This window comes from Phalangium opilio, unplaced genomic scaffold (assembly GCF_054372755.1).
Source record: "Phalangium opilio isolate 3A_F unplaced genomic scaffold, DU_Popi_V2 ptg000094l_1, whole genome shotgun sequence".
Lineage (NCBI taxonomy): Eukaryota > Metazoa > Arthropoda > Arachnida > Opiliones > Phalangiidae > Phalangium > Phalangium opilio.
The window spans coordinates 5,954,015-6,233,414 of NW_028324199.1; the positions used below are offsets into that span (position 1 = coordinate 5,954,015).

Sequence of the window (279,400 nt, forward strand, 5' to 3'; positions counted from 1 at the left end):
GACGGTCCCTTAGCACAAAATACTATTTTGCATGATGTGAGACCATGTCGGGAGTGTGGCGAACTCCTGTAAACCCAGGCTCTGGGCGACTCGTGTTGGCGTGTCTGCCAGAGGTGACTTCACCCTGCCATCACCTTCAATGTAAACATTAATCCTACCCTGATTAATCACGTCATAAAGCCTGACTAATCGCATCCTTCCCGAGGACCCTTATGGTCATTGAAACCCTCGATTAAAAAAAAAATTAGTTTTAATTTTAATTTATTTACTTTTCATAAAATTGAAAACCACATTTCAAATATAACATTAAGCTAACACGACAATCTTTATAATAATCATTTAATGAAACATTTCTGGATATACAAACCATCAAATCTTAATAAACATGTAATAAAATGGATGGACAACATATGTAAGATATCAACTAATTCGAACCATAAAAAAACCCATGATATTGCATATGGAAAAAACAGGTTCTGAGAAAACCCATATGGGGGAAAAACCATTAATGCAATTAAACTTTTAACAATGTTACATCTATTTTGCCAGTTTAAACGATAAATGTTTTCCGGATAGTGTCCGATAGAGACGTGTGTTCTTGGAAATAAAAATTAGCTTTTAACTCAACTATTACATAATGAAATTCGGTCTGTAGTCCCAAAAATTACAAAGAATAACATTTCAGTCCCACTCCATGTAAAATATTTGAATCTTGGCGACAAGTTGTGCTCTGATCGTTAGCGGCTCATAAAAGTTGAACTTCCTCTTGCAAATGCGAACTGCCAGACTGTTCTGTAGTTCGCCTTCATTTGGCCCTAGTTTCTGTTTCCGTAACATTGAACGTGCTTAGCATATTAATTCGTCCGTAAACCTGAAACATTACTGACAGTCATTTTAATGATGTACATTATAACCAGTTGACCCATTTTAAAATTGGTTTTACGTAATACCCTTTAACAGTTTAAACGTGTTTTTATGACGTGGTTTTGTACTTCACTATAGACTGCTCTGCAGTTCGCCTTCATATGACCCCATTTGCTGTTCCAATATCAATGTTAACCGAAAGGTTGTTAGTTCGAGCCCACCCAGGAGCTTTGTTTTGAAGTCTTAGAAGTAACGTTAAAAGGAAATATCTTTCCACAATACTTGACGATTATTCTTTGTCTAATCTTCCGTGGCGCAATGGTTAGCGCGTTCGGCTGTTTACCGAAAGGTTGGTGGTTCGAGCCCACCAAGGGAGCGTTGATTTGAAGTCTTAGAAGTAAAGTAAAAAGCAAATATTTTTCCACAATACTTGAAGATCATTGCTTGCCAAAGCATCCGTGGCGCAATGGGATAGCGCATTTCTCTTTTAAGCGAAAGGTTGGTGGTTCGAGCCCACCCGGGAGCGTTGGTTTGAAGTCTTAGAAGTAACATAAAAGGAAATATTTTTCTACAATACTTGACGATCAATCTTTGCCTTAGCTTCCGTGGCGCAATGGTTAGCGCGTTCGGCTGTTAACCGAAAGGTTGGTGGTTCGAGCCCACCAGGGAGCGTTGTTTTGAAGTCTTAGAAGTAACGTAAAAAGGAAATATTTTTTCCACAATACTTGACGATCATTCTACGCCTAAGCTTCCGTGGCGAAATGAATAGCGCGTTCGGCTGTTAACCGAAAGGTTGGTGCTTCGAGCCAACCCGGGAGCGTTGTTTTGAAGTCTTAGAAGTAACGTAAAAAGGAAATATTTTTCCACAATACTTGACGATCATTCTATGCCTTAGCTTCCGTGGCGCAATGGTTAGCGCGTTCGGCTGTTAACCGAAAAGTTGGTGATTCGAGCCCACCCAGGAGCTTTGTTTTGAAGTCTTAGTAGTAACGTAAAAAGGAAATATTTTTCCACAATACTTGACGATCATTCTACGCCTAAGCTTCCGGGGCGAAATGAATAGCGCGTTCGGCTGTTAACCGAAAGGTTGGTGCTTCGAGCCAACCCGGGAGCGTTGTTTTGAAGTCTTAGAAGTAACGTAAAAAGGAAATATTTTTCCACAATACTTGACGATCATTCTATGCCTTAGCTTCCGTGGCGCAATGGTTAGCGCGTTCGGCTGTTAACCGAAAGGTTGGTGGTTCGAGCCCACCAGGGAGCGTTGTTTTGAAGTCTTAGAAGTAACGTAAAAAGGAAATATTTTTTCCACAATACTTGACGATCATTCTACGCCTAAGCTTCCGTGGCGAAATGAATAGCGCGTTCGGCTGTTAACCGAAAGGTTGGTGCTTCGAGCCAACCCGGGAGCGTTGTTTTGAAGTCTTAGAAGTAACGTAAAAAGGAAATATTTTTCCACAATACTTGACGATCATTCTATGCCTTAGCTTCCGTGGCGCAATGGTTAGCGCGTTCGGCTGTTAACCGAAAAGTTGGTGATTCGAGCCCACCCAGGAGCTTTGTTTTGAAGTCTTAGTAGTAACGTAAAAAGGAAATATTTTTCCACAATACTTGACGATCATTCTACGCCTAAGCTTCCGGGGCGAAATGAATAGCGCGTTCGGCTGTTAACCGAAAGGTTGGTGCTTCGAGCCAACCCGGGAGCGTTGTTTTGAAGTCTTAGAAGTAACGTAAAAAGGAAATATTTTTCCACAATACTTGACGATCATTCTATGCCTTAGCTTCCGTGGCGCAATGGTTAGCGCGTTCGGCTGTTAACCGAAAAGTTGGTGATTCGAGCCCACCCAGGAGCTTTGTTTTGAAGTCTTAGTAGTAACGTAAAAAGGAAATATTTTTTCCCAATACTTGAAGGCCATTTTAGGCCTAAGCTTCCGTGGCGCAATGGTTAGCGCGTTCGGCTGTTAACCGAAAGGTAGGTGGTTCGAGCCCACCCGGGAGCGTTGTTTTGAAGTCTTAGAAGTAACGTTAAAAGGAAATATTTCTCCACAATACTTGACGATCATTCTATGCCTAAGCTTCCGTGGCGAAATGAATAGCGCGTTCGGCTGTTAACCGAAAGGTTGGTGTTTCGAGCCCACCCGGGATCGTTGTTTTCAAGTCTTAGAGTAACGTGAAAAGGAAATTTTTTTTCCAATACCTGAAGATCATTTTAGGCCTAAGCTTCCGTGGCACAATAGTTAGCGCGTTCGGCTGTTAACCGAAAGGCTGTTAGTTCGAGCCCACCCAGGAGCTTTGTTTTGAAGTCTTAGAAGTAACGTAAAAAGGAAATATTTTTTCACAATGCTTGACGATCATTCTCCGCCTAAGCTTCCGTGGCGCAATGGTTAGCGCGTTCGGCTGTTAACCGAAAGGTTGGTGGTTCGAGTCAACCCGGGAGCGTTGTTTTGAAGTCTTAGAAGTAACGTAAAAAGGAAATATTTTTCCACAATACTTGACGATTATTCTTTGCCTTAAAATCCGTGGCGCAATGGTTAGCGCGTTCGGCTGTTAAACGAAAGGTTGGTGGTTCGAGCCCACCAAGGGAGCGTTGATTTGAAGTCTTAGAAGTAAAGTAAAAAGCAAATATTTTTCCACAATACTTGAAGATCATTCCTTGCCAAAGCATCCGTGGCGCAATGGGATAGCGCATTCCTCTGTTAAGCGAAAGGTTGGTGGTTCGAGTCCACCCAGGAGCTTTGTTTTGAAGTCTTAGTAGTAACGTAAAAAGGAAATATTTTTCCACAATACTTGACGATCATTCTACGCCTAAGCTTCCGTGGCGAAATGAATAGCGCGTTCGGCTGTTAACCGAAAGGTTGGTGCTTCGAGCCAACCCGGGAGCGTTGTTTTGAAGTCTTAGAAGTAACGTAAAAAGGAAATATTTTTCCACAATACTTGACGATCATTCTTTGCCTTAGCTTCCGTGGCGCAACGGTTAGCGCGTTCGGCTGTTAACCGAAAAGTTGGTGATTCGAGCCCACCCAGGAGCTTTGTTTTGAAGTCTTAGTAGTAACGTAAAAAGGAAATATTTTTTCCCAATACTTGAAGACCATTTTAGGCCTAAGCTTCCGTGGCGCAATGGTTAGCGCGTTCGGCTGTTAACCGAAAGGTAGGTGGTTCGAGCCCACCCGGGAGCGTTGTTTTGAAGTCTTAGAAGTAACGTTAAAAGGAAATATTTTTCCACAATACTTGACGATCATTCTACGCGTAAGCTTCCGTGGCGAAATGGTTAGCGCGTTCGGGGGTTAACCGAAAGGTTGTTAGTTCGAGCCCACCCAGGAGCTTTGTTTTGAAGTCTTTGAAGTAACGTTAAAAGGAAATATCTTTCCACAATACTTGACGATTATTCTTTGCCTAAGCTTCCGTGGCGCTATGGTTAGCGCGTTCGGCTGTTAACAGAAAGGTTGTTAGTTCGAGCCCACCCAGGAGCTTTGTTTTGAAGTCTTAGAAGTAACGTTAAAAGGAAATATCTTTCTACAATACTTGACGATTATTCTTTGTCTAATCTTCCGTGGCGCAAGGGATAGCCTGCTCGGCTGTTAACCGAAAGGTTGGTGGTTCGTGACCACCCGGGCGCGTTGTTTTGATGTCTTAGAAGTAACGTAAAAAGGAAATATTTTTCCACAATACTTGACGATTATTCCTTACCTTAAAATCCGTGGTGCAATGGTTAGCGCGTTCGGCTGTTAAGCGAAAGGTTGGTGGTTCGAGCCCACCAAGGGAGCGTTGTTTTGAAGTCTTAGAAGTAACGTAAAAAGGAAATATTTTTCCACAATACTTGACGATCGTTCTTTGCCTAAGCTTCCGTGGCGCAATGGTTAGCGCGTTCGGCTGTTAATCGAAAAGTTGTTAGTTCGAGTCCACCCAGGAGCTTTATTTTGAAGTCTTAGTAGTAACGTAAAAAGGAAATATTTTTTCCCAATACTTGAAGACCATTTTAGGCCTAAGCTTCCGTGGCGCAATGGTTAGCGCGTTCGGCTGTTAACCGAAAGGAAGGTGGTTCGAGCCCACCCGGGAGCGTTGTTTTGAAGTCTTAGAAGTAACGTTAAAAGGAAATATTTTTCCATAATACTTGACGATCATTCTACGCGTAAGCTTCCGTCGCGAAATGGTTAGCGCGTTCGGGGGTTAACCGAAAGGTTGTTAGTTCGAGCCCACCCAGGAGCTTTGTTTTGAAGTCTTTGAAGTAACGTTAAAAGGAAATATCTTTCCACAATACTTGACGATTATTCTTTGCCTAAGCTTCCGTGGCGCAATGGTTAGCGCGTTCGGCTGTTAACAGAAAAGTTGGTGGTTCGAGTCCACCCAGGAGCTTTGTTTTGAAGTCTTAGTAGTAACGTAAAAAGGAAATATTTTTCCACAATACTTGACGATCATTCTATGCCTAAGCTTCCGTGGCGAAATGAATAGCGCGTTCGGCTGTTAACCGAAAGGTTGGTGGTTCGAGCCCACCCGGGATCGTTGTTTTCAAGTCTTAGAGTAACGTGAAAAGGAAAATTTTTTTCCAATACCTGAAGATCATTTTAGGCCTAAGCTTCCGTGGCACAATAGTTAGCGGGTTCGGCTGTTAACCGAAAGGCTGTTAGTTCGAGCCCACCCAGGAGCTTTGTTTTGAAGTCTTAGAAGTAACGTAAAAAGGAAATATTTTTTCACAATGCTTGACGATCATTCTCCGCCTAAGCTTCCGTGGCGCAATGGTTAGCGCGTTCGGCTGTTAACCGAAAGGTTGTTAGTTCGAGCCCACCCAGGAGCTTTGTTTTGAAGTCTTAGAAGTAACGTTAAAAGGAAATATCTTTCTACAATACTTGACGATTATTCTTTGTCTAATCTTCCGTGGCGCAAGGGATAGCCTGCTCGGCTGTTAACCGAAAGGTTGGTGGTTCGTGACCACCCGGGCGCGTTGTTTTGATGTCTTAGAAGTAACGTAAAAAGGAAATATTTTTCCACAATACTTGACGATTATTCCTTACCTTAAAATCCGTGGTGCAATGGTTAGCGCGTTCGGCTGTTAAGCGAAAGGTTGGTGGTTCGAGCCCACCAAGGGAGCGTTGTTTTGAAGTCTTAGAAGTAACGTAAAAAGGAAATATTTTTCCACAATACTTGACGATCATTCTTTGCCATAGCTTCCGTGGCGCAATGGTTAGCGCGTTCGGCTGTTAACCGAAACGTTGTTAGTTCGAGCCTACCCAGGAGCTTTGTTTTGAAGTCTTAGAAGTAACGTTAAAAGGAAATATCTTTCTACAATACTTGACGATTATTCTTTGTCTAATCTTCCGTGGCGCAAGAGATAGCCTGCTCGGCTGTTGACCGAAAGGTTGGTGGTTCGTGACCACCCGGGCGCGTTATTTTGATGTCTTAGAAGTAACGTAAAAAGGAAATATTTTTCCACAATACTTGACAATTATTCTTTGCCTAAAAATCCGTGGCGCAATGGTTAGCGCGTTCGGCTGTTAACCGAAAGGTTGGTGGTTCGAGCCCACCCGGGTGCGTTGTTTGGAAGTCTTAGAAGTAACGTTAAAAGGAAATATTTTTCCACAATACTTGACGGTTATTCTTTGCCTAAAAATCCGTGGCGCAATGGTTAGCGCGTTCGGCTTTTAACCGAAAGGTTGTTAGTTCGAGCCCACCCAGGAGCTTTGTTTTGAAGTCTAGAAGTAACGTTAAAAGGAAATATTTTTCCGCAATAATTTACGATCATTCTTTGTCTAAGCTTCCGTGGCGCAAGGGATAGCGCATTCGGCTGTTAAGCGAAAGGTTGTTAGTTCGAGCCCACCCAGGAGCTTTGTTTTGAAGTCTTATAAGTATCGTAAAAAGGAAATATTTTTCCACAATACTTGACGATCATTCTTTGCCTTAGCTTCCGTAGTGCAATGGTTAGCGCGTTCGGCTGTTAACCGAAAGGTTGGTGGTTCAAGCCCACCCGGGAGCGTTGTTTTGAAGTCTTAGAAAAAACGTAAAAAGGAAATATTTTTCCACAGTACTTGACGGTCATTCTTTGTCTAAGCTTCCGTGGCGCAAGGGATAGCACATTCGGCTGTTAAGCGAAAGGTTGGTGGTGCGAGACCACCCGGGAGCGTTGTTTTGAAGTCTTAGAAGTATCGTAAAAAGGAAATGTTTTTCCACAATACTTGTTGATCATTGTTTTCCTAAGCTTCCGTGGCGCAATGGTTAGCGCGTTCGGCTGTTAACCGAAAGGTTGGTGGTTCGAGCTTAACAATAATAGGCCTCCTTATCACATCACGTGTTACAAGTATAGATTAGATAAACAAGAAATTCATGCCTACTGATAAGAATAGATAAGGAAATACTTTAGAATATTGACCTATTATAACATGCTCCCTTATTTTCTTACTATTCTGATTCGTACATGTTTTCTGGTTACACAATTTCTATTGCTCTCATTTTCCCCACCCATTCAATAGTTAACACAATTCTTAATAGTACAATTGTATACTCTTACAAAATTGTTTAAATTTTCTAGCTGCAATAGCCTTTGTGAACATATCCGCTATGTTATTATTTGTTCCAACAAAAGCCAATGCTATAGTATTTTTCTCTGCACAATCTCGAATGTAGTGATATCTCAGATCTATATGTTTAGTACGTTTATTTTCGATGTTACTTCGTGATAAGGCTCTGGCTGCTTGGTTGTCACAATATATCTCTGGACACGGTACTGTTTCTTGCAAGTTCAATTTTCTAACGAGTTCATTGACTACACGATGTAACCAGATGACTTCCGTCGATGTTTCGGCTAAAGCTATGTATTCAGCCTCCGTGCTAGATTGAGCAACGCACTCTTGTTTAGCTGATCTCCACATCACTGGATTTGTCCCGATGTAGATTTTCCGTCGTTTCGATCCATGCCATATGACGCGTCTGTATACGCTTCGATTGTGATGTACGTGAAATCGTGATAATGCAATCCATATGTACTTGTGTCGAATACATATTTTAATATACGCAGTAACATATCCCAATGGACTTTCGCTGGTATCGTTCCTTTCAACCGAATTCCCAATGGACCGAAATCCCATTCGACCGAATATCCCGCAATGATTTTAGATTTCCAGCCCAATGGCTATATTCCCGATGGACCGAAATCCCAATCGTCCGAATATGCCCCTACAAAATACATGAATATAACTTGAAACACTGAAGCCGTCAGCGATTCGGTGGTGTAGTGGATATGATGTTGGACTGCGAAGCGATAGGTTGTTGGTTCGAATCTCCGAAAGGTATGTTAATAATATTAAAAGTAAATGTTTCGTGATACTAATTAAAACGCTCACTTTCATTCCTTTCAAGGCAAGAGATATATAGAATTAATAAACAAATTGTGCTTAAAATGAAGTACAGTCTTAATGGTAGTTCCATCAATGTCTTTAAATTTTAAATTAAAATTTTAATATTTTGGTTCCGGGTGGGTTAGGTTAGGTTAGGTTAGGTTTGGTTTGGTTTGGTTCCAATAATTCGTTGACACCTTTTCCAAAATATGCTCCTTTTAATCAGCTACCACCTTTTCCAAAATATTCTCCCTTTAAATAGCTACCACCTTTTCCAAAACATTCTCCAATTAATTAGCTGCCACCTTTTCCAAAAGATTTTCCTATTAATTAGCTGCCACCTTTTTCAAAATATTCTCCTATTAATTAGCTACCACATTTTCCAAAATATTCTCCTTTTAACTAGCTACCACCTTTTCCAAAATATTCTCCTTTAGGTTAGGTTAGGTTAGGTTAGCATAGGTTAGGTTAGGTTAGCTTAGGTTAGGTTAGGTTAGGTTTGGTTAGCTTAGGTTAGGTTAGCTTAGGTTAGTTTAGGTTTGGTTTGGTTTGGTTCCAATAATTCGTTGACACCTTTTCCAAAATATGCTCCTTTTAATTAGCTACCCCCTTTTCCAAAACATTCTCCTATTAGTTAGCTGCCACCTTTTCCAAAAGATTTTCCTATTAATTAGCTGCCACCTTTTTCAAAATATTCTCCTATTAATTAGCTGCAACGTTTTCCAAAACATTCTCCTACTAATTAGCTACCACATTTTCCAAAATATTCTCCTTTTAATTAGCTACCACCTTTTCCAAAACATTCTCCTATTAATTAGCTGCCACCTTTTCCAAAATATTCTCCTATTAATTAGCTGCAACCTTTTCCAATACATTCTCTTACTAATTAGCTGCCACATTTTCCAAAATATTCTCCTTTTTATTAGCTACCACCCCTTCTAAAATATTCTCCTATTAATTAGCTACCACCTTTTCCAAAAGATTTTCCTATTATTTAGCTGCCACCTTTTCCAAAATATTCTCCTATTAATTAGCTGCCACCTTTTCCAAAATATTCTCCAATTAATTATCTGACATCTTTTCCAAAATATTTCTATTATTGCTAATAAATTGTTCGTGGTAAGAGGCGGGCTTTTAATACTCATATAAATAATCTTTTTACCTCCAAACAAGGTTGGGTTGGGTTAGGTTAGGTTAGGTTACGTTTGGTTAGGTTAGGTTAGGTTAGGTTAGGTTAGGTTAGACTAGGGTAGGTGAGGTTCGCCGTAATTAAAACGCAGTTAAAATAAGTGCCGTAATACATTTTCAACTCACATTTATTTTAACAATAATAAGTTGTGAAATTAAAAGTATATTTAATGCAAATCCACACAGTATGTCTTCTTCCAGTTCAATAGAGTTTCGGTCCAATGGTACTATAATAAAATCGCACCTTTGGCTACGTTCGGTCGAATGGGATCCCAAAAAAAAAACCCTTCTGTCGAATGGGAATTCGGTTCAATGGGACCAAAGCCTTTCGCTGGATTTTATGAATATTTTGATAAATTTGTGACGGAGTACATAATGTCCGGTCTAGTGCGCTGTGCTAAGAATAATAATATCCCTATGAGTTTCCGATATGGGACTTCTAGAGGGGACTCTTCGGGTGGACATTGGTCTTTCGTAAAGGTGGTTCCAACTGGTATTGGTATATCATATATCACTTGCGTTTCGATTCTCCATTCTTGTTTTAATTTTCCGATGTATCCATGTTGATGTATGAAAGCTCTTCCTTTGGATATATCGAATTCAATTCCCAAGAAGTATTTAACTCCGCCCAGATCATTCACCTCGAATTTTGATCGAATTCTTATTATGACGTCTTGCAAGACCCTTTGCTTTTTGGCCATTACTATGATATCGTCAACGTAGATGAGTATAACTGCACTCGCATCCATGGTATATACAGGGTGTTTCTGAAAAGTCCATCACAAATTAAGGGGCGTGTTTATGGGACCAAACTGAGCGGAAAGTACCAAAGAACATGGGGTGTACAACATTTTGTTACGGAGATATGGCCTTCCAAACATTCGCCCCTAAAACAAGGAAATATCCAAAAATGAGGAGTAACACATTAAGACCGACTAACCAGCTTGTTTAAAATTACTAGACAATTTCAATAGCCTTTAATCGAACAATTGACTTCTACCTTTACTAATCAGAAGCGTATAAATGAGTAGAAGTATGCCTACGGTGGTAATGTAAAATTAATCCCAAGTGACATGATGTTTCAAGATCTTCCCAGCACCAAGTAAAATGGTTCTGATTGAAGGGACTTTTATTAGCACAGCGTAAACAACGTTATTTTCAGGAATTAGTCCAAATGTCCACGGGCGGCATTACAAAAACGAGGCAGTCTTTCGAATGATACTTGGACATGTTGGAAGATCCCTGGCTTGTTCCTGTTATCTCAAACCGTAAAAAGCTACGCAAATCTTCATCATCACGGACAACACTCTTGTACGTTAGGTATGACCTTGAGAAAACCTAAAAGGACATCTCGAATGTATTTGAAAAACCCATCTCCAATTAAGGGGCGTGTTGTTTGTTTCCAACAGAGTAAACTCGCCCAGAGAACAATTACAATGCAGAGCCACGTTTCGGCGTTAATGGCCCACAAAGGTGGTCCCAAACAAAAGAACAAACTTTAATTTGTTTCGTTCAGTAAGTATTTCATGTGTCATAGATAAAACGCCATGATTAATGCACAAAGAAAATGTTATTGACAAGTTTTCGGACCGCGATGCTGAAATGTGGTGGTGCACCATCGTGCATGAACCACATTCTGTTTATTAAACCTAAGGGTACGTCTTCGAGTAGTTCTGGTAAATCGTCCCGTAAGAACTACAAGTAAGCCACACCGTTTAACCTGGGCTCTAGGAAATATGGCCCAATTAAATTGTCACCCACAATACTACACCACACGTTTAAGCTGAATTGTACTTTGTGAATTCTAACGCAAGTTGCGTGTGGTTTTTTCTTAATCAGCAAACCAGTTGGCGGCTGCTTGTTTTTGGATCGTCCTCGAAAATAGTGAGAACTTCGCCTATTCTTAAAAAACAGAGCACTAAAACAGAGCACTATGTTTTTTAAGAAAGGAATAAAAGAGGTTTCACGTACATGTGTTTGTTTTATTAAACTCATAATTCAACGAAGTCTGTTACAATGCCTTTCTTCACAAATGCCGAATATGCGGATATGCACCTAATGTATGGACTAGCCGAGGGGAATGCCGCTGCAGCTCTACGCTTGTATCAGGAAAGATTTCCGCAGAGGCGACTACCAAATCGACTGACGTTCGAGGCTGTGGACAGACGTTTGAGGCAAGATGGACGAATCCAACCGGCTGGACCTCAACCTAGAGCGAGAGCCATCCCAGAGGCCGTAGAAGACGAAGTTCTCACCATTTTCGAGGACGAGCCTGAATCAAGTACCCGCCAAGTTGGTCGCCGATTAGGCGTAAACCACACGCTCGTGTGGAAAATCCTCAGAAGCCACCGGTTTCATCCTTTCCATGTTCAAAAAGTTCAAGGTTTGAATCCAGCGGACTACCCACGACGCACGGCGTTTTGTCAGTGGTTTCTGGCTAAAGTAAACGATATCGATTTCCCACGGGATTTGTTGGTTACTGACGAAGCTAACTTTTCACGGGATGGTATTATTAACTTACATAATAAACATCAATGGTCCCAGCTAAACCCCCACGCAACTTGCGTTAGAAGTCACCAAGTACAATTCAGTTTAAACGTGTGGTGTGGTATTGTGGGTCACAATTTAATTGGGCCACATTTCCTAGAGCCCAGCGGCCGTATTCTGCAGAAAAGTTAAGCTCCTCCTTCTGCCCTTGGCTCGCTGGTTGGACCGTCAACCACTGCCCTTGGCCTTTTAATTGGCTACGTCTATTGATGACGTTCCATGCCTTGGCTCAGTGATTGGTGCAAATTCCGCGCAGACTCAGATGTAAACTATTAAATTTATACACCAAATTCAAAATGTTTTTTCATAAACTGACAAATGAGTTACCGGTTAAACACCGGTTTTAATGGTTGCATCGGTAACGCTCTGTGCTGAACGCACTTACAGCAGACGACATTTCAACACTTTTTATCAACCTCCCGACGTTGATCAACGTGTCGAGTAAAGTGGTGAGTGTAATATATGAAGGATTAATAAATTTATGAAGTATTCAACTAAACTCTTTAATTTCCCCCCTTAAAAATCCGATTTAAATAAAAACACACCATTTAATTTATTTCTTTCATGATTTATTACTTGTTCAGATTGTGTGGCAACTGTCGATCGCAGGAAAGAAGTCACTGCAGTAAAAAAAGTGAGAGGGCTGATCGGCCGTGGTAACTGAATGGTTAAAGCCTTATTTGCGCACTTAGCAAGAGCAACTCCATGATTCGTTCATGCTCTTGTGAATCTAACAATTTCGCACTTATCATATTCTCATGGAATGGTGTGTTGATGAGCGAGACACACCCATACCCTTTAATCAATATTTATCCTTTCCTCTCTCAGACGAGGTATATCTTCCAACTGCTGATGAACAAGCTTATCCAGACACTGAGTGTCAAGCCATTTGCGCCTCTCAACTAACACTGGAAGTCACTTTAGCGCTTTACAACTGCAAGACGACATAACTTATAAAACATAACCAGTAACCATATTTACACCTTCCCAATGAACAGTTACTTGAAAAGTAAGCATTTCAGTATGCAGTAATTGGTATAATCACCATTTTGTTGCTCTTAATATGAATATGGTAAATCTGAAATAGGTCTAATGAATGACAATAGAATAGAGAAAGACTAATTTTGCGAAGAAAAACTCATGGTAATGATGTAATACTTTATTAGAAGTAAAATGTTTTACCTCTCCGAGTGACGATGACGTCACGGAGAGGTTTTACACTGGACGTGTCTGTGTGTGTGTGTGTGTCTGTCTGTCTGTCTGTCTGTGTGGATGTGTGTCTGTCACCGCGTTCGCAGTTGTCAGATCGGAGCAAACGTGTTCGCCATTTCCGAACTGCTTTCACAGTCACGGAAATGGCTCCTCTACTTGAGTTCTCACACCACCATCTTCAGGTCTTTGTCCATCCAACACGGACACCAGTCTGTACTTACTGCCATCTAATCACCACCATCTTTTGGTCTTCGTCCATCCCACATGGACACCAGTCTGTACATACTGGCTTCTAATCACCACCATATTCAGGTCTTCGTCCATTCCACTTGGACACCAGTCTGTACATACTGGCTTCTATTCACCACCATCTTTTGGTCTTCGTCCATCCCACATGGACACCAGTCTGTACATACTGGCTTCTAATCACCACCATCTTCTGGTCTTCGTCCATTCCACTTGGACACCAGTCTGTACACCTGGCTTCTACTCCATCGTCATCGTTGGGTTTAAGACATTCGCGGCGATCAGCTAGGGTTACGAGAAACGTCTAGCCTCCCTAAGGTGGGATCTCCACCAAAGGTTTTCGCAGTTGCGGTTGTTCTTGCTTTTAGCTGTAGTTCGACACCCTTATATACTACCTATTTGAGAAAGGCGAAGCAACCGGCGTATGCTTCATTTCAAACGCCAATATTAGTCAAGTCTCTCAAGATTGTTTAATTGTTCTTTTTTAAAACGATGTAACGTTCAATAAGGCGAATAACTAACGAAGAAAATATTAAATATTAATTAAATTTATTTTAATATTTAAGATAATCTTGTTTCTCAATTCAAAATTAATACGGAAAGAGTTAAAAAGCAGTCTTATGTTTTTGTCTGTGTGTGTCCGTCCGTTGTTACAGTAGTGCGCTGCGTTAAAAGTTCGTTTTGTTTTGATGTGTAAAGAAATCCTACAGAACCATAATATTCCCTTTATCCTTAATATAAAGTAATTATGTGGAAATATTCTTCGTAATTATGATGCATTTAGTACTTTTGTAGCTTTAAAGCTCAATTTCATTTTGATATTCCAAAGATTTTTTTTAAAATTATTATTTAAAATGGATGTTTATATATTACTTAAGCTATACTACATCTGTTTATAGCATAATCCTTTCTAAAGTGAATACAAGCACAACACTGCTATGTATGTCAAATGAACTTTTATTTGTCAATAGGCCTAGTGAACCAAAAAGTAAACGCTTGGGTTTGGTTTTCGTTTCTGTAATGCAGAGACATTAAAGCCCCGTTTTCATGAGAGCGATTTGCGAGAAAAAGACAGCGATTTGCGAGAAAAAACCTGAAAAAATCGCGCGAGAATTTTTCTTGCCTGGTTTCATGTTTGCGAGAACTTTGAGACAATAGCGAGAAAGAGCCTGCGAGATCGATTTTAGCGATATCGCAAACGTCTGTCCGGTTTTGATTTCTTCGCTCTCGCTTCAGCGATTTTTATTACATTTCGCTACGTCACAACTTGGCTAAAGTTAATCAGCCAATAAAACTGAATAAAAACTGTCACGCGCTTTTTAAAGGGTATGAGAAGCTTCGTTTGAAAAACCTCTGATTTATATAGCAAAAGATAGAATTAATTACTGTGAATTCAGAAATATCAAGCTTTTAATTCTCCGATTTCTAGTTATTTGGCAATATGCATTTGAAAATGCTTCATATGAAATTATTTAAAATCCACTTTTTAAAAGTTTTTAAGAAAGGCTACAACGTTTTCTTGTTTTTGACGTCACGCACGCGAGATGGTGCCACTCTCTCCGCTATCAAAGCATAGACAGAGCACGGGACGGGTATAGCTCGCACTCGCGCTCGCTTGTATAGGTGTGCCCGTGTGATGTCATAAACCAACCGAACAAGCTGACAAGACAAAATAATTTATATATCGAAGCTGAGTTTTCGTGATTTTCCAATGGATTTTAAAAATAGAAACTTTGGTTCAATTATATTAAAAACTTTATATTTTGAAAGTAGAGACTTGAAAGTGTAATATAATACCACTTTCGTGCTAAAATATGATATGAAATTGTAAATTCCCATACCCTTTAATAAATTATTTACCAACATTAGGCCTAATTTTTAAAACTGCGGGAATGAACTTTTTTCTCATTGAGCGCGTGCAGGATAGAGACGGTTATTAACATTAGGCTTAAGTTTTCAGAAACCATTTAGATATTTCTTTATTTTTTGATTACAATCCTAAATCTGTCGGGGAAAAAAGCCTACTAATAATGAATATTTCAAGCCTTTTATCGAAACTTTGAACATTATAATTAATCAAATATAAACCTGGGAATGGCGGTAATGTCAAATTTTCATCTGTGTTGAAGCTTTAGATACAACTAACCAACGTTTCATAATGTCACTCGGATTTTCTGGTTGGCCTCACAGGGTGAGCCCACCATCTACTTTTTGTTTAAACTGTTAATTTCTGTTCAAACTGGATAAAATTTGCAAAAGCAAAAGCTTCTTTCTCATAAGTAGATCCTTGAATTTATGTAGAACCGCCATGTCATGTCGGCTTAATATGTTTAAGAATCGGGCGTGAAATCACATTCTTATAAAAAATCGTTCTTCATGAAAACGAAAAAGTACAAGCGAGAACTTGAACTAAGTCTCGCTAAAATCTTGAAGCGATATCGCTGTTTGGAAACTCGCACTCGCTCTCGCAAATCGCTTCGAATCTCGCTCTCATGAAAACGGGGCTTAACGGTTCAGAGTGAGCCGAAAGTTAAATACACTTTTAAATAATTAGGCTTAGATTATATAATCATGGTGGAAATCTGGGCCGCGTTCAGCAGAGCCCAGCGCTGTTAGCAGTGTCTTGCATAACGGGATTTTGTTTTTGAATTTTGACGTCACGGTGTCTAGCACTGACTTAGCGCGGTCTTCAAAGAAAATAGTCGGCTCTTTGGATAACGTGACGTAAATCGAGTAGTTCTCAGCTTGGCGAAATAACCATGGAGGAATTAATACAAATAGCTCTATGGGACTATAGCTATTTAATTGGCGTGAAACCAGTTGATCACGCGAGAATTTTAAGAGATATGTTAGTTTCTAATTTTAATTATAAAAGTTGTTATCTATCTCTATAAATATGTTATCATACAATTTTTGTTAAGCCTTGGTACCTTGCACGCTTTATTGCGCTAGCTTCATTTTTAAAACACCGATGACCGGAGAAAAGCTATGACGACAGATCTCACCGGTAAACGTTTTCCAAAATCCGCTGTCTTTTTTGGTGAGCTCTGCTGAACGCAGCCCAGACCAGTGAAAGGTCTGATCGTAATCGGATAATAGCTTCGTGTTTTCATGCTTTTTATGGTACGCATTTACTTTCAGTGTGTGTAGCCACAAATAAGCTTTGGTGTTTGTAACGTTAACAGTCATGTTGACAAACTAAGAAAATTGTTGAGGTGAAACGAGAGGATAGTGTTTGCATGGCAACCCTGTTGTGAATATGGCTTTGAACATAGAGGGCATACAGTTGAGGAGTAGAAAATTGGGCCTTTACAAACACGTAAAGGTAATATCCCTCCAAAGTTTTATCTCTTCATTTCCCGTTTTCATCCCTTGGGTTAATTTTATTGTGTACAAGTATATCATTATTGGATGTAAAATGTCGTCTGATTTACAGTATATTTGCTATGCTTTGTATACTGCTTTAGTATTTCATAAATTAAATTTGTAAGTAGTCGTCTTGACTCGGAGAGGTAATATTTTGGTTTTCCCAACTTGTCTAATAAATATAACAAGCGGAAAGCTTTTGACCCGAGGGTCTTCATCAGTCTAAGCCACTATTGGCTCTGACAATAGAATAGTTCAAGTTATATTTAAAATAGGTATGTGGTCATGAAGACTTCGGAGGATGTAAATTGCAATCATGCAACAGAAAAGAGCAATGAACTCTTGACAGTCAGAAATATGTAAAGTTTAATACACGTGGAAAATAAATTGCCGAATTTTTGGGTTTGAGAGCGTATCGGGACTGATTGGGTGCTGGCATGCTGGTTATAAATAATGTCATCTTGAGTAAAGGCTAGACATCATCAACATAATTCTAATGTGAACAGATTAAAAACATGCCATTAACGGTTTTAAAGCATTAAAGGCGGTAACAGACTTTGTCTTCTTTTAAACCCCTCCCCGGCTCCGCTTAGCTCTATGAGGATGACAAGCACTATCCACACAGGCTCACAAACCCTTTTAATAACAGTCAATGATAACAAAAATCCAAATAATTTAAAATATGTTATGAAGTCTATCTAATAAATTATTCAATGCATGCATATAACCCATGCAATAAATTTAATTGGCTTATTAAATGCAGCGTCTACTAAATTACAATATAAGTTAACAGTAAACTAACACGTATGCGAGAAATAAATCATAAAATACACGCAAATAAATTAAATGGATAAACGCGAAAAAATAACTATTTATAGTGAGAGAATGAAAAAAAGTACGTGTCAAATTGGAAATTAAAGGGTATGGGAATTTACAATTTCATATCATATTTTAGCACGAACGTGGTATTATATTACACTTTCAAGTCTCTACTTTCAAAATATAAAGTTTTTAATATAATTGAACCAGAGTTTCTATTTTTAAAATCCATTGGAAAATCACGAAAACTCAGTTTCGATATACAGTATAAATCATTTTGTCTTGTCAGCTTGTTCGGTTGGTTTATGACATCACACGGGGAAACCTATATGCGCGAGTACGAGCGCGAGCTATACGCGTCTCGAGCTCTGTCCATGCTTTGATAGCGGAGAGAGTGACACCATCTCGCGTGTGTGACGTCAAAAACAAGAAAACGTTGTAGCCTTTCTTAAAAACTTTTAAAAGGTGGATTTTAAATAATTTCATATGAAGCATTTTCAAATGCATATTGCCAAAAATCGGAGAATTAAAAGCTTGATATTTTTGAATTCACAGTAATTGCTATATAAATCAGAGGTTTTTCAAACGAAGCTTCTCATACCCTTTAAAGAAACTTTGGTGAAAATGAATTAATAGAATATCAACGATGAGAACTATAAAATCACAAAGGAGAATACAATAATCAGAGAGAGTTCATGCCGTCATGAAGAAAGTGCATGCAAAATTGAGCATTGAAAATAAACGAAATACAGGGAGACGTTATTCAAACAACCTATCATGGCATTTAGAAAATTATCTACAGTAAAGTAGAACATGCTTCGCTTGAGCATGTCTTCAAAAAACAAAAACTAGTCATTAGTTTCAGGCTGCAATATTTCACTTCGGTCATGATGTTGGCTTGAATACTCTCGGTTTCCAGTCTAAACCTTTTATTTTTAAACCTTTAATTTGCAGTAAGTATTTGCCAAACAGACGCAAACATGAGTAGGGCATCCAAACATGCATTAGCGGAAGCTATGAGCGTTTCTTGCTTTTCGACTAAGCTATAAGAAAGTTTAGCCCATTTATAAATGAAACAATAAAGGAAGGCCATGCATGCAGAAAAAATAGCAAGGAATGATGGAAAAAAGAACAATGAAATGTTGAAGTGAAGAATAAAATTAAAAGCACACTGCAGTAACTCTTAATGGTTAACTGACTTTGCAGCCACCCTCTATCTCAAAAAAATGTCCAAATGAAATTTTCAGAAGGTGGACTATTATACCCTACGTCGAATAGAAACCATTCTTATGATTATTTCTGTGTTCTTCAGTGGCAAGTGGATGAGCACCATGTTCATGGAAAGCAGAAGGCTCTTTGAGGAATCTTCAGCAAAAACTGGAGGAAGGCTATTCAAGAAGCTTGCACCCACCTGCAACAAAAAATAATGTTAATAACATGGTTAATACATTACGAGAACTTACCAAATTTGCAATACGCAGAGCTTCACGTTCTTCTATAACAAGTGGAATATTGTTGAGGAATGCCTTTCATTGTCACCTCGGGAAAGGGTTCTCTGTTGGCGGTGGACATCATTTACCTGCGTTGTGATATGTTTTCACATCTTTGTCCTCTCTTCGGGCGTGTTACCTAAGTCACTGATGACCAACAAGGGTACAACCTTCAACTCATAGAGGGAGTGCGGCGCCTTTTTCAGTTTTTTAAACATGTTTCATTACTATGTATAATTCAATAAAATAACTACAAATAAATCTTACCAATGTTAGAATATATAAATATACATGTAATTACAACTTCAAAAGTTGAAGATAAATTACACAGGAATGAAAAAATTACTGTTTCACCATTACCAATAAAACTACTGACACAAAAATCTGTGTGCCCTTCACGTTATGCCTTCATTACGCTTAGGTAGTTGTGGTTCGATGTTATCAAAGTAACAACATGGAAACAGGGAAAGATTTGACATTTAATACTTAATTCGGCAATTACTATTGGTTTTTAATTTTTTATACAAATATGTCAAGCACATTATTTATGTGAAAATATATAACTTACTCAACATTAAACGATGTTACCTTAACAAGCAGCTGTCTCAAATACGTTGACGTCATTTAAAATTAAAAAAGAGCAGACGGCACGAAATTACTATTCAGTTCATATGATAGGTGGCGTTAATAGCTTAAACGTTTCCGGTGAAAGGTTGCAGCACTGACCTTTGGCGACAAATTTACACTGTACACTGACCTTACACCGAAATTTGGTTCAACTTGAAACTCAAACTGAACTGAATTCAAAGGCTTATTTTTGCCGGTTGAACCTCCAATCACTGAGCCAAGGCAAGTAACGTCATCGGTAGACGTAGCCAATCAAAAGGCCAAGGGCAATGGTTGACGGTCCAACCAGAGAGCCAAGGGCAGAAGGAGGAGCTTAACTTTTCTGCAGAATACGGCCACAGGTTAAACGGTGTGGCTTACTTGCAGTTCTTACGGGACGATTTACCGGAACTACTCGAAGACGTACCCTTAGGTTTGGTAAACAGAATGTGGTTCATGCACGATGGTGCACCACCACATTTCAGCATCGCGGTCCGAAATTATCTTAACGCGACCTTCCCTTTGCGGTGGTTAGGTCGAGGTGGACCTGTGGAGTGGCCTGCTCGATCACCCGATCTGAACCCTTGTGATTTCTTTCTTTGGGGCCACCTGAAAGACTTAGTTTATCAGACTGAAGTGCCCGATGTTGAAGAGCTACGTCGACGAATAATTCACGGCTGTCAAACAATTCGCGAAACTCCAGGCATTTTTCAACGTGTAAGGGAATCATTTGTAAGACGTGCTAATGTGTGCCTTAACGCGGGTGGTGAACACTTTGAACAATTTTTGTAACTAGTTGCAATTAAATGTTAAAACTTGTCAATAAATTCATTTTCTTCGTGCATTAATCATGGCGTTTTATCTATGACACATGAAACACTTACTGAACGAAACAAATTAAAGTTTGTTCTTGTTTTTGGGACCACCTTTGTGGGCCATTAACGCCGAAAAGTGGCTCTGCATTGTAATTGTTCTCTGGGCGAGTTTACTCTGTTGGAAACAAACAACACGCCCCTTAATTGGAGATGGGTTTTTCAAATACATTCGAGATGTCCTTTTAGGTTTTCTCAAGGTCATACCTAACGTACAAGAGTGTTGTCCGTGATGATGAAGATTTGCGTAGCTTTTTACGGTTTGAGATAACAGGAACAAGCCAGGGATCTTCCAACATGTCCAAGTATCATTCGAAAGACTGCCTCGTTTTTGTAATGCCGCCCGTGGACATTTGGACTAATTCCTGAAAATAACGTTGTTTACGCTGTGCTAATAAAAGTCCCTTCAATCAGAACCATTTTACTTGGTGCTGGGAAGATCTTGAAACATCATGTCACTTGGGATTAATTTTACATTACCACCGTAGGCATACTTCTACTCATTTATACGCTTCTGATTAGTAAAGGTAGAAATCAATTGTTCGATTAAAGGCTATTGAAATTGTCTAGTAATTTTAAACAAGCTGGTTAGTCGGTCTTAAGTGTTACTCCTCATTTTTGGATATTTCCTTGTTTTAGGGGCGAATGTTTGGAAGGCCATATCTCCGTAACAAAATGTTGTACACCCCATGTTCTTTGGTACTTTCCGCTCAGTTTGGTCCCATAAACACGCCCCTTAATTTGTGATGGACTTTTCAGAAACACCCTGTATACAATTACTTCCATTTATTCTCGTACAGCCTATTTCTTGCAACACCGCATCAATTTCTCGATACCACTGGCGTCCGCTTTGTTTCAACCCATATAAGGCTCGTTTTAACTCCCAAACGTGATTTTATTTTCCTTGTTCTACAAATCCTTTTGGTTGTTTTACATGGATTACTTCATTCAAAGAACCATAGAGATATGCGTTTTTAACGTCTAGTTGTGTATGCGCCCATCCAAAACATACTATAAACAACAGGATGCATGTTCTCACCAGTGAAAAATTGATTACTGGTGCATATGTTTCCGTATAGTCTATTTGATATTCCTGTGAAAAACCTTGGGTGACCAATCTTGCTTTATGTCTTATGACCTCTCCGTTGGTGTTGCTCTTTATGGCGTATACCCATTTCGATCCTATGATCTTCTGATTAGGCTTCTTTTCGACCAGGTCATAGACATCTCGATCTTTTATGGTTCGTATCTCTGTGTCCATAGCTTCATGCCATTTCTCTCCATCTTTACTGTTCATCGCTTCTTCGAATGTCTTCGGTACTGTTATGCAATGACCTTCAATATTACCGAGATAAGCTTTTGTTTCTTTTTGTTTTGCCAATGGTGTAAAATCGAAATATTTGATGTCATGCTTAATTTTCCGTTGTTCTAGGCACGCTACAACTTCCTTCATGGATCTTAGTCTATTCTTGTCATCCGTATAGTAGTACACGTCAATCCTTCCTGATTTACGCTCTACTTCTTTCCTTGTCCATCCTTTTGGCAAATTTGGAGTTTCGTTCGTTTGGAGTTCCAATGGTTTTCTTAAGGTGACGAAATCGCCCTCGTCTTTGTCGCCTTCGTCTTTTAATTCTTGCCCATTCTTCCTTTCTCTGCTGAAGGTTACATAGTCATCATCAGTGAGAGCTTCTTTGTAGTCTTCATCATTGTCGTCTTCATCTGTTGTTATTTGTTCTTTTTGTCTTTTATTTCCCGTCTCTTCCTGTTTCTTTGGTTTACTTCCTTCCTCTTGTTCATTGTTGTCTTCTTCTTCTTCTTCAGCAAACCTTACTTTCTTGGTCCTTTGTTCTGCTTCTGGTACATGTACGTATATATTGTCTTCTAATTCTTGAAATTTGCTTATTCCTAATACATCCTCATCAAAACGAACATGTTTAGTCTCTATTATCTTGTCCTCTATCGGCAACCATATTCTGTATCCTTTCGTCTTCACTGCGTAACCAACCATTATACCTTCCCTCGCTCTGTTTTGGAATTTATTTCGATGAGGTTTCGGCAAATACGCATAGGCTAGACATCCGTACCTCCTCAAATGTCTTACACTTGGTTTTCTTTGTGACCATTCCTCCATTGGTACTTTATGTGGTAACTTTGAATGTGGCAGTCTGTTAGACAAATAGGTCAACGCTAACGCTGCTTCCGCCCATAATTGTTGGGGTAATTGAGAGTCTTCCAATATTGTTCTTATTCCGTCTAATAATGTCCTGTTAAATCTTTCGCTTACGCCGTTCATTTCAGGTGTATGAGTATTAGTTCGTTGTACTTGTAATCCAAGATCTTTACAATACGTTTCGAACTTCTGGGAGCAATACTCCATACCATTATCGGTTCTTAAGTTTTTGATTTTCTTTCCAGTCTGCCTTTCTGTGAATGCTTTGTATTCCTTAAATTTCTCATAGGCTTGGTCCTTCGATGTCATCAAATATATCGTAGCTCGTCTTGTATAGTCGTCTATAAAAGTAGTGATGTACCTCGCACCATTTCTTGATATTGTTGGTGCCGGTCCCCAGACGTCACTATGCACCACTTCCAATACCTGTGTGGTACCTCGTTCAGCTATTTGTGTAGATGGCGCTCTCGTCGCCTTGGATACTCTACATGAATGACACGTTCCCATTCACCCTGTAGCTGTGGTAAGCCTTCGACCATCTGATAGGCCTGCAAGTCGTTCAGTCTTTTTTCGGATGGGTGCCCTAATCTTTGGTGCCATCTTGTGATGTTGGCCATAGTTGCAGTATAGGTTTTAGCTTGTCTAATATAACGTGTTTCATGTCCTTGCTTGTAGTCTCTGTGTACCTTGGCAGCCGCTATATATAGGTTTTCGTCCGTTAACTTTGCACTCATGAAGAATTTATTTTCGGTGTCGTATATTGTCATGAGGCCATGCTGGACTATCGTTTTATACCCTTGATTATCGAATTTCCGAACTGATATTAAATTCCTATTATATCCTGGTATGTAGATGACATCCGTTAACGTGATTATTTCAGCACCATTTCGAATAGATAACGCTATTGTTCCGACACCTTGTGCCTACGCCCCACCTTCCGCGATTTCTACTTCAGACTCCATTTCTCTATAGCTTTCGAACCAAGCTTTATTATTACAAAAGTGGTGGGTTGCCCAGGTGTCGAGGACGCAATCTTCTGTACTCTTGACTGCAATTAGTGTTGAGGCAAAAAATGCTTTCCTTCCGTCCCTTCTACTTTCCCTCGTCTCAGTTCGTTTATATTGCCTCGTATTCCGACAATCTCTAGCGTAATGCCCCTCTTCATTACAATTGTAACATAGTCTAGGAGTTTGTTGTCTTCTAGATCTAGATGTACTTCTATGCCTACTCTGATTACGTCCTCTGGATTTGTTTCTAGCCAAAGAAGAAAAACCTGCCTGTGTTTGCTCCTTGAACTCTGCTACTTCTAATCGCTTTTGTCTATCATGTTCCGCTATTAATAATGCCTTCACATTGTCAGGGGTAAAGTCAGAGTCCTTCCAATGATACGCTAACGATGATACTTGATTATATTCAGGAGGTAATTTATACAACATTTGAAATGCTATTTCTTCATTTGTGAGTGATAGGCCTGCGTCAATAAGTTCTTCTGCAATACTGGTGATTTTCGCCAAATGTGTTGCCATTGATTCCTTATTAGAATATCGGCATTCTAGAAACGCCTCTCGCAACTCTGCCTTCCTCGCCTTTGATTTGGGTTCATAAATTTTAGCAAGCTCGTCCCACGCCCCTTTTGCTGTCTTTTGTTTCGCTATCAACCTTTTATTTGAATCGCTAATGGCTAGGGTTATTTTCGACATGGCTCTTTCATTTCGTCTCTGATATGATTCCTTTTCCGTTGCCGTGGCTGTGTTTGCTGGCTCTACTACCGTACCATCTACTCTGCCCCATAATCCAAAATCTAGCAAAGCTGCTCGGATATTCATTTTCCATGAGTCGTAATTGCCATCTCGTAATTTACGAAATGAAAATGAATTATTCGAAGCACCATACTCCTCTTCGTCGTCAGACATCTTAACTGATTACTAATCTCCTATATTCTATTGTTTTATATATATTGTCTTATACTCGGACTATACTACTATTATTCTTATTGTAACGCATAGTTATTGTCATTGTTCAAAAGTCTCTATTCACAATCTTATTTGTTGCAATTCGTTACCTTGTTAATCTTCAATCTACAGTTGAACCTTCCTCCAGTCAATGTCCCTCCTAGGTCACGTGTATCATCCTTGTTGTACGCTTTTGGTTATGTCCGTTCCTGATTTGATCATGTCCAAGGCCCGATTTTTGTCTTGTCTATCGCACACGGATACTATTGCCTCAATGTTCCCGACACATGCTGGTTTGCTATTTGGCTACCGTAGATGAACTCCGCGATATTATAAATTCTAACTCACTACTAGATTATTGGCAACCACGCTCTGCTACCATGTTGAATTGTTATATTATCGTTACCAATAATCATAGCCGACTTTGCATTAAATTAGTTTATTAATAAAGCTAATATAAATGATTATCTCTAATTAGTACATAACTGTCGCGGTTATTTAATACGTTATTCCACAGTATAATAGTTATTATATATATCTTTCATTTCATTAACACACGAACCGGCCTCAACACAGCTTTTCTTTCTAGTAACTCGCTTAACAATCGCGTAGCAGCCGACAGAAAATAATAGGCCTCCTTATCACATCACGTGTTAAAATACTTGACGATCATGCTTGGTCTAAGCTTCCGTGGCGCAAGGGATAGCGCATTCGGCTGTTAACCGAAAGGTTGTTAGTTCGAGCCCACCCAGGAGCTTTGTTTTGAAGTCTTAGAAGTAACGTAAAAAGGAAATATTTTTCCACAATACTTGAAGATCGTTTTATGCCTAAGCTTCCGTGGCGCAATGGTTAGCGCGTTCGGCTGTTAACCGAAAAGTTGGTGGTTCGAGTCCACCCAGGAGCTTTGTTTTGAAGTCTTAGTGGTAACGTAAAAAGGAAATATTTTTCCATAATACTTGACAATTATTCTTTGCCTAAAAATCCGTGGCGCAATGGTTAGCGCGTTCGGCTGTTAACCGAAAAGTTGTTAGTTCGAGCCCATCCCAGGAGCTTTGTTTTGAAGTCTTAGAAGTAACGTAAAAAGGAAATATTTTCCACAATACTTGACGATTGCTCTTTGCCTAAGCTTCCGTGGCGCAATGGTTAGCGCGATCGGCTGTTAAACGAAAGGCTGTTGGTTCGAGCCCACCCGGAATGTTGTTTTGAAGTCTTAGAAGTAACGTAAAAAAGGAAATATTTTCCACAATACTTGACGATTGTTCTTTGCCTAAGCTTCCGTGGCGCAATGGTTAGCGCGTTCGGTTGTTGACCGAAAGGTTTGTGGTTCGAGCCCACGAGGGAGCGTTGTTTTGAAGTCTTAGAAGTAACGTAAAAAGGAAATATTTTTCCACAATACTTGACGATCATTCTTTGCCTAAAAATCCGTGGCGCAATGGTTAGCGCGCTCGGCTGTTAACCGAAAAGTTGGTGGTTCGAGTCCACCCAGGAGCTTTGTTTTGAAGTCTTAGTGGTAACGTAAAAAGGAAATATTTTTCCATAATACTTGACAATTATTCTTTGCCTAAAAATCCGTGGCGCAATGGTTAGTGCGTTCGGCTGTTAACCGAAAAGTTGTTAGTTCGAGCCCATCCCAGGAGCTTTGTTTTGAAGTCTAGAAGTAACGTTAAAAGGAAATATTTTTCCACAATACTTGACGATCATTCTTTTCCCAAGCTTCCGTGGCGCAATGGTTAGCGCGATCGGCTGTTAAACGAAAGGCTGTTGGTTCGAGCCCACCCGGAATGTTGTTTTGAAGTCTTAGAAGTAACGTAAAAAGGAAATATTTTCCACAATACTTGACGATTGTTCTTTGCCTAAGCTTCCGTGGCGCAATGGTTAGCGCGTTCGGTTGTTGACCGAAAGGTTTGTGTATCGAGCCCACAAGGGAGCGTTGTTTTGAAGTCTTAGAAGTAACGTAAAATGAAAATATTTTTCAACAATACTTGACGATTATTCTTTGCCTAAAATCCGTGGCGCAATGGTTAGCGCGTTCGGATGATAACCGAAAGGTTGCTAGTTCGAGCCCACCCAGGAGCTTTGTTTTGAAGTCTTAGGAGTAACGTTAAAAGGAAATATTTTTCCACAATACTCGACGATCATGCTTTGTCTAAGCTTCCGTGGCGCAAGGGATAGCGCATTCGGCTGTTAATCGAAAGGTTGTTAGTTCGAGCCCACCCAGGAGCTTTGTTTTGAAGTCTTAGAAGTAACGTTAAAAGGAAATATTTTTCCACAATACTTGACGATCATTCTTCGCTTAAGCTTCCGTGGCGCAATGGTTAGCGCGTTCAGCTGTTAACCGAAAGGTTGGTGGTTCGATTCCACCTGGGAGCGTTGTCTTGAAGTCGTGGAAGTAACGTTAAAAGGAAATATTTTTCCACAATACTTGACGATCATTCTTCGATTAAGCTTCCGTGGCGCAATGGTTAGCGCGTTCGGCTGTTAACCGAAAGGTTTGCGGTTCGAGCCCACCCGGGAGCGTTGTTTTGAAGTCTTAGAAGTAACGTAAAAAGGAAATATTTTTCCACAATACTTGACGATCATTCTTAGCCTAAAAATCCGTGGCGCAATGGTTAGCGCGTTCGGCTGTTAACCGAAAAGTTGTTAGTTCGAGCCCATCCCAGGAGCTTTGTTTTGAAGTCTAGAAGTAACGTTAAAAGGAAATATTTTTCCACAATACTTGACGATCATTCTTTTCCTAAGCTTCCGTGGCGCAATGGTTAGCGCGATCGGCTGTTAAACGAAAGGCTGTTGGTTCGAGCCCACCCGGAATGTTGTTTTGAAGTCTTAGAAGTAACGTAAAAAGGAAATATTTTCCACAATACTTGACGATTGTTCTTTGCCTAAGCTTCCGTGGCGCAATGGTTAGCGCGTTCGGTTGTTGACCGAAAGGTTTGTGGTTCGAGCCCACAAGGGAGCGTTGTTTTGAAGTCTTAGAAGTAACGTAAAAAGAAAATATTTTTCAACAATACTTGACGATTATTCTTTGCCTAAAATCCGTGGCGCAATGGTTAGCGCGTTCGGCTGTTAACCGAAAGGTTGCTAGTTCGAGCCCACCCAGGAGCTTTGTTTTGAAGTCTTAGGAGTAACGTTAAAAGGAAACATTTTTTCACAATACTTGACGATCATGCTTTGTCTAAGCTTCCGTGGCGCAAGGGATAGCGCATTCGGCTGTTAATCGAAAGGTTGTTAGTTCGAGCCCACCCAGGAGCTTTGTTTTGAAGTCTTAGAAGTAACGTTAAAAGGAAATATTTTTCCACAATACTTGACGATCATTCTTCGCTTAAGCTTCCGTGGCGCAATGGTTAGCGCGTTCGGCTGTTAACCGAAAGGTTGGTGGTTCGATTCCACCTGGGAGCGTTGTCTTGAAGTCTTAGAAGTAACGTTAAAAGGAAATATTTTTCCACAATACTTGAAGATCGTTTTATGCCTAAAAATCCGTGGCGCAATGGTTAGCGCGTTCGGCTGTTAACCGAAAAGTTGGTGGTTGGAGTCCACCCAAGAGCTTTGTTTTGAAGTCTTAGTGGTAACGTAAAAAGGAAATATTTTTCCATAATACTTGACAATTATTCTTTGCCTAAAAATCTGTGGCGCAATGGTTAGCGCGTTCGGCTGTTAACCGAAAAGTTGTTAGTTCGAGCCCATCCCAGGAGCTTTGTTTTGAAGTCTAGAAGTAACGTTAAAAGGAAATATTTTTCCACAATACTTGACGATCATTCTTTTCCCAAGCTTCCGTGGCGCAATGGTTAGCGCGATCGGCTGTTAAACGAAAGGTTGTTGGTTTGAGCCCACCCGGAATGATGTTTTGAAGTCTTAGAAGTAACGTAAAAAGGAAATATTTTCCACAATACTTGACGATTGTTCTTTGCCTAAGCTTCCGTGGCGCAATGGTTAGCGCGTTCGGTTGTTGACCGAAACGTTTGTGGTTCGAGCCCACAAGGGAGCGTTGTTTTGAAGTCTTAGAAGTAACGTAAAAAGGAAATATTTTTCCACAATACTTGACGATCATTCTTTGCCTATAAATCCGTGGCGCAATGGTTAGCGCGTTCGGCTGTTAACCGAAAAGTCGGTGGTTCGAGTCCACCCAGGAGCTTCGTTTTGAAGTCTTAGTGGTAACGTAAAAAGGAAATATTTTTCCATAATACTTGACAATTATTCTTTGCCTAAAAATCCGTGGCGCAATGGTTAGCGCGTTCGGGTGTTAACCGAAAAGTTGTTAGTTCGAGCCCATCCCAGGAGCTTTATTTTGAAGTCTAGAAGTAACGTTAAAAGGAAATATTTTTCCACAATACTTGACGATCATTCTTTTCCCAAGCTTCCGTGGCGCAATGGTTAGCGCGATCGGCTGTTAAACGAAAGGCTGTTGGTTCGAGCCCACCCGGAATGTTGTTTTGAAGTCTTAGAAGTAACGTAAAAAGGAAATATTTTCCACAATACTTGACGATTGTTCTTTGCCTAAGCTTCCGTGGCGCAATGGTTAGCGCGTTCGGTTGTTGACCGAAAGGTTTGTGGTTCGAGCCCACAAGGGAGCGTTGTTTTGAAGTCTTAGAAGTAAAGTTAAAAGGAAATATTTTTCCACAATACTTGACGATCATTCTTCGCTTAAGCTTCCGTGGCGCAATGGTTAGCGCGTTCGGCTGTTAACCGAAAAGTCGGTGGTTCGAGTCCACCCAGGAGCTTCGTTTTGAAGTCTTAGTGGTAACGTAAAAAGGAAATATTTTTCCATAATACTTGACAATTATTCTTTGCCTAAAAATCCGTGGCGCAATGGTTAGCGCGTTCGGGTGTTAACCGAAAAGTTGTTAGTTCGAGCCCATCCCAGGAGCTTTATTTTGAAGTCTAGAAGTAACGTTAAAAGGAAATATTTTTCCACAATACTTGACGATCATTCTTTTCCCAAGCTTCCGTGGCGCAATGGTTAGCGCGATCGGCTGTTAAACGAAAGGCTGTTGGTTCGAGCCCACCCGGAATGTTGTTTTGAAGTCTTAGAAGTAACGTAAAAAGGAAATATTTTCCACAATACTTGACGATTGTTCTTTGCCTAAGCTTCCGTGGCGCAATGGTTAGCGCGTTCGGTTGTTGACCGAAAGGTTTGTGGTTCGAGCCCACAAGGGAGCGTTGTTTTGAAGTCTTAGAAGTAACGTAAAAAGAAAATATTTTTCAACAATACTTGACGATTATTCTTTGCCTAAAATCCGTGGCGCAATGGTTAGCGCGTTCGGCTGTTAACCGAAAGGTTGCTAGTTCGAGCCCACCCAGGAGCTTTGTTTTGAAGTCTTAGGAGTAACGTTAAAAGGAAATATTTTTCCACAATACTTGACGATCATGCTTTGTCTAAGCTTCCGTGGCGCAATGGTTAGCGCGTTCGGCTGTTAACCGAAAGGTTTGTGGTTCGAGCCCACCCGGGAGCGTTGTTTTGAAGTCTTAGAAGTAACGTAAAAAGGAAATATTTTTCCACAATACTTGACGATCATTCTTTCTCTTAGCATTTGTGGCGCAATGGTTAGCGCGTTCGACTGTTAACCGAAAGGTTGGTGGTTCGAGCCCACCCGGGAGCGTTGTTTTGGAGTCTTAGAAGTAACGTAAAAAGGAAATATTTTTCCACAGTACTTGAAGATCGTTTTATGCCTAAGCTTCCGTGGCGCAATGGTTAGCGCGTTTGGCTGTTAACCGAAAGGTTGGTGGTTCGAGTCCACCCAGGAGCTTTGTTTTGAAATCTTAGTAGTAACGTAAAAAGGAAATATTTTCCACAATACTTGACGATCATTCTATGCCTAAAAATCCGTGGCGCAATGGTTAGCGCGTTCGGCTGTTAACCGAAAAGTTGTTAGTTCGAGCCCATCCCAGGAGCTTTGTTTTGAAGTCTTAGAAGTAACGTAAAAAGGAAAGATTTTTCCACAAGACTTGACGGTCATTCTTTGCCTGAGCTTCCGTGGCGCAATGGTTAGCGCGTTCGGCTGTTAACCAAAAGGCTGTTAGTTCGAGTCCACCCAGGAGCTTTGTTTTGAAGTCTTAGAAGTAACGTAAAAAGGAAATATTTTTCCACAATACTTGACGATCATTCCACGCCTAAGCTTCCGTGGCGCAATGGTTAGCAAGTTCGACTGTTAACCGAAAGGTTGGTGGTTCGAGCCCACCCGGGAGCGTTGTTTTGAAGTCTTAGAAGTAACGTAAAAAGGAAATATTTTTCCACAGTACTTGACGATCATTCTTTGTCTAAGCTTCCGTGGCGCAAGGGATAGCACATTCGGCTGTTAAGCGAAAGGTTGGTGGTGCGAGACCACCCGGGAGCGTTGTTTTGAAGTCTTAGAAGTATCGTAAAAAGGAAAGGTTTTTCCACAATACTTGTTGATCATTGTTTTCCTAAGCTTCCGTGGCGCAATGGTTAGCGCGTTCGGCTGTTAACAGAAAGGTTGGTGGTTCGAGCCAACCCGGGAGCGTTGTTTTCAAGTCTTAGAGTAACGTAAAAAGGAAAAATTTTTTCCCAATACCTGAAGATTATTTTAGGCCTAAGCTTCCGTGGCGCAATGGTTAGCGCGTTCGGCTGTTAACCGAAAGGTTGGTGGTTCGAGCCCTTCCGGGAGCGTCGCTTTGAAGTCTTAGAAGTAACGTAAAAAGGAAATATTTTTCAACAATACTTGACGACCATTCTACGCCTGAGCTTCCGTGGCGCAAAGGTTAGCGCGTTCGGCTGTTACCGAAAGGTTGGTGGTTCGAGCCCACCGAGGATCTTTGTTTTGAAGTCTAGAAGTAACGTTAATAGGAAATATTTCTCCACAATACTTGACGATCACTCTACGCCTAAGCTTCCGTGGCGCAATGGTTAGCGCGTTCGACTGTTAACCGAAAGGTTGGTGGTTCGAGCTCACCCGGGAGCGTTGTTTTGAAGTCTTAGAAGTAACGTAAAAAGAAAATATTTTTCAACAATACTTGACGATTATTCTTTGCCTAAAATCCGTGGCGCAATGGTTAGCGCGTACGGCTTTTAACCGAAAGGTTGCTAGTTCGAGCCCACCCAGGAGCTTTGTTTTGAAGTCTTAGAAGTAACGTTAAAAGGAAATATTTTTCCACAATACTTGACGATCATTCTTCGCTTAAGCTTCCGTGGCGAAATGGTTAGCGCGTTCGGCTGTTAACCGAAAGGTTGGTGGTTCGATTCCACCTGGGAGCGTTGTCTTGAAGTCTTAGAAGTAACGTTAAAAGGAAATATTTTTCCACAATACTTGACGATCATTCTTCGATTAAGCTTCCGTGGCGCAATGGTTAGCGCGTTCTGCTGTTAGCCGAAAGGTTGGTGGTTCGAGTCCACCCAGGAGCTTTGTTTTGAAGTCTTAGTAGTAACGTAAAAAGGAAATTTTTTTCCACAATACTTGACGATCATTCTTTGCCTAAAAATCCGTGGCGCAATGGTTAGCGCGTTCGGCTGTTAACCGAAAAGTTGGTGGTTCGAGTCCACCCAGGAGCTTTGTTTTGAAGTCTTAGTGGTAACGTAAAAAGGAAAAATTTTTCCATAATACTTGACAATTATTCTTTGCCTAAAAATCCGTGGCGCAATGGTTAGCGCGTTCGGCTGTTAACCGATAAGTTGTTAGTTCGAGCCCATCCCAGGAGCTTTCTTTTGAAGTCTAGAAGTAACGTTAAAAGGAAATATTTTTCCACAATACTTGACGATCATGCTTTTCCCAAGCTTCCGTGGCGCAATGGTTAGCGCGATCGGCTGTTAAACGAAAGGCTGTTGGTTCGAGCCCACCCGGAATGTTGTTTTGAAGTCTTAGAAGTAACGTAAAAAGGAAATATTTTCCACAATACTTGACGATTGTTCTTTGCCTAAGCTTCCGTGGCGCAATGGTTAGCGCGTTCGGTTGTTGACCGAAAGGTTTGTGGTTCGAGCCCACAAGGGAGCGTTGTTTTGAAGTCTTAGAAGTAACGTAAAAAGGAAATATTTTTCCACAATACTTGACGATCATTCTTTGCCTAAAAATCCGTGGCGCAATGGTTAGCGCGTTCGGCTGTTAACCGAAAAGTTGGTGGTTCGAGTCCACCCAGGAGCTTTGTTTTGAAGTCTTAGAAGTAACGTAAAAAGAAAATATTTTTCAACAATACTTGACAATTATTCTTTGCCTAAAATCCGTGGCTCAATGGTTAGCGCGTTCGGCTGTTAACCGAAAGGTTGTTAGTTCGAGCCCACACAGGAGCTTTGTTTTGAAGTCTTAGGAGTAACGTTAAAAGGAAATATTTTTGCACAATACTTTACGATCATTCTACGCCTAAGCTTCCGTGGCGCAATGGTTAGCGCGTTCGGCTATTAACCGAAAGGTTGGTGGTTCGATCCTACTCGGGAGCGTGGTCTTGAAGTCTTAGAAGTAACGTTAAAAGGAAATATTTTTCCACAATACTTGACGATCATTCTACGCTTAAGCTTCCGTAGCGCAATGGTTAGCGCGTTCTGCTGTTAGCCGAAAGGTTGGTGGTTCGAGTCCACCCAGGAGCTTTGTTTTGAAGTCTTAGTAGTAACGTAAAAAGGAAATATTTTTTCCACAATACTTGACAATTATTCTTTGCCTAAAATCCGTGGCTCAATGGTTAGCGCGTTCGGCTGTTAACCGAAAGGTTGTTAGTTCGAGCCCACACAGGAGCTTTGTTTTGAAGTCTTAGGAGTAACGTTAAAAGGAAATATTTTTGCACAATACTTTACGATCATTCTACGCCTAAGCTTCCGTGGCGCAATGGTTAGCGCGATCGGCTGTTAAACGAAAGGCTGTTGGTTCGAGCCCACCCGGAATGTTGTTTTGAAGTCTTAGAAGTAACGTAAAAACGAAATATTTTCCACAATACTTGACGATTGTTCTTTGCCTAAGCCTCCGTGGCGCAATGGTTAGCGCGTTCGGTTGTTGACCGAAAGGTTTGTGGTTCGAGCCCACAAGGGAGCGTTGTTTTGAAGTCTTAGAAGTAACGTAAAAAGGAAATATTTTTCCACAATACTTGACGATCATTCTTTGCCTAAAAATCCGTGGCGCAATGGTTAGCGCGTTCGGCTGTTAACCGAAAAGTTGGTGGTTCGAGTCCACCCAGGAGCTTTGTTTTGAAGTCTTAGTGGTAACGTAAAAAGGAAATATTTTTCCATAATACTTGACAATTATTCTTTGCCTAAAAATCCGTGGCGCAATGGTTAGCGCGTTCGGCTGTTAACCGAAAAGTTGTTAGTTCGAGCCTATCCCAGGAGCTTTGTTTTGAAGTCTAGAAGTAACGTTAAAAGGAAATATTTTTCCACAATACTTGACGATCATTCTTTTCCCAAGCTTCCGTGGCGCAATGGTTAGCGCGATCGGCTGTTAAACGAAAGGCTGTTGGTTCGAGCCCACCCGGAATGTTGTTATGGAGTCTTAGAAGTAACGTAAAAAGGAAATATTTTACACAATACTTGACGATTGTTCTTTGCCTAAGCTTCCGTGGCGCAATGGTTAGCGCGTTCGGTTGTTGACCGAAAGGTTTGTGTATCGAGCCCACAAGGGAGCGTTGTTTTGAAGTCTTAGAAGTAACGTAAAAAGAAAATATTTTTCAACAATACTTGACGATTATTCTTTGCATAAAATCCGTGGCGCAATGGTTAGCGCGTTAGGCTGTTAACCGAAAGGTTGCTAGTTCGAGCCCACCCAGGAGCTTTGTTTTGAAGTCTTAGAAGTAACGTTAAAAGCAAATATTTTTCCACAATACTTGACGATCATTCTTCGCTTAAGCTTCCGTGGCGCAATGGTTAGCGCGTTCGGCTGTTAACCGAAAGGTTGGTGGTTCGATTCCACCTGGGAGCGTTGTCTTGAAGTCTTAGAAGTAACGTTAAAAGCAAATATTTTTCCACAATACTTGACGATCATTCTTCGCTTAAGCTTCCGTGGCGCAATGGTTAGCGCGTTCGGCTGTTAACCGAAAGGTTGGTGGTTCGATTCCACCTGGGAGCGTTGTCTTGAAGTCTTAGAAGTAACGTTAAAAGGAAATATTTTTCCACAATACTTGACGATCATTCTTCGATTAAGCTTCCGTGGCGCAATGGTTAGCGCGATCGGCTGTTAAACGAAAGGCTGTTGGTTCGAGCCCACCCGGAATGTTGTTTTGAAGTCTTAGAAGTAACGTAAAAAGGAAATATTTTCCACAATACTTGACGATTGTTCTTTGCCTAAGCTTCCGTGGCGCAATGGTTAGCGCGTTCGGTTGTTGACCGAAAGGTTTGTGGTTCGAGCCCACAAGGGAGCGTTGTTTTAAAGTCTTAGAAGTAACGAAAAAAGGAAATATTTTTCCACAATACTTGACGATCATTCTTTGCCTAAAAATCCGTGGCGTAATGGTTAGCGCGTTCGGCTGTTAACCGAAAAGTTGGTGGTTCGAGTCCACCCAGGAGCTTTGTTTTGAAGTCTTAGTGGTAACGTAAAAAGGAAATATTTTTCCATAATACTTGACAATTATTCTTTGCCTAAAAATCCGTGGCGCAATGGTTAGCGCGTTCGGCTGTTAACCGAAAAGTTGGTGGTTCGAGTCCACCCAGGAGCTTTGTTTTGAAGTCTTAGAAGTAACGTAAAAAGAAAATATTTTTCAACAATACTTGACAATTATTCTTTGCCTAAAATCCGTGGCTCAATGGTTAGCGCGTTCGGCTGTTAACCGAAAGGTTGTTAGTTCGAGCCCACACAGGAGCTTTGTTTTGAAGTCTTAGGAGTAACGTTAAAAGGAAATATTTTTGCACAATACTTTACGATCATTCTACGCCTAAGCTTCCGTGGCGCAATGGTTAGCGCGTTCGGCTGTTAACCGAAAGGTTGGTGGTTCGATCCTACTCGGGAGCGTGGTCTTGAAGTCTTAGAAGTAACGTTAAAAGGAAATATTTTTCCACAATACTTGACGATCATTCTACGCTTAAGCTTCCGTAGCGCAATGGTTAGCGCGTTCTGCTGTTAGCCGAAAGGTTGGTGGTTCGAGTCCACCCAGGAGCTTTGTTTTGAAGTCTTAGTAGTAACGTAAAAAGGAAATATTTTTTCCACAATACTTGACAATTATTCTTTGCCTAAAATCCGTGGCTCAATGGTTAGCGCGTTCGGCTGTTAACCGAAAGGTTGTTAGTTCGAGCCCACACAGGAGCTTTGTTTTGAAGTCTTAGGAGTAACGTTAAAAGGAAATATTTTTGCACAATACTTTACGATCATTCTACGCCTAAGCTTCCGTGGCGCAATGGTTAGCGCGATCGGCTGTTAAACGAAAGGCTGTTGGTTCGAGCCCACCCGGAATGTTGTTTTGAAGTCTTAGAAGTAACGTAAAAACGAAATATTTTCCACAATACTTGACGATTGTTCTTTGCCTAAGCCTCCGTGGCGCAATGGTTAGCGCGTTCGGTTGTTGACCGAAAGGTTTGTGGTTCGAGCCCACAAGGGAGCGTTGTTTTGAAGTCTTAGAAGTAACGTAAAAAGGAAATATTTTTCCACAATACTTGACGATCATTCTTTGCCTAAAAATCCGTGGCGCAATGGTTAGCGCGTTCGGCTGTTAACCGAAAAGTTGGTGGTTCGAGTCCACCCAGGAGCTTTGTTTTGAAGTCTTAGTGGTAACGTAAAAAGGAAATATTTTTCCATAATACTTGACAATTATTCTTTGCCTAAAAATCCGTGGCGCAATGGTTAGCGCGTTCGGCTGTTAACCGAAAAGTTGTTAGTTCGAGCCTATCCCAGGAGCTTTGTTTTGAAGTCTAGAAGTAACGTTAAAAGGAAATATTTTTCCACAATACTTGACGATCATTCTTTTCCCAAGCTTCCGTGGCGCAATGGTTAGCGCGATCGGCTGTTAAACGAAAGGCTGTTGGTTCGAGCCCACCCGGAATGTTGTTATGGAGTCTTAGAAGTAACGTAAAAAGGAAATATTTTACACAATACTTGACGATTGTTCTTTGCCTAAGCTTCCGTGGCGCAATGGTTAGCGCGTTCGGTTGTTGACCGAAAGGTTTGTGTATCGAGCCCACAAGGGAGCGTTGTTTTGAAGTCTTAGAAGTAACGTAAAAAGAAAATATTTTTCAACAATACTTGACGATTATTCTTTGCATAAAATCCGTGGCGCAATGGTTAGCGCGTTAGGCTGTTAACCGAAAGGTTGCTAGTTCGAGCCCACCCAGGAGCTTTGTTTTGAAGTCTTAGAAGTAACGTTAAAAGCAAATATTTTTCCACAATACTTGACGATCATTCTTCGCTTAAGCTTCCGTGGCGCAATGGTTAGCGCGTTCGGCTGTTAACCGAAAGGTTGGTGGTTCGATTCCACCTGGGAGCGTTGTCTTGAAGTCTTAGAAGTAACGTTAAAAGCAAATATTTTTCCACAATACTTGACGATCATTCTTCGCTTAAGCTTCCGTGGCGCAATGGTTAGCGCGTTCGGCTGTTAACCGAAAGGTTGGTGGTTCGATTCCACCTGGGAGCGTTGTCTTGAAGTCTTAGAAGTAACGTTAAAAGGAAATATTTTTCCACAATACTTGACGATCATTCTTCGATTAAGCTTCCGTGGCGCAATGGTTAGCGCGATCGGCTGTTAAACGAAAGGCTGTTGGTTCGAGCCCACCCGGAATGTTGTTTTGAAGTCTTAGAAGTAACGTAAAAAGGAAATATTTTCCACAATACTTGACGATTGTTCTTTGCCTAAGCTTCCGTGGCGCAATGGTTAGCGCGTTCGGTTGTTGACCGAAAGGTTTGTGGTTCGAGCCCACAAGGGAGCGTTGTTTTAAAGTCTTAGAAGTAACGAAAAAAGGAAATATTTTTCCACAATACTTGACGATCATTCTTTGCCTAAAAATCCGTGGCGTAATGGTTAGCGCGTTCGGCTGTTAACCGAAAAGTTGGTGGTTCGAGTCCACCCAGGAGCTTTGTTTTGAAGTCTTAGTGGTAACGTAAAAAGGAAATATTTTTCCATAATACTTGACAATTATTCTTTGCCTAAAAATCCGTGGCGCAATGGTTAGCGCGTTCGGCTGTTAACCGAAAAGTTGTTAGTTCGAGCCCATCCCAGGAGCTTTGTTTTGAAGTCTAGAAGTAACGTTAAAAGGAAATATTTTTCCACAATACTTGACGATCATTCTTTTCCAAGCTTCCGTGGCGCAATGGTTAGCGCGTTCGGCTGTTAACCGAAAAGTTGGTGGTTCGAGTCCACCCAGGAGCTTTGTTTTGAAGTCTTAGTGGTAACGTAAAAAGGAAATATTTTTCCATAATACTTGACAATTATTCTTTGCCTAAAAATCCGTGGCGCAATGGTTAGCGCGTTCGGCTGTTAACCGAAAAGTTGGTGGTTCGAGTCCACCCAGGCGCTTTGTTTTGAAGTCTTAGAAGTAACGTAAAAAGAAAATATTTTTCAACAATACTTGACAATTATTCTTTGCCTAAAATCCGTGGCTCAATGGTTAGCGCGTTCGGCTGTTAACCGAAAGGTTGTTAGTTCGAGCCCACACAGGAGCTTTGTTTTGAAGTCTTAGGAGTAACGTTAAAAGGAAATATTTTTGCACAATACTTTACGATAATTCTACGCCTAAGCTTCCGTGGCGCAATGGTTAGCGCGTTCGGCTGTTAACCGAAAGGTTGGTGGTTCGATCCTACTCGGGAGCGTGGTCTTGAAGTCTTAGAAGTAACGTTAAAAGGAAATATTTTTCCACAATACTTGACGATCATTCTACGCTTAAGCTTCCGTAGCGCAATGGTTAGCGCGTTCTGCTGTTAGCCGAAAGGTTGGTGGTTCGAGTCCACCCAGGAGCTTTGTTTTGAAGTCTTAGTAGTAACGTAAAAAGGAAATATTTTTTCCACAATACTTGACAATTATTCTTTGCCTAAAATCCGTGGCTCAATGGTTAGCGCGTTCGGCTGTTAACCGAAAGGTAGTTAGTTCGAGCCCACACAGGAGCTTTGTTTTGAAGTCTTAGGAGTAACGTTAAAAGGAAATATTTTTGCACAATACTTTACGATCATTCTACGCCTAAGCTTCCGTGGCGCAATGGTTAGCGCGATCGGCTGTTAAACGAAAGGCTGTTGGTTCGAGCCCACCCGGAATGTTGTTTTGAAGTCTTAGAAGTAACGTAAAAACGAAATATTTTCCACAATACTTGACGATTGTTCTTTGCCTAAGCCTCCGTGGCGCAATGGTTAGCGCGTTCGGTTGTTGACCGAAAGGTTTGTGGTTCGAGCCCACAAGGGAGCGTTGTTTTGAAGTCTTAGAAGTAACGTAAAAAGGAAATATTTTTCCACAATACTTGACGATCATTCTTTGCCTAAAAATCCGTGGCGCAATGGTTAGCGCGTTCGGCTGTTAACCGAAAAGTTGGTGGTTCGAGTCCACCCAGGAGCTTTGTTTTGAAGTCTTAGTGGTAACGTAAAAAGGAAATATTTTTCCATAATACTTGACAATTATTCTTTGCCTAAAAATCCGTGGCGCAATGGTTAGCGCGTTCGGCTGTTAACCGAAAAGTTGTTAGTTCGAGCCTATCCCAGGAGCTTTGTTTTGAAGTCTAGAAGTAACGTTAAAAGGAAATATTTTTCCACAATACTTGACGATCATTCTTTTCCCAAGCTTCCGTGGCGCAATGGTTAGCGCGATCGGCTGTTAAACGAAAGGCTGTTGGTTCGAGCCCACCCGGAATGTTGTTATGGAGTCTTAGAAGTAACGTAAAAAGGAAATATTTTACACAATACTTGACGATTGTTCTTTGCCTAAGCTTCCGTGGCGCAATGGTTAGCGCGTTCGGTTGTTGACCGAAAGGTTTGTGTATCGAGCCCACAAGGGAGCGTTGTTTTGAAGTCTTAGAAGTAACGTAAAAAGAAAATATTTTTCAACAATACTTGACGATTATTCTTTGCATAAAATCCGTGGCGCAATGGTTAGCGCGTTAGGCTGTTAACCGAAAGGTTGCTAGTTCGAGCCCACCCAGGAGCTTTGTTTTGAAGTCTTAGAAGTAACGTTAAAAGCAAATATTTTTCCACAATACTTGACGATCATTCTTCGCTTAAGCTTCCGTGGCGCAATGGTTAGCGCGTTCGGCTGTTAACCGAAAGGTTGGTGGTTCGATTCCACCTGGGAGCGTTGTCTTGAAGTCTTAGAAGTAACGTTAAAAGCAAATATTTTTCCACAATACTTGACGATCATTCTTCGCTTAAGCTTCCGTGGCGCAATGGTTAGCGCGTTCGGCTGTTAACCGAAAGGTTGGTGGTTCGATTCCACCTGGGAGCGTTGTCTTGAAGTCTTAGAAGTAACGTTAAAAGGAAATATTTTTCCACAATACTTGACGATCATTCTTCGATTAAGCTTCCGTGGCGCAATGGTTAGCGCGATCGGCTGTTAAACGAAAGGCTGTTGGTTCGAGCCCACCCGGAATGTTGTTTTGAAGTCTTAGAAGTAACGTAAAAAGGAAATATTTTCCACAATACTTGACGATTGTTCTTTGCCTAAGCTTCCGTGGCGCAATGGTTAGCGCGTTCGGTTGTTGACCGAAAGGTTTGTGGTTCGAGCCCACAAGGGAGCGTTGTTTTAAAGTCTTAGAAGTAACGAAAAAAGGAAATATTTTTCCACAATACTTGACGATCATTCTTTGCCTAAAAATCCGTGGCGTAATGGTTAGCGCGTTCGGCTGTTAACCGAAAAGTTGGTGGTTCGAGTCCACCCAGGAGCTTTGTTTTGAAGTCTTAGTGGTAACGTAAAAAGGAAATATTTTTCCATAATACTTGACAATTATTCTTTGCCTAAAAATCCGTGGCGCAATGGTTAGCGCGTTCGGCTGTTAACCGAAAAGTTGTTAGTTCGAGCCCATCCCAGGAGCTTTGTTTTGAAGTCTAGAAGTAACGTTAAAAGGAAATATTTTTCCACAATACTTGACGATCATTCTTTTCCAAGCTTCCGTGGCGCAATGGTTAGCGCGATCGGCTGTTAAACGAAAGGCTGTTGGTTCGAGCCCACCCGGAATGTTGTTTTGAAGTCTTAGAAGTAACGTAAAAAGGAAATATTTTCCACAATACTTGACGATTGTTCTTTGCCTAAGCTTCCGTGGCGCAATGGTTAGCGCGTTCGGTTGTTGACCGAAAGGTTTGTGTATCGAGCCCACAAGGGAGCGTTGTTTTGAAGTCTTAGAAGTAACGTAAAAAGAAAATATTTTTCAACAATACTTGACGATTATTCTTTGCCTAAAATCCGTGGCGCAATGGTTAGCGCGTTCGGCTGTTAACCGAAAGGTTGCTAGTTCGAGCCCACCCAGGAGCTTTGTTTTGAAGTCTTAGGAGTAACGTTAAAAGGAAATATTTTTTCCAATACTTAACGATCATGCTTTGTCTAAGCTTCCGTGGCGCAAGGGATAGCGCATTCGGCTGTTAACCGAAAGGTTGTTAGTTCGAGCCCACCCAGGAGCTTTGTTTTGAAGTCTTAGAAGTAACGTTAAAAGGAAATATTTTTCCACAATACTTGAAGATCGTTTTATGCCTAAAAATCCGTGGCGCAATGGTTAGCGCGTTCGGCTGTTAACCGAAAAGTTGGTGGTTCGAGTCCGCAGGAAGCTTTGTTTTGAAGTCTTAGTGGTAACGTAAAAAGGAAATATTTTTCCATAATACTTGACAATTATTCTTTGCCTAAAAATCTGTGGCGCAATGGTTAGCGCGTTCGGCTGTTAACCGAAAAGTTGTTAGTTCGAGCCCATCCCAGGAGCTTTGTTTTGAAGTCTAGAAGTAACGTTAAAAGGAAATATTTTTCCACAATACTTGACGATCATTCTTTTCCCAAGCTTCCGTGGCGCAATGGTTAGCGCGATCGGCTGTTAAACGAAAGGCTGTTGGTTCGAGCTTACCCGGAATGTTGTTTTGAAGTCTTAGAAGTAACGTAAAAAGGAAATATTTTCCACAATACTTGACGATTGTTCTTTGCCTAAGCTTCCGTGGCGCAATGGTTAGCGCGTTCGGTTGTTGACCGAAAGGTTTGTGGTTCGAGCCCACAAGGGAGCGTTGTTTCGAAGTCTTAGAAGTAACGTAAAAAGAAAATATTTTTAAACAATACTTGACAATTATTCTTTGCCTAAAATCCGTGGCGCAATGGTTAGCGCGTTCGGCTGTTAACCGAAAGGTTGTTAGTTCGAGCCCACCCATTAGCTTTGTATTGAAGTCTTAGGAGTAACGTTAAAAGGAAATATTTTTCCACAATACTTGACGATCATTCTACGCCTAAGCTTCTGTGGCGCAATGGTTAGCGTGTTCGGCTGTTAACCGAAAGGTTGGTGGTTCGATCCTACTCGGGAGCGTGGTCTTGAAGTCTTAGAAGTAACGTTAAAAGGAAATATTTTTCCACAATACTTGACGATCATTCTACGCTTAAGCTTCCGTAGCGCAATGGTTAGCGCGTTCTGCTGTTAACCGAAAGGTTGGTGGTTCGAGTCCACCCAGGAGCTTTGTTTTGAAGTCTTAGTAGTAACGTAAAAAGGAAATATTTTTCCACAATACTTGACGATAATTCTTTGCCTAAAAATCCGTGGCGCAATGGTTAGCGCGTTCGGCTGTTAAACGATAGGTTGTTAGTTTGAGCCCACCCGGGAGCGTTGTTTTGAAGTCTTAGAAGTAACGTAAAAAGGAAATATTTTTCCGCAATACTTGACGATTATTCTTTGCCTAAAATCCGTGGCGCAATGGTTAGCGCGTTCGGTTGTTAACCGAAAGGTTGGTGGTTCGAGGCCACCCGGGATCGTTCTTTTGAAGTCTTAGAAGTACAGTAAAAAGCAAATATTTTTCCACAATACTTGACGATCATTCTTTGCTTTAGCATTTGTGGCGCAATGGTTAGTGCGATCGGCTGTTAACCGAAAGGTTGGTGGTTCGCGTCCACCCAGGAGCTTTGTTTTGAAGTCTTAGAAGTGACGTAAAAAGGAAATATTTTTCCACAATACTTGAAGATCATTTTATGCCTAAGCTTCCGTGGCGCAATGGTTAGCGCGTTCGGATGTTAACCGTAAGGTTGGTGGTTCGAGCCCACCCGGAACGTTGTTTTGAAGTCTTAGAAGTAACGTAAAAAGGAAATATTTTTCCATAATACTTGACGATCATACTACGCCTAAAAATCCGTGGCGCAATGGTTAGCGCGTTCGGCTGTTAAACGAAAGGTTGTTATTTCGAGCCCACCCGGAACGTTGTTTCGAAGTCTTAGAAGTAACGTAATAAGGAAATATTTTTCACCAATACTTGACGATCATTCTTTGTCTAAGCATCCGTGGCGCAATGGTTAGCGCGTTCGGCTGTTAATCGAAAGGTTGTTGGTTCAAGCCCACCCGGGAGCGTTGTTTTGAAGTCTTAGAAGTAACGTAAAAAGGAAATATTTTTCCACAATACTTGAAGATCATTTTATACCTATGCTTCCGTGGCGCAATGGTTAGCGCGTTCGGCTGTTAACCGAAAGGTTGGTGGTTCGAGCCCACCCGGGAGCGTTGTTTTGAAGTCTTAGAAGTAACGTAATAAGGAAATATTTTTCCACAATTCTTGACGATCATTCTCTGTCTAAGCATCCGTGGCGCAATGCTTAGCGCGTTCGGCTGTTAACCGAAAGGTTGGTGGTTCGCGTCCACCCAGGAGCTTTGTTTTGAAGTCTTAGAAGTATCGTATAAAGGAAATGTTTTTCCACAATACTTGTTGATCATTGTTTTCCTAAGCTTCCGTTTCGCAATGGTTAGCGCGTTCGGCTGTTAACCGAAAGGTTGGTGGTTCGAGCCCACCCGGGAGCGTTGTTTTGAAGTCTTAGAAGTAACGTAAAAAGGAAACATTTTTCCACAATACTTGACGATCGTTCTTTGCCTAAGCTTCCGTGGCTCGATGGTTAGCGCGTTCGGCTGTAAACCGAAAGGTTGGTGGTTCGAGCCCACCCGGGAGCGTTGTTTTGAAGTCTTAGAAGTAACGTAAAAAGGACATATTTTTCCACAATACTTGACGATCATTCTACGCCTAAGCTTCCGTGGCGCAATGGTTAGCGCGTTCGGCTGTAAACCGAAAGGTTGGTGGTTCGAGCCCACCCGGGAGCGTTGTATTGTAGTCTTAGAAGTAACGTAAAAAGGAAATATTTTTCCATAATACTTGACGATCATTCTACGCCTAAGCTTCTGTGGCGCAATGGTTAGTGCGTTCGGCTGTTAACCGAAAGGATGGTGGTTCGAGTCCACCCGGGAGCGTTGTTTTGAAGTCTTAGAAGTAACGTAAAAAATTAAATATTTTACCACAATACTTGACAATTAATCTTTGAAAAACAATCCGTGGCACAATGGTTAGCGCGTTCGTTGTTAACCGAAATGTTGTTAGTTCGAGCCAACCCAGGAGCTTTGTTTTGAAGTCTAGAAGTAACGTTAAAAGAAAATATTTTTCCACAATACTTGACGATCATTCTATTCCTAAGCTTCCGTGGCGCAATGTTTACCGTGTTCGGCTGTTAACCGAAAGGTTGGTGGTTCGAGCCCACCCGGGAGCGTTGTTTTGAAGTCTTAGAAGTAACGTAAAAAGGAAATATTTTTCCACAATACTTGAAGATCACTTCACGCCTAAGCTTCCGTGGCGCAATGGTTAGCGCGTTCGGCTGTTAAACGAAAGGTTGTTAGTTCGAGCCCACCCAGGAGCTTTGTTTTGAAGTCTTAGGGTTAACGTTAAAAGGAAATATTTTTTAACAATACTTGAAGACCATTCTTGCTAAAGCTTCCGTGGCGCAATGGTTAGCGCGTTCGGCTGTTAAACGAAAGGTTGTTAGGTTGAGCCCACCCGGGAGCGTTGTTTCGAAGTCTTAGAAGTAACGTAATAAGGAAATATTTTTCACCAATACTTGACGATCGTTCTTTGTCTTAGCATCCGTGGCGCAATGGTTAGGGCGTTCGGCTGTTAATCGAAAGGTTGTTGGTTCAAGCCCAGCCGGGAGCGTTGTTTTGAAGTCTTAGAAGTAACGTAAAAAGGAAATATTTTTCCACAATACTTGAAGATCATTTTATGCCCATGCTTCCGTGGCGCAATGGTTAGCGCGTTCGGCTGTTAACCGAAAGGTTGGTGGTTCGAGCCCACCCGGGAGCGTTGTTTTGAAGTCTTAGAAGTAACGTAAAAAGGAAATATTTTTCCACAATACTTGACGATTATTCTTTGCCTAAAATCCGTGGCGCAATGGTTAGCGCGTTCGGCTGTTAAACGAAAGGTTGTTAGTTCGAGCCCACACAGGAGCTTTGTTTTGAAGTCTTAGAAGTAACGTAAAAAGGAAATATTTTCCACAATACTTGACGATTTTTCTTTGCCTAAGCTTCCGTGGCGCAATGTTTACCGTGTTCGGCTGTTAACCGAAAGGTTGGTGGTTCGAGCCCACCCGGGAGCGTTGTTTTGAAGTCTTAGAAGTAACGTAAAAAGGAAATATTTTTCCACAATACTTGAAGATCATTTTATACCTATGCTTCCGTGGCGCAATGGTTAGCGCGTTCGGCTGTTAACCGAAAGGTTGGTGGTTCGAGCCCACCCGGGAGCGTTGTTTTGAAGTCTTAGAAGTAACGTAATAAGGAAATATTTTTCCACAATTCTTGACGATCATTCTCTGTCTAAGCATCCGTGGCGCAATGCTTAGCGCGTTCGGCTGTTAACCGAAAGGTTGGTGGTTCGCGTCCACCCAGGAGCTTTGTTTTGAAGTCTTAGAAGTATCGTATAAAGGAAATGTTTTTCCACAATACTTGTTGATCATTGTTTTCCTAAGCTTCCGTTTCGCAATGGTTAGCGCGTTCGGCTGTTAACCGAAAGGTTGGTGGTTCGAGCCCACCCGGGAGCGTTGTTTTGAAGTCTTAGAAGTAACGTAAAAAGGAAACATTTTTCCACAATACTTGACGATCGTTCTTTGCCTAAGCTTCCGTGGCTCGATGGTTAGCGCGTTCGGCTGTAAACCGAAAGGTTGGTGGTTCGAGCCCACCCGGGAGCGTTGTTTTGAAGTCTTAGAAGTAACGTAAAAAGGACATATTTTTCCACAATACTTGACGATCATTCTACGCCTAAGCTTCCGTGGCGCAATGGTTAGCGCGTTCGGCTGTAAACCGAAAGGTTGGTGGTTCGAGCCCACCCGGGAGCGTTGTATTGTAGTCTTAGAAGTAACGTAAAAAGGAAATATTTTTCCATAATACTTGACGATCATTCTACGCCTAAGCTTCTGTGGCGCAATGGTTAGTGCGTTCGGCTGTTAACCGAAAGGATGGTGGTTCGAGTCCACCCGGGAGCGTTGTTTTGAAGTCTTAGAAGTAACGTAAAAAATTAAATATTTTACCACAATACTTGACAATTAATCTTTGAAAAACAATCCGTGGCACAATGGTTAGCGCGTTCGTTGTTAACCGAATTGTTGTTAGTTCGAGCCAACCCAGGAGCTTTGTTTTGAAGTCTAGAAGTAACGTTAAAAGAAAATATTTTTCCACAATACTTGACGATCATTCTATTCCTAAGCTTCCGTGGCGCAATGTTTACCGTGTTCGGCTGTTAACCGAAAGGTTGGTGGTTCGAGCCCACCCGGGAGCGTTGTTTTGAAGTCTTAGAAGTAACGTAAAAAGGAAATATTTTTCCACAATACTTGAAGATCACTTCACGCCTAAGCTTCCGTGGCGCAATGGTTAGCGCGTTCGGCTGTTAAACGAAAGGTTGTTAGTTCGAGCCCACCCAGGAGCTTTGTTTTGAAGTCTTAGGGTTAACGTTAAAAGGAAATATTTTTTAACAATACTTGAAGACCATTCTTGCTAAAGCTTCCGTGGCGCAATGGTTAGCGCGTTCGGCTGTTAAACGAAAGGTTGTTAGGTTGAGCCCACCCGGGAGCGTTGTTTCGAAGTCTTAGAAGTAACGTAATAAGGAAATATTTTTCACCAATACTTGACGATCGTTCTTTGTCTTAGCATCCGTGGCGCAATGGTTAGGGCGTTCGGCTGTTAATCGAAAGGTTGTTGGTTCAAGCCCAGCCGGGAGCGTTGTTTTGAAGTCTTAGAAGTAACGTAAAAAGGAAATATTTTTCCACAATACTTGAAGATCATTTTATGCCCATGCTTCCGTGGCGCAATGGTTAGCGCGTTCGGCTGTTAACCGAAAGGTTGGTGGTTCGAGCCCACCCGGGAGCGTTGTTTTGAAGTCTTAGAAGTAACGTAAAAAGGAAATATTTTTCCACAATACTTGACGATTATTCTTTGCCTAAAATCCGTGGCGCAATGGTTAGCGCGTTCGGCTGTTAAACGAAAGGTTGTTAGTTCGAGCCCACACAGGAGCTTCATTTTGAAGTCTTAGAAGTAACGTAAAAAGGAAATATTTTCCACAATACTTGACGATTTTTCTTTGCCTAAGCTTCCGTGGCGCAATGTTTACCGTGTTCGGCTGTTAACCGAAAGGTTGGTGGTTCGAGCCCACCCGGGAGCGTTGTTTTGAAGTCTTAGAAGTAACGTAAAAAGGAAATATTTTTCCACAATACTTGAAGATCACTTCACGCCTAAGCTTCCGTGGCGCAATGTTTACCGTGTTCGGCTGTTAACCGAAAGGTTGGTGGTTCGAGCCCACCCGGGAGCGTTGTTTTGAAGTCTTAGAAGTAACGTAAAAAGGAAATATTTTTCCACAATACTTGAAGATCACTTCACGCCTAAGCTTCCGTGGCGCAATGGTAAGCGCGTTCGGCTGTTAACCGTAAGGTTGGTGGTTCGAGCCCGCCCGGGATCGTTGTTTTGAAGTCTTAGAAGTACAGTAAAAAGCAAATATTTTTCCACAATAATAGAAGATCACTTCATGCCTAAGCTTCCGTGGCGCAATGGTTAGCGTGTTTGGTTGTTAACCGAAAGGTTCGTGGTTTGAGCCCACCCGGGATCGTTGTTTTGAAGTCTTAGAAGTAACGTAAAAAGGAAATATTTTTTCACACTGCTTGACGATCATTCTACGCCTAAGCTTCCGTGGCGCAATGTTTTGCGTGTTCGGCTGTTAACCGAAAGGTTGGTGGTTCGAGCCCACCCGGGAGCGTTGTTTTGAAGTCTTAGAAGTATCGTAAAAAGGAAATGTTTTTCCACAATACTTGTTGATCATTGATTTCCTAAGCTTCCGTTTCGCAATGGTTAGCGCGTTCGGCTGTTAACCGAAAGGTTGGTGGTTCGAGCCCACCCGGGAGCGTTGTTTTGAAGTCTTAGAAGTAACGTAAAAAGGAAAAATTTTTTCCACAATACTTGACGATGGTTCTTTGCCTAAGCTTCCGTGGCGCAATGGTTAGCGCGTTCGGTTGTTAACCGAAAGGTTGGTCGTTCGAGCCCACCCGGGAGCGTTGTTTTGAAGTCTTAGAAGTAACGTAAAAAGGAAATATTTTTCCACAATACTTGACGATTATTCTTTGTCTAAGCTTCCGTGGCGCAAAAGATAGCACATTCGGCTGTTAAGCGAAAGGCTGGTGGTGCTAGCCCACCCGGGAGCGTTGTTTTGAAGTCTTAGAAGTATCGTAAAAAGGAAATGTTTTTCCACAATGCTTGTTGATCATTGGTTTCCTAAGCTTCCGTGCGCAATGGTTAGCGGGTTCGGCTGTTAAACGAAATTTTGTTGGTTCAAGCCCACCCGGAACGTTGTTTTGAAGTCTTAGAAGTAACGTAAAAAGGAAATATTTTCCACAATACTTGAAGATCACTTCACGCCTAAGCTTCCGTGGCGCAATGGTTAGCGTGTTCGGTTGCTAACCGAAAGGTTCGTGGTTTGAGCCCACCCGGGATCGTTGTTCTGAAGTCTTAGAAGTAACGTAAAAAGGAAATCTTTTTTCACACTGCTTGACGATCATTCTACGCCTAAGCTTCCGTGGCGCAATGGTTAGCGCGTTCGGCTGTTAACCGTAAGGTTGGTGGTTCGAGCCCGCCCGGGATCGTTGTTTTGAAGTCTTAGAAGTACAGTAAAAAGCAAATATTTTTCCACAATACTAGAAGGTCACTTCATGCCTAAGCTTCCGTGGCGCAATGGTTAGCGTGTTTGGTTTTTAACCGAAAGGTTATTGGTTCGAGCCCACCCGGGAGCGTTGTTTTGAAGTCTTAGAAGTAACGTAAAAAGGAAATATTTTTCCACAATACTTGACGATTATTCTTTGTCTAAGCTTCCGTGGCGCAAAAGATAGCACATTCGGCTGTTAAGCGAAAGGCTGGTGGTGCTAGCCCACACGGGAGCGTTGTTTTGAAGTCTTAGAAGTATCGTAAAAAGGAAATGTTTTTCCACAATGCTTGTTGATCATTGGTTTCCTAAGCTTCCGTGCGCAATGGTTAGCACGTTCGGCTGTTAACCGTAAGGTTGGTGGTTCGAGCCCACCCGGGAGCGTTGTTTTGAAGTCTTAGAAGTAACGTAAAAAGGAAATATTTTAAACAATACTTGATGATTTTTCTTTTCCTAAGCTTCCGTGGCGCAATGTTTTGCGTGTTCGGCTGTTAACCGTAAGGTTGGTGGTTCGAGCCCACCCGGGAGCGATGTCTTGAAGTCTTAGAAGTAACGTAAAAAGGAAACATTTTTCCACAATACTCGACGATCGTTCTATGCCTAAGCTTCCGTGGCGCAATGGTTAGCGTGTTCGGTTTTTAACCGAAAGGTTGGTGGTTCGAGCCCACCCGGGAGCGTTGTTTTGAAGTCTTAGAAGTAACGTAAAAAATTAAATATTTTACCACACTACTTGACAATTAATCTTTGCCAAAAAAATCCGTGGCGTAATGGTTAGCGCGTTCGTTGTTAACCGAAATGTTGTTAGTTCGAGCCCACCCAGGAGCTTTGTTTTGAAGTCTAGAAGTAACGTTAAAAGGAAATATTTTTCCACAATACTTGACGATCATTCTTTGCCTAAGCTTCCGTGGCGCAATGTTTACCGTGTTCGGCTTTTAACCGAAAGGTTGGTGGTTCGAGCCCACCCGGGAGCGTTGTTTTGAAGTCTTAGAAGTAACATAAAAAGCAAATATTTTTCCACAATACTAGAAGATCACTTCATGCCCAAGCTTCCGTGGCGCAATGGTTAGCGTGTTCGGTTTTTAACCGAAAGGTTGGTGGTTCGAGCCCACCCGGGAGCGTTGTTTTGAAGTATTAGAAGTAACGTAAAAAGGAAATATTTTTCCACAATACTTGACGATCATTCTTTGTCTAAGCTTCCGTGGCGCAAGGGATAGCATATTCGGCTGTTAAGCGAAAGGCTGGTGGTGCGAGCCCACCCGGGAGCGTTGTTTTGAAGTCTTAGAAGTATCGTAAAAAGGAAATGTTTTTCCACAATACTTGTTGATCATTGTTTTCCTAAGCTTCCGTTTCGCAATGGTTAGCACGTTCGGCTGTTAACCGTAAGGTTGGTGGTTCGAACCCACCCGGGAGCGTTGTTTTGAAGTCTTAGAAGTAACGTAAAAAGGAAATGTTTTTCTACAATACTTGACGATCGTTCTTTGCCTAAGCCTTCGTGGCGCAATGGGATAGCTCATTCCTTTGTTAAGCGAAAGGTTGGTGGTTCGAGCCCACCCGGGATCGTTGTTTTGAAGTCTTAGAAGTAACATAAAAAGGAAATCTTTTTCTACAATACTTGACGATCATTCTTTGTCTTAGCTTCCGTGGCGCAATGGTTAGCGCGTTCGGCTCTTAACCGAAAAGTTGGTGGTTCGAGCCCACCCGGGAGGGTTGTTTTGAAGTCTTAGAAGTAACGTAAAAAGGAGATATTTTTCCACAATACTTGACAATCATTCTACGCCTAAGCTTCCGTAGCGCAATGGTTAGCGCGTTCGGCTGTTAACCGAAAGGTTGGTGGTTCGAGCCCACCCGGGAGCGTTGTTTTGAAGTCTTAGAAGTAACGTAAAAAGGAAATATTTTTCCGCAATACTTGACGATCATTCTACGCCTAAGCTTCCGTGGCGCAATGGTTACCGTGTTCGGCTGTTAACCGAAAGGTTGGTGGTTCGAGCCCACCCGGGAGCGTTGTTTTGAAGTCTTAGAAGTAACGTAAAAAGGAAATATTTTTCCACAATACTTGAAGATCACTTCACGCCTAAGCTTCCGTGGCGCAATGGTTAGCGTGTTCGGTTGTTAACCGAAAGGTTGGTGGTTTGAGCCCACCCGGGATCGTTGTTTTGAAGTCTTAGAAGTAACGTAAAAACGAAATATTTTTTCACACTGCTTGACGATCATTCTACGCCTAAGCTTCCGTGGCGCAATGGTTAGCGCGTTCGGCTGTTAACCGTAAGGTTGGTGGTTCGAGCCCACCCGGGAGCGTTGTTTTAAAGTCTTAGAAGAAACGTAAAAAGGAAATATTTTTCCACAATACTTGACGATCGTTCTTTGCCTAAACCTCCGTGGCGCAATGGGATAGCGCATTCCTTTGTTAAGCGAAAGGTTGGTGGTTCGAGCCCACCCGGGATCGTTGTTTTGAAGTCTTAGAAGTAACGTAAAAAATTAAATATTTTACCACAATACTTGACAATTAATCTTTGCCAAAAAATCCGTGGCGCAATGGTTAGCGCGTTCGTTGTTAACCGAAATGTAGTTAGTTCGAGCCCACCCAGGAGCTTTGTTTTGAAGTCTAGAAGTAACGTTAAAAGGAAATATTTTTCCACAATACTTGACGATCATTCTTTGCCTAAGCTTCCGTGGCGCAATGTTTACCGTGTTCGGCTTTTAACCGAAAGGTTGGTGGTTCGAGCCCACCCGGGAGCGTTGTTTTGAAGTCTTAGAAGTAACATAAAAAGGAAATATTTTTCCACAATACTTGAAGATCACTTCACGCCTAAGCTTCCGTGGCGCAATGGTTAGCGTGTTCGGTTATTAACCGAAAGGTTGGTGGTTTGAGCCCACCCGGGATCGTTGTTTTGAAGTCTTAGAAGTAACGTAAAAACGAAATATTTTTTCACACTGCTTGACGATCATTCTACGCCTAAGCTTCCGTGGCGCAATGGTTAGCGCGTTCGGCTGTTAACCGTAAGGTTAGTGGTTCGAGCCCGCCCGGGATCGTTGTTTTGAGTCTTAGAAGTACAGTAAAAAGCAAATATTTTTCCACAATACTAGAAGATCACTTCATGCCTAAGCTTCCGTGGCGCAATGGTTAGCGTGTTCGGTTTTTAACCGAAAGGTTGGTGGTTCGAGCCCACCCGGGAGCGTTGTTTTGAAGTCTTAGATGTAACGTCAAAAATTAAATATTTTACCACAATACTTGACAATTAATCTTTGCCAAAAAATCCGTGGCGCAATGGTTAGCGCGTTCGTTGTTAACCGAAATGTTGTTAGTTCGAGCCCACCCAGGAGCTTTGTTTTGAAGTCTAGAAGTAACGTTAAAAGGAAATATTTTTCCACAATACTTGACGATCATTGTTTTCCTAAGCTTCCGTGGCGCAATGGTTAGCGGGTTCGGCTGTTAAACGAAAGGTTGTTGGTTCAAGCCCACCCGGAACGTTGTTTTGAAGTCTTAGAAGTAACGTAAAAAGGAAATATTTTCCACAATACTTGACGATTTTTCTTCGCCTAAGCTTCCGTGGCGCAATGTTTACCGTGTTCGGCTGTTAACCGAAAGGTTGGTGGTTCGAGCCCACCCGGGAGCGTTGTTTTGAAGTCTTAGAAGTAACGTAAAAAGGAAATATTTTTGCACAATACTTGACGATCATTCTTTGTGTAAGCTTCCGTGGCGCAAGGGATAGCACATTCGGCTGTTAAGCAAAAGGTTGTTGGTGCGAGCCCGCCCGGGAGCGTTGTTTTGAAGTCTTAGAAGTAACGTAAAAAGTAAACATTTTTCCACAATACTTGACGATCGTTCTTTGCCTAAGCTTCCGTGGCGCAATGGTTAGCGCGTTCGGCTGTTAACTGAAAAGTTGGTGGTTCGAGACCACCTAGGAGCTTTGTTTTGAAGTCTTAGAAGTAACGTAAAAAGGAAATATTTTTTCAGAATGCTTGGCGATCATTCTACGCCTAAGCTTCCGTGGCGCAATGGTTAGCGCGTTCGGCTGTTAACCGAAAGGTTGGAAGTTCGAGCCAACACGGGAGCGTTGTTTTGAAGTCTTAGAAGTAACGTAAAAAGGAAATATTTTTCCACAATACTTGACGATCATTCTGCGCCTAATCTTCCGTGGCGCAATGGTTAGCGCGTTCGGCTGTTAACCGAAAGGTTGATGGTTCGAGTCCACCCGGGAGCGTTGCTTTGAAGTCTTAGAAGTAACGTAAAAAAGGAAATATTTTTCCACAATACTTGACGATCATGCTTTGTCTAGGCTTCCTTGGTGCAAGGGATAGCGCATTCGGCTGTTAACCGAAAGGTTGTTAGTTCTAGCCCACCCAGGAGCTTTGTTTTGAAGTCTAGAAGTTACGTTAAAAGGAAACATTTTTCCACAATACTTGACGATCATTCTTTGTCTAAGCTTCCGTGGCGCAAGGGATAGCACATTCGGCTGTTAAGCGAAAGGCTGGTGGTGCGAGCTCACCCGGGAGCGTTGTTTTGAAGTCTTAGAAGTAACGTAAAAACGAAATATTTTTTCACACTGCTTGACGATCATTCTACGCCTAAGCTTCCGTGGCGCAATGGTTAGCGCGTTCGGCTCTTAACCGTAAGGTTAGTGGTTCGAGCCCGCCCGGGATCGTTGTTTTGAAGACTTAGAAGTACAGTAAAAAGCAAATATTTTTCCACAATACTTGACGATCATGCTTTGTCTAGGCTTCCGTGGCGCAAGGGATAGCGCATTCGGCTGTTAAACGAAAGGTTGTAAGTTCTAGCCCACCCAGGAGCTTTGTTTTGAAGTCTAGAAGTTACGTTAAAAGGAAATATTTTTCCACAATACTTGACGATCATTCTTTTCCTAAGCTTCCATGGCGCAACGGTTAGCACGTTCGGCTGATAAAGGAAAGACTGTTGGTTCGAGCCCACCCGAAATGTTGTTTTGAAGTCAAAGAAGTAACGTAAAAAGGAAATATTTTCCACAATACTTGACGATTTTACTTTGCCTAAGCTTCCGTGGCGCAATGGTTAGCGCGTTTGGTTGTTAACCGAAAGGTCGTTAGTTCGATCCCACCCAGGAGCTTTGTTTTGAAGTCTTAGAAGTAACGTAAAAAGGAAATATTTTTCCACAATACTTAACGATCATTCTTTGCCTTAGCTTCCGTGGCGCAATGGTTAGCGCGTTCGGCTGTTAATCGAAAGGTTGGTGGTTCGAGCCCGCCCGGGATCGTTGTTTTGAAGTCTTAGAAGTACAGTAAAAAGCAAATATTTTTCCACAATACTTGAAGATCATTCTTTGCCTTAGCTTCCGTGGCACAAGGGAGAGCACATTCGGCTGTTAAGCGAAAGGTTGGTGGTGCGAGCCCACCCGGGAGCGTTGTTTTGAAGTCTTAGAAGTAACGTAAAAAGGAAATATTTTTCCACAATACTTGACGATCATTCCACGCTTAAGCTTCCGTGGCGCAATGGTTAGCGCGTTCGGCTGTTAACCGAAAGGTTGGTGGTTCGAGAACACCCGGGAGCGTTCTTTTGAAGTCTTAGAAGTAACGTAAAAAGGAAACATTTTTCCACAATACTTGACGATCATTCTTTGCCTTAGCTTCCGTGGCGCAAGGGATAGCGCGTTCGGCTGTTAACCGAAAGGTTGGTGGTTCGAGCCCGCCTGGGATCGTTGTTTTGAAGTCTTAGAAGTACAGTAAAAAGCAAATATTTTTCCACAATACTTGAAGATCATCCTTTGCCTTAGCTTCCGTGGCGCAATGGTTAGCGTGTTCGGTTGTTAACCGAAAGGTTGGTGGTTCGATCCCGCCCGGGATCGTTGTTTTGAAGTCTTAGATGTACAGCAAAAAGCAAATATTTTTCCACAATATTTGAAGATCATTCTTTGCCTTAGCTTCCGTGGCGCAATGGTTAGCGTGTTCGGTTGTTAACCGAAAGGTTGGTGGTTCGAGCCCACCCGGGAGCGTTGTTTTGAAGTCTTAGAAGTAACGTAAAAAGGAAATATTTTTCCACAATACTTGACGATCGTTCTTTGCCTAAGCTTCCGTGGCGCAATGGTTGGCGCGTTGGGCTGTTAAGCGAAAGGTTGGTGGTGCGAGCCCACCCGGGAGCGTTGTTTTGAAGTCTTAGAAGTATCGTAAAAAGGAAATATTTTTTCACAATGCTTGACGATCATTCTCCGCCTAAGCTTCCGTGGCGCAATGGTTAGCGCGTTCGGCTGTTAAGCGAAAGGTTGGTGGTTCGAGCCCACCCGGGAGCGTTGTTTTGAAGTCTTAGAAGTAACGTAAAAAGGAAATATTTTTCCACAATACTTGACGATCGTTCTTTGCCTAAGCTTCCGTGGCGCAATGGTTAGCGCGTTCGGCTGTTAACCGAAAGGTTGGTGGTTCGAGCCCACCCGGGAGCGTTGTTTTGAAGTCTTAGAAGTAACGTAAAAAGGAAACATTTTTCAACAATACTTGACGATCATCCTTTGCCTTAGCTTCCGTGGCGCAATGGTTAGCGCGTTCGGCTGTTAACCGAAAGGTTGATGGTTCGAGCCCACCCGGGAGCGTTGTTTGAAGTCTTAGAAGTAACGTAAAAAGGAAACATTTTTCCACGATACTTGACGATCATTCTTTGCCTTAGCTTCCGTGGCGCAATGGTTAGCGCGTTCGGCTGTTAACCGAAAGGTTGGTGGTTCGAGCCCGCCCGGAATCGTTGTTTTGAAGTCTTAGAAGTACAGTAAAAAGCAAATATTTTTCCACAATACTTGAAGATCATTTTTTGCCTTAGCTTCCGTGGCGCAATAGTTAGCGTGTTCGGTTGTTAACCGAAAGGTTGGTGGTTCGAGCCCACCCGGGAGCGTTGTTTTGAAGTCTTAGAAGTAACGTAAAAAGGAAATATTTTTCCACAATACTTGACGATCATTTTTTGTCTAAGCATCCGTAGCGCAAGGGATAGCACATTCGGCTGTTAAGCGAAAGGTTGGTGGTGCGAACCCACCCGGGAGCGTTGTTTTGAAGTCTTTAAGTATCGTAAAAAGGAAATATTTTTCCATGATACTAGACGATCATTCTATGCCTTAGCTTCCGTGGCGCAATAGTTAGCGCGTTCGGTTGTTAACCGAAAGGTTGGTGGTTCGAGCCCGCCCGGGATCGTTGTTTTGAAGTCTTAGAAGTACAGTAAAAAGCAAACATTTTTCCACAATACTTGAAGATCATTCTTTGCCTTAGCTTCCGTGGCGCAATAGTTAGCGTGTTCGGTTGTTAACCGAAAGGTTGGTGGTTCGAGCCCACTCGGGAGCGTTGTTTTGAAGTCTTAGAAGTAACGTAAAAAGGAAATGTTTTTCCACCATACTTGTTGATCATTGGTTTCCTAAGTTTCCGTGCGCAATGTTTAGCGCGTTTGGCTGTTAAACGTAAGGTTGGTGGTTCGAGCCCACCCGGGACCGTTGTTTTGAAGTCTTAGAAGTAACGTAAAAAGGAAATATTTTTCCACAATACTTGACGGTCGTTCTTTGGCTTAGCTTCCGTGGCGCAATAGTTAGCGTGTTCGGTTGTTAACCGAAAGGTTGGTGGTTCGAGCCCACCCGGGAGCGTTGTTTTGAAGTCTTAGAAGTAACGTAAAAAGGAAATGTTTTTCCACAATACTTGTTGATCATTGGTTTCCTAAGCTTCCGTGCGCAATGGTAAGCGCGTTCGGCTGTTAACCGTAAGGTTGGTGGTTCGAGCCCACCCGGGAGCGTTGTTTTGAAGTCTTAGAACTAACGTAAAAAGGAAATATTTTTCCACAATACTTGACGATCGTTCTTTGCCTAAGCTTCCGTGGCGGAATGGGATAGCGCATTCCTTTGTTAAGCGAAAGGTTGGTGGTTCGAGCCCACCCGGGGTCGTTGTTTTGAAGTCTTAGAAGTAAAGTAAAAAGGAAATATTTTTCCACAATACTTGACGATCGTTCTTTGCCTAAGCTTCCTTGGCGCAATGGTTAGCGCGTTCGGCTGTAAACCGAAAGGTTGGTGGTTCGAGCCCACCCGGGAGCGTTGTTTTGAACTCTTAAAAGTAACGTAAAAATGAAATATTTTTCCACAAAACTTTACGATCATTCTACGCCTAAGCTTCCTTGGCGCAATTGTTAGCGCGTTCGGCTGTTAACCGAAAGGTTGATGGTTCGATCGCACCCGGGAGCGTTGCTTTGAAGTCTTAGAAGTAACGTTAAAAGGAAATATTTTTCCACAATACTTGACGATCATTCTTTTCCTAAGCTTCCGTGGCACAATGGTTAGCGCGTTCGGCTGTTAAGCGAAAAGTTGGTGGTGCGAACCCACCCGGGAGCGTTGTTTTGAAGTCTTAGAAGAAACGTAAAAAGGAAATATTTTTCCACAATACTTGACGATCGTTCTTTGCCTAAACCTCCGTGGCGCAATGGGATAGCGCATTCCTTTGTTAAGCGAAAGGTTGGTGGTTCGAGCCCACCCGGGATCGTTGTTTTGAAGTCTTAGAAGTAACGTAAAAAATTAAATATTTTACCACAATACTTGACAATTAATCTTTGCCAAAAAATCCGTGGCGCAATGGTTAGCGCGTTCGTTGTTAACCGAAATGTAGTTAGTTCGAGCCCACCCAGGAGCTTTGTTTTGAAGTCTAGAAGTAACGTTAAAAGGAAATATTTTTCCACAATACTTGACGATCATTCTTTGCCTAAGCTTCCGTGGCGCAATGTTTACCGTGTTCGGCTTTTAACCGAAAGGTTGGTGGTTCGAGCCCACCCGGGAGCGTTGTTTTGAAGTCTTAGAAGTAACGTAAAAAGGAAACATTTTTCAACAATACTTGACGATCATTCTTTGCCTTAGCTTCCGTGGCGCAATGGTTAGCGCGTTCGGCTGTTAACCGAAAGGTTGATGGTTCGAGCCCACCCGGGAGCGTTGTTTGAAGTCTTAGAAGTAACGTAAAAAGGAAACATTTTTCCACGATACTTGACGATCATTCTTTGCCTTAGCTTCCGTGGCGCAATGGTTAGCGCGTTCGGCTGTTAACCGAAAGGTTGGTGGTTCGAGCCCGCCCGGAATCGTTGTTTTGAAGTCTTAGAAGTACAGTAAAAAGCAAATATTTTTCCACAATACTTGAAGATCATTTTTTGCCTTAGCTTCCGTGGCGCAATAGTTAGCGTGTTCGGTTGTTAACCGAAAGGTTGGTGGTTCGAGCCCACCCGGGAGCGTTGTTTTGAAGTCTTAGAAGTAACGTAAAAAGGAAATATTTTTCCACAATACTTGACGATCATTTTTTGTCTAAGCATCCGTAGCGCAAGGGATAGCACATTCGGCTGTTAAGCGAAAGGTTGGTGGTGCGAACCCACCCGGGAGCGTTGTTTTGAAGTCTTTAAGTATCGTAAAAAGGAAATATTTTTCCATGATACTAGACGATCATTCTATGCCTTAGCTTCCGTGGCGCAATAGTTAGCGCGTTCGGTTGTTAACCGAAAGGTTGGTGGTTCGAGCCCGCCCGGGATCGTTGTTTTGAAGTCTTAGAAGTACAGTAAAAAGCAAACATTTTTCCACAATACTTGAAGATCATTCTTTGCCTTAGCTTCCGTGGCGCAATAGTTAGCGTGTTCGGTTGTTAACCGAAAGGTTGGTGGTTCGAGCCCACTCGGGAGCGTTGTTTTGAAGTCTTAGAAGTAACGTAAAAAGGAAATGTTTTTCCACCATACTTGTTGATCATTGGTTTCCTAAGCTTCCGTTCGCAATGGTAAGCGCGTTCGGCTGTTAACCGTAAGGTTGGTGGTTCGAGCCCACCCGGGAGCGTTGTTTTGAAGTCTTAGAAGTAACTAAAAAGGAAATATTTTTCCACAATACTTGACGATCGTTCTTTGCCTAAGCTTCCGTGGCGGAATGGGATAGCGCATTCCTTTGTTAAGCGAAAGGTTGGTGGTTCGAGCCCACCCGGGGTCGTTGTTTTGAAGTCTTAGAAGTAAAATAAAAAGGAAATATTTTTCCACAATACTTGACGATCGATCTTTGCCTAAGCTTCCTTGGCGCAATGGTTAGCGCGTTCGGCTGTAAACCGAAAGGTTGGTGGTTCGAGCCCACCCGGGAGCGTTGTTTTGAACTCTTAAAAGTAACGTAAAAATGAAATATTTTTCCACAAAACTTTACGATCATTCTACGCCTAAGCTTCCTTGGCGCAATTGTTAGCGCGTTCGGCTGTTAACCGAAAGGTTGATGGTTCGATCCCACCCGGGAGCGTTGCTTTGAAGTCTTAGAAGTAACGTTAAAAGGAAATATTTTTCCACAATACTTGACGATCATTCTTTTCCTAAGCTTCCGTGGCACAATGGTTAGCGCGTTCGGCTGTTAAGCGAAAAGTTGGTGGTGCGAACCCACCCGGGAGCGTTGTTTTGAAGTCTTAGAAGTATCGTAAAAAGGAAACATTTTTCAACAATACTTGACGATCATTCTTTGCCTTAGCTTCCGTGGCGCAATGGTTAGCGCGTTCGGCTGTTAACCGAAAGGTTGATGGTTCGAGCCCACCCGGGAGCGTTGTTTGAAGTCTTAGAAGTAACGTAAAAAGGAAACATTTTTCCACGATACTTGACGATCATTCTTTGCCTTAGCTTCCGTGGCGCAATGGTTAGCGCGTTCGGCTGTTAACCGAAAGGTTGGTGGTTCGAGCCCGCCCGGAATCGTTGTTTTGAAGTCTTAGAAGTACAGTAAAAAGCAAATATTTTTCCACAATACTTGAAGATCATTTTTTGCCTTAGCTTCCGTGGCGCAATAGTTAGCGTGTTCGGTTGTTAACCGAAAGGTTGGTGGTTCGAGCCCACCCGGGAGCGTTGTTTTGAACTCTTAAAAGTAACGTAAAAATGAAATATTTTTCCACAAAACTTTACGATCATTCTACGCCTAAGCTTCCTTGGCGCAATTGTTAGCGCGTTCGGCTGTTAACCGAAAGGTTGATGGTTCGATCCCACCCGGGAGCGTTGCTTTGAAGTCTTAGAAGTAACGTTAAAAGGAAATATTTTTCCACAATACTTGACGATCATTCTTTTCCTAAGCTTCCGTGGCACAATGGTTAGCGCGTTCGGCTGTTAAGCGAAAAGTTGGTGGTGCGAACCCACCCGGGAGCGTTGTTTTGAAGTCTTAGAAGTATCGTAAAAAGGAAATGTTTTTCCACAATACTTGTTGATCATTGGTTTCCTAAGCTTCCGTGCGCAATGGTTAGCGCGTTCGGCTGTTAACCGTAAGGTTGGTGGTTCGAGCCCACCCGGGAGCGTTGTTTTGAAGTCTTAGAAGTAACGTAAAAAGGAAATATTTTTCCACAATACTTGACTATCGTTCTTTGCCTAAGCTTCCGTGGCGGAATGGGATAGCGCATTCCTTTGTAAAGCGAAAGGTTGGTGGTTCGAGCCCACCCGGGGTCGTTGTTTTGAAGTCTTAGAAGTAAAGTAAAAAGGAAATATTATTCCACAATACTTGACGATCGTTCTTTGCCTAAGCTTCCTTGGCGCAATGGTTAGCGCGTTCGGCTGTAAACCGAAAGGTTGGTGGTTCGAGCCCACCCGGGAGCGTTGTTTTGAACTCTTAAAAGTAACGTAAAAAGGAAATATTTTTCCACAAAACTTGACGATTATTCTACGCCTAAGCTTCCGTGGCGCAATTGTTAGCGCGTTCGGCTGTTAACCGAAAGGTTGGTGGTTCGAGCCCACCCGGGAGCGTTGCTTTGAAGTCTTAGAAGTAACGTTAAAAGGAAATATTTTTCCACAATACTTGACGATCATTCTTTTCCTAAGCTTCCGTGGCACAATGGTTAGCGCGTTCGGCTGTTAAACGAAAGGTTGTTAGTTCGAGCCCACCCGGGAGCGATGCCTTGAACTCTTAAAAGTAACGTAAAAAAGAAATATTTTTCCACAATACTTGACGATCATCCCACGGTTAAGCTTCCGTGGCGCAATGGTTAGCGCATTCGGCTGTTAACCGAAATGTTGGTGGTTCGAGAACACCCGGGAGCGTTGTTTTGAAGTCTTGGAAGTAACGTAAAAAGGAAATATTTTTCCACAATACTTAACGTTCGTTCTTTGCCTAAGCTTCCGTGGCGCAATGGGATAGCGCATTCCTTTGTTAAGCGAAAGGTTGGTGGTTCGAGCCCACCCGGGATCGTTGTTTTGAAGTCTTAGAAGTAACGTTAAAAGGAAATATTTTTTCCACAATACTTGACGATCATTCTTTTCCTAAGCTTCCGTGGCGTAATGGTTAGCGGGTTCGGCTGTTAAACGAAAGGTTGTTGGTTCAAGCCCACCCGGAACGTTGTTTTGAAGTCTTAGAAGTAACGTAAAAAGGAAATATTTTTCCACAATACTTGAAGATCACTTCACACCTAAGCTTTCGTGGCGCAATGGTTAGCGTGTTCGGTTGTTAACCGAAAGGTTGGTGGTTTGAGCCCACCCGGGATCGTTGTTTTGAAGTCTTAGAAGTAACGTAAAAACGAAATATTTTTTCACACTGCTTGACGATCATTCTACGCCTAAGCTTCCGTGGCGCAATGGTTAGCGCGTTCGGCTGTTAACCGTAAGGTTGGTGGTTCGAGCCCGCCCGGGATCGTTGTTTTGAAGTCTTAGAAGTACAGTAAAAAGCAAATATTTTTCCACAATACTAGAAGATCACTTCACGCCTAAGCTTCCGTGGCGCAATGTCTAGCGTGTTCGGTTTTTAACCGAAAGGTTGGTGGTTCGAGCCCACCCGGGAGCGTTGTTTTGAAGTCTTAGAAGTAACGTAAAAAGGAAATATTTTTCCACAATACTTGACGATCATTCTTTGTCTAAGCTTCCGTGGCGCAAGGGATAGCACATTCGGCTGTTAAGCGAAAGGTTGGTGGTGCGAGCCCACCCGGGAGCGTTGTTTCGAAGTCTTAGAAGTATCGTAAAAAGGAAATGTTTTTCCACAATACTTGTTGATCATTGTTTTCCTAAGCTTCCTTTTCGCAATGGTTAGCGCGTTCGGCTGTTAACCGAAAGGTTGGTGGTTCGAGCCCACCCGGGAGCGTTGTTTTGAAGTATTAGAAGTAACGTAAAAAGGAAATATTTTTCCACAATACTTGACGATCATTCTTTGTCTAAGCTTCCGTGGCGCAAGGGATAGCATATTCGGCTGTTAAGCGAAAGGCTGGTGGCGCGAGCCCACCCGGGAGCGTTGTTTTGAAGTCTTAGAAGTATCGTAAAAAGGAAATGTTTTTCCACAATACTTGTTGATCATTGTTTTCCTGAGCTTCCGTTTCGCAATGGTTAGCACGTTCGGCTGTTAACCGTAAGGTTGGTGGTTCGAGCCCACCCGGGAGCGTTGTTTTGAAGTCTTAGAAGTAACGTAAAAAGGAAATATTTTTCTACAATACTTGACGATCGTTCTTTGCCTAAGCCTCCGTGGCGCAATGGGATAGCTCATTCCTTTGTTAAGTGAAAGGTTGGTGGTTCGAGCCCACCCGGGTTCGTTGTTTTGAAGTCTTAGAAGTAACGTAAAAAATTAAATATTTTACCACAATACTTGACAATTAATCTTTGCCAAAACATCCGTGGCGCAATGGTTAGCGCGTTCGTTGTTAACCGAAATGTAGTTAGTTCGAGCCCACCCAGGAGCTTTGTTTTGAAGTCTAGAAGTAACGTTAAAAGGAAATATTTTTCCACAATACTTGACGATCATTCTTTGCCTAAGCTTCCGTGGCGCAATGTTTACCGTGTTCGGCTTTTAACCGAAAGGTTGGTGGTTCGAGCCCACCCGGGAGCGTTGTTTTGAAGTCTTAGAAGTAACATAAAAAGGAAATATTTTTCCACAATACTTGAAGATCACTTCACGCCTAAGCTTCCGTGGCGCAATGGTTAGCGCGTTCGGCTGTTAACCGTAAGGTTAGTCGTTCGAGCCCGCCCGGGATCGTTGTTTTGAAGTCTTAGAAGTACAGTAAAAAGCAAATATTTTTCCACAATACTAGAAGATCACTTCATGCCTAAGCTTCCGTGGCGCAATGGTTAGCGTGTTCGGTTTTTAACCGAAAGGTTGGTGGTTCGAGCCCACCCGGGAGCGTTGTTTTGAAGTCTTAGATGTAACGTAAAAAATTAAATATTTTACCACAATACTTAACGTTCGTTCTTTGCCTAAGCTTCCGTGGCGCAATGGGATAGCGCATTCCTTTGTTAAGCGAAAGGTTGGTGGTTCGAGCCCACCCGGGATCGTTGTTTTGAAGTCTTAGAAGTAACGTTAAAAGGAAATATTTTTTCCACAATACTTGACGATCATTCTTTTCCTAAGCTTCGGTGGCGTAATGGTTAGCGGGTTCGGCTGTTAAACGAAAGGTTGTTGGTTCAAGCCCACCCGGAACGTTGTTTTGAAGTCTTAGAAGTAACGTAAAAAGGAAATATTTTTCCACAATACTTGAAGATCACTTCACACCTAAGCTTTCTGGCGCAATGGTTAGCGTGTTCGGTTGTTAACCGAAAGGTTGGTGGTTTGAGCCCACCCGGGATCGTTGTTTTGAAGTCTTAGAAGTAACGTAAAAACGAAATATTTTTTCACACTGCTTGACGATCATTCTACGCCTAAGCTTCCGTGGCGCAATGGTTAGCGCGTTCGGCTGTTAACCGTAAGGTTGGTGGTTCGAGCCCGCCCGGGATCGTTGTTTTGAAGTCTTAGAAGTACAGTAAAAAGCAAATATTTTTCCACAATACTAGAAGATCACTTCACGCCTAAGCTTCCGTGGCGCAATGTCTAGCGTGTTCGGTTTTTAACCGAAAGGTTGGTGGTTCGAGCCCACCCGGGAGCGTTGTTTTGAAGTCTTAGAAGTAACGTAAAAAGGAAATATTTTTCCACAATACTTGACGATCATTCTTTGTCTAAGCTTCCGTGGCGCAAGGGATAGCACATTCGGCTGTTAAGCGAAAGGTTGGTGGTGCGAGCCCACCCGGGAGCGTTGTTTCGAAGTCTTAGAAGTATCGTAAAAAGGAAATGTTTTTCCACAATACTTGTTGATCATTGTTTTCCTAAGCTTCCTTTTCGCAATGGTTAGCGCGTTCGGCTGTTAACCGAAAGGTTGGTGGTTCGAGCCCACCCGGGAGCGTTGTTTTGAAGTATTAGAAGTAACGTAAAAAGGAAATATTTTTCCACAATACTTGACGATCATTCTTTGTCTAAGCTTCCGTGGCGCAAGGGATAGCATATTCGGCTGTTAAGCGAAAGGCTGGTGGCGCGAGCCCACCCGGGAGCGTTGTTTTGAAGTCTTAGAAGTATCGTAAAAAGGAAATGTTTTTCCACAATACTTGTTGATCATTGTTTTCCTGAGCTTCCGTTTCGCAATGGTTAGCACGTTCGGCTGTTAACCGTAAGGTTGGTGGTTCGAGCCCACCCGGGAGCGTTGTTTTGAAGTCTTAGAAGTAACGTAAAAAGGAAATATTTTTCTACAATACTTGACGATCGTTCTTTGCCTAAGCCTCCGTGGCGCAATGGGATAGCTCATTCCTTTGTTAAGCGAAAGGTTGGTGGTTCGAGCCCACCCGGGTTCGTTGTTTTGAAGTCTTAGAAGTAACGTAAAAAATTAAATATTTTACCACAATACTTGACAATTAATCTTTGCCAAAACATCCGTGGCGCAATGGTTAGCGCGTTCGTTGTTAACCGAAATGTAGTTAGTTCGAGCCCACCCAGGAGCTTTGTTTTGAAGTCTAGAAGTAACGTTAAAAGGAAATATTTTTCCACAATACTTGACGATCATTCTTTGCCTAAGCTTCCGTGGCGCAATGTTTACCGTGTTCGGCTTTTAACCGAAAGGTTGGTGGTTCGAGCCCACCCGGGAGCGTTGTTTTGAAGTCTTAGAAGTAACATAAAAAGGAAATATTTTTCCACAATACTTGAAGATCACTTCACGCCTAAGCTTCCGTGGCGCAATGGTTAGCGCGTTCGGCTGTTAACCGTAAGGTTAGTCGTTCGAGCCCGCCCGGGATCGTTGTTTTGAAGTCTTAGAAGTACAGTAAAAAGCAAATATTTTTCCACAATACTAGAAGATCACTTCATGCCTAAGCTTCCGTGGCGCAATGGTTAGCGTGTTCGGTTTTTAACCGAAAGGTTGGTGGTTCGAGCCCACCCGGGAGCGTTGTTTTGAAGTCTTAGATGTAACGTAAAAAATTAAATATTTTACCACAATACTTGACAATTAATCTTTGCCAAAAAATCCGTGGCGCAATGGTTAGCGCGTTCGTTGTTAACCGAAATGTTGTTAGTTCGAGCCCACCCAGGAGCTTTGTTTTGAAGTCTAGAAGTAACGTTAAAAGGAAATATTTTTCCACAATACTTGACGATCATTCTTTTCCTAAGCTTCCGTGGCGCAATGGTTAGCGGGTTCGGCTGTTAAACGAAAGGTTGTTGGTTCAAGCCCACCCGGAACGTTGTTTTGAAGTCTTAGAAGTAACGTAAAAAGGAAATATTTTCCACAATACTTGACGATTTTTCTTTGCCTAAGCTTCCGTGGCGCAATGTTTACCGTGTTCGGCTGTTAACCGAAAGGTTGGTGGTTCGCGCCCACCCGGGAGCGTTGTTTTGAAGTCTTAGAAGTAACGTAGAAAGGAAATATTTTTGCACAATACTTGACGATCATTCTTTGTGTAAGCTTCCGTGGCGCAAGGGATAGCACATTCGGCTGTTAAGCAAAAGGTTGTTGGTGCGAGCCCGCCCGGGAGCGTTGTTTTGAAGTCTTAGAAGTAACGTAAAAAGGAAACATTTTTCCACGATACTTGACGATCATGCTTTGTCTAGGCTTCCTTGGTGCAAGGGATAGCGCATTCGGCTGTTAACCGAAAGGTTGTTAGTTCGAGCCCACCCAGGAGCTTTGTTTTTAAGTCTAGAAGTAACGTTAAAAGGAAATATTTTTCCACGATACTTGACGATCATTCTTTTCCTAAGCTTCCGTGGCGCAATGGTTAGCGCGTTCGGCTGTTAAACGAAAGGTTGTTGGTTCGAGCCCACCCGGAACGTTGTTTTGAAGTCTTAGAAGTAACGTAAAAAGGAAATATTTTCCACAATACTTGACGATTTTTCTTCGCCTAAGCTTCCGAGGCGCAATGTTTACCGTGTTCGGCTGTTAACCGAAAGGATGGTGGTTTGAGCCCACCCGGGAGCGTTGTTTTGAAGTCTTAGAAGTAACGTAAAAAGGAAATATTTTTCCACAATACTTGACGATCATTCTTTGTCTAAGCTTCCGTGGCGCAAGGGATAGCACATTCGGCTGTTAAGCAAAAGGTTGGTGGTGCGAGCCCACCCGGGAGCGTTGTTTTGAAGTCTTAGAAGTAACGTAAAAAGGAAACATTTTTCCACAATACTTGACGATCGTTCTTTGCCTAAGCTTCCGTGGCGCAATGGTTAGCGCGTTCGGCTGTTAACTGAAAAGTTGGTGGTTCGAGACCACCTAGGAGCTTTGTTTTGAAGTCTTAGAAGTAACGTAAAAAGGAAATATTTTTCCACAATACTTGACGATCATTCTTTGTCTAAGCTTCCGTGGCGCAAGGGATAGCATATTCGGCTGTTAAGCGAAAGGCTGGTGGTGCGAGCCCACCCGGGAGCGTTGTTTTGAAGTCTTAGAAGTAACGTAAAAACGAAATATTTTTTCACACTGCTTGACGATCATTCTACCCCTAAGCTTCCGTGGCGCAATGGGTAGCGCGTTCGGCTGTTAACCGTAAGGTTAGTGGTTCGAGCCCGCCCGGGATCGTTGTTTTGAAGTCTTAGAAGTACAGTAAAAAGCAAATATTTTTCCACAATACTAGAAAATCACTTCATGCCTAAGCTTCCGTGGCGCAATGGTTAGCGTGTTCGGTTTTTAACCGAAAGGTTGGTGGTTCGAGCCCACCCGGGAGCGTTGTTTTGAAGTCTTAGATGTAACGTAAAAAATTAAATATTTTACCACAATACTTGACAATTAATCTTTGCCAAAAAATCCGTGGCGCAATGGTTAGCGCGTTCGTTGTTAACCGAAATGTTGTTAGTTCGAGCCCACCCAGGAGCTTTGTTTTGAAGTCTAGAAGTAACGTTAAAAGGAAATATTTTTCCACAATACTTGACGATCATTCTTTTCCTAAGCTTCCGTGGCGCAATGGTTAGCGGGTTCGGCTGTTAAACGAAAGGTTGTTGGTTCAAGCCCACCCGGAACGTTGTTTTGAAGTCTTAGAAGTAACGTAAAAAGGAAATATTTTCCACAATACTTGACGATTTTTCTTTGCCTAAGCTTCCGTGGCGCAATGTTTACCGTGTTCGGCTGTTAACCGAAAGGTTGGTGGTTCGAGCCCACCCGGGAGCGTTGTTTTGAAGTCTTAGAAGTAACGTAAAAAGGAAATATTTTTGCACAATACTTGACGATCATTCTTTGTGTAAGCTTCCGTGGCGCAAGGGATAGCACATTCGGCTGTTAAGCAAAAGGTTGTTGGTGCGAGCCCGCCCGGGAGCGTTGTTTTGAAGTCTTAGAAGTAACGTAAAAAGGAAACATTTTTCCACGATACTTGACGATCATGCTTTGTCTAGGCTTCCTTGGTGCAAGGGATAGCGCATTCGGCTGTTAACCGAAAGGTTGTTAGTTCGAGCCCACCCAGGAGCTTTGTTTTTAAGTCTAGAAGTAACGTTAAAAGGAAATATTTTTCCACGATACTTGACGATCATTCTTTTCCTAAGCTTCCGTGGCGCAATGGTTAGCGCGTTCGGCTGTTAAACGAAAGGTTGTTGGTTCGAGCCCACCCGGAACGTTGTTTTGAAGTCTTAGAAGTAACGTAAAAAGGAAATATTTTCCACAATACTTGACGATTTTTCTTCGCCTAAGCTTCCGTGGCGCAATGTTTACCGTGTTCGGCTGTTAACCGAAAGGATGGTGGTTTGAGCCCACCCGGGAGCGTTGTTTTGAAGTCTTAGAAGTAACGTAAAAAGGAAATATTTTCCACAATACTTGACGATTTTTCTTTGCCTAAGCTTCCGTGGCGCAATGGTTAGCGCGTTCGGCTGTTAACTGAAAAGTTGGTGGTTCGAGACCACCTAGGAGCTTTGTTTTGAAGTCTTAGAAGTAACGTAAAAAGGAAATATTTTTCCACAATACTTGACGATCATTCTTTGTCTAAGCTTCCGTGGCGCAAGGGATAGCATATTCGGCTGTTAAGCGAAAGGCTGGTGGTGCGAGCCCACCCGGGAGCGTTGTTTTGAAGTCTTAGAAGTAACGTAAAAACGAAATATTTTTTCACACTGCTTGACGATCATTCTACCCCTAAGCTTCCGTGGCGCAATGGGTAGCGCGTTCGGCTGTTAACCGTAAGGTTAGTGGTTCGAGCCCGCCCGGGATCGTTGTTTTGAAGTCTTAGAAGTACAGTAAAAAGCAAATATTTTTCCACAATACTAGAAAATCACTTCATGCCTAAGCTTCCGTGGCGCAATGGTTAGCGTGTTCGGTTTTTAACCGAAAGGTTGGTGGTTCGAGCCCACCCGGGAGCGTTGTTTTGAAGTCTTAGATGTAACGTAAAAAATTAAATATTTTACCACAATACTTGACAATTAATCTTTGCCAAAAAATCCGTGGCGCAATGGTTAGCGCGTTCGTTGTTAACCGAAATGTTGTTAGTTCGAGCCCACCCAGGAGCTTTGTTTTGAAGTCTAGAAGTAACGTTAAAAGGAAATATTTTTCCACAATACTTGACGATCATTCTTTTCCTAAGCTTCCGTGGCGCAATGGTTAGCGGGTTCGGCTGTTAAACGAAAGGTTGTTGGTTCAAGCCCACCCGGAACGTTGTTTTGAAGTCTTAGAAGTAACGTAAAAAGGAAATATTTTCCACAATACTTGACGATTTTTCTTTGCCTAAGCTTCCGTGGCGCAATGTTTACCGTGTTCGGCTGTTAACCGAAAGGTTGGTGGTTCGAGCCCACCCGGGAGCGTTGTTTTGAAGTCTTAGAAGTAACGTAAAAAGGAAATATTTTTGCACAATACTTGACGATCATTCTTTGTGTAAGCTTCCGTGGCGCAAGGGATAGCACATTCGGCTGTTAAGCAAAAGGTTGTTGGTGCGAGCCCGCCCGGGAGCGTTGTTTTGAAGTCTTAGAAGTAACGTAAAAAGGAAACATTTTTCCACGATACTTGACGATCATGCTTTGTCTAGGCTTCCTTGGTGCAAGGGATAGCGCATTCGGCTGTTAACCGAAAGGTTGTTAGTTCGAGCCCACCCAGGAGCTTTGTTTTTAAGTCTAGAAGTAACGTTAAAAGGAAATATTTTTCCACGATACTTGACGATCATTCTTTTCCTAAGCTTCCGTGGCGCAATGGTTAGCGCGTTCGGCTGTTAAACGAAAGGTTGTTGGTTCGAGCCCACCCGGAACGTTGTTTTGAAGTCTTAGAAGTAACGTAAAAAGGAAATATTTTCCACAATACTTGACGATTTTTCTTCGCCTAAGCTTCCGTGGCGCAATGTTTACCGTGTTCGGCTGTTAACCGAAAGGATGGTGGTTTGAGCCCACCCGGGAGCGTTGTTTTGAAGTCTTAGAAGTAACGTAAAAAGGAAATATTTTCCACAATACTTGACGATTTTTCTTTGCCTAAGCTTCCGTGGCGCAATGTTTACCGTGTTCGGCTGTTAACCGAAAGGTTGGTGGTTCGCGCCCACCCGGGAGCGTTGTTTTGAAGTCTTAGAAGTAACGTAGAAAGGAAATATTTTTGCACAATACTTGACGATCATTCTTTGTGTAAGCTTCCGTGGCGCAAGGGATAGCACATTCGGCTGTTAAGCAAAAGGTTGTTGGTGCGAGCCCGCCCGGGAGCGTTGTTTTGAAGTCTTAGAAGTAACGTAAAAAGGAAACATTTTTCCACGATACTTGACGATCATGCTTTGTCTAGGCTTCCTTGGTGCAAGGGATAGCGCATTCGGCTGTTAACCGAAAGGTTGTTAGTTCGAGCCCACCCAGGAGCTTTGTTTTTAAGTCTAGAAGTAACGTTAAAAGGAAATATTTTTCCACGATACTTGACGATCATTCTTTTCCTAAGCTTCCGTGGCGCAATGGTTAGCGCGTTCGGCTGTTAAACGAAAGGTTGTTGGTTCGAGCCCACCCGGAACGTTGTTTTGAAGTCTTAGAAGTAACGTAAAAAGGAAATATTTTCCACAATACTTGACGATTTTTCTTCGCCTAAGCTTCCGAGGCGCAATGTTTACCGTGTTCGGCTGTTAACCGAAAGGATGGTGGTTTGAGCCCACCCGGGAGCGTTGTTTTGAAGTCTTAGAAGTAACGTAAAAAGGAAATATTTTTCCACAATACTTGACGATCATTCTTTGTCTAAGCTTCCGTGGCGCAAGGGATAGCACATTCGGCTGTTAAGCAAAAGGTTGGTGGTGCGAGCCCACCCGGGAGCGTTGTTTTGAAGTTTTAGAAGTAACGTAAAAAGGAAACATTTTTCCACAATACTTGACGATCGTTCTTTGCCTAAGCTTCCGTGGCGCAATGGTTAGCGCGTTCGGCTGTTAACTGAAAAGTTGGTGGTTCGAGACCACCTAGGAGCTTTGTTTTGAAGTCTTAGAAGTAACGTAAAAAGGAAATATTTTTCCACAATACTTGACGATCATTCTTTGTCTAAGCTTCCGTGGCGCAAGGGATAGCATATTCGGCTGTTAAGCGAAAGGCTGGTGGTGCGAGCCCACCCGGGAGCGTTGTTTTGAAGTCTTAGAAGTAACGTAAAAACGAAATATTTTTTCACACTGCTTGACGATCATTCTACCCCTAAGCTTCCGTGGCGCAATGGGTAGCGCGTTCGGCTGTTAACCGTAAGGTTAGTGGTTCGAGCCCGCCCGGGATCGTTGTTTTGAAGTCTTAGAAGTACAGTAAAAAGCAAATATTTTTCCACAATACTAGAAAATCACTTCATGCCTAAGCTTCCGTGGCGCAATGGTTAGCGTGTTCGGTTTTTAACCGAAAGGTTGGTGGTTCGAGCCCACCCGGGAGCGTTGTTTTGAAGTCTTAGATGTAACGTAAAAAATTAAATATTTTACCACAATACTTGACAATTAATCTTTGCCAAAAAATCCGTGGCGCAATGGTTAGCGCGTTCGTTGTTAACCGAAATGTTGTTAGTTCGAGCCCACCCAGGAGCTTTGTTTTGAAGTCTAGAAGTAACGTTAAAAGGAAATATTTTTCCACAATACTTGACGATCATTCTTTTCCTAAGCTTCCGTGGCGCAATGGTTAGCGGGTTCGGCTGTTAAACGAAAGGTTGTTGGTTCAAGCCCACCCGGAACGTTGTTTTGAAGTCTTAGAAGTAACGTAAAAAGGAAATATTTTCCACAATACTTGACGATTTTTCTTTGCCTAAGCTTCCGTGGCGCAATGTTTACCGTGTTCGGCTGTTAACCGAAAGGTTGGTGGTTCGAGCCCACCCGGGAGCGTTGTTTTGAAGTCTTAGAAGTAACGTAAAAAGGAAATATTTTTGCACAATACTTGACGATCATTCTTTGTGTAAGCTTCCGTGGCGCAAGGGATAGCACATTCGGCTGTTAAGCAAAAGGTTGTTGGTGCGAGCCCGCCCGGGAGCGTTGTTTTGAAGTCTTAGAAGTAACGTAAAAAGGAAACATTTTTCCACGATACTTGACGATCATGCTTTGTCTAGGCTTCCTTGGTGCAAGGGATAGCGCATTCGGCTGTTAACCGAAAGGTTGTTAGTTCGAGCCCACCCAGGAGCTTTGTTTTTAAGTCTAGAAGTAACGTTAAAAGGAAATATTTTTCCACGATACTTGACGATCATTCTTTTCCTAAGCTTCCGTGGCGCAATGTTTACCGTGTTCGGCTGTTAACCGAAAGGATGGTGGTTTGAGCCCACCCGGGAGCGTTGTTTTGAAGTCTTAGAAGTAACGTAAAAAGGAAATATTTTTCCACAATACTTGACGATCGTTCTTTGCCTAAGCTTCCGTGGCGCAATGGTTAGCGCGTTCGGCTGTTAACTGAATAGTTGGTGGTTCGAGACCACCTAGGAGCTTTGTTTTGAAGTCTTAGAAGTAACGTAAAAAGGAAATATTTTTCCACAATACTTGACGATCATTCTTTGTCTAAGCTTCCGTGGCGAAAGGGATAGCATATTCGGCTGTTAAGCGAAAGGCTGGTGGTGCGAGCCCACCCGGGAGCGTTGTTTTGAAGTCTTAGAAGTATCGTAAAAAGGAAATGTTTTTCCACAATACTTGACGATCATTTTTTGTCTAAGCATCCGTAGCGCAAGGGATAGCACATTCGGCTGTTAAGCGAAAGGTTGGTGGTGCGAACCCACCCGGGAGCGTTGTTTTGAAGTCTTTAAGTATCGTAAAAAGGAAATATTTTTCCATGATACTAGACGATCATTCTATGCCTTAGCTTCCGTGGCGCAATAGTTAGCGCGTTCGGTTGTTAACCGAAAGGTTGGTGGTTCGAGCCCGCCCGGGATCGTTGTTTTGAAGTCTTAGAAGTACAGTAAAAAGCAAACATTTTTCCACAATACTTGAAGATCATTCTTTGCCTTAGCTTCCGTGGCGCAATAGTTAGCGTGTTCGGTTGTTAACCGAAAGGTTGGTGGTTCGAGCCCACTCGGGAGCGTTGTTTTGAAGTCTTAGAAGTAACGTAAAAAGGAAATGTTTTTCCACCATACTTGTTGATCATTGGTTTCCTAAGCTTCCGTTCGCAATGGTAAGCGCGTTCGGCTGTTAACCGTAAGGTTGGTGGTTCGAGCCCACCCGGGAGCGTTGTTTTGAAGTCTTAGAAGTAACTAAAAAGGAAATATTTTTCCACAATACTTGACGATCGTTCTTTGCCTAAGCTTCCGTGGCGGAATGGGATAGCGCATTCCTTTGTTAAGCGAAAGGTTGGTGGTTCGAGCCCACCCGGGGTCGTTGTTTTGAAGTCTTAGAAGTAAAGTAAAAAGGAAATATTTTTCCACAATACTTGACGATCGTTCTTTGCCTAAGCTTCCTTGGCGCAATGGTTAGCGCGTTCGGCTGTAAACCGAAAGGTTGGTGGTTCGAGCCCACCCGGGAGCGTTGTTTTGAACTCTTAAAAGTAACGTAAAAATGAAATATTTTTCCACAAAACTTTACGATCATTCTACGCCTAAGCTTCCTTGGCGCAATTGTTAGCGCGTTCGGCTGTTAACCGAAAGGTTGATGGTTCGATCCCACCCGGGAGCGTTGCTTTGAAGTCTTAGAAGTAACGTTAAAAGGAAATATTTTTCCACAATACTTGACGATCATTCTTTTCCTAAGCTTCCGTGGCACAATGGTTAGCGCGTTCGGTTGTTAAGCGAAAAGTTGGTGGTGCGAACCCACCCGGGAGCGTTGTTTTGAAGTCTTAGAAGTATCGTAAAAAGGAAATGTTTTTCCACAATACTTGTTGATCATTGGTTTCCTAAGCTTCCGTGCGCAATGGTTAGCGCGTTCGGCTGTTAACCGTAAGGTTGGTGGTTCGAGCCCACCCGGGAGCGTTGTTTTGAAGTCTTAGAAGTAACGTAAAAAGGAAATATTTTTCCACAATACTTGACTATCGTTCTTTGCCTAAGCTTCCGTGGCGGAATGGGATAGCGCATTCCTTTGTAAAGCGAAAGGTTGGTGGTTCGAGCCCACCCGGGGTCGTTGTTTTGAAGTCTTAGAAGTAAAGTAAAAAGGAAATATTATTCCACAATACTTGACGATCGTTCTTTGCCTAAGCTTCCTTGGCGCAATGGTTAGCGCGTTCGGCTGTAAACCGAAAGGTTGGTGGTTCGAGCCCACCCGGGAGCGTTGTTTTGAACTCTTAAAAGTAACGTAAAAAGGAAATATTTTTCCACAAAACTTGACGATTATTCTACGCCTAAGCTTCCGTGGCGCAATTGTTAGCGCGTTCGGCTGTTAACCGAAAGGTTGGTGGTTCGAGCCCACCCGGGAGCGTTGCTTTGAAGTCTTAGAAGTAACGTTAAAAGGAAATATTTTTCCACAATACTTGACGATCATTCTTTTCCTAAGCTTCCGTGGCACAATGGTTAGCGCGTTCGGCTGTTAAACGAAAGGTTGTTAGTTCGAGCCCACCCGGGAGCGATGCCTTGAACTCTTAAAAGTAACGTAAAAAAGAAATATTTTTCCACAATACTTGACGATCATCCCACGGTTAAGCTTCCGTGGCGCAATGGTTAGCGCATTCGGCTGTTAACCGAAATGTTGGTGGTTCGAGAACACCCGGGAGCGTTGTTTTGAAGTCTTAGAAGTAACGTAAAAAGGAAATATTTTTCCACAATACTTAACGTTCGTTCTTTGCCTAAGCTTCCGTGGCGCAATGGGATAGCGCATTCCTTTGTTAAGCGAAAGGTTGGTGGTTCGAGCCCACCCGGGATCGTTGTTTTGAAGTCTTAGAAGTAACGTTAAAAGGAAATATTTTTTCCACAATACTTGACGATCATTCTTTTCCTAAGCTTCCGTGGCGTAATGGTTAGCGGGTTCGGCTGTTAAACGAAAGGTTGTTGGTTCAAGCCCACCCGGAACGTTGTTTTGAAGTCTTAGAAGTAACGTAAAAAGGAAATATTTTTCCACAATACTTGAAGATCACTTCACACCTAAGCTTTCGTGGCGCAATGGTTAGCGTGTTCGGTTGTTAACCGAAAGGTTGGTGGTTTGAGCCCACCCGGGATCGTTGTTTTGAAGTCTTAGAAGTAACGTAAAAACGAAATATTTTTTCACACTGCTTGACGATCATTCTACGCCTAAGCTTCCGTGGCGCAATGGTTAGCGCGTTCGGCTGTTAACCGTAAGGTTGGTGGTTCGAGCCCGCCCGGGATCGTTGTTTTGAAGTCTTAGAAGTACAGTAAAAAGCAAATATTTTTCCACAATACTAGAAGATCACTTCACGCCTAAGCTTCCGTGGCGCAATGTCTAGCGTGTTCGGTTTTTAACCGAAAGGTTGGTGGTTCGAGCCCACCCGGGAGCGTTGTTTTGAAGTCTTAGAAGTAACGTAAAAAGGAAATATTTTTCCACAATACTTGACGATCATTCTTTGTCTAAGCTTCCGTGGCGCAAGGGATAGCACATTCGGCTGTTAAGCGAAAGGTTGGTGGTGCGAGCCCACCCGGGAGCGTTGTTTCGAAGTCTTAGAAGTATCGTAAAAAGGAAATGTTTTTCCACAATACTTGTTGATCATTGTTTTCCTAAGCTTCCTTTTCGCAATGGTTAGCGCGTTCGGCTGTTAACCGAAAGGTTGGTGGTTCGAGCCCACCCGGGAGCGTTGTTTTGAAGTATTAGAAGTAACGTAAAAAGGAAATATTTTTCCACAATACTTGACGATCATTCTTTGTCTAAGCTTCCGTGGCGCAAGGGATAGCATATTCGGCTGTTAAGCGAAAGGCTGGTGGCGCGAGCCCACCCGGGAGCGTTGTTTTGAAGTCTTAGAAGTATCGTAAAAAGGAAATGTTTTTCCACAATACTTGTTGATCATTGTTTTCCTGAGCTTCCGTTTCGCAATGGTTAGCACGTTCGGCTGTTAACCGTAAGGTTGGTGGTTCGAGCCCACCCGGGAGCGTTGTTTTGAAGTCTTAGAAGTAACGTAAAAAGGAAATATTTTTCTACAATACTTGACGATCGTTCTTTGCCTAAGCCTCCGTGGCGCAATGGGATAGCTCATTCCTTTGTTAAGCGAAAGGTTGGTGGTTCGAGCCCACCCGGGTTCGTTGTTTTGAAGTCTTAGAAGTAACGTAAAAAATTAAATATTTTACCACAATACTTGACAATTAATCTTTGCCAAAACATCCGTGGCGCAATGGTTAGCGCGTTCGTTGTTAACCGAAATGTAGTTAGTTCGAGCCCACCCAGGAGCTTTGTTTTGAAGTCTAGAAGTAACGTTAAAAGGAAATATTTTTCCACAATACTTGACGATCATTCTTTGCCTAAGCTTCCGTGGCGCAATGTTTACCGTTTTCGGCTTTTAACCGAAAGGTTGGTGGTTCGAGCCCACCCGGGAGCGTTGTTTTGAAGTCTTAGAAGTAACATAAAAAGGAAATATTTTTCCACAATACTTGAAGATCACTTCACGCCTAAGCTTCCGTGGCGCAATGGTTAGCGCGTTCGGCTGTTAACCGTAAGGTTAGTCGTTCGAGCCCGCCCGGGATCGTTGTTTTGAAGTCTTAGAAGTACAGTAAAAAGCAAATATTTTTCCACAATACTAGAAGATCACTTCATGCCTAAGCTTCCGTGGCGCAATGGTTAGCGTGTTCGGTTTTTAACCGAAAGGTTGGTGGTTCGAGCCAATCCCGGGAGCGTTGTTTTGAAGTCTTAGATGTAACGTAAAAAATTAAATATTTTACCACAATACTTGACAATTAATCTTTGCCAAAAAATCCGTGGCGCAATGGTTAGCGCGTTCGTTGTTAACCGAAATGTTGTTAGTTCGAGCCCACCCAGGAGCTTTGTTTTGAAGTCTAGAAGTAACGTTAAAAGGAAATATTTTTCCACAATACTTGACGATCATTCTTTTCCTAAGCTTCCGTGGCGCAATGGTTAGCGGGTTCGGCTGTTAAACGAAAGGTTGTTGGTTCAAGCCCACCCGGAACGTTGTTTTGAAGTCTTAGAAGTAACGTAAAAAGGAAATATTTTCCACAATACTTGACGATTTGTCTTTGCCTAAGCTTCCGTGGCGCAATGTTTACCGTGTTCGGCTGTTAACCGAAAGGTTGGTGGTTCGCGCCCACCCGGGAGCGTTGTTTTGAAGTCTTAGAAGTAACGTAGAAAGGAAATATTTTTGCACAATACTTGACGATCATTCTTTGTGTAAGCTTCCGTGGCGCAAGGGATAGCACATTCGGCTGTTAAGCAAAAGGTTGTTGGTGCGAGCCCGCCCGGGAGCGTTGTTTTGAAGTCTTAGAAGTAACGTAAAAAGGAAACATTTTTCCACAATACTTGACGATCGTTCTTTGCCTAAGCTTCCGTGGCGCAATGGTTAGCGCGTTCGGCTGTTAACTGAAAAGTTGGTGGTTCGAGACCACCTAGGAGCTTTGTTTTGAAGTCTTAGAAGTAACGTAAAAAGGAAATATTTTTCCACAATACTTGACGATCATTCTTTGTCTAAGCTTCCGTGGCGCAAGGGATAGCATATTCGGCTGTTAAGCGAAAGGCTGGTGGTGCGAGCCCACCCGGGAGCGTTGTTTTGAAGTCTTAGAAGTAACGTAAAAACGAAATATTTTTTCACACTGCTTGACGATCATTCTACCCCTAAGCTTCCGTGGCGCAATGGGTAGCGCGTTCGGCTGTTAACCGTAAGGTTAGTGGTTCGAGCCCGCCCGGGATCGTTGTTTTGAAGTCTTAGAAGTACAGTAAAAAGCAAATATTTTTCCACAATACTAGAAAATCACTTCATGCCTAAGCTTCCGTGGCGCAATGGTTAGCGTGTTCGGTTTTTAACCGAAAGGTTGGTGGTTCGAGCCCACCCGGGAGCGTTGTTTTGAAGTCTTAGATGTAACGTAAAAAATTAAATATTTTACCACAATACTTGACAATTAATCTTTGCCAAAAAATCCGTGGCGCAATGGTTAGCGCGTTCGTTGTTAACCGAAATGTTGTTAGTTCGAGCCCACCCAGGAGCTTTGTTTTGAAGTCTAGAAGTAACGTTAAAAGGAAATATTTTTCCACAATACTTGACGATCATTCTTTTCCTAAGCTTCCGTGGCGCAATGGTTAGCGGGTTCGGCTGTTAAACGAAAGGTTGTTGGTTCAAGCCCACCCGGAACGTTGTTTTGAAGTCTTAGAAGTAACGTAAAAAGGAAATATTTTCCACAATACTTGACGATTTTTCTTTGCCTAAGCTTCCGTGGCGCAATGTTTACCGTGTTCGGCTGTTAACCGAAAGGTTGGTGGTTCAAGCCCACCCGGGAGCGTTGTTTTGAAGTCTTAGAAGTAACGTAAAAAGGAAATATTTTTGCACAATACTTGACGATCATTCTTTGTGTAAGCTTCCGTGGCGCAAGGGATAGCACATTCGGCTGTTAAGCAAAAGGTTGTTGGTGCGAGCCCGCCCGGGAGCGTTGTTTTGAAGTCTTAGAAGTAACGTAAAAAGGAAACATTTTTCCACGATACTTGACGATCATGCTTTGTCTAGGCTTCCTTGGTGCAAGGGATAGCGCATTCGGCTGTTAACCGAAAGGTTGTTAGTTCGAGCCCACCCAGGAGCTTTGTTTTTAAGTCTAGAAGTAACGTTAAAAGGAAATATTTTTCCACGATACTTGACGATCATTCTTTTCCTAAGCTTCCGTGGCGCAATGGTTAGCGCGTTCGGCTGTTAAACGAAAGGTTGTTGGTTCGAGCCCACCCGGAACGTTGTTTTGAAGTCTTAGAAGTAACGTAAAAAGGAAATATTTTCCACAATACTTGACGATTTTTCTTCGCCTAAGCTTCCGTGGCGCAATGTTTACCGTGTTCGGCTGTTAACCGAAAGGATGGTGGTTTGAGCCCACCCGGGAGCGTTGTTTTGAAGTCTTAGAAGTAACGTAAAAAGGAAATATTTTTCCACAATACTTGACGATCGTTCTTTGCCTAAGCTTCCGTGGCGCAATGGTTAGCGCGTTCGGCTGTTAACTGAATAGTTGGTGGTTCGAGACCACCCGGGAGCGTTGTTTTGAAGTCTTAGAAGTATCGTAAAAAGGAAATGTTTTTCCACAATACTTGTTGATCATTGTTTTCCTAAGCTTCCGTGGCGCAATGGTTAGCGCGTTCGGCTGTTAAACGAAAGGTTGTTGGTTCGAGCCCACCCGGAACGTTGTTTTGAAGTCTTAGAAGTAACGTAAAAAGGAAATATTTTCCACAATACTTGACGATTTTTCTTCGCCTAAGCTTCCGAGGCGCAATGTTTACCGTGTTCGGCTGTTAACCGAAAGGATGGTGGTTTGAGCCCACCCGGGAGCGTTGTTTTGAAGTCTTAGAAGTAACGTAAAAAGGAAATATTTTTCCACAATACTTGACGATCATTCTTTGTCTAAGCTTCCGTGGCGCAAGGGATAGCACATTCGGCTGTTAAGCAAAAGGTTGGTGGTGCGAGCCCACCCGGGAGCGTTGTTTTGAAGTCTTAGAAGTAACGTAAAAAGGAAACATTTTTCCACAATACTTGACGATCGTTCTTTGCCTAAGCTTCCGTGGCGCAATGGTTAGCGCGTTCGGCTGTTAACTGAAAAGTTGGTGGTTCGAGACCACCTAGGAGCTTTGTTTTGAAGTCTTAGAAGTAACGTAAAAAGGAAATATTTTTCCACAATACTTGACGATCATTCTTTGTCTAAGCTTCCGTGGCGCAAGGGATAGCATATTCGGCTGTTAAGCGAAAGGCTGGTGGTGCGAGCCCACCCGGGAGCGTTGTTTTGAAGTCTTAGAAGTAACGTAAAAACGAAATATTTTTTCACACTGCTTGACGATCATTCTACCCCTAAGCTTCCGTGGCGCAATGGGTAGCGCGTTCGGCTGTTAACCGTAAGGTTAGTGGTTCGAGCCCGCCCGGGATCGTTGTTTTGAAGTCTTAGAAGTACAGTAAAAAGCAAATATTTTTCCACAATACTAGAAAATCACTTCATGCCTAAGCTTCCGTGGCGCAATGGTTAGCGTGTTCGGTTTTTAACCGAAAGGTTGGTGGTTCGAGCCCACCCGGGAGCGTTGTTTTGAAGTCTTAGATGTAACGTAAAAAATTAAATATTTTACCACAATACTTGACAATTAATCTTTGCCAAAAAATCCGTGGCGCAATGGTTAGCGCGTTCGTTGTTAACCGAAATGTTGTTAGTTCGAGCCCACCCAGGAGCTTTGTTTTGAAGTCTAGAAGTAACGTTAAAAGGAAATATTTTTCCACAATACTTGACGATCATTCTTTTCCTAAGCTTCCGTGGCGCAATGGTTAGCGGGTTCGGCTGTTAAACGAAAGGTTGTTGGTTCAAGCCCACCCGGAACGTTGTTTTGAAGTCTTAGAAGTAACGTAAAAAGGAAATATTTTCCACAATACTTGACGATTTTTCTTTGCCTAAGCTTCCGTGGCGCAATGTTTACCGTGTTCGGCTGTTAACCGAAAGGTTGGTGGTTCAAGCCCACCCGGGAGCGTTGTTTTGAAGTCTTAGAAGTAACGTAAAAAGGAAATATTTTTGCACAATACTTGACGATCATTCTTTGTGTAAGCTTCCGTGGCGCAAGGGATAGCACATTCGGCTGTTAAGCAAAAGGTTGTTGGTGCGAGCCCGCCCGGGAGCGTTGTTTTGAAGTCTTAGAAGTAACGTAAAAAGGAAACATTTTTCCACGATACTTGACGATCATGCTTTGTCTAGGCTTCCTTGGTGCAAGGGATAGCGCATTCGGCTGTTAACCGAAAGGTTGTTAGTTCGAGCCCACACAGGAGCTTTGTTTTTAAGTCTAGAAGTAACGTTAAAAGGAAATATTTTTCCACGATACTTGACGATCATTCTTTTCCTAAGCTTCCGTGGCGCAATGGTTAGCGCGTTCGGCTGTTAAACGAAAGGTTGTTGGTTCGAGCCCACCCGGAACGTTGTTTTGAAGTCTTAGAAGTAACGTAAAAAGGAAATATTTTCCACAATACTTGACGATTTTTCTTCGCCTAAGCTTCCGTGGCGCAATGTTTACCGTGTTCGGCTGTTAACCGAAAGGATGGTGGTTTGAGCCCACCCGGGAGCGTTGTTTTGAAGTCTTAGAAGTAACGTAAAAAGGAAATATTTTTCCACAATACTTGACGATCGTTCTTTGCCTAAGCTTCCGTGGCGCAATGGTTAGCGCGTTCGGCTGTTAACTGAATAGTTGGTGGTTCGAGACCACCCGGGAGCGTTGTTTTGAAGTCTTAGAAGTATCGTAAAAAGGAAATGTTTTTCCACAATACTTGTTGATCATTGTTTTCCTAAGCTTCCGTTTCGCAATGGTTAGCACGTTCGGCTGTTAACCGTAAGGTTGGTGGTTCGAGCCCACCCGGGAGCGTTGTTTTGAAGTCTTAGAAGTAACGTAAAAAGGAAATATTTTTCTACAATACTTGACGATCGTTCTTTGCCTAAGCCTCCGTGGCGCAATGGGATAGCTCATTCCTTTGTTAAGCGAAAGGTTGGTGGTTCGAGCCCACCCGGGTTCGTTGTTTTGAAGTCTTAGAAGTAACGTAAAAAAATAAATATTTTACCACAATACTTGACAATTAGTCTTTGCCAAAAAATCCGTGGCGCAATGGTTAGCGCATTCGGCTGTTAACCGAAAGGTTGTTAGTTCGAGCCCACCCAGGAGCTTTGTTTTTAAGTCTAGAAGTAACGTTAAAAGGAAATATTTTTCCACGATACTTGACGATCATTCTTTTCCTAAGCTTCCGTGGCGCAATGGTTAGCGCGTTCGGCTGTTAAACGAAAGGTTGTTGGTTCGAGCCCACCCGGAACGTTGTTTTGAAGTCTTAGAAGTAACGTAAAAAGGAAATATTTTCCACAATACTTGACGATTTTTCTTCGCCTAAGCCTCCGTGGCGCAATGTTTACCGTGTTCGGCTGTTAACCGAAAGGATGGTGGTTTGAGCCCACCCGGGAGCGTTGTTTTGAAGTCTTAGAAGTAACGTAAAAAGGAAATATTTTTCCACAATACTTGACGATCATTCTTTGTCTAAGCTTCCGTGGCGCAAGGGATAGCACATTCGGCTGTTAAGCAAAAGGTTGGTGGTGCGAGCCCACCCGGGAGCGTTGTTTTGAAGTCTTAGAAGTAACGTAAAAAGGAAACATTTTTCCACAATACTTGACGATCGTTCTTTGCCTAAGCTTCCGTGGCGCAATGGTTAGCGCGTTCGGCTGTTAACTGAAAAGTTGGTGGTTCGAGACCACCTAGGAGCTTTGTTTTGAAGTCTTAGAAGTAACGTAAAAAGGAAATATTTTTTCAGAATGCTTGGCGATCATTCTACGCCTAAGCTTCCGTGGCGCAATGGTTAGCGCGTTCGGCTGTTAACCGAAAGGTTGGAAGTTCGAGCCAACACGGGAGCGTTGCTTTGAAGTCTTAGAAGTAACGTATAAAAGGAAATATTTTTCCACAAAACTTGACGATCATGCTTTGTCTAGGCTTCCTTGGTGCAAGGGATAGCGCATTCGGCTGTTAACCGAAAGGTTGTTAGTTCTAGCCCACCCAGGAGCTTTGTTTTGAAGTCTAGAAGTTACGTTAAAAGGGAATATTTTTCCACAATACTTGACGATCTTTCTTTGTCTAAGCTTCCGTGGCGCAATGTTTACCGTGTTCGGCTGTTAACCGAAAGGTTGGTGGTTCGAGCCCACCCGGGAGCGTTGTTTTGAAGTCTTAGAAGTAACATAAAAAGGAAATATTTTTCCACAATACTTGAAGGTCACTTCACGCCTAAGCTTCCGTGGCGCAATGGTTAGCGTGTTCGGTTATTAACCGAAAGGTTGGTGGTTTGAGCCCACCCGGGATCGTTGTTTTGAAGTCTTAGAAGTAACGTAAAAACGAAATATTTTTTCACACTGCTTGACGATCATTCTACGCCTAAGCTTCCGTGGCGCAATGGTTAGCGCGTTCGGCTGTTAACCGTAAGGTTAGTGGTTCGAGCCCGCCCGGGATCGTTGTTTTGAAGTCTTAGAAGTACAGTAAAAAGCAAATATTTTTCCACAATACTAGAAGATCACTTCATGCCTAAGCTTCCGTGGCGCAATGGTTAGCGTGTTCGGTTTTTAACCGAAAGGTTGGTGGTTCGAGCCCACCCGGGAGCGTTGTTTTGAAGTCTTAGATGTAACGTAAAAAATTAAATATTTTACCACAATACTTGACAATTAATCTTTGCCAAAAAATCCGTGGCGCAATGGTTAGCGCGTTCGTTGTTAACCGAAATGTTGTTAGTTCGAGCCCACCCAGGAGCTTTGTTTTGAAGTCTAGAAGTAACGTTAAAAGGAAATATTTTTCCACAATACTTGACGATCATTCTTTTCCTAAGCTTCCGTGGCGCAATGGTTAGCGGGTTCGGCTGTTAAACGAAAGGTTGTTGGTTCAAGCCCACCCGGAACGTTGTTTTGAAGTCTTAGAAGTAACGTAAAAAGGAAATATTTTCCACAATACTTGACGATTTCTCTTTGCCTAAGCTTCCGTGGCGCAATGTTTACCGTGTTCGGCTGTTAACCGAAAGGTTGGTGGTTCGAGCCCACCCGGGAGCGTTGTTTTGAAGTCTTAGAAGTAACGTAAAAAGGAAATATTTTTCCACAATACTTGACGATCATTCCACGCTTAAGCTTCCGTGGCGCAATGGTTAGCGCGTTCGGCTGTTAACCGAAAGGTTGGTGGTTCGAGAACAACCGGGCGCGTTCTTTTGAAGTCTTAGAAGTAACGTAAAAAGGAAATATTTTTCCACAATACTTGACGATCATTCTTTTCCTTAGCTTCCGTGGCGCAATGGTTAGCGTGTTCGGTTGTTAACCGAAAGGTTGGTGATTCGAGCCCGATCGGGATCGTTGTTTTGAAGTCCTAGATGTACAGCAAAAAGCAAATATTTTTCCACAATACTTGAAGATCATTCTTTGCCTTAGCTTCCGTGGCGCAATGGTTAGCGTGTTCGGTTGTTAACCGAAAGGTTGGTGGTTCGAGCCCACCCGGGAGCGTTGTTTTGAAGTCTTAGAAGTAACGTAAAAAGGAAATATTTTTCCACAATACTTGACGATCGTTCTTTGCCTAAGCTTCCGTGGCGCAATGGTTGGCGCGCTTGGTTGTTAACCGAAAGGTCGTTAGTTCGATCCCACCCAGGAGCTTTGTTTTGAAGTCTTTGATGTACAGCAAAAAGCAAATATTTTTCCACAATACTTGAAGATCATTCTTTGCCTTAGCTTCCGTGGCGCAATGGTTAGCGTGTTCGGTTGTTAACCGAAAGGTTGGTGGTTCGAGCCCACCCGGGAGCGTTGTTTTGAAGTCTTAGAAGTAACGTAAAAAGGAAATATTTTTCCACAATACTTGACGATCGTTCTTTGCCTAAGCTTCCGTGGCGCAATGGTTGGCGCGTTGGGCTGTTAAGCGACAGGTTGGTGGTGCGAGCCCACCCGGGAGCGTTGTTTTGAAGTCTTAGAAGTATCGTAAAAAGGAAATATTTTTTCACAATGCTTGACGATCATTCTCCGCCTAAGCTTCCGTGGCGCAATGGTTAGCGCGTTCGGCTGTTAAGCGAAAGGTTGGTGGTTCGAGCCCACCCGGGAGCGTTGTTTTGAAGTCTTAGAAGTAACGTAAAATGGAAATATTTTTCCACAATACTTGACGATCGTTCTTTGCCTAAGCTTCCGTGGCGCAGTGGTTAGCGCGTTCGGCTGTTAACCGAAAGGTTGGTGGTTCGAGCCCACCCGGGAGCGTTGTTTTGAAGTCTTAGAAGTAACGTAAAAAGGAAACATTTTTCCACAATACTTGACGATCATTCTTTACCTTAGCTTCCGTGGCGCAATGGTTAGCGCGTTCGGCTGTTAACCGAAAGGTTGATGGTTCGAGCCCACCCGGGAGCGTTGCTTTGAAGTCTTAGAAGTAACGTAAAAAGGAAATATTTTTCCACAATACTTGACGATCATTCTTTGACTTAGCTTCCGTGGCGCAATGGTTAGCGCGTTCGGCTGTTAACCGAAAGGTTGGTGGTTCGAGCCCGCCCGGGATCGTTGTTTTGAAGTCTTAGAAGTACAGTAAAAAGCAAATATTTTTCTACAATACTTGAAGATCATTTTTTGCCTTAGATTCCGTGGCGCAATAGTTAGCGTGTTCGGTTGTTAACCGAAAGGTTGGTGGTTCGAGCCCACCCGGGAGCGTTGTTTTGAAGTCTTAGAAGTAACGTAAAAAGGAATTATTTTTCCACAATACTTGACGATCATTTTTTGTCTAAGCATCCGTAGCGCAAGGGATAGCACATTCGGCTGTTAAGCGAAAGGTTGGTGGTGCGAACCCACCCGGGAGCGTTGTTTTGAAGTCTTTAAGTATCGTAAAAAGGAAATATTTTTTCACAATGCTTGACGATCATTCTCCGCCTAAGCTTCCGTGGCGCAATGGTTAGCGCGTTCGGCTGTTAAGCGAAAGGTTGGTGGTTCGAGCCCACCCGGGAGCGTTGTTTTGAAGTCTTAGAAGTAACGTAAAATGGAAATATTTTTCCACAATACTTGACGATCGTTCTTTGCCTAAGCTTCCGTGGCGCAGTGGTTAGCGCGTTCGGCTGTTAACCGAAAGGTTGGTGGTTCGAGCCCACCCGGGAGCGTTGTTTTGAAGTCTTAGAAGTAACGTAAAAAGGAAACATTTTTCCACAATACTTGACGATCATTCTTTACCTTAGCTTCCGTGGCGCAATGGTTAGCGCGTTCGGCTGTTAACCGAAAGGTTGATGGTTCGAGCCCACCCGGGAGCGTTGCTTTGAAGTCTTAGAAGTAACGTAAAAAGGAAATATTTTTCCACAATACTTGACGATCATTCTTTGACTTAGCTTCCGTGGCGCAATGGTTAGCGCGTTCGGCTGTTAACCGAAAGGTTGGTGGTTCGAGCCCGCCCGGGATCGTTGTTTTGAAGTCTTAGAAGTACAGTAAAAAGCAAATATTTTTCCACAATACTTGAAGATCATTTTTTGCCTTAGATTCCGTGGCGCAATAGTTAGCGTGTTCGGTTGTTAACCGAAAGGTTGGTGGTTCGAGCCCACCCGGGAGCGTTGTTTTGAAGTCTTAGAATTAACGTAAAAAGGAAATATTTTTCCACAATACTTGACGATCATTCTTTACCTTAGCTTCCGTAGCGCAAGGGATAGCACATTCGGCTGTTAAGCGAAAGGTTGGTGGTGCGAACCCACCCGGGAGCGTTGTTTTGAAGTCTTTAAGTATCGTAAAAAGGAAATATTTTTCCATGATACTAGACGATCATTCTTTGCCTTAGCTTCCGTGGCGCAATGGTTAGCGCGTTCCGCTGTTAACCGAAGGGTTGGTGGTTCGAGCCCGCCCGGGATCGTTGTTTTGAAGTCTTAGAAGTACAGTAAAAAGCAAACATTTTTCCACAATACTTGAAGATCATTCTTTGCCTTAGCTTCCGTGGCGCAATAGTTAGCGTGTTCGGTTGTTAACCGAAAGGTTGGTGGTTCGAGCCCACCCGGGAGCGTTGTTTTGAAGTCTTAGAAGTAACGTAAAAAGGAAATATTTTTCCACAATACTTGACGATCATTCTTAACCTTAACTTCCGTGGCGCAATGGTTAGCGCGTTCGGCTGTTAACCGAAAGGTTGATGGTTCGAGCCCACCCGGGAGCGTTGCTTTGAAGTCTTAGAAGTAACGTAAAAAGGAAATATTTTTCCACAATACTTGACGATCATTCTTTGCCTTAGCTTCCGTGGCGCAATGGTTAGCGCGTTCGGCTGTTAACCAAAAGGTTGATAGTTCGAGCCCACCCGGGAGCGTTGCTTTGAAGTCTTAGAAGTAACGTAAAAAGGAAATATTTTTCCACAATACTTGACGATCATTCTTTGCCTTAGCTTCCGTGGCGCAATGGTTAGCGCGTTCGGCTGTTAACCGAAAGGTTGGTGGTTCGAGCCCGCCCGGGATCGTTGTTTTGAAGTCTTAGAAGTAACGTAAAAAAGGAAATATTTTTCCACAATACTTGACGATCATGCTTTGTCTAGGCTTCCTTGGTGCAAGGGATAGCGCATTCGGCTGTTAACCGAATGGTTGTTAGTTCTAGCCCACCCAGGAGCTTTGTTTTGAAGTCTAGAAGTTACGTTAAAAGGAAATATTTTTCCACAATACTTGACGATCATTCTTTGTCTAAGCTTCCGTGGCGCAAGGGATAGCACATTCGGCTGTTAAGCGAAAGGCTGGTGGTGCGAGCTCACCCGGGAGCGTTGTTTTGAAGTCTTAGAAGTATCGTAAAAAGGAAATGTTTTTCCACAATACTTGTTGATCATTGGTTTCCTAAGCTTCCGTGCGCAATGGTTAGCACGTTCGGCTGTTAACCGTAAGGTTGGTGGTTCGAGCCCACCCGGGAGCGTTGTTTTGAAGTCTTAGAAGTAACGTAAAAACGAAATATTTTTTCACACTGCTTGACGATCATTCTACGCCTCAGCTTCCGTGGCGCAATGGTTAGCGCGTTCGGCTCTTAACCGTAAGGTTAGTGGTTCGAGCCCGCCCGGGATCGTTGTTTTGAAGTCTTAGAAGTACAGTAAAAAGCAAATATTTTTCCACAATACTTGACGATCATGCTTTGTCTAGGCTTCCGTGGCGCAAGGGATAGCGCATTCGGCTGTTAAACGAAAGGTTGTAAGTTCTAGCCCACCTAGGAGCTTTGTTTTGAAGTCTAGAAGTTACGTTAAAAGGAAATATTTTTCCACAATACTTGACGATCATTCTTTTCCTAAGCTTCCATGGCGCAATGGTTAGCGCGTTCGGCTGATAAAGGAAAGACTGTTGGTTCGAGCCCACCCGAAATGTTGTTTTGAAGTCTAAGAAGTAACGTAAAAAGGAAATATTTTCCACAATACTTGACGATTTTACTTTGCCTAAGCTTCCGTTTCGCAATGGTTAGCGCGTTTGGTTGTTAACCGAAAGGTCGTTAGTTCGATCCCACCCAGGAGCTTTGTTTTGAAGTCTTAGAAGTAACGTAAAAAGGAAATATTTTTCCACAATACTTGACGATCATTCTACGATTAAGCTTCCGTGGCGCAATGGTTAGCGCGTTCGGCTGTTAACCGAAAGGTTGGTGGTTCGAGCCCACCCGGGAGCGTTGTTTTGAAGTCTTAGAAGTAACGTAAAAAGGAAATATTTTTCCACAATACTTGACGATCATTCTTTGCTTTAGCTTCCGTGGCGCAATGGTTAGCGCGTTCGGCTGTTAACCGAAAGGTTGGTGGTTCGAGCCCGCCCGTAGATCATTCTTTGCCTTAGCTTCCGTGGCACAAGGGAGAGCACATTCGGCTGTTAAGCGAAAGGTTGGTGGTGCGAGCCCACCCGGGAGCGTTGTTTTGAAGTCTTAGAAGTAACGTAAAAAGGAAATATTTTTCCACGATACTTGACGATCATTCCACGCTTAAGCTTCCGTGGCGCAATGGTTAGCGCGTTCGGCTGTTAACCGAAAGGTTGGTAGTTCGAGAACAACCGGGAGCGTTCTTTTGAAGTCTTAGAAGTAACGTAAAAAGGAAATATTTTTCCACGATACTTGACGATCATTCCACGCTTAAGCTTCCGTGGCGCAATGGTTAGCGCGTTCGGCTGTTAACCGAAAGGTTGGTAGTTCGAGAACAACCGGGAGCGTTCTTTTGAAGTCTTAGAAGTAACGTAAAAACGAAATATTTTTTCACACTGCTTGACGATCATTCTACGCCTCAGCTTCCGTGGCGCAATGGTTAGCGCGTTCGGCTCTTAACCGTAAGGTTAGTGGTTCGAGCCCGCCCGGGATCGTTGTTTTGAAGTCTTAGAAGTACAGTAAAAAGCAAATATTTTTCCACAATACTTGACGATCATGCTTTGTCTAGGCTTCCGTGGCGCAAGGGATAGCGCATTCGGCTGTTAAACGAAAGGTTGTAAGTTCTAGCCCACCTAGGAGCTTTGTTTTGAAGTCTAGAAGTTACGTTAAAAGGAAATATTTTTCCACAATACTTGACGATCATTCTTTTCCTAAGCTTCCATGGCGCAATGGTTAGCGCGTTCGGCTGATAAAGGAAAGACTGTTGGTTCGAGCCCACCCGAAATGTTGTTTTGAAGTCTAAGAAGTAACGTAAAAAGGAAATATTTTCCACAATACTTGACGATTTTACTTTGCCTAAGCTTCCGTTTCGCAATGGTTAGCGCGTTTGGTTGTTAACCGAAAGGTCGTTAGTTCGATCCCACCCAGGAGCTTTGTTTTGAAGTCTTAGAAGTAACGTAAAAAGGAAATATTTTTCCACAATACTTGACGATCATTCTACGATTAAGCTTCCGTGGCGCAATGGTTAGCGCGTTCGGCTGTTAACCGAAAGGTTGGTGGTTCGAGCCCACCCGGGAGCGTTGTTTTGAAGTCTTAGAAGTAACGTAAAAAGGAAATATTTTTCCACAATACTTGACGATCATTCTTTGCTTTAGCTTCCGTGGCGCAATGGTTAGCGCGTTCGGCTGTTAACCGAAAGGTTGGTGGTTCGAGCCCGCCCGTAGATCATTCTTTGCCTTAGCTTCCGTGGCACAAGGGAGAGCACATTCGGCTGTTAAGCGAAAGGTTGGTGGTGCGAGCCCACCCGGGAGCGTTGTTTTGAAGTCTTAGAAGTAACGTAAAAAGGAAATATTTTTCCACGATACTTGACGATCATTCCACGCTTAAGCTTCCGTGGCGCAATGGTTAGCGCGTTCGGCTGTTAACCGAAAGGTTGGTAGTTCGAGAACAACCGGGAGCGTTCTTTTGAAGTCTTAGAAGTAACGTAAAAAGGAAATATTTTTCCACAATACTTGACGATCATTCTTTTCCTTAGCTTCCGTGGCGCAATGGTTAGCGCGTTCGGCTGTTAACCAAAAGGTTGGTGATTCGAGCCCGATCGGGATCGTTGTTTTGAAGTCTTAGAAGTACAGTAAAAAGCAAATATTTTTCCACAATACTTGAAGATCATCCTTTGCCTTAGCTTCCGTGGCGCAATGGTTAGCGTGTTCGGTTGTTAACCGAAAGGTTGGTGGTTCGAGCCCGCCCGGGAGCGTTGTTTTGAAGTCTTTGATGTACAGCAAAAAGCAAATATTTTTCCACAATACTTGAAGATCATTCTTTGCCTTAGCTTCCGTGGCGCAATGGTTAGCGTGTTCGGTTGTTAACCGAAAGGTTGGTGGTTCGAGCCCACCCGGGAGCGTTGTTTTGAAGTGTTAGAAGTAACGTAAAAAGGAAATATTTTTCCACAATACTTGACGATCGTTCTTTGCCTAAGCTTCCGTGGCGCAATGGTTGGCGCGTTGGGCTGTTAAGCGAAAGGTTGGTGGTGCGAGCCCACCCGGGAGCGTTGCTTTGAAGTCTTAGAAGTAACGTAAAAAGGAAATATTTTTCCACAATACTTGACGATCATTCTTTGACTTAGCTTCCGTGGCGCAATGGTTAGCGCGTTCGGCTGTTAACCGAAAGGTTGGTGGTTCGAGCCCGCCCGGGATCGTTGTTTTGAAGTCTTAGAAGTACAGTAAAAAGCAAATATTTTTCCACAATACTTGAAGATCATTTTTTGCCTTAGATTCCGTGGCGCAATAGTTAGCGTGTTCGGTTGTTAACCGAAAGGTTGGTGGTTCGAGCCCACCCGGGAGCGTTGTTTTGAAGTCTTAGAAGTAACGTAAAAAGGAAATATTTTTCCACAATACTTGACGATCATTTTTTGTCTAAGCATCCGTAGCGCAAGGGATAGCACATTCGGCTGTTAAGCGAAAGGTTGGTGGTGCGAACCCACCCGGGAGCGTTGTTTTGAAGTCTTTAAGTATCGTAAAAAGGAAATATTTTTCCATGATACTAGACGATCATTCTTTGCCTTAGCTTCCGTGGCGCAATGGTTAGCGCGTTCCGCTGTTAACCGAAGGGTTGGTGGTTCGAGCCCGCCCGGGATCGTTGTTTTGAAGTCTTAGAAGTACAGTAAAAAGCAAACATTTTTCCACAATACTTGAAGATCATTCTTTGCCTTAGCATCCGTGGCGCAATAGTTAGCGTGTTCGGTTGTTAACCGAAAGGTTGGTGGTTCGAGCCCACCCGGGAGCGTTGTTTTGAAGTCTTAGAAGTAACGTAAAAAGGAAATATTTTTCCACAATACTTGACGTTCGTTCTTTGCCTAAGCTTCCGTGGCGGAATGGGATAGCGCATTCCTTTGTAAAGCGAAAGGTTGGTGGTTCGAGCCCACCCGGGGTCGTTGTTTTGAAGTCTTAGAAGTAAAGTAAAAAGGAAATATTATTCCACAATACTTGACGATCATTCTTTACCTTAGCTTCCTTGGCGCAATGGTTAGCGCGTTCGGCTGTAAACCGAAAGGTTGGTGGTTCGAACCCACCCGGGAGCGTTGTTTTGAACTCTTAAAAGTAACGTAAAAAGGAAATATTTTTCCACAAAACTTGACGATCATTTTTTGTGTAAGCATCCGTAGCGCAAGGGATAGCACATTCGGCTGTTAAGCTAAAGGTTGGTGGTTCGAGCCCACCCGGGAGCGTTGTTTTGAAGTCTTAGAAGTAACGTAAAAAGGAAATATTTTTCCACAATACTTGACGGTCGTTCTTTGGCTTAGCTTCCGTGGCGCAATAGTTAGCGTGTTCGGTTGTTAACCGAGAGGTTGGTGGTTCGAGCCCACCCGGGAGCGTTGTTTTGAAGTCTTAGAAGTAACGTAAAAAGGAAATGTTTTTCCACAATACTTGTTGATCATTGGTTTCCTAAGTTTCCGTGCGCAATGGTTAGCGCGTTTGGCTGTTAACCGTAAGGTTGGTGGTTCGAGCCCACCCGGGACCGTTGTTTTGAAGTCTTAGAAGTAACGTAAAAAGGAAATATTTTTCCACAATACTTGACGGTCGTTCTTTGGCTTAGCTTCCGTGGCGCAATAGTTAGCGTGTTCGGTTGTTAACCGAGAGGTTGGTGGTTCGAGCCCACCCGGGAGCGTTGTTTTGAAGTCTTAGAAGTAACGTAAAAAGGAAATGTTTTTCCACAATACTTGTTGATCATTGGTTTCCTAAGTTTCCGTGCGCAATGGTTAGCGCGTTTGGCTGTTAACCGTAAGGTTGGTGGTTCGAGCCCACCCGGGACCGTTGTTTTGAAGTCTTAGAAGTAACGTAAAAAGGAAATATTTTTCCACAATACTTGACGGTCGTTCTTTGGCTTAGCTTCCGTGGCGCAATAGTTAGCGTGTTCGGTCAGGGGTAAATAACGAAAGGAGTTAGAGACGCTAGCTTCCGTAGTGTAGAATACAGTAGGACTTTCAAACGTAGACACAGAAAAGAGAAAACGCCTCGGTCACGCCGCCTATAATTCAAAATAAGTATGATATTTTGCAACCAATAGCGTGGCAGCAAAGATTCGAAAGGCATGCTGGGATATCGATTTTCTCCTGTCTGCTAGTATTCGTCTGCTAGTGTTCGTCTGCTTACGACTGAGTGACAATTAGGGTTAGAGTAAAGTTTATTCAGTAAGGTGCACTTGAATTAGAAACAGACAACTTTAAAGTTGGTAAATTCCTTATTCGATAATGAAATGGAATTAAATGTCGTTTTTGCATCCTTCAATACAGTTTTAGTTGTTTTAATTTCTTTAGTCACAGATACAGTCGATGATCCTGATCCCACAGTTCCCACTAAGCCTTGGCTCACTGGGCCGACTCTGTAACCGCGCACTTACGGCAAAAAGAGTTTGATCACATTTTGAGGATTTCCCCGGCTTCAAATTGCAAATTGTTGACTTATCTTTCTTCTTTAAATCGCTGTTTACTCGCGATTGAATATAATAATTATATTGGGTTGATTTATGAGACGACTTCACAACATCGACAGTTCGACACCCGCCATTTTACTTTACCCAGAATACTTTGCGATGCGAGATTTTAAGGCAAAACTTTTAAGGTTCTGCTCTTATTTACAATACAGTTCCAAAGATGGCACTACGTTAGTTACAAATTTTATGACGTTTCACGGTCCCACTGTATTCTACCCTACGGAAGCTAGCGTCTCTAACTCCTTTCGTTATTTACCCCTGGTTCGGTTGTTAACCGAAAGGTTGGTGGTTCGAGCCCACCCGGGAGCGTTGTTTTGAAGTCTTAGAAGTAACGTAAAAAGGAAATGTTTTTCCACAAAACTTGTTGATCATTGGTTTCCTAAGCTTCCGTGCGCAATGGTTAGCGCGTTCGGCTGTTAACCGTAAGGTTGGTGGTTCGAGCCCACCCGGAAGCGTTGTTTTGAAGTCTTAGAAGTAACGTAAAAAGGAAATATTTTTCCACAATACTTGACGATCATTCTTTACCTTAGCTTCCGTGGCGCAATGGTTAGCGCGTTCGGCTGTTAACCGAAAGGTTGATGGTTCGAGCCCACCCGGGAGCGTTGCTTTGAAGTCTTAGAAGTAACGTAAAAAGGAAATATTTTTCCACAATACTTGACGATCATTCTTTGCCTTAGCTTCCGTGGCGCAATGGTTAGCGCGTTCGGCTGTTAACCGAAAGGTTGGTGGTTCGAGCCCGCCCGGGATCGTTGTTTTGAAGTCTTAGAAGTACAGTAAAAAGCAAATATTTTTCCACAATACTTGAAGATCATTTTTTGCCTTAGCTTCCGTGGCGCAATAGTTAGCGTGTTCGGTTGTTAACCGAAAGGTTGGTGGTTCGAGCCCACCCGGGAGCGTTGTTTTGAAGTCTTAGAAGTAACGTAAAAAGGAAATATTTTTCCACAATACTTGACGATCATTTTTTGTCTAAGCATCCGTGGCGCAATGGTTAGCGCGTTCCGCTGTTAACCGAAGGGTTGGTGGTGCGAACCCACCCGGGAGCGTTGTTTTGAAGTTTTAGAAGTATCGTAAAAAGGAAATGTTTTTCCACAATACTTGTTGATCATTGGTTTCCTAAGCTTCCGTGCGCAATGGTTAGCGCGTTCGGCTGTTAACCGTAAGGTTGGTGGTTCGAGCCCACCCGGGAACGTTGTTTTGAAGTCTTAGAAGTAACGTAAAAAGGAAATATTTTTCCACAATACTTGACGATCGTTCTTTGCCTAAGCTTCCGTGGCGGAATGGGATAGCGCATTCCTTTGTAAAGCGAAAGGTTGGTGGTTCGAGCCCACCCGGGGTCGTTGTTTTGAAGTCTTAGAAGTAAAGTAAAAAGGAAATATTATTCCACAATACTTGACGATCGTTCTTTGCCTAAGCTTCCTTGGCGCAATGGTTAGCGCGTTCGGCTGTAAACCGAAAGGTTGGTGGTTCGAACCCACCCGGGAGCGTTGTTTTGAACTCTTAAAAGTAACGTAAAAAGGAAATATTTTTCCACAAAACTTGACGATTATTCTACGCCTAAGCTTCCGTGGCGCAATTGTTAGCGCGTTCGGCTGTTAACCGAAAGGTTGATGGTTCGATCCCACCCGGGAGCGTCGCTTTGAAGTCTTAGAAGTAACGTTAAAAGGAAATATTTTTCCACAATACTTGACGATCATTCTTTTCCTAAGCTTCCGTGGCGCAATGGTTAGCGCATTCGGCTGTTAAACGAAAGGTTGTTAGTTCGAGCCCACCCGGGAGCGATGTCTTGAAGTCTTAGATGTAACGTTAAAAGGAAATATTTTTCCACAATACTTGACGATCATTCCACGCTTAAGCTTCCGTGGCGCAATGGTTAGCGCATTCGGCTGTTAACCGAAATGTTGGTGGTGCGAGCCCACCCGGGAGCGTTGTTTTGAAGTCTTAGAAGTAACGTAAAAAGGAAATATTTTTCCACAATACTTGACGATCAGCATCCGTAGCGCAAGGGATAGCACATTCGGCTGCTAAGCGAAAGGTTGGTGGTGCGAACGCACCCGGGAGCGTTGTTTTGAAGTCTTAGAAGTATCGTAAAAAGGAAATGTTTTTCCACAATACTTGTTGATCATTGGTTTCCTAAGCTTCCGTGCGCAATGGTTAGCGCGTTCGGCTGTTAACCGTAAGGTTGGTGGTTCGAGCCCACCCGGGAGCGTTGTTTTGAAGTCTTAGAAGTAACGTAAAAAGGAAATATTTTTCCACAATACTTGACGATCGTTCTTTGCCTAAGCTTCCGTGGCGGAATGGGATAGCGCATTCCTTTGTTAAGCGAAAGGTTGGTGGTTCGAGCCCACCCGGGAGCGTTGATTTGAAGTCTTAGAAGTAACGTAAAAAGGAAATATTTTTCCACAATACTTGACGATCGTTCTTTGCCTAAGCTTCCGTGGCGGAATGGGATAGCGCATTCCTTTGTTAAGCGAAAGGTTGATGGTTCGATCCCACCCGGGAGCGTTGATTTGAAGTCTTAGAAGTAACGTTAAAAAGAAATTTTTTTCCACAATACTTGACGATCATTCTTTTCCTAAGCTTCCGTGGCACAATGGTTAGCGCGTTCGGCTGTTAAACGAAAGGTTGATGGTTCAATCCCACCCGGGAGCGTTGCTTTGAAGTCTTAGAAATAACGTTAAAAGGAAATATTTTTCCACAATACTTGACGATCATTCCACGCTTAAGCTTCCGTGGCGCAATGGTTAGCGCATTCGGCTGTTAACCGAAAGGTTGGTGGTTCGAGAACACCCGGGAGCGTTGTTTTGAAGTCTTAGAAGTAACGTAAAAAGGAAATATTTTTCCACAATACTTGACGATCATTCTTTGCCTTAGCTTCCGTGGCGCAATGGTTAGCGCGTTCGGCTGTTAACCGAAAGGTTGGTGGTTCGAGCCCGCCCGGGATCGTTGTTTTGAAGTCTTAGAAGTAACGTAAAAAGGAAATATTTTTCCACAATACTTGACGATCGTTCTTTGCCTAAGCTTCCGTGGCGGAATGGGATAGCGCATTCCTTTGTTAAGCGAAAGGTTGGTGGTTCTAGCCCACCCGGGGTCGTTGTTTTGAAGTCTTAGAAGTAAAGTAAAAAGGAAATATTTTTCCACAATACTTGACGATCGGTCTTTGCCTAAGCTTCCGTGGCGCAATGGTTAGCGCGTTCGGCTGTAAACCGAAAGGTTGGTGGTTCGAGCCCACCCGGGAGCGTTGTTTTGAACTCTTAAAAGTAACGTAAAAAGGAAATATTTTTCCACAATACTTGACGATCATTCTACGCCTAAGCTTCCGTGGCGCAATTGTTAGCGCGTTCGGCTGTTAACCGAAAGGTTGATGGTTCGATCCCACCCGGGAGCGTTGCTTTGAAGGCTTAGAAATAACGTTAAAAGAAAATATTTTTCCACAATACTTGACGATCATTCTTTTCCTAAGCTTCCGTGGCACAATGGTTAGCGCGTTCGGCTGTTAAACGAAAGGTTGTTAGTTCGAGCCCACCCGGGAGCGATGTCTTGAAGTCTTAGAAGTAACGTTAAAAGGAAATATTTTTCCACAATACTTGACGATCATTCCACGCTTAAGCTTCCTTGGCGCAATGGTTAGCGCATTCGGCTGTTAACCGAAAGGTTGGTGGTTCGAGAACACCCGGGAGCGTTGTTTTGAAGTCTTAGAAGTACAGTAAAAAGCAAATATTTTCAACAATACTTGAAGATCACTTCACGCCTAAGCTTCCGTGGCGCAAGGGATAGCACATTTGGCTGTTAACCGAAAGGTTGGTGGTTCGAGCCCACCCGGGAGCGTTGTTTTGAAGTCTTAGAAGTAACGTAAAAAGGAAATATTTTTCCACAATACTTGACGATCATTCTTTGTCTAAGCTTCCGTGGCGCAAGGGATAGCACATTCGGCTGTTAAGCGAAAGGTTGGTGTTTCGAGCCCACCCGGGAGCGTTGTTTTGAAGTCTTTGAAGTATCGTAAAAAGGAAATGTTTTTCCACAGTACTTGACGATCATTCTTTTCCTAAACTTCCGTGGCACAATGGTTAGCGCGTTCGGCTGTTAAACGAAAGGTTTTTAGTTCGAGCCCACCCGGGAGCGATGTCTTGAAGTCTTAGAAGTAACGTAAAAAGGAAACATTTTTCCACAATACTCGACGATCGTTCTATGCCTAAGCTTCCGTGGCGCAATGGTTAGCGCGTTCGGTTGTTAACCGAAAGGTTGGTGGTTCGAGACCACCCGGGATCGTTGTTTTGAAGTCCTAGAAGTAAAGTAAAAAGGAAACATTTTTCAACAATACTTGACGATCATTCTTTACCCTAGCTTCCGTGGCGCGATGGTTAGCACGATCTTCTGTTAATCGAAAGGGTGGTGGTTCGAGCCCACCCGGGATCGTTGTTTTGAAGTCTTAGAAGTACAGTAAAAAGCAAACATTTTTCCACAATACTTGAAGATCACTTCACGCCTAAGCTTCCGTGGCGCAAGGGATAACACATTCGGCTGTTAAGCGAAAGGTTGGTGGTGCGAGCCCACCCGGGAGCGTTGTTTTGAAGTCTTAGAAGTATCGTAAAAAGGAAATGTTTTTCCACAATACTTGTTGATCATTGTTTTCCTAAGCTTCCGTGGTGCAATGGTTAGCGCGTTCGGCTGTTAACCGAAAGGTTGGTGGTTCGAGCCCACCCGGGAGCGTTGTTTTGAAGTCTTAGAAGTAACGTAAAAAGGAAATATATTTTTCCACTATACTTGACGATCGTTCTTTGCCTAACCTTCCGTGGCGGAATGGGACAGCGCATTCCTTTGTTAAGCGAAAGGTTGGTGGTTCGAGCCCACCCGGGAGCGTTGTTTTGAAGTCTTAGAAGTAACTTAAAAAGGAAATATTTTTCCACAATACTTGACGATCATTCTACGCCTAAGCTCCCGTGGCGCAATTGTTAGCGCGTTCGGCAGTTAACCGAAAGGTTGATGGTTCGAGCCCACCCGGGAGCGTTGCTTTGAAGTCTAAGAAGTAACGTAAAAAAGGAAATATTTTTCCACAATACTTGACGATCATGCTTTGTCTAAGTTTCCGTGGCGCAAGGGATAGCGCATTCGGCTTTTAACCGAAAGGTTGTTAGTTCTAGCCCACCCAGGAGCTTTGTTTTGAAATCTTAGAAGTAACGTAAAAAGGAAATATTTTTCCACAATACTTGACGATCATTCTTTGTCTGAGCTTCTGTGGCGCAAGGGATAGCGCGTTCGGCTGTTAAACGAAAGGTTTTTAGTTCGAGCCCACCCGGGAGCGATGTCTTGAAGTCTTAGAAGTAACGTAAAAAGGAAATATTTTTCCACAATACTTGACGATCATTCTTTACCCTAGCTTCCGTGGCGCGATGGTTAGCGCGATCTTCTGTTAATCGAAAGGGTGGTGGTTCGAGCCCACCCGGGATCGTTGTTTTGAAGTCTTAGAAGTACAGTAAAAAGCAAACATTTTTCCACAATACTTGAAGATCACTTCACGCCTAAGCTTCCGTGGCGCAAGGGATAACACATTCGGCTGTTAAGCGAAAGGTTGGTGGTGCGAGCCCACCCGGGAGCGATGTCTTGAAGTCTTAGAAGTAACGTAAAAAGGAAACATTTTTCCACAATACTCGACGATCGTTCTATGCCTAAGCTTCCGTGGCGCAATGGTTAGCGCGTTCGGTTGTTAACCGAAAGGTTGGTGGTTCGAGACCACCCGGGATCGTTGTTTTGAAGTCTTAGAAGTAAAGTAAAAAGGAAACATTTTTCCACAATACTTGACGATCGTTCTATGCCTAAGCTTCCGTGGCGCAATGGTTAGCGCGTTCGGCTGTTAACCGAAAGGTTGGTGGTTCGAGAACACCCGGGAGGGTTGTTTTGAAGTCTTAGAAGTAACGTAAAAAGGAAATATTTTTCCACAATACTTGACGATCATTCATTACCCTAGCTTCCGTGGCGCGATGGTTAGCGCGATCTTTTGTTAATCGAAAGGGTGGTGGTTCGAGCCCACCCGGGATCGTTGTTTTGAAGTCTTAGAAGTACAGTAAAAAGCAAATATTTTCCACAATACTTGAAGATCACTTCACGCCTAAGCTTCCGTGGCGCAAGGGATAGCACATTCGGCTGTTAAGCGAAAGGTTGGTGGTGCGAGCCCACCCGGGAGCGTTGTTTTGAAGTCTTAGAAGTATCGTAAAAAGGAAATGTTTTTCCACAATACTTGTTGATCATTGTTTTCCTAAGCTTCCGTGGTGCAATGGTTAGCGCGTTCGGCTGTTAACCGAAAGGTTGGTGGTTCGTGCCCACCCGGGAGCGTTGTTTTGAAGTCTTAGAAGTAACGTAAAAAGGAAATATTTTTCCACAATACTTGACGATCGTTCTTTGCCTAACCTTCCGTGGCGGAATGGGACAGCGCATTCCTTTGTTAAGCGAAAGGTTGGTGGTTCGAGCCCACCCTGGAGCGTTGTTTTGAAGTCTTAGAAGTAACTTAAAAAGGAAATATTTTTCCACAATACTTGACGATCATTCTACGCCTAAGCTTCCGTGGCGCAATTGTTAGCGCGTTCGGCAGTTAACCGAAAGGTTGATGGTTCGAGCCCACCCGGGAGCGTTGCTTTGAAGTCTAAGAAGTAACGTAAAAAAGGAAATATTTTTCCACAATACTTGACGATCATGCTTTGTCTAAGTTTCCGTGGCGCAATTGTTAGCGCGTTCGGCTGTTAACCGAAAGGTTGTTAGTTCTAGCCCACCCGGGAGCGATGTCTTGAAGTCTTAGAAGTAACGTAAAAAGGAAACATTTTTCCACAATACTCGACGATCGTTCTATGCCTAAGCTTCCGTGGCGCAATGGTTAGCGCGTTCGGTTGTTAACCGAAAGGTTGGTGGTTCGAGACCACCCGGGATCGTTGTTTTGAAGTCCTAGAAGTAAAGTAAAAAGGAAACATTTTTCCACAATACTTGACGATCGTTCTTTGCCTAAGCTTCCGTGGCGCAATGGTTAGCGCGTTCGGCTGTTAAACGAAAGGTTGTTAGTTCGAGCCCACCCGGGAGCGATGTCTTGAAGTCTTAGAAGTAACGTTAAAAGGAAATATTTTTCCACAATACTTGACGATCATTCTTTGCCTTAGCTTCCGTGGCGCAATGGTTAGCGCGTTCGGCTGTTAACCGAAAGGTTGGTGGTTCGAGCCCGCCCGGGATCGTTGTTTTGAAGTCTTAGAAGTAACGTAAAAAGGAAATATATTTTTCCACTATACTTGACGATCGTTCTTTGCCTAACCTTCCGTGGCGGAATGGGACAGCGCATTCCTTTGTTAAGCGAAAGGTTGGTGGTTCGAGCCCACCCGGGAGCGTTGTTTTGAAGTCTTAGAAGTAACTTAAAAAGGAAATATTTTTCCACAATACTTGACGATCATTCTACGCCTAAGCTCCCGTGGCGCAATTGTTAGCGCGTTCGGCAGTTAACCGAAAGGTTGATGGTTCGAGCCCACCCGGGAGCGTTGCTTTGAAGTCTAAGAAGTAACGTAAAAAAGGAAATATTTTTCCACAATACTTGACGATCATGCTTTGTCTAAGTTTCCGTGGCGCAAGGGATAGCGCATTCGGCTTTTAACCGAAAGGTTGTTAGTTCTAGCCCACCCAGGAGCTTTGTTTTGAAATCTTAGAAGTAACGTAAAAAGGAAATATTTTTCCACAATACTTGACGATCATTCTTTGTCTGAGCTTCTGTGGCGCAAGGGATAGCGCGTTCGGCTGTTAAACGAAAGGTTTTTAGTTCGAGCCCACCCGGGAGCGATGTCTTGAAGTCTTAGAAGTAACGTAAAAAGGAAATATTTTTCCACAATACTTGACGATCATTCTTTACCCTAGCTTCCGTGGCGCGATGGTTAGCGCGATCTTCTGTTAATCGAAAGGGTGGTGGTTCGAGCCCACCCGGGATCGTTGTTTTGAAGTCTTAGAAGTACAGTAAAAAGCAAACATTTTTCCACAATACTTGAAGATCACTTCACGCCTAAGCTTCCGTGGCGCAAGGGATAACACATTCGGCTGTTAAGCGAAAGGTTGGTGGTGCGAGCCCACCCGGGAGCGATGTCTTGAAGTCTTAGAAGTAACGTAAAAAGGAAACATTTTTCCACAATACTCGACGATCGTTCTATGCCTAAGCTTCCGTGGCGCAATGGTTAGCGCGTTCGGTTGTTAACCGAAAGGTTGGTGGTTCGAGACCACCCGGGATCGTTGTTTTGAAGTCTTAGAAGTAAAGTAAAAAGGAAACATTTTTCCACAATACTTGACGATCGTTCTATGCCTAAGCTTCCGTGGCGCAATGGTTAGCGCGTTCGGCTGTTAACCGAAAGGTTGGTGGTTCGAGAACACCCGGGAGGGTTGTTTTGAAGTCTTAGAAGTAACGTAAAAAGGAAATATTTTTCCACAATACTTGACGATCATTCATTACCCTAGCTTCCGTGGCGCGATGGTTAGCGCGATCTTTTGTTAATCGAAAGGGTGGTGGTTCGAGCCCACCCGGGATCGTTGTTTTGAAGTCTTAGAAGTACAGTAAAAAGCAAATATTTTCCACAATACTTGAAGATCACTTCACGCCTAAGCTTCCGTGGCGCAAGGGATAGCACATTCGGCTGTTAAGCGAAAGGTTGGTGGTGCGAGCCCACCCGGGAGCGTTGTTTTGAAGTCTTAGAAGTATCGTAAAAAGGAAATGTTTTTCCACAATACTTGTTGATCATTGTTTTCCTAAGCTTCCGTGGTGCAATGGTTAGCGCGTTCGGCTGTTAACCGAAAGGTTGGTGGTTCGTGCCCACCCGGGAGCGTTGTTTTGAAGTCTTAGAAGTAACGTAAAAAGGAAATATTTTTCCACAATACTTGACGATCGTTCTTTGCCTAACCTTCCGTGGCGGAATGGGACAGCGCATTCCTTTGTTAAGCGAAAGGTTGGTGGTTCGAGCCCACCCTGGAGCGTTGTTTTGAAGTCTTAGAAGTAACTTAAAAAGGAAATATTTTTCCACAATACTTGACGATCATTCTACGCCTAAGCTTCCGTGGCGCAATTGTTAGCGCGTTCGGCAGTTAACCGAAAGGTTGATGGTTCGAGCCCACCCGGGAGCGTTGCTTTGAAGTCTAAGAAGTAACGTAAAAAAGGAAATATTTTTCCACAATACTTGACGATCATGCTTTGTCTAAGTTTCCGTGGCGCAATTGTTAGCGCGTTCGGCTGTTAACCGAAAGGTTGTTAGTTCTAGCCCACCCGGGAGCGATGTCTTGAAGTCTTAGAAGTAACGTAAAAAGGAAACATTTTTCCACAATACTCGACGATCGTTCTATGCCTAAGCTTCCGTGGCGCAATGGTTAGCGCGTTCGGTTGTTAACCGAAAGGTTGGTGGTTCGAGACCACCCGGGATCGTTGTTTTGAAGTCCTAGAAGTAAAGTAAAAAGGAAACATTTTTCCACAATACTTGACGATCGTTCTTTGCCTAAGCTTCCGTGGCGCAATGGTTAGCGCGTTCGGCTGTTAAACGAAAGGTTGTTAGTTCGAGCCCACCCGGGAGCGATGTCTTGAAGTCTTAGAAGTAACGTTAAAAGGAAATATTTTTCCACAATACTTGACGATCATTCTTTGCCTTAGCTTCCGTGGCGCAATGGTTAGCGCGTTCGGCTGTTAACCGAAAGGTTGGTGGTTCGAGCCCGCCCGGGATCGTTGTTTTGAAGTCTTAGAAGTAACGTAAAAAGGAAATATTTTTCCACAATACTTGACGATCGTTCTTTGCCTAAGCTTCCGTGGCGGAATGGGATAGCGCATTCCTTTGTTAAGCGAAAGGTTGGTGGTTCTAGCCCACCCGGGGTCGTTGTTTTGAAGTCTTAGAAGTAAAGTAAAAAGGAAATATTTTTCCACAATACTTGACGATCGGTCTTTGCCTAAGCTTCCGTGGCGCAATGGTTAGCGCGTTCGGCTGTAAACCGAAAGGTTGGTGGTTCGAGCCCACCCGGGAGCGTTGTTTTGAACTCTTAAAAGTAACGTAAAAAGGAAATATTTTTCCACAATACTTGACGATCATTCTACGCCTAAGCTTCCGTGGCGCAATTGTTAGCGCGTTCGGCTGTTAACCGAAAGGTTGATGGTTCGATCCCACCCGGGAGCGTTGCTTTGAAGGCTTAGAAATAACGTTAAAAGAAAATATTTTTCCACAATACTTGACGATCATTCTTTTCCTAAGCTTCCGTGGCACAATGGTTAGCGCGTTCGGCTGTTAAACGAAAGGTTGTTAGTTCGAGCCCACCCGGGAGCGATGTCTTGAAGTCTTAGAAGTAACGTTAAAAGGAAATATTTTTCCACAATACTTGACGATCATTCCACGCTTAAGCTTCCTTGGCGCAATGGTTAGCGCATTCGGCTGTTAACCGAAAGGTTGGTGGTTCGAGAACACCCGGGAGCGTTGTTTTGAAGTCTTAGAAGTACAGTAAAAAGCAAATATTTTCAACAATACTTGAAGATCACTTCACGCCTAAGCTTCCGTGGCGCAAGGGATAGCACATTTGGCTGTTAACCGAAAGGTTGGTGGTTCGAGCCCACCCGGGAGCGTTGTTTTGAAGTCTTAGAAGTAACGTAAAAAGGAAATATTTTTCCACAATACTTGACGATCATTCTTTGTCTAAGCTTCCGTGGCGCAAGGGATAGCACATTCGGCTGTTAAGCGAAAGGTTGGTGTTTCGAGCCCACCCGGGAGCGTTGTTTTGAAGTCTTAGAAGTATCGTAAAAAGGAAATGTTTTTCCACAGTACTTGACGATCATTCTTTTCCTAAACTTCCGTGGCACAATGGTTAGCGCGTTCGGCTGTTAAACGAAAGGTTTTTAGTTCGAGCCCACCCGGGAGCGATGTCTTGAAGTCTTAGAAGTAACGTAAAAAGGAAACATTTTTCCACAATACTCGACGATCGTTCTATGCCTAAGCTTCCGTGGCGCAATGGTTAGCGCGTTCGGTTGTTAACCGAAAGGTTGGTGGTTCGAGACCACCCGGGATCGTTGTTTTGAAGTCCTAGAAGTAAAGTAAAAAGGAAACATTTTTCAACAATACTTGACGATCATTCTTTACCCTAGCTTCCGTGGCGCGATGGTTAGCACGATCTTCTGTTAATCGAAAGGGTGGTGGTTCGAGCCCACCCGGGATCGTTGTTTTGAAGTCTTAGAAGTACAGTAAAAAGCAAACATTTTTCCACAATACTTGAAGATCACTTCACGCCTAAGCTTCCGTGGCGCAAGGGATAACACATTCGGCTGTTAAGCGAAAGGTTGGTGGTGCGAGCCCACCCGGGAGCGTTGTTTTGAAGTCTTAGAAGTATCGTAAAAAGGAAATGTTTTTCCACAATACTTGTTGATCATTGTTTTCCTAAGCTTCCGTGGTGCAATGGTTAGCGCGTTCGGCTGTTAACCGAAAGGTTGGTGGTTCGAGCCCACCCGGGAGCGTTGTTTTGAAGTCTTAGAAGTAACGTAAAAAGGAAATATATTTTTCCACTATACTTGACGATCGTTCTTTGCCTAACCTTCCGTGGCGGAATGGGACAGCGCATTCCTTTGTTAAGCGAAAGGTTGGTGGTTCGAGCCCACCCGGGAGCGTTGTTTTGAAGTCTTAGAAGTAACTTAAAAAGGAAATATTTTTCCACAATACTTGACGATCATTCTACGCCTAAGCTCCCGTGGCGCAATTGTTAGCGCGTTCGGCAGTTAACCGAAAGGTTGATGGTTCGAGCCCACCCGGGAGCGTTGCTTTGAAGTGTAAGAAGTAACGTAAAAAAGGAAATATTTTTCCACAATACTTGACGATCATGCTTTGTCTAAGTTTCCGTGGCGCAAGGGATAGCGCATTCGGCTTTTAACCGAAAGGTTGTTAGTTCTAGCCCACCCAGGAGCTTTGTTTTGAAATCTTAGAAGTAACGTAAAAAGGAAATATTTTTCCACAATACTTGACGATCATTCTTTGTCTGAGCTTCTGTGGCGCAAGGGATAGCGCGTTCGGCTGTTAAACGAAAGGTTTTTAGTTCGAGCCCACCCGGGAGCGATGTCTTGAAGTCTTAGAAGTAACGTAAAAAGGAAATATTTTTCCACAATACTTGACGATCATTCTTTACCCTAGCTTCCGTGGCGCGATGGTTAGCGCGATCTTCTGTTAATCGAAAGGGTGGTGGTTCGAGCCCACCCGGGATCGTTGTTTTGAAGTCTTAGAAGTACAGTAAAAAGCAAACATTTTTCCACAATACTTGAAGATCACTTCACGCCTAAGCTTCCGTGGCGCAAGGGATAACACATTCGGCTGTTAAGCGAAAGGTTGGTGGTGCGAGCCCACCCGGGAGCGATGTCTTGAAGTCTTAGAAGTAACGTAAAAAGGAAACATTTTTCCACAATACTCGACGATCGTTCTATGCCTAAGCTTCCGTGGCGCAATGGTTAGCGCGTTCGGTTGTTAACCGAAAGGTTGGTGGTTCGAGACCACCCGGGATCGTTGTTTTGAAGTCTTAGAAGTAAAGTAAAAAGGAAACATTTTTCCACAATACTTGACGATCGTTCTATGCCTAAGCTTCCGTGGCGCAATGGTTAGCGCGTTCGGCTGTTAACCGAAAGGTTGGTGGTTCGAGAACACCCGGGAGGGTTGTTTTGAAGTCTTAGAAGTAACGTAAAAAGGAAATATTTTTCCACAATACTTGACGATCATTCATTACCCTAGCTTCCGTGGCGCGATGGTTAGCGCGATCTTTTGTTAATCGAAAGGGTGGTGGTTCGAGCCCACCCGGGATCGTTGTTTTGAAGTCTTAGAAGTACAGTAAAAAGCAAATATTTTCCACAATACTTGAAGATCACTTCACGCCTAAGCTTCCGTGGCGCAAGGGATAGCACATTCGGCTGTTAAGCGAAAGGTTGGTGGTGCGAGCCCACCCGGGAGCGTTGTTTTGAAGTCTTAGAAGTATCGTAAAAAGGAAATGTTTTTCCACAATACTTGTTGATCATTGTTTTCCTAAGCTTCCGTGGTGCAATGGTTAGCGCGTTCGGCTGTTAACCGAAAGGTTGGTGGTTCGTGCCCACCCGGGAGCGTTGTTTTGAAGTCTTAGAAGTAACGTAAAAAGGAAATATTTTTCCACAATACTTGACGATCGTTCTTTGCCTAACCTTCCGTGGCGGAATGGGACAGCGCATTCCTTTGTTAAGCGAAAGGTTGGTGGTTCGAGCCCACCCTGGAGCGTTGTTTTGAAGTCTTAGAAGTAACTTAAAAAGGAAATATTTTTCCACAATACTTGACGATCATTCTACGCCTAAGCTTCCGTGGCGCAATTGTTAGCGCGTTCGGCAGTTAACCGAAAGGTTGATGGTTCGAGCCCACCCGGGAGCGTTGCTTTGAAGTCTAAGAAGTAACGTAAAAAAGGAAATATTTTTCCACAATACTTGACGATCATGCTTTGTCTAAGTTTCCGTGGCGCAATTGTTAGCGCGTTCGGCTGTTAACCGAAAGGTTGTTAGTTCTAGCCCACCCGGGAGCGATGTCTTGAAGTCTTAGAAGTAACGTAAAAAGGAAACATTTTTCCACAATACTCGACGATCGTTCTATGCCTAAGCTTCCGTGGCGCAATGGTTAGCGCGTTCGGTTGTTAACCGAAAGGTTGGTGGTTCGAGACCACCCGGGATCGTTGTTTTGAAGTCCTAGAAGTAAAGTAAAAAGGAAACATTTTTCCACAATACTTGACGATCGTTCTTTGCCAAAGCTTCCGTGGCGCAATGGTTAGCGCGTTCGGCTGTTAACCGAAAGGTTGGTGGTTCGAGAACACCCGGGAGCGTTGTTTTGAAGTCTTAGAAGTAACGTAAAAATGAAATATTTTTCCACAATACTTGACGATCATTCTTTACCCTAGCTTCCGTGGCGCGATGGTTAGCGCGATCTTCTGTTAATCGAAAGGGTGGTGGTTCGAGCCCACCCAGGATCGTTGTTTTGAAGTCTTAGAAGTACAGTAAAAAGCAAACATTTTTCCACAATACTTGAAGATCACTTCACGCCTAAGCTTCCGTGGCGCAAGGGATAGCACATTCGGCTGTTAAGCGAAAGGTTGGTGGTGCGAGCCCACCCGGGAGCGTTGTTTTGAAGTCTTAGAAGTATCGTAAAAAGGAAATGTTTTTCCACAATACTTGTTGATCATTGTTTTCCTAAGCTTCCGTGGTGCAATGGTTAGCGCGTTCGGCTGTTAACCGAAAGGTTGGTGGTTCGAGCCCACCCGGGAGCGTTGTTTTGAAGTCTTAGAAGTAACGTAAAAAGGAAATATTTTTCCACAATACTTGACGATCGTTCTTTGCCTAACCTTCCGTGGCGGAATGGGACAGCGCATTCTTTTGTTAAGCGAAAGGTTGGTGGTTCGAGCCCACCCGGGAGCGTTGTTTTGAAGTCTTAGAAGTAACTTAAAAAGGAAATATTTTTCCACAATACTTGACGATCATTCTACGCCTAAGCTTCCGTGGCGCAATTGTTAGCGCGTTCGGCAGTTAACCGAAAGGTTGATGGTTCGAGCCCACCCGGGAGCGTTGCTTTGAAGTCTAAGAAGTAACGTAAAAAAGGAAATATTTTTCCACAATACTTGACGATCATGCTTTGTCTAAGTTTCCGTGGCGCAAGAGATAGCGCATTCGGCTTTTAACCGAAAGGTTGTTAGTTCTAGCCCACCCAGGAGCTTTGTTTTGAAATCTTAGTAAAAAGGAAATATTTTTCCACAATACTTGACGATCATTCTTTGTCTGAGCTTCCGTGGCGCAATGGTTAGCGTGTTCGGTTGTTAACCGAAAGGTCTGTGGTTCGAGCCCACCCGGGAGCGTTGTTTTGAAGTCTTAGAAGTAACGTAAAAAGGAAATATTTTTACATAATACTTGACGATCATTCTTTGTCTAAGCTTCCGTGGCGCAAGGGATAGCACATTCGGCTGGTAAGCGAAAGGCTGGTGGTGCGAGCCCACCCGGGATTGTTGTTTTGAAGTCTTAGAAGTAACGTAAAAAGGAAATATTTTTCCACAATACTTGACGATCATTTCACGCCTAAGCTTCCGTGGCGCAATGGTTAGCGCGTTCGGCTGTTAACCGAAAGGTTGGTGGTTCGAGAACACCCGGGAGCGTTGTTTTGAAGTCTTAGAAGTAACGTAAAAATGAAATATTTTTCCACAATACTTGACGATCATTCTTTACCCTAGCTTCCGTGGCGCGATGGTTAGCGCGATCTTCTGTTAATCGAAAGGGTGGTGGTTCGAGCCCACCCAGGATCGTTGTTTTGAAGTCTTAGAAGTACAGTAAAAAGCAAACATTTTTCCACAATACTTGAAGATCACTTCACGCCTAAGCTTCCGTGGCGCAAGGGATAGCACATTCGGCTGTTAAGCGAAAGGTTGGTGGTGCGAGCCCACCCGGGAGCGTTGTTTTGAAGTCTTAGAAGTATCGTAAAAAGGAAATGTTTTTCCACAATACTTGTTGATCATTGTTTTCCTAAGCTTCCGTGGTGCAATGGTTAGCGCGTTCGGCTGTTAACCGAAAGGTTGGTGGTTCGAGCCCACCCGGGAGCGTTGTTTTGAAGTCTTAGAAGTAACGTAAAAAGGAAATATTTTTCCACAATACTTGACGATCGTTCTTTGCCTAACCTTCCGTGGCGGAATGGGACAGCGCATTCCTTTGTTAAGCGAAAGGTTGGTGGTTCGAGCCCACCCGGGAGCGTTGTTTTGAAGTCTTAGAAGTAACTTAAAAAGGAAATATTTTTCCACAATACTTGACGATCATTCTACGCCTAAGCTTCCGTGGCGCAATTGTTAGCGCGTTCGGCAGTTAACCGAAAGGTTGATGGTTCGAGCCCACCCGGGAGCCTTGCTTTGAAGTCTAAGAAGTAACGTAAAAAAGGAAATATTTTTCCACAATACTTGACGATCATGCTTTGTCTAAGTTTCCGTGGCGCAATTGTTAGCGCGTTCGGCTGTTAACCGAAAGGTTGTTAGTTCTAGCCCACCCAGGAGCTTTGTTTTGAAATCTTACAAGTAACGTAAAAAGGAAATATTTTTCCACAATACTTGACGATCATTCTTTGTCTGAGCTTCTGTGGCGCAAGGGATAGCACATTCGGCTGGTAAGCGAAAGGTTGGTGGTTCGAGACCACCTAGGAGCTTTGTTTTGAAGTCTTAGAAGTAACGTAAAAAGGAAATATTTTTTCAAAATGCTTGACGATTATTCTTTGCCTTAGCTTCCGTGGCGCAATGGTTAGCGTGTTCGGTTGTTAACCGAAAGGTCTGTGGTTCGAGCCCACCCGGGAGCGTTGTTTTGAAGTCTTAGAAGTAACGTAAAAAGGAAATATTTTTACATAATACTTGACGATCATTCTTTGTCTAAGCTTCCGTGGCGCAAGGGATAGCACATTCGGCTGGTAAGCGAAAGGCTGGTGGTGCGAGCCCACGCGGGATTGTTGTTTTGAAGTCTTAGAAGTAACGTAAAAAGGAAATATTTTTCCACAATACTTGACGATCATTTCACGCCTAAGCTTCCGTGGCGCAATGGTTAGCGCGTTCGGCTGATAACCGAAAGGTTGGTGGTTCGAGCCCACCCGGGAGCGTTGTTTTGAAGTCTTAGAAGTAACGTAAAAAGGAAATATTTTTCCACAATACTTGACGATCATTATACGCCTAAGCTTCCGTGGCGCAATGGTTAGCGCGTTCGGCTTTAAACCGAAAGGTTGGTGGTTCGAGCCCACCCGGGAGCGTTGTTTTGAAGTCTTAGAAGTAACGTAAAAAAGGAAATATTTTACCACAATACTTGAAGATCGTTCTTTGCCTAAGCTTCCGTGGCGCAATGGTTAGCGCGTTCGGCTGTTAACCGAAAGGTTGATGGTTCGAGACCACCCAGGAGCTTTGTTTTGAAGTCTTAGAAGTATCGTAAAAAGGAAATATTTTTCCACAATACTTGAAGATCATTCTTTGGCGTAGCTTCCGTGGCGCAATGGTTAGCGCGTTCGGCTGTTAACCGAAAGGTTGCTGGTTCGAGACCACCCAGGAGCTCTGTTTTGAAGTCTTAGAAGTATCGTAAAAAGGAAATATTTTTTCACAATACTTGACGATCATTCTTTGCCTTAGCTTCGGTGGCGCAATGGTTAGCGCGTTCGGCTGTTAACCGAAAGGTTGGTGGTTCGAGCCCACCCGGGAGCGTTGTTTTGTAGTCTAAGAAGTAACGTAAGAAGGAAATATTTTTTCACAATACTTGACGATCATTTTACGCCTAAGCTTCCGTGGCGCAATGGTTAGCGCGTTCGGCTTTAAACCGAAAGGTTGGTGGTTCGAGCCCACCCGGGAGCGTTGTTTTGAAGTCTTAGAAGTAACGTAAAAAGGAAATATTTTACCACAATACTTGACGATTATTCTTTGCCAAAAAATCCGTAGCGCAATGGTTAGCGCGTTCGGTTGTTAACCGAAAGGTCTGTGGTTCGAGCCCACCCGGGAGCGTTGTTTTGAAGTCTTAGAAGTAACGTAAAAAGGAAATATTTTTTCAAAATGCTTGACGATTATTCTTTGCCTTAGCTTCCGTGGCGCAATGCTTAGCGTGTTCGGTTGTTAACCGAAAGGTCTGTGGTTCGAGCCCACCCGGGAGCGTTGTTTTGAAGTCTTAGAAGTATCGTAAAAAGGAAATATTTTACCACAATACTTGACGATTATTCTTTGCCAAAAAATCCGTAGCGCAATGGTTAGCGCGTTCGGTTGTTAACCGAAAGGTCTGTGGTTCGAGCCCACCCGGGAGCGTTGTTTTGAAGTCTTAGAAGTAGCGTAAAAAGGAAATATTTTTACATAATACTTGACGATCATTCTTTGTCTAAGCTTCCGTGGCGCAAGGGATAGCACATTCGGCTGGTAAGCGAAAGGCTGGTGGTGCGAGCCCACCCGGGATTGTTGTTTTGAAGTCTTAGAAGTAACGTAAAAAGGAAATATTTTTCCACAATACTTGACGATCATTTCACGCCTAAGCTTCCGTGGCGCAATGGTTAGCGCGTTCGGCTGTTAACCGAAAGGTTGGTGGTTCGAGAACACCCGGGAGCGTTGTTTTGAAGTCTTAGAAGTAACGTAAAAATGAAATATTTTTCCACAATACTTGACGATCATTCTTTACCCTAGCTTCCGTGGCGCGATGGTTAGCGCGATCTTCTGTTAATCGCAAGGGTGGTGGTTCGAGCCCACCCAGGATCGTTGTTTTGAAGTCTTAGAAGTACAGTAAAAAGCAAACATTTTTCCACAATACTTGAAGATCACTTCACGCCTAAGCTTCCGTGGCGCAAGGGATAGCACATTCGGCTGTTAAGCGAAAGGTTGGTGGTGCGAGCCCACCCGGGAGCGTTGTTTTGAAGTCTTAGAAGTATCGTAAAAAGGAAATGTTTTTCCACAATACTTGTTGATCATTGTTTTCCTAAGCTTCCGTGGTGCAATGGTTAGCGCGTTCGGCTGTTAACCGAAAGGTTGGTGGTTCGAGCCCACCCGGGAGCGTTGTTTTGAAGTCTTAGAAGTAACGTAAAAAGGAAATATTTTTCCACAATACTTGACGATCGTTCTTTGCCTAACCTTCCGTGGCGGAATGGGACAGCGCATTCCTTTGTTAAGCGAAAGGTTGGTGGTTCGAGCCCACCCGGGAGCGTTGTTTTGAAGTCTTAGAAGTAACTTAAAAAGGAAATATTTTTCCACAATACTTGACGATCATTCTACGCCTAAGCTTCCGTGGCGCAATTGTTAGCGCGTTCGGCAGTTAACCGAAAGGTTGATGGTTCGAGCCCACCCGGGAGCGTTGCTTTGAAGTCTAAGAAGTAACGTAAAAAAGGAAATATTTTTCCACAATACTTGACGATCATGCTTTGTCTAAGTTTCCGTGGCGCAATTGTTAGCGCGTTCGGCTGTTAACCGAAAGGTTGTTAGTTCTAGCCGACCCAGGAGCTTTGTTTTGAAATCTTACAAGTAACGTAAAAAGGAAATATTTTTCCACAATACTTGACGATCATTCTTTGTCTGAGCTTCTGTGGCGCAAGGGATAGCACATTCGGCTGGTAAGCGAAAGGTTGGTGGTTCGAGACCACCTAGGAGCTTTGTTTTGAAGTCTTAGAAGTAACGTAAAAAGGAAATATTTTTTCAAAATGCTTGACGATTATTCTTTGCCTTAGCTTCCGTGGCGCAATGGTTAGCGTGTTCGGTTGTTAACCGAAAGGTCTGTGGTTCGAGCCCACCCGGGAGCGTTGTTTTGAAGTCTTAGAAGTAACGTAAAAATGAAATATTTTTCCACAATACTTGACGATCATTCTTTACCCTAGCTTCCGTGGCGCGATGGTTAGCGCGATCTTCTGTTAATCGAAAGGGTGGTGGTTCGAGCCCACCCAGGATCGTTGTTTTGAAGTCTTAGAAGTACAGTAAAAAGCAAACATTTTTCCACAATACTTGAAGATCACTTCACGCCTAAGCTTCCGTGGCGCAAGGGATAGCACATTCGGCTGTTAAGCGAAAGGTTGGTGGTGCGAGCCCACCCGGGAGCGTTGTTTTGAAGTCTTAGAAGTAACGTAAAAAAGGAAATATTTTACCACAATACTTGACGATTATTCTTTGCCAAAAATTCCGTAGCGCAATGGTTAGCGCGTTCGGTTGTTAACCGAAAGGTCTGTGGTTCGAGCCCACCCGGGAGCGTTGTTTTGAAGTCTTAGAAGTAACGTAAAAAGGAAATATTTTTCCACAATACTTGACGATCATTATACGCCTAAGCTTCCGTGGCGCAATGGTTAGCGCGTTCGGCTTTAAACCGAAAGGTTGGTGGTTCGAGCCCACCCGGGAGCGTTGTTTTGAAGTCTTAGAAGTAACGTAAAAAAGGAAATATTTTACCACAATACTTGAAGATCGTCCTTTGCCTAAGCTTCCGTGGCGCAATGGTTAGCGCGTTCGGCTGTTAACCGAAAGGTTGATGGTTCGAGACCACCCAGGAGCTTTGTTTTGAAGTCTTCGAAGTATCGTAAAAAGGAAATATTTTTCCACAATACTTGAAGATCATTCTATGGCGTAGCTTCCGTGGCGCAATGGTTAGCGCGTTCGGCTGTTAACCGAAAGGTTGCTGGTTCGAGCCCACCCGGGAGCGTTGTTTTGAAGTCTTAGAAGTAACGTAAAAAAGGAAATATTTTACCACAATACTTGACGATTATTCTTTGCCAAAAAATCCGTAGCGCAATGGTTAGCGCGTTCGGTTGTTAACCGAAAGGTCTGTGGTTCGAGCTCACCCGGGAGCGTTGTTTTGAAGTCTTAGAAGTAACGTAAAAAGGAAATATTTTTCCACAATACTTGACGATCATTCTTTGTCTAAGCTTCCGTGGCGCAAGGGATAGCACATTCGGCTGTTAACCGAAAGGTTGGTGATTCGAGATAACCCGGAAGAGTTGTTTTGAAGTCTTAGAAGTAACGTAAAAAGCAAATATTTTTCCACAATACTTGAAGATCACTTTACGCCTAATCTTCCGTGGCGCAATGGTTAGCGCGTTCGGCTGATAACCGAAAGGTTGGTGGTTCGAGCCCACCCGGGAGCGTTGTTTTGAAGTCTTAGAAGTAACGTAAAAAGGAAATATGTTTCCACAATACTTGACGATCATTATAAGCCTAAGCTTCCGTGGCGCAATGGTTAGCGCGTTCGGCTTAAAACCGAAAGGTTGGTGGTTCGAGCCCACCCGGGAGCGTTGTTTTGAAGTCTTAGAAGTAAGGTAAAAAAGGAAATATTTTACCACAATACTTGAAGATCGGTCTTTGCCTAAGCTTCCGTGGCGCAATGGTTAGCGCGTTCGGCTGTTAACCGAAAGGTTGCTGGTTCGAGACCACCCAGGAGCTTTGTTTTGAAGTCTTAGAAGTATCGTAAAAAGGAAATATTTTTCCACAATACTTGAAGATCATTCTTTGGCTTAGCTTCCGTGGCGCAATGGTTAGCGCGTTCGGCTGTTAACCGAAAGGTTGCTGGTTCGAGACCACCCAGGAGCTCTGTTTTGAAGTCTTAGAAGTATCGTAAAAAGGAAATATTTTTCCACAATACTTGACGATCATTCTTTGCCTTAGCTTCGGTGGCGCAATGGTTAGCGCGTTCGGCTGTTAACCGAAAGGTTGGTGGTTCGAGCCCACCCGGGATTGTTGTTTTGAAGTCTTAGAAGTAACGTAAAAAGGAAATATTTTTCCACAATACTTGACGATCATTTCACGCCTAAGCTTCCGTGGCGCAATGGTTAGCGCGTTCGGCTGATAACCGAAAGGTTGGTGGTTCGAGCCCACCCGGGAGCGTTGTTTTGAAGTCTTAGAAGTAACGTAAAAAGGAAATGTTTTTCCACAATACTTGACGATCATTATACGCTTAAGCTTCCGTGGCGCAATGGTTAGCGCATTCGGCTTTAAACCGAAAGGTTGGTGGTTCGAGCCCACCCGGGAGCGTTGTTTTGAAGTCTTAGAAGTAACGTAAAAAAGGAAATATTTTACCACAATACTTGACGATCATTCTTTGCCTAAGCTTCCGTGGCGCAATGGTTCGCGCGTTCGGCTGTTAACCGAAAGGTTGGTGGTTCGAGCCCACCCGTGATCGTTGTTTTGAAGTCTTAGAAGTAACGTAAAAAGGAAACATTTTTCCACAATACTTGACGATCGTTCTTTGCCTAAGCTTCCGTGGCGCAATGGTTAGCGCGTTCGGCTGTTAACCGAAAGGTTGCTGGTTCGAGACCACCCAGGAGCTTTGTTTTGAAGTCTTAGAAGTATCGTAAAAAGGAAATATTTTTCCACAATACTTGACGATCATTCTTTGCCTTAGCTTCCGTGGCGCAATGGTTAGCGCGTTCGGCTGATAACCGAAAGGTTGGTGGTTCGAGCCCACCCGGGAGCGTTGTTTTGTAGTCTAAGAAGTAACGTAAGAAGGAAATATTTTTTCACAATACTTGACGATCATTCTACGCCTAAGCTTCCGTGGCGCAATGGTTAGCGCGTTCGGCTTTAAACCGAAAGGTTGGTGGTTCGAGGCCACCCGGGATTGTTGTTTTGAAGTCTTAGAAGTAACGTAAAAAGGAAATATTTTTCCACAATACTTGACGATCATTCTTTTCCTAAGCTTCCGTGGCACAATGGTTAGCGCGTTCGGCTGTTAAACGAAAGGTTGTTAGTTCGAGCCCACCCGGGAGCGATGTCTTGAAGTCTTAGAAGTAACGTTAAAAGGAAATATTTTTCCACAATACTTGTAGATCATTCTACGCTTAAGCTTCCGTGGCGCAATGGTTAGCGCTTTCGGCTGTTAACCGAAAGGATGGTGGTTCGAGCCCACCCGGGAGCGTTGTTTTGAAGTCTTAGAAGTACAGTAAAAAGCAAATATTTTTCCACAATACTTGAAGATCACTTCAGGTCTAAGCTTCCGTGGCGCAAGGGATAGCACATTCGGCTGTTAAGCGAAAGGTTGGTGGTGCGAGCCCACCCGGGAGCGTTGTTTTGAAGTCTTAGAAGTATCGTAAAAAGGAAATGTTTTTCCACAATACTTGTTGATCATTGTTTTCTTAAGCTTCCGTGGCGCAATGGTCAGCGCGTTCGGCTGTTAACCGAAAGGTTGGTGGTTCGAGCCCACCCGGGAGCGTAGTTTTGAAGTCTTAGAAGTAACGTAAAAAGGAAACATTTTTCCACAATACTTGACGATCGTTCTTTGCCTAAGCTTCCGTGGCGCAATGGTTAGCGCGTTCGGCTGTTAACCGAAAGGTTGGTGGTTCGAGACCACCCAGGAGCTTTGTTTTGATGTCTTAGAAGTAACGTAAAATGGAAACATTTTTCCAAAATACTTGACGATCGTTCTTTGCCTAAGCTTCCGTGGCGCAATGGTTAGCGCGTTCGGCTGTTAAGCGAAAGGTTGGTGGTTCGAGCACACCCGGGAGCGTTGTTTTGAAGTCTTAGAAGTAACGTAAAAAGGAAACATTTTTCCACAATACTTGACGATCGTTCTTTGCCTAAGCTTCCGTGGCGGAATGGTTAGAGCGTTGGGCTGTTAAGCGAAAGATTGGTGGTGCGAGTCCACCCGGGAGCGTTGTTTTGAAGTCTTAGAAGTATCGTAAAAAGGAAATATTTTTTCACAATGCTTGACGATCATTCTCCGCCTAAGCTTCCGTGGCGCAATGGTTAGCGCGTTCGGCTGTTAACCGAAAGGTTGGTGGTTCGAGCCCACCCGGGAGCGTTGTTTTGAAGTCTTAGAAGTAACGTAAAAAGGAAATATTTTTCCACAATACTTGTTGATCATTGTTTTCTTAAGCTTCCGTGGCGCAATGGTCAGCGCGTTCGGCTGTTAACCGAAAGGTTGGTGGTTCGAGCCCACCCGGAGCGTTGTTTTGAAGTTTTAGAAGTAACGTAAAAAGGAAACATTTTTCCTCAATACTTGACGATCTTTCTTTGCCTAAGCTTCCGTGGCGCAATGGTTAGCGCGTTCGGCTGTTAACCGAAAGGTTGGTGGTTCGAGACCATCCAGGGGCTTTGTTTTGATGTCTTAGAAGTAACGTAAAATGGAAACATTTTTCCACAATACTTGTCGATCGTTCTTTGCCAAAGCTTTCGTGGCGCAATGGTTAGCGCGTTCGGCTGTTAAGCGAAAGGTTGGTGGTTCGAGCCCACCCGGGAGCGTTGTTTTGAAGTCTTAAGGCTCGTTTACATGTGAGCGAGAAAAAGCTTAAAGCGGAGAGTAGAAGTTGAAAGTCGAATCTTTTTCTCGCGCCTAAAAAAAATCGCGTCTGCCAAAAGCTTTTGTTCCCGCTGCTCCACCCGCTTCTTCGTTTACATACGAGCTGGGCGGTAGCATGAGCCTAGATTGCAGAGTTGTCTTTCAGTCGAAAGTAAACAACTAAAATGGCGTCGACTGTCGTTAGTTTACTTCTGCTTAAAAAGAAACTATTCCTTTTGAAAAACATTCGACATTTATAACAAAAAAGAACAGAAAATTATAACGGAACGTCGTTGTTGGGTACATCCTATATGGAGAAATAGAAACAAAGATGGCTATTTTCGCCTTTTGGAACGTTACTTGATATAATTTGTCAAGGTGCGTATATTTTCTCTACTTGCGCTTGAGAATAATTTGAATTTAATTGTCGAGCTTGAAAGGATGAGGCAATGTGATTACACGTATTTCAAAAATTTTATCTTGTTCTTTTAAAGACATTCTCAATGGTGGTGCCTAGGCCTATTTCGCGAGATAAACAAACGCAAAAATATCAAACGATATTCGGTCCTTGGATATTATTGGCTTGGAAAATCACGTGACTCTTTGCGAGAAGCAAACACGATCTGAAGATTCTACGCGGCAGATCGGAGCTTATTCGGAACACCCGCTTCATCTATGAGCAACAAGCGCGACTTGAAAAGTTCTCGCTTGTTTGTAAACGGTACGCCTAGGGAACTCAAACCCCAATACGCCTCATCTCTCAGCTTTACGCTTCGACTTCTTCCATTTCTCGCGCACATGTAAACGAGCCTTTAGAAGTAACGTAAAAAGGAAACATTTTTCCACAATACTTGACGATCGTTCTTTGCCTAAGCTTCCGTGGCGCAATGGTTAGCGCGTTGGGCTGTTAAGCGAAAGATTGGTGGTGCGAGCCCACCCGGGAGCGTTGTTTTGAAGTCTTAGAAGTAACGAAAAAAGGAAATATTTTTCCAAAATACTTGACGATCGTTCTTTGCCTAAGCTTCCGTGGCGGAATGGGATAGCGCATTCCTTTGTTAAGCGAAAGGTTGGTGGTTCGAGCCCACCCGGAGCGTTGTTTTGAACGTATAAAGGAAACATTTTTCCATGATACTTGACGATCATACTTTTCCTTAGCTTTCGTGGCACAATGGTTAGCGCGTTCGGCTGTTAAACGAAAGGTTGTTAGTTCGAGCGCACCCGGGAGCGATGTCTTGAAGTCTTAGAAGTAACGTTAAAAGGAAATATTTTTCCACAATACTTGTAGATCATTCTACGCTTAAGCTTCCGTGCGCAATGGTTAGCGCGTTCGGCTGTTAACCGAAAGGTTGGTGGTTCGAGCCCACCCGGGAGCGTTGTTTTGAAGTCTTAGAAGTACAGTAAAAAGCAAATGTTTTTCCACAATACTTAACGATCATTCTACGCTCAAGCCCACCCGGGAGCGTTGTTTTGAAGTCTTAGAAGTATCGTAAAAAGGAAATATTTTTTCACAATGCTTGACGATCATTCTCAGCCTAAGCTTCCGTGGCGCAATGGTTAGCGCGTTCCGCTGTTAACCGAAAGGTTGGTGGTTCGAGCCCACCCGGGAGCGTTGTTTTGAAGTCTTAGAAGTAACGTAAAAGGAAATATTTTTCCACAATACTTGACGATCGTTCTTTGCCTAAGCTTCCGTGGCACAATGGTTAGCGCGTTCGGCTGTTAAACGAAAGGTTGTTAGTTCGAGCCCACCCGGGAGCGGTGTCTTGAAGTCTTAGAAGTAACGGTAAAAGGAAATATTTTTCCACAATACTTGACGATCATTCTACGCATAAGCTTCCGTGGCGCAATGATTAGCGCGTTCGGCTGTTAACCGAAAGATTGGTGGTTCGAGCACACCCGGGAGCGTTGTTTTGAAGTCTTAGAAGTAACGTAAAAAGGAAATATTTTTCCTCAATACTTGACGATCATTCTTTACCCTAGCTTCCGTGGCGCAATGGTTAGCGCGTTCGGTTGTTAACCGAAAGGTTGGTGGTTCGAGACCACCCGGGATCGTTGTTTTGAAGTCTTAGAAGTAAAGTAAAAAGGAAACATTTTTCCACAATACTTGACGATCGTTCTTTGCCTAAGCTTCCGTGGCGCAATGGTTAGCGCGTTCGGCTGTTAACTGAAAGGTTGGTGGTTCGAGCCCACCCGGGAGCGTGTTTTTGAAGTCTTAGAAGTAACGTAAAAAGGAAATGTTTTTTCACAATACTTGACGATCATTCTTTACCCTAGCTTCCGTGGCGCAATGGTTAGCGCGTTCGGTTGTTAACCGAAAGGTTGGTGGTTCGAGACCACCCGGGAGCGTTGTTTTGAAGTCTTAGAAGTAACGTAAAAGGAAATATTTTTCCACAATACTTGACGATCGTTCTTTGCCTAAGCTTCCGTGGCACAATGGTTAGCGCGTTCGGCTGTTAAACGAAAGGTTGTTAGTTCGAGCCCACCCGGGAGCGGTGTCTTGAAGTCTTAGAAGTAACGTTAAAAGGAAATATTTTTCCACAATACTTGACGATCATTCTACGCATAAGCTTCCGTGGCGCAATGATTAGCGCGTTCGGCTGTTAACCGAAAGATTGGTGGTTCGAGCACACCCGGGAGCGTTGTTTTGAAGTCTTAGAAGTAACGTAAAAAGGAAATATTTTTCCTCAATACTTGACGATCATTCTTTACCCTAGCTTCCGTGGCGCAATGGTTAGCGCGTTCGGTTGTTAACCGAAAGGTTGGTGGTTCAAGACCACCCGGGATCGTTGTTTTGAAGTCTTAGAAGTAAAGTAAAAAGGAAACATTTTTCCACAATACTTGACGATCGTTCTTTGCCTAAGCTTCCGTGGCGCAATGGTTAGCGCGTTCGGCTGTTAACTGAAAGGTTGGTGGTTCGAGCCCACCCGGGAGCGTGTTTTTGAAGTCTTAGAAGTAACGTAAAAAGGAAATGTTTTTTCACAATACTTGACGATCATTCTTTACCCTAGCTTCCGTGGCGCAATGGTTAGCGCGTTCGGTTGTTAACCGAAAGGTTGGTGGTTCGAGACCACCCGGGATCGTTGTTTTGAAGTCTTAGAAGTAACGTAAAAAGGAAATATTTTTCCACAATACTTGACGATCATTCTACGCCTAAGCTTCCGTGGCGCAATTGTTAGCGCGTTCGGCTGTTAACCGAAAGGTTGTTAGTTCAAGCCCACCCAGGAGCTTTGTTTTGAAGTCTTAGAAGTAACGTAAAAAGGAAATATTTTCCACAATACTTGACGATCATTCTTTGTCTAAGCTTCCGTGGCGCAAGGGATAGCACATTCGGCTGGTAAGCGAAAGGTTGGTGGTTCGAGCCCACCCGGGAGCGTTGTTTTGAAGTCTTAGAAGTATCGTAAAAAGGAAATATTTTTTAACAATGCTTGACGATCATTCTCCGCCTAAGCTTCCGTGGCGCAATGGTTAGCGCGTTCGGCTGTTAACCGAAAGGTTGGTGGTTCGAGCCCACCCGGGTGCGTGTTTTTGAAGTCTTAGAAGTAACGTAAAAAGGAAATATCTTTCCACAATACTTGACGATCATTCTTTACCCTAGCTTCCGTGGCGCAATGGTTAGCGCGTTCGGTTATTAACCGAAAGGTTGGTGGTTTGAGACCACCCGGGATCGTTGTTTTGAAGTCTTAGAAGTAAAGTAAAAAGGAAACATTTTTCCACAATACTTGACGATCGTTCTTTGCCTAAGCTTCCGTGGCGCAATGGTTAGCGCGTTCGGCTGTTAACCGAAAGGTTGGTGGTTCGAGCCCACCCGGGAGCGTGTTTTTGAAGTCTTAGAAGTAACGTAAAAAGGAAATGTTTTTTCACAATACTTGACGATCATTCTTTGTCTAAGCTTCCGTGGCGCAAGGGATAGCACATTGGGCTGGTAAGCGAAAGGTTGGTGGTGCGAGCCCACCCGGGAGCGTTGTTTTGAAGTCTTAGAAGTATCGTAAAAAGGAAATGTTTTTCCACAATACTTGACGATCGTTCTTTGCCTAAGGTTCCGTGGCGCAATGGTTAGCGCGTTCGGCTGATAACCGAAAGGTTGGTGGTTCGAGAATACCTAGGAGCTTTGTTTTGAAGTCTTAGAAGTAACGTAAAAAGGAAATATTTTTTCACAATGCTTGACGATCATTCTACGCCTAAGCTTCCGTGGCGAATTGGTTAGCGCGTTCGGCTGTTAACCGAAAGCTTGATGGTTCGAGCCCACCCGGGAGCGTTGCTTTGAAGTCTTAGAAGTAACGTAAAAAGGAAACATTTTTTCACAATGCTTGACGATCATTCTACGCCTAAGCTTCCGTGGCGCAAGGGATAGCACATTCGGCTGGTAAGCGAAAGGTTGGTGGTGCGAGCCCACCCGGAAGCGTTGTTTTGAAGTCTTAGAAGTATCGTAAAAAGGAAATGTTTTTCCACAATCCTTGACGATCGTTCTTTGCCTAAGCTTCCGTGGCGCAATGGTTAGCGCGTTCGGCTGATAACCGAAAGGTTGGTGGTTCGAGCCCACCCGGGAGCGTGTTTTTGAAGTCTTAGAAGTAACGTAAAAAGGAAATATTTTTCCTCAATACTTGACGATCATTCTTTACCCTAGCTTCCGTGGCGCAATGGTTAGCGCGTTCGGTTGTTAACCGAAAGGTTGGTGGTTCGAGACCACCCGGGATCGTTGTTTTGAAGTCTTAGAAGTAAAGTAAAAAGGAAACATTTTTCCACAATACTTGACGATCGTTCTTTGCCTAAGCTTCCGTGGCGCAATGGTTAGCGCGTTCGGCTGTTAACTGAAAGGTTGGTGGTTCGAGCCCACCCGGGAGCGTGTTTTTGAAGTCTTAGAAGTAACGTAAAAAGGAAATGTTTTTTCACAATACTTGACGATCATTCTTTACCCTAGCTTCCGTGGCGCAATGGTTAGCGCGTTCGGTTGTTAACCGAAAGGTTGGTGGTTCGAGACCACCCGGGAGCGTTGTTTTGAAGTCTTAGAAGTAACGTAAAAGGAAATATTTTTCCACAATACTTGACGATCGTTCTTTGCCTAAGCTTCCGTGGCACAATGGTTAGCGCGTTCGGCTGTTAAACGAAAGGTTGTTAGTTCGAGCCCACCCGGGAGCGGTGTCTTGAAGTCTTAGAAGTAACGTTAAAAGGAAATATTTTTCCACAATACTTGACGATCATTCTACGCATAAGCTTCCGTGGCGCAATGATTAGCGCGTTCGGCTGTTAACCGAAAGATTGGTGGTTCGAGCACACCCGGGAGCGTTGTTTTGAAGTCTTAGAAGTAACGTAAAAAGGAAATATTTTTCCTCAATACTTGACGATCATTCTTTACCCTAGCTTCCGTGGCGCAATGGTTAGCGCGTTCGGTTGTTAACCGAAAGGTTGGTGGTTCGAGACCACCCGGGATCGTTGTTTTGAAGTCTTAGAAGTAAAGTAAAAAGGAAACATTTTTCCACAATACTTGACGATCGTTCTTTGCCTAAGCTTCCGTGGCGCAATGGTTAGCGCGTTCGGCTGTTAACTGAAAGGTTGGTGGTTCGAGCCCACCCGGGAGCGTGTTTTTGAAGTCTTAGAAGTAACGTAAAAAGGAAATGTTTTTTCACAATACTTGACGATCATTCTTTACCCTAGCTTCCGTGGCGCAATGGTTAGCGCGTTCGGTTGTTAACCGAAAGGTTGGTGGTTCGAGACCACCCGGGATCGTTGTTTTGAAGTCTTAGAAGTAACGTAAAAAGGAAATATTTTTCCACAATACTTGACGATCATTCTACGCCTAAGCTTCCGTGGCGCAATTGTTAGCGCGTTCGGCTGTTAACCGAAAGGTTGTTAGTTCTAGCCCACCCAGGAGCTTTGTTTTGAAGTCTTAGAAGTAACGTAAAAAGGAAATATTTTCCACAATACTTGACGATCATTCTTTGTCTAAGCTTCCGTGGCGCAAGGGATAGCACATTCGGCTGGTAAGCGAAAGGTTGGTGGTTCGAGCCCACCCGGGAGCGTTGTTTTGAAGTCTTAGAAGTATCGTAAAAAGGAAATATTTTTTAACAATGCTTGACGATCATTCTCCGCCTAAGCTTCCGTGGCGCAATGGTTAGCGCGTTCGGCTGTTAACCGAAAGGTTGGTGGTTCGAGCCCACCCGGGTGCGTGTTTTTGAAGTCTTAGAAGTAACGTAAAAAGGAAATATCTTTCCACAATACTTGACGATCATTCTTTACCCTAGCTTCCGTGGCGCAATGGTTAGCGCGTTCGGTTATTAACCGAAAGGTTGGTGGTTTGAGACCACCCGGGATCGTTGTTTTGAAGTCTTAGAAGTAAAGTAAAAAGGAAACATTTTTCCACAATACTTGACGATCGTTCTTTGCCTAAGCTTCCGTGGCGCAATGGTTAGCGCGTTCGGCTGTTAACCGAAAGGTTGGTGGTTCGAGCCCACCCGGGAGCGTGTTTTTGAAGTCTTAGAAGTAACGTAAAAAGGAAATGTTTTTTCACAATACTTGACGATCATTCTTTGTCTAAGCTTCCGTGGCGCAAGGGATAGCACATTGGGCTGGTAAGCGAAAGGTTGGTGGTGCGAGCCCACCCGGGAGCGTTGTTTTGAAGTCTTAGAAGTATCGTAAAAAGGAAATGTTTTTCCACAATACTTGACGATCGTTCTTTGCCTAAGGTTCCGTGGCGCAATGGTTAGCGCGTTCGGCTGATAACCGAAAGGTTGGTGGTTCGAGAATACCTAGGAGCTTTGTTTTGAAGTCTTAGAAGTAACGTAAAAAGGAAATATTTTTTCACAATGCTTGACGATCATTCTACGCCTAAGCTTCCGTGGCGAATTGGTTAGCGCGTTCGGCTGTTAACCGAAAGCTTGATGGTTCGAGCCCACCCGGGAGCGTTGCTTTGAAGTCTTAGAAGTAACGTAAAAAGGAAACATTTTTTCACAATGCTTGACGATCATTCTACGCCTAAGCTTCCGTGGCGCAAGGGATAGCACATTCGGCTGGTAAGCGAAAGGTTGGTGGTGCGAGCCCACCCGGAAGCGTTGTTTTGAAGTCTTAGAAGTATCGTAAAAAGGAAATGTTTTTCCACAATCCTTGACGATCGTTCTTTGCCTAAGCTTCCGTGGCGCAATGGTTAGCGCGTTCGGCTGATAACCGAAAGGTTGGTGGTTCGAGCCCACCCGGGAGCGTGTTTTTGAAGTCTTAGAAGTAACGTAAAAAGGAAATATTTTTCCTCAATACTTGACGATCATTCTTTACCCTAGCTTCCGTGGCGCAATGGTTAGCGCGTTCGGTTGTTAACCGAAAGGTTGGTGGTTCGAGACCACCCGGGATCGTTGTTTTGAAGTCTTAGAAGTAAAGTAAAAAGGAAACATTTTTCCACAATACTTGACGATCGTTCTTTGCCTAAGCTTCCGTGGCGCAATGGTTAGCGCGTTCGGCTGTTAACTGAAAGGTTGGTGGTTCGAGCCCACCCGGGAGCGTGTTTTTGAAGTCTTAGAAGTAACGTAAAAAGGAAATGTTTTTTCACAATACTTGACGATCATTCTTTACCCTAGCTTCCGTGGCGCAATGGTTAGCGCGTTCGGTTGTTAACCGAAAGGTTGGTGGTTCGAGACCACCCGGGAGCGTTGTTTTGAAGTCTTAGAAGTAACGTAAAAGGAAATATTTTTCCACAATACTTGACGATCGTTCTTTGCCTAAGCTTCCGTGGCACAATGGTTAGCGCGTTCGGCTGTTAAACGAAAGGTTGTTAGTTCGAGCCCACCCGGGAGCGGTGTCTTGAAGTCTTAGAAGTAACGTTAAAAGGAAATATTTTTCCACAATACTTGACGATCATTCTACGCATAAGCTTCCGTGGCGCAATGATTAGCGCGTTCGGCTGTTAACCGAAAGATTGGTGGTTCGAGCACACCCGGGAGCGTTGTTTTGAAGTCTTAGAAGTAACGTAAAAAGGAAATATTTTTCCTCAATACTTGACGATCATTCTTTACCCTAGCTTCCGTGGCGCAATGGTTAGCGCGTTCGGTTGTTAACCGAAAGGTTGGTGGTTCGAGACCACCCGGGATCGTTGTTTTGAAGTCTTAGAAGTAAAGTAAAAAGGAAACATTTTTCCACAATACTTGACGATCGTTCTTTGCCTAAGCTTCCGTGGCGCAATGGTTAGCGCGTTCGGCTGTTAACTGAAAGGTTGGTGGTTCGAGCCCACCCGGGAGCGTGTTTTTGAAGTCTTAGAAGTAACGTAAAAAGGAAATGTTTTTTCACAATACTTGACGATCATTCTTTACCCTAGCTTCCGTGGCGCAATGGTTAGCGCGTTCGGTTGTTAACCGAAAGGTTGGTGGTTCGAGACCACCCGGGATCGTTGTTTTGAAGTCTTAGAAGTAACGTAAAAAGGAAATATTTTTCCACAATACTTGACGATCATTCTACGCCTAAGCTTCCGTGGCGCAATTGTTAGCGCGTTCGGCTGTTAACCGAAAGGTTGTTAGTTCAAGCCCACCCAGGAGCTTTGTTTTGAAGTCTTAGAAGTAACGTAAAAAGGAAATATTTTCCACAATACTTGACGATCATTCTTTGTCTAAGCTTCCGTGGCGCAAGGGATAGCACATTCGGCTGGTAAGCGAAAGGTTGGTGGTTCGAGCCCACCCGGGAGCGTTGTTTTGAAGTCTTAGAAGTATCGTAAAAAGGAAATATTTTTTAACAATGCTTGACGATCATTCTCCGCCTAAGCTTCCGTGGCGCAATGGTTAGCGCGTTCGGCTGTTAACCGAAAGGTTGGTGGTTCGAGCCCACCCGGGTGCGTGTTTTTGAAGTCTTAGAAGTAACGTAAAAAGGAAATATCTTTCCACAATACTTGACGATCATTCTTTACCCTAGCTTCCGTGGCGCAATGGTTAGCGCGTTCGGTTATTAACCGAAAGGTTGGTGGTTTGAGACCACCCGGGATCGTTGTTTTGAAGTCTTAGAAGTAAAGTAAAAAGGAAACATTTTTCCACAATACTTGACGATCGTTCTTTGCCTAAGCTTCCGTGGCGCAATGGTTAGCGCGTTCGGCTGTTAACCGAAAGGTTGGTGGTTCGAGCCCACCCGGGAGCGTGTTTTTGAAGTCTTAGAAGTAACGTAAAAAGGAAATGTTTTTTCACAATACTTGACGATCATTCTTTGTCTAAGCTTCCGTGGCGCAAGGGATAGCACATTGGGCTGGTAAGCGAAAGGTTGGTGGTGCGAGCCCACCCGGGAGCGTTGTTTTGAAGTCTTAGAAGTATCGTAAAAAGGAAATGTTTTTCCACAATACTTGACGATCGTTCTTTGCCTAAGCTTCCGTGGCGCAATGGTTAGCGCGTTCGGCTGATAACCGAAAGGTTGGTGGTTCGAGAATACCTAGGAGCTTTGTTTTGAAGTCTTAGAAGTAACGTAAAAAGGAAATATTTTTTCACAATGCTTGACGATCATTCTACGCCTAAGCTTCCGTGGCGAATTGGTTAGCGCGTTCGGCTGTTAACCGAAAGCTTGATGGTTCGAGCCCACCCGGGAGCGTTGCTTTGAAGTCTTAGAAGTAACGTAAAAAGGAAACATTTTTTCACAATGCTTGACGATCATTCTACGCCTAAGCTTCCGTGGCGCAAGGGATAGCACATTCGGCTGGTAAGCGAAAGGTTGGTGGTGCGAGCCCACCCGGAAGCGTTGTTTTGAAGTCTTAGAAGTATCGTAAAAAGGAAATGTTTTTCCACAATCCTTGACGATCGTTCTTTGCCTAAGCTTCCGTGGCGCAATGGTTAGCGCGTTCGGCTGATAACCGAAAGGTTGGTGGTTCGAGCCCACCCGGGAGCGTGTTTTTGAAGTCTTAGAAGTAACGTAAAAAGGAAATATTTTTCCACAATACTTGACGATCATTATACGCCTAAGCTTCCGTGGCGGAATGGGATAGCGCATTTCTTTGTTTAGCGGAAGGTTGGTGGTTCGAGCCCACCCGGGAGCGTTGTTTTGAAGTCTTAGAAGTATCGTAAAAAGGAAATGTTTTTCCACAATACTTGACGATCGTTCTTTGCCTAAGCTTCCGTTGCGCAATGGTTAGCGCGTTCGGCTGTTAACCGAAAGGTTGGTGGTTCGAGCCCACCCGGGAGCGTGTTTTTGAAGTCTTAGAAGTAACGTAAAAAGGAAATATTTTTCCACAATACTTGACGATCATTCTTTACCCTAGCTTCCGTGGCGCAATGGTTAGCCCGTTCGGTTGTTAACCGAAAGGTTGGTGGTTCGAGACCACCCGGGATCGTTGTTTTGAAGTCTTAGAAGTAAAGTAAAAAGGAAACATTTTTCCACAATACTTGACGATCGTTCTTTGCCTAAGCTTCCGTGGCGCAATGGTTAGCGCGTTCGGCTGTTAACCGAAAGGTTGGTGGTTCGAGCCCACCCGGGAGCGTGTTTTTGAAGTCTTAGAAGTAACGTAAAAAGGAAATATTTTTCCACAATACTTGACGATCATTCTTTACCCTAGCTTCCGTGGCGCAATGGTTAGCCCGTTCGGTTGTTAACCGAAAGGTTGGTGGTTCGAGACCACCCGGGATCGTTGTTTTGAAGTCTTAGAAGTAACGTAAAAAGGAAATATTTTTCCACAATACTTTACGATCATTCTACGCCTAAGCTTCCGTGGCGCAATTGTTAGCGCGTTCGGCTGTTAACCGAAAGGTTGTTAGTTCTAGCCCACCCAGGAGCTTTGTTTTGAAGTCTTAGAAGTAACGTAAAAAGGAAATGTTTTTCCACAATACTTGACGATCATTCTTTGTCTAAGCTTCCGTGGCGCAAGGGATAGCACATTGGGCTGGTAAGCGAAAGGTTGGTGGTGCGAGCCAACCCGGGAGCGTTGTTTTGAAGTCTTAGAAGTATCGTAAAAAGGAAATATTTTTTAACAATGCTTGACGATCATTCTCCGCCTAAGCTTCCGTGGCGCAATGGTTAGCGCGTTCGGCTGTTAACCGAAAGGTTGGTGGTTCGAGCCCATCCGGGAGCGTGTTTTTGAAGTCTTAGAAGTAACGTAAAAAGGAAATATATTTCCACAATACTTGACGATCATTATACGCCTAAGCTTCCGTGGCGGAATGGTTAGAGCGTTCGGCTGATAACCGAAAGGTTGGTGGTTCGAGAATACCTAGGAGCTTTGTTTTGAAGTCTTAGAAGTAACGTAAAAAGGAAATATTTTTTCACAATGCTTGACGATCATTCTACGCCTAAACTTCCATGGCGAATTGGTTAGCGCGTTCGGCTGTTAACCGAAAGGTTGATGGTTCGAGCCCACCCGGGAGCGTTGCTTTGAAGTCTTAGAAGTAACGTAAAAAGGAAATATTTTTTCACAATGCTTGACGATCATTCTACGCCTAAGCTTCCGTGGCGCAAGGGATAGCACATTCGGCTGGTAAGCGAAAGGTTGGTGGTGCGAGCCCAACCGGGAGCGTTGTTTTGAAGTCTTAGAAGTATCGTAAAAAGGAAATGTTTTTCCACAATACTTGACGATCGTTCTTTGCCTAAGCTTCCGTGGCGCAATGGTTAGAGCGTTCGGCTGTTAACCGAAAGGTTGGTGGTTCGAGCCCACCCGGGAGCGTGTTTTTGAAGTCTTAGAAGTAACGTAAAAAGGAAATATTTTTCCACAATACTTGACGATCATTCTACGCCTAAGCTTCCGTGTTGCAATTGTTAGCGCGTGCGGCTGTTAACCGAAAGGTTGTTTGTTCTAGCCCACCCAGGAGCTTTGTTTTGAAGTCTTAGAAGTAACGTAAAAAGGAAATATTTTCCACAATACTTGACGATCATTCTTTGTCTAAGCTTCCGTGGCGCAAGGGATAGCACATTCGGCTGGTAAGCGAAAGGTTGGTGGTGCGAGCCCACCCGGAAGCGTTGTTTTGAAGTCTTAGAAGTATCGTAAAAAGGAAATGTTTTTCCACAATCCTTGACGATCGTTCTTTGCCTAAGCTTCCGTGGCGCAATGGTTAGCGCGTTCGGCTGATAACCGAAAGGTTGGTGGTTCGAGCCCACCCGGGAGCGTGTTTTTGAAGTCTTAGAAGTAACGTAAAAAGGAAATATTTTTCCACAATACTTGACGATCATTATACGCCTAAGCTTCCGTGGCGGAATGGGATAGCGCATTTCTTTGTTAAGCGGAAGGTTGGTGGTTCGAGCCCACCCGGGAGCGTTGTTTTGAAGTCTTAGAAGTATCGTAAAAAGGAAATGTTTTTCCACAATACTTGACGATCGTTCTTTGCCTAAGCTTCCGTGGCGCAATGGTTAGCGCGTTCGGCTGTTAACCGAAAGGTTGGTGGTTCGAGCCCACCCGGGAGCGTGTTTTTGAAGTCTTAGAAGTAACGTAAAAAGGAAATATTTTTCCACAATACTTGACGATCATTCTTTACCCTAGCTTCCGTGGCGCAATGGTTAGCCCGTTCGGTTGTTAACCGAAAGGTTGGTGGTTCGAGACCACCCGGGATCGTTGTTTTGAAGTCTTAGAAGTAAAGTAAAAAGGAAACATTTTTCCACAATACTTGACGATCGTTCTTTGCCTAAGCTTCCGTGGCGCAATGGTTAGCGCGTTCGGCTGTTAACCGAAAGGTTGGTGGTTCGAGCCCACCCGGGAGCGTGTTTTTGAAGTCTTAGAAGTAACGTAAAAAGGAAATATTTTTCCACAATACTTGACGATCATTCTTTACCCTAGCTTCCGTGGCGCAATGGTTAGCCCGTTCGGCTGTTAACCGAAAGGTTGTTAGTTCTAGCCCACCCAGGAGCTTTGTTTTGAAGTCTTAGAAGTAACGTAAAAAGGAAATGTTTTTCCACAATACTTGACGATCATTCTTTGTCTAAGCTTCCGTGGCGCAAGGGATAGCACATTGGGCTGGTAAGCGAAAGGTTGGTGGTGCGAGCCAACCCGGGAGCGTTGTTTTGAAGTCTTAGAAGTATCGTAAAAAGGAAATATTTTTTAACAATGCTTGACGATCATTCTCCGCCTAAGCTTCCGTGGCGCAATGGTTAGCGCGTTCGGCTGTTAACCGAAAGGTTGGTGGTTCGAGCCCACCCGGGAGCGTGTTTTTGAAGTCTTAGAAGTAACGTAAAAAGGAAATATATTTCCACAATACTTGACGATCATTATACGCCTAAGCTTCCGTGGCGGAATGGTTAGAGCGTTCGGCTGATAACCGAAAGGTTGGTGGTTCGAGAATACCTAGGAGCTTTGTTTTGAAGTCTTAGAAGTAACGTAAAAAGGAAATATTTTATCACAATGCTTGACGATCATTCTACGCCTAAACTTCCATGGCGAATTGGTTAGCGCGTTCGGCTGTTAACCGAAAGGTTGATGGTTCGAGCCCACCCGGGAGCGTTGCTTTGAAGTCTTAGAAGTAACGTAAAAAGGAAATATTTTTTCACAATGCTTGACGATCATTCTACGCCTAAGCTTCCGTGGCGCAAGGGATAGCACATTCGGCTGGTAAGCGAAAGGTTGGTGGTGCGAGCCCAACCGGGAGCGTTGTTTTGAAGTCTTAGAAGTATCGTAAAAAGGAAATGTTTTTCCACAATACTTGACGATCGTTCTTTGCCTAAGCTTCCGTGGCGCAATGGTTAGAGCGTTCGGCTGTTAACCGAAAGGTTGGTGGTTCGAGCCCACCCGGGAGCGTGTTTTTGAAGTCTTAGAAGTAACGTAAAAAGGAAATATTTTTCCACAATACTTGACGATCATTCTACGCCTAAGCTTCCGTGTTGCAATTGTTAGCGCGTGCGGCTGTTAACCGAAAGGTTGTTTGTTCTAGCCCACCCAGGAGCTTTGTTTTGAAGTCTTAGAAGTAACGTAAAAAGGAAATATTTTTCCACAATACTTGACGATCATTATACGCCTAAGCTTCCGTGGCGGAATGGGATAGCGCATTTCTTTGTTAAGCGGAAGGTTGGTGGTTCGAGCCCACCCGGGAGCGTTGTTTTGAAGTCTTAGAAGTATCGTAAAAAGGAAATGTTTTTCCACAATACTTGACGATCGTTCTTTGCCTAAGCTTCCGTGGCGCAATGGTTAGCGCGTTCGGCTGTTAACCGAAAGGTTGGTGGTTCGAGCCCACCCGGGAGCGTGTTTTTGAAGTCTTAGAAGTAACGTAAAAAGGAAATATTTTTCCACAATACTTGACGATCATTCTTTACCCTAGCTTCCGTGGCGCAATGGTTAGCCCGTTCGGTTGTTAACCGAAAGGTTGGTGGTTCGAGACCACCCGGGATCGTTGTTTTGAAGTCTTAGAAGTAAAGTAAAAAGGAAACATTTTTCCACAATACTTGACGATCGTTCTTTGCCTAAGCTTCCGTGGCGCAATGGTTAGCGCGTTCGGCTGTTAACCGAAAGGTTGGTGGTTCGAGCCCACCCGGGAGCGTGTTTTTGAAGTCTTAGAAGTAACGTAAAAAGGAAATATTTTTCCACAATACTTGACGATCATTCTTTACCCTAGCTTCCGTGGCGCAATGGTTAGCCCGTTCGGCTGTTAACCGAAAGGTTGTTAGTTCTAGCCCACCCAGGAGCTTTGTTTTGAAGTCTTAGAAGTAACGTAAAAAGGAAATGTTTTTCCACAATACTTGACGATCATTCTTTGTCTAAGCTTCCGTGGCGCAAGGGATAGCACATTGGGCTGGTAAGCGAAAGGTTGGTGGTGCGAGCCAACCCGGGACCGTTGTTTTGAAGTCTTAGAAGTATCGTAAAAAGGAAATATTTTTTAACAATGCTTGACGATCATTCTCCGCCTAAGCTTCCGTGGCGCAATGGTTAGCGCGTTCGGCTGTTAACCGAAAGGTTGGTGGTTCGAGCCCACCCGGGAGCGTGTTTTTGAAGTCTTAGAAGTAACGTAAAAAGGAAATATATTTCCACAATACTTGACGATCATTATACGCCTAAGCTTCCGTGGCGGAATGGTTAGAGCGTTCGGCTGATAACCGAAAGGTTGGTGGTTCGAGAATACCTAGGAGCTTTGTTTTGAAGTCTTAGAAGTAACGTAAAAAGGAAATATTTTATCACAATGCTTGACGATCATTCTACGCCTAAACTTCCATGGCGAATTGGTTAGCGCGTTCGGCTGTTAACCGAAAGGTTGATGGTTCGAGCCCACCCGGGAGCGTTGCTTTGAAGTCTTAGAAGTAACGTAAAAAGGAAATATTTTTTCACAATGCTTGACGATCATTCTACGCCTAAGCTTCCGTGGCGCAAGGGATAGCACATTCGGCTGGTAAGCGAAAGGTTGGTGGTGCGAGCCCAACCGGGAGCGTTGTTTTGAAGTCTTAGAAGTATCGTAAAAAGGAAATGTTTTTCCACAATACTTGACGATCGTTCTTTGCCTAAGCTTCCGTGGCGCAATGGTTAGAGCGTTCGGCTGTTAACCGAAAGGTTGGTGGTTCGAGCCCACCCGGGAGCGTGTTTTTGAAGTCTTAGAAGTAACGTAAAAAGGAAATATTTTTCCACAATACTTGACGATCATTCTACGCCTAAGCTTCCGTGTTGCAATTGTTAGCGCGTGCGGCTGTTAACCGAAAGGTTGTTTGTTCTAGCCCACCCAGGAGCTTTGTTTTGAAGTCTTAGAAGTAACGTAAAAAGGAAATATTTTCCACAATACTTGACGATCGTTCTTTGCCTAAGCTTCCGTGGCGCAATGGTTAGCGCGTTCGGCTGTTAACCGAAAGGTTGGTGGTTCGAGCCCACCCGGGAGCGTGTTTTTGAAGTCTTAGAAGTAACGTAAAAAGGAAATATTTTTCCACAATACTTGACGATCATTCTTTACCCTAGCTTCCGTGGCGCAATGGTTAGCCCGTTCGGTTGTTAACCGAAAGGTTGGTGGTTCGAGACCACCCGGGATCGTTGTTTTGAAGTCTTAGAAGTAAAGTAAAAAGGAAACATTTTTCCACAATACTTGACGATCGTTCTTTGCCTAAGCTTCCGTGGCGCAATGGTTAGCGCGTTCGGCTGTTAACCGAAAGGTTGGTGGTTCGAGCCCACCCGGGAGCGTGTTTTTGAAGTCTTAGAAGTAACGTAAAAAGGAAATATTTTTCCACAATACTTGACGATCATTCTTTACCCTAGCTTCCGTGGCGCAATGGTTAGCCCGTTCGGCTGTTAACCGAAAGGTTGTTAGTTCTAGCCCACCCAGGAGCTTTGTTTTGAAGTCTTAGAAGTAACGTAAAAAGGAAATGTTTTTCCACAATACTTGACGATCATTCTTTGTCTAAGCTTCCGTGGCGCAAGGGATAGCACATTGGGCTGGTAAGCGAAAGGTTGGTGGTGCGAGCCAACCCGGGAGCGTTGTTTTGAAGTCTTAGAAGTATCGTAAAAAGGAAATATTTTTTAACAATGCTTGACGATCATTCTCCGCCTAAGCTTCCGTGGCGCAATGGTTAGCGCGTTCGGCTGTTAACCGAAAGGTTGGTGGTTCGAGCCCACCCGGGAGCGTGTTTTTGAAGTCTTAGAAGTAACGTAAAAAGGAAATATATTTCCACAATACTTGACGATCATTATACGCCTAAGCTTCCGTGGCGGAATGGTTAGAGCGTTCGGCTGATAACCGAAAGGTTGGTGGTTCGAGAATACCTAGGAGCTTTGTTTTGAAGTCTTAGAAGTAACGTAAAAAGGAAATATTTTATCACAATGCTTGACGATCATTCTACGCCTAAACTTCCATGGCGAATTGGTTAGCGCGTTCGGCTGTTAACCGAAAGGTTGATGGTTCGAGCCCACCCGGGAGCGTTGCTTTGAAGTCTTAGAAGTAACGTAAAAAGGAAATATTTTTTCACAATGCTTGACGATCATTCTACGCCTAAGCTTCCGTGGCGCAAGGGATAGCACATTCGGCTGGTAAGCGAAAGGTTGGTGGTGCGAGCCCAACCGGGAGCGTTGTTTTGAAGTCTTAGAAGTATCGTAAAAAGGAAATGTTTTTCCACAATACTTGACGATCGTTCTTTGCCTAAGCTTCCGTGGCGCAATGGTTAGAGCGTTCGGCTGTTAACCGAAAGGTTGGTGGTTCGAGCCCACCCGGGAGCGTGTTTTTGAAGTCTTAGAAGTAACGTAAAAAGGAAATATTTTTCCACAATACTTGACGATCATTCTACGCCTAAGCTTCCGTGTTGCAATTGTTAGCGCGTGCGGCTGTTAACCGAAAGGTTGTTTGTTCTAGCCCACCCAGGAGCTTTGTTTTGAAGTCTTAGAAGTAACGTAAAAAGGAAATATTTTTCCACAATACTTGACGATCATTATACGCCTAAGCTTCCGTGGCGGAATGGGATAGCGCATTTCTTTGTTAAGCGGAAGGTTGGTGGTTCGAGCCCACCCGGGAGCGTTGTTTTGAAGTCTTAGAAGTATCGTAAAAAGGAAATGTTTTTCCACAATACTTGACGATCGTTCTTTGCCTAAGCTTCCGTGGCGCAATGGTTAGCGCGTTCGGCTGTTAACCGAAAGGTTGGTGGTTCGAGCCCACCCGGGAGCGTGTTTTTGAAGTCTTAGAAGTAACGTAAAAAGGAAATATTTTTCCACAATACTTGACGATCATTCTTTACCCTAGCTTCCGTGGCGCAATGGTTAGCCCGTTCGGTTGTTAACCGAAAGGTTGGTGGTTCGAGACCACCCGGGATCGTTGTTTTGAAGTCTTAGAAGTAAAGTAAAAAGGAAACATTTTTCCACAATACTTGACGATCGTTCTTTGCCTAAGCTTCCGTGGCGCAATGGTTAGCGCGTTCGGCTGTTAACCGAAAGGTTGGTGGTTCGAGCCCACCCGGGAGCGTGTTTTTGAAGTCTTAGAAGTAACGTAAAAAGGAAATATTTTTCCACAATACTTGACGATCATTCTTTACCCTAGCTTCCGTGGCGCAATGGTTAGCCCGTTCGGCTGTTAACCGAAAGGTTGTTAGTTCTAGCCCACCCAGGAGCTTTGTTTTGAAGTCTTAGAAGTAACGTAAAAAGGAAATGTTTTTCCACAATACTTGACGATCATTCTTTGTCTAAGCTTCCGTGGCGCAAGGGATAGCACATTGGGCTGGTAAGCGAAAGGTTGGTGGTGCGAGCCAACCCGGGAGCGTTGTTTTGAAGTCTTAGAAGTATCGTAAAAAGGAAATATTTTTTAACAATGCTTGACGATCATTCTCCGCCTAAGCTTCCGTGGCGCAATGGTTAGCGCGTTCGGCTGTTAACCGAAAGGTTGGTGGTTCGAGCCCACCCGGGAGCGTGTTTTTGAAGTCTTAGAAGTAACGTAAAAAGGAAATATATTTCCACAATACTTGACGATCATTATACGCCTAAGCTTCCGTGGCGGAATGGTTAGAGCGTTCGGCTGATAACCGAAAGGTTGGTGGTTCGAGAATACCTAGGAGCTTTGTTTTGAAGTCTTAGAAGTAACGTAAAAAGGAAATATTTTATCACAATGCTTGACGATCATTCTACGCCTAAACTTCCATGGCGAATTGGTTAGCGCGTTCGGCTGTTAACCGAAAGGTTGATGGTTCGAGCCCACCCGGGAGCGTTGCTTTGAAGTCTTAGAAGTAACGTAAAAAGGAAATATTTTTTCACAATGCTTGACGATCATTCTACGCCTAAGCTTCCGTGGCGCAAGGGATAGCACATTCGGCTGGTAAGCGAAAGGTTGGTGGTGCGAGCCCAACCGGGAGCGTTGTTTTGAAGTCTTAGAAGTATCGTAAAAAGGAAATGTTTTTCCACAATACTTGACGATCGTTCTTTGCCTAAGCTTCCGTGGCGCAATGGTTAGAGCGTTCGGCTGTTAACCGAAAGGTTGGTGGTTCGAGCCCACCCGGGAGCGTGTTTTTGAAGTCTTAGAAGTAACGTAAAAAGGAAATATTTTTCCACAATACTTGACGATCATTCTACGCCTAAGCTTCCGTGTTGCAATTGTTAGCGCGTGCGGCTGTTAACCGAAAGGTTGTTTGTTCTAGCCCACCCAGGAGCTTTGTTTTGAAGTCTTAGAAGTAACGTAAAAAGGAAATATTTTCCACAATACTTGACGATCATTCTTTGTCTAAGCTTCCGTGGCGCAAGGGATAGCACATTCGGCTGGTAAGCGAAAGGTTGGTGGTTCGAGACAACCCGGGAGCGTTGTTTTGAAGTCTTTGAAGTATCGTAAAAAGGAAATATTTTTTAACAATGCTTGACGATCATTCTCCGCCTAAGCTTCCGTGGCGCAATGGTTAGCGCGTTCGGCTGCTAACCGAAAGGTTGGTGGTTCGAGCCCACCCGGGAGCGTTGTTTTGAAGTCTTAGAAGTAACGTAAAAAGGAAATATTTTTCCACAATACTTGACGATCATTATACGCCTAAGCTTCCGTGGCGGAATGGTTAGCGCGTTCGGCTGATAACCGAAAGGTTGGTGGTTCGAGAATACCTAGGAGCTTTGTTTTGAAGTCTTAGAAGTAACGTAAAAAGGAAATATTTTTTCACAATGCTTGACGATCATTCTACGCCTAAGCTTCCGTGGCGAATTGGTTAGCGCGTTCGGCTGTTAACCGAAAGGTTGATGGTTCGAGCCCACCCGGGAGCGTTGCTTTGAAGTCTTAGAAGTAACGTAAAAAGGAAATATTTTTTCACAATGCTTGACGATCATTCTACGCCTAAGCTTCCGTGGCGCAAGGGATAGCACATTCGGCTGGTAAGCGAAAGGTTGGTGGTGCGAGCCCACCCGGGAGCGTTGTTTTGAAGTCTTAGAAGTATCGTAAAAAGGAAATGTTTTTCCACAATCCTTGACGATCGTTCTTTGCCTAAGCTTCCGTGGCGCAATGGTTAGCGCGTTCGGCTGTTAACCGAAAGGTTGGTGGTTCGAGCCCACCCGGGAGCGTGTTTTTGAAGTCTTAGAAGTAACGTAAAAAGGAAATATATTTCCACAATACTTGACGATCATTATACGCCTAAGCTTCCGTGGCGGAATGGTTAGAGCGTTCGGCTGATAACCGAAAGGTTGGTGGTTCGAGAATACCTAGGAGCTTTGTTTTGAAGTCTTAGAAGTAACGTAAAAAGGAAATATTTTTTCACAATGCTTGACGATCATTCTACGCCTAAGCTTCCGTGGCGCAAGGGATAGCACATTCGGCTGGTAAGCGAAAGGTTGGTGGTGCGAGCCCAACCGGGAGCGTTGTTTTGAAGTCTTAGAAGTATCGTAAAAAGGAAATGTTTTTCCACAATACTTGACGATCGTTCTTTGCCTAAGCTTCCGTGGCGCAATGGTTAGAGCGTTCGGCTGTTAACCGAAAGGTTGGTGGTTCGAGCCCACCCGGGAGCGTGTTTTTGAAGTCTTAGAAGTAACGTAAAAAGGAAATATTTTTCCACAATACTTGACGATCATTCTACGCCTAAGCTTCCGTGTTGCAATTGTTAGCGCGTGCGGCTGTTAACCGAAAGGTTGTTTGTTCTAGCCCACCCAGGAGCTTTGTTTTGAAGTCTTAGAAGTAACGTAAAAAGGAAATATTTTCCACAATACTTGACGATCATTCTTTGTCTAAGCTTCCGTGGCGCAAGGGATAGCACATTCGGCTGGTAAGCGAAAGGTTGGTGGTTCGAGACAACCCGGGAGCGTTGTTTTGAAGTCTTTGAAGTATCGTAAAAAGGAAATATTTTTTAACAATGCTTGACGATCATTCTCCGCCTAAGCTTCCGTGGCGCAATGGTTAGCGCGTTCGGCTGCTAACCGAAAGGTTGGTGGTTCGAGCCCACCCGGGAGCGTTGTTTTGAAGTCTTAGAAGTAACGTAAAAAGGAAATATTTTTCCACAATACTTGACGATCATTATACGCCTAAGCTTCCGTGGCGGAATGTTTAGCGCGTTCGGCTGATAACCGAAAGGTTGGTGGTTCGAGAATACCTAGGAGCTTTGTTTTGAAGTCTTAGAAGTAACGTAAAAAGGAAATACTTTTTCACAATGCTTGACGCTCATTCTACGCCTAAGCTTCCGTGGCGAATTGGTTAGCGCGTTCGGCTGTTAACCGAAAGGTTGATGGTTCGAGCCCACCCGGGAGCGTTGCTTTGAAGTCTTAGAAGTAACGTAAAAAGGAAATATTTTTTCACAATGCTTGACGATCATTCTACGCCTAAGCTTCCGTGGCGCAAGGGATAGCACATTCGGCTGGTAAGCGAAAGGTTGGTGGTGCGAGCCCACCCGGGAGCGTTGTTTTGAAGTCTTAGAAGTATCGTAAAAAGGAAATGTTTTTCCACAATCCTTGACGATCGTTCTTTGCCTAAGCTTCCGTGGCGCAATGGTTAGCGCGTTCGGCTGTTAACCGAAAGGTTGGTGGTTCGAGCCCACCCGGGAGCGTGTTTTTGAAGTCTTAGAAGTAACGTAAAAAGGAAATATTTTTCCACAATACTTGACGATCATTCTTTACCCTAGCTTCCGTGGCGCAATGGTTAGCGCGTTCGGTTGTTAACCGAAAGGTTGGTGGTTCGAGACCACCCGGGATCGTTGTTTTAAAGTCTTAGAAGTAAAGTAAAAAGGAAACATTTTTCCACAATACTTGACGATAGTTCTTTGCCTAAGCTTCCGTGGCGCAATGGTTAGCGCGTTCGGCTGTTAACCGAAAGGTTGGTGGTTCGAGCCCACCCGGGAGCGTGTTTTTGAAGTCTTAGAAGTAACGTAAAAAGGAAATATTTTTCCACAATACTTGACGATCATTCTACGCCTAAGCTTCCGTGGCGCAATTGTTAGCGCGTTCGGCTGTTAACCGAAAGGTTGTTAGTTCTAGCCCACCCAGGAGCTTTGTTTTGAAGTCTTAGAAGTAACGTAAAAAGGAAATGTTTTTCCACAATACTTGACGATCATTCTTTGTCTAAGCTTCCGTGGCGCAAGGGATAGCACATTGGGCTGGTAAGCGAAAGGTTGGTGGTGCGAGCCCAGCCGGGAGCGTTTTTTTGAAGTCTTAGAAGTATCGTAAAAAGGAAATATTTTTCCACAATACTTGACGATCATTATACGCCTAAGCTTCCGTGGCGGAATGGTTAGCGCGTTCGGCTGATAACCGAAAGGTTGGTGGTTCGAGAATACCTAGGAGCTTTGTTTTGAAGTCTTAGAAGTAACGTAAAAAGGAAATATTTTTTCACAATGCTTGACGATCATTCTACGCCTAAGCTTCCGTGGCGAATTGGTTAGCGCGTTCGGCTGTTAACCGAAAGGTTGATGGTTCGAGCCCACCCGGGAGCGTTGCTTTGAAGTCTTAGAAGTAACGTAAAAAGGAAATATTTTTTCACAATGCTTGACGATCATTCTACGCCTAAGCTTCCGTGGCGCAAGGGATAGCACATTCGGCTGGTAAGCGAAAGGTTGGTGGTGCGAGCCCACCCGGGAGCGTTGTTTTGAAGTCTTAGAAGTATCGTAAAAAGGAAATGTTTTTTCACAATGCTTGACGATCATTCTACGCCTAAGCTTCCGTGGCGCAAGGGATAGCACATTCGGCTGGTAAGCGAAAGGTTGGTGGTGCGAGCCCACCCGGGAGCGTTGTTTTGAAGTCTTAGAAGTATCGTAAAAAGGAAATGTTTTTCCACAATCCTTGACGATCGTTCTTTGCCTAAGCTTCCGTGGCGCAATGGTTAGCGCGTTCGGCTGTTAACCGAAAGGTTGGTGGTTCGAGCCCACCCGGGAGCGTGTTTTTGAAGTCTTAGAAGTAACGTAAAAAGGAAATATTTTTCCACAATACTTGACGATCATTCTTTACCCTAGCTTCCGTGGCGCAATGGTTAGCGCGTTCGGTTGTTAACCGAAAGGTTGGTGGTTCGAGACCACCCGGGATCGTTGTTTTAAAGTCTTAGAAGTAAAGTAAAAAGGAAACATTTTTCCACAATACTTGACGATAGTTCTTTGCCTAAGCTTCCGTGGCGCAATGGTTAGCGCGTTCGGCTGTTAACCGAAAGGTTGGTGGTTCGAGCCCACCCGGGAGCGTGTTTTTGAAGTCTTAGAAGTAACGTAAAAAGGAAATATTTTTCCACAATACTTGACGATCATTCTACGCCTAAGCTTCCGTGGCGCAATTGTTAGCGCGTTCGGCTGTTAACCGAAAGGTTGTTAGTTCTAGCCCACCCAGGAGCTTTGTTTTGAAGTCTTAGAAGTAACGTAAAAAGGAAATGTTTTTCCACAATACTTGACGATCATTCTTTGTCTAAGCTTCCGTGGCGCAAGGGATAGCACATTGGGCTGGTAAGCGAAAGGTTGGTGGTGCGAGCCCAGCCGGGAGCGTTTTTTTGAAGTCTTAGAAGTATCGTAAAAAGGAAATATTTTTCCACAATACTTGACGATCATTATACGCCTAAGCTTCCGTGGCGGAATGGTTAGCGCGTTCGGCTGATAACCGAAAGGTTGGTGGTTCGAGAATACCTAGGAGCTTTGTTTTGAAGTCTTAGAAGTAACGTAAAAAGGAAATATTTTTTCACAATGCTTGACGATCATTCTACGCCTAAGCTTCCGTGGCGAATTGGTTAGCGCGTTCGGCTGTTAACCGAAAGGTTGATGGTTCGAGCCCACCCGGGAGCGTTGCTTTGAAGTCTTAGAAGTAACGTAAAAAGGAAATATTTTTTCACAATGCTTGACGATCATTCTACGCCTAAGCTTCCGTGGCGCAAGGGATAGCACATTCGGCTGGTAAGCGAAAGGTTGGTGGTGCGAGCCCACCCGGGAGCGTTGTTTTGAAGTCTTAGAAGTATCGTAAAAAGGAAATGTTTTTTCACAATGCTTGACGATCATTCTACGCCTAAGCTTCCGTGGCGCAAGGGATAGCACATTCGGCTGGTAAGCGAAAGGTTGGTGGTGCGAGCCCACCCGGGAGCGTTGTTTTGAAGTCTTAGAAGTATCGTAAAAAGGAAATGTTTTTCCACAATCCTTGACGATCGTTCTTTGCCTAAGCTTCCGTGGCGCAATGGTTAGCGCGTTCGGCTGTTAACCGAAAGGTTGGTGGTTCGAGCCCACCCGGGAGCGTGTTTTTGAAGTCTTAGAAGTAACGTAAAAAGGAAATATATTTCCACAATACTTGACGATCATTATACGCCTAAGCTTCCGTGGCGGAATGGTTAGAGCGTTCGGCTGATAACCGAAAGGTTGGTGGTTCGAGAATACCTAGGAGCTTTGTTTTGAAGTCTTAGAAGTAACGTAAAAAGGAAATATTTTTTCACAATGCTTGACGATCATTCTACGCCTAAGCTTCCGTGGCGCAAGGGATAGCACATTCGGCTGGTAAGCGAAAGGTTGGTGGTGCGAGCCCAACCGGGAGCGTTGTTTTGAAGTCTTAGAAGTATCGTAAAAAGGAAATGTTTTTCCACAATACTTGACGATCGTTCTTTGCCTAAGCTTCCGTGGCGCAATGGTTAGAGCGTTCGGCTGTTAACCGAAAGGTTGGTGGTTCGAGCCCACCCGGGAGCGTGTTTTTGAAGTCTTAGAAGTAACGTAAAAAGGAAATATTTTTCCACAATACTTGACGATCATTCTACGCCTAAGCTTCCGTGTTGCAATTGTTAGCGCGTGCGGCTGTTAACCGAAAGGTTGTTTGTTCTAGCCCACCCAGGAGCTTTGTTTTGAAGTCTTAGAAGTAACGTAAAAAGGAAATATTTTCCACAATACTTGACGATCATTCTTTGTCTAAGCTTCCGTGGCGCAAGGGATAGCACATTCGGCTGGTAAGCGAAAGGTTGGTGGTTCGAGACAACCCGGGAGCGTTGTTTTGAAGTCTTTGAAGTATCGTAAAAAGGAAATATTTTTTAACAATGCTTGACGATCATTCTCCGCCTAAGCTTCCGTGGCGCAATGGTTAGCGCGTTCGGCTGCTAACCGAAAGGTTGGTGGTTCGAGCCCACCCGGGAGCGTTGTTTTGAAGTCTTAGAAGTAACGTAAAAAGGAAATATTTTTCCACAATACTTGACGATCATTATACGCCTAAGCTTCCGTGGCGGAATGTTTAGCGCGTTCGGCTGATAACCGAAAGGTTGGTGGTTCGAGAATACCTAGGAGCTTTGTTTTGAAGTCTTAGAAGTAACGTAAAAAGGAAATATTTTTTCACAATGCTTGACGCTCATTCTACGCCTAAGCTTCCGTGGCGAATTGGTTAGCGCGTTCGGCTGTTAACCGAAAGGTTGATGGTTCGAGCCCACCCGGGAGCGTTGCTTTGAAGTCTTAGAAGTAACGTAAAAAGGAAATATTTTTTCACAATGCTTGACGATCATTCTACGCCTAAGCTTCCGTGGCGCAAGGGATAGCACATTCGGCTGGTAAGCGAAAGGTTGGTGGTGCGAGCCCACCCGGGAGCGTTGTTTTGAAGTCTTAGAAGTATCGTAAAAAGGAAATGTTTTTCCACAATCCTTGACGATCGTTCTTTGCCTAAGCTTCCGTGGCGCAATGGTTAGCGCGTTCGGCTGTTAACCGAAAGGTTGGTGGTTCGAGCCCACCCGGGAGCGTGTTTTTGAAGTCTTAGAAGTAACGTAAAAAGGAAATATTTTTCCACAATACTTGACGATCATTCTTTACCCTAGCTTCCGTGGCGCAATGGTTAGCGCGTTCGGTTGTTAACCGAAAGGTTGGTGGTTCGAGACCACCCGGGATCGCTGTTTTAAAGTCTTAGAAGTAAAGTAAAAAGGAAACATTTTTCCACAATACTTGACGATAGTTCTTTGCCTAAGCTTCCGTGGCGCAATGGTTAGCGCGTTCGGCTGTTAACCGAAAGGTTGGTGGTTCGAGCCCACCCGGGAGCGTGTTTTTGAAGTCTTAGAAGTAACGTAAAAAGGAAATATTTTTCCACAATACTTGACGATCATTCTACGCCTAAGCTTCCGTGGCGCAATTGTTAGCGCGTTCGGCTGTTAACCGAAAGGTTGTTAGTTCTAGCCCACCCAGAAGCTTTGTTTTGAAGTCTTAGAAGTAACGTAAAAAGGAAATGTTTTTCCACAATACTTGACGATCATTCTTTGTCTAAGCTTCCGTGGCGCAAGGGATAGCACATTGGGCTGGTAAGCGAAAGGTTGGTGGTGCGAGCCCAGCCGGGAGCGTTTTTTTGAAGTCTTAGAAGTATCGTAAAAAGGAAATATTTTTCCACAATACTTGACGATCATTATACGCCTAAGCTTCCGTGGCGGAATGGTTAGCGCGTTCGGCTGATAACCGAAAGGTTGGTGGTTCGAGAATACCTAGGAGCTTTGTTTTGAAGTCTTAGAAGTAACGTAAAAAGGAAATATTTTTTCACAATGCTTGACGATCATTCTACGCCTAAGCTTCCGTGGCGAATTGGTTAGCGCGTTCGGCTGTTAACCGAAAGGTTGATGGTTCGAGCCCACCCGGGAGCGTTGCTTTGAAGTCTTAGAAGTAACGTAAAAAGGAAATATTTTTTCACAATGCTTGACGATCATTCTACGCCTAAGCTTCCGTGGCGCAAGGGATAGCACATTCGGCTGGTAAGCGAAAGGTTGGTGGTGCGAGCCCACCCGGGAGCGTTGTTTTGAAGTCTTAGAAGTATCGTAAAAAGGAAATGTTTTTCCACAATCCTTGACGATCGTTCTTTGCCTAAGCTTCCGTGGCGCAATGGTTAGCGCGTTCGGCTGTTAACCGAAAGGTTGGTGGTTCGAGCCCACCCGGGAGCGTGTTTTTGAAGTCTTAGAAGTAACGTAAAAAGGAAATATTTTTCCACAATACTTGACGATCATTCTTTGCCTAAGCTTCCGTGGCGCAATGGTTAGCGCGTTCGGTTGTTAACCGAAAGGTTGGTGGTTCGAGACCACCCGGGATCGTTGTTTTAAAGTCTTAGAAGTAAAGTAAAAAGGAAACATTTTTCCACAATACTTGACGATAGTTCTTTGCCTAAGCTTCCGTGGCGCAATGGTTAGCGCGTTCGGCTGTTAACCGAAAGGTTGGTGGTTCGAGCCCACCCGGGAGCGTGTTTTTGAAGTCTTAGAAGTAACGTAAAAAGGAAATATTTTTCCACAATACTTGACGATCATTCTACGCCTAAGCTTCCGTGGCGCAATTGTTAGCGCGTTCGGCTGTTAACCGAAAGGTTGTTAGTTCTAGCCCACCCAGGAGCTTTGTTTTGAAGTCTTAGAAGTAACGTAAAAAGGAAATGTTTTTCCACAATACTTGACGATCATTCTTTGTCTAAGCTTCCGTGGCGCAAGGGATAGCACATTGGGCTGGTAAGCGAAAGGTTGGTGGTGCGAGCCCACCCGGGAGCGTTTTTTTGAAGTCTTAGAAGTATCGTAAAAAGGAAATGTTTTTCCACAATACTTGACGATCGTTCCTTGCCTAAGCTTCCGTGGCGCAATGGTTAGCGCGTTCGGCTGATAACCGAAAGGTTGGTGGTTCGAGAATACCTAGGAGCTTTGTTTTGAAGTCTTAGAAGTAACGTAAAAAGGAAATATTTTTTCACAATGCTTGACGATCATTCTACGCCTAAGCTTCCGTGGCGAATTTGTTAGCGCGTTCGGCTGTTAACCGAAAGGTTGATGGTTCGAGCCCACTCGGGAGCGTTGCTTTGAAGTCTTAGAAGTAACGTAAAAAGGAAATATTTTTTCACAATGCTTGACGATCATTCTACGCCTAAGCTTCCGTGGCGCAAGGGATAGCACATTCGGCTGGTAAGCGAAAGGTTGGTGGTGCGAGCCCACCCGGGAGCTTTGTTTTGAAGTCTTAGAAGTATCGTAAAAAGGAAATGTTTTTCCACAATCCTTGACGATCGTTCTTTGCCCAAGCTTCCGTGGCGCAATGGTTAGCGCGTTCGGCTGTTAACCGAAAGGTTGGTGGTTCGAGCCCACCCGGGAGCGTGTTTTTGAAGTCTTAGAAGTAACGTAAAAAGGAAATATTTTTCCACAATACTTGACGATCACTATACGCCTAAGCTTCCGTGGCGGAATGGGATAGCGCATTTCTTTGTTAAGCGAAAGGTTGGGGGTTCGAGCCCACCCGCGAGCGTTGTTTTGAAGTCTTAGAAGTATCGTAAAAAGGAAATGTTTTTCCACAATACTTGACGATCGTTCTTTGCCTAAGCTTCCGTGGCGCAATGGTTAGCGCGTTCGGCTGTTAACCGAAAGGTTGGTGGTTCGAGCCCACCCGGGAGCGTGTTTTTGAAGTCTTAGAAGTAACGTAAAAAGGAAATATTTTTCCACAATACTTGACGATCATTCTTTACCCTAGCTTCCGTGGCGCAATGGTTAGCGCGTTCGGTTGTTAACCGAAAGGTTGGTGGTTCGAGACCACCCGGGATCGTTGTTGTGAAGTCTTAGAAGTAAAGTAAAAAGGAAACATATTTCCACAATACTTGACGATCGTTCTTTGCCTAAGCTTCCGTGGCGCAATGGTTAGCGCGTTCGGCTGTTAACCGAAAGGTTGGTGGTTCGAGCCCACCCGGGAGCGTGTTTTTGAAGTCTTCGAAGTAACGTAAAAAGGAAATATTTTTCCACAATACTTGACGATCATTCTAAGCCTAAGCTTCCGTGGCGCAATTGTTAACGCGTTCGGCTGTTAACCGAAAGGTTGTTAGTTCTAGCCCACCCAGGAGCTTTGTTTTGAAGTCTTAGAAGTAACGTAAAAAGGAAATGTTTTTCCACAATACTTGACGATCGTTCTTTGCCTAAGCTTCCGTGGCGCAATGGTTAGCGCGTTCGGTTGTTAACCGAAAGGTTGGTGGTTCGAGAATACCTAGGAGCTTTGTTTTGAAGTCTTAGAAGTAACGTAAAAAGGAAATATTTTTCCACAATACTTGACGATCATTCTTTACCCTAGCTTCCGTGGCGCAATGGTTAGCGCGTTCGGCTGTTAACCGAAAGGTTGGTGGTTCGAGCCCACCCGGGAGCGTGTTTTTGAAGTCTTAGAAGTAACGTAAAAAGGTAATATTTTTCCACAATACTTGACGATCATTGTACGCCTAAGCTTCCGTGGCGCAATTGTTAGCGCGTTCGGCTGTTAACCGAAAGGTTGTTAGTTCTAGCCAACCCAGGAGCTTTGTTTTGAAGTCTTAGAAGTAACGTAAAAAGGAAATGTTTTTCCACAATACTTGACGATCATTCTTTGTCTAAGCTTCCGTGGCGCAAGGGATAGCACATTGGGCTGGTAAGCGAAAGGTTGGTGGTGCGTGCCCACCCGGGAGCGTTGTTTTGAAGTCTTAGAAGTATCGTAAAAAGGAAATGTTTTTCCACAATACTTGACGATCGTTCTTTGCCTAAGCTTCCGTGGCGCAATGGTTAGCGCGTTCGGCTGATAACCGAAAGGTTGGTGGTTCGAGAATACCTAGGAGCTTTGTTTTGAAGTCTTAGAAGTAACGTAAAAAGGAAATATTTTTTCACAATGCTTGACGATCATTCTACGCCTAAGCTTCCGTGGCGAATTGGTTAGCGCGTTCGGCTGTTAACCGAAAGGTTGGTGGTTCGAGCCCACCCGGGAGCGTGTTTTTGAAGTCTTAGAAGTAACGTAAAAAGGAAATATTTTTCCACAATACTTGACGATCATTCTACGCCTAAGCTTCCGTGGCGCAAGGGATAGCACATTCGGCTGGTAAGCGAAAGGTTGGTGGTGCGAGCCCACCCGGGAGCGTTGTTTTGAAGTCTTAGAAGTATCGTAAAAAGGAAATGTTTTTCCACGATCCTTGACGATCGTTCTTTGCCTAAGCTTCCGTGGCGCAATGGTTAGCGCGTTCGGCTGTTAACCGAAAGGTTGGTGGTTCGAGCCCACCCGGGAGCGTGTTTTTGAAGTCTTAGAAGTAACGTAAAAAGGAAATATTTTTCCACAATACTTGACGATCATTATACGCCTAAGCTTCCGTGGCGGAATGGGATAGCGCATTTCTTTGTTAAGCGAAAGGTTGGTGGTTCGAGCCCACCCGGGAGCGTTGTTTTGAAGTCTTAGAAGTATCGTTAAAAGGAAATGTTTTTCCACAATACTTGACGATCGTTCTTTGCCTAAGCTTCCGTGGCGCAATGGTTAGCGCGTTCGGCTGTTAACCGAAAGGTTGGTGGTTCGAGCCCACCCGGGAGCGTGTTTTTGAAGTCTTAGAAGTAACGTAAAAAGGAAATATTTTTCCACAATACTTGACGATCGTTCTTTGCCTAAGCTTCCGTGGCGCAATGGTTAGCGCGTTCGGTTGTTAACCGAAAGGTTGGTGGTTCGAGACCACCCGGGATCGTTGTTTTGAAGTCTTAGAAGTAAAGTAAAATGGAAACATTTTTCCACAATACTTAACGATCGTTCTTTGCCTAAGCTTCCGTGGCGCAATGGTTAGCGCGTTCGGTTGTTAACCGAAAGGTTGGTGGTTCGAGACCACCCGGGATCGTTGTTTTGAAGTCTTAGAAGTAAAGTAAAAAGGAAATATTTTTCCACAATACTTGACGATCATTCTACGCCTAAGCTTCCGTGGCGCAATTGTTAGCGCGTTCGGCTGTTAACCGAAAGGTTGTTAGTTCTAGCCCACCCAGGAGCTTTGTTTTGAAGTCTTAGAAGTAACGTAAAAAGGAAATGTTTTTCACAATACTTGACGATCATTCTTTGTCTAAGCTTCCGTGGCGCAAGGGATAGCACATTGGGCTGGTAAGCGAAAGGTTGGTGGTGCGAGCCCACCCGGGAGCGTTGTTTTGAAGTCTTAGAAGTATCGTAAAAAGGAAATGTTTTTCCACAATACTTGACGATCGTGCTTTGCCTAAGCTTCCGTGGCGCAATGGTTAGCGCGTTCGGCTGATAACCGAAAGGTTGGTGGTTCGAGAATACCTAGGAGCTTTGTTTTGAAGTCTTAGAAGTATCGTAAAAAGGAAATGTTTTTCCACAATACTTGACGATCGTTCTTTCCCTAGGCTTCCGTGGCGCAATGGTTAGCGCGTTCGGCTGTTAACCGAAAGGTTGGTGGTTCGAGCCCACCCGGGAGCGTGTTTTTGAAGTCTTAGAAGTAACGTAAAAAGGAAATATTTTTCCACAATACTTGACGATCATTCTTTACCCTAGCTTCCGTGGCGCAATGGTTAGCGCGTTCGGTTTTTAACCGAAAGGTTGGTGGTTCGAGACCACCCGGGATCGTTGTTTTGAAGTCTTAGAAGTAAAGTAAAAAGGAAACATTTTTCCACAATACTTGACGATCGTTCTTTGCCTAAGCTTCCGTGGCGCAATGGTTAGCGCGTTCGGCTGTTAACCGAAAGGTTGGTGGTTCGAGCCCACCCGGGAGCGTGTTTTTGAAGTCTTAGAAGTATCGTAAAAAGGAAATGTTTTTCCACAATACTTGACGATCGTTCTTTGCCTAAGCTTCCGTGGCGCAATGGTTAGCGCGTTCGGCTGTTAACCGAAAGGTTGGTGGTTCGAGCCCACCCGGGAGCGTGTTTTTGAAGTCTTAGAAGTAACGTAAAAAGGAAATATTTTTCCACAATACTTGACGATCATTCTTTACCCTAGCTTCCGTGGCGCAATGGTTAGCGCGTTCGGTTTTTAACCGAAAGGTTGGTGGTTCGAGACCACCCGGGATCGTTGTTCTGAAGTCTTAGAAGTAAAGTAAAAAGGAAACATTTTTCCACAATACTTGACGATCGTTCTTTGCCTAAGCTTCCGTGGCGCAATGGTTAGCGCGTTCGGCTGTTAACCGAAAGGTTGGTGGTTCGAGCTCACCCGGGAGCGTGTTTTTGAAGTCTTAGAAGTAACGTAAAAAGGTAATATTTTTCCACAATACTTGACGATCATTCTACGCCTAAGCTTCCGTGGCGCAATTGTTAGCGCGTTCGGCTGTTAACCGAAAGGTTGTTAGTTCTAGCCCACCCAGGAGCTTTGTTTTGAAGTCTTAGAAGTAACGTAAAAAGGAAATGTTTTTCCACAATACTTGACGATCATTCTTTGTCTAAGCTTCCGTGGCGCAAGGGATAGCACATTGGGCTGGTAAGCGAAAGGTTGGTGGTGCGAGCCCACCCGGGAGAGTTGTTTTGAAGTCTTAGAAGTATCGTAAAAAGGAAATGTTTTTCCACAATACTTGACGATCGTTCTTTGCCTAAGCTTCCGTGGCGCAATGGTTAGCGCGTTCGGCTGATAACCGAAAGGTTGGTGGTTCGAGAATGCCTAGGAGCTTTGTTTTGAAGTCTTAGAAGTAACGTAAAAAGGAAATATTTTTTCACAATGCTTGACGATCATTCTACGCCTAAGCTTCCGTGGCGAATTGGTTAGCGCGTTCGGCTGTTAACCGAAAGGTTGATGGTTCGAGCCCACCCGGGAGCGTGTTTTTGAAGTCTTAGAAGTAACGTAAAAAGGAAATATTTTTCCACAATACTTGACGATCATTATACGCCTAAGCTTCCGTGGCGGAATGGGATAGCGCATTTCTTTGTTAAGCGAAAGGTTGGTGGTTCGAGCCCACCCGGGAGCGTTGTTTTGAAGTCTTAGAAGTATCGTAAAAAGGAAATGTTTTTCCACAATACTTGACGATCGTTCTTTGCCTAAGCTTCCGTGGCGCAATGGTTAGCGCGTTCGGCTGTTAACCGAAAGGTTGGTGGTTCGAGCCCACCCGGGAGCGTGTTTTTGAAGTCTTAGAAGTAACGTAAAAAGGAAATATTTTTCCACAATACTTGACGATCATTCTTTACCCTAGCTTCCGTGGCGCAAGGGATAGCACATTCGGCTGGTAAGCGAAAGGTTGGTGGTTCGAGCCCACCCGGGAGCGTTGTTTTGAAGTCTTAGAAGTAAAGTAAAAAGGAAACATTTTTCCACAATACGTGACGATCGTTCTTTGCCTAAGCTTCCGTGGCGCAATGGTTAGCGCGTTCGGCTGTTAACCGAAAGGTTGGTGGTTCGAGCCCACCCGGGAGCGTGTTTTTGAAGTCTTAGAAGTAACGTAAAAAGGAAATATTTTTGCACAATACTTGACGATCATTCTTTACCCTAGCTTCCGTGGCGCAATGGTTAGCGCGTTCGGTTGTTAACCGAAAGGTTGGTGGTTCGAGCCCACCCGGGAGCGTGTTTTTGAAGTCTTAGAAGTAACGTAAAAAGGAAATATTTTTCCACAATACTTGACGATCATTCTACGCCTAAGCTTCCGTGGCGCAATTGTTAGCGCGTTCGGCTGGTAACCGAAAGGTTGTTAGTTCTAGCCCACCCAGGAGCTTTGTTTTGAAGTCTTAGAAGTAACGTAAAAAGGAAATGTTTTTCCACAATACTTGACGATCATTCTTTGTCTAAGCTTCCGTGGCGCAAGGGATAGCACATTGGGCTGGTAAGCGAAAGGTTGGTGGTTCGAGCCCACCCGGGAGAGGTATTTTGAAGTCTTAGAAGTATCGTAAAAAGGAAATGTTTTTCCACAATACTTGACGATCGTTCTTTGCCTAAGCTTCCGTGGCGCAATGGTTAGCGCGTTCGGCTGATAACCGAAAGGTTGGTGGTTCGAGCCCACCCGGGAGCGTGTTTTTGAAGTCTTAGAAGTAACGTAAAAAGGAAATATTTTTCCACAATACTTGACGATCATTCTACGCCTAAGCTTCCGTGGCGCAATTGTTAGCGCGTTCGGCTGTTAACCGAAAGGTTGTTAGTTCTAGCCCACCCAGGAGCTTTGTTTTGAAGTCTTAGAAGTAACGTAAAAAGGAAATGTTTTTCCACAATACTTGACGATCATTCTTTGTCTAAGCTTCCGTGGCGCAAGGGATAGCACATTGGGCTGGTAAGCGAAAGGTTGGTGGTGCGAGCCCACCCGGGAGAGTTGTTTTGAAGTCTTAGAAGTATCGTAAAAAGGAAATGTTTTTCCACAATACTTGACGATCGTTCTTTGCCTAAGCTTCCGTGGCGCAATGGTTAGCGCGTTCGGCTGATAACCGAAAGGTTGGTGGTTCGAGAATGCCTAGGAGCTTTGTTTTGAAGTCTTAGAAGTAACGTAAAAAGGAAATATTTTTTCACAATGCTTGACGATCATTCTACGCCTAAGCTTCCGTGGCGAATTGGTTAGCGCGTTCGGCTGTTAACCGAAAGGTTGATGGTTCGAGCCCACCCGGGAGCGTGTTTTTGAAGTCTTAGAAGTAACGTAAAAAGGAAATATTTTTCCACAATACTTGACGATCATTATACGCCTAAGCTTCCGTGGCGGAATGGGATAGCGCATTTCTTTGTTAAGCGAAAGGTTGGTGGTTCGAGCCCACCCGGGAGCGTTGTTTTGAAGTCTTAGAAGTATCGTAAAAAGGAAATGTTTTTCCACAATACTTGACGATCGTTCTTTGCCTAAGCTTCCGTGGCGCAATGGTTAGCGCGTTCGGCTGTTAACCGAAAGGTTGGTGGTTCGAGCCCACCCGGGAGCGTGTTTTTGAAGTCTTAGAAGTAACGTAAAAAGGAAATATTTTTCCACAATACTTGACGATCATTCTTTACCCTAGCTTCCGTGGCGCAAGGGATAGCACATTCGGCTGGTAAGCGAAAGGTTGGTGGTTCGAGCCCACCCGGGAGCGTTGTTTTGAAGTCTTAGAAGTAAAGTAAAAAGGAAACATTTTTCCACAATACGTGACGATCGTTCTTTGCCTAAGCTTCCGTGGCGCAATGGTTAGCGCGTTCGGCTGTTAACCGAAAGGTTGGTGGTTCGAGCCCACCCGGGAGCGTGTTTTTGAAGTCTTAGAAGTAACGTAAAAAGGAAATATTTTTCCACAATACTTGACGATCATTCTACGCCTAAGCTTCCGTGGCGAATTGGTTAGCGCGTTCGGCTGTTAACCGAAAGGTTGATGGTTCGAGCCCACCCGGGAGCGTTGCTTTGAAGTCTTAGAAGTAACGTAAAAAGGAAATATTTTTCCACAATACTTGACGATCATTCTTTGCCTAAGCTTCCGTAGCGCAAGGGATAGCACATTCGGCTTGTAAGCGAAAGGTTGGTGGTGCGAGCCCGCCCGGGAGCGTTGTTTTGAAGTCTTAGAATTATCGTAAAAAGGAAATCTTTTTCCACAATACTTGACGATCTTCCTTTGCCTAAGCTTCCGTGGCGCAATGGTTAGCGCGTTCGGCTGTTAACCGAAAGGTTGGTGGTTCGAGCCCACCCGGGAGCGTGTTTTTGAAGTCTTAGAAGTAACGTAAAAAGGAAATATTTTTCCACAATACTTGACGATCATTCTACGCCTAAGCTTCCGTGGCGCAATTGTTAGCGCGTTCGGCTGTTAACCGAAAGGTTGTTAGTTCTAGCCCACCCAGGAGCTTTGTTTTGAATTCTTAGAAGTAACGTAAAAAGGAAATATTTTTCCACAATACTTGACGATCATTCTTTGTCTAAGCTTCCGTGGCGCAAGGGATAGCACATTCGGCTGGTAAGCGAAAGGTTGGTGGTGCGAGCCCACCCGGGAGCGTTGTTTTGAAGTCTTAGAAGTATCGTAAAATGGAAATGTTTTTCCACAATACTTGACGATCGTTCTTTGCCTAAGCTTCCGTACGCGCAATGGTTAGCGCGTTCGGCTGATAACCGAAAGGTTGGTGGTTCGAGACCACCTAGGAGCTTTGTTTTGAAGTCTTAGAAGTAACGTAAAAAGGAAATATTTTTTCACAATGCTTGACGATCATTCTTTGCCTTAGCTTCCGTGGCGCAATGGTTATCGCGTTCGGCTGTTAACCGAAAGGTTGATGGTTCGAGCCCACCCGGGATCGTTGTTTTGAAGTCTTAGAAGTAACGTAAAAAGGAAATATTTTTCCACAATACTTGACGATCATTCTTTGTCTAAGCTTCCGTGGCGCAAGGGATAGCACATTCGGCTGTTAAGCGAAAGGTTGGTGGTGCGAGCCCACCCGGGAGCGTTGTTTTGAAGTCTTAGAAGTATCGTAAAAAGGAAATGTTTTTCCAAAATACTTGTTGATCATTGGTTTCCTAAGCTTCCGTGCGCAATGGTTAGCGCGTTCGGCTGTTAACCGTAAGGTTGGTGGTTCGAGCCCACCCGGGAGCGTTGTTTTGAAGTCTTAGAAGTAACATAAAAAGGAAATATTTTTCCACAATACTTGACGATCGTTCTTTGCCTAAGCTTCCGTGGCGGAATGGGATAGCGCATTCCTTTGTTAAGCGAAAGGTTGGTGGTTCGAGCCCACCCGGGATCGTTGTTTTGAAGTCTTAGAAGTAAAGTAAAAAGGAAATATTTTTCCATAATACTTGACGATCGTTCTTTGCCTAAGCTTCCGTGGCGCAATGGTTAGCGCGTTCGGCTGTTAACCGAAAGGTTGGTGGTTCGAGCCCACCCGGGAGCGTTGTTTTGAAGTCTTAGAAGTAACGTAAAAAGGAAATATTTTTCCACAATACTTGACGATCATTCTACGCCTAAGCTTCCGTGGCGCAATTTTTAGCGCGTTCGGCTGTTAACCGAAAGGTTGATGGTTCGAGCCCACCCGGGAGCGTTGCTTTGAAGTCTTAGAAGTAACGTAAAAAAGGAAATATTTTTCCATAATACTTGACGATCGTTCTTTGCCTAAGCTTCCGTGGCGCAATGGTTAGCGCGTTCGGCTGTTAACCGTAAGGTTGGTGGTTCGAGCCCACCCGGGAGCGTTGTTTTGAAGTCTTAGAAGTAACATAAAAAGGAAATATTTTTCCACAATACTTGACGATTATTCTTTGCCAAAAAATCCGTAGCGCAATGGTTAGCGCGTTCGGCTGTTAACCGAAACGTTGGTGGTTCGAGTCCACCCAGGAGCTTTGTTTTGAAGTCTTAGTAGTAACGTTAAAAGGTAATATTTTTCCACAATACTTGACGATCATTCTTTTCCTAAGCTTCCGTGGCGCAATGGTTAGCGCGTTCGGCTGTTGTACGAAAGGTTGTTGGTTCAAGCCCACCCGGAACGTTGTTTTGAAGTCTTAGAAGTAACGTAAAAAGGAAATATTTTCCACAATACTTGACGATTTTTCTTTGCCTAAGCTTCCGTGGCGCAATGTTTACCGTTTTCGGCTGTTAACCGAAAGGTTCGTGGTGCGAGCCCACCCGGGAGCGTTGGTTCCGTGGCGCAAGGGATAGCACATTCGGCTGTTAAGCGAAAGGTTGGTGGTGCGAGCCCACCCGGGAGCGTTGTTTTGAAGTCTTACAAGTATCGTAAAAAGGAAATGTTTTTCCACAATACTTGACGATCGTTCTTTGCCTAAGCTTCCGTGGCGCAATGGTTAGCGCGTTCGGCTGTTAACCGAAAGGTTGGTGGTTCGAGCCCACCCGGGAGCGTGTTTTTGAAGTCTTAGAAGTAACGTAAAAAGGAAATATTTTTCCACAATACTTGACGATCATTCTTTACCCTAGCTTCCGTGGCGCAAGGGATAGCACATTCGGCTGGTAAGCGAAAGGTTGGTGGTTCGAGCCCACCCGGGAGCGTTGTTTTGAAGTCTTAGAAGTAAAGTAAAAAGGAAACATTTTTCCACAATACGTGACGATCGTTCTTTGCCTAAGCTTCCGTGGCGCAATGGTTAGCGCGTTCGGCTGTTAACCGAAAGGTTGGTGGTTCGAGCCCACCCGGGAGCGTGTTTTTGAAGTCTTAGAAGTAACGTAAAAAGGAAATATTTTTCCACAATACTTGACGATCATTCTACGCCTAAGCTTCCGTGGCGAATTGGTTAGCGCGTTCGGCTGTTAACCGAAAGGTTGATGGTTCGAGCCCACCCGGGAGCGTTGCTTTGAAGTCTTAGAAGTAACGTAAAAAGGAAATATTTTTCCACAATTCTTGACGATCATTCTTTGCCTAAGCTTCCGTAGCGCAAGGGATAGCACATTCGGCTTGTAAGCGAAAGGTTGGTGGTGCGAGCCCACCCGGGAGCGTTGTTTTGAAGTCTTAGAATTATCGTAAAAAGGAAATCTTTTTCCACAATACTTGACGATCTTTCATTGCCTAAGCTTCCGTGGCGCAATGGTTAGCGCGTTCGGCTGTTAACCGAAAGGTTGGTGGTTCGAGCCCACCCGGGAGCGTGTTTTTGAAGTCTTAGAAGTAACGTAAAAAGGAAATATTTTTCCACAATACTTGACGATCATTCTACGCCTAAGCTTCCGTGGCGCAATTGTTAGCGCGTTCGGCTGTTAACCGAAAGGTTGTTAGTTCTAGCCCACCCAGGAGCTTTGTTTTGAATTCTTAGAAGTAACGTAAAAAGGAAATATTTTTCCACAATACTTGACGATCATTCTTTGTCTAAGCTTCCGTGGCGCAAGGGATAGCACATTCGGCTGGTAAGCGAAAGGTTGGTGGTGCGAGCCCACCCGGGAGCGTTGTTTTGAAGTCTTAGAAGTATCGTAAAAAGGAAATGTTTTTCCACAATACTTGACGATCGTTCTTTGCCTAAGCTTCCGTACGCGCAATGGTTAGCGCGTTCGGCTGATAACCGAAAGGTTGGTGGTTCGAGACCACCTAGGAGCTTTGTTTTGAAGTCTTAGAAGTAACGTAAAAAGGAAATATTTTTTCACAATGCTTGACGATCATTCTACGCCTAAGCTTCCGTGGTGAATTGGTTAGCGCGTTCGGCTGTTAACCGAAAGGTTGATGGTTCGAGCCCACCCGGGAGCGTTGCTTTGAAGTCTTAGAAGTAACGTAAAAAGGAAATATTTTTCCACAATACTTGACGATCATTCTTTGCCTTAGCTTCCGTGGCGCAATGGTTATCGCGTTCGGCTGTTAACCGAAAGGTTGGTGGTTCGAGCCCACCCGGGATCGTTGTTTTGAAGTCTTAGAAGTAACGTAAAAAGGAAATATTTTTCCACAATACTTGACGATCATTCTTTGTCTAAGCTTCCGTGGCGCAAGGGATAGCTCATTCGGCTGTTAAGCGAAAGGTTGGTGGTGCGAGCCCACCCGGGAGCGTTGTTTTGAAGTCTTAGAAGTATCGTAAAAAGGAAATGTTTTTCCACAATACTTGTTGATCATTGGTTTCCTAAGCTTCCGTGCGCAATGGTTAGCGCGTTCGGCTGTTAACCGTAAGGTTGGTGGTTCGAGCCCACCCGGGAGCGTTGTTTTGAAGTCTTAGAAGTAACATAAAAAGGAAATATTTTTCCACAATACTTGACGATCGTTCTTTGCCTAAGCTTCCGTGGCGGAATGGGATAGCGCATTCCTTTGTTAAGCGAAAGGTTGGTGGTTCGAGCCCACCCGGGATCGTTGTTTTGAAGTCTTAGAAGTAAAGTAAAAAGGAAATATTTTTCCATAATACTTGACGATCGTTCTTTGCCTAAGCTTCCGTGGCGCAATGGTTAGCGCGTTCGGCTGTTAACCGAAAGGTTGGTGGTTCGAGCCCACCCGGGAGCGTTGTTTTGAAGTCTTAGAAGTAACGTAAAAAGGAAATATTTTTCCACAATACTTGACGATCATTCTACGCCTAAGCTTCCGTGGCGCAATTTTTAGCGCGTTCGGCTGTTAACCGAAAGGTTGATGGTTCGAGCCCACCCGGGAGCGTTGCTTTGAAGTCTTAGAAGTAACGTAAAAAAGGAAATATTTTTCCATAATACTTGACGATCGTTCTTTGCCTAAGCTTCCGTGGCGCAATGGTTAGCGCGTTCGGCTGTTAACCGTAAGGTTGGTGGTTCGAGCCCACCCGGGAGCGTTGTTTTGAAGTCTTAGAAGTAACATAAAAAGGAAATATTTTTCCACAATACTTGACGATCGTTCTTTTCCTAAGCTTCCGTGCGCAATGGTTAGCGCGTTCGTTTGTTAGCCGAAAGGTTGGTGGTTCGAGCCCACCCGGGAGCGTTGTTTTGAAGTCTTAGAAGTAACGTAAAAAGGAAACATTTTTCCACAATTCTTGACGATCGCTCTTTGCCTAAGCTTCCGTGGCGCAATGGTTATCGCGTTCGGCTGTTAACCGAAAGGTTGGTGGTTCGAGCCCACCCGGGAGCGTTGTTTTGAAGTCTTAGAAGTAACGTAAAAAGGAAATATTTTTCCACAATACTTGACGATCATTCTTTGTCTAAGCTTCCGTGGCGCAAGGGATAGCACATTCGGCTGTTAAGCGAAAGGTTGGTGGTGCGAGCCCACCCGGGAGCGTTGTTTTGAAGTCTTAGAAGTATCGTAAAAAGGAAATGTTTTTCCACAATACTTGTTGATCATTGGTTTCCTAAGCTTCCGTGCGCAATGGTTAGCGCGTTCGGCTGTTAACCGTAAGGTTGGTGGTTCGAGCCCACCCGGGAGCGTTGTTTTGAAGTCTTAGAAGTAACGTAAAAAGGAAATATTTTTCCACAATACTTGACGATCGTTCTTTGCCTAAGCTTCCGTGGCGGAATGGGATAGCGCATTCCTTTGTTAAGCGAAAGGTTGGTGGTTCGAGCCCACCCGGGATCGTTGTTTTGAAGTCTTAGAAGTAAAGTAAAAAGGAAATATTTTTCCATAATACTTGACGATCGTTCTTTGCCTAAGCTTCCGTGGCGCAATGGTTAGCGCGTTCGGCTGTTAACCGAAAGGTTGGTGGTTCGAGCCCACCCGGGAGCGTTGTTTTGAAGTCTTAGAAGTAACGTAAAAAGGAAATATTTTTCCACAATACTTGACGATCATTCTACGCCTAAGCTTCCGTGGCGCAATTTTTAGCGCGTTCGGCTGTTAACCGAAAGGTTGATGGTTCGAGCCCACCCGGGAGCGTTGTTTTGAAGTCTTAGAAGTAACGTAAAAAGGAAATATTTTTCCACAATACTTGACGATCGTTCTTTGCCTAAGCTTCCGTGGCGGAATGGGATAGCGCATTCCTTTGTTAAGCGAAAGGTTGGTGGTTCGAGCCCACCCGGGATCGTTGCTTTGAAGTCTAAGAAGTAACGTTAAAAGGAAATATTTTTCCACAATACTTGACGATCATTCTTTTCCTAAGCTTCCGTGGCACAATGGTTAGCGCGTTCGGCTGATAAACGAAAGGTTGTTAGTTCGAGCCCACCCGGGAGCGATGTCTTGAAGTCTTAGAAGTAACGTTAAAAGGAAATATTTTTCCACAATACTTGACGATCATTCTACGCTTAAGCTTCCGTGGCGCAATGGTTAGCGCGTTCGGCTGTTAACCGAAACGTTGGTGGTTCGAGTCCACCCAGGAGCTTTGTTTTGAAGTCTTAGTAGTAACGTTAAAAGGTAATATTTTTCCACAATACTTGAGGATCACTCTTTTCCTAAGCTTCCGTGGCGCAATGGTTAGCGCGTTCGGCTGTTGTACGAAAGGTTGTTGGTTCAAGCCCACCCGGAACGTTGTTTTGAAGTCTTAGAAGTAACGTAAAAAGGAAATATTTTCCACAATACTTGACGATTTTTCTTTGCCTAAGCTTCCGTGGCGCAATTTTTACCGTTTTCGGCTGTTAAAGGCAAGCGCACACCTATCGTCATCGGACGGACCGCACGTATCGCACGCATCGGATTTTATTATTATTACCATTGTTTCAAATGAGAACGCGCAATGCCGACGAGGATTCCCGATAGGGGCATACAATCCGTATGGTCCGTACGGAGCTAAGACAAAAATCGCTTAACGAATGCTCAAATTATGTGTTGATGAAACATAAAATGGCGCTCTTTTAAGATTAGGAAAACTTTCTAGGTTTACCACATTACTCCAAGTTGAAAGGTGTTTCCGGTTAGTAATTTAACAACTATAGCCACTATGGTAAACCTAGTTTGAAATTTCGCGCATTTTGAAAATTCCCGAGTATTCCGACGCGCATGCTCAATTGCTCATACGCGCGTTCGGAATTTCGGAAATCCGAATGCTCCGAATTTAAGTGTGCGCAGTTGAAGAAAATTATCCGATGCGTGCGATCCGTGCGGTCCGTCCGATGACGTTAGGTGTGCGCTAGCCTTAACCGAAAGGTTCGTGGTGCGAGCCCACTCGGGAGCGTTGGTTCCGTGGCGCAATGGTTAGCGTGTTCGGTTGTTAACCGAAAGGTTGGTGGTGCGAGCCCACCCGGGAGCGTTGTTTTGAAGTCTTACAAGTAACGTTAAAAGGAAACATTTTTCCACAATACTTGACGATCATTCTTTGTCTAAGCTTCCGTGGCGCAAGGTTTGCACATTCGGCTGTTAACCGAAACGTTGGTGGTTCGAGTCCACCCAGGAGCTTTGTTTTGAAGTCTTAGTAGTAACGTAAAAAGGAAATATTTTACCACAATACTTGACAATTAATCTTTGCCAAAAAATCCATGGCGCAATGGTTAGCGCGTTCGGTTGTAAACCGGAAGGTTGGTGGTTCGAGCCCACCCGGGAGCGTTGTTTTAAAGTCTTAGAAGTAACGTAAAAAGGAAATATTTTTCCACAATACTTGACGATCATTCTTTGTCTAAGCTTCCGTGGCGCAATGGTTAGCGTGTTCGGTTGTTAACCGAAAGGTTGGTGGTTCGAGCCCACCCGGGAGCGTTGTTTTAAAGTCTTAGAAGTAACGTAAAAAGGAAATATTTTTCCACAATACTTGACGATCATTCTTTGTCTAAGCTTCCGTGGCGCAAGGTTTGCACATTCGGCTGTTAACCGAAACGTTGGTGGTTCGAGTCCACCCAGGAGCTTTGTTTTGAAGTCTTAGTAGTAACGTAAAAAGGAAATATTTTACCACAATACTTGACAATTAATCTTTGCCAAAAAATCCATGGCGCAATGGTTAGCGCGTTCGGTTGTAAACCGGAAGGTTGGTGGATCGAGCCCACCCAGGAGCGTTGTTCGTAGTCTTAGAAGTAACGTAAAAAGGAAATATTTTTCCACAATACTTGACGATCATTCTACGCCTAAGCTTCCGTGGCGCAATAGTTAGCACGTTCGGCTGTTAACCGAAAGGTTGGTGGTTCGAGCCCACCCGGGAGCGTTGTTTTGAAGTTATAGAAGTAACGTAAAAAAGGAAATATTTTACCACAATACTTGACGATTATTCTTTGCCTAAAAATCCGTGGCGCAATGGTTAGCGCGTTCGTTGTTAACCGAAATGTTGTTAGTTCGAGCCCACCCAGGAGCTTTGTTTTGAAGTCTAGAAGTAACGTTAAAAGGAAATATTTTTCCACAATACTTGACGATCATTCTTTTCCTAAGCTTCCGTGGCGCAATGGTTAGCGCGTTCGGCTGTTAAACGAAAGGTTGTTGGTTCACGCCCACCCGGAACGTTCTTTAGAAATCTTAGAAGTAACGTAAAAAGGAAATATTTTCCACAATACTTGACGATTTTTCTTTGCCTAAGCTTCCGTGGCGCAATGTTTACCGTGTTCGGCTGTCAGCCGTAAGGTTGGTGGTTCGAGCCCAACCGAGAGCTTTGTTTTGAAGTCTTAGTAGTAACGTAAAAAGGAAATATTTTACTACAATACTTGACAATTGATCTTTGCCAAAAAATCCGTGGCGCAATGGTTAGCGCGTTCGGCTGTAAACCAAAAGGTTGGTGGTTCGAGCCCACCCAGGAGCGTTGTTTTGTAGTCTTAGAAGTAACGTAAAAAGGAAATATTTTTCCACAATACTTGACGATCATTCTACGCCTAAGCTTCCGTGGCGCAATGGTTAGCGCGTTCGGCTGTTAACCGAAACGTTGGTGGTTCGAGTCCACCCAGGAGCTTTGTTTTGAAGTCTTAGTAGTAACGTAAAAAGGAAATATTTTACCACAATACTTGACAATTAATCTTTGCCAAAAAATCCGCGGCGCAATGGTTAGCGCGTTCGTTGTTAACCGAAATGTTGTTAGTTCGAGCCCACCCAGGAGCTTTGTTTTGAAGTCTAGAAGTAACGTTAAAAGGAAATATTTTTCCACAATACTTGACGATCATTCTTTTCCTAAGCTTTCGTGGCGCAATGGTTAGCGCGTTCGGCTGTAAACCGAAAGGTTGGTGGTTCGAGCCCACCCGGGAGCGTTGTTTTGAAGTCTTAGAAGTAACGTTAAAAGGAAATATTTTTCCACAATACTTGACGATCATTCTTTTCCTGAGCTTCCGTGGCGCAATGGTTAGCGCGTTCGGCTGTAAACCGAAAGGTTGGTGGTTCGAGCCCACCCGGGAGCGTTGTTTTGAAGTCTTAGAAGTAACGTAAAAAGGAAATATTTTCCACAATACTTGACGAGTTTTCTTTGCCTAAGCTTCCGTGGCGCAATGTTTACCGTGTTCGGCTGTCAGCCGTAAGGTTGGTGGTTCGAGCCCAACCGAGAGCTTTGTTTTGAAGTCTTAGAAGTAACGTAAAAAGGAAATATTTTTCCACAATACTTGACGGTCATTCTTGGTCTAAGCTTCCGTGGCGCAAGGGATAGCACATTTAGCTGTTAACCGAAAGGTTGCTGGTTCGAAACCACCCAGGAGCTCCGCTTTGAAGTCTTAGAAGTAACGTAAAAAGGAAATATTTTTCCACAATACTTGACGATTATTCTTTGCCTAAAAATCTGTAGCGCAATGGTTAGCGCGTTTGACTGTTAACCGAGACGTTGGTGGTTCGAGTCCACCCAGGAGCTTTGTTTTGAAGTCTTAGTAGTAACGTAAAAAGGAAATATTTTACCACAATACTTGACGATCATTCTACGCCTAAGCTTCCGTGGCGCAATGGTTAGCGCGTTCGGCTGTTAAGCAAAGGGTTGGTGGTGCGAGCCCACCCGGGAGCGTTGTTTTGAAGTCTTAGAAGTAACGTAAAAAGGAAACATTTTTCCACAATACTTGACGATCATTTTACGCCTAAGCTTCCGTGGCGCAATGGTTAGCGCGTTCGGCTGTTAACCGTAAGGTTGGTGGTTCGAGCCCACCCGGGAGCGTTGTTTTGTAGTCTTAGAAGTAACGTAAAAAGGAAATATTTTTCCACAATACTTGACGATCATTTTACGCCTAAGCTTCCGTGGCGCAATGGTTAGCGCGTTCGGCTGTCAGCCGTAAGGTTGGTGGTTCGAGCGCAACCGAGAGCTTTGTTTTGAAGTCTTAGTAGTAACGTAAAAAGGAAATATTTTACTACAATACTTGACAATTAATCTTTGCCAAAAAATCCGTGGCGCAATGGTTAGCGCGTTCGGCTGTAAACCAAAAGGTTGGTGGTTCGAGCCCACCCAGGAGCGTTGTTTTGTAGTCTTAGAAGTAACGTAAAAAGGAAATATTTCTCCACAATACTTGACGATCATTCTACGCCTAAGCTTCCGTGGCGCAATGGTTAGCGCGTTCGGCTGTTAACCGAAACGTTGGTGGTTCGAGTCTACCCAGGAGCTTTGTTTTGAAGTCTTAGTAGTAACGTAAAAAGGAAATATTTTACCACAATACTTGACGATCGTTCTTTTCCTAAGCTTCCGTGGCGCAATGGTTAGCGGGTTCGGCTGTTAACCGAAAGGTTGGTGGTTCGAGCCCGCCCGGGATCGTTATTTTGAAGTCTTAGAAGTACAGTAAAAAGCAAATATTTTTCCACAATACTTGACGATTTTTCTTTGCCTAAGCTTCCGTGGCGCAAGGGATAGCACATTCGGCTGTTAAGAAAAAGGTTGGTGGTGCGAGCCCACCCGGGAGCGTTGTTTTGAAGTCTTAGAAGTAACGTAAAAAGGAAACATTTTTCCACAATACTTGACGATCATACTTTACCTTAGCATGTGTGGCGCAATGGTTACCGCGTTCGGTTGTTAGCCGAAAGGTTGGTGGTTCGAGCCAACCCGGGTGCGTTGTTTTTGAAGTCTTAGAAGTAACGTAAAAAGGAAATATTTTACCACAATACTTGACAATTAGTCTTCGCCAAAAAATCCGTGGCGCAATGGTTAGCGCGTTCGTTGTTAACCGAAATGTTGTTAGTTCGAGCCCACCCAGGAGCTTTGTTTTGAAGTCTAGAAGTAACGTTAAAAGGAAATATTTTTCCACAATACTTGACGATCATTCTTTTCCTAAGCTTTCGTGGCGCAATGGTTAGCGCGTTCGGCTGTAAACCGAAAGGTTGGTGGTTCGAGCCCACCCGGGAGCGTTGTTTTGAAGTCTTAGAAGTAACGTTAAAAGGAAATATTTTTCCACAATACTTGACGATCATTCTTTTCCTAAGCTTTCGTGGCGCAATGGTTAGCGCGTTCGGCTGTAAACCGAAAGGTTGGTGGTTCGAGCCCACCCGGGAGCGTTGTTTTGAAGTCTTAGAAGTAACGTAAAAAGGAAATATTTTCCACAATACTTGACGATTTTTCTTTGCCTAAGCTTCCGTGGCGCAATGTTTACCGTGTTCGGCTGTCAGCCGTAAGGTTGGTGGTTCGAGCCCAACCGAGAGCTTTGTTTTGAAGTCTTAGAAGTAACGTAAAAAGGAAATATTTTTCCACAATACTTGACGGTCATTCTTGGTCTAAGCTTCCGTGGCGCAAGGGATAGCACATTTAGCTGTTAACCGAAAGGTTACTGGTTCGAAACCACCCAGGAGCTCCGCTTTGAAGTCTTAGAAGTAACGTAAAAAGGAAATATTTTTCCACAATACTTGACGATTATTCTTTGCCTAAAAATCTGTAGCGCAATGGTTAGCGCGTTTGACTGTTAACCGAGACGTTGGTGGTTCGAGTCCACCCAGGAGCTTTGTTTTGAAGTCTTAGTAGTAACGTAAAAAGGAAATATTTTACCACAATACTTGACGATCATTCTACGCCTAAGCTTCCGTGGCGCAATGGTTAGCGCGTTCGGCTGTAAAACGAAAGTTTGGTGGTTCGAGCCCACCCGGAAGCGTTGTATTGTAGTCTTAGAAGTAACGTAAAAAGGAAATATTTTTCCACAATACTTGACGATTATTCTTTGCCTAAAAAATCTCTAGCGCAATGGTTAGCGCGTTTGACTGTTAACCGAGACGTTGGTGGTTCGAGTCCACCCAGGAGCTTTGTTTTGAAGTCTTAGTAGTAACGTAAAAAGGAAATATTTTTCCACAATACTTGACGATCATTCTACGCCTAAGCTTCCGTGGCGCAAGGGATAGCACATTTGGCTGTTAAGCAAAAGGTTGGTGGTGCGAGCCCACCCGGGAGCGTTGTTTTGAAGTCTTAGAAGTAACGTAAAAAGGAAACATTTTTCCACAATACTTGACGATCATTTTACGCCTAAGCTTCCGTGGCGCAATGGTTAGCGCGTTCGGCTGTTAACCGTAAGGTTGGTGGTTCGAGCCCACCCGGGAGCGTTGTTTTGTAGTCTTAGAAGTAACGTAAAAAGGAAATATTTTTCCACAATACTTGACGATCATTTTACGCCTAAGCTTCCGTGGCGCAATGGTTAGCGCGTTCGGCTGTCAGCCGTAAGGTTGGTGGTTCGAGCGCAACCGAGAGCTTTGTTTTGAAGTCTTAGTAGTAACGTAAAAAGGAAATATTTTACTACAATACTTGACAATTGATCTTTGCCAAAAAATCCGTGGCGCAATGGTTAGCGCGTTCGGCTGTAAACCAAAAGGTTGGTGGTTCGAGCCCACCCAGGAGCGTTGTTTTGTAGTCTTAGAAGTAACGTAAAAAGGAAATATTTTTCCACAATACTTGACGATCATTCTACGCCTAAGCTTCCGTGGCGCAATGGTTAGCGCGTTCGGCTGTTAACCGAAACGTTGGTGGTTCGAGTCTACCCAGGAGCTTTGTTTTGAAGTCTTAGTAGTAACGTAAAAAGGAAATATTTTACCACAATACTTGACGATCGTTCTTTTCCTAAGCTTCCGTGGCGCAATGGTTAGCGGGTTCGGCTGTTAACCGAAAGGTTGGTCGTTCGAGCCCGCCCGGGATCGTTATTTTGAAGTCTTAGAAGTACAGTAAAAAGCAAATATTTTTCCACAATACCTGACGATTTTTCTTTGCCTAAGCTTCCGTGGCGCAAGGGATAGCACATTCGGCTGTTAAGAAAAAGGTTGGTGGTGCGAGCCCACCCGGGAGCGTTGTTTTGAAGTCTTAGAAGTAACGTAAAAAGGAAACATTTTTCCACAATACTTGACGATCATACTTTACCTTAGCATGTGTGGCGCAATGGTTACCGCGTTCGGTTGTTAGCCGAAAGGTTGGTGGTTCGAGCCAACCCGGGTGCGTTGTTTTTGAAGTCTTAGAAGTAACGTAAAAAGGAAATATTTTACCACAATACTTGACAATTAGTCTTCGCCAAAAAATCCGTGGCGCAATGGTTAGCGCGTTCGTTGTTAACCGAAATGTTGTTAGTTCGAGCCCACCCAGGAGATTTGTTTTGAAGTCTAGAAGTAACGTAAAAGGAAATATTTTTCCACAATACTTGACGATCATTCATTTCCTAAGCTTCCGTGGCGCAATGTTTACCGTGTTCGGCTGTTAACCGAAAGGTACGTGGTTCGAGCCCACCCGGCAGCGTGTTTTTGATGTCTTAGAAGTAACGTAAAAAGGAAATATTTTTCCAAAATACTTGACGGTCATTCTTTGTGTAAGCTTCCGTGGCGCAAGGGATAGCACATTTGGCTGTTAAGCAAAAGGTTGGTGGTGCGAGCCCACCCGGGAGCGTTGTTTTGAAGTCTTAGAAGTAACGTAAAAAGGAAATATTTTTCCACAATACTTGACGATCATTCCACGCCTAAGCTTCCGTGGCGCAATGGTTAGCGCGTTCGGCTGTTAACCGAAAGGTTGGTGGTTCGAGCCCACCCGGGAGCGTTGTTTTGAAGTCTTAGGAGTAACGTAAAAAAGGAAATATTTTACCGCAATACTTGACGATTATTCTTTGCCTAAAAATCTGTAGCGCAATGGTTAGCGCGTTTGACTGTTAACCGAGACGTTTGTGGTTCGAGTCCACCCAGGAGCTTTGTTTTGAAGTCTTAGTAGTAACGTAAAAAGGAAATATTTTACCACAATACTTGACAATTAATCTTTGCCAAAAAATCCGTGGCGCAATAGTTAGCGCGTTCGTTGTTAACCGGAATGTTGTTAGTTCGAGCCCACTCAGGAGCTTTTTTTTGAAGTCTAGAAGTAACGTTAAAAGGAAATATTTTTCCACAATACTTGACGATCGTTCTTTTCCAAAGCTTCCGTGGCGCAATGGTTAGCGCGTTCGGCTGTTAGACGAAAGGTTGGTGGTTCGAGCCCACCCGGCAGCGCTGTTTTGAAGTCTTAGAAGTAACGTAAAAAGGAAATATTTTTCCACAATACTTGACGGTCATACTTTACCTTAGCATTTGTGGCGCAATGGTTAGCGCGTTCGGTTGTTAGCCGAAAGGTTGGTGGTTCGAGCCCACCCGGGGGCGTTGTTTTTGAAGTCTTAGAAGTAACGTAAAATGGAAACATTTTTCCACAATACTTGTCGATCGTTCTTTTCCTAAGCTTCCGTGGCGCAATGGTTAGCGCGTTCGGCTGTTAACCGAAAGGTTGCTGGTTCGAAACCACCCAGGAGCTCTGCTTTGAAGTCTTAGAAGTAACGTAAAAAGGAAATATTTTTCCACAATACTTGATGATCATTCTTTGCTTTAGCTTCCGTGTCGCAATGGTTAGCGCGTTCGGCTGTTAACCGAAAGGTTGGTGGTTCGAGCCCACCCGGGAGCGTTGTTTTGAAGTCTTAGAAGTAATGTAAAAAGGAAATATTTTTCCACAATACTTGACGATCATACTTTACCTTAGCATTTGTGGCGCAATGGTTAGCGCGTTCGGTTGTTAGCCGAAAGGTTGGTGGTTCGAGCCCACCCGGGGGCGTTGTTTTTGAAGTCTTAGAAGTAACGTAAAAAGGAAACATTTTTCCACAATACTTGACGATCGTTCTTTGCCTAAGCTTCCGTGGCGCAATGGTTAGCGCGTTCGGCTGTTAACCGAAAGGTTGCTGGTTCGAAACCACCCAGGAGCTCTGCTTTGAAGTCTTAGAAGTAACGTAAAAAGAAAATATTTTTCCACAATACTTGACGATCATTCTACGCCTAAGCGTCCTTGGCGCAATGGTTAGCGCGTTCGGCTGTTAACCGAAAGGTTGGAGGTTCGAGCACACCCGGGAGCGTTGTTTTGTAGTCTTAGAAGTAACGTAAAAAGGAAATATTTTTCCACAATACTTGACGATCATTCTACGCCTAAGCTTCCGTGGCGCAATGGTTAGCGCGTTCGGCTGTTAACCGAAAGGTTGGTGGTTCGAGCCCACCCAGGAGCTTTGTTTTGAAGTCTTTTAGTTACGTAAAAAGGAAATATTTTACCACAATACTCGACAATTAATCTTTGCCAAAAAATTCGTGGCGCAATGGTTAGCGCGTTTGTTGTTAACCGAAATGTTGTTAGTTCGAGCCCACCCAGGAGCTTTGTTTTGAAGTCTAGAAGTAACGTTAAAAGGAAATATTTTTCCACAATACTTGACGATCGTTCTTTTCCTAAGCTTCCGTGGTGCAATGGTTAGCGCGTTCGGCTGTTAAATGAAAGGTTGTTGGTTCAAGCCCACCCGGAACGCTGTTTTGAAGTCTTAGAAGTAACGTAAAAAGGAAATATTTTTCCACAATACTTGACGATCATTCTACGGCTAAAAATCCGTGGCGCAATGGTTAGCGCGTTCGGCTGTAAACCGAAAGGTTGTTAGTTCGAGCCCACCCGGGAGCGTTGTTTTGAAGTCTTAGAAGTAACGTTAAAAGGAAATATTTTTCCACAATACTTGACGATTATTCTTTTCCTAAAAATCCGTGGCGCAATGGTTAGCGCGTTCGGCTGTTAACCGAAACGTTGGTGGTTCGAGTCCACCCAGGAGCTTTGTTTTGAAGTCTTAGAAGTAACGTAAAAAGGAAATATTTTTTCACAATACTTGACGATCATTCTACGCCTAATCTTCCGAGGCGCAATGTTTACCGTGTTCGGGTGTTAACCGAAAGGTTGGTGGTTCGAGCGCTCCCGTGACGGTGTTTTGAAGTCTTAGAAGTAACGTAAAAAGGAAATATTTTTCCACAATACTTGACGATCATTCTTTTCCTAAGCTTCCGTGGCGCAATGTTTACCGTATTCGGGTGTTAACCGAAAGGGTGTTAGCTCGAGCCCACCCGGGAGCGTTGTTTTGAAGTCTTAGAAGTAACGTAAAAAGGAAATATTTTACAACAATACTTGACGATTATTCCTTGCCTAAAAATCCGTGGCGCAATGGTTAGCGCGTTCGGCTGTTAACCGAAAGATTGTTTGTTCGAGCCCACCCAGGAGCTTTGTTTTGAAGTCTAGAAGTAACGTTAAAAGAAAATATTTTTCCACAATACTTGACGATCATTCTTTTCCTAAGCTTCCGTGGCGCAATGGTTAGCGCGTTCGGCTGTTAAACGAAAGGTTGTTGGTTCAAGCCCAACCGGAACGTTGTTTCGAAGTCTTAGAAGTAACGTAAAAAGGAAATATTTTCCACAATACTTGACGATTTTTCTTTGCCTAAGCTTCCGTGGCGCAATGTTTAGCGTGTTCGGCTGTTAATCGAAACGTTGGTGGTTCGAGCCCACACGGGAGCGTTGTTTTGAAGTCTTAGGAGTAACGTTAAAAGGAAATATTTTTCCACAACACTTGACGATCATGCTTTGTCTAAGCTTCCGTGGTGCAATGGTTAGCGTGTTCGGCTGTTAACCGAAAGGTTGGTGGTTCGCGACCACCCAGGAGCTTTGTTTTGAAGTCTTAGAAGTAACGTAAAAAGGAAATATTTTTCCACAATACTTGAAGATCATTTTATGCCTAAGCTTCCTTGGCACAATGGTTAGCTTGTTCGGCTGTTAACCGAAAGGTTGGTGGTTCGAGCCCACCCGGCAGCGTTGTTTTGAAGTCTTAGAGGTAACGTAAAAATGAAATATTTTTCCACACAAGTTGACGATCATTCTTTGCCTTAAATCCGTGGCGCAATAGTTAGCGCGTTCGGCTGTTAATCGAAAGGTTGTTAGTTCGAGCCCACCCAGGAGCTTTGTTTTAAGTCTTAGGAGTAACGTGAAAAGGAAATATTTTTCCACAATACTTGACGATCATTTTTTCCTAAGCTTCCGTGGCGCAATGGTTAGCGCGTTCGGCTGATAAACGAAAGGTTGTTGGTACAAGCCCACCCGGAACGTTGTTTTTAAGTCTTAGAAGTAACGTAAAAAGGAAACATTTTTCCATAATACTTGACGATCGTTTTTTGCCTAAGCTTCCGTGGCGCAATGGTTAGCGCGTTCGGCTGTTAACCGAAATTTTGATGGTTCGAGCCCACCCGGGAGCGTTGTTTTGAAGTCTCAGAAGTAACGTAAAAAGGAAATATTTTCCACAATACTTGACGATTTTTCTTTGCCTAAGCTTCCGTGGCGTAATGGTTAGCGCGTTCGTTGTTAACCGAAAGGTTGTTAGTTCGAGCCCACCCAGGAGCTTTGTTTTGAAGTCTTACGAGTAACATAAAAAGGAAATATTTTTCCACAATACCTGACGATCATTCTTTGCCTAAAATACGTGGCACAATTGTTAGCGCGTTCGGCTGTTAAACGAGTTGTTGTTAATTCGAGCCCACCCAGATGCTTTGTTTTGAAGTCTTAGGAGTAACGTTAAAAGGAAATATTTTTCCACAATACTTGACGATCATGCTTTGTCTAAGCTTCCGTGGCGCAATGGTTAGCGCGTTCGGCTGTTAACCGAAAAGTTGGTGGTTCGCGTCCACTGAGGAGCTTTGTTTTGAAGTCTTAGAAGTAACGTAAAAAGGAAATATTTTTCCACAATACTTGACGATCATTCTACGCCTAAAAATCCGTGGCGCAATGGGTTAGCGCGTTCGGCTGTAAACCGAAAGGTTGTTAGTTCGAGCCCACCCGGGAGCGTTGTTTTGAAGTCTTAGAAGTAACGTTAAAAGGAAATATTTTACCACAATACTTGACGATTATTCTTTTCCTAAAAATCCGTGGCGCAATGGTTAGCGCGTTCGGCTGTTAACCGAAACGTTGGTGGTTCGAGTCCACCCGGGAGCGTGTTTTTGAAGTCTTAGAAGTAACGTAAAAAGGAAATATTTTTCCACAATACTTGACGATCATGCTTTGTCTAGGCTTCCGTGGCGCAATGGTTAGTGCGTTCGGCTGTTAAACGAAAGGTTGTTAGTTTGAGCCCACCCGGGAGCGTTGTTTTGAAGTCTTAGAAGTAACGTAAAAAGGAAATATTTTTCCACAATACTTGACGATTATTCTTTGCCTAAAATCCGTGGCGCAATGGTTAGCGCGTTCGGCTGTTAACCGAAAGGTTGGTGGTTCGAGCCCACCCGGGATCGTTGTTTTCAAGTGTTAGAAGTAACATAAAAGGTAAATATTTTTCCACAATACTTGAAGATCATTTTATGCCTAAGCTTCCGTGGCGGAATGGTTAGCGCGTTCGGATGTTAACCGAAAGGTTGTTGGTTCGAGCCCACCCGGAACGTTGTTTTGAAGTCTTAGAAGTAACGTAAAAAGGAAATATTTTCCGCAATACTTGATGATTTTTCTTTGCCTAAGCTTCCGTGGCGCAATGGTTAGCGCGTTCGGCTGTAAACCGAAAGGTTGTTAGTTCGAGCCCGCCCAGGAGCGTTGTTATGAAGTCTTAGAAGTATCGTAAAAAGGAAAAATTTTTCCACAATACTTGACGATCATTCTTTGTCTAAGCATCCGTGGCGCAATGGTTAGCGCGTTCGGCTGTTAACCGAAAGGTTGGTGGTTCGAGTCCACCCGGGATCGTTGTTTTGAAGTCTTAGAAGTACAGTAAAAAGCAAATATTTTTCCACAATACTTGACGATCATTCTTTGCTTTAGCATTTGTGGCGCAACGGTTAGTGCGATCGGCTGTTAATCGAAAGTTTGGTGGTTCGCGTCCACCCAGGGGCTTTGTTTTTAATTCTTACACTCTAAAAAAAATGTTCCAATTTGAACGATTCCCTGTTCTAAGCGCTTGTCCCCTTTTTAGAACAGGGATTTGTTTTTAGTAGAACAGCACTCTTTCTGTTCAATATTGAACAGCACTAGGTTGTTTTATTTAGAACTTTATCGAGTTTTCAGCAGAAACGATATTCTGTTGCATTTGGATCATAGTCTAGTTCTAGACAGGAACTAAATACTGTTCTGTTTGAAACTTAGGTAAGTTCTTGGTCTGAACAAAATTTAGATCCATTAGTAACTTAGTCAAGTTGTTGTTCTGAAGAAATTTTTGTTCTATTTGTACCTTAGGCAAGTTTTTGGTATAAACAAAATTCAGTCCTATTAGTAACTTAGTCAAGTTCTTGTTCTGAAGAAAATTTTGTTCTACTTGTAACTTAGGGAAGGTCTCTGCTTGAGCAGTTTTTTGTTCAAATAGTAACTTAGTCAAGTTCTTGTCCTGAAGAAAATTTTGTTCTATTAGTAACTTAGTCAAGTTTGTTGTTCTGAACAAAATTGTGTGGTTTTCGCAACTTCGTCAAGTTCTTCGCTTAAACTTAATTTAGGTCTTTTAGTAACTTAGGCAAGTGCTTGGCTTAAACTTAATTTAGTTCCATTGACAACATAGCCAAGTTCTAGGCCTGAACTAAATTAGGTTCTAGTAATAATCTACTGACCAGCACTACTTGAACAAAATTTTGATTTATTTACAATTTAATGAAGTTCTCAAACCGAACTAAATTGTCCTCCATTCAGAATTTAGCGTAGTTCATCACCTAAACTAAATATTGTTCAATATTGATATTAGTCGAGTTCATTGCCTGGATTAAAATTTGATTTAAAATCTATTGTTGTTCTAGGACGTAACTATGTATAGATATTGCTCTATTTCGAATTTAGTCGAGTTATTTGCCTAAACTAAAAAGGTTTCAGTTTAAAATATATTGGGTGTTAAAAAAAATGAAAACAGGATTTTATGCAAAACTAAAAAATTCTTTAATATTTTAGATCAAGTCTAACAGATTTGATTTACGAAATTCGTAACAGAAATTGAAATTTTTCTGTCATCGATTCCAAAAATTATCTTTTGGAAATATTCCATCGTTTTCTTAAGTTTTGATGGATATTTCAAATTAAATGAATAAAACAAACTAAACCAGCAAATAATTGCTTTTTTATTTGAGAAGGAAATGATTTCCAAGTTATCTACGGTCACTTTCATATTTGACGTGAAAACATTTTGACCCTCGAATGCTATGAATGGTGTTACAGGCAGATCAATTTCCTAAATTGAATAAAAAAGGGCGATTATATTAGAATATTATAATTCAAAAATATTGAAAATACTTACATCCTTAAAAGCATACATTAATTTGGCATTTTCTTTCATTCCGATTGGTAAAAGAAAAAAACTCGCAGCCACTTCAAAATCTACAAAAATAAAAAACCGTAAAAATTGGGCTATTAATTTAACAGCAACTGTAGTTATAATATACCTTGAAAGACGTCTTCCGTTACAATTTCCTTTTCATTGTCAAGCTGGTTTAAGATTTGCGACGCCTTAGTTAATTGTCTCGCAAATTTAATAAGTGGTTTTGATATTTTTTTAAATGTCCCCACAAAGTGTTCTCCAATTCTAATGTAGTTTTGTTGCTTATTATGGTTAGCTCATCGATCAACTACCGAGTATAAATAGTTGAAAATGGGTTTAACAAGTAAGAGAAGAAAATTTTCAGTATTTACCCCTTGTTCAGTTTTTAATAAGGGAAACTTATCAACCAACGTTAAAGTATCCGTTTCCCTAGCCAAGCGTTGGCGCAATACGAAGGTTTTTCGCATTTTTTCTTTCAGAATTACATTATCAGGCTTGTTTTTGCATAACTCTTTTGTTAAAGCCACCATGTGGGATTCCAAAGAACTTTCATCCTCGGCCATATCTTCGATATTTTTCTACAATAATCAACTTTGAATAAATGTTCAAATGCATGAAAACCTTTAATTTTTCTTAGACTAAATTCTTTTTCACGGTTTTGCTTTTGTATTCCTCCTTTACATGAACTAGATTCCCCTCTGCCTGCTTTCCTATTTTTGTTGAGATAGGAATATTTCAGTTTGTTCTTAGTGACTGATTTGAGATGAGTCATAGTCATTCGTTCATGCCTGAACTTTTGGTCTAATGAATTATACCACGAATCCTGGAATTCGACCAAAATTCAAACTATTATCCAATACAAGATATAGTTAAAGTCGCGCAATTAACTTACATATCCAGTGTTGCAACGGATATTCGTTTTGTCTTTCAGAAACTTGTGTTTTTTTAAAAGCTCTACACAGACTTTGACTTTATCATCATGTGAAGGAAATCTGCGTAATGATTATTTTAAATTTTGAAATATAATTTGAAGTACACCGTTAATTTTCTAACATCCTCACAATTTGTTCTTGAGCACAGACTCGTACAAAGTGCTAGTAATCCTTCCCCTATATTTTCGTGCAAATACATGAGGATTCTTTTCTTTTATCATCGTTTCTATGTCCATTGGAAATGTAGGAACTTCGTAATCCATTGGCAGCTGTCGCTCTTCCTGCTCATCCGATTCAACGCTAGCCTCATCAAAATTTGGTAGTGCACCAGAAGAGTTTGTTATTATGGAGCTTAAGAAAAATGATATGTAATTTTTCTGAGATGTCAAACCTTAATTTGAGCTACATAAATATTTAATACCTGCAATCGGCGATTGAATTTTCGTTGCTAGACGTATTTGGTGAAACTTCGATTTCTGGGATGGCACGAAGGTTCGTTTTATTACCTGGCAAATCGCCGGTAATTTTTACATTAATCCATTCCTCCCACTCAGTTGAGTAGGCTTGAAGAAGTTTAATCACTCTCGAGAATTCGCTTGATATTTTTTCGATTAAAGATAAAACTGTTGAACTTGAGTTGATAGTGATAATTAATTTTGATTCGCCACAGGTCACGTGATATTGAAAATCACTCATGCTTCTGAAATAACCCAGTGTTCAAGTTTAACGTAGTCATTTCCTTGGGATTTGCACATATGGAGTGGGAAGTGTAAAAGATTTTTGTTTGGGTAAACAACTTCCCAAAAGCCTGCTTCTTTCACCAGATATGAAGCTATATGGCTATCAAATTTTACAGTCTCATAGATTCTACCGCATATCAGATAATTAACATCCAATTTCAGGATATACACAATTTTAAAAAATACAGGTATGTAACCCGACACGAAAGATAATACGAGAATATAATCTGTTTTATATTTAACATTGTTCCAAACTATGTATTTCAAATTTAGAGGGCCGGTAGGCCCTTCTAGATAAGATCCCACACCCTCCCGTAATGTTAAATGAAAATTCACAGATTTTCGCCGATTTTCCCATAGGAATAACATGGGGTTTTTGGTGCTCCTGCACATCGAATCGTTTAAAAACTAAAGCGAAGTTACGTTTCGGAATACTTTCAAATTAACAAGTAACTATTCAAGGTGTGCCTTTTTCAAGTTTCATCAAAATTAATTAAGTCTAAGTATGTTAATTTAATTAAAAATGTAAGTACCTCAAAAGATTATTCTACAGCAGACGACGCTAATTGTTCATTACTCTACAGTAGACGACGCTAATTTGCCATTTCACCGCCTTGAAACTTTAACTTGATATTTTTCAATAAATATAACACTATATTTATTAAAAATTTCTCTGGCGGGTCTAATTTTCGTTTAATTATGTGTCTCGGTTGAAATTCTATACTTAAGATACCTTTTTAATTTATATTTTAGATGTAAGTTTCGACTAAGGCTTTAGTTGCCTTACTTAGGCCATGGATTTATAATGGAAGCTTACGCTTCATGGATATTTCACTGTAGCCTTCAGTAAGGCATTTTGATTTTAAACACATTTAGGTCATAAAAACTCGCGCGGGTGGGGACTGGGGGACTGATGACGTAGAAATTGAGGCAAACCTTTTTCATTCGGCGCGCGTGCGCGCGCGCTTTTTTAAAATTTATTTCGCGCGCGCTATTAAAAATCAGAACTCGATCACGTGAAAAACTTCAACCCCCCTCTGAATTTGCCTCAAATTCTACGTCACAAACGCGCGTGCCAGGCTGGTACTATTTCAGACGAGGAATAAATGTTGTGCGCGTTTTAAGGTGAGTGAAATATCAAGGAAGCGTAAGCTTCTATTATAAATCCATGCTTAGGCAGACTTGTGTGAGTCTATGCAATGGGTGATTGTAAAAGCTTGAAGGATAGATGGATCAGTGTTGGAAATAAGGATTTTTTTAAAACCGGACCTGTGGCCTAGGTATTTTAATTAAAATAACTGGCCACGGTGCCACTCACTGTAAACGTACAAGAGCAGTGAACGCAATGTCATGGATAATTGCAATCGTAAAGTGGACTGTAAAAGATACGGCTTTGATAGTTTAAAAATCGTGGCAGGATGTTGGTTTTGAAGTTGACTATAAAGCTCGGGTTCTAAAACGAATTGTGAGCCGTATCTTATAAGAATTAGTAGAAGTGTAGAACCATTTTTAACCTCGTCCTAGAAGTGAAAAATTTCGCATTTCAGGCAAAAAATTGTTTTATAATAGATTAATACAAATGCAGACTGAAGGAACAGATATTATATAAAAAGGACTTGGTTTGCCCAAGCCTAAAAAACAAAACGATAAGAGTTTTTTCCAGTTGACTGAAGCGCGGATATTTTATTTTTCTATATAATTTTAAAGACAATCCGTATTTTACTACTCTTTAGAATTTAATTCAATCTCCTGATTTTACTGGTAATGGATTTATTTCCTATAAATTAATTGAAATAAAAAATTACTTATCTCAGATTTTTCAACAATTCCATTTTCGTAAAATTTTATCATGAAAAATCTGAGACGGCTTCCTTGGAGTTGACGTGAAGAACAGGAACAAGAGAGAGAGAGAGTCGTGGGTCTTACACGCGCTTATATATAAAAACAAGATATGCGCAAGGCATATTAACGCTGTTTGCAGTGTGATATTGTCTTTAACAAAACCCGAAACTAGGGATTCCCGCTACCAATAAGCAAGGCGTGGAAAAGTACAGGAAAAATATCAATAGCTTAACAACAATCCGTAGTGGCGCAAACGTTGAGTATCCGCATCCCACACCGGCGTCGTCACTCACTCGTGAGATCTAGTCCCGATGCCTCCGAGTGTAAGGATTTTCTCGTCGAAAATATGATCGAATTTAGTATAGATGTCGCTAGTGCGGTGGATAATGAAATTCCGGCAAACTCTGCCGCGTAATTTAAATTTACGAAAATGAACGCGAACGCGAAACAGCCAGCCTGCCTGCCAGCTAGCCAGCCAGCTAGCCAGCTAGCCAGCCAGCTAGCCAGCAAGCCAGCCAGCCTGCTTCCAGCGGTCGCCGTATAAAGCTGTTGCCTATAGGCAAACAGCTTAAAAATAAGGGGGGGTAGAGAGAAGGAGGATGGAGGTGACGTAGACGACGAAAGGAGCGGACATATTCCGGAGAATATGTCTGTCCCTTTTGTCGTCTGCAACGGTTTCTGGGCGAAACCGCTGCAAACCAGTCCGATATGGTCTAGTGGCTAGGATATCTGGCTCTCACCCAGAAGGCTAGAGTACGATTCCCGGTATTGGAGCGAGTGCTATTGTACCGCTTTTGAAGAATAGACTTAAGGATATAGGTTTATGAATAGAATAAAGACTTGGTTAAGCAAGTCCGATATGGTCTAGTGGCTAGGATATCTGGCTCTCACCCAGAAGGCCCGGGTTCGATTCCCGGTATAGGAGTGAGTGCTCTTGTACCGCTTTTGAAGAATAAACTTAAAGACACATTTATAGGAATAATATTCAGGGTTGTTCCAACCAGTCCGATATGGTCTAGTGGCTAGGATACCTGGCTTTCACCGAGAAGGCCCGGGTTCGATTCCCGGTATCGGAGACTGTGCTTTGTACAGCTTTTCAAGAATAAACTTAAAGACAAATTTATAGGAATAATATTTAGGGTTGTTCCAACCAGTCCGATATGGTCTAGTGGGTAGGATATCTGGCTCTCACCCAGAAGGCTAGAGTACGATTCCCGGTATTGGAGTGAGTGCTTTTGTACCGCTTTTTAAGAATAGACTTAAGGATATAGGTTTATGAATAGAATTAAGACTTGGTTAAGCAAGCCCGATATGGTCTAGTGGCTAGGATATCTGGCTCTCACCCAGAAGGCCCGGGTTCGTTTCCCGGTATCGGAGCGAGTGCTTTTGTACAATTTTTCAAGAAAAGACTTAAGGATATAGGTTTATGAGTAGAATTAAGACTTGGTTGAGCAAGTACGATATTGTCTAGTGGCTAGGATACCTGACTTTCACCCAGAAGGCCGGGTTCGATTCCCGGTATCGGAGCGAGTGCTTTTGTACAATTTTTCAAGAAAAGACTTAAGGATATGGGTTTATGAGTAAAATTAAGACTTGGTTGAGCATGTACGATATTGTTTAGTTTCTAGGATACCTGACTTTCACCCAGAAGGCCCGGGTTCGATTCCCGGTATCGGAGCGAGTGCTTTTGTAATGCCTTTCAAGAATAGATTTAAGGATATAGGTTTATGAATAGAATTAAGACTTGGTTGAGCAAGTCCGATATGGTCTAGTGACTAGGATACCTGGCTTTCTCCCAGAAGGCCCGGGTTCTATTCCTGGTATCGAAGACTGAGGTTTGTACCGCTTTTCAAGACTAAATTTAAAGACACATTTATAGGAATAATATCTAGGGTTGCTCACATCAGTCCGATATGGTCTAATGGCTAGGATATCTGGCTCTCACCCAGAAGGCCCGGGTTCAGTTCCCGGTATCGCAGCGAGTGCTTTTGTACCGCTTTTGAAGAATAGATTTAAGGATATATGTTTATGAATAGAATTAAGACTTGGTTGAGCAAGTCCGATTTGGTCTAGTGACTAGGTCACCTGGCTTTTACCCAGAAGGCCCGGGTTCGATTACCGGTATCGGAGACTATGCTTTGTACAGCTTTTAAAGAATAAATTTAAAGACACATTTCTAGGAATAATATCTAGGGTTGCTCAAACCAGCCCGATATGATCTAGTGGCAAGGATATTTGCTCTCACCCAGAAGGCCAGGGTTCGATTCCCGGTATCGGAGCGAGTGCTTTTGTACCGCTTTTCAAGAATAGAATTAAGGATATAGGTTTAGGAATAGAATTAAGACTTGGTTGAGCAAGTACGATATGGTCTAGTGGCTAGGATATCTGGCTTACACCCAGAAGGCCCGGGTTCGATTCCCGGTATCGGAGCGAGTGCTTTTGTTCCGCTTTTGAAGAATAGACTTAAGGATATAGGTTTATGAATAGAATTAAGACTTGGTTGAGCAAGTACGATATGGTCTAGTGGCTAGGATATCTGGCTCTTACCCAGAAGGCCCGGGTTCGATTCCCGGTATCGGAGCGAGTGCTTTTGTACCACTTTTGAAGAATAAATTTAAAGACACATTTATAGGAATAATTTTTAGGGTTGTTCCAACCAGTCCGATATGGTCTAGTGGCTAGGATATCTGGCTCTCACCCAGAAGGCCAGGCTTCGATTCCCGGTATCGGAGCGAGTGCGTCTGTACCACTTTTCAAGAATAGACTTAAGGATATAGGTTTATGAGTAAAATTAAGACTTGGATGAGCAAGTACGATATGGTCTAGTGGCTAGGATATCTGGCTCTCACCCAGAAGGCCCGGGTTCGTTTCCCGGTATCGGAGTGAGTGCTTTTGTACATTTTTTCAAGAAAAGACTTAAGGATATAGGTTTATGAGTAGAATTAAGACTTGGTTGAGCAAGTACGATATTGTCTAGTGGCTAGGATACCTGACTTTCACCCAGAAGGCCCGGGTTCGATTCCCGGTATCGGAGCGGGTGCTTTTGTAATGCCTTTCAAGAATAGATTTAAGGATATAGGTTTATGAATAGAATTAAGACTTGGTTGAGCAAGTCCGATATGGTCTAGTGACTAGGAACCCTGGCTTTCTCCCAGAAGGCCCGGGTTCGATTCCTGGTATCGGAGACTGAGGTTTGTCCCGCTTTTCAAGAATAAATTTAAAGACACATTTATAGGAATAATATCTAGGGTTGCTCAAACCAGTCCGATATGGTCTAGTGGCTAGGATATCTGGCTCTCACCCAGAAGGCCCGGGTTCGGTTCCCGGTATCGCAGCGAGTGCTTTTGTACCGCTTTTGAAGAATAGACTTATGGATATAGGTTTACGATTAGAATTAAGACTTAGTTAAGCAAGTCGGATATGGTCTAGTGGCTAGGATATCTGGCTCTCACCCAGAAGGCCCGGGTTCGATTCCCGATATCGGAGCGAGTGCTTTTGTACCGCTTTTCAAGAATAGACTTAAGGATATAGGTTTATGAATAGAATTAAGACTTGGTTGAGGAAGTCCGATATGGTTTAGTGGCTAGGATACCTGACTTTCACCCAGAAGGCCTGGGTTCGATTCCCGGTATCGGAGCGAGTGCTTTTGTACCGCTTTTGAAGAATAGACTTATGGATATAGGTTTATGAATAGAACTAAGACTTGGCTGAGCAAGTCCGATATGGTCTAGTGGGTAGGATACCAGGCTTTCACCCAGAAGGCCCGGGTTCGACTCCCGGTATCGGAGACTGTGTTTTGTGCAGCTTTTAAAGAATAAATTTAAAGACACACTTATAGGAATAATATCTAGGGATGCTCAAACCAGTCCGATATGATCTAGTGGCTAGGATATCTGGGTCTCACCCAGAAGGCCCGGGTTCGGTTCCCGGTATCGGAGCGAGTGCTTTTGTACCGCTTTTCAAGAATAGACTTATGGATATAGGTTTATGAATAGAGTTAAGACTTGGTTATGCAAGTCCGATATGGTCTAGTGGATAGGATACCTGCCTTTTACCCAGAAGGCCGGGGTTCGATTCCCGGTATCGGAGCGAGTGCTTTTGTACCGCATTTCAAGAATAGACTTAAGGATATAGGTTTATGAATTCTAGGAGAGCGATAGCTCTCTTAGATAAGACCTCATACTGCTCTTAATGTATAAGGAGGGTTTTTTTGTTTGGATGTAGTTTTTTTTGTTTTGTATTAATTGTTTTGAAAAAATCCACTGAACTAAAATTCGGACCCCGAATATGTGGTTAAAATTTCAAAGAGATCCACTCATTAGTTTTTTTGATAGAAAATAAAGTTGCTAAGGGTGGTTTTCATTTGCATAAAAAAATTCAGTCATTTTGGCAAAAAAAGGGAAATTTTCCCTTAGGAATAACATGGCAAATGTTTGCTGTGATGGCCAAAGCTACTCGACCATTTTTTGAAGACTATTTATTCGATAGGTCTGAAAATGGTTTTAAATGAAAGGTTGAACATTTTTCTGGTGCCTTTCGAAGTTTTATTGAAAACAATTAATATTCAGTATTACTTTTTGTACTTTTAAGCACATACTTAAACTTACGACCTTTTATTCTGTTGGACTTACGTGGTTTAGTCCTGGCTAAAATCATAGAGAAACGTACTGTTGGACTTACGCTGTTTTACCTCTAATAGAAAGACTGAGCGAAGATTTTTGTTTAGACAACGCGTGTGGCTATGTCGAGCTTAAGGCGAATTTTTTAACTTTTCACATAAAAGAAGGGGTTAATTCGTCCTCATTTTATTTTAATTTAATTATAATTTTGTATTATAATTTAATACAAAAGAATTTAAATTTAGGATTTTGCCGATAATTTTTAAATTCATTGATTTCACTAAGTCTTGGTCAAAATTTAAATACAGCTGATTGTATGTAGAGACTAGAGACCAATTGGCCGTGTTGGGTTCGTTTTAAGGTGTTTCACCTGGTGCCATCGGCCAACGATAGCCGCTAATTAGGTAATTTGTTTAAATTAAATCAATTTTTGTTGTTTAAAGTTGATTAATGCAAACTACGCACCAGGGTTCGTTCCCTGGTTTCTCGACTGGTGCCACCAGCGGTTACCGCTTAGAAGATACGTTTTTTACTGTTAAAATTAATGATAGATTCAATCACACTATCACTAAATCCTGTCACCAAATCAATATTTGTAATTCAGCCTCTTCCAAGCACGAAATTACAAATTAAAGGGGTGTACAGTGTGTTAATTAATTAATATAAATTTTTCGATAAATATGTAACACACTATCATTATTTAATTTCTGAAGAGAGGAAAAAAAGGTTGAAATTAATTTTCTTTAAATTTTAAATGCAAATTTGGCTCAGAAAAAAACCAGCGCCAGAAGCATGTCTTATAAAATTTTCACAAGATGATTCGTTCAAGAATGTCTAGAATTAAGTCGCATAGAAGCATGAATCTATATAACTATGAATATACAGCTCTATCATGTTGATTTGATTTGGGTGTTACCCTCCTAGCTTTGACGCGTTTTGCGTAGCTCTAATAGCCAATCACAAGGCAATAGGAAGTGACGTTTCGAATTTACACACCCCCGGACTCCCCCTCGCTTCTCCCGCTCCTAACACTATCAGACACCCCGCCCAAACCTTATCGAGAGGTTAGACAGCGTTATATAGATTCATGATAGAAGTAATAAATATATCGCCTAAGTCAGCTGACTTGGCCAGGCAGGGTATAGCCACTGGTTTAGCCCACTCGATCCTCAAGGACGCTGCTCTGCATCTTGCGTCGTGTTACGCGTGATCAAGTAGGCTATGGACAGGGTAAACAAATACGGGGCTGCCAGGCCAGGGTGGGAAATAAGGATTTTTAAACTGGACATTGGGCCAGCGACCCCTTTGGCATAGAATAAATAAACTGGTCCATGACCACTGACCAGGGCGCGTCGTCTTCTAAATTGAACAAGTGGATAATTACAATATATTAGCTAATGTCTGGATTCTGGAAACCCTTGAATTTTCTTAGTGGTCCTGTGGACCACTGACCCCCCTCCGATTTAATTTTTAAACTGGTTCAGGCAATTTTTAAACTGTTCATTTGCCCTGTGCCACCGTCTTATATCCCACGCTGTGCCAGGCTGTCTCTTACACATCAATGATGGCCATTATCCTTCATGAGAAATGCTTCCTTGTCCAGTGTGGGAAATAAGGCGGTGGCACAGTGCAAATGACCAGTTTAAAAATAAAACCACGGGACCACTAAGAAAATTCGAGGGTAACCAGAGTCCAGACATTAACTCAAAAAGTTTAATTGTCCAATTCCTAAATTTAGCAGACGACGTGACCTGGTCAATTATTATTATATAGCGCGAGCAGCTTCCGTCCATGAGCGCGGATCGAGAGGGGTATGCTTGCAGGCAGAAACTTAAAGAAAGGAAAAAATATAGGGTCTTTGCGCGTGACGTCAAGTTACCTACCCCCTTTCCTCTCCCCTTGCAGGCTGCCCGCTCTGGCCACGTTAGGACGCCATGTTGACATCCCCTGAAAACCGGTTTTCGCCCCCTATTTCTTCTCCCTTTTTACTCTCGCGGAAACACCCTATTTAGTTATTTTCTTTAAAAATTCGTCGAAATGTCATTAAGTTATGAATAAATTGATTAACGCAAGTTGATCAAGAAATTAATTATTTAATAAAAATTAATATTTATTTACAGTAATTAATGATTCATTTATGTTACAATAAATTATTCATTTGTGTTGCTAGGGAAATGGCTAGATAACCATTTGTAAGATAAAGGGATAGCAAAATGACTAGGAAACGTTTTCTTAAGTTCAGGGATAATAATTATTAAAATAGATTAATGAGAACAGAAGGTAATTTATTAAAAATGATTAATTAACAAAAAAGGAATAAGGATGGCGAAATGAATCTTTTTAAGAGATACCAAAATGGCTGTGAAACCGTTTCTTAACGTCAAGGGATAATGAAATGACTGAAAAAAACCTTTTCTTAACTTCAAGGGATAACGAAATGGCTGTTCAATCGTTTCTTAACTTCAACCATAAATTTGTCAAGGTGACTGAGAGCTTGTAATGAAGTGGCGCTAGCGGAACGTCTATTCTCGTAAAGCGACAGCTGGTGAGGTTCTGTCAAAAGCTTTTCATGCACTAAATACGAGGATGGGCTGGAAAACGAGTGAGGCCAATTCTTGCGTCGTTCTTCAACAATGAGATAGATAGAGTTACAATTCAAATCGGCTTACCGCGAAACACATTGCTTTTATCAAGCACGTTTATCAAAACATGGCAGCGCCACCTGGAAGCCTCTAGTGGAACTAATTACAACTTTTACTTGCTTATTTGCAATCAGAAACATCGTTATAATTTTTATTTCATCTATTTATTAGACTAAAAAGGACTAGAGTTTTTATTATTTAACTCGCGTATTTTATTTAACACGTTTAAAAACTATCTCAACAGCTTGTTACACAGATTATAGCAGCAGACGGTAATATAAAAGTTCTTAGGGTGGAGCCACCCGTATTTGATAAAGATTCATGCTCGACAAAAGGTGTATCGCAAAACGTCGATCTCGAGATCTCACGTTGTAACTCTAGGTTTAATATATATATTCTATCTCATTGTTCTTCAACTATCAGTTATACTTATGGAACATATCTTATAAACTTACGGTTCAAGGGATAACAAAATTGCTAGTCGACCGTTTCTTAAGTTCAAGGGATAACAAAATTGCTGGTCAACTGTTTCTTAAGCCCAAGGGATAAGGAAATATAATCTAAGCTTTAGTCTGGGAAGGGATGGCCACACTAAGCATCTGCCTTGTTTACAGGTGGGTCCCTTTACAATGCATAGAGGAGCTGTAGCTAGCCCCTATGCCACAGCTAACTGAGAGCGTCCTACCCTAACAATTATTGTTAACTTCCACAAATGTTGATGGAAAGGAGAAACAGTGTTAGGCAGTGGAGGAAAACTTTTAAATGGGGAGAGAACTTGCAAACTACGCAGTATTCGTTCGTAGATTGTGACCCAGTGGCACACTCCGTCATTGAACCCGGGATCCTTTTGCTGCGAGGCGAAAGGGCTAAATGCTATGCCGCCCCACTCTGGTCAAACGTTTTTTAAGGCCGAGAGAAAACAAACTGGCTGGGAAACTATTTATTAAGTTCAAAAGTTAAGGGAATGGCTAGTCAACTGTTTCTAAAGTTCAAGGGATAACGAAATGGCTGGACAATTGTTTCTTAAGAACCATTTCTAATGTTCGAAGGACAAAAAATAGTTGCGAAACCATTTCTTAAATTAAAAGAATAAAATTTGCCAAGGTCAATTATTAAGAATGGAACGTTACTTCATTAAAATGAATGATTAAGAATGGAATGTTACTTCACTTAAATGGATTATTAAGAATGGAACGTTACTTCATTAAAATGGATTAAAAAGAATGGATTTATGGATGAAATGGATTTATTTTAATTTTTGGGCAAGAAAATGTTTCATAAAAAAGAGAAAAAAATTTTTAAAGATAAATATGATGATGAACTGATGATGCTACAAAAAAAATTTTGTTGTAAACAAAAAGTTTTACTTGAAACTCAGAAAAGGAATTGAGGTTGTTAGAGATATTTAAAACTTCAGGCTTTCGGGAAATTTATGACAAAAACCTGAAGCTAAATTTCTTTTAATGAGCCCCAATTTAATAAAAGCTTTTAATTTTTAAATGTGGCTTAATACTTACAAAATATTTACAATGGTGTCTCCATTGTTGGAGCTGGTTGGGACTCCCCTCCAGTCACTTTGGAGGATGGGGGTTCTTCTCCCACCACCCCCACCACCACCTCCTCCCCCACCACTTCCACCTCCTCCTTCTCCTTCACCACTTCCACCTCCCCCTTCTCCTTCACCACTTCCTTCTCCCCCGTACCGCCTTCCTCCATCAAAACATCTACCATGTAACCTTTTATTAATGTACTATATATGCTTTAGCCTTTAACTCTTTTGGCTGTTCAGTGTGCGATATACTTTGAGACTGAACGAATTAATTTTGGTCTTACATCCAGATAATTTCTGTCAAACAATTTCACTCAAATATCCCTCTCTAGATACTTTTATACCAATGAATATTTTTCTGCCCCATTGCCAAATATTAGTACAAAATTACTTGACACTATGAAAGCGATCACGATAAAAGGCTCTAGCTAAGACTGCTTCGCGTTAGAGCCACCTAGGAACTTAACCGGCTTTTTTAAATTCAAAAACCTTTTATTAAATTAAAAACTCGTTTTCCTTAACGAGAACTTTAACCAAGTGCATAGGAGATTTTAGGTGGCCCCAGGAAAAGCACTCGAAAATTGTACCTTTATTTAGCGGGCACTCCCTGTTGCAACCATAAGAGTGTAGAGGGGTTTTAAGACTCCTAAATAACGTGTAGGGTGGTCTAAAGGACCAAAAACCCCACTTCACGGAGGTCGCGGGGTTTTGGGAGAGAAAAACGTTCTCTCGCATGAAATGGAAAGTTTTTGAGTCACGCTCTCCCCATACCCCCTTTTTTTTTTATTGAAGCTAGTTTTTTTGAAGAAAGAAAGGCAGAAGTAAAAGAAGAGCGCGAGTGGAAGGATGTACTTCCTCTCGAAACATTAAAATTTTCACTTTTAAAACTACAGAAGAGTATTCGTAATTATTTCGAAACTAATGTTACAACATTAAATGGTGCCGAAACCCGGGACCCTTAGCTAATTAATATCGAAGAACGGGTCAATTAGAACTTAGAAGATTTTAATATCGGAATAATCGCGAATTAGAAGAAGAAGAAAATGGCGAACTACGAGGACTCGGCCGAGGTCGTAGCCGCTAGGAAGAAGCGAGCACCAGTGCGTGCCCAAGTAACCAGGTTACTAAAGAAGATCGACGATGAGCTAGCCAATGATCCAACTAATATCATTAATTTGGAATCAATGCTCACTGTTTTAACTCAGAAGAAGACGACGTTGGAACGAATGGACGCATTCATTTTGGATGAGATCGCGTCAAGCGACTTATCGACAGAAGAAGAAGTTACGGCGGAGGCGGATACGAGTGCTGATATTGCGGACAGACTAACTTTTTATAAGACTAAATTGAGCTTCGCGATAACGAACTGCAATAAAGAAGAGTCGGTGCGGTCCGCGTCAGGGTCTACAAGTTTATCAGCGGAAACCAGTGTGTTTGTTCCAAGAAACACTAACATTCCATCAGCTCCAGCTAACAACAGTCAGGAGCGGCCACCGGAAGCGGAAGAAAGTTCATCAGCTACGCAAGTACAGGTCCCAATTCCTTACGAACATTTAGCGCATGATCAATCACAATTGGTGTTACCAAAATTAGAAATAGCAAAATATGACGGGGACGTATACGAATGGACCAGTTTTTGGTCTCAATTTGAAGCCGCAGTTCATTTACGTAATTGGCATGATACTACTAAATTTACTTATTTAAAGTCATATTTAGAAGGAGCTGCGGCCACGAGAATTACTGGTCTATCCGTTACGTCGGAAAATTATAAGATCGCGATTGATCTATTGAAAAATAGATTTGGACGTCAAGATGTTTTAGTTATAGCGCATATCAATAAGTTGACCCATCTTCCTGCAGTAGAAAGGTCTAACGATATCGTAGAATTACGAAAGTTTGTTGATATTTGTGAGGTAGAAGTTAAGAGCTTACAAGCATTAGGCATTAATGCAGCAGATAGCCAATTATTGGGCCCGATAGTCATGAGTAAACTTCCAAATGATATCGGTTTAGATTTTAGTAGATTAAGACAAAATGACGGGATAGGGCAAAAAATTAGAATCGAAGAATTGTTAATATTTTTAAGAGACGAAGTACAGAGTAGGGAGCGAGCCTTTTCATTTAAGCAAACCCCTACTTCTGATACCAATAATGCCACCTCCCGCGAACCTCGTGCACCGAGAGTAATAGGAAATGCTAAACCCCAAAATAACGGGTACAAGCCTACGGCTCAAAAAGGAGAAAGATTTTCCACCGTAGCGCTGGCCGCTAACGCCGAAAACACCTGCATTTTCTGTGCCAAGAGCCACAAGGCTGAAGAGTGTAAGAAGTATACAATAGAAGAAAGGAAGGAGATTTTGAAGAAAAAAGCGCGCTGCTATAACTGCGTATACGGGCAACATTTGGCGAGGTTTTGCAATACCAAATTAACCTGTTACTACTGTAAGAAGCGCCATCACGCTGCCGTTTGCGAAAACACGGAGGCGAAGGCGGAGATTGTCAATCAAACCGCGATGTCAGAGATAAGCGCGATCAACGGGGAAGCCTCTACAGTATTATTACAAACAGCTCTCGTTATCGTATATGGCATCGACAATAGTATGGAGCTACGCGTGTTATTTGACGGGGGGAGCCAAAGAACTTTTATTCGAGAAAACGTTTCGAAACAGCTGAATCTCCCAGTTATTGGAGTGGAAGAATTGGTCATCTATCCCTTTAAAAAGAAAACACCGATTTTAGCCGTATGTAGAAGAGTAAAACTTACTTTAAGAAGTTCTAAAAACGGGAACTCCCTGGAAATCGAGGCGTTGGAGTCCCCAGAAGTTACTTCCGCCACTCTGCGGGTACCGGATAGAGAGCTAAGGAAGAAGTTAGAAAGAGAAGGACTCGTAATGGCCGAAGAAGAATTTTATAAGAATGGAATTTCGGACGGAATCTCCATCTTAATTGGATCAGATTATTATTGGAAGGCCATGACGACTAACTGTAGAAGATTAGACGACTCTATGGTAGCCATGCAAAGTATTTTTGGCTGGATTTTGCAAGGTCCAGCTGGACAAGCTACAACGACAGGTGAAATTAGCGTTTCAACTATTATAACGCGAGCCCAACCTGTAGAAGACGAAAATACAGTAGCAAACGTGCTAAAACAATTTTGGGAGATTGAATCTCTAGGTATTATTGAAAAGACCTCCCAAAGCTCATCCTTAGACGAAGAAGCTATGAAAAAATTAGAAGAGTCCATTACTTTTACGAATGGACGTTACGAGGTAGGCTTACCGTGGAAAGAAGACAATGGAGAAGCGTCGAACAATCTGAACGTGGCCATGAAGAGATTGTTTAGTTTAATACGAAGATTTAAACGAGATCCCGAGCTTTATCAAGCATATCAAGAAGTATTCGACGACTATTTGAAAACCGGAATTATTGAAGAAGTTCATGATGACAGAGAAGCCAGGCCACTGAAGGAGAATTACTTGCCTCACCAACCCGTCATCAGGAAAGACAGAGAGACGACCAAAACAAGAGTCGTTTTTGACGGATCATCTCATGATTACAACCAACCCTCGATTAATGACCGTTTGATTCCGGGACCAAATTTAAATCCCGATTTGCTCGATATAATTATCAAGTTCCGGTCACACAAGATCGCCATTGTTTCTGACGTGGAGAAGGCTTTCTTGCAAATTTCCCTATCAGAAAAGGATCGTGACGCTGTCAGATTCCTATGGTTTAAAGATGATCCAAGCCAGATGGCCCAAAAAGAAGATCCTGAAGTAATTATCTATCGAATGAGAAGAGTCCTGTTTGGTCTCACTTCAAGCCCGTTTCTCCTGACTGCCACTATCAAGCATCATTTACAGAAGTACAAAGAGCAGTATCCCGAAACGTACAAGATTCTGAACAACGATCTGTACATCGACGATTTAGTGTCCGGAGACAAGAACGACGAATCAGCTTTTAAGAGGTCAAAGGAGTCCTGTAAAATAATGGAAGAGGGAGCAATGAACCTCCGCAAGTGGCAGACCAACTCTTTGGCATTACGCAAAAAGTGGCAAGATGAGGGAATGGTAGATAAACACCCTTCAGAACTAGAAGTCGATTTAACCGCTTCAACGCAGATGTTAAAGGTTCTGGGTATTTCATGGCATCCCAATGAAGACGAGTTCAGATTTCAAGTTGACCGGATACTGGAATATTTAGAAGAATTCAAAAATACAAAACGCAGCGTGCTGCAAACGTCAGCCAGAGTATTTGATCCAGCCGGATACATATCACCCTTTACAATCAAAAGCAAAATTCTCTTTCAAGAAATTTGGGAAAAAGGGGTTGATTGGGATGATCCCCTCCCCTTGGATCTTCTAAAGAAGTTTGAAGACTGGAGACATGATCTCCCCTTTTTGAGTGAGGTTACCATACCTCGATATTATCAATCAGCTCACCTAGAAGAAGATATTTTATCAACGCAATTGCATTGTTTCACCGACGCAAGCGAGCGGGCATATGGCGCCGTTGTTTATATACGCTACGAGACAACATCTGGAAGATTCGGTGTAAGCATGGTGGCGTCGAAGACAAGAGTATGTCCGATCAAAAAGATAACGCTCCCCAGATTGGAACTAATGGGCGCACTAATTGGGGCACGGCTAACTAAAAGGTTACAAACCATACTAGAAATTCAGGAAGAGAGGATAACCTTCTGGAGCGATTCCCTGGTGACGCTGCATTGGATAAAGGGAACCGCTAAGAAATGGCAACCGTTTGTCTCGAACAGAGTGTCCGAGATACAGCAATTAGCAGATCCCAAAACATGGAAGTTTTGCAAAGGAAAGGAAAATCCAGCGGATTTTTTAAGTCGAGGACAAGGCGTCAGAGAACTTATTTCAAACGAAGTCTGGTGGAACGGTCCAAATTGGCTAGAACTGCCAGAAGAACAATGGCCCGTGTCGAACCATAAATTTAAAGAATCTGATACAGCCATTAAGCAGATAATCGAGAGCGAGAAGCGAAAATGTTACGAAGAAGTCGCGCAGAACAGTTGCGCTGTAGAAGACAAGGTCGAACTTTTGGACCTAAATAAATATAGTACATTATCACGTCCCGTCAGAATTATAGCTTGGGTCATGAGATTCGGACATAACACTCGAAATTCTGGAAAGAAGAAGTCGGGAGAACTAAGCGCAGAAGAATTAATGAGCGCTGAACAACATTGGGTGAAACGCACTCAAGCTGAAGCCTTCACCGAAGAATTGAAGTCGCTGAAGACAAAGAAGAAAGTAACCAACCCCTCGAAAATTAAAGAATTTAACCCGTTTTTGGACGAAAACGAAATAATAAGAGTAGGGGGACGGTTGCAGGCTTCAGACTTCAGTTATAGCGAAAAACACCCGATTCTTCTTCCGTACCAACACCGTTTCTCAGAGCTACAATTAAACTCCGCCCATCAAAGAGTCTTGCATTCAGGGCTTTCGGATACCCTTGCTCAATCGAGAGAAGAATTTTGGATAGTGAGGGGAAGGCAACTTGCCAAGAAAGTTTTAAATCGATGCATTGTATGTAAGAAATGGAAGGCACAGCCGGCCAGCGAACTTACTGCCCCCCTGCCAAGAGACAGAGTCACCGAAGCTCCTTCCTTCGAAATTACCGGGATGGACTTCGCTGGACCCGTGTACGTTAAGAACGCGGGACAAACTACGAAGGCTTATATCGCTCTTTTCACCTGCGGGGTCACAAGAGCCGTTCACCTTGAACTTACGTCAGACTTGACAACTGAAAATTTCATGTTGTCCTTTAGAAGATTCGTCGCTAGAAAAGGCGTTCCTCGCGTAGTATATTCGGACAATGCCCAGACATTTAAGAGGGCTGACAAGGAATTAAAAGCGCTTTTTGACACAATAGAAGATTCGAGAGTACAGAATTACTTCGGAAAGAACGGGATAACTTGGAAATACATTGTTGAGCGCGCGGCGTGGTGGGGAGGATTCTACGAGAGAGTGGTGCAAATGACCAAAAAAGTAATGAAGAGAATCCTGGGGCGAGCGTTTTTGTCCTTTGAAGAAATGACAACGTTTTTGGCTGAAACAGAAGCAACAATTAATTCAAGGCCAATTACGTACGTAAACAACGCTCCCCACGAACCGTCACCTCTGACCCCGAGCCATTTCCTATTGGGTAAAAGAGCTACATCACTCCCCCCTAAAGGGGCGTCGAAGTCGCAACCAAAGGATTCCACACAGGTGGAATTGACGAAACGTTGGAAGTATCGCCAGAGTTTATTGGAAAAACTTTGGTCTCGTTGGCGTTACGAGTACATTCTAGAATTGAAGTCAGCCCATAGGGTGTCGCAGCCAGGCGACGGCCAGATTAAAATGGGAGGCATGGTGTTATTGGTAGAAGATAAACAACCACGCCAAACTTGGCAATTATGCCGTATAGTAGAAGTTTTCAAGGGTCGCGATGGTCGCGTTAGATCATGTTTAATTAAATTACCGTTCGGAAAAACATTAAGAAGACCCATAAATCTATTGTGCCCTTTAGAAATTGAAACTGAATGATTTAACTGAATTGCTGGAAATTTATTTTGATTTGTAATTGTTTTTCAATTTTTTTGTTGTATTTGTATCTTTAATTCATGTAACAGAAGCGTAAATTTTGAATAAGAAAAAAATGTAGAATATAAATTGTACGGACTAAGGTATGAACAATCGTCCATAGGTGGGGAGAGTGTTGCAACCATAAGAGTGTAGAGGGGTTTTAAGACTCCTAAATAACGTGTAGGGTGGTCTAAAGGACCAAAAACCCCACTTCACGGAGGTCGCGGGGTTTTGGGAGAGAAAAACGTTCTCTCGCATGAAATGGAAAGTTTTTGAGTCACGCTCTCCCCATACCCCCTTTTTTTTTATTGAAGCTAGTTTTTTTGAAGAAAGAAAGGCAGAAGTAAAAGAAGAGCGCGAGTGGAAGGATGTACTTCCTCTCGAAACATTAAAATTTTCACTTTTAAAACTACAGAAGAGTATTCGTAATTATTTCGAAACTAATGTTACAACACTCCCGCTTAATGTGCCCTGCCTTTCGGCAATTGTAACAGGTTCGGACAAACTGCCACTGGCCCGAGTGACCGCCGCGTTTTTTCTGGCCTCTGCCACCGCGACCTGGACCGCGTCCACTTCCACCCGCACCTCCACGTCCTCTTTTGCCACCAACGCCATAAAAATATGCGTTGGTGACAGTGATGTTTTTGCCTTCCATTACTCGACTAAACCGACAAACAAGAAATTTCATTTTATATTGATTACTTTCTATCTAGTTTTAAATTTCACAATAAATTTAAACAGTTTAACTTTAATTTTTATGAATTAGTTTCAAAAACCGTTAATTAATATTATTAACCATAAAAAATACAGTTCAAAACATACTTACGAGGTTAGCAAACAAGGGTAAAGGGTTTCGTTTCTTCGTAAAAACTATCCAATTGACTGGATAATGAAACGTCTACTGAACGGCTTTAAACTGTACATTTTCAACACGTGAAAATCTACTAATTGACTTCGGAAATACAGACATTCATTCAACTAGGTTAAACGTAGTGGTGCTTTATGATAATGTCCAAAGAAGTTGCTAGTTTGAGACCCGATGAATGCATCGATAAGAGACGCAAGTTTCGAAGCCCTGTCTGGAAATACTTCACTTTCGATAATGAGACGACGAGCTGCAAAAACTGTACAAAGTAAGGAAAGTTAATCTTTAATTTTAACTTATCCCACCTTTTTTGGACTTCGAGAGTGAAGTAATTCATATATGGGAAAATCTACAAATAGATTTAAGTAATGTCGTAGTGGAAAGGACATTAAAGGTTTAATTGATAGTATTTACATAGAATTTCTATTGCCTTAGCTGCTTATTGACCCATGTCAACGATCTGACCCCACGCGGAATCTTTTATATATTCGAGAAAGCGATCTGTATGTAGGTTTTTTCTTAATGTATTCACAATTGGACGCCGAATTTGACCATACTACATTTGATGATATCAGTAGCATTACAGGAAGAATTTAGAAGTGGTTTGGTTGAGTTGCTCAACCTTGGGTCGGAGCGCCTCTAACCATAATAACTGCAAAGTTAGTCCTATTCCAAAATTATAGCATTTTAGCTTTATGGCTGATCCATTATTGAACATCGGTTTATTGAATTTAACGTTTTAAAACATTTGTATCCGAAAGACATCATCATTTCATACGGGTGGGTCCAAATAGTATCTAATATTTTAATATACGGGCTTCTTTTTAGCATATATATCACATAGTTCCAGAATTTAACATGATTTAAACGATGTTTGTAGGACAATAATCTCCTGAAAATATTTGAAACATTAGTTAACACTAATAGCAGTCAATATGATGCAAGCTTATAATAACATTCAAGCCGGACACCTCTAAAGTAGAGTTTTAGCAGTCAAATACGGATATTTGTTGGGTGTATAAATCGGCTGTAAGGTATGACGGAAGTAAACCATTAACCTTAAATTAAAATTATTAAAATTGTATTTTCATATACAGGGTGTTCCGAAAAATAGGGTAGTATTATAGTAAAATGTATTGGAATTTTTCCATGTTTGTTTGCCCCATACCATTGTAACCCTCTATAGAGTAAAACTAAATAGGGAGATTCTCCCGAGGGCCATAAAAATGAATAAAGACAACTTACTTTAAATATCCAAAACTAGAAGAATATCTTCCAAACGTTATTGATGTAAATCAATTAATCTAAGGTATAAAGATCCCGCAAACTACTATGTTTATACAAAAACTCCGTCTTTGGAGAGGTTAAATCAAAAATGGAGAGAACTGCTCTCAAGCCGAAGTCAACGGTAACTGATTCTCCTTACAAAAATATCGCAGTAAGTAAAAGGGAAGGGGAGTATGTAGCGTGGAGGCATACCATCCTGCCAGATCCAAGGAGTGGAAACTCCAGGAATCTGGCAGCCATGCTACATCCCACCCTCGTTAGGAACTTTGATTATATGGAAATTTAAACACAAAACAAAACAAAAGGTTACCCCGAGGAACCTTTCAATCATTAGCAGGGGTATCACAATATGGATTTTTTTTCTCTTCAGGTGCTATGTCCTTTTGTTTGTTTTTCTGTTCGGCCTCCTTCCTTTTGATCTCCAGTCGGGATTGTCTACGTGCCTCCCTCCGTTCCAGGGACGCATTGCTTCGTTTGCCCGGGCAATCTGAGACAACGTGGTGCCCCACTTTACGACATCGAAAACAAATCGATGTGGACCAAACGAAAGGGTGTTTGGCATCCGCTATTTTTGAAGGGAGTAATATCTTAGTTGTAGTTTTCGGTGTCCACTCCATCGTCCCGAAGCGCTCCCAGTTCCGTTCATCCTCGCTGTCTTTGTTGTCAGAGCGTAGGGGGATCCACAGGCGTAGGGAAGAAGCTACTTTTGGGGCGGTAGAAATAGGAGCTGCGACTTCCATCTGCCGATGCTGAGGAGGGTGAGGAAGGTATCTTGTTAGTGACCAAGGATCATCTTCGCCCTGAGAGGGAGATGTAGAAGGGTTAAACCCAGGGGGCTGATCTGGAGTGGACTGAGGATTGGCAATTTGTTTCATCTCCTCTCTGGAATCTTCCAACATAAGGATATCCTCTTCCTCTTCTTTAAAAGGGCAGGAATCTGCGACATGTCCCCTCGTATAACATAAAAAACATGAATCGTTTGAATTCATGAATCTATTTGGCATATAACAATCGGTGGCCTCATGGCCAATTTCTTTGCAATTTCGGCATTGAATAAGATTTGTTGTATCTTTTGGGCAATACTCTTCCAAAATCCTTAAGGATTGTTCCGTTTTTCTAAGTGTTTTTGGTTGTCTCCTTTGTTTTATATTTAACTCTTTTGGGAGGTCAAATTCCAAAAGAGGACTAGAGGTGTTTGAAGCCATCTGAAAGTATGCAATATTAATATTGACTCTTATTAGCTTGGGAGATAAACTCCCATGGGAAAACAGAGATTGGCTCTCGGGAAAAACAGAAATATTCCCTTTTTAGGTTCGGGACGTTATTATCATTAAGGTAAACTTGAACCTCATAGGGTGACCTTAACCTTTTATTATCAGGAGGTCGATAGTAGATATCGACTTCATTACCTCCGGGCTGAACCGTCGCCCTCTTACATACCTCTCGTCGCCATCCCAGTTTAAAAGGTTCTAGATAAATATCGGGTAATGTAGCCCTATTTAAACGAGGAGTTCTCATAGACTCGGACAACGTGGTCGAAGAACTATCAGACACACGCAGCGATTGGGATTTCGAGTGAGGGATCTGTTCAGGGGTAGATATTTCCTCCGAAAGAGTAGAAATCTGTTCAGGAGGTACTATTTCTTCCGAAAAACCAGAAGAAGGAGAATGATGTAACGCCGGTTCCGATACTGATTGTTCATAAGACGTTGATTTGTGTTCCGGCGTTAGAATTTCTTCTGTAAGACTGGAAGTTGACGTGTGTAGCTCTGGTTCCTCGACTGATTTTTCATGATCAGACGGGGAAGCCTCCCCTGCCGCAGAAGGCGGACTATCGTTAGTGGGATGATTGAGCTGAAAAGCCCTCATATCGTGGTTAGTATGAAGGAGGAGAGGACGGTCTTCAAAAAGGGCCATGCCCGGTTCACTATCAGAATCTGTAGGTTGATGTGAATCATCTCGAACTGTTGATCCGCTGCTTGATCTTCTAGAGTAGTTGATGCCGAGGTTTGAGGGACATCTGGAATAGCAGAAATAATAATTGATTGACTTCCTGACCGTCCTGAGGCGGTGACGGTAAAGTAGAAGATGATGATTCAGATGAAGTAGTGGAGGAAGTCGCCAAATGAGGTTGGTCTATGGTACCACCATTCGTTGCGGGACTGAGAAGTAGGGGCATTTCCGGCATTATCGAAGGCAGCTACGTTTGTCCAGTAGAGTTTCAAATGCTCTAAGTTAACTTTCCCTACATTCTGCCCTGAGTTAGCGTCTTCTAACTCGTAGACTACGGGAGAATGTTTAGCTACTATTTTAAAGGGACCTGCCCATTTAGGACTAAGCTTTTTCATAAGCTGACCTGTCGTACTTGATAAAGGATGTGTTTTAATCCATACTAGGGTTCCTACCTCAAATTCTAGAGGGTCATGACGGAGGTCATATTATTTCTTCTGGTGAGCTTTGGCTAACTTAGATAATTCATTACTGAATTCTAATTGTTCCTTAAGAACTTTTAAAGCTTTACTACGACTGGGGTCATCAGGGTCATGTCTAAATCCCAATGAAGACGTGGCTCCCGCCCTAAATTCAAAAAGAAAGGGGATCTGCCCGTGGTGTCATGGGGTGCGGAATTTATAGCGAATTGAAGAAGGTCAAGGGATTCATCCCATCTATCATGGTGATTCCCTACATAAAACGCTATAAGTTCGCCTATTACTCGATTTACTCTTTCGGTGGGATTTCGCTTAGGCGTGTAGGGGTGGTAAACTTTGGGTTTATTTTAAAAGCTCTGCACGTCTGCAGCCAAAATTTCGAAGTAAACTGTACCCCTCTATCACTGAGAATAGCTTTCGGGGCTCCCCACCTAGTAATTATAGACTTGAAAGCCTGCACACTAGTCTTGGCAGTAATAGTTTTTAGTGGAATCATTTCCACGAATTTAGTCATGTAATCGACAAAAACTATTAAATATTTATAGTGGTGTCTACTTGAAGGGAAAGGTCCCATGATATCGACACTGATTTGGTCCCAAGGACTTGTTATTTCTGAGGGTTGCATAAGCCCTGGCTTTTTTCTATTCCTAGCCTTAAACTGTTGGCATAAAGTGCATCCTCTAACATAGTCTTGGACATCACTAACTATAGTAGGCCACCAATATCTAAAATTCTAAATGTGACTTTACTAAGGGTTTTGTCTTTGCTCCTGTGAGCTGATAGTGGGTGGTCATGTAATAACCTCATGGCTTCTAGCCTTAAACGAGGAGGTAAATAAATTTTTTCAGGATGGTTCCTGTAAGGTCTTCTATAGAGAAGATCATTCTTTAGTTCGAACATTTTATTCCTAACTGGGTTAGGTCCTTGCAAGGAATTGATAATAGGGGAAGCAAATGGGTCTTCCCTTTGAGATTTTCTTACGTCTTCTATTGTAAAGACTGAATATAAGGCTCTAGGACCTGGAGGACGTATCCGACCTTCAACAGAATCACTTGAGGAAGTTGAATTACTACTACCGGTAGAATTTTGACTGGTACTGCTACTAGTTGGATCCAATTTACTAGTAGAATTTGAAGTAGATGAGCTAAAGTTAATGCTTAAAACGTTTACCTGAGCTCTCGATAACGCGTCAGCTACTGCATTTTCTACTCCTTTTTATGATTAATTGTAAAGTCAAATGTTTGAAGGTACATAGCCCATTTAACTAGTCGAGAATTTGGTTCCCTGATATTAAACAACCACTGTAGAGCCTGATGGTCAGTAAGGACAGTGAATTTACGACCTTCTAAAAAGAGCCTGAACTTCTTAACTGCCCAACAAATGGCTAAACATTCTTTCTCGCTAGTGGAGTACCTTGTTTCCGCATCTTTGAGTCCTGTACTAGCATGAGCTATAGGAACTTCTACACCATCTTGAATTTGGGAAAGAAGGGCACCTAACCCTGCATCACTAGCATCTGTAGTGAGAATGCACGGGGAATCCCTTCTAGGAAGCTAAGGGATGAGCCTTACATATTTCTTCGTTTATTCTTTCGAACGCCTGTTGCTGTTCGATACCCCAAATAAATTATTGATCCTTTCTTTTAAGTTTATTAATAGGGGCTACTATTTGAGAGTAGTGATTAATGAACCTATTATGCCAACCTGCCATCCCTAAAAATCTCTGGACTTCCTTAACATTTTTAGGAGGAGGGAATTTCTGAATAGCTTCTATTTTTGAAGGATCTATACGCACTACTGTTTCATTGACTATGTGACCGAATATAGTAGCTTCTTTTTGAGCGAAACGACATTTTTTCAACTGTAGGGTGAGACCCGCTTCCTTTAATCTATTTAGGACGTATTCTAAACACGTCAAATGTTGATCCCAATCCTCGCTAAGAGAGATTAAATCATCTAAATAGTCGATTAGTTGGAAGTAATCTGCGTCTCTAAAAATTTCGTCAATTAGACGCTGGAAAGAGCTAGGGGCGTTACAAAGCCCAAAAGGGAGTACATTGAACTCGAACTTTCCCATATGAGTCACGAAAAGAGTTTTAGGTCTGCTCTTAGGGTCCATTTCCACTTGCCAATACCCTGATTTAAGGTCAAGTGTTGTTATAAATTTCGGTCTTCCAACCCTAGCTAACATGTCTTCTATATTAGGCAAAGTATTAGGGGCCTTAATGGTAATCAATACAAAACCTATAGGGTTTACCCCGTTTTGTTTGATCAACTAAAACTACGGGCGAAGCCCAAGGAGATACTGAGGGTCTGATTATCCCGTCATCTAACATTTCCCTGACATGTTGTTCAATTATTTTCCTTTTCAGGTCATTAACGAGATAAGGCTGAGATTTGATGGGCGGACTATTACCCGTATGAATCTCATGGAAGATTAGTCCTGTTCTTCCTACTTTATCCGAAAACAACACAGGAAATTTTAATAAAAGGGATTCTAATTGATGACGTTGTTCATCAGAGATAGGGTCTGCGGAAACTGCGTCCCTAATACTATTCACAATCTCCTTATCTATTGGAGATGGAATTGAAAATTTAGGTTACGCACTAAACATTGTGACGATTCGAAATCTAACTTGACCCTATGTTCTTCAAGGAAATCTTGTCCCAATATATAGTCACTATTGAGGGAAGGAACTATGTAGAATTTAAATTTAAATTGTTTCTCACTTTCGTTTGACTTAGGAGCAAACTCTAATTCTTGAGAACCTTTTGTAAAAGTATAGCGGCCATCGCCCCAAACTACACAATCCAATTGTTCATCTTCAGGTAATTCTGAAGAGTTTCTAAATTTACAAATCTTTTGCCACTGATCTAAACTGACAAAAGAGGCATCAGCCCCACTATCTAACTTAGGTTGAACTGTCGCGTGTTCAAAAGTAACGGGAATGGTGACCCTTTTATAAACTGAAACTTTCCTGACGGATTCGATCCTCAGGGGGAACGCGACACGCTTCTTGTTAGGGGAATTTATTGGGCACCGGGAGAGGGACCACAAGGGACCTCTCCCGCTTTGGCTTCCCCCGACTTGTTAATCTTTTTTTCTTGACAGTCGGGTGCTAGATGACCTGGTTTTTGGCAATTATAACATGTGATAGTACGTGTAGATGGGTAGGACAAGGCCAACTGACTAATTATTATGTCCAATCACGATGGTCAATACATCAGGGTGACCACAACAAAGCCTTGAAAAAAATATATGAAAATAGGAAATTTACAATTGATTGAAGGGAAATTATAGGAGATGTTTCATTAAAAAATAGGAAAATATAGGATATTTGCCATTGAAAAAATAAGAAAATATAGGTTTCAAATGATTTGGAATTAATAAGACATGATTTTCAACACATACTGAAACAGTATTAAACAATTCAATTTAAAAAGATTAAATAAATTCGTTAGCCAGATACCTCATGGAAATGACGGAATACTAAACTCAGGGCCCGATTAAGCAATTTTGCACACGCGGGCCGAGATAATGTGCGCCCCCTTAAGTCGGAAAAAAAGGAACAGCAAATGTTCCTTAGGGGAATAGTTTAACTCAATGCGCCCGTAACAAGCCTTGCGCCCGGGGGCCAGCACCCCTCGCTCCCACCCCTTTAATCCGGTCCTGACTATAACATACTCAAAGGGCATCTCCCTATCTCTGGAACAAATAGAGTTACGAGCCTCCAAAGTTGGGGGTAATCATGCTATACCTATGGAGGGGGTATGTTAGTGAACATTTTGCTTAATTACTCGGCCCCTGTTTACTCGATGCCCAAGTTTTTAGTATGGTTGGATGGGGGGGGGGCTATATAGGACTATAACAAAATCAAAGACCATCCTCGTATCTCTCTTAGAACCAGAGTTATGAGCCTCCAAAATTGGTTATAATGCTGTTCCTATGGAGTGTATGTTTTTGAAAATGTTTCTCCATTACTCGGCTCCTTTTTACTCGATCCCCAAGTTTTTAGTATGGTTGGATGGTGAAATCAATGCGCCCCCAACAAGCCTTGTGCCCCATCGGCCTCCCTTTTATTCCGGCCTTCACTAAACTAAAACTGAAAACACGATCTGAAGCAGACAACAAGCTTTTAACTCTATTTTTGCCGCTTCCACATAACGTTTTCCATGGTGTAATATTATCGGAGTGCGAATTATGTTTCCTTAAAAGTGCCCTACATTGCAGCAAAGTTTCCTAATAATAGTTCCATGGTGGCAGGCTGGCAGCATGGATTTATAATGCCAGCTAAACGTTAGCTTGCATTATTAATCCTTGGTGGCAGAAATGTAAAACTGCATTCATGTCTGTCACACTTCAAATTTTTGAGTGACATCTACTAAAAACAACAGTGAGCGCGTGCAAAATGTGAAAAAATTTCGAAAAATAGGAAAATATAGGAAAATTGACTAAATTATAGGAACTAATAGGAAGGTATCGAAAAAATAGGAAAAATTATAAAATATAGGAATTGTGGTCACCCTGATACATGTATCTACCAGGGCTCGAACCGGGGACCTTCCGCGTGTAAAGCGGACGTGATAACCACCACACTACAGATATGTAGTAACACTGAGTTTTCCAAGAGATCTAGCTAATAATTATGTCCAATAACGATGGTCAGAGCCGTACTTCTGTAATTAAGTAAAATTAACATACTTAGACTTAATTGTTTTGATCAAGCTGGCCGATAGCACACCCTGAATACTTAATTGTTAATTTAAGATAATTCCGAAAAGTATCTTCACTGTAGTTTTTAAGTTATCGGTGGGGAAAAATCACGAAATTAAACTACTCGAGGGTATTATAGATTAAATTTCCCGAGGTTAGTATAGATTAAACTACCCGAGGGTATTATAGATTAAATTACCCGAGGTTAGTATAGATTAAACTACCCGAGGGTATTATAGATTAAATTACCCGAGGTTAGTATAGATTAAACTACCCGAGGGTATTATAGATTAAATTAGCCGAGTATATTGTGGATTAAATTACCCGATGTTATTTTAAATTAAATTACCCAATGTTATTGTGGATTAAATTACCGATGCTATTACAGATTAAATTACCCATTGGCTCTCAAGGTGAGTTTTCATGGGCGTGTGTGGGAAAGCTTTGAGGGGATACTTTTCCTTGATGGCATGTAAGCCCAAAATATTGACAGTGAGTACTGTGGTATGTCGAACTATTTTTGCGATATTCACACACAAGTTTTTGAAAACCCGACTAAAGAGCCAATGGAGTGAAAGGCGAAACATCTCTCGATCGATCTTCCAAATATCACCCTCTCAAAGGCCGAGAAAACATAGTCAATATGAATAGATTCAGTTTAAATTACAGATTAAGAGTGACCACATATTTTTTATATCCTTCGTATATTATCTTATAATTTCATTAAACGTTTCTTATCGATTCAGGCTTTTGAATTATTGAGTAAAAATAAATGTTATTCGTACTTTTTATTTTAATATAGACTTTGTTAAAATCATTGCTTCCTATTTTCTTCAATATTTTGTGTTAATTTCTTCCTGTTTTTTTCCTAAATTTTTACAATTTTTTCCTATACTTGATACATAAATTTCCTATATTTCTTACGAAATAATGTAGGATTTTTAGTGGTCACCGTAATTTATTCATATCGAAATGTTATCTCCCTCCGAGTGATCTCGATCGACGAATCACTCTCTAAAGGCCGAGAAAACAGCCAATTTGAATAAATCCAGTTTATATTAAGAATTTATCCCAATCGAAATGTTATCACCCTCTGAGTGATCTTTTTATATTTTATATACATCACTCTCTAAAGGCCGAGAAAACAAAGTCAATTTGAATAAATCCAATTTATATAAAGTATTTATTCAAATCGACATGTTATCTCCCTCTGAATGATCTCTACTTGGATTATTTTTCGTTCAATTTTCATAGGTTATGCATTCAATTTCTAAGGCAGTGTTAACCTTTCTTGAAAATGCAAATTGATTTGTGAAACGAATAGGGAGATTCTCTATATTCAGCTCTACATTTCTGGATTAGCAGGTGGTTTCCAAAGGCCAAGTCAAGCTGACTTCCATTATTGGTAGAAACCTTGCTCTTTAATCCTGACATGAGCTCCATTTGCCAAGTCAAAAAAAGCTTGGTCAATACCTGTTTCCTTAGCAAAAAGTCAACATAGTGGGTATGGTTGGATCATATTTTTCAGAAAATAGCGAAGTCAAATCGTCCAACACTAGTTGTAAGCTGGCTTGCGGCGACTTGTATAGGAAAACAACAGCAATGTTTTCGCCTTCTAATTTACAATCAAGCCAAATTCGTTCAAGACGAGCTATGGGCGATGGCTGACCATTCGGAAGCCTACCACGAGTGACTGTACAATCCAAATACTCTTCAGTCACGTTCTTTTTTCCGTAAATAGTCGATCCATAGGATCGCCTTTCGGGGGCGTCAACCGGTAAGAAAATTCATTCCAAAATTCTGAAATTCTGGGATGCTTAAATCATCTTGCGCTTTCGCTCTTATTTCCACGAAGAAAAGCAAGTCAGCGCTGACAATGAAATCGTCACGTCTGATATCCTTCAAATGACCCCTTAAAGACTCGGGGTTATGGAAAAATATAACTGGTCGTCAGAGTAATGTTGGCACAAAGAGTTGAGCTTCTCTTTCCATTCTCTCCATTTCTATTTTAACGACATCATCGTCCTTTGGAGGATCAGGCGCTACAAAATTTCCGTCAATATAAAGCCCTTGAGCAGAAGTGGGTCGACTGCAAGCGACATACAACATTGACCGTTGCATTTTTCTTTTTTTGTTGATGTGAATTACCACACATTTGTAGGTATCCCCCTGACTCTTATGAATAGTTATAGCTTCAGCCACTTGTAAAGGAAATTGTTCTCTAGAAACAGCAACATTTTTATTCGAGTGGCGAAGCGTAAATGACCTAACTGTTTTCTCAAGGGGTGTCCAAGTTGGTTCGGCCTTAAAATTGGCAATCAAAGTGGCACTCTTTGCTCTAATGTCTTTTCCCACTCTTTCGTGATCAAAAGAAATCCAGACTCTGATAGGCACCCGAGCCCCGTCGGTACGCACTCCGTAGTCAATTTGACGGATTCTGCCGGTGGCCCCATTAACAATTCCATCTTCAATGTCTATGTTGTTGGTAACCATGTAGCGAGCATTAATTTGCAAACGAATATTTTCACGCAACCCGTAAGTCGAACTGACCTTCAGTTGTTTTGCTTTGTCCAGGATGTTTTTTCGCACACCCCCTTGAAAGTCTCCTTTGACGGTATCGAAAGACAAAGAATGGCAGAATTCGGTATTGTACTGATTGAGACGCAGCTCGTTGAAATCTGCCGCACCTTGGTTCGTAGCATACAGGTGTATGGCGTCGAGAGGAGGATCACCTTTTACATTCACCTGCTGTTTCTGTATTAGTAATTCGTCATCGATTTCCATTTTTCCAATGGCCATTCGATTCAGAGCCACGGCGAATGCCTTGTCTTCCTTTTGACGCATGATCTCAGTCAAGAAAAATACCTTAAATTCTTTCCAAATCGGATTATTATCCAGTAATCCGGCATAAGGGGTGTCACGAGCTTTAGGTACTTGAAATGCAAAACTGTCGCCTAGTGGTTTCTGTTGGTTAAAATCACCAACAACCAAAAGTGACAGTCCACCGAATGATTCTTCCGACCCCATAATCTCTTGACACCTGGAATTAACTTTCGTAAGAATTCCAACTCCAGCCATAGAAATCTCGTCTATAATGATTAGTTTGAGGTCCTTCCAGGCAACCCTCATTTTGTTCAACGTTTCAGATTCCATCCTCGACATGGGTCCTCCATATTGGCTAATTGGAAGCGAGAAAACCGTATGTAGAGTGGTTCCCCCAATGTTAAACGCGGCTTATCCCGTGAAGGCGCACTTTAAGGCAACAACGTTGGAGTTGTCAGCCCCTGGTTGTTTGTGGAAATACCTCGTGACGCCCTCGTAAACAGCGTTTATCAAGACGCTTTTACCTACTCCGGCTCTTCCAGTGACAAAGAGGCGTAGTGACTGCTCGGGCTTTGTTTTAAAATGTCCAAGAAAATGGCCAAAAACTTCTCTTTGCCTTACGTTTAAACTCTGCACCTCAGTATCCTCTACGATACGAACAGATTGCACGATTGTGTAGTCTGGAACATTGCCATCCGGTAGTTCCTGTCCAATGTCAGCATTACCATCTCTTAAAGCCAAAACGGCGAATTCTGGGTCATTCATCGTGTATTCTCGATCTCTTTCATCTTGATGTTCCAATATTGGTTGAACATTAGCAACATCTACTTGGGCTTCATTTTCAAGGAATTCCACCCTCGCTCTTTCAAAGTCAGCTTCACCAGCTCCGTTCACAAACTCTTTTCTCTTCATTGAAATCCATTCCAAATTTGCTTCGTACATTTCTTTGAAATCCTTATCCAAAATATTAGTGGCTTCATCGCGCCAAGGATAGAACAAGAGAAGCTGTTCCCTGTAGAAATCCAAGGTATCTTTTTCGATGTTGTAATTTCGGTATCGAATGACTTTAGCTTGTGTACGTTTGCGTACAAAACCATGGTCTTGGTTCAAAGAGATCCAAACCGAAGGTAAGTCGGATTCCTCCTCGCTTTCGATTTCTTCATCAACATTTGGGCTTGGAACCCGTGGGCCTCGGCCTTTTTTCTTGATGAATTCGTACCAAGCTGCAAATTCAGCTAGGCAAACCGATTCCATGGATTCTGGCCTAAAGGGATAACGATCAATTAGGCCTTCCGAGAATATGTCTGTACTCTCTTCCGGTAAATCATCAAGCTGACTCTTGGGCCGGAGAATATGAAGCCGTTCTCTGGAATATTTGTGTTGATAAAGATGGTAGCTCTACTGGACTTAGATACAGTCATCTGCAGGCATAAGTACGCCGCTTTTTGCGCAGAAATTTCTTGGCCACTGAGAAACTTGTTAGCTATAACTTTGAGCCTTTCTTTAATAGTTGACCCCGCCTGCCTGGCCGCTTTCATAGCTTCCATAAGCAACTGGGAAACTCCACGCTGCGATTTCCCAATATACGCGATGACGTACATAATGCAAGCGTAAGGATCCAGAACAAATTGAATGTCCATATTGGCTCTCCATAATCTAAGAACGTCTTTGTTGTAATCGTTCACTCTTACTTCCTTGGGGGATCTCTTCAGCAGTATTGTTTTTCTCTTGAGATTAAATGCAACACAATCAATATACACCCGTTCCGTCATTTGAAGAGGGCGCAAAAACTCTTCAAATGTTTCTGGTGCATTTTCTAGTGTCAAAGCCGCTATAGCCTTTTCAACCTTAACAGATGCGGATGCTATGCGTTCACCATACTCCTTTGTCCAATTTCTTAATTCCGGGTCGTAAACGTATGTTCTCTGCATCGTAGGCCAGGAAATTCAAAAACGGCAAAGCGTCTCTTCCCCCCGCTTCACCTTGAAACATTTTCGTGTGTTTATGCGTTTGAAGCGGAATGAGGTTAAACAAATCTTGGTCTTCAGATTTAGAACAAGAAATGAATTGATCAATGAAGGCCTCAACTTGGGTAACATTGGAGCCATCCGGTTTCAACTTTGGAGCTCCAGAAATCCAAAATACACTGTGCACATGAGGCGACCCCCGATGTTGAAATTCCACTCGGTGATAGTAATCTACCACCGACCCCAGTGGCGCTGCCTTGCTTCTAAAATACCTCAATAACGCTCGAAACCTGTAATCGAAGTATCTCGCGCATGTAATCGGGTCCTCCTGAATCAACTTTGCTTTATCCTTGAAAGCCATATTTTCAATTTTTTGGTTGGTCATATTACTTTTGCCAGAAGTGACCAACAAAGCGTTGATTAACTCGGGCCATCGAGTTTCAGCAGCACTTACAGTCAGAAAAAAGGTAGGAATGCCAAGTTGTCTAGCCATGGCGAGAATTTCCCTCGATTTTCGCTGCCAAAATGCGGGGGAGTTCCGAAGAGGCTCCAATATTCTGAAACCATCGTCGTGGTGAATTAGCGATTCAATCCCACCTTCCAATCGTACTGTTCCCGCTGTTAGTCCTCGGCCGTCAGAAGCCTTATTTTTGTATAAGCATATTGTAATGACTTGACTAACTTTCATGGTCTCAATCTTCAACCATTTGAAAAAGAGATTGGTAACGTCGCTGGCGCACCTTCTGCCAGAAGACAGCAACGCCCACTTTACAAAATCCTGGTAGCTGCTTTTGATCGAAATTTGCATTTTCTGCCCTCCATAAATTCGAGAAAATGAGAGTTCTTCGCAATCTTCATCGTATAGCAAAGACACGGGGCGGCTACCTTCTCCCGGTGCAAATGTTATCGTAACGGTGCAAATGTTATCGTAACGTGTTTGTCCAATAAATCGTCAGCTGACAACAGCAAGGAATCTCTGGCTCCGCAATTGACTCTTTCGTCTTCCTTTTCTTCAACCCACTCTTCGTCACTATCAACTTCCTGTTCACCAGCGCTTATATCTATTGGTGCATGGCCTTCAATTGAGGTAGCCTCTTTTGGATGTGAGACTTCAGTTAAAGCAATGTTTCTGTCGTTTTCATTCACGACGAAATCAACGTTTTCATCCACCAAAGTGTCCATGAGGCCCTCCGAAAGAGTGATGGAATGTTTCTTGTAAAGTGGCGATTGCAGCAACGACCTAAGCGCTGCTAAAATGTTCTTAGGACGTACTGTTTCAAACAAAAATGGGCTATTATACTGCATGCGACGCATTAATTTAACTTGTATTGTATGCGTGTTGTCCGGGAGCCTTGATAAAACAGAACAGGACGTGTCTGCATTACAAGGAACATTAACAACTGTACCCTTCGAACCTTTTTGCAAATCGCAACCAAGCGATCGTATTTGAATGAACGGAATTCTTGGGCTAACGATCCGTTGTTCTAGATTAGATAACCCTGTAATAGTCTCACTTACGACGGGAAATCGAAAGCCATTATGGGGACTGAATTTTGGAGCTAGCCCTTTAGACACGGCTGCATGACAAGCCGTGCACAATTCCACTATCGGAGTCAGAACACTTGTAAGATATCCAACGCTTTCCGGAAAATTTTCTAAACTGATTAACGCCATAGAGCTTTTAAAACAAAGCCTGGAACATATTTCGCACTTATGCGTAGGAACATCTTTTATTGCTTCGCAATAAAAAATTCTTGATATAATGGATCATTCTTCTTTACAAGTTTTCTAACTTGGGCAGACAAATTTTCATTTTCCCGATCCCTATATTCCGGGTAGTGATGCCACGAATATTCGGTTACTATTCGGTATTCGGCCTATTCGGCCACTTTTTTCGTATTCGGTATTCGGCCGAATATTTCGTAATATTCGGCCGAATACCGAATCTCCAATCATGAAGGAAAAAAACGGAAAAATTACTCAAAAATTATTTATTTCAATAACAATTTTTACTTTAATATTTATAATCTACCAGTGCTAAGTTGTGATGAATAAAAAAAGCATATAGTGACACGATCTACTCGCAAATGAATCAAAAACCAAAAGACGCTATAGACGGGTCCTATAGTGTTAAAGAGAGCGCGTTGAAAAATAGTAACTTCTCCCTTTTTATTCCCTCCTTCCCGAGTTTATCACCAACGTTGAAAGCTTCCAAGGTAATTTTAACTTGTTTTAAAGCTATGGAAAAAATCTAAAAAATATGACGAAAAATTGTTTTTACAAATTGATTGGTAAATTGTGCGTAAGCAACTCTTGTAATTGAATACATGAGCAATTCTGCTCCTAATAACGTAGTTTTATTATATATTATATTCTATCTATCTTTTATCTCTCACTCACTCACTCACTCTCACTTTCCCTTTTATCTCACTCTCACTCTCTCACTCATTCGCACTGTCTCTCTCACTGTCTCTCTCTCTCGCGTACTCCCGATCCTCAAAATTTTCTCCACGTTCACGGCTTGACGCATCGTTTTAAATTTCCAGTGCCCTTCCCCCCTTAATCTTAATCTTTCCAATTTATTTTTTTTCATGTCTAAATTATTGATTTTCTTGTAAATTGACATAATAAAAAATAGTTTTGTAAAAACAAAAACTCTCTCTCTCACTCTCAAAAATCTTCTTTGCCTGCCACCAGATCGCCAACATCTTCTTAGCTTTCCACCGGATCGCCAGCACCCATTTTGCCAGCCACCGGATCGCCAACATCTTCTTCGCCTGCCACCGCATCGCCAACATCTTCTTCGCCTGCCACCGCATCGCCAACATCTTCTTAGCCGGCAACCGCATAGTCAACATCTTCTTCGCCTGCCACCGCATCGCAAACATCTTCTTAGCCTGCAACCGCATAGTCAACATCTTCTTCGCCTGCCACCGCATCGCAAACATCTTCTTAGCCTGCAACCGAATAGTCAACATCTTCTTCGCCTGCCACCGGATCGCCAGCACCCATTTTGCCAGCCACCGCATCGCCAACATCTTCTTCGCCTGCTACCGGATCGCCAACATCTTCTTAGCCTGCCACCGCATCGCCAACATCTTCTTAGCCTGCCACCGCATCGCCAACATCATCTTTGCCTGCCACCGGATCGCCAACACCCATTTCGCCTGCCACCGCATCGCCAACATCTTCTTAGCCTGCAACCGCAAAGTAAACATCTTCTTCGCCTGCCACCGCATAGTCAACATCTTCTTCGCCTGTCACCGGATCGCCAGCACCCATTTTGCCTGTCACCGGATCGCCAGCACCCATTTTGCCTGCCACCGGACCGCCAGCACCCATTTTGCCTGCCACCGGACCGCCAGCACCCATTTTGCCTGCCACCGGACCGCCAGCACCCATTTTGCCTGCCACCGGATCGCCAACATCTTCTTAGCCTGCCACCGGATCGCCAGCACCCATTTTGCCTGCCACCGGATTGCCAACATCTTCTTAGCCGGCAACCGCATAGTCAACATCTTCTTCGCCTGCCACCGCATCGCAAACATCTTCTTAGCCTGCAACCGAATAGTCAACATCTTCTTCGCCTGCCACCGGATCGCCAGCACCCATTTTGCCAGCCACCGCATCGCCAACATCTTCTTCGCCTGCTACCGGATCGCCAACATCTTCTTAGCCTGCCACCGCATCGCCAACATCTTCTTAGCCTGCCACCGCATCGCCAACATCATCTTTGCCTGCCACCGGATCGCCAACACCCATTTCGCCTGCCACCGCATCGCCAACATCTTCTTAGCCTGCAACCGCAAAGTAAACATCTTCTTCGCCTGCCACCGCATAGTCAACATCTTCTTCGCCTGTCACCGGATCGCCAGCACCCATTTTGCCTGCCACCGGACCGCCAGCACCCATTTTGCCTGCCACCGAACCGCCAGCACCCATTTTGCCTGCCACCGGACCGCCAGCACCCATTTTGCCTGCCACCGGACCGCCAGCACCCATTTTGCCTGCCACCGGATCGCCAACATCTTCTTAGCCTGCCACCGGATCGCCAGCACCCATTTTGCCTGCCACCGGATCGCCAACATCTTCTTAGCCGGCAACCGCATAGTCAACATCTTCTTCGCCTGCCACCGCATCGCAAACATCTTCTTAGCCTGCAACCGCATAGTCAACATCTTCTTCGCCTGCCACCGGATCGCCAGCACCCATTTTGCCAGCCACCGCATCGCCAACATCTTCTTCGCCTGCTACCGGATCGCCAACATCTTCTTAGCCTGCCACCGCATCGCCAACATCTTCTTAGCCTGCCACCGCATCGCCAACATCATCTTTGCCTGCCACCGGATCGCCAACACCCATTTTCCATGCCACCGGATCGACAGCCCCCATTTTGCCTGGCACCGGATCGCCAGCACCCATTTCGCCTGCCACCTATCGCCAGCACCCATTTCGCCTGCAACCGGATCGCCAGCACCTATTTCGCCTGCCAGCGGATCGTCAACATCCATTTCGCCAGCAACCGCATAGCCAACACCCATTTTTGAAACTTTTAAAGCAGACCATAGCTATAGCAGACGAACGTGGACCATCACGTGACTAGAAAAGCTTGTCTTATTTTTCGATTCCATTTAAGACACATCCGCGGCCGTATTCTGCAGAAAAGTTAAACTCCTCCTTCTGCCCTTGGCTCGCTGGTTGGAACGTCAACTATTACCCATGGACTTCTAATTGGCGGCGTCCATCGATGACGTTCCATTACTTGGGTCAGTGATTGCTGCAAATTCCGCGCAGACTCCGTTGTAAACTATCAAATGATACACCAAATTCAAAATGTTTTTTTTATCAACCGAGAAATATGTAACCGGTAAAACACCAAATTTAACGGTAGCTTCGATAACTCCATGTGCTGAACGCAGCCACAGCGGACGACATTTACGATCCCTGCTTTGATCAAGTAAGTAAAGTGGTGAGTGTGATTTATTTAAAGATTAAACTAATCTCCTTAATTTATGAAGTATTCTACTAATCTCTTAAATTTATAAAGTATTCAACTAATCTCTTGAATTATTCCCGGAGTCAACGAATCTCTTAAATTTTTCCTAGCTACAACTAATCTGTTTAGATTTTCCAGGATTTAACAAAGTTTTAAGGATAACACTAATCCCTTTCATTTTTCAAGATTCAAGTTTCAACTAATTTCAATTTCAAATGGCTGGCGCTATGCCTCGTGTCTTGCTTGCTCAAGTAGCGGAGCTAGAAGCAACAGAACGGCGAAAAAGATATCGTCGAACGAGAGAGGAAGGGCGCGCAATTCTTATGACAGATGCCGAGCTTTTGCGCCAATATCGCATGACGAAGGCCAAAGTCACCGAGTTGTATAATTTGGTAAGACCGGAGTTGCACAAAGAATTTGAAGGCCGTAACCAATATGTTTTGTCTGTCGAGGATGAAGTTCTAGTGACGTTACTATTCTATGGATTGGTAGCTTCCAACATAGCCTCGCAAGTAATTACGAGCACGGAATGAGCCAGTCCTCCGTAAGCAGAGCTTTTGAAAGAGTGACGAATGCCATTAACACCAGAATGAGGGACTTCATACGCTTCCCTACCGGTGATGCTGAAGTCGTTGACGTTAACGTTAGGGTCATATTAAATCATTGGATCAAATGCTGTGTGTTATATCTCATATTTCCAAGTGTTTTAGGAGTCATTCAGGCTTACTTGCTCTTTCCCTGAGGTACTGGGTGCCATTGAATGCACACATGTTGGAATTAGAGCCCCAGTACGGATCCCAATGCATTCTCGGACAAGAATGGAAATTATTCCATTAATGTGCAACTAGTAATTAATACTTCATACTTGTCTAACAAAATGCATATTAACAAGATTATCAACAGATTTGCGACAATGAATGCCAAATTACAGATGTCGTAGCCATGTGGCCTGTTGGTACGCATGATGAATTAATTTGGCGTTTCAGTGGAGTGTTGGAGCGATTTAAGGCTGGGGACATGCCGCGTGGCTATCTGCTTGGAGATAGTGGGAACCACTGCAATCATTTTTAATGACTCCTCTGCTGCGAGCTGTTACACCCAATGAACGGCATTATAATGAACGCCATATGTCAGGTATTAGAACATTTATTATTCCACAATGTTATACGTAAATAATATTGTGCAGATAATTCTCTTATGATAAATCTTATAAAAGAACAAGAGAGCAAATCTTATACCCATTTTGAAGATTTATAGACTAATAAGCTGTTAAAGGGAATCCAAAGAAGGCAGTGGCAGGTGCGTAAGAATTATTTGAAGTACGTCACAGGCACAACGTGAAACCAAGATTGAAAGACTCGAAATTAAGTGGGACTGGACACTTCTTCCTTGTCTTCATGAGATTGCAGTGCCAAATCCCTAAAGTCGAATAAAAACAAGTTTCTTTCAAACACGCCTCTCCTCGACTAGATATTTCATGTAATCTAAAGCCATAAAATGAAGTGAATGTTGGAGCCTCTATTTCAAGAAAAGACTCTGATGAGCCATGCACGTCCATAACAGGAAATCTATCGAACATGCAAAAGCGAAAACGAAAAACTCCGCAACCCTTAGAAGCTGAACTTCGTAATTGTTCTATTGATATCGAGGAAGATCGATGAAGCTCAGCGGACCTTCAACAAATTAAGGCCTGTCCAGACTGACACATTTTGCGAGTTCGTATCTTCGCTTTGCTTGTTTGCAAGATCGCAATACTGTCTACATTGGGTTTTCGCTACTTTGCGTCCTCACCTCGCGAAGATAAAAAATTTCATGCGACTAGGCCAAGAATTTCGCGCCTTCGCGAGAAAAGCACCAATCACAGACGAGAGAAAGGCTGTGGCGATTAGTTTCGTTTTTCTTTTTGGGCAACGTCGATGGAGAAGGGCAGATGGCGCAATGATTGCTCAAACTTTATTGCCTCTCCAAATGGGAAAAGCAAAATTTTTGCGTGTATCAGAACAGAAGTGCAAATTTTTTTCGTGATATGTTGCGAAGATGCGAGTAGACGAAGGCGCGAACACGCGAGCGCGAGTTCAGTGTGGACAAAGCTTTACAGACACCTCGTCCTTTACAGTCAACCACTCAACGTGTGATATCCACTTAAAAAACATTCAAACTTATCCAGAAGTTTCCGTACCTGAAACCACCGACAGTGGACTTGATATTGGTTTTGTGAAATCTACTCATTTTGAAGGTCTTACAGTTTACCTCAAACAAGACTGTCACCGCAAAAAAAACTAAATGGAAGACAAAACCAATAATTCCTCAGCATTTAACCAGCGAAGAGTGCGTTTCACATTTTCGTGATAAAAAGGACAAAAAAGAAAACCTTCAGAAAGAATTGAACGACCAGAACGTTTCGAACATTAGCTCAAAAGGCAGCGGGAAATAAAACCAAAGTTTTTAGATGAATGCGTTGCACGTTGTGTAACGGAGTACTTTGCGACAAAGCCTAACGTTCAGTATCCACAAAAAATCATAATTGCTTGTATCTTTTTATTATCGTTGATGAAAACACGCTTCCAAATTCTACCGCGGCGTATCCCTTAAAGAGATTTTTATACTTCTTGAAATTTGGAATGTATCGATTCTACACTTGCAAATTTTCGATGGCGATTTCATTTTGAGCAAAGTGAACTTGATTACCGAGGACAACGAGCTCTCAAGATTAAAGACTTCTACTTGGGCTTGAGAGCTATGCTGATTCGATGCCTTTCTGGCCCCTTGCCAAGTCACACAAATCTAGAACTGACTATACAATTACGAAATAAATAAAAAAATACTAAAAATTCGAGTTCAGAATTTTTTTTCTGAACAAGTATTTTAAGAATAATTTCAACTTATGTTGTGACTGACTATTTTCTGCCCTGCACAATTTTCACGGTGTGATAGGTCACCATTTTTGTTTTATAATAATCATGGAATTTCCAAATTGAAAAAGCTCGAATTTGTAGGCATTTTCTAATTGAGATTGAAAGGTTCCTTAGTGCAAAATTGTAAAAGTTGTGTATCTCCAAAGCATATATTTGAAATTTCAAAAACTTCTGTTTTATGAGTTCTGTTTTTTATTGCGAAATGAAAAATAAAATACGTACTGGACCTTGGCTGTCATGACGTTAATAATACGCGGAGGAAAACTCCTTTTAACAAGCGGGGAGAGAACTTGCAAACTCTACGCAGAAGGATTTGTTCCCAGATTTTCAACCGGTGACACAGTCCGGGCAGTGTTGGGCACATTTATTTCGATATATATTTTTACCTATCAAAATATTTTTGTTTTCGCCCCTATCAATTTTTTACCTATCAAAATATTTTGGATTTTTACCTATCAAGTATTCTTACCTCTTACATTTATAATTTCCTATTAGCAGCAGCTTCTTGCTTTGAGTAACAAGCGTACGTATAAGCCGTATAGCGAACAAGATCGAGTCTGTCGTGATTCGCGACACGCAACTTCAAAAAGTCACGTTTTCAAGCCAAGCCGATGACTAAAAGGATAGGTTTTTACCAGTTCCCGTGATGAAATAGATAACAGACATAAGGAGAAGGAGCTTAGTTACTAACTTACTACCGCGAAATTTCCGATTAATTTTATTTGTAATTTCTTTTGACTGATCACTAGAATAAATAAACCGATTCGCGGAAACAATCCAATGAATCTGTAGGCCAGCTTCAGAGGGAGAAATACCGCGAAAAGGGACAGCTTCAAAATAACTGAGAAGTTACAGCCTTTCATTACTTCGGCATATTGTCCATCGCTTGAAACTTTCGTTCACACCGGGAGGGTGGGACCGTGGGAGGGGTGGCGAGAGTTAGAAAACGACAGAACTGGAGCTTATTGTAAAATATGCGAGGGTGAGGGCTTAAAGCTCTCCGTAGAAGGGAGAAACCCAATTCTAGTTCAGCCTTGCCCTCGGCCTCCCATCTCACCGTTAGATTCCGGGTTAGAGCTCTGAGACCTAACCGAGGCTCTTTTTTTTCAGGCACATGCGCGATTTTTTTCTCCGGACCGTCGGCCGCTAAAAATTTACTCTCACGTGAGTCGTTAGGCTAAGAAATTTGAAACTTGGTTTTTTCTCTCTCTAACGTCAGTGATGACGTACTTGCGCACCGCTGATGCGTAGTAGCTACTAGTCAGCCTCGGGTAGATCTCTCTCTCTGCAGACCGCTAAATGGAGACCTCTCCGTAATACCTTTGGCCACTCCTCTACATTTCTCCTCCCTGGTTCGTATACCATCTTATGACCTACCGCTGCTGTATTCCGGGAAGAGGGAAGGAAGGAATTCACTAAAAATTTATTAAATATATTAGAAATATAATTTTTGCTTTCAAATATTTTTAATAGGTAGCGATACCTATCAAATTTAAATCAGATTAAATATTCTTAAAAAGTAATGAATCAGGAAAAGTATCAAAAAAATTCCTTAGGAATCGGAACTTTCAAACTCAATTTTTCATGCCTATCATTTAGGTTGATCTATCACTATCAAAATCGGTCAAATGATAGCTAGATTTTTTTCCAACTATCAAATAAAGTATCAGATTCAAAAAAGATATGATAGTGCCCATCACTGCTTATGGGTAACTTTCGCGTACCTTAGTTAAGTCTCGCAATTCGCGGCCACTTGTTTGTGGTAGTGTTTGTGTGTGGGTGTCTGTGTGTGTGTCTGTTGTTACACCCACGTGACCGCGTTCGCAGTTTCCAAATCGAAGCAAACGTGTTCGCCATTTCCGAACTGCTTTCACAGTCACGGAAATGGCTCCTCTACTTGTGTTTTCACACCACCTTCTTCTGGTCTTTGTTCATTCCACACGGACACCAGTCTGTACTTACTGGCTTCTGATCACCATCATCTTCTGGTCTTCGTCCATTCCACTTGGACACCAGTCTATACATACTGGCTTCTAATCACCACCATCTTCTGGTCTTCGTCCATCCCAATTGGACACCAGTCTGTACGTACTGGCTTCTAAACACCACCATCTACTGGTCTTCCGTCTATTCCACATAGACACCAATCTGTCTCATTGGCATCTAACTCCATCGTCATCTTTTGGTTTAAGACATTCGCGGCGATCAGCCAGGGAACGGTTTTCGCAATTGCGGTTGTTCTTGCTTTTAACTGTAGTTTGACACCCTTATATACTACCTATTTGAGTAAGGCGAAGCAACCGGCGTATGCTTCATTTCAAACGCCAATATTAGTCAAGTCTCTCAAGAATGTTAAATTGTTCTTTATCAAAACGATGTAACGCTCAATAATGCGAACAACTAACGAAGAAAATATTTAATATTAATTATATTCATTTTAATATTTAAGATAATCTTGTAAAGTATTTTTCGTAATTATGATGCATTTATTACTTTTGTAGCTTTAAAGCTCTGTTTCATTTTGATATTCCAAAGATTTTTTTAATATTGTTATTTGAAATGGCTGTTTATATATTACTTAAGCTATACTACATCTGTATATAGAATAATCCTTGGTTTAGTGATTTCTTGAAGAAAACTAAGACCTAATTTCCGGTGGGTATATCAAGTATTATCCGCAATAGGCTTAGTAAAACAAAGAGTAAATAATTGAGGCCTGAGGTGAAGTAAACTTTGGGCGTTGATTTTCGTGTCTGAAATGAAGAGACATCAACGGTTCAGAGTGAGCCAAAAGTTAAATACACTCTTAAATATTCAGGTTAAGATTTTATAATAGAAGAAAAGATTATGGTGGCAATTAGAATAGTAAAAGGGCTAATGGTAAACGGGTAGAAGCTACAGACTTTTTACTCTCTTTATGGTGCGCACGACTATTAGCGCGTCTAGCTACAATTTAGCTTTGGTGTTATTTAACGTTAACATTGGCAAACCAAGAATATTGTTGAGGTGAGACGAGACGATAGTGTTTACACTGCAAACCAGTTGTGAATGTAGCTATCAGAATATACGGTAAACAGCTGAAGCGTAGACTTCATTTCCTGTTCTTTTCCCCATTGACTGATTTCCATGTGTCCAAGATTTATCCTTATTGGATGTAAAATGTCGTCTGCTTTACTGTATATTAGCTATGCTTGGAATACTGCTTCAATATTTCGTAAATTTTTACTTCAAAAAAGAGAAATAATTCTATATCTAGGTAAATAAGTTTGTAGTAGTAGACCTCGGAGAGGTAATATTTTGGTTTTCCCAACTTGTAATGAATTAAATTCAACTTCTTTAAATTGGATAAAATCTCACAAATGGCGAGCACAATGGCGATTGAAATTCCGTAACATCTCACAAATGGCGAGCACAATGGCGATTGAAATTCCGTAAAAGTATATGGTGAAAACGGGACTGAGAAACCCGAGAGACAACGAAGTCGTCTCTTGAAATTGATTTGAGTCCGTCAAAAGAAATTCTTGGCTCCTTAAGTCGTCAAACGTTTTTCTAATAGTTCCTTGACGAGTCTCCATAAACATTAGTATTCTGAATTAAAATTTTTAAATAATCATTGAGCATCAAAACAAGTTGTAGTGGTAAGTGTGGGCATCTTTTTATACATAGATAAAGTTTATTTTATTATAATTATTATTTGAAATCAATAGAAAAGTTCGCATGTAAATACATGTTTTTGGAAGTATTGGATTGTGTTAAGTCAGAATTTATTTTAGGTTAGGATATGTTAAGCAAGGTTAGTTCAGGATAATTTATGCTAGAATGGGATGGGTTACATTTGGTAACTCAAAGTAAAATAAATGGTATTAAATGAATGCAAAATAGTTAGGTTTGGTTAGCGTATAACAAAAACATTTTATAGGATTCAAATTAAAATAACTGATTCTGTAATAAAGGGTTTGAATAAAAATTAAAGATTGATCATTGGTTTTCTTCATTAGGGTTACTGCCTGATTATACAATTTTTCACTTTAATTAAATGAATTGTTATTAATGGTTAATTTAGATAAAGCATCTCCGGGTTTTAAATAATTTTTAAATCAATGGTTTTTCCGTAGAATGAGACCTCCGAATTATTTAATTAAAACAAATAATTAAAAAAATGGGTGCTAGCATTTCAATTAGAAAAAAATCTTTGGTTTTTGAATTTTGAAATTCTGGGCACTTTATCGATTGTATAATGTCATGTTAAAAGCCAATACGGTTGAACGTAAGGAAGAACACGCTTATATACATATAAATAACATAATGCACAGTACTTACAAATAGTTGATGTTTTCAAGTGTGTCACGAGGGACGTCTTTGTTTATAAGATAATGATAATATCTCGCTTCGTAAGATTCTTTTCCAATGTACATTTTTCTTCTTAATTTTAACAAGATGGATTTACCATAATAGAGTATGGATGTCTCAGTGTATTTCTTATCTGCAAAAAGCGAAGATGTGCCACGGGGAAAAATGTCTTTAAGTATAGAACTCGTAATAGTATCATTTAGTACAGTCAATCTAGCTCAAAAAAGGGCCTAACCCGGAACAAATTGCGATAGTTTTGAAATTGGGGGCTTTTATAGAACTTGAAGCGCTCTTTCGCATGGTGCAATCTCCCCCAATCAGCAACTTGAGGAAAATCCGCCATCTTGAAAAATGGCCGACAAAATTACTAAAGTGCTACGTAACTTTGGCTGTAATTATCGGATTGAATCATCAAAAATCTTATAGTGTAGCTTAAGACATTCCACACGATTTACCTTATATTCATTTTTAGCGTTAAACCCACCGGAAGCTGGGAAACATGCATTAAAACTGGCTAAATTGATAAATTTCGTGAAATGCAAAGTTTCTACCGAAAGTAATTAAAGATTTCTTTAAAATTTCGCTGTTCAAATAGAAGGAAGCGCTCTTCAAAGACTTTTTGTCTATCCTACGATTAAAGAGGGCTAAAAGTGTCCGCCATCTTGAAAAATGGCCGCCCAATTACGCTTAAATGATCATAACTCGTGATCTAATGATCCAATTCACACGTTTCATACCTCAAATTGTTTGTTATAATATTTCCTAAAGTTTAACTTCTAAGAGTTTTGGTCATTTTTTGCACCTTTGTTTAATTTTAATTGATATTTTAAATAATATAACTAATTTTCATAACAACAAATTGTTTTAAATAAATAATTTCAGTTCTCATTCATGAGCTTTAAAATTCGTAATTACACATTAGCGCCATCTTTCCCTCCTAACATTAACTATAACTGGAACTGGAACTAATAGCCATTGACGTCCCAGTACATAGTACACCTGCACTCATAATCGAATGTTATCATCCTTTTCAGTGGCGGCGCCAGGGGTAGGCGACACAGGCTAAAGCCTACTTTTCGTTTCAATTTGGAGGCCCATAAACGCTGTTAGGGGCCCAGCGACGCCCTGAATTTTAATGTAGTATATTTTGGCCCCACTTTCGTTGAGAAGGGAAATTATTAAAGCCCATTGTTTCTACTGACAAAAAGGATGTGAAAAATTTCACGTAAAAATAAACATGTCTAAGGGATCGTAAATAAACTACGTCACATTCTTATTGGGGGAGGGGGTTTCGAAATTTGTGACGGTCCGTGACAAATGGGGGGCGGTGTCAGATTTAACATTAATTTTGATACGAAGTCAGGAGGACTGTTGTGTAGTTGAATGTAATTAAATGGGAGTGAGATTAACACTTAACCAACTCCATACATTGCATTTAGCTATTTTTATGCAAAAGGTTATTAACAATAAGTATCCCGAGTACATAAAGACTATGTTTCAAAATCCAAATTCATCTATTCCGTAAAAAGCAGGGGAATAAAATTATGGAACTCTATCCCACACGACATAAATAGAATTAATTCAATATCTGTTTTTAAAACAAAGATCCTGGAATATGTCAAAGATATTGTTTAATTTTAATTAACATTTTTAACTTAAACCGGACTCCTAAGTAAACCAGTTGTAAACTGATAGGAATATCCATGAAATAAAGCTATTGTTATTATTACTATTATTGTTATTAAAACCCGCGGCTGTCGAAAAAAAAATCGCAATAAATATGACGCTAGAAAATATTGATGATCTATAGAATAATGGCATCTGCAATTCTGCATGCCTTGGCTATGTTACGCTCTATGAGAAATTAACATGGAGTGCCACTACTCTATTGGTCGAGAGAAGTAACGTAACCACTTGACTACCTGGTCAGCGCTTTTTAGGATTAAAGGGAAAGCAAATATGTACACATGTAGGATATCAGCTTTTCGATTATTTCACGCGAATCTGATTGAAAAGCGCCCAAAAAAGCGCGTTTGAAAACGGGTTCTGATTTCGCTATAGTGTTATGCTTCAGTTTTTGAAGCGAAACCTTCTTGAAAAGCTTGATGGAAAACGGGCCTTAAGGACTGCTAAATATAGAGTACGCGTAGTTTCAGCTTAAACTCTCTAATGCAACTGTTTATTCGCCACTAGCATTAGCTAGGATGAGTCGGATCCCCTTTCGGATTGAAATGGTTTCGTTTCTTTCGCACATTTTTGAAATCTGAATATCATGATCGATTAGATATTTGTCTATCAATGTCGAAACCTATAAAGTGTGCCCCTTTAACCAAGCTTTATGGAAAATGTTTTGAAGCATACAAAAAAAGCAAAGACCGGCTTTGAGTTACGATAATAAATACTCACAAACAATTTAAACAATGAATTCTAAAATTTTCTTAACAATAATTAAGGGGGCCCATATTTGTGAAAAACCTTTAGCCTACACCAAAGAATATCCTGGCGCCGCCACTGGTTTTCTTCACAAAATAAATCAATCTTATCAAGTAATTAAAAAAAAGTATAATTGTGAATTGGATGATTAGATCACGAGTTATGATCATTTTAGCGTAATTGGGTGGCCATTTTTCAAGATGGCGGACACTTTTAGCCCTCTTTAATCGTAGGATAGACAAAAAGTCTTAGAAGAGCGCTTCCTACTATTTGAACAGCGAAATTTTAAAGAAATCTTTAAATTCTTTCGGTAGAAACTTTGCATTTCACGAAATTTATCAATTTAGCCGGTTTTAATGCATGTTTGCCAGCTTCCAGTTGGTTTAACGCTAAAAATGAATATAAGGTAAATCGTGTCGAATGCCTTAAGCTAAACTATAAGATTTTTTGTGATTCAATCCCATAATTACAGCCAAAGTTACATAGAATTTTAGTAATTTTGGCGGCCATTTTTCAAGATGGCGGATTTTCCTCAAGTTGCTGTATGGGGGAGATTGCACCATGTGAAAGAGCGCTTTAAGTTCTATAAAAGTCCCCAATTTCAAAACTATCGCAATTTGTTCCGGGTCAAACCCCAGATTGACTGTACTAATTGTAAATGAACCCGTTTTGATCAATCTTTTTCTGGAGTTTGGTGCTAAAAGACGAATTTCTCTGAATGAAAGAAAAATAGTTTTATAGTTTTTTGTTGGATATTATTGAACTTACCCGAACGGGCCGAATAGCTACTTGTGGGAGGGAAAGGGGAACGTGACTTTCTAACTCGTCACAGCACTTCCACTTGCTTTTTACTGTTTAAACATTAAACATTTATAGTACCAGGAATGTATGGAGGGGCTGGAATGGCTAAGGGGGCTCTCGTTGTACCCTTGATGATGGAAACATAAGGCGAGTCCTTTTTTGAGAAGTGTAGCTCCTCCCCCTACGTCTGTTTAGCTGTCTACCGAAGGCGAAAAATGTCATGACTCGTTGAAAAAGGCATGGCAGAAGTGACCTTTTAGATTTTTTTAAGTTAAATGCGCTGATTCGCCCCCGTTCGCGTTCATATTCGATTCTCTCACCCTAGGCAGAGGACCTAGGTAGAAGGTGGAGAATTATAGCAAACAATTTTTTTTGGCAGCCAATGAATGAATGTGAATGAATGAAAATAATTTTAATTTTTTAATGGCTATGATGTCACTAGCGTAAATTAAGCTATGCCAGTTGTTTCCAAGATCATTTAACCTTAGCCATTCCAACCCCTGCATACATTCCTGATAGTACAATAAAATATATTTGATTTGCTCTATGAAACTTTATGTTTAAATTAGTATCATAGAATACCTCCCATGTGAAGATTCCAAATTCACCTACTCAGAGAAAGTTTTTTCGCTCATTCCTGAAATGTTTTCTCTATTTCTTGTGCTAAATTGTTTTTTTAATTTCTAGTGGTATAGAAACGTAAAGCTCGATACCTCACCGTCGCTAATGCAAGTAGTCCACTTAGCCTTGCGAAACCGTATCGTTACCGTTTTAAGTTCGTAAATCATCCGAAAGAGGGCGCCCATTAAGCATCGTTTAAGAAACGTTATCAGATGGCGTTCTGATCTTATTTGGATACGTGACGTTACGCTAACGAATCGGTTTCACAAGACTTACACTCTAAGAAAATTATGTGTGCTTTAACACCTTTAAAAGTAGTTTATATGGGTCTAAATTTGACACCGTACCAGGTGTACATTTACACCTCTGAAAGCATTAAATAACACTTATTTGAGCAATTGGTGGCAAATATAAGAATAAAAATTGAGCAACAGAGGTGCAGTTTTATACCTTTTTAACTCTTATATCGCACTAAAAGTTCATTTTTACTCACATGTGAGTATTGTGCAATTCCTTTAAGGGTGCGGAATAACACCTTCCAGTGTTTCGTTTCCTGGGCGTATTTCGTTGCGCAAAAATATCGCATAATAACGCGTAAACGTAAAATTCGCGGCAGTGGTTTTTACTGACGCGTGTTGGTTTTCACTGGGTGAAAAACGAGAAAAGTATGAGAACATTGCGGTGATTTAAGTTATTCTGTTATCATTTATCTCAAAAGATATGGATACTTCATAATTTTTCCTAATAGTAATTTCGTATTGAATTTCGACATATAAATATCACAAAGCCACGTGGTTCTAATTTCTATAATTTCTAAATCACAAGCAAGTACCAAACAAGGCTTACCACATACGCTCAGCGAGTGTAGATTATAAAATGGCGACACAAATGCCAAATCAAAATCTTTACCCATGTGTTCAATGACGTCGGCCAAAAAAGCCTATGATTGGTCGGTTAGTGCGTAAGAAAAAACGCAAAGGAAGAAAAAACGCAAAGGAAGAAAAAACGCAAAGGAAGAAAAAACGAAAAATGGAAATAGAGCCTTCGACGGCAAAACGTGTATTTCTCAAAAAAAATAAATAGTAAACTTTTTTACATTGACGCAAAATTTTGTGAAAAGCGCCCATTGAAAACCGAGTGTTAAGAGTGTCGCATAGCACTTTTAAGAATACCGAATTAGAGGGAGATTTTTTTTGGCAGAATAGTAGTATTTTTCCCATGACGGAAAAAAAACTATGGATAGTTACATTTGGACCACTCATGAGGCATAGTTCTAATATCGAGTACACACTGAGAAACTAATGTCAAAGAAACAATAGTTTTCACCATGTTTTTGATTGTTTAATGCTGTTATCCAGAAAAACCTCTAACAAGCCTTAATATATACAGGTAGTCGCTGTTTTTCGAAATTACATTACCTTAATTTTAAATATACAGCAAAACATTTTTTTTATGTTAACGACTGTGGAAAAAACACCTAGTTTTTATTTCTCAAACGGAAGTGCAGGATATGTTATTATTAATAGAACGTTGCTGTTTTCCGAAAAAAAGTATTCTGCCGTGAAAAATACAGTAGTGTATAATTAAAAACACAGATAGTTACAGTATTAAGTATAAATTAAACCTATATTTTACTGTATAATCCACCGTAAATTAGAGTTTTGCATACCTTAATTTGAACATTAAGTACTTCACTTTAAACCTTGAAGCACTATATTTTAAACCTTGAAGTACTTTAATTTAAACCTTGTAGCAATATAACCTAATCTTACCTAACCATGCTAAGCCTTTTGGAAAAGGTCCGCATTTATTATGAAAGGACCCATATGAAAATAAAAATATTTGGAAATTCAGTAAATTGCTAATTTTAAAACCAATTTTTTAACTTTGCAATTTCTCTTCTTCATTATAATTTCAACTTAAAAATAATATGCTTTTTCCAAAAAATTACCTTTTAAATTTACTTCCGATATAACGATACTCCTTTTTGCAAAATATTTTTCTGTATTTTGTATACTTAATATAATGGAGATTTTCCTCCCTATCAATTGCCGTTTGGGGGGAATTTGACCTGAGGCTGGGGGGATTGGACCCGGGGCCGGGGGGAATTTGTCCTAGACATTCATTCGGGGGAAATTGTCCGGGGGATTTTATCGCATACGTGATTGGATTATGTCCATTTCTTCCCTGATGGGGGATTTTGACCGGGGGATTATGTCCAGGGGGGATTATGTCCTACATTCAAATTCAACACAGTAGAAAACTTACGCCCCTTAGCGTTAGCAAAACTAATCCTTTAAGGATGCTAACCTTGCTGGGGAAAAATTTTACTACAAAAAGGTACTGGATGCCTTCTTCGCCGATTTAAATTGGAGTCTCGGAGCTTGAGTTTCTACCAAATTGGCTAAATCTCGAGCCTGGTTGTCCCTCTTTGAAGGGGTGAACACCATGCTTCCTTCGTGGTCTAGTTCTTCTTCTTAAGTGTGTGTTCTTTTTCTTTTTGGACCATGACCCTTGACTGTCCTTTTCGCAGGACTATTCTCCTAAACCAATAAGGTAGCGGGTCCCTGTCTGATTTGTATAAGTTCGCCGAACTCAAGTAAGGACGAAGGTCACGCGCGAGAGAGCTATTTCATCGGCTCAAAGGCGACCCGAGAGAGCAATAAGGGAATAGTATTCCCGATGCCATTAAGTGGCGACCCTAGGACGCAAATAGTCTGGAACCGTTAAGTGGCGACCTTATGACGCAAATAGTCTGGTACCAATGCCATCAAGTGGCGACCTTAAGTTGCGAACCGTCTGAACACAATAAATGTTTAGAATATAACAAAATATAAAAATCAAAGTTCAAAGGGCCTAAGCCGCCTAAATACAAAAATAGTTTCTTAACCCTTATATACCCAAAACCCTTCACTTGGACATTTTTGTAATACAAAGAGATAGGAGGATGATAAATGACTGTCAGATGCGGGGCTTTACAAGTAGCCAAAACCTACAGAACCACCGGTAACCTTTTGGGAATAATTAACCAAAAATCGGAGAATTGATAGAATTGATAGATTTGAAGATGAAATAGAGAACATTTATTTATCAAGCCTTCAAATAGGGAGCAGCTAGTCTCCTCCAACTCATTTCCTGAATCTTGAACCATGTTGGTCAACAGCGTATAGATAAATTCTTTGGCTTAATCTTCATTTACAGTGCAAAACTTAGGATATTCAACCCTCCATTCCGGTAAACTGTAGCCTGTGACTATTCCATTTATTATTGGACAATTTGCATCTAACCTTAAAAGATGAATGTTTTTTGTCTCGGATCTAGTAGAGCCGCTACCACAAACCTTTCTTCTCTTAAAAGATTTGAAAACCTTTTTTCCATAGTTTTTAAAAGATTCGTTCGAAAGGTTTCAAACAAAGTAGATTTAATTTTTTTAGATTGTTGAATAATCCCATTAGCAAGCCAATAACACTAGAGGCAGTTGGGCCTTTGGCACACAATGGCTCTATTATTACGCCTTCCACAGCCCGTTTAGCTCTTTCAGTTTTTCAATATCATCATCCTCTGGCAGCGGAATGTCACTTTTAGCCATCATCAGAATTTACCTCAGTGATTCTATAACGTCTCCATTCTGAAAAATCGAAAGTTATGCATCTTATTTCGGTGAATGGCTGATGTATCCAGGGTGTTCCGAAAAGGGTGGTAGGACCGAAGTACAGTGAATTGTGGGGTGGATGTTGACTCCATAGAATATCACCCTAAAGAGTTTTTTTATGGATATCTCCTTAAATATTATTATGTTTTGTTCTTCTAAATGAAATTTAATGAGTCATGTGTAAAACTCGACTCAAAATCGCTTCGGCTATACCACCCTCTCTTGGACACAATTCTTATCTCAGCTAGAGAGTAAATTCCCTGAAAAAGAATAGTGACTCGAAAAGCCTTCGATTACATTAATTCAGCTCCATCAGGAGCATTGGTCACAAACGTTTTGGCCCATTTTTCAGCAATTTGAAGGAACTTTATCAAATCAATAATATTGCGTGCGTTATTTCAATTCAAAAATTGTAGATTTTCTTGAATATCATCTAAAACAAGAGATGTAAGGTATCTTCCATAAAGTGAATAAGCCAGTTATCTTTTTTACCAACCTGCTATGGTTAGCTCCACAAGGAAGATCATCTTTTGTCCCACAGTTCGAATTGCCTCTTCAATAATAGGTGCCATAGATGTCAAACAATTCTACAGGCATTTTGAAATTTTTATCTTCTGAGATTATTCATATTAATCAACGTAATTTCAACCTACAATTCCTAAATACTATCTGGGATAGTAAAATTACCATAAAATGAAGTATTTGAAAATATAAAATTGCAACATTTCCTGACCTTTAAATTTCTGAGATTCATTTAAAACACTTCACATAACTAAAACATTCAAATACCTCGGTGACATCGATTTGAACATTTTAAAGCATTGTCAAAAGTTTCTATTGAAAATTGACTTCGTCACCGATAAAACCAAGAATGGCTGTTTTGATGCACCATTTAATGTCAATTGAATGACATGACACTACAGTAATCCCGCCCCACCGAAGCAGTGTTTTTTGAATGCCAGCGCATTTTTAGAATCCAGACTATAAATTAAGTTGATTAACATTAAAAAAATTAGGTACATTTTATGGATTAATATCCTATTTGTGGCATGAAATCTTTCATGGTTTTATGAAAGACATCTTCTAAATCCGAAAACGTCGGTACAAATTACAAAAGCAATGGGCGGCTCCATTGATGTCCGTTAAAGATGGCTTTTCTACTACACAGTGGCTAAGCTTGGTAAAGGCTAGTTAAGCCAAAGGCAGGAACCAATGGCACCAAGTCCATTATGTTTGATTGGTTCCAGCCTTAGGCATGGTAAAATTTGTGTCCAGTAAATTAGCCAGCGTGCTAGGGGTGATATTGTTACTTCTGCTTAGCCTGAACCCCTCCTCCCGTTTAGTTCTTAATTGGCTTTGTCAAGCGCTGTTTTACTGTCAATGGCAGTCTATACAACTTTAATAAAATTACTAGCTAAGCTACACGGTCATGCCTAGTGCCGTCGAGAGACTTTGTGGGCCCCGGGAATGGTTATGAGTCGGGCCCCTTGAAAAATTCACCAACTCATAGGGAGGGAAAATATATGGGTGCACATTTGCGGGCTCAACAATTTAAGCACTCCACACTCTTTTCTCGTAGCAACTTAGGCTTTTCTAAGCCCTGGTATCTTCGTTCTGGTTAAAGGTAAAATTCTGAAATTTCACTTACTAATAGACCTTATTGCGCCTGACTCTATATTCAAATTACAAGTAATATAGTTTACAACGTTACGTAAATCATATTCTCATTGTTTCAGTCGTTGACCGATCATGAAAATTCTGAGGTACTTCTAGAAGAGGTGGAAACCTAAAATTTGAGATTTATTAAGTATTGAAAATATAAAGTAAGGAATTTAAATATACTGAAATTTCTATAAGTATTTTTCTAGTTCTAGTTACAATTAAGCAATCCATTTATGAGCGACTGCGAGACCCTGTCAGTACCACTTGTTGTGTTGTTAATTTATTAACCTAAATCCATAACCATCCGCTTTGAAGTCAGAAAGCTAAACATTGGTATATGACTTTTTGGCTTATGATATATTCAATAATATTTATGTGTGTCCACAGCAAAGAAACAACTGTAAAAATGTTGAGTTTTTGTTTTTCCGTGGCCTAAGGTTATTCCCGTGAGAAACAAAACTTAAACCTCCGTTTTTATTTTACCATAAGTGGATCATATAACAGTTCCCTATAAGTACTGGACGTAGGTTATGCTTTTGAAAAAGCGTTTTCTTCCAAGACATCCAAGCTCACCATCTATAGCTCAGTTTTACAAAGTTAGTTTGCCCATTAACCCAGATCTCGAGTTACGTTAACTTTCGAAAGTTCCACTTGATGGCAATGCATCAGAGTCGTGATTAGTGTGACTTTTGTTATCGCCTTATAATTTAGATTTAAAATGGCTAATGTTTCTTTGCTAATTGGAGAAAAAACGCCGAGTTTCAATGTATCTAATTACAATCGACGCATGCCCAAGTGACAAAAACGTTTTGTAAAACTGAAAAATATTGAACAGCATCTTTTGCAAACGGAAAACGTTAAAGTATTGAAAAAATTTGTGAGACTTAAAAAACCAATTTCTATGTCGACGCACATAACCTTTAATTAGTAGTAAATTGGTCCAACTGTCCCTGCTAAAAACCTTAAAATCGGTGGAAAATCAGTGCTCTATTAAGGATGCATTAAAAATGTTTAGCATGATGAAGGCTATTTTGTTCATTTGAATTCATATTAATTTCCGTTTCAACACAAGCGTTTAAAAATTGCGCGAAATACCTATTGACCGTGAATTATTGAAATTTTTAAAAATGTAAAATTAACACTGTACGTATTGAAGGAAAACCTAAATCTGCTTCAAACACAGAAGTAGCCGAATGTACTCAAAAACGAAATTTAAAAAAGAAGCAAGATTGATGGTATTTTTATATCACTTTTTCACAAAATTATTATAAAATTATTCTTAAAAAGTTATCATTAATCTTGTAGTTAATATTTTATAGATAAAATATGATATGGAAGATGATATAAGCATAAAAGCATTAGAAATTCATGGTCGCGTATATGAAGAAGAAATCTCCAGATTTTGAAGCCATTGATTCAAGGATGGAACGAACTTTCACCATAAGAGCCACTGAAATTCGAAATATGACACAAACAAAAGATATACTTGAAGAGTAGCCAGCTCTCAAAGACTATAGACAAGTAATAGTAATTTTCTAAAAACAAATATAGCTGGACAATGTCCATGTACTTTTAAAAATTCATATTTAGTTGAATCTATAATTTCAAAGATTAGCTGGCGTTAATGCGGCCGAAATGTGTCATAAAGCATTAAAAAAATATGGGAATAAAATTTGGGCTGAAGTTCTTCCGTATTCATACGACCCGGGCTACGTTCGCCCTGTCCACCGGTCTCTTGATTTTCCAGCCTTCACCGATTACCATACCTATTACGGAAACTCCGTCCTCTAGGCCCCCCGAGAAGAAGGGGCATATATGGGTGTAGATGTATTGGAATTCCATTGTACAGTTGGATCCTGATATACCGCAAAAGGGGAATCATCCAGACGTTGGAAGGGTCCTCTCTGGAAATGGACCTTCCTAGAGGTTGAGTGGTAATGTCCTGATGTGGATTACCGGGCAATGATGCGCCGCGCCTCATTCTCGAAGACATCCAGAGAATGGCACCAAGCGGGAGAGATAGATGACTGGTATTTGGAGTCCATATTGGCTAACAATATCCGTTACACGTTCTCCTTAGGGTAGGGGTCTCTTAAGGGCCTATTTAACTTCAGGATCCTCGACTCAAAATCAAATAGACTCTCCCCCGGCCCCTGCTTCTCTTGGTTGAGTATAGTCCGGAGAGTGCGTTCCCGATCGGAAGAGAGGAATTTTCCTTTAAAGGCCTGGGCGAAACGATCCCATTGAAAATTTAACGGACCCTCACGAGCCTTAAACTCATCAAACCATACGGAGGCCCTCTCCGTTAGGGATTGCGACAACAGGTATAATAGGTCCTCCATTGTAGTTCGCTTTAGCCGGATATAACTTTCAAGATCCTCTAAATACCTTTTGGGGTTTTCCTCATCTCGTCCCGAGAATTCGGGTAGGTTCATTTTATAAGTCCCCGGGTGCGAGGTAGTAAATACAGGCAGGGACGACCCTAAATTACTCCCAGGGGGTAGGGAGTTAGGAATGACGCCAGAAGGGGTGGAGGTAGCACATCCAGAGTACCCCCATCCTATACCTGTTTGTAATCGGCCCTCAGAATCTGGTGCCAGAACTCCCGTTCCATCGTAACTGCGAACCAGCCGGTCAGGAACACAATGTACGTGTCGTTGATCGGATGATTCGGTGCTCAAGCGTTGAGCACCCGTTTTCAAGCCACACGTACCTTGTATTCACCTTTGTTGATATTGGTAACTTAGCCAGAACTAGTGAAGGTGGAATTTTTGGTGCATCATATCTTGGTATTGCAATTGAAAATCAGGACTTTTTTCCGCAACCACGAGAGCCATGTGCAATTCCCGTTTTTTTTTGTCGGTGTTGAGAAATTTCCTTTAAAGGGCAACCTCATGAGACCGTATTCAGGTAAAAACCTACCAGAAGACAGATTCATCTTTAATGACACGCTTTCAAGAGCGATTCCGGGTTTTGCGGAACACTGAAAATGCTGAAGCGGTCCTAAAAGACAGTGTGACGCTCCACAATTTCCTTATGATAAAGGATGATAACTTCGGGGAAAGAGTAATTTGTCCAAAAGATTTTGGGGATTATGTCAATGCTGAAGGCATGGTGCTTGGAAGGCGTTAACGTCATGAGCCGGCAAATGTTTTACCTATAATTAACCATCAAGGATCTAGCACCTACAAAAGAAATACGTTTGCAATCAGGGATGACTAGGAGTTTTTCGTGGGTGAAGGGCAGGTTGAATGGCAAAAAAGATATAGCCGATAAAGGAATTGACCGCAATCATCAGTAGACGTTTCAATGGTTAATGTTTAATTTATAAATCATCTAAAAATGTTATGAAACTTATTTTGGCACACGTTTTTTCCTTGGTGGCAAAGTTTTAAAATCTTGTAATTAACTCAAAAAAATAATTAATCCGATTCTTGATTCTTTTTGTTTGAAAGGCAACATATTATGTTTTTCCAATAATTTCATAATTATGTTTCATCATTTTAAGAAGCCTCGCTTCGGTAGTATCTTTTCTGCCTCGATTTCTAATGTCTCCCGCCTCATTCTTTTCCGGCTTTGACGTTTCTTTTGGTTGAGCTTGCGATATGACCTCAGCCTCTGGTGAGACTTTTCTGCTCGTTTCTCCTTGACAAGTAATATCGTTTGTGCCACTACTGAATACCGACACGTTTACTGTGCTACAAGCATCAGATGTTTATGTCTCAATTAAAGCTTGGGCGCTTATAGTGAATTCACCAATCGCTGTTTCTATGCATACATCATCACTAGTCATTACTGTTCCAACTGGAATTTCTTTGGTGATACTACTCGAGGATCCATGTAAACAAACCCTAGCTGTTAAATAATTTAAGATAACAATCTTTTAAACAATTAGTACCTCCTATGTTGCATTGTGTCACTTAAAAAGACAAAGTTTCCATAAGTGCACAAGACTTGCAATTGCACCTGCCAGATCCACTTGTTTTAATTTTTTGTCGGCTTTCTTTTCTTTAGTATATTTATATACGTATGGACTTCATCTGTTTTTAGTTTCATTCACAAAGTTTGTATAGAACTTGCAATAGTATAAATTGTTTATAAATACTTTCAAGAACAAGACATCTTTACCGCTATTTTTCACAGCAACATTCATTCGACTAATTTTTTCGAGGACCTCGAGATGGGTGTTTTTTTAAGGGTTGAAATTGGTCATAATTCTAATGAAGGTTAACTTTAGTTGATTAAATTCATATTAAGTTCCAAGAGAATTGCGTACTTCTGTGATAAGCCTTATTGCGCTCTCGGAACGCAAGTACAGCTTTCTTAATAAAATTATTTTGTTAGTCGAAGAAAATTGTTGATGGATGTCTTCATTAATTTCCAAGAAAAGATACCAACTGCTCTAGAAGGCAGTGGAACAAGGAAAGTTACCTAGAATTTAGCCAAATAAATGCATTTAATAATGAAACAATGTTGGTTGTTAGGAGCGGTATGTGTGTCATGGTAGATGTAACTTCTCCTTTTCAATTTGTTTCAATAATTTGCGATTTGAAATCTGTTTTATGGCAAAAGCTTGTGGGTAAGATTAATGTGGTATCCAGCCATAACTGTTGTAATTCGCATCTTATCATTTGGAAACTAATTTTATAGAGTAAATCAGACCTAGGGGACTTATGGAGAAAAAATTCTTAAAATTTCACAATTTTGAACTTACCACCATTGTGATTGAACGCATTCTGCCCTAATTTAAAATCAGGTAGGGAGGGACTTCAACAATTTAGATAATAAACCTTTCTCAAAATCTTTGCTCGTACATTTTTATCAAAGAAATTCGTAATTTAATAAATAATTAGTTCCGAAAAGAAGTTAGTTCCTATTATTAAAAGTAATCTGAAAGATGAACTTAGAACCCCCTCCTTTTCTTGCAATTTACCACTATGGAACAGTTAAGAAATTCCTGTAAAACAATAGAAAAGGATATTGAAGTTAGGAAAAGGAATGCCGAAAAAAGGGAAAAGAGGAGATCACCCCCTAAACCAAAGGTCACAGCTGAGTCCTCTTGCCCAGCAAACAGGGGCTCCGCCCATAGTCAGTGTTCCCCCGGGCATTGTCAAAGCCCTTGTAATCCTCCTACTTCTCCTAAATGGGAATATCCCTTGAAACCCTTAGACTCTAGATCGAAAGCTAGAGCTCAAAATACTTCAAATAGTCAAAGATCTTATAACGGATATTAAAATCAGAGATCTAAGTCCCCTGGTCGTCATTTGGCCTTGTCTTACCCTTCTACACGTACTATCATTTGTTATAGTTGTCATCTAGCATCCGACTGTCCAAACAAGAAGATTAGCAAGTCGGGGAAGCCCAGACGGGAAAGGTCCCTCGTGGTCCCTCTCCCGGTGCCCAATAAATTCCCCTAATAAGAAGCGTGTCGCGTTTCCCTTGAGGATTGAATCCGTCCGGAAGGGTTCAGTTTATAAAAAGGTTACCATTCCCGTTAGTTTTGAACACGCGACAGTTCACGCTAAGTTAGATAGTGGGCAGATGCCTCTTTTGTCAGTCTAGATCAGTGGCAGAAAATTTGTAAACACAGAAAATCTTCAGAATTACCTGAAGATGAACAACTAGATTGTGTAGTTTGGGGCGATGGCCGTTATACGTTTACAAAAGGTTCTAACGAACTAGAGTTTACTCTCAAATCAAATGAAAGTGAGAAACAATTCAAATTTAAGTTCTACCATGAGTTAATCATATACTAGCTCCCCATAAGTTACTCAGCCACACTGGCCTAATGTATCCAGCGTTTTCTTCCCGCCAAAAAAGTGTTACCTATATGCGACCTACAGTGAGAGAAAATAACACTTCTCCCGGCGCTTACGTATTTCCGGTAAAAAACCGGAATAGGAGATCATCCAATGAAACTTTGAACTGAAACGTAGTTAGTATAAGCAGACGATGTTTTAGAAATGTGATTGTTTGCGGACGGTTCACAGTCGTATTTTATCTTAGAAGTTATTTTAATGGGTTAGGGTTGGCGCAATAGGAAGTTTTATTTTTTACGCATTAAAATGGCAGAATTTTGTATATTTTTTGACAAAGCCCAAATGATAGAAACTCATTTAAATTCAGACTCCAGAGCGTTGCCTACGGAATAAAATTTTTTATTCCGTAGGCAACATTCAGAGGCAGGAACTATTTATGGTGAGAGAACCAAACTTTATCAAAAAATAAGAGCTAAACAACAACTTAATAGTCATCTCGAAAACCTTACTAAACTTTTTAATAGTGCGTCTAAAGAACTAATAGAAAAACTTAAAGAAAGGCCCATTTTTAACCAAATGGAAACCAAAACTATTTTTCAATAAGCAAAAGAATGAATGTGACGCAAAGAAGTCAAACCTCCAAAACCGTTAATACATTAATTTCAAAGCCCTAAGAGAGGGCGCCGTCTACTATCACTTTCACCCGCCTCCCCTCCTCTCGACTACTATTCGGAAGAAAATGCTGGATACATTAGGCCAGTGTGACTGAGTAACTTATAGGGAGCTAGTATATGATTCACTCATGGTTCTACATAGTTCCTTCCCTAAATAGTGATTTTATATTTGGTCAAGATTTTCTTGAAGAAAACAGGGTCAAATTAGATTTTAAATCGTCTCAATGTCTAGTGGGTAACTTAAAGATCCCTTTTTCAATTCCATCTGAAAAGGATCCAATAGATAAAGAGATTGTAGATAACATTAGGGACGCAGTTTCCGCAGCCCCTATTTCTGATGAACAACGTCATTAATTAGAAACCCTTTTATTAAAATTTTAATTTAATAAAATTCCCCTAGCTCCTTCCAGCGTTTAATCGACGAAATCTTTAGAGATGCCGATTACTTCCAATTAATAGACTATTTAGATGATTTAATCTGGCTTAGCGAAGATTGGGATCAACACTTAACGTGTTTAGAATATGTCTTAAATAGATTAAAGGAAGCGGGTCTCACCCTACAGTTGAAAAAATGTCGTTTCGCTCAAAAAGAAGCTACCATATTTGGTCACATTGTAAATAAAAAAGGGGTGCATATAGATCCTTCAAAAATAGAAGCCATTCAGAAATTCCCTCCTCCTAAAAACGTTAAGGAATAGAGATTCTTAGGGATGGCAGGTTGGCATAACCGTTTTATTAATCACTACTCACAAATAGTAGCTCCCATTAATAAACTTAAAAGGAAGGATCAAAAATTTATTTGGGGTCTCGAACAGCAAAAGGCGTTCGAAAAGATAAAGGAAGAAATCTGTAGGGCTCATCCCTTAGCTTCCTTTAGAAGGGATTCCCCGTGCATCTTAACTACTGATGCTAGTGATGCAGGGTTAGGTGCCCTTCTTTCCCAAATTCAAGACAATGTCGAAGTTCCTATAGCTTATGCTAGTACAGGACTTAAAGATGCGGAAACAAGGTACTCCACTAGAGGGAAAGAGTGTTTAGCCATCTGTTGGGCGGTTAAGAAGTTTAGGCCATTTTTAGAAGGTCGTAAATTCACTGTCCTAACTGACCACCAGGCTTTACAGTGGTTATTCAATATTAGGGAACCTAATTCTCGTCTAGTTAAATGGGCAATGTACCTTTAAACATTTGACTTTACAATTAAGTATAAAAAAGGAGTAGAAAATGTAGTAGCCGACGCTTTATCGAGAGCTCCGATAAACGTCCTTAGCATAAACCTTCGCTCTTCTACTTCCAATTCTAATAGTAATATGGATCCAACTAGTAGTACTACTAGTCAAAATTCTACCGGTAGTAGTGAAAATAGTTCAACTTCCTCTAGTGATTCTGTTGAAGGTCGGATACGTCCTCCAGGTCCTAGAGCCCTGGGAATTTATTTCCCAAGCAACAAAAAGAAAATACTAAAAACCTTTATTCTTAGATGGCCGAAGGAGGAAAGGAGCAAGGACGCCCTATTTATTTCGACCCTCCAATAGGAGCAAAAATTAGAAATAATACAAGATCAAGCTTATCCAAAGTAGATTCTTCACAAAAAATCTGCGCCAAATACGCAGATTTCTGCCTCAACTGCGGCCAAGACTCACACGAACAAAGAGACTGCTATTTTCCTAAAAGGAAAAAGGGGGAACCTCTCCGTTGCGTTGAATGCGGACGAAGGGAGCACTTATCAAAAAATTGTAAGACCCCTTCTGATGAAATACCGTTAGTATTAAATGTCACCCAGGAAGAAAGGAGTTCCCTAATTGAAGACGCCGCATATAGTCAAGAGCTCATCACGAAGGAAAATGAAAGAAAGAACGAGTTGAAACCAAAGTTGGCAAAGTTAAAAGGCCGAGGACTCCAGGCTCACCTCGAGAAGGAAATAACGGAAGTAGTGAAACGAGAAATAGACAATAAAGGAGAATATCATGCTGGACGTGATCATATAGATAAGGAGAACGAAGGTTCGGATGAACCTCCTAAAATTCCGCCTCCTCCCACAGAAGTCAAATCTGATTCAGAGTCTCAGGCCAACTTTGACGAAGCCCAAGAAGCTCATGACGATTATCAAGAAATCGAGCATGGCCCTGTTGCAGCCTTCCGGAGCCAAAAGAAACCTGCGGCCGTATTCTGCAGAAAAGTTAAGCTCCTCCTTCTGCCCTTGGCTCGCTGGTTGGACCGTCAACCACTGCCCTTGGCCTTTTCATTGGCTACGTCTACCGATGACGTTCCATGCCTTGGCTCAGTGATTGGTGCAAATTCCGCGCAGACTCAGATTTAAACTATCAAATTTATACACTAAATTCAAAATGTTTTTTTCATAAACTGACAAATGAGTTACCGGTTAAACACCGGTTTTAATGGTTGCTTCGGTAACGCTATGTGCTGAACGCACTTACAGCAGACGACATTTCAACACTTTCTATCAACCTCCCGACGTTGATCAACGTGTCGAGTAAAGTGGTGAGTTTAATTTATGAAGGACTAATTAATTTATGAAGTATTCAACTAAACTCTTTAATTTTCCCCCTTAAAATCCGATTTAAATAAAACACACCATTCAATTTATTTCTTTTATTATTTATTACTTATTCAGATTGTGTGGCAACTGTGATCACAGTATAGAAGTCACTGCAATAAAAAGGTGAGAGGGCTGAATGCTGATCGCCCGTGGTAACTGAATGGTTAAAGCCTTATTTGAGCACTTAGCTTGACCAAAATCGCAAGAGCAACTCCATGATTCGTTCATGCTCTTGTGGCATTAACAATTTCGCACTTATTATTTTCTCATGGAATGGTGTGTTGATGAGCGAGATACACCCATACCCTTTAATCAATATTTATCCTTTCCTCTCTCAGACGAGGTATATCTTTCAACTGCTGACGAAAAAGCTTATCCAGAGACTGAGTGTCAAGCCATTTGCGCCTCGCAACTAACACTGGAAGTCGCGGAAGCGCCTTACAACTGCAAATCGACATAATTTATAAAACATAACCAGTAACCATATTTACACCTTCCCAATGAACAGTTACTTGAAAAGTAAGCATTTCAGTATGCAGCAGTTGGTATAATCACCCCTTTGTTTCTCGTAATATGAATATGGTAAATCTGAAATAGGTCTAATGAATGACAATAGAATAGTTAAGTTATATTTAAAATAGGTATGTGGTCATGAAGACTTCGGAGGATGTAAATTGCAATCATGCAACAGAAAAAAGCAATGAACTCTTGACAGTCAGAAATATGTAAAATTTAATACACGTGGAAAATAAATTGCCGAATTTTTGGGTTTGAGAGAGTATCGGGACTGATTGGGTGCTGGCATGCTGGTTATAAATAATGTCATCTTGAGTACGGGCTAGACATCATCAACATAATTCTACTGTGAACAGATTAGAAACATGCCATTAACGGTTTTAAAGCATTAAAGGCAATAACAGACTTTTTCTTCTTTTTTAAACCCCTCTCCGGCTCCACTTAGCTCTATGAGGATGACAAGCACTATCCACACAGGCTCACAACCCCTTTTAATAACAGTCAATGATAACAAAAATCCAAATAATTTAAATAATGTTATGAAGTCTATCTAATAAATTATTCAATGCATGCATATAACCCATGCAATAAATTTAATTGGCTTATTAAATGAAGCGTCTACTAAATTACAATATAAGTTAACAGTAAACTAACACGTATGCGAGAAATAAATCATAAAATACACGTAAATAGCGCATGTAAGAAATTAAATGGATTGAACGCGAAAAAAATAACTATTTATAATGAGAGAATGAAAAAAGTACGTGTCAAATTGGATATTAAAGAAACTTTGGTGAAAATGAATTAATAGAATATCTACAATGAGTACTATAAAGTCACAAAGGAGAATACAATAATCAGAGAGAGTTCATGCTGTCATGAAGAAAGTGCATGCCAAATTGAGCATTGAAAATAATCGAAATACAGGGAGACGTTATTCAAACAACCTATCATAGCATTTAGAAAATTATCTACAGTAAAGTAGAACATGCTTCGCTTGAGCATGATTTCAAAAAACAAAACTAGTCATTATTTTCAGGCTGCAATTTGTCACTTCGGTCATGATGTTGGCTTGAATACTCTCGGTTTCCAGTCTAAACCTTTTATTTTTAAACCTTAGATTTTCGTATTCAGTCCTAGCCCTTTCATTTTTAGTCATTATTTGCCAAACAGACGCAAACATGAGTAGGGCATCCAAACATGCATGAGCGGAAGTTATGAGCGTTTCTTGCTTTTCTTACTAGGCAGCGACTAAGCTATAAGTAAGTTTAGCCCATTTATAAAGGAAGGCCATGCATGCAGAAAAAATAGCAAGGAATGATGGAAAAAAGTACAATGAAATGTTGAAGTGAAGAATAAAATTCAAAGGACACCGCAGTAACTCTTAATGGTTAACTGACTTTGCAGCAACCCTCTAACTCAAAAAAAAAATATCCAAATGAAATTTTCAGAAGGTGGACTATTATACCCTACGTCGAATAGAAACCATTCTTATGACCATTTCTGTGTTCTTCAGTGGCAAGTGGATGTGAACCATGTTCATGGAAAGCAGAAGGCTCTTTGAGGGATCTTCAGCAAGAACTGGAGGCAGTGGCGTAGCGTGCCATCTCGGCGCCCGGGGCGGGAGACCCATTTTGCCGCCCCCATTCAATACCTAATTAAAATTAAATTTCGAGACATCATTTCACAGGCAATGAGGTATCTTTTATTGAAGGTAAAATAGGATCAGCGGTTTCACAAACGAATTCTACGGGCCTTACGAGCAGCGAAGTCAGAAATAACTTTGTCAAAATCAATATTTGCAGACAATTCATGTTCAATCGACAATATAGCCAAGTTTGATAGTCTAGTGGAGCTCATAGTGGATATGAGATAATTTTTGATTAGTTTCAACTTCTCTCACAACTAGCGACACTAATTGCCATAGTCAAATATATACGAATCAAGATGACTATATTTGGAACCGAAATTCCCAGATTCAGCTTTTGAATGAACTGGAGGAGCTCCAGTGGTCCTTTTCCCCTTATATCTTCCTCTGATTCAGAACTGGCGACAAACTGCCGGAGACGCTTCCGCTCGATCTGAAACTCGTCCTTGTCGATGTCTTCTAATACATGGGAAAGATCACACTCGTACTTGCTGTCCAATAGTTTCGCCGGCGTCAAAAATCCGAACTTGTCCACTATTTCTTGAACTTGCTGAAATCGAGTCGTCATTTCTTGAATGATCTTGTCAAATGATGCAAACACCTCTCGACGGAGTTCCTGCTCGTGAGACAAAGCTGCATCTGCGGATTCATCGCCAGGCATGCGTTTTTTCCTGCGAATTCTTCTCGTTTTGAGTTCGATTCCGAGTTTTTCGCAGAGAGTCTTAGCAAAGTCGATTGCGGCTTGGACGAAACGGTCTCTGCTTTCCACTAGGACAGCTTTAAAAGAGCACAGTTTCTGAGCACACTTATCCACACTCAGTTCTCGTTGCTGCAGGTAAATCTGTGCGTCATCTACTTTAGGTAGCACTGCAGCCCAAAAGCCAAGAAAAGTGAGAAAGTTGGATGACTGCATGGCTGTCAGAAGAAGACTGGCTCCCGATCTTGTTAATGGGTTATAACGAGAATGGCGGCATTCCCCTGCGCGGTTGGTTTTTTGTATGGAATATGAATTCGTCTATTCACTTTTAATTTAGAGAGACTACTTATTTATCCTATGGTCGAACCAGAGCTTAGTAAAATAGCAATAGAGATAGTTATTTCAAACCCCATTTGGGAGGCGAGAAGCTGAGAGCGTCAACGACGAATCACAGGAAGGGCCGCAAATTTAAAATTTACGTCATTGTTGTTTGTTGACTTGTCAAACGTTCTGTCATGAAACATTGATCACTACTCTACCCGCTTCACCGGCGACATTTTGCCGCCCCCGGCCTTGGGCCCGGGCTGCCGCCCGGGGCGGGCCGCCCCCTCCGCCCCACCCACGCTACGCCACTGACTGGAGGAAGGCTATTCAAGAAGCTTGCACCCACCTGCAACAAAAAATAATGCTAATAAAATGGTTAATACATTACGAGAACTTACCAAATTTGCAATACGCAGAGCTTCACGTTCTTCTATAACAAGTGGAATATTGTTGAGGAATGCCTTTCATTGTCACCACGGGAAAGTGTTCTCTGTTGGCGGTGGACATCATTTACCTGCTTTGTGATATGTTATCACATCTTTGTCCTCTCTTCGGGGTTTTACCTAAGTCACTGATGACCAACAAGGGTACAACCTTCAACTCATAGAGGGAATGCGGCGCCTTTTTCAGTTTTTTAAACATGTTTCATTACTATGTATTATTCAATACAATAACTACAAATAAATATTACCAATGTTAAAACATATACATACAATTACAACTTCAAAAGTTGAAGATAAATTACACAGGAATGAAAAATTACTGTTTAACACTTACCAATAAAACTACTGACACAAAAATCTGTGTGCCCTTCACGTTATGCCTTCATTGCTTAGGTAGTTGTGGTTCAATGTTATCAAAGTAACAACATGGAAACAGGGAAAGATTTGACATTTATTACTTAATTCGGAAATTACAATTGGTTTTTAATTTTTATGCAAATATGTCAAGCACATTATTTACGTGAAAATATATAACTTACTCAACATTAAACGATGTTACCTTAACAAGCGGCTGTCTCAAATACGTTGACGTCATTTAAAATTAATAAAGAGCAGACGGCACGAAATTACTATTCAGTTCATATGATAGGTGGCGTTAATTGCTTAATCGTTTCGGGTTAAAGGTTGCAGCACTGACCTTTGGCGACAAATTTACACTGAAATTTGGTTCAACTTGAAACTCAAACTGAACTGAATTCAAAGGCTTATTTTTGCCGGTTGAACCTCCAATCACTGAGCCAAGGCATGTAACGTCATCGGTAGACGTAGCCAATTAAAAGGCCAAGGGCAATGGTTGACGGTCCAACCAGCGAGCCAAGGGCAGAAGGAGGAGCTTAACTTTTCTGTAGAATACGGCCGCAAGTTCCTATGTAAGATTTTTTGCCGTAGCCTCTGTGTCTGAAAGTTCTGACGTTAAGCTTTTTAAAGTTCCCAACGGAGCTCGCGTGAATGGAGAGATAAAAGTTCTAAAATATCGGCCACGACCGAGAACGAGCTTTTGAAGCAGCGCTCCACAGCGGTGGAGAGTGAAGTTAAACAGGCGGGGTTCATTTTTTTATCAGAGTAAGTTCAAGCATGGAGGGTTCATCCAAGTGCACGGTGTTTGCGTTTTTTATAGCAACGGTGTATCGTGTGGAGTGCAAATGTTTTTAAAGAGGGTGATTAATTCGACATAATTAGAAGCCGACGGAATTATATTATTCTGGCACGGAAATACTCTGAGTTTGTTTTGAGAGCCCTTTATCCATTTTTAAATTAAAACATTTAAACCTAACTTGCTCCGCCATAACGTAAACTCCGATTGCCTAAGATCTACGCGAGTGGATCTACGTCTCTATTGGCCGAAAAGCTCAACACAAGTTTTGTAAAAATTCGTACCTTTTTTAAGGGGGGTGGAATTTTTTTAGTGAGACCCAGCTTTCCGCGGCTGATTTTAGTTGGCGCCGAGAAAAATGTTAGTAGAGAAAAACTTTGGGTGTTCAACTACCATTTACTCTACAGTTAATGCATTCGGCCTAGCCTTTGGGGTATCAGGTTTTAGGAACATTCGAGATGAGACGTTCGTTAGAGATAACCTGACACACATTACCCTCATTCCTAGGCTGGAAAGCTATGTCCTTTTAGATCATCTCCTTTTTTCTATTATCTATATCACTGTGTTTTTCTCGTGCTTTTGCTGGATGGGTTATTTTCAAAATAAATACTATTTAATATACGATATGTACAATCTATAAAGCTTTCACTTTCATTACTCAGAAGTTCATATCACACGGCATTGCGAGAATTACTGAAACTCGCAATCTTTGGCGGTGTCCCTCTGTTCAAAACAAATTTGGTAAAGCTCGTTTCAAGGAGATTTAAAAACAATTCCGCTTAATTTAGTGGAAAATTCGTTAAAAAACACTAATAACAAACTGCCAACTAACTGTTTACACTGAAACTTCTATGATGTCATTTAATCATAAAATATTTCCAGAAAATGGAATTTGGATTAAAAACAACTAATGCAGTTATTTTCTTAAATAATTGAAAATTGTAATCAAGTTTTCAAAAGTATCCATTTTTTCCGCTTTTCGTTTACTTTTATATGTCTTTGTCTACTTTAGACAGTATTTTTAAGTAACTCAAAAACGATATGATAAATAATGGGACTATGTCTAATATAATCAGAGCTATTTAAAACATTACAATATGGCTCTAATTAAAACACGATTAGTTCATTAAGCTAGAGACTTCCATATTAAATGAATATACTTTGAAATGTTGATAGCTAGGAGGGAGACCTTTTTTAATAGTGGGCGTAATGGAGACCGAATTATAACTCTACCTCACTATTTCCCAAAGTGACATCCTTAGTCCTATAATTCCTATTATAAGAATATTTAAACCTTATATTTATTCATTTAAAGTTGAGAGAGCTATAATTTAAACCGTTTCTATATTTCACTTTGCTGCTCTAACGACCGATGTATAATAGTGAAAATATGAATGTTATAAACTGTGTTAAAAAACCCTCACTAGACTACCTAGAGACTGTGTGTCCATAATTATTTGTTATCCAGCACTGACATAATGAGCTACCTTGTGGCATGTTTGAGAGTAATATATTTTATCAATTTTTTGACGAAACATTAAAAGTTGATCTAAAAGTCTCATGACACAAGAACGTGTGTTTGAAAAACACGGTCTTAGGCCTTCTATTTCAGTAGAAGACACATTTTAAATTGTAACAAGTATTTTACGGTTTTACCCAACAAATAACAACCAATATTGTTTCCTTTTTTTCAATTTCAGAGGCGAGAGTCTGTTTCAGAATAAAATTTTTAGTTCATGCTATTGTTACTCAGTTCAAGAACTCCGTTCCGCATGTTAGTTAATGAAAGCATGTTGTAGCTCTACGAGCATTACCAAAAAGGAAATGGCCATTGAAGAGATGTACACGAGAAATATGGCTCCAAAATCATCAAGAGACGTCTTCGAAAACGCTAAGCCCTGGTTTGTTTTCAAGTATTTTGAGCAGGCGTTCTTGTTCAACAGAAAGTTGGCTCTGATATCATGTCCAGACTCCCAATAGTTCATTATTCTTTCGCGTAAATAAAATCTCAGCCAATGATTTTTCCAATAACATGGTGTCTTACCTGAGATTGACTAAGTCTTTTAATGTATTCGAAGCTGCCTTGGACACTTGGAAAGCGAAGGAGATCTGGAAGAAAGGATCTCTACCGTAATGCAAGTCTCTTCCCGCTTTGTAAAACCAATTGCAAGTGTATTCCAAATGATGAACCGTGCCAAAGTAGACGGCGTTCCCTTGATTGAAGACGTCGTCGCGGTCTCCCTTTTTTCGATTCATTTTTTGGAATCTTCTTTCGTATTCTAGCAAAACTTCTTTGTGGTATGCCTAATTAGAATGAAAATTACATATTTTAATTGTATAGCGTATGATCCAAGTTGGTAAGATTCGAAGTAATTGGTTATGCAAATACACGGGGGAAGGAAATGATTTTTACTTTGGAGGTGACGGAAGGGGTAGTGGGATCAAATCACTACCAGTGAACACGGGGCAGTCATCTCTGAGAAGCTTGACTTACACGAGCGCTCCACTCTCTCGATTCAAAGAAACGTAGCGAAGTAATAATATGATGGAAGTATAAAAGCCCCTGCTGTTCTTTTTAGTTATGAAATGTCATAAAAATAATATTCAAGTCGATCAACGGTTACCAGTGCAAGTAATAGTATTGCTACAGCTCATGTTTGCATCTTGACACTACATTACATAAGTTCTAGCTTTGTAGGTGATTTCCAATATTATGAAAAATCAATCGGATCTACCGTGTCTATCTGGAATAGACAACAACCAAAAGATGATGGTGTGAGAAGCCAAGAAGAATGGATTTGTGTCCAAAACTGTGAAAGCGGTACACACACACACACAACCATGGCCGAAACAGAACGTCTCTCCGTGATATACGTCACTCGGAGAGGTAAAAAGCTTGACATTTAGTGCATGGCAATATTTGTACAGGTAAACAAAACGCGTTTAATTATCTTCTTTGTTTAATTATAGACTAAATACACAAAAACGAGTTTTGCTTCAAAGTCCTTAAAAAACTGCATTTACACACAATCCTTCGCGACACATTTTCAAACACCAATGGGGCCAGAAATTATTATGTGTAATGCAGTTTGAAATTAAGTTTAATCGACATGAGAAAATTGGATTTAATTGCGTAGTTACAACAATTGTTATGATTAGACATTTTACAACAAAAACGGGTATAAATGCGGCGTTTTGGAACAAACAGATAAAATCAGGGACAACGATGACTCGAGTTAAAATTGAAGTTTAAAACTCATACAGGGTGTATCAACACACATACAGAACACCTGTTCTGAATGTATGATAAATGTCAAAAATACGACACCGTTTTTAAAGCCAAAAATAAGAATGATGGATCTCATTTTAGGAATAGTCAAGCGTGTTTTTACTCGAAATAAGTGTTCTTCTTATCGGTTCCACCCCGAATTATAAAATTTAGGTTTGAAAAGTGCTCTTGTTGCGCCAAGGATTGTGTATAAATTTTAAAGAACTACAAAGCAAAACTCGTTTTTCGAATAACATCTGTCCCTTTTCGGGGTGAAACGTTATTTAGGAAATAAATTAGTTCTGGAATTGTCAAACTCAATCGTAACTTACAGTTGGAATGGTCGGAAAATTCGATGCACTGTATAAAAGCACACTGTGCTAAATATTCGTTTAAACTACGTGAAAACAGCTGATAATTATAAAAAATCTCCAGGCATCTCATTGTGATCCTTTTAACCTCGGATTTAGCAGGAAAAAAAGTAGGCCCAAAGGGTTTTAGATAAATCACGTACCTTAATTTGAGAATATAAAATGGTGAATTTGAGAGCGATATTTGGATTGAAAATTTTAATAAAATGTAATGTTAACCTTCATAGAGATTAACATTACGATTTCGAATTGAGTATAAATAGAAAATCGCTAACGGGATTTTCTTAATGTAAAGCCGTTCTGAGTTGAGACACCAAGGTTGTGCGTTGTTGGGGAGCTCGAAATATCTTGTAATTGAAAAATTAAACCTCGGTTACTGTAGTAGCAGTGCAATAAAATCGTTGAAAGGTAGCTCCGTTGAGTGATGTGCCGCTGATTTGCAGTTCAAACTTTTAAGATTTACGAATTCTTTTTGTATCTTTGCAGACATACACTTAAATGATGTGCATACTTATTGTTCTTTTTACCTCTCCGTGTGACGTAGTCCAGGAGAGGTTCTGTAACGACCGTGTCTGTGTGTCTGTCTGTCCGTTGTTACACCCACGTGACCGCGTTCGCAGTTTGCGTATCGGAGCAAACGTGTTCCCAATTTCCGGACCGCATTGACAGTTCTCAGAAATTTGGAAAATTGTATTTTTCTCCGTTGGCTACTCTATACTTGAGATCTCACACCACCATATTTGGTCATCGTCCATCCCACATGAACACCAGTCTGGTACTTTTCTGGCTTCCAACACCACCATCTTCTGTTCTTTGTCAATCTCACATTGACACCAGTCTGCACTTACACTGGCTTCTAACACCACCTACCACTTGTCTTCCACATAGAGACCAATCTGTATCATTGGCTTCTACTCCATTATCATCGTTTGGTTTTAGGATATACGCGGAGATCAGCTAGGGTTACGAGAAACGTCTAGCCTCCCTAAGGTGGGATCGGCCACCAAAGGTTTTCGCAATTGCGCTTTTTCCTTACTATTATAAGGAAAACGATTTCCATATATATACCAAAATTTTAAAAGAATCGGGTAAGAGGGGTACGCTTCAATTTAAACGTCAATATTAGCAAAGTTTGAGAAGATAATAGGTACAACTTTATTTTAAACGATTTAACTATTAGTAATGATAGTTATTGAAGATAAAAATAATTAAAAATAATTATATTTATTTAAATATTAATGATAAACCTCTCGTGCAAAGAGAGAGGTTAAATCATTGCCTCCTATATCTACCAAGGCCCGTGCATGCGATATATTTCCTTCATTGCCTCCTATATCTATCAAGGCCCGTGCATTGTGATATATTTCATTCATTGCCTCCTATATCTATCAAGGCTGGTGCATTGTGATATATTTCATTCATTGCCTCCTATATTCTATGAGAGCGGTAGCTCTTAGATAAGACTTCATACTGACTTTAATGTATAAGTAAGAATTTTTTATTGGATATAACTTTTTTTGTATTGTTTGAACTGTTTTGAAAACAATCCGCAGAACTACAATTTGGGCCCTCATTATATGGTTAAAATTTCAAAGAGATCCATTTAATAGTTTATTTTATAAAAAATGAAGTTGCCAAGGGTGGTTTTCATTTCAATAAAAATAATCATAGATTTTGACGAGAACCTCGAAATTTTTCCATAGAAATAACATGGGAAAATATTTTACAAATAACCATTTTGTGGCAGCCGTAATGCAATAACTATTCGGTTGTTTGACTTGAAAATGGTTTTAAACGAAAGCCTGGTATTTAGAGTTTCCGCGGTCCAATTTTCATTGCTTAAATTTAAGTCTAAGTATGTTTAATTTCAAACTTTCCAAAATATTCCAATCTGCGATATTTTAGCATGGATAAGAGTCAGTTTATGATGTAAGCACGGTTAACGCTATTTGCTCCCATTTTCGTGGTGGTTAAAAAACAAGCGGACCTAAGCTTGTGTTAGCTAACAAGTTAAGTTGGAAAGAGCCCCACACATAAATATAAAAATACCAACTGCCTTAGAGACAGTAACAATAAAGGTGATTTTAACAAGATTACCGACGACTGGTAATTAAGCTAGACTACCGACGACTGGTAATTAAGCTAGACTACCGACGACTGGTAATTAAGCTAGATTACCGACGACTGGTAATTAAGCTAGATTACCGACGACTGGTAACTAAGCTAGATTACCGACGACTGATAATTAAGCTAGATTACCGACGACTGATAATTAAGCTAGATTACCGACGACTGGTAATTAAGCTAGATTACCGACGACTGGTAATTAAACTAGATTACCGACGATTGGTAATTGAGCTAGATTACCGATGACTGGTAATTGAGCTAGATTACCGACGACTGGTAATTGAGCTAGATTACCGACGACTGGAAATTGAGCTAGATTACCGACGACTGGTAATTGAGCTAGATTACCGACGACTGGTAATTGAGCTAGATTACCGACGACTGGTAATAGAGCTAGATTACCGACGACTGGTAATTGAGCTAGATTACCGACGACTGGTAGTTGAGCTAGATTACCGACGACTGGTAATTGAGCTAGATTACCGACGACTGGTAATTGAACTAGATTACCGACGACTGGTAATTGAGCTAGAATACCAACGACTGGTAATTGAACTAGATTACCGACGACTGGTAATTGAGCTAGAATACCGACGACTGGTAATTGAGCTAGATTACCGACGACTGGTAATTGAGCTAGATTACCGACGACTGGTAATTGAGCTAGATTACCGACGACTGGGATTTTAGCTAGATTACCGACGACTGGTAATTGAGCTAGATTGGCCATATTTCCAATTTTAAAATATAAAAATTGGAGTATTTGAACCTTAATGTTAGTCAAAAGTAAAATCTAGTATCAAGCCAGTATCCCTTAAAAAAGATACCATTTTTTTATCTGGAATACTATATAGAGCAAAATACTTGTGTAAATAATATAGAAAAATATTTTGAGTTTAATGAATTTTTGGTGTAAAAAACTAAGATAAGAACTTTTTCAAATAATCGAGGTTTTATGATCATGTCTTCAAAAGTGACAATTTTAATATCTGTTACTTCAGGCAATTCAATTGCTACACTTATCTTTTACACTTTCCCGTCTTTGTCTACAATGACAGTTTTTATTAATCTATCAAGGCCCGTGCATTGCCAAATATTTTTCAAAACAACAACCAAAATGGGAAGCTTCTCTCAGAAACATAATAATTTCTTTTCTCTGTATATGAAATGAAAATATGGATAATATTGCGCTTCTGCTTTAATGGTATGAATCCTTGCCTGTCTATTAATATTTTACGTAGGAGTAATTCGTTTTTACAGTAGGCTAGAGAGAATAAACATAAGCGAGATTGTTTCGTAAAGAAATACTGCTTCCATTAATGGGTTTATACTCCTTGTTTTTATTATTATTATTTGAATTGACTGTTTATATACTACTTAAGCTATACTACATCTGTATGTAGAATAATCCTTGCTTTGGTGTTTGCAAGAAGAAAGCTAAGGCCTAGACTCTGTCGGTTAGATCAAGTTTTATGCGTAATGGGCTTAGTGAACCAAAGAGTAAATAATTGAGACCTGAGGTGAAGTAAACTATGGTTTTGATTATCGTGTCTGTAAAGAAGAGACATTAACGGTTCAGAGTAAGCCGAAAGTTAAATACATGTTTAAATAATATCTAGGTAAATAAGTTTGAAGTAGTAGAACTCTTGACACGGAGAGGTAATATTTTAGTTTTTCCAACTTGTTTTACTGTAGCATAATTAATCTGTTATTTCTAAATAGGTCGATGCGAGAGGAACGCTTTAAAAATTATAAATTCGACTATTTATACAACAATTAAATGGTGAATACGTTTCTATTTGCAAACTGGGAACGCGGTACCCTGGGCTGTAACAAAAAACACACAGACAGAAACGACCGAAACAGTACCCCATGACAATTAGTGATTGGTTATATTTGTAGAGCACAAAAAGCGTTTTATTTATATACTAAATTTCGAGAAAAAATAATAATTAAGGATATCGAAGGTAAATCTTCACTGATTTTGAACCTTGGCATTCTTGACTATGATTCACCCCTACCCATTGTCACCCCAGATTAGTAACATGGTATCATAACTTTTTAAGATATGCTCCATAAGTATGACACAACCTATACTTGTAAATGCTAGAGACCTAGTGAGAGCTAGTTCGAGAACGACGCAGGAATTTACTACACTGAGCTTTGCAGTCTGCCTTCCTATTTAGTCTGTACTAAGCCTTTGACAGCGCCTCACTAGGCGTCTTTTTACCCTGAGTCTATGAAGTTTCAACTGCGCCACTTCAAGACAAGCTCTCATTAACCACTGACAAAGTTATGGAACATATATCATCTTACGATAATCTTTATACCTGGAAATAATACTTTATGATTTCTCTCTCCTAAAAAACAATGAGCATGCTTGGATATTTGAAGATATCATCGAATATATTTATGTTTTGATCAATGTCCACCGTCAATTTGGTTGACAGGTTGGCTTTGAAGACTTCCATCAAAATGAAACAGCCAACGAAGTAGGTGGCCAAAATAACCTTCTTGGCGGCTTCGTACGTGTTCCCCATTAGTCTGGAGGATTAGGGAAACAATCTTGCACTTTGTGAGGAATGCATGAAACTTTGCACAGTGAAGTATTTACCCTACTTAAGAAACTTAAACAAAATAAGGCTGCTGGAATAGATGACCTATCCCCTGCCATATTTCGGTCACTAGCTGCAGTAATAGCAAAAACAGTTGCATTAATTATAAACCAATCCTTGATTCTTGGACTTTTCCCAAATCAGTGGAAAGTTGCAAAGGTTACGCCAGCACGTAAAGCGGCAAATCCGCAAGTACCACAAAATTATAGACCAATATCGGTTACACTAACCCTAGCAACTATCTGTGAAAAAATTGTCTATAAATCAGCATATCAATTCTTAAATGAAAGTAACTCCTTATATGTATTACAATCTGGTTTCCGCAAAGGTTACTCGACAAACACCTGTATTTTCAATTTGTATGAAGGCATCCTAAATGGTCTTAACCGGGGTCTATTTGTCATTGTGACGTTTATAGACCTCTCGAAAGCATTCGATACGGTTAAACACGAGACTCTAACACGCGATCTCGAAATAGCTGGAATAAGCTCTAAAGCACTCGATTGGTTCCGTTCGTATCTAACAAATCGACAACAAAAGGTTTACTGTAATGGTCAATACTCTTCAACTAAGAATGTTAAAACAGGCGTACCCCAGGGCAGTGTCCTGGGACCTTTACTTTTTAATGTCTATACGGCTAAAATACATAAATCCCTGAAACACACCACTTCAAACGAATATGCCGATGACTCTGCATTATTATTATCAAGTGAAAATCTATTGGAGGCTATTGACCATATGGAATCTGATATTAAAAACATCAAAAACTCATTGCTCTCTAAGGGCCTTTTATTAAATGAATCTAAAACAAAATTTATTATCTTTAGTCCAAACAAAAATGTAAACAAGCAAGCCTTGACTATCCAAACTATATGTGAAGGAACAATAGAAAGAGTATCTACATTTAAATATCTAGGGATTTGCTTGGATGAAATGTTAACGTGGAATTACCACATAGACTACGTAATCAAGAAAATTCAAACGCGTATCTGGCTTTTAAAACCACTTCAGACAAACCTTAATTACGATACATTAACATTATTATATAACTCAATTATTAGACCTATTTTTGAGTATGGCGACATTTTTTATAATACTGCTTCTAACTCTAATTTAAAAAGACTGCAGATCATGCAAAATAATTGTGCTAGACTAGTTATGAAACAGCCAAAGAAATCGTCCGCCTCATTAGCGAGGAAGAGTGCAAATATCATTGAGTTAAATTCAATTTATATGAAAAACCTATTAGTACTGATGAGAGGAAATAAATGATGGCAAAGATTTTCATTTAATATGGGGTATAAAGTACAGCTATTAAGTAATTAATAATTTAAACGAGAGTTTTAGCTATAGAAATACTGCAAAATTCCTTTACTTTAAGATATCATAGAATTAAGAAAGGCATTGAAATATAAATGCTCACTTTAAGACGGGTTTTGATTTCGAATTCTTAGAAACTTTTGGTTTTGAGATCGTCTCTGTATTTGCCGCAGCTAAACGCTTGAATCCTTTTGTTTCTCTCGTTTCATCAGTCGATTTTTCAATTATTCTTTGCTTTCTTATTTTCGAGCTTAGTGATTTTGTAAATTTTTCCTATAATGTATACAACTTAATTACTCATAGCGAAGAGCTAAAAAATGCATTCATTATCGGACTTATACCCATGGTGTAGTGCCGTCTAATTTTATGCTTAGATATAGTTCGTACATCCTTGAGCCTATATTTGTGTAAGCGGTTCGTGTACAAACATTGGGGTTTTTTATATAAAAAAACAGCATTCAGAGACGAAAATGTGCCAAGTATGGCCACTGGTGACAGTACCATCCTTTAGGGCTTTCTCTATAAACTTAGAATAAATACCATAGTCTGAAATCTTCGCGTATATATAGTTAGAATATTATCAAGTTATATATAATTCAAATATAACTTACTGAGTTTTCTGGCTTTTTGTTATTGCTATTTCCTTCCTCAATAGTAATAGAAGCAAAGCTGGCTTCTTGATCTTTGCCAATGGTATCAGTCTCATCAGCAGTTTCTTTGCTGTTTGAACTAAGAAAATTTGGCTTCTCCGTATGCTGCTGGCAATTTAAGGTCTGAGAATAGTTCTCGCAACTAGTTTCCATCACAGACATGCTAGAATTAGGTCCTACAAAAACAAAATCATTTCAAATATATAAAGTTACACCCCTATCCAATAATTTAACTACTTATGTCAGAAGACGCTCCTTTTTCTAATGACAAGGCAGGTGTTGAAACATCATTTGCGTTAATCACTACATTAATAAATGCGCAGTTAAGTAATAGCCTATTTATGAAGGTTTGTGAAATACTTTTTTCGTGTTTCGTAACTGGGCAACAACAGTAAGCACAATTGTTATTTGTTACATCTGCGCTTCTTTCGTATTCACAGCACTCGTCCTTTCCACAATCTTTACACGCACCCCTAAGGATGTTCCGACTATCTAACATTTCCGAACTGCAAAAAAAATCTTCAAATTAGGAACAATATGCAAATTTGCAAGGGGATGACTAGCAAATTTGTCTTTCATTTGGTGGGATGAAATTAAATGTGCTAAACCAACGCCTTATTACACTAAATATCAATATAGCACATCTATCTCATTGAGAATAACGACTCAAATTATTAAAATTAAAAATTATATGGTACATAAAAATTAAAAGTATCAAAATATACCTAATTTTCATTAAAATTTAGTATAGTTATATATGAATGAATATCTATAAATTTGTACTAGGAATGAGGCATGAATATTTGTTGACCACATAAAGATTTTCTGCTAAGTACCTTGGGGCCAATGGAAATGGGTTTTGCAGAGATGACTGACGAACCAAACTATACAATTCGTTTAATACTAATTTGTACGCATTAAAATCTGGGTTGTACTCTATTTTTGAAGACTCTTGGATCACAAAGCACAAATCATTTTCTAAACTTAATATCCGATGAACAACGGCAAAATTTGGCTGTGCTTCATTTATGCAATTTAATACTATACAGTTGCCTTCCCTGTAGATATGGCCATGTACAACAGCTTCTTTGATTTCCCAAATTTGAGATTAATCCCGCTAAAGCCCTAATGCCCGTTATTATATATTCTGGATATTTTGACAAGTCCAATGGTCTCTTAACAGATATGTCATTTCTACCGTATAAATAGTTCGAATTTGGGCTTCCATTTGGTCCTCTTTGATAAAAACAATTTCTCAGTAAACTATAATTGCCCATGCTTTTCGCTATGTTTTTAAAGCTTCCCCACTAGCGCCCTTTAAATACCGAAAAAAATGCTTCAAATCTCATACACCAATGGTGTCTTAATGGTCCAAACATAGAAATCTGCCTAGGTAGATGTATAAGATAATGGAATTTTGGTTTAATTGAAATATCCGGGTAAAGCTGCCGAAACTCTATTATGTATAGTTCAACGGCATTTTTAGTTCGTCAACCGTTTTTGATGTTGCGTAAGGCGATGTCCCGATGTGAACTATTTGCACCAAGCGAATGAAGTTTTTTAGATTGTCCTTTGACTCATCTGTAACCCTTTCTCGTATAACAAATGGCAAGATTTCTATTAGAGTTAGACACGAAGCTGCGGATATATTTAAAGATCCTTCAGATTTCAGGATAGAACTTTCAATTGTTGGTGGTTTATTTCTATTTTCAAGATAATAGTATTTAAAATTATTAAGGGCCTGATTTAACCATTCTAAAGTAAACAATTTGGCTTCAGAAATGAAATAACTCAAAACTGCTTTTAACTCAACAAGGGCAACGCCTTCTAACAAAACATGCATAGGGTCATGGGTCGAAATACTTAAGTCAATACCCTTTATATCAAATAGAGGGGAACGCCGGTTTATACCATATTCCTTACTAAAATCCTTCCTATATTTTTCGGTAGAAATTTTTTCTAGAATATCACATAAATCAAGGTGATCTTCTGTTGTACGCAAACTAAAATGCTCTTCTCTGAAGTGCTCAAAAACATCAGGCTTAGATCCATGGCATGTTCTGCAACATTTATGAGCGAATCCAACCCCCTCTTTAAAACCCCAAAGCTGGTTTGAAGCAGGAGTATCTGCTGGTGTACCAAGTAAAAGGCCAGTTAAATTTTTACTAACGCCATCTATTTTAAGCCCCAAATCTACACCATTCTGAAGTTCATTCATAGATTGTACAAAATCTAAAAGAATATTTTTCATACCAAATTTCTTAATGTAGGATGATTTAACAATTGCCAGTAATTGTTTTGTGTACAATTTTGACCTGAACATAGGAGGGATATTCACTAACTCATATGTGAAAAATGTCAGTTTGTGAATTTTTTTGTGCATTCCAATTGGATTACATGTCTCAACATCATCTACATTTAAAATAATTTGCAGGCAAAATGCTCCAGCTAAATTATGGTTTTTATAGAAAATACCATCACACCAATCTTTCATTACGTCCCCAGTAGTATCAAGTGCATTTGTAAGAAAGAATTTGACATCAGGCATGGCAATTAAACATTTTAAGCTCTCTAAAATGGGAATACTATAACCCCAAACCGACTGATTTTTCAATTTCCCCTTAGAAACGACGATCATTCTTCCCATGTACACTTCCTGAGGTGTAATTAAATTGAAATCTGACTTATAAAATGTTTTCCTTAACGCGTCAGATTTGAGAGATAATGAAATGTCTTTGATACCAAAAAAATTATCAAACAATGTATCTGATAACTTTTTCCCATCTTCATTTGCAAAATTGCCAAACTTCGAACGGATAAATACCCCAAATGCTTTCATAATCTCACTAAATTCTTCAACAATGCAGTCTATACTTTTCTTACTGAATCCAAACTTTGCTTCAAGTTTTAGCAAAAAGTACCCGAAAGCTTTTTTTAGCAATAAGTATTCATTTTTAGGATCCTTCCCTTCAACTAACGGTGCATGGTCATTAATGTTAAACTCATCTGTGTCCATTGAAATATCTTCCAGCGAATGATATTCATCTTCATCATCAATTTCATTTGGAATTGGTTCATTAAGTTCCGGTTCATTATGATACTTTGAACAATGTTTTTTAAACACGTGCCAACCTTTAGATGTGTAAGGACAATTTTTGCAAGAAACAAAAAATAATGGATCATTCCGATGTAATTTTATGCAATGCAAACTTAACGCTTGTAAAGTTTTTCCAGAATAGCTACAAATATTGCATGGGAAAGTATTCATACTTATTTAATCCGTCCCTATCTTAAAATAAGCAAGCCAAAAATAGCTGAAAAAAAGGGAAGAGAAACAATGATTCCTGGTCAGTGATGTTTCGAAAATTGATTTTTATCATAAATTGAACTTTGCTAGGTTATAGGACTATGAAATAAATGTGCATAAACAGAAAGGGAAGGGGAGGGGGATATCACTAAGGTAAGAGATAGAGGGTTATGACGTTGCCGTATATGGGGAAGAAATTACTCTATTGCAGAGACAAAGAGAGCCTCATGTTACCCTAAGCCTAACAGAATTCAAAATTTCATCAGTACATTCTATGTCCTATAACCCCTGTGTTATTGTTATATAGAGTAACTTAACCAGTGGGAGCCGTAACGCTTTATCTTTTAAGTTGCTCAATTATTTTACGTTATTAAACAACAAAAAAAGTACTTACTTATGCTTATTTACTCGTGCCCTCTGCCGAAAAACTGGACTACGATCAACAGAACTTATACCTTCGCCGATAGCCCGAAAGAAAACTTTCCAAAAGCCGATAACTTCAACTCAACCGCCGGCTTTTCCGCAAGCCCGTAGTCCGTTATTTTGCTCTTCAGAGACGAGGCAACTTCACTCTTTCTGTCCGAGTCGTGTCGTGTCACGTGCTATGAAACTAACAACGTCATTGGGTGAAAGAAATGCGTGCCTTCTGGCGGGTTTTACCGAAACGATCCTAAGACAGTAAGCTTCTTTTCAGTTACATATTAGCCAAAGACGAAATATCGTTTCAAGTTTAAATTTACCTATAAACGTTAATGATAATTTATTTAATAAACTCTTAATTTTAACTAATAAGAATAATCAATTACTAATAATCACTTATGATCACTAACTTTAAGAAAAAAGTTCAATATTATTTTTATAAACGTAATTAAAATAAGCATTGTTAACATGATAATTAATAACCTAATACTACAACTTCACATTAAGTAATGAGTTCAGAAATAAATGTTCTTGTTTCTCTCACCAGAAGGAAAACAATTATCTAGACATCAAGAAACAATATCAATATCATCATCCCATTCGTAAACGCAACAGTTATGAACCAAATTTCAAAATTTGCACAAACTATCTTCGAACTCACTTCCTTGCAGATTGCAGACGCTTTTCTATGCCTACGCAGCCTACCCACGTTTCCCTATTGTAGTGTCATCTACGTATACTACTATTTTAGCAATTTGGAAGAAATAATTATTCATTCTTAACTATCTTTTAAATTTAGTTTTTTAATTGTAAATTTTATGTATGAGCAAAACAGTTTAAAATAACTTTGGCATATGTATTAAAATTAGGCCGACATGATGGCGCTAAATAGAGCTGAGATCTGACTTAGATAACCAGCCTTCATTCCGACTCTCAGAGTATTCCACCCCATTTTTCCTTATAACTACTCCCCCAGTTCAAAGAATTCGATTTACATGTAAAAGCGCGACATTTGAAGAAAATTCGAAGGATCCGAAAATTAACATTAAGTTTTATGGGAGGAGGTAGGTATTTTTGCCAGATCCATCCTTTGTCCTATTGATCCAAATGACCTTAAATTGTTGTGAGACGTGTGTTTCAATGTGTTATTAAAGCTTGTTTGTGTAAAAATTATTTTCCAAGGCCAAACTGATGATATCTTCGGATCTACTGAACCAAATGAACTGAAATTTTACCCTGAGGTGTGATACAATCTATTATATTATATTAAATAGGATAAATATTTTAATAAAAATGAATTTCTAATGTAAATATTGTAAATTCAGTATTTAATCCACAATTCAGTACTTACAACCATTTTCCAAGAAAAAAAACCCATCCCCATCCTTGTCCAAAACAGGCATTTTAGAGAGTAATAGATTATAAAACCAAGACCTCTTGAACCAATATTCTTAGATTTGCAAACGTGCAGAGCAGCAGGTGTCGTGAAAACCCTTTCGTGATGCTCTACTGACTACATGTCTTTCCCAAGCCATTCAGCCTATAGTCAAACTGTTTCATCAAAACCTGATCAGTTGAAAAACACATATAATGAGAACGTTCGGCATTCGTTACCAAATGATACTGATAAAAAATTATTGCATTAAAATGTAAGGTCTACCTCGCAAGATTCTTCAGAATGTCATCGAAAAAGCCGCTGCGAGGAAGCTTCTTTTCATGGACCTCCTTGACAACTAGTGTAATTTAAAACTATATCTCAACTAAATCCTGGTTTTTTTACCAACAGTAACTGGTATTGTGATAGATTCCCCCCCACCCTTTCAGTTAGTTTCTAAATCATGATTTTTCTACTCTTCATTGTTTTTCAAAATATGTAATATTTCCAATGATCTGTACGATCAAAGTGTAATGCTAACAAATGAACAATATTTCGCATTCGAATATAATTAAAGTCACTGTAATTGATTATTTGTATGTAATGTTTGGACAATAAAACTTTACCCGGTCTATGAACTCAACATCAACTTTTTCAAAGTGATAAAAATATATTCAAAATATTTGAATAAATCCTACGGAATATATTTGTCCAAAAAAGTTCCAAGGCTTTTTAAAATATTATGCATTCAACATCATGAGGGATTTTGATTTGCACAATTAGTGGAAAGACTAATGAATAATTTACAAGACGATGAACTTTAAGATGTCCCTATTTAATTTGTGCAAAAACATTAAACGTGTAAAAGCCGCAAAATACAATAATACGTTCAAAACAATTTAAAACATTACAACACTGCTCTTATTAAAACACTATTAATTCATTAAGCTAGAGACTACCATATTAAATGAAATAGCCTTTAAAATGCCGAGTGCTATTTAGGAGTCCTTTTCCAATGGTGTGCGGAAAAGAGAATGAACTATAATTCAGTGTTTCGAAAGCGTTCCAAGTTACGACACATCTTAAGCCTAGCCTCTTTCCACCTTAGTTTTTGCAGAAGTAAGATGTGACTAGAAGTACAGAGCTAATCAAATTCTTCACTTGGCGAAAGTGAATATTCTTGATAACACAACGGTTGGCCCTTTGGTAGCTGTTTCTGAATTTTGCCTCTAAAACGTGAGACGCTCGTGGCGGTAGACGGCTGAACTAGATTCAAGCACCCGTGTCCGTGTTCCGCGGATTTAGGTTGAGGGGAAGGGGATAGGAAATATTTTTGGAACTCGACCAATTCTTTTCTCTCTAGTGTAGGCGCGATGGAAGTGGCCTAAAATCCACAAATTTGTTCACTATAGTGCCAGGATCTATTACCAATGCCAGAGCACTTTACTTCTAGTCTCATCTCACTTCTGATTTGTCCAATAAAGTTTTAAATTTTTTTCTACATATTGAGCTTTCAACATAATGTTAGATTTTTATTTGCACAATTAGTAGAAAGTATGTAGCCAGTATGGCATACAAGATGGCGGCCACTGTTAAGTCGGAGGAGCCGTTTTTTTTTACGCTCTCTCTCGTCTTTTTTTTTGGTGGTGATATTATTTAAAGATATTTTTTCACAAATTAAGAAAATAAATTATTTCACAGTAATGGCAAAGTTTATTCTGAGTGTAATAAAACTAATCACAATTAAGAATATAAAGTCTGCAAACAAAACCCATATTAATTAGAATACAAAAATTATATGTATACACACAAATCAATTTTTTCAAATTTAAATTCAATTGGCGTGATAACCATATGGTGTGGTAGTATAATCGGAGAAAACTCTGACTTTGTCGACGACTACTTGATATATTTTTGTTTGATCTATTGTAACGAGGGTACGATTGGGCAGGCGACGTATTTGGGGGCCAATGGGTACTTGGATAGAATTCATTTCTGGTTTCCCCTTGTTGTTTACGCCAAATAATTATTTCATAATTTCAAAATTTACATGATTCTCGGTTGATGAATTTAAGTAGAATCCCTTAACTTTCTGTTGCGGGATCGTAAATGTTCATGGAATAATTTTTTGCGCCTGCACTTCCGAATTCACAAATATATGCGTCTTTACCGTATGGTTCTAGTTCCTTTTTTAATTCGCCAAGATAATCACCCGTTGGGAGTATAGGGACGCCATCTGGTGAAAGGTAGATCAGGCTATCGGTATCCATATAAAAACAGATAAACCATCTCGATATGTTTTAAAAGATGAAGGCGTGCCATAGTTGTTGTATAACAGGCTATGACGACATTTGTGTGTTTATGAGCTATCTCATTCTTGGCAATGTCTTCTGATTTGACTAAGATGGTCATGAGACTTTTACTTCTTTATCGGGGTTGAGGATTAATTCGTATAGAGTCTTGGCGTCTTTTATGATGTCTGTTGTGGCGTGTCTAGTTTTCTGTCAAAATTTCCCCCAAAAAGAGTTAAGCAAAGCTTACTAAGGCATCTCAACTCTTCGTTCTTTTCAATTTTATCTATATCTATATCTATCCCCTCAACTTCTTTGTAGTTCCTGACATAGTTTTCTTTGTCCTCCTGGGTGATGCAATCGGCAGGGAAACCGCTAACCAGAGTTTTGTACTCTAAGAAGGCGTTTTTTTAAAAGACCGCCTTGTTTAGTCTCTGTGTTGTATTGCGTTATTTTGTAGGACCAGGCTTCATACATGCGCTTGATTTTGTGTCCTCACTCTACGGCGTATCTCAACTCGTCTGTAACCCAGGTACCCCGCAGCTCTCTCTGATCTCGTGTGTGTGAGCAGTCACCTTGAAATTGAGTTTTACAACAGGTGAAACATAGGGGAAAGGTGAGCTTACCATTTATCCGAGCGGGTAAAACCGGATGTATGAGATTTTGAGCAGGCAGTACAGACTGTTAAAAAAGTCTTTGCGCGTTGCAGTTTTTGCACATATTTTACTATATTTCGAAAACTATGCAAGCTAGCTCTCTGGAATAAAGTGCATTATAATAATTTTTCATTTCTCTTTCATTTTTTATCCGTTTCATAGTTGTCCATTGCAAACTTATACCGGAAACCGGAAATGTCTAGTTTAACTACTTTTTAAATATTGGATTCTCGCGGTTATAAATGTGATTTTCGGATTCCTTGGGGTCGATTCATATTTGGAAAGTTTTCATCAAATTCAATTCGGATGAGTAGGTCACGAGTAATTAGCCTTTTTTCAAAATCTGGCAACTTCGATTTAAATGGCGATAATTAATAATCGAGAATCGAATCTTTGTCGCAATATTCTTGTTATAGGTTATGGCGCTTTATGCATATATATATATGTTAGGTCTTGTAGCGCAATGCTTTGAAACAAATCCGTCGTTCATTAAGAGAAAACCCGCGAATTTTAAAGAGCATAAGCGGTTTGAAAACGTTGTCAATTGGGCCATGACATAATAATATCTAGAACTCATTAATTATGTCTGGAGAAAATGAGGGGATAGAATAATAAGGGTAAAGGCCGATGCTCTGGCCATAAATGCAATCGGCAAAAACAAAACTGAATTTTGAATATGAGGGTGGAAAATAGAAATTGAACTTTGAGACCTAGCAAGAAGTTAGGAATCCTCACTTGGACATAAAAGTCAGTTGGTTATGGGCTAGCGAAGAAGCGAGAAGTTCTTAGATAGACATAAGAAAATCAATTGTTGTTAGCAAGCAAAGAAGCTAGAGGTCCGTAGTCGGACGTAACTTAAATAGAAATTGTTGAGATCTAGCAAAGAAGCTAGAAGTCCTAGTTGGACATAAGAAATAATAGAAATGGAGCTAGGAATTAGGCAAGGAGCTATAGTATTCGGACATAATAATTAAAGAATGGAACTTGGAAATTTGAAAGAAAGTCTTCGGACATAATTTGCTACGGTAGTCTTCGGACATAATTTGATACGGTAGTCTTTGGACATAATTTGAAACGGTAGTCTTCGGACATAATAAGGAAAGAATAGAAAACAAGAATAGATATGGCAAAGGTTTAGATACCACGAAAAGAATAATGCAAGAGAAAAGCTGAAGTAAAGGAACAGTTTGAAATAAAAGATGTTGAGTTGATTGAAATAAATAAAGAGTTGATTCGTCTAAAGCAAAAAACTGAGTGACTTTCTTATTGATTGGAGTGATTTATATAAGTTACGCGACGAACGGAGACTTATGTATGGTTTCGATTTTTCTGTCGGTCGGAACACTTCCAAAAATAGAGGTAACGGATTAAGAGAAAAAACAGGAATGAAAGCAGCAAGCCTCCCGCGTTTAACGCAAATGTTAGGCTTAATAATAATGCCGCCCGCAACTAAGGCAATGGCAAGGCGCATTTCACAACTGACGTTCTAAGCTACCGTATTTAAAAGCATAAAAATTAAATGGACAAAAATGCAAGCCGGTATAAAGTTAAAAACTGAAAATAACTGCTTACATCTAAAATGAGCCCGAATGGTAGAAAGTGAAGTTGGTTTCTCTGCGCTGCTGGCCTGCTACTCCTTTTGTTTATCTTCTATGGTAAAATCACTAATCGAGGTGTAACAAATTGAAAAAACCGATGCTGTTGTTAACTTGACCACATATATTTATTATCTAGGGCATGATTGGAATATTCGGGTATCTTTGGGTTTTAAGATTATTAAGAAGGAAATAAACCGTGTCTGTTTGAAGAATGTTTGGAAAATTTTATACTTAGTATCTTTATTGATAATTTGTCGGGCGAGAGAGCGGGCCAGTCCAGAACGTCAATCCCATTGTTTTCTTGATATCTCGCAACGATTCGGGACGTATGGGCTGGGCAGTTATCCTGCTGAAACCATACACTAAAACAGTATTTTAAGTTAGAAAAGAATAATGATTAGTTTATTAATATTAATACCGGTCGCGGTCGTCTTCATTATATATAGCTGCCATAGAGGGGAACATGGCTTTTCTCAAGATATCTATATACGCGTTGCCGTTGAGACGACCCTCAATTGGTTGCAATACTCCCACTCGTCAATCGCCAATGCAACCCCAAACGTTCACGCTAAAACGACCGCTGGTTTTCGTGTAGTTCACATACTCAGGAACGTATCGCTGGTTTTGAATCCTCGAAACCCACACAACAGGCGACGAAGATGAGCTTTTGGAAAGTCTATAAAATAATACGGGTGAAGTAAGACATAACAGCTTTGAACAAATTTTATTGACATTATTCGCTGAACCTTTTCGTCCGAAAATAGGATGTATCGTCCTAGATCTTCCCTTGGCCAGGCTAAAAGTTCCCTGCAGAACTGGCGGCGTATTCTCTTATGCATTGCCGTCAATGATGGCTTGGTTGCGGACCTGCGTCGCCTTATGCCCGCCTTCTTCAATCTACCCCAAACAGTTGGGGCGGTAACCCGAACACCGTCCCTAACTTCCCAACGGTCTCGTAGTTGTCTTATCGACAAGAACTTATAAGTTTTAGCGTCTCGAATTAACGCTCTATGCTTCCGAGCATTTCCGACCAAAAGTCTTCCAGACCTATCTAGATTCTACAGCGATATAAACGAATTACACTCAACTAAGCCCATTAAATTAAATATATATATGTAAACATAACGTTAAGGCGCCCTAGCTATATACTACCGGTTCTAGCAAAAGTAACATTTAAACCATACTTACCCGTATCCTTTGAAACCTTTGGTAGCGTGCAAACGTATACTGAGCTCCACGACTTGAACATCCAACTTGATTCGCAATGTGGCTCCAAGTCAAGCCTTCTTGCCGCATTCTAACGATTTCCAAACGTTGTTCTTCTGTAATACGAGGCATGATTTATGAATACAATTAACGAGCTCTCGGGACCTTATATACAACATTTTTTCATCGTAAAAAGACATATTACACCAACCGTTTCGTTTTGCAAGTTAAAAAACAAGTAAGAATACCAGCCGCCGTATTCTGCAGGCTTAGCCTTCCGCGCCCACTTGGATTCTCGTCGCTCATTGGTCCGTAAAGGAACTGGATTCTGGCTTCTTATTGGCGGCTTAGGTTTCGACTTTCAAGACGAAATTGAATTGCGGATGTCCACCAAATTTGAAATACGGTTTTTCGATGGGTGAATCGTTTAGCGTCATCAACCGGTTAACTCACCGGTGCTTTTGCTTTAGTAGAAAGCTGAACGTAGCAGACTACACTTCATCATTGTTAGAGGCGACTTGGGTACACCGGTACGGATGCCTATTTCAAGAAGAGCGATTTAATTAAATCGTCGCATTGGACGGGTATGCTTTTATTTTATCAATTGCAAATTATCTGTGACAATATAGTTGAATAAAAGTAAACGTTCATTTATAGTGTAAGACGTTTCAGCTCGTGATCGAAAATTATTTCAACCAAGGCTTAGGTGTTATGTAAGTTTAATCATTAATGTGACTTTATTTATCGTTCTGCGTCGTTAGTAAATAACATGAGCATCGAATGAGTCAACCGACCATTATTAAAGCCATTCAATTATCATAATAATTATATAATTAATGCAATATAGAATATTAATTATAGTATATAATAACATCCTACTGATATGCTGAAGTGGGTTCTCTCAAGGGTAATGAGACAAAAACGTCATTCAGTATAAACATTCAAAGTATCACAGCCCCATAGGCAATCCTACCCCTATGGGATACCATTGGCTACACGTGTGATATAATCAAAGAAATAAATTATGATAGATGGGTTTAAAAGTAAATGTTGCAGTACGTTCAACTGGTATATATGGTTAATGAAGTGTCTAACAAATATAAATGTGAATGAGTTTTTGTTGTGCTAAAGATTTGGGATAAAACAGTGGTATAATTGACAGTGTCACACGAATGGGCTACTTCAGTCAATATTGATGACGTCCACGGTTCAATCTATAATACAAACTTGAAATTGTTATAATTAACATCAAATACCATGTGTTTACCACTTTATTTCGAAAATATTACAAAAATTTAATAATGTTTTAAGGCTTCACAAAAGTTTGATCTTAATATACAGGTTTGCACATCTGGAGGAATCATACCATTTACACCAGGAGGACAGAAACCCGTCTCTTTTTGTCCTCCATGCAGCCCGGCCTTCTGGTGTAAGTTTCATTAATGCTCCATTTGTGTAAACTATCTATATACAGGATTTGCTTCTACTTAATGTCACTTCAAATGAAGTAACATCAGCCTGCTTGTGTAAAAGATGAGAGAAAATGTTTGAAGGTGCATTTGGATGAAAAATGTTATAAGCAATTATATGACAACGGCACAAATTTTCTCTCTTGTCATGAGAGTAGCGACAACGTTTCTTCATAAACTGGTCAAAATAAAGCTATATGTTCTGAAATATCGTTCTGTATCAATTTTTTATAATTATAAATTGAATTAGATTTTTGGTGGAAAGTATGAATAAAACTGATTGAAGCCGACATATCACAGAAGCTTCCTGTTTCGACTTTTTTTCGTTTGCCTAATTGACCATTTAGGCAGATCTTAGATTTAAGTGATAGAAGAGTGTAAGTTTGCCTAATATAGAAGTGTGTCGTCTTTATATGTGAAACTGGAGAAGCTACAACGTCAGTTAAATTGTTTGTTGAAAAGCCAAAATAAGTTGAACGCAATCAATAAGATACGTTTCATTCAAGGCTATACCATAGAGTGTGCGACACTATCGAAACAGGGTGAAGTCTTAATGGTGTCCTTTCTTTCGAGCATTTATATTTCGAATGTCATTCTTTCGAGCATTTATATTTCGAATGTCATTCATGTAATTGGTAATCTTCACGATATGTATCACTTATTATTGGTACAAGTACTTGTATTGATATTCGATCGAGGTACTCAATACCAACAATTGGTACTCATCCAGGACTAACAAAAATTAGAAATGCCAAGATTAAACCCGCGAATTATAACCGAAAATCTATTGTTTTAGGCTTCTTCAACCTACAGCAGCGTTTTTACGCTCGTTTTTCTCAGCTTATTACTTGGTGACATGATACATTCTACCCGTGAACTAGAATGGTATATCAGAATAGTTACGTCTTCAATTTCAGTGCATTGGAATCTCTCTTTCATAAAGACAAATAGGCTCTCAAAAGCCTAACCAGTGTATTGCTCACAATATATCTTAGATAGTCTTGCATGGTTCAGCTACACACGCCCCTTTCAATGATAAAACACCTCTGCTACAATGTTTTTGACGACCCCCTGTTACAATGCTATATTTTAGTAAAGATTGTGAAGTTATATTATTAAAATGTAAAATTATACTTCGTCTACCATAAAGTACACTATCGTGTCACATTAAATGCTTGAATAAACTTCCATTCCAGAGTCATGTTACCGATATACAGTACACTAACCCTAAACATGTGGGAATTGGGGAAAATAGTCTGCTATTTAAAGGTTCACGAAACAGATAGCGTAAAGAACCTAAACATAGAGGTTAAAGGTTACTGCACTGACCTTTGACTAAATCGACACAAAATTCTGACATTACACCCTACGTTCAGTGTCAATTGAAAAGCTAACTGAACTGAACCACTATCTTTCCTTGCTTGCATGACCATCCAATCTCAGCCCAGAATCCAATTTCGCCTCAAAACATAAGCCGCCAATAAGAAGCCAGAATCTAGTACTCTTCGGACCAATGAGCGACGATAATCCAAGTGGGCGCGGAAATCTAAGCCTGCAGAATACGGCGGCAGCAGTAGATGACGCAATCACCGGAGTCTCGATGGTATAAAACAAAAACGCGGGCCCGGATAAGGGGTCAGTTTGTTCAGCCGAAGTCCGGTATTGGCTCGGAAAGTAAGAAGATATATTTTAATTACCTCGGTTAGATTATTTAGACACAATAATAGGATTAATTGTCTAAATATTAATTAATTAGGTCTTTCATTTTAATATTAATGTTGCTTTTAACAGTTAAATTATGGAAGAATCAGCAATGATATTGCCTAATGGACGCTTTTAGTTAGATTCGATTCAACAACACACAGAGCGAGGAAGAAAAGCTAGAATAGCCGCAGCCGAGGTCGCCATGGCCGAAGCCGCCAAGACTTTAAAATGTACTAAAAAAGTACAATTGTACTACCAAGAACTACACTGAGCTGCTACGCCCTGACTGCGAATCTAGCATCGTCACAGGACACGTGATAAGAATCACACGCACATCCCGTGTGGAGTACGATTGTTCTAAATGTTACTTAAAAGCCTCAGTGGTAACTCGACCTCAATAAAAGATTTATATAATGTTTTCGTTTCTATTATTTGCGTAACAGGGTTTAAGCGTTATAGGGAGCTAACTAGGGTTCTAAATCGCTAAATTACCATGGTAATTTACACGGTAATTTACCACGGTAACTGTAATTTACGATTTTCTGGGGTAAATTGCGAACTACCACGATGGTAATTTACCACCGAATTCTCATTTCTTTCTTTTGGAAAATGGTTTAAAAGCTCCATATTTTGCTCTACCCGCGCAGGCACACTTATTTCTTCTCATGAGACATGAATAAATCATACCTGACGTCATACAAAGTCGAACGGCAAGCGTGGGAAAATTTGATTAAGGAAATGAAATTTTATTTTCTTGTCTATTTTTGTTGTCGAGTTCCTTTGCGTCAGCTAGAAACCATGTAGTTGTTTGAATTTTGTAGAGATTGGCCGGTATCGATACCAATATCGGTACTGATATTTGGCTAAACCGATATGTCGGTATCGGTTTAAACTGGTATCGGCCTATCTCTAGAATTTGGTTCTAAAAGCATAAAGAGATATAATTCGCCAAATAGGTAAGAAGAAAAAAATGGATGTTTCTGTTCAAAAGTATTTTGAGCTACAAACATCCAAATTCGGTGTTAAATTATGCACGATACTATGCTATAAAAAGTATAGCTATATTCAAGTGATATTTTTCATTATTTAGCTTATAAACGATCAATATAATTTATTTTTGAATTTTCGTAAATTACCATGAACGGTAATTTACGCGGTAAATTACGCCGTAATTTACCATTTTCCAAAATTACCGTAATTTTCGAACCCTAGAGCTAACACCTGGCTAGGGGGAAGAGATAGTCTGACGTCACGCAGCCCCTCTCTGGTTGGCATTTTTGCGCGTAAAATACTGTTTCCAACCGTTAGGGGGATGAAACTCCAGAAAGAGATAGAAGGGTGTGACGTTTCAGGGTCAGAACTGTTAGCTGCCTATTATTTCAACACGTCTAGGGCCACAAAGCTAAGAATTGCGACTTTAACTCGACCACAGTTTACTTAAAATTAACTTTAAAAGTAGTAAAGAAAATTGTCCATCTCCAAAACAGAAGGCGTAAAAATGGCTACGCGTGTCGTCCCCTCCCCTCCCAAAAAAATGGGCTAGCACACGGCGAAACTCTTTGTAAATGAAACTTTACAGTCACTTCTACTAATCTATTTACGGAGGAACTTATTTAAATTTGTTTAAAACTTTAAACTCCCTAATTATTTCAGATTCGTCCCAAATTTCTAAAAAACTTGTAACTGATCTTAAATTTAGCTAGCTTGTTCGATTGATTTGTTATCACAAACTCACCCACCACACGTGGTTTCCAGAAAAGGTTCCGTTAAAAGCAAACAGACAACCGAGCGTTATCGTTCAAAATAAGCTCGAGCTATAGCAACTTGCGTGATCGAGTGGGCTGTGGCTATACATTGTTTACGGCAGTCTGCGAAATAAGGGGTATGTTCAGTAACGAAAATTTCAAGGAAATCACTGTTTTCTTGATGTTTGGTTGATGGGCTCGAAACGTCACAGTGACGTAAAAGGTTGTTGAACGGATAAGTGACATTTTGAAGTTAGCACTGTTTTCGAGAATGGAATTGAGGAAACGTCTTACTGGCTCTCAAAGCGTTATGAAGCGCAAAAGACTCTCTTCAATTATTAACGAGCTCGCAAGTAATGAAATTGTTTAAGAAAATTATGTCTATTTGAATGGTAGAAGTAGTTTTGTAAAGAAAACTAAAACAACTACTGTAGGAATAGCATTATTGGAATTTTATTTTTAAAACTCGCGCCAACTTTTCGTCTGTCAAGTGTTCAACAGTCAAGCGCTACGTCACGCCATCAAAAAAACCATATCGATAAGATGGATCTCTTGATGGGCAAGCGCTGAGCATCATGACGTCAAAATCGGAAACGCGATAAAGCGTACAGTAGGGAAAATGTGATATCGCTTAGTAAACTGTCATCAGAGAGGGTTACTGAACGTACCCGAGGATATTTTTGAAACTAGTCCTTGGGATCAGTGACCCCCCTAGCGTCCAAAATAGTAAACTGATCTCCTTTAAGCCAAGCTTCCGGGCGACAAAGTTTGAGGAATAAGGGACTTGTCGGCGATCCTACCCCAATGCCACCTTCCGTCACCGCCTGTACAAAACTCATTTCTTCCCTGTTTAATCACATACGACCTAGCACTTCGCTCGCGGCCCTTCCAGTTGTGGGCCGCGTTGAGTCTCACGCTCAATCTTCCTGGGGCACAAAGCCCCACGGCTATACGCTCTAAGTGGGTAGTAGGAGAAAAAACTAGTCCAAGCAATTAATAAACTGGTTTTGGACCAGAGGAAGTGTGCTATTTCCCAGACTGGTTTACAGGAAGGGAGCCTGATTCCTACCATTAACACAAGGAGACCAAGCGACTTAAAGTGTAAAATCGTCTGCTATTTTACGCTCCAAGTTGCCTGCACCGCCGCCGTCAATTTAGGAGAACAGGACCAATAGAATGAGCAGAATAAACAAAAAATATCGCAGTTTTTGGCCACTATATATTTACGAGGATGAATCGGATCCCCCTCTAACTGAAATGGTTTCGTCTCTTTCGCACATTTCTGAAATCTGAAATTATATTCCCACGCTCGATTAGACAAAAAGTTTTCGTATGACCGCACAACAATGTCTTATTATGAAACTTTTTTTGAAGCTTATAAAAAAACACATCATGATATTAAAGTTCAAAAAGCTCAATCACAGGCTAATGATATATGGAATAAGATTAAATTGGAAGATAACTTCGAATTTCAAGCAGACGAAAAATGTCCGAGTGGAACGGTATTGCGCTGAAGAAAAAAGGGTCTCTTTTAAACTTCTGGGGAAAGGTAAAATGATTATGATCTGAATTAATAACCATCTTCTTATCTTATGACTGAACTTCTTAGACATGTGCAAAACCAAAAAATACTGAGCGCGATCCTTCAACTGCAGCAACGTCCTCTTCTTTTGAGTCAAGCTGTGCAATTGACATATCTACACATAGTGTACTTGAAGTAGATGCTTTCGAAAGTCAAAATTCCAAGAAATGCTCCTTACATTTTACTAAAAGCACACCAGCGCATGACGCTCTGAAAGACAAAATTGCTGCCGCAGAAAGAGACTTAAACCATTTAGTTCAACAAAAGGAATGTGGATTGTATAACGTAACTCGATCGGACATTCTAACCTCAAGAAAGAAAGTGGACGACCTAAAAATGGCCGTTAAGCAAAAAAGAAGAGTCTGCAAAGGGTTCTTCGAAGTACAGGTTTGAAAGGAAAAGAGGTCTTGAAATGCTAAAAGAAACTAATCCCGAGGTGAGCCGAAAATTGAAACTTCGAGACAGAACTATTCTGAGACGTTCGGTAGGACGTCTACCGAACAAAATTTGTCGTTGGCGCCGAACGTTGGTCGAAATGACGTGAAATGATCGGTACGATAAGGATAGGGATTTACTTTCGTTACGGCTTGTACCGAAGATGTTTTCTTCGAAAAGATAATTCTAAGATGGCGGATATTTTGCGACGTGAAATTTTAAGGTTAGCAATAATTGCCGATGAATTACCTCGACGTGATAAAGAATATTTAGAGATTGGCTCCAAGCTTTTGATCTAGATTATCATAGGTTTCGAAGGTTATTTAGAATTAGGAAAGAGATATTTTTTCATATTTGTGATAGGCTTGGCGAGATATTTACGGGGCAAAACGTTTTGGCCATTCCTCCAAATATTAAGGTAAAGATTTCTCTTACTTAGTCTAACAAATAGTGTTTAACCATTTTAATGTCATTTAGATTTTAACGGCCATTAGGTTTTTCGCAGTTGGCTCTTACCAATTAGCAATAGGTCAAGATCTTTTTCTCGCTGTGAGCCAGTAAACTATAACTCGGTGTGTGGCAGCTGTCAGCAACGCTATTGTTGATGTTTTAGCCCCGGAGCATATACGATTTCCAGTCTCTGATGATGAAATTAAGACTAAAAAATAGGGTATCGATTAATTCCACATTTCCCAATTTTCTTTTTTGTTAATTAAATGTTTCGTATCGAAAGATTTAGCAAAATAGCTCAATTTTTAGGCGTTATCGAACTTATTAATGGCACACAGATCGCCATTGTTGCTCCAGCAATCAACGATGAGCATTTCCGAGAGTACCTTTACGTAAACCGTAAAGGCTTTCATTCCCTAAATGTTCAAATTGTAAATTTGACACTATACCTATCTAACATTTTTGTTATATTTAAATAAACGTGATTTTGATTTTTTGAAACTAGGTTTGTGACCACAAATTGAACATAATAAATTGCATCGCTAAATTTCCAGGATCTGCCCATGATTCACACGTTTTAAGGATATCAGAATTGTCAAACCATCTCGAAAGACAGTACATTAATGGAAGAAAAGATTGTTGGCTTCTTGGTATGATCATAATTTTTACCACACACACATGGAACTTAACTCAAACTTCATAGGTGATAGTGGCTCCCCCTAAAACCTTGGTTATTGACACCAATGACACACACACACAGTAAGAGGCTCCCCTGAAGAAAGCTATGACAATGCTCTTTCAAAAACACGTCAAATTGTTGAACGTACAATAGGAGTTTTAAAGCAAGTGTTTCGTTGTTTGCTTTTGCATCGTGCACTTCACTACAACCCAACAGTAGCTGCACAAATTGTTTATGCATGTTGTACTCTGCATAACATGCGCCGCGGCGCAGGCCATCGGAAATCAGGCGCCGTCTTTTCCGATACAGAGACAGACACATCTAATGCCATTGACACGGAAGAAGTGGAAAATGATGACAGACGAAGGATGAGAAGAAGACTGTTATTACGGAGAAGGCAAGTTAGAATTGAAAGAAGGGAAATGGTTTTCGATGTTCCAGAGTATTAGCTAAGGGGTGGACAGTTAGTACGGGAACATCTTGTTCGTCGCTTCCATTAATGCAAAATACAAAGCTAATGAAAACCTCATAAAATCGTATTCATACAACATGCTCGATTCAATTTCTTTTTATTTTTAGATGTGTACAACACTTTGTGTGAAATATAGTTTGTTATGTATCTATGTTTTTGGAAAACCCTGAAGCCCACCTTTTGAAAAAGCTTCCATAGTTTGGGAAATTTCCACAAAAGGAGAAGCTAGTTTTTCCATAGACTTAGCTTTTTGGCGTTCAATTTCGTTACGCTGTTCCATGGCAGTTTGAATTGAATTTAAAATTCGGTTTTTTTCTGTTTTGATTGCATTTTTTACATCTTCCATTTCCTTTAATGCTTCCGTTGCTTTATCAAAATTTTCTGTTGCTTCCGTCCTTATGTGCTTTTCCAATTAATTTATTAATTATCAATACAATAATTTCATAATACCATTAGTTTGGCAATAAATACTTCGCTTCCGGGATTTAAAAGATGAGCTAAACTCATTATCAATTTGCCTTTTTTGCGTTGATGCATTGCCTAAAAGAAATACTTGACACTGATTAGTAACTATTCAAAAGATGTGCTATAACATTAAAGAAACATTTTATTTGTGTTTTGGAGTCCAAAACCGCAATTATTATTACCAACTACTTCCGATGGTCTTTTATTTTGACTTGTTTCCCCAATTTATTTTGGCATAATAATTTCAATGTCCACTAAAGAAAAACTTGTACTTTGTAAAGACATGTCGACACTTTCTTCAATAGTTTTTGCTTTAGGAGGCGATTGCAACCAAGGCTGAGCAGCTTCATTCGAGCAAGAAGGCAAAACACCCTCAACATTCAGACTCTTCTAACGGTTGATTTACCAGTTATAATAATTAATAATGTTTTAATCTCAAAATTCAACTTCTTGGTTTTAAAATTTGCAAAAATTATGATATCAAAATATTCATTTAGTAGTCTTACCTCGGATTCTTGGGGATTCGCAAAAGAAAACCCCAATTCCATAACCTCTGCATTACCTTCCTCACACATTTCTCCAATAATTAAAAGCAGCCGCTTTTCCAACTCAGTTAATTCCATTGGGTTTTTTTATCCACCCCCAATGCAACGAACAGAATTTTTAATAGAAGCAGCCTTGGCTTTAACGTCTGACTTACAGTCTGCCAACGACTATAATTAATATAAACAATTTAGAAAGGCTAATCATTACACTTAGGCAAGCACTTATACAACCTTCTTCCACTTTGTGATGTCTTTAGTTGCACCCAATCCATCTGCATTTAACGACTCCACTAATTGGCACCATAATCTATTTTGTGCTGCTTTCATAAACTCGGCAGTTAATCTCCCAGATACTAATTCGGGGTGACCCTCTAAATAATCCAAAAGCATTATCCGTTGTCTTTCAGATATTCTAGTCGCTCGAGGACCCATTGCTTCGTTAAATATAAATATCTAAATATCACCAATATAAACCAAAACACCTTTTAACATTTGGCCTATATCCCGTTTAAATTAGACTAAACTTAAAGTACAATCTGAAAAACACTGTTTACAGTAATTAATCGTCCAAGGCTTACCTATGATGAACGCTAAACGACAGAAAACATTAGTCTTTGAGCACTCCAGCTTAATCCTATATGTTAAAAGAAAAAGTATTAACTTAGGAACAATCTTACATTGCAAGAAAATTTTCATTTACCTCAAACTTAATCTAAAAATGTTGATTGTCATGAAATGTTCACGAGTCACGAATGCAGCGTAGATAAAGAGGAAACGTCGTCTACTACAAAGTTTCTTAAATATGATTGGTACTTGTGTAGGAGGAAAAAAAATCTTCTATCATCCTATACCGAAAACCGAGATGCTTCTATCACTGAAGGACGAGGTATCGAAAGCGATAAAAAATGTGTTTAGAATTACACCTTTTTCGGGTGGCGGAAAATATTCGTTACGGGCTTTTCGTTAGCCCAATAGTTAGGAAATTTTCGGTAGCGTACCGAACGTCTCAGAATAGAACCCCTGATCCTTGCGGAAAACTTCTGTTAGAGTAAAATGTGACGTTGGTGACTTCGTTATTCTAGTCAATTATGTTCTTCCTTCTTTCTAAGTAGCTTGAAAGCCAGTTTAGTAGGTTCCCGTCCATGCCGTACTTTATCAGTTTAATTTTGAGGATGTCATGTTCCATGCGGTCGAACGCTTTGCTTAAGTCCATAAAAATTGTGTCGACCTGTTTTCTGTTCTCAATTCTTGGCGCGACGTAATTCAAAACGATACTACACTGTAAAAATAAGCGTGCTTTTGACATTCAAAAATGATAGTGACCGTTGAATTTTGAACAAGCCTCCATTGACGCGTTCAAATTTAACCAGAGACAATCAATTTTGAACAAAGAGTGTTTTAGGCGTTCAAACCCAACCATGAGCATTCATTTTTGAACGAACTACCGTCATATCTATCAAAATTTAACTCTAGCATTTAATTTTGAACAGCTTATTTATTACCTTTGAAAAATGAATCCTTATCCTATTCAATTTTGAATATCCGCCTTGCGCTAATGAAGCGTTCAGATATGGTCGTTTTGGCGTTCTAATAGAATTGTATTAGTATTAGAATTAAAACAAGAGCGTTTTAGGCGTTCAAATAAGAACTTTTTGGCTTTCAAACGAGATTGCTTTTGACGTTCAAACGAGTGCGATATGAGCGATCAAACGTGTGTGATATGAGCGTTCACACGAGAGCGATATGAGCGTTCACACGAGAGCGATATGAGCGTTCACACGAGAGCGATATGGGCGTTCACACGAGAGCGATATGGGCGTTCACACGAGAGCGATATGGGCGTTCACACGAGAGCGATATGGGCGTTCACACGAGAGCGATATGGGCGTTCACACGAGAGCGATATGGGCGTTCACACGAGAGCCATATGGGCGTTCACACGAGAGCCATATGGGCGTTCACACGAGAGCCATATGGGCGTTCACACGAGAGCCATATGGGCGTTCACACGAGAGCGATATGGGCGTTCACATGAGAGCGATATGGGCGTTCACACGAGAGCGATATGGGCGTTCACACGAGAGCGTTATGGGCGTTCAAATGAAAGTGTTTTTGGCTTTAAAACAACACTCTAAGAAAAAGAGCGTTTAATGGGTATTCAAACGTGAACGAAATTGTTCAATCGCAAAAGGTGTGCAAAATAAAATTAATTCTGCCCTAAAATTACTTGATTGAGCTGCTGTAAATTTGTACTACAAACAAAGCTTTCATTAAAAATACAATAACTTCTCAACAATTTACTATAACTTGCCTATTTACCGTGAAATAAATATATATTGGTCTGTATAAACAACATTATACAATAATGTGAAAGGAAATTTTGCCTTATATTTACATAGGCCTTCAAATAGTTTTATAATGCAATTTTTTGCTACAACGTTATAATCGGAAAGAACTTGGTAATGAACACTTTCCTGAAATGAAGACTTTCTTTATATAACTGAATTATTATTTAAAACAACGATTTTACTTTATGTGTTTCAAATTCACCCGCCCTCAGAAGATGTACAATCTTTAAACACATTAGATTTCTTCCTTATTTGAAATCAAATTTCTCTTGTCAAAATTCAACGCTATAACTTTCAAATTTCAATGTTTCATCAAACGCGTGTCCGCCATGTATTATTAAATGGTGAACTGCTCAATTTTGTACTTAAGCAATTGAATATGAACGCTTGATCAAACTCTTCGATGTTGCTCAGTAATGATTGCATAAAGTTACAATACTAAATGTTTAATTTTCCAATTAAATTAGAGCAGTTTTTGTGCTTATATTTACACGATATACTAACCTCTTACGCACCGGCCATTCAAATACGAATGCGCATGAACAATAGTGTTCTGCACAAATTTGAACGCAGAGAAGTTATTCAAATTTGAAGGCAAAGAAATGTTTCAAGTTTGAACGTTAAAGCGTACCACCACAGTGTCGGGGCTATGCACGCTTAAGCATTCAAAGAGGAACCTCACTTTTTTACAGTCTATCTAATTTCGAAAAGAACCCCCACCACAACTAATCGGCCCCATTGACGGTAGGCTTTCTATACATGTTATTATATGTATACGAAAACTGGTTCTGAAGTCGTGAAACTGGTGGGTCAGGGACAAAATACTCATACGAGACTAGCAAACAATGTGAAATTCTTCTTTTACAATATGAGTATAAAAATAATTCTACACTTTTACAAACTTTTGTAAGATACGTTTCACAATTCGTTTTTGAATCCAATCTTTATAGTCAATTTCAAAGCCATCCTTGTGCCACGATTTTTAAACTATCAAAGCCGTAACTTTTACCTGTCCCCTTTACTATTGAATTATCCATAAAATCGCGTGCACATAAGACCATTAACAACCCCCGGGACTCGCTACGCAATAAGATCCTCGTATTGAAATTTCCGCCTCTAATAGTTACGGCTGTTTTCGCGACACGGGAGCCACCAAGCGGCAACGTATCGTAACTTACAGGGTGTACAGAACTTCCGGTTCCGGATATCGCTTAAAAAACCGTCTTTTAAATTCAGAAGCCGAGACCGTAATTGTTTAGCGGTCTAGATTTCTAAAATAATGCTCAATGTACAATTATAATAATATATCGCCAAATTAGTTTGATACCTGAAATATGGTTGTTAAAAAATATGTAGTTACGGTGCTTGTACTAGCACCACGTCGAAAAGTCCCGGTATGAAATTTTATCTGTTTCCTAACCCTAATAAGCAACAATATAAGTGGAAGAAAGCGTGTTTACACCTAAGAAAAATCCCAGATTTGTCAGTTCAGGGCATTTCCAGAATGGAATAGGACCTTCTAACGAGTATGCTAACCCAATTAAGCTCAAAGGGCAGGTAAGCAAAGTAAATTAAGTTTTTAAAATTAGTAAAGAAAAACGAATATACTGGTTTATAAAGGTTACGTTGGTAAATGGGAAGCGAAAATTGTTATCTGTGAATGGACCAGAATCAGAAAATCCACACTATATGGATTGTATTGACCCTAATCAAGGTAATGATTTCATACGTAATGTGCGTATGAAATGTAATGAAAAAATATTTATAGCCCCAAAAGTTACTATTATATCTACTGAGCATTTAAGCGTGAGCGATGTTGTAGTGGAAGTTTTTAATGACGATATTAGCCAAACTGATGATCGTCTTGCAATTATAACTTGCCCTGATTCCAATGAGATGTAACCTCTTCCTGATGTAATTGACATTGAACTGAGTGATTATCTTGACAACAACAACATTGTAGTAGATAACAATCTTAAAAATATTGCTAACACTACACAACTGGATCATAATTACTGTGCTTCACCTAAGTATCACGAGAATGAAATACATGGAGGAAATTCTACGGAACAGCTGATTTTAGATAGAAGTTCACTGAACTGGGACTCTTTTTGCAAAAATATTGCTGTTTCTTTCAATTGGACTATATTTTACAATGAAGAATTTGCAAAATTTTACATTATTGAGCATGATTCGGTAATTATTTCATACACGGTAAAGGATAACTTTTCTGCTTTGTTTTTGCATTCTCCATCATTCATGTGACATTAAACGGCAAAAAAGTCTACGAACCAAAATATTTCTTCTTAAGTAAATATGTTAAATTATATTTAGTTCAAAACTAAAATTCATTCAACTGAGTAGTATCACAACTAACCATAGGCCAAAGGCAGGGAGACGAAATTACTCTATTATTGTGCCACCTAAAATGTTATTATGTTAAAGAATTTAATTTTGTCTTGACTATTTGTTAAAGGGCGAGAGTGTGTTGAAATTTGGTTTTTCGTAATATTGCAAATCAACAACGAAGCTAGGTTGTGATACATTTAGAACTTATTTAAATAACGTTTGAGACGCAAAGCAAAGGCCTATGTAATAATATTTCATATTTCTTAATAAGCCTCTAGATTCTTCTCCTTATTTGATACTCCCTTTTTGTTTTACCTTGTGCTGGTATGAAAAGAACTCTTTCCAAACCATAATATTTTCGTTTTGCAAAATATTAAATGAAGATATTGTAAATATGTTTCGGCATTACGATTCTTTTAGTGGTTTTGTAGCTATAAACTTCTCATTCATTTCGGCATTCCAAGAAAAACGTTTGATAGTAATATTTAAAATGGGATTTTTACATATTTATTTAGCTTTACAACATTTATATAAAGTGTAAACATAGATTCCAACTTCCCAAGAAACAATGGTAAATAATTCTTAACTTTAGTTTTCCATGAGGTGTTATATCGGTTTTATTGAATACACCGAAGGACGAAGCCAAAATAGGTGTTGCTTCGCGACCTTTCTGAGGAGGTCCTAACGGTTCAGAGTGAACCGAAAGTTAAATACACATTTAAGCAATATATTGGTCATTTCCTTTATGTGCACCATGAAGACTGTGCACCAATGCATAAAGCAATATCTCACCAAATTGTACTATTGTCTGATTTATTTCTGTTTAAGAAGTATAATAATTGGTTTAAAATGTTTTCTGCTTTACTATATATCCTTCGTAGAAGTGGGGGAGTGGTATAAACGTGGCCATCGTCGATATTCCATGCAAAAATTGTCGGTCTTCCAATTTAAGATATTCGAAGTATAAGCCGTCGATGGTCGGTTGTCCGATCCAAGATGATCGATATTCTGTTCAAATATGGCCGATATTCTGTTCAAATATGGTCTGTATTCCGTTCAAATATGGTCCGAATTCCGTTTAAATATGGTCGTATTTCCAGTCTAAAGTGGTCGATGATCGTGCCGTTGATGGTCGAATGTGCGTTCAAAGATGGTTGATTTTCCTGCCGTTTATTGTCGGTAGTCCGTTCAACGATGGTCGGTTGTCGTCTCAAACCTGGCCGTGTTTCTGTGTAACTTCGCGCAATCAAATTAAAGTGCACATTAGCACATGATTTAATCTGTCCAGATTTGGTTAAAAATCTGTGCTGTCTCATAGTCACTACTCTTCACATGATTTTGTCCAAGATTGAACAGTTTTTTTTAACAGTGTGGCATGTCTTTAGTCAATGGGTTTTGGATGAATATAGGCATGTTATTTGTTGGTAAGTAATGGACAGTCTGCCTTGAATTTCTGATGCTCTTCGAAAACATTGTCGTTAGGTTCCCATCCTCGTAGCGTTAAGTCACAAAAATGGCATTTAACAGCGTCCGTCCCCGAATTTAAATAGTAAAACCCATGACGGGCTAGTTCTGACGGTTTTACAAACGTACTCGCAAATGCACCAAACGTTTCTAGACGTGTAATTTCTCGATTCATCTTATCCTGGCGGTGTCTAACAATCAAATGAGGTCCGGACCAAATCAGACGCTATTTATATCCCAAATAAGGGGGTGAAAGGTTAGATTGTAATGGATGCTGTTACTAAGCAGACGTTAATTCGCGAAGCTCTTTCAAAGCCAGGGAAAATAGTGGCCGTTACTTTCATCCTCGTAACTGTATTCCTAGTTGAATTTACATTTTGGTATTTTAAAAATATTACTTTAATTTCGGGTAACGCAACAAAGACATAGCATGTTGAGACTTGTCAGGATAATGCCTTAGGGGCAAACACCTGGAAACAATTAAATGTTTCGTGGTAGGAAGAGTCACCAACTAACAAAGCAATAAATCCGAAAATAGATTCCATTCATAACAATACAACTGGTTTAACCATTAAAACACGTCTTTATAGTAAAAATAAAAACGGATGGGGATAAATTCTTTTGTTCAAGTTCTGTCCCTTTTTATGGCCATAGATCCGTCTGAACGATGTTACGTATAAATATTACGTATAAATAGAAAGCCGATGGAATGTCTTAACACGTTGGTGGTGCGTCATAAATCACTCAGATTCCATTGACAACAATACAACTGGTTTAGCCACGCCCCCTTTTAAGGTCCTCAACCACCTGGAAAATAAAGGACAATAAAAAAGAAAAGCACCAGTCAATATACCCTCAGGCTAATTATCAACCACGCACTCCAGAAAATCTCGCAATAAAGATCATTCAGTTGCCACCTTTGAAGACGTAAAGAGCTGCCGTAAGAATGTCCACCAAAGTAGGAGGTCGTGTTTTAGATTACCGCGTGAACGCCCGTGTAAAGCCGCATTTTCATAGAAGCTAGAAGCGTGAAAAAAACACGCGAGAGCGAGAAAATGTCGCTAGAACTCAATCTCGCTTCTAGCTTTGGTATTTTCATTTACGCTGGAAGCATATACTAGAAGCCAGAAAATGACAAACTAGAGCGAGAAAGTGACGCTAGCTCCGATCTGTCTGAGACAGATATTTCTAGCGTCCCGCTTAGCGAGAAGCGAGATGTTGCTTCCACGTGATGCATTTTTAACGAATCATAAGGACATAAACAAAGTGGTGTTTCATTACGTGGTTTCTTCTGCATTTGGAAGCAAGAGTTCTATGTCGGCATGATGGCGAGTAAATGGAGGGTGAAATCGAAAATCAAGTGAATTTTTTATCGATTATTCTACTAATTATAAGACCTATCAGCATAGTGAAACATCAAATAAATAACACCGAATGATTTAAAAATTCAAATAAGTTTAAAATATCATTTATAATTTTAAATAAGTACTTTGTACCAATTGCGTAACGCCCTGCCTTTTAATTAACAAAATTCTCGTGGCACGCTCCATGTCAAATGTTATTTATCGCGAAATTTGATAAAATTTGCGCGCGGTGTGAAAATCGTGGCGCGATATGTGGAGCGTGCTACGATTTGAAATTAAATTTCAATCTAGGCCTAATTGTAATTTTAAAATAATTCAGTGTTATTTCATGGATGTTTCTCTATGCAGATTGGTCTTATCATTAAGAGAGGAATAGATAAAAATCACATGATTTTCCACTTCATCATCCCTTTGAAAGAAAAGGTTTAACACGAAAGAGAAATAAATAAAAAGATTTGAGGAGACAATTATTAGTTGCATAATAATTAGAGATGGTTTATGGACAGAAAATCGAAAGATTATAGAAATAGGGAGATCAACGAAACGTTGTGGGAGGAAGTTGCTTACCAAAATAATCAGACCTATAAATTTCATGTTGGCCTACTGTTGTCGTTGTTTTTGCCTTGAAACGTTGTAACTTTAGAGGAGTGTTAAAATCAATTGTAGTATTAACTACTTTTAGTTTTTGACGGTAGAGGGCGCAAAGGTTAAAAACTTCAAGTTTACAGTCTTCAATGAAAACGCGTCAGCGAGAAATGAATTGCGAGAACGCGCTGTGTTTTTCTAGCGCGAGAGTTTGAAACCGCTACAGCAACACGCTACTCGCCAAGCGGGAAGCGAGAACGCAATTTCTAGCTTCTATGAAAATGCGGCTTTAGACTTGGGGCTGAATGCTCGGCGGTGTTTGGGGTCAATGGATTCGAGACAAGCTTACTTTTGACAAAGAAGGATGGGACTATTCTCGCAATCTCGGAAGACGTTTTGAAGGAATTTATGGAGGAGTGGACGGAGATATATTCAGCTATAGAAACTGGCGACTGGGGTAATTATCGTTACTTGAACTTGAAAATAAAAATAACCGTTATGGAGGGGAATATAGTATTCGACGATGGTAGCGTATTCACTCTAACAAAGGCCGAGGCAGGGAAACTGAACGAGAAATTTAGTTTTATGAGATTTCACTTCAAGCTTTTAAACGATCAAGCCGAAGTTATTAAATGCATGTACGAAGCTATTGTAAAACGCATGAATGATATATATCAAAAATATTATGTAAGTCGCGGTACTATGTCGCACAATGATTACGACCGTGTAAAAAATTTCCTAGCAGCGTGTATAGTTCCTTCGACCATTTTCGAAGATTTTTGTAACTTAGTTCGTGACAAAAACTTGACGCGTAAGCTACAATTATATAATTTATTCTATATTTGCTTAAATAACGACGCGTACATTCGCGAATTAATTGGAATTGATTGTGTTCATTAAAGGTTTTTGACTAAAATTCTGATTCATAATTATAATAAGCCTAGAATAACCTATCATAAGCCTATCCTTTTCAGGATCTACAATAGCATAAGCCTACAATAGCATAAGCCTATCCCTCCAGGTATCATCCAAGTGACGTCATAAAAAAATTAGCCGTGACGTCATACCAATACACTAAAAATAAATTCAAATTTCCCGCCAACACCATCACGTGACGTCATCAATTCCCCCCCATCTCCCCCCAACCCCAGGGATGTCCCTATAACACCAAATATTTTACCCCTCCCCCCTTTTTACATTTATTTTCGTTAAATGTAACCGGCGCATGCGCCAACGTGAAATAAAACCACGGCTTCGCGCAGGTCACGAGATTAGCGAGATAAAAGTTCAAACTAGGCCTAACGGTTTAGTAGTTTTGCCGACGTCGATACGATAACCGTCCGTAACAAGATTAAAGGAGGTAATAATTATCTTTAACATCTATTTTTTTTGTTTTTCAAATTAAAATTATTCCGTATTTCAGTCGTCTTTGAGGAAATATTTGAATGCTGATAGAACTTGGATGGAAGTGATTGACAATGAAATTGATTCTTTACTCTGGTAAGCCTTGACTAAGTGTATTTTTAATTCTTAAAAGGCAAAAATTAAACGATTTGTTGTATAAACTATTATAGCAACATATTGGATAAGTTGATAACAAACAAGCTAATGAGCAACTATTTGGAAAATATAGCAATATTTTGGGGTCAAAAACTAGTATATTTTATATTCAGTTGACAACAAAACAGGCATTCATAAATTGAATGTCT

At 41.5% G+C, this 279,400-nt stretch overlaps 2 protein-coding genes, 5 long non-coding RNA genes and 69 other non-coding genes across 76 annotated transcripts in view; 75 read left to right on the forward strand and 1 right to left on the reverse strand.

Annotated features, from left to right (window-relative positions):
- Nucleotides 1-10,159: 10,159 nt before the first annotated feature.
- LOC149639908 (uncharacterized) lies at nucleotides 10,160-20,508 on the forward strand. Its single transcript, XR_016372345.1, has 3 exons — nucleotides 10,160-10,694; nucleotides 10,784-10,889; nucleotides 20,196-20,508. It is a non-coding gene; the product is annotated as an uncharacterized LOC149639908 (long non-coding RNA).
- On the forward strand, nucleotides 12,025-12,836 carry LOC149639909 (uncharacterized). Its single transcript, XR_016372343.1, has 3 exons — nucleotides 12,025-12,370; nucleotides 12,506-12,687; nucleotides 12,750-12,836. It is a non-coding gene; the product is annotated as an uncharacterized LOC149639909 (long non-coding RNA).
- On the forward strand, nucleotides 12,848-18,112 carry LOC149639910 (uncharacterized). Its single transcript, XR_016372344.1, has 3 exons — nucleotides 12,848-12,930; nucleotides 13,009-13,064; nucleotides 17,854-18,112. It is a non-coding gene; the product is annotated as an uncharacterized LOC149639910 (long non-coding RNA).
- A 12,453-nt stretch (nucleotides 20,509-32,961) lies between the features above and the next one.
- TRNAN-AUU (transfer RNA asparagine (anticodon AUU)) lies at nucleotides 32,962-33,034 on the forward strand. Its single transcript has one exon. It is a non-coding gene; the product is annotated as a tRNA-Asn (tRNA).
- A 10,475-nt stretch (nucleotides 33,035-43,509) lies between these two features.
- Nucleotides 43,510-43,582, forward strand: TRNAY-GUA (transfer RNA tyrosine (anticodon GUA)). The gene has a single exon. It is a non-coding gene; the product is annotated as a tRNA-Tyr (tRNA).
- Nucleotides 43,583-43,656: 74 nt separating this feature from the next.
- On the forward strand, nucleotides 43,657-43,729 carry TRNAY-GUA (transfer RNA tyrosine (anticodon GUA)). Its single transcript has one exon. It is a non-coding gene; the product is annotated as a tRNA-Tyr (tRNA).
- A 1,834-nt stretch (nucleotides 43,730-45,563) lies between these two features.
- On the forward strand, nucleotides 45,564-45,636 carry TRNAY-GUA (transfer RNA tyrosine (anticodon GUA)). Its single transcript has one exon. It is a non-coding gene; the product is annotated as a tRNA-Tyr (tRNA).
- Nucleotides 45,637-45,710: 74 nt separating this feature from the next.
- Nucleotides 45,711-45,783, forward strand: TRNAY-GUA (transfer RNA tyrosine (anticodon GUA)). Its single transcript has one exon. It is a non-coding gene; the product is annotated as a tRNA-Tyr (tRNA).
- Nucleotides 45,784-49,230: 3,447 nt separating this feature from the next.
- TRNAK-UUU (transfer RNA lysine (anticodon UUU)) lies at nucleotides 49,231-49,303 on the forward strand. Its single transcript has one exon. It is a non-coding gene; the product is annotated as a tRNA-Lys (tRNA).
- A 368-nt stretch (nucleotides 49,304-49,671) lies between these two features.
- On the forward strand, nucleotides 49,672-49,744 carry TRNAK-UUU (transfer RNA lysine (anticodon UUU)). Its single transcript has one exon. It is a non-coding gene; the product is annotated as a tRNA-Lys (tRNA).
- A 516-nt stretch (nucleotides 49,745-50,260) lies between these two features.
- Nucleotides 50,261-50,333, forward strand: TRNAK-CUU (transfer RNA lysine (anticodon CUU)). Its single transcript has one exon. It is a non-coding gene; the product is annotated as a tRNA-Lys (tRNA).
- Nucleotides 50,334-51,436: 1,103 nt separating this feature from the next.
- TRNAN-AUU (transfer RNA asparagine (anticodon AUU)) lies at nucleotides 51,437-51,509 on the forward strand. The gene has a single exon. It is a non-coding gene; the product is annotated as a tRNA-Asn (tRNA).
- A 220-nt stretch (nucleotides 51,510-51,729) lies between these two features.
- On the forward strand, nucleotides 51,730-51,802 carry TRNAK-UUU (transfer RNA lysine (anticodon UUU)). The gene has a single exon. It is a non-coding gene; the product is annotated as a tRNA-Lys (tRNA).
- Nucleotides 51,803-53,196: 1,394 nt separating this feature from the next.
- TRNAK-CUU (transfer RNA lysine (anticodon CUU)) lies at nucleotides 53,197-53,269 on the forward strand. Its single transcript has one exon. It is a non-coding gene; the product is annotated as a tRNA-Lys (tRNA).
- Nucleotides 53,270-56,571: 3,302 nt separating this feature from the next.
- TRNAY-GUA (transfer RNA tyrosine (anticodon GUA)) lies at nucleotides 56,572-56,644 on the forward strand. The gene has a single exon. It is a non-coding gene; the product is annotated as a tRNA-Tyr (tRNA).
- Nucleotides 56,645-58,626: 1,982 nt separating this feature from the next.
- Nucleotides 58,627-58,699, forward strand: TRNAY-GUA (transfer RNA tyrosine (anticodon GUA)). The gene has a single exon. It is a non-coding gene; the product is annotated as a tRNA-Tyr (tRNA).
- A 1,396-nt stretch (nucleotides 58,700-60,095) lies between these two features.
- Nucleotides 60,096-60,168, forward strand: TRNAY-GUA (transfer RNA tyrosine (anticodon GUA)). The gene has a single exon. It is a non-coding gene; the product is annotated as a tRNA-Tyr (tRNA).
- A 2,427-nt stretch (nucleotides 60,169-62,595) lies between these two features.
- On the forward strand, nucleotides 62,596-62,668 carry TRNAK-UUU (transfer RNA lysine (anticodon UUU)). The gene has a single exon. It is a non-coding gene; the product is annotated as a tRNA-Lys (tRNA).
- A 1,986-nt stretch (nucleotides 62,669-64,654) lies between these two features.
- On the forward strand, nucleotides 64,655-64,727 carry TRNAK-UUU (transfer RNA lysine (anticodon UUU)). Its single transcript has one exon. It is a non-coding gene; the product is annotated as a tRNA-Lys (tRNA).
- A 1,685-nt stretch (nucleotides 64,728-66,412) lies between these two features.
- Nucleotides 66,413-66,485, forward strand: TRNAK-UUU (transfer RNA lysine (anticodon UUU)). Its single transcript has one exon. It is a non-coding gene; the product is annotated as a tRNA-Lys (tRNA).
- Nucleotides 66,486-68,022: 1,537 nt separating this feature from the next.
- TRNAK-UUU (transfer RNA lysine (anticodon UUU)) lies at nucleotides 68,023-68,095 on the forward strand. The gene has a single exon. It is a non-coding gene; the product is annotated as a tRNA-Lys (tRNA).
- A 2,416-nt stretch (nucleotides 68,096-70,511) lies between these two features.
- On the forward strand, nucleotides 70,512-70,584 carry TRNAK-UUU (transfer RNA lysine (anticodon UUU)). Its single transcript has one exon. It is a non-coding gene; the product is annotated as a tRNA-Lys (tRNA).
- A 1,979-nt stretch (nucleotides 70,585-72,563) lies between these two features.
- TRNAY-GUA (transfer RNA tyrosine (anticodon GUA)) lies at nucleotides 72,564-72,636 on the forward strand. The gene has a single exon. It is a non-coding gene; the product is annotated as a tRNA-Tyr (tRNA).
- A 662-nt stretch (nucleotides 72,637-73,298) lies between these two features.
- TRNAY-GUA (transfer RNA tyrosine (anticodon GUA)) lies at nucleotides 73,299-73,371 on the forward strand. Its single transcript has one exon. It is a non-coding gene; the product is annotated as a tRNA-Tyr (tRNA).
- A 3,601-nt stretch (nucleotides 73,372-76,972) lies between these two features.
- On the forward strand, nucleotides 76,973-77,045 carry TRNAK-UUU (transfer RNA lysine (anticodon UUU)). The gene has a single exon. It is a non-coding gene; the product is annotated as a tRNA-Lys (tRNA).
- Nucleotides 77,046-79,169: 2,124 nt separating this feature from the next.
- TRNAK-UUU (transfer RNA lysine (anticodon UUU)) lies at nucleotides 79,170-79,242 on the forward strand. The gene has a single exon. It is a non-coding gene; the product is annotated as a tRNA-Lys (tRNA).
- Nucleotides 79,243-81,955: 2,713 nt separating this feature from the next.
- TRNAN-AUU (transfer RNA asparagine (anticodon AUU)) lies at nucleotides 81,956-82,028 on the forward strand. The gene has a single exon. It is a non-coding gene; the product is annotated as a tRNA-Asn (tRNA).
- Nucleotides 82,029-82,249: 221 nt separating this feature from the next.
- Nucleotides 82,250-82,322, forward strand: TRNAK-UUU (transfer RNA lysine (anticodon UUU)). Its single transcript has one exon. It is a non-coding gene; the product is annotated as a tRNA-Lys (tRNA).
- A 1,541-nt stretch (nucleotides 82,323-83,863) lies between these two features.
- Nucleotides 83,864-83,936, forward strand: TRNAN-GUU (transfer RNA asparagine (anticodon GUU)). The gene has a single exon. It is a non-coding gene; the product is annotated as a tRNA-Asn (tRNA).
- An 808-nt stretch (nucleotides 83,937-84,744) lies between these two features.
- On the forward strand, nucleotides 84,745-84,817 carry TRNAN-GUU (transfer RNA asparagine (anticodon GUU)). The gene has a single exon. It is a non-coding gene; the product is annotated as a tRNA-Asn (tRNA).
- A 1,836-nt stretch (nucleotides 84,818-86,653) lies between these two features.
- Nucleotides 86,654-86,726, forward strand: TRNAK-CUU (transfer RNA lysine (anticodon CUU)). The gene has a single exon. It is a non-coding gene; the product is annotated as a tRNA-Lys (tRNA).
- A 1,186-nt stretch (nucleotides 86,727-87,912) lies between these two features.
- TRNAK-CUU (transfer RNA lysine (anticodon CUU)) lies at nucleotides 87,913-87,985 on the forward strand. Its single transcript has one exon. It is a non-coding gene; the product is annotated as a tRNA-Lys (tRNA).
- A 2,509-nt stretch (nucleotides 87,986-90,494) lies between these two features.
- Nucleotides 90,495-90,567, forward strand: TRNAY-GUA (transfer RNA tyrosine (anticodon GUA)). Its single transcript has one exon. It is a non-coding gene; the product is annotated as a tRNA-Tyr (tRNA).
- A 2,823-nt stretch (nucleotides 90,568-93,390) lies between these two features.
- TRNAY-GUA (transfer RNA tyrosine (anticodon GUA)) lies at nucleotides 93,391-93,463 on the forward strand. Its single transcript has one exon. It is a non-coding gene; the product is annotated as a tRNA-Tyr (tRNA).
- Nucleotides 93,464-95,144: 1,681 nt separating this feature from the next.
- TRNAY-GUA (transfer RNA tyrosine (anticodon GUA)) lies at nucleotides 95,145-95,217 on the forward strand. Its single transcript has one exon. It is a non-coding gene; the product is annotated as a tRNA-Tyr (tRNA).
- Nucleotides 95,218-101,916: 6,699 nt separating this feature from the next.
- Nucleotides 101,917-101,989, forward strand: TRNAY-GUA (transfer RNA tyrosine (anticodon GUA)). The gene has a single exon. It is a non-coding gene; the product is annotated as a tRNA-Tyr (tRNA).
- Nucleotides 101,990-108,531: 6,542 nt separating this feature from the next.
- On the forward strand, nucleotides 108,532-108,604 carry TRNAI-GAU (transfer RNA isoleucine (anticodon GAU)). The gene has a single exon. It is a non-coding gene; the product is annotated as a tRNA-Ile (tRNA).
- A 3,902-nt stretch (nucleotides 108,605-112,506) lies between these two features.
- On the forward strand, nucleotides 112,507-112,579 carry TRNAI-GAU (transfer RNA isoleucine (anticodon GAU)). Its single transcript has one exon. It is a non-coding gene; the product is annotated as a tRNA-Ile (tRNA).
- Nucleotides 112,580-112,653: 74 nt separating this feature from the next.
- TRNAL-UAA (transfer RNA leucine (anticodon UAA)) lies at nucleotides 112,654-112,726 on the forward strand. Its single transcript has one exon. It is a non-coding gene; the product is annotated as a tRNA-Leu (tRNA).
- Nucleotides 112,727-113,242: 516 nt separating this feature from the next.
- On the forward strand, nucleotides 113,243-113,315 carry TRNAI-GAU (transfer RNA isoleucine (anticodon GAU)). Its single transcript has one exon. It is a non-coding gene; the product is annotated as a tRNA-Ile (tRNA).
- Nucleotides 113,316-113,831: 516 nt separating this feature from the next.
- Nucleotides 113,832-113,904, forward strand: TRNAI-GAU (transfer RNA isoleucine (anticodon GAU)). The gene has a single exon. It is a non-coding gene; the product is annotated as a tRNA-Ile (tRNA).
- A 5,097-nt stretch (nucleotides 113,905-119,001) lies between these two features.
- TRNAT-GGU (transfer RNA threonine (anticodon GGU)) lies at nucleotides 119,002-119,074 on the forward strand. The gene has a single exon. It is a non-coding gene; the product is annotated as a tRNA-Thr (tRNA).
- Nucleotides 119,075-119,295: 221 nt separating this feature from the next.
- Nucleotides 119,296-119,368, forward strand: TRNAN-AUU (transfer RNA asparagine (anticodon AUU)). Its single transcript has one exon. It is a non-coding gene; the product is annotated as a tRNA-Asn (tRNA).
- Nucleotides 119,369-120,177: 809 nt separating this feature from the next.
- Nucleotides 120,178-120,250, forward strand: TRNAI-GAU (transfer RNA isoleucine (anticodon GAU)). Its single transcript has one exon. It is a non-coding gene; the product is annotated as a tRNA-Ile (tRNA).
- A 1,395-nt stretch (nucleotides 120,251-121,645) lies between these two features.
- Nucleotides 121,646-121,718, forward strand: TRNAT-GGU (transfer RNA threonine (anticodon GGU)). The gene has a single exon. It is a non-coding gene; the product is annotated as a tRNA-Thr (tRNA).
- Nucleotides 121,719-121,939: 221 nt separating this feature from the next.
- TRNAN-AUU (transfer RNA asparagine (anticodon AUU)) lies at nucleotides 121,940-122,012 on the forward strand. Its single transcript has one exon. It is a non-coding gene; the product is annotated as a tRNA-Asn (tRNA).
- Nucleotides 122,013-122,821: 809 nt separating this feature from the next.
- TRNAI-GAU (transfer RNA isoleucine (anticodon GAU)) lies at nucleotides 122,822-122,894 on the forward strand. Its single transcript has one exon. It is a non-coding gene; the product is annotated as a tRNA-Ile (tRNA).
- Nucleotides 122,895-124,289: 1,395 nt separating this feature from the next.
- On the forward strand, nucleotides 124,290-124,362 carry TRNAT-GGU (transfer RNA threonine (anticodon GGU)). The gene has a single exon. It is a non-coding gene; the product is annotated as a tRNA-Thr (tRNA).
- A 221-nt stretch (nucleotides 124,363-124,583) lies between these two features.
- Nucleotides 124,584-124,656, forward strand: TRNAN-AUU (transfer RNA asparagine (anticodon AUU)). The gene has a single exon. It is a non-coding gene; the product is annotated as a tRNA-Asn (tRNA).
- An 809-nt stretch (nucleotides 124,657-125,465) lies between these two features.
- On the forward strand, nucleotides 125,466-125,538 carry TRNAI-GAU (transfer RNA isoleucine (anticodon GAU)). The gene has a single exon. It is a non-coding gene; the product is annotated as a tRNA-Ile (tRNA).
- A 2,132-nt stretch (nucleotides 125,539-127,670) lies between these two features.
- Nucleotides 127,671-127,743, forward strand: TRNAI-GAU (transfer RNA isoleucine (anticodon GAU)). Its single transcript has one exon. It is a non-coding gene; the product is annotated as a tRNA-Ile (tRNA).
- Nucleotides 127,744-134,874: 7,131 nt separating this feature from the next.
- TRNAS-GCU (transfer RNA serine (anticodon GCU)) lies at nucleotides 134,875-134,947 on the forward strand. The gene has a single exon. It is a non-coding gene; the product is annotated as a tRNA-Ser (tRNA).
- Nucleotides 134,948-136,343: 1,396 nt separating this feature from the next.
- TRNAS-GCU (transfer RNA serine (anticodon GCU)) lies at nucleotides 136,344-136,416 on the forward strand. Its single transcript has one exon. It is a non-coding gene; the product is annotated as a tRNA-Ser (tRNA).
- Nucleotides 136,417-140,458: 4,042 nt separating this feature from the next.
- On the forward strand, nucleotides 140,459-140,531 carry TRNAS-GCU (transfer RNA serine (anticodon GCU)). Its single transcript has one exon. It is a non-coding gene; the product is annotated as a tRNA-Ser (tRNA).
- A 7,720-nt stretch (nucleotides 140,532-148,251) lies between these two features.
- Nucleotides 148,252-148,324, forward strand: TRNAT-GGU (transfer RNA threonine (anticodon GGU)). The gene has a single exon. It is a non-coding gene; the product is annotated as a tRNA-Thr (tRNA).
- A 662-nt stretch (nucleotides 148,325-148,986) lies between these two features.
- On the forward strand, nucleotides 148,987-149,059 carry TRNAI-GAU (transfer RNA isoleucine (anticodon GAU)). Its single transcript has one exon. It is a non-coding gene; the product is annotated as a tRNA-Ile (tRNA).
- A 957-nt stretch (nucleotides 149,060-150,016) lies between these two features.
- Nucleotides 150,017-150,089, forward strand: TRNAT-GGU (transfer RNA threonine (anticodon GGU)). The gene has a single exon. It is a non-coding gene; the product is annotated as a tRNA-Thr (tRNA).
- A 956-nt stretch (nucleotides 150,090-151,045) lies between these two features.
- Nucleotides 151,046-151,119, forward strand: TRNAI-GAU (transfer RNA isoleucine (anticodon GAU)). Its single transcript has one exon. It is a non-coding gene; the product is annotated as a tRNA-Ile (tRNA).
- Nucleotides 151,120-152,884: 1,765 nt separating this feature from the next.
- On the forward strand, nucleotides 152,885-152,957 carry TRNAT-GGU (transfer RNA threonine (anticodon GGU)). The gene has a single exon. It is a non-coding gene; the product is annotated as a tRNA-Thr (tRNA).
- Nucleotides 152,958-153,913: 956 nt separating this feature from the next.
- TRNAI-GAU (transfer RNA isoleucine (anticodon GAU)) lies at nucleotides 153,914-153,987 on the forward strand. The gene has a single exon. It is a non-coding gene; the product is annotated as a tRNA-Ile (tRNA).
- A 5,341-nt stretch (nucleotides 153,988-159,328) lies between these two features.
- Nucleotides 159,329-159,401, forward strand: TRNAY-GUA (transfer RNA tyrosine (anticodon GUA)). The gene has a single exon. It is a non-coding gene; the product is annotated as a tRNA-Tyr (tRNA).
- A 74-nt stretch (nucleotides 159,402-159,475) lies between these two features.
- TRNAY-GUA (transfer RNA tyrosine (anticodon GUA)) lies at nucleotides 159,476-159,548 on the forward strand. The gene has a single exon. It is a non-coding gene; the product is annotated as a tRNA-Tyr (tRNA).
- Nucleotides 159,549-161,384: 1,836 nt separating this feature from the next.
- Nucleotides 161,385-161,457, forward strand: TRNAY-GUA (transfer RNA tyrosine (anticodon GUA)). The gene has a single exon. It is a non-coding gene; the product is annotated as a tRNA-Tyr (tRNA).
- Nucleotides 161,458-161,531: 74 nt separating this feature from the next.
- On the forward strand, nucleotides 161,532-161,604 carry TRNAY-GUA (transfer RNA tyrosine (anticodon GUA)). Its single transcript has one exon. It is a non-coding gene; the product is annotated as a tRNA-Tyr (tRNA).
- Nucleotides 161,605-162,118: 514 nt separating this feature from the next.
- On the forward strand, nucleotides 162,119-162,191 carry TRNAY-GUA (transfer RNA tyrosine (anticodon GUA)). The gene has a single exon. It is a non-coding gene; the product is annotated as a tRNA-Tyr (tRNA).
- A 3,740-nt stretch (nucleotides 162,192-165,931) lies between these two features.
- Nucleotides 165,932-166,009, forward strand: TRNAY-GUA (transfer RNA tyrosine (anticodon GUA)). Its single transcript has one exon. It is a non-coding gene; the product is annotated as a tRNA-Tyr (tRNA).
- A 2,854-nt stretch (nucleotides 166,010-168,863) lies between these two features.
- Nucleotides 168,864-168,936, forward strand: TRNAY-GUA (transfer RNA tyrosine (anticodon GUA)). The gene has a single exon. It is a non-coding gene; the product is annotated as a tRNA-Tyr (tRNA).
- A 6,060-nt stretch (nucleotides 168,937-174,996) lies between these two features.
- Nucleotides 174,997-175,068, forward strand: TRNAE-CUC (transfer RNA glutamic acid (anticodon CUC)). Its single transcript has one exon. It is a non-coding gene; the product is annotated as a tRNA-Glu (tRNA).
- Nucleotides 175,069-175,448: 380 nt separating this feature from the next.
- On the forward strand, nucleotides 175,449-175,520 carry TRNAE-CUC (transfer RNA glutamic acid (anticodon CUC)). Its single transcript has one exon. It is a non-coding gene; the product is annotated as a tRNA-Glu (tRNA).
- A 1,132-nt stretch (nucleotides 175,521-176,652) lies between these two features.
- Nucleotides 176,653-176,724, forward strand: TRNAK-CUU (transfer RNA lysine (anticodon CUU)). The gene has a single exon. It is a non-coding gene; the product is annotated as a tRNA-Lys (tRNA).
- A 79-nt stretch (nucleotides 176,725-176,803) lies between these two features.
- TRNAE-CUC (transfer RNA glutamic acid (anticodon CUC)) lies at nucleotides 176,804-176,875 on the forward strand. The gene has a single exon. It is a non-coding gene; the product is annotated as a tRNA-Glu (tRNA).
- A 682-nt stretch (nucleotides 176,876-177,557) lies between these two features.
- TRNAE-CUC (transfer RNA glutamic acid (anticodon CUC)) lies at nucleotides 177,558-177,629 on the forward strand. Its single transcript has one exon. It is a non-coding gene; the product is annotated as a tRNA-Glu (tRNA).
- Nucleotides 177,630-183,594: 5,965 nt separating this feature from the next.
- LOC149639980 (uncharacterized) lies at nucleotides 183,595-189,650 on the forward strand. Its single transcript, XM_089850789.1, has 2 exons — nucleotides 183,595-187,610; nucleotides 187,728-189,650. The coding sequence occupies exons 1-2, from the start codon at nucleotides 183,997-183,999 to the stop codon at nucleotides 189,505-189,507; spliced, it is 5,394 nt and encodes a 1,797-aa protein (XP_089706915.1). The 5' UTR covers nucleotides 183,595-183,996; the 3' UTR covers nucleotides 189,508-189,650.
- Nucleotides 189,651-200,790: 11,140 nt separating this feature from the next.
- LOC149639981 (uncharacterized) lies at nucleotides 200,791-202,002 on the reverse strand. The gene has a single exon (XM_089850841.1). It carries the CDS (start codon nucleotides 202,000-202,002, stop codon nucleotides 200,791-200,793), a length of 1,212 nt encoding a protein of 403 aa, XP_089706967.1.
- A 32,462-nt stretch (nucleotides 202,003-234,464) lies between these two features.
- On the forward strand, nucleotides 234,465-235,176 carry LOC149639982 (uncharacterized). The gene is made up of 2 exons (XR_016372316.1): nucleotides 234,465-234,569; nucleotides 234,692-235,176. It is a non-coding gene; the product is annotated as an uncharacterized LOC149639982 (long non-coding RNA).
- A 43,787-nt stretch (nucleotides 235,177-278,963) lies between these two features.
- Nucleotides 278,964-279,400, forward strand: part of LOC149639983 (uncharacterized) — a 2,017-nt gene continuing 1,580 nt past the window's right edge. Inside the window, exons 1-2 of the long non-coding RNA XR_016372317.1 lie at nucleotides 278,964-279,051; nucleotides 279,115-279,191. This is a non-coding gene — a long non-coding RNA (uncharacterized LOC149639983). The remainder of the gene's footprint in view (nucleotides 279,052-279,114; nucleotides 279,192-279,400) is intronic.

Excerpts from the sequence above, each read along its gene's own strand:
- LOC149639981 (XM_089850841.1), bottom strand. The coding sequence starts at position 202,002 with ATGTCGAGGATGGAATCTGAAACGTTGAACAAAATGAGGGTTGCCTGG.
- LOC149639980 (XM_089850789.1), top strand. The coding sequence starts at position 183,997 with ATGGCGAACTACGAGGACTCGGCCGAGGTCGTAGCCGCTAGGAAGAAG. Across the intron at positions 187,611-187,727 it reads GGGGCACGGCTAACTAAAAG|AGTGTCCGAGATACAGCAAT; the intron begins GTTACAAACCAT and ends TGTCTCGAACAG.